Source organism: Amblyraja radiata, chromosome 1 (genome assembly GCF_010909765.2).
Source record: "Amblyraja radiata isolate CabotCenter1 chromosome 1, sAmbRad1.1.pri, whole genome shotgun sequence".
Classification (NCBI taxonomy): domain Eukaryota; kingdom Metazoa; phylum Chordata; class Chondrichthyes; order Rajiformes; family Rajidae; genus Amblyraja; species Amblyraja radiata.
The window spans coordinates 53,095,762-53,384,119 of NC_045956.1; the positions used below are offsets into that span (position 1 = coordinate 53,095,762).

The 288,358-nt window shown below is 43.7% G+C and overlaps 2 protein-coding genes and 1 pseudogene across 9 annotated transcripts; 2 read left to right on the plus strand and 1 right to left on the minus strand.

Moving 5' to 3' along the window:
- Positions 1–48,697: 48,697 nt before the first annotated feature.
- wrn (WRN RecQ like helicase) lies at positions 48,698–185,565 on the minus strand. 6 transcript variants are annotated; one of them, XM_033022022.1, is made up of 37 exons: positions 185,436–185,565; positions 163,753–163,862; positions 161,481–161,593; positions 160,771–160,916; positions 159,025–159,173; positions 156,884–157,033; positions 151,862–151,934; positions 148,716–148,827; positions 146,449–146,647; positions 143,234–143,308; positions 137,772–137,846; positions 134,370–134,508; positions 134,112–134,187; positions 129,679–129,746; positions 126,659–126,767; positions 124,859–124,927; positions 122,300–122,382; positions 119,140–119,246; positions 111,508–111,695; positions 109,411–109,591; positions 106,450–106,631; positions 104,320–104,421; positions 100,056–100,148; positions 93,621–93,762; positions 90,570–90,737; positions 88,802–88,896; positions 88,627–88,702; positions 76,934–77,013; positions 74,847–74,907; positions 72,248–72,360; positions 70,692–70,806; positions 67,988–68,089; positions 67,020–67,179; positions 64,930–65,078; positions 60,940–61,056; positions 51,159–51,317; positions 48,698–50,046 (listed from the first exon to the last, which is right to left on the minus strand). In XM_033022022.1, exons 2-37 carry the CDS (start codon positions 163,828–163,830, stop codon positions 49,930–49,932), a joined length of 4,221 nt encoding a protein of 1,406 aa, XP_032877913.1. In that variant the 5' UTR covers positions 163,831–163,862; positions 185,436–185,565; the 3' UTR covers positions 48,698–49,929. The 6 variants fall into 6 exon arrangements, with proteins under 6 accessions (XP_032877913.1, XP_032877925.1, XP_032877906.1 ...); XM_033022034.1 differs by lacking the exon at positions 185,436–185,565 and adding an exon at positions 176,168–176,604 and having other exon boundaries at positions 48,698–50,040; XM_033022015.1 differs by lacking the exon at positions 185,436–185,565 and adding an exon at positions 176,168–176,603.
- On the plus strand, positions 176,843–179,042 carry LOC116973766 (annotated as a pseudogene).
- A 1,375-nt stretch (positions 185,566–186,940) lies between the features above and the next one.
- On the plus strand, positions 186,941–208,650 carry LOC116973747 (transcriptional activator protein Pur-beta-like). 3 transcript variants are annotated; one of them, XM_033022068.1, is made up of 4 exons: positions 186,942–187,569; positions 187,606–188,271; positions 190,114–190,210; positions 194,895–198,399. In XM_033022068.1, the coding sequence occupies exons 1-2, from the start codon at positions 187,081–187,083 to the stop codon at positions 188,263–188,265; spliced, it is 1,149 nt and encodes a 382-aa protein (XP_032877959.1). In that variant the 5' UTR covers positions 186,942–187,080; the 3' UTR covers positions 188,266–188,271; positions 190,114–190,210; positions 194,895–198,399. The 3 variants fall into 3 exon arrangements, with proteins under 3 accessions (XP_032877952.1, XP_032877948.1, XP_032877959.1); XM_033022061.1 differs by lacking the exon at positions 194,895–198,399 and adding an exon at positions 207,935–208,650 and having other exon boundaries at positions 186,941–188,271; XM_033022057.1 differs by having other exon boundaries at positions 186,941–188,271.
- The last annotated feature ends 79,708 nt before the right edge of the window (positions 208,651–288,358 follow it).

Here is a 288,358-nt window from a genome sequence, read left to right on the forward strand (position 1 = left end):
TATCACTGTAATGTACATTACTTCTAATAAATAAAATATATATTTTTTTTTAATTAAAAAAAGCCTGTCCACAGCGTATGGATACAGGATAAAGGGAATTAAGTGTGGTCCAAAATAAAGTTCAGCAAAGTTAGTCTGAGGGTCTTCAATGAGGTAATTGGTAGCTCAGGACTGCTAATTCAGGGTTAGGCCAGGGTTCTGGAAATCCTTAAACCTTTAAAAAAGAAATCAAAATAATTAAGATTTTAAAAGCCCCAGAATGCAACTTATAGGGTAAATGCGAAATTTGTAATTTTGGTTTTGGGGAGGTGTTACTTACGTTCCTTGTTATCGATAAGAATAATAAATGCCCCACCTTCCCTGACTCTTTTCCTTCCTCCTTTGTTTGACTTTTGTCTCTGAGTCTTTTTTTTTGATAATGTGTAAAATGGTCTGATAACTAAATATTTGGAGGTGCCCGTTCGATCATCCATTTAGCTGGATGGTCTCGGACTCAGACTCGGGACCCGATCCAAAACGTCACCCATTCCTTCTCTCCAAAGATGATGCCTGTCCCGCTGAGTTACTCCAGCTTTTTATGTTTATCTTCAGTTTAAACCAGCATCTGCAGTTCCTTCCTATCCATTTTGCTAATTAAGGGAAACAGGGAAACAGATGATGGGAAAGGTGAGTCAGAATGATTTGGTAGTGGTATTAAATAGTCATGGGGTCCTACAGCATGGAAACAGGCTCTTCGGCCCACTTGTCAATGCCAACCAAGATACCCCATATACGTTAGTCCCACCTGCCTTCATTTGGCCCATATCTCTCTATTCTGTGGATGAAAAATGTTTTGTTCACAACTTTACCAGTATGACGGGATCACTTGCTCAAGTCAAATAGAACTACAGATACTCCCTGACTTACACAATATTCGACTGTCGTAAACTTGCACTTACATAAACAATTCCGTACTCAGTCCCTAGGGCAATGAAGGTAGTTTGTAATTTCTATAACAATGTACTATCACTCACGTTTACATCGGAAACAAGCCAGCAATGGCGGATGTACTCATCCTGAAGGCTGTACACCGCGGAAAGTGCCCCGGATGCAGCCGGACGCCGCTGGGACAGTTAATACTCTCAGTGAGTTATTTCGGGCAGGGGATGGGGGTGGTGATTCTGACTTGCATAAAATCTGACTTGCATAAGGATCACGGAATGTAAATTAAGGAGTGCCTATAATGGCACAATGGGATTCTTTATGCTAACTTTGTGATTGTCGGAACACTCCAGATCGCTAAGAATAGCAGCTGATAAATCAATAGCATATTCATATAAATCTATTTCAATGCATTCAACACTTGGCCATTTTTGACTATCATTATCCCAGAGAACTGTCAATAAAAGCAAGAATGGAATTTATTGATCAAGTAATTAACTAGAATCAATGAGATTCCTGCAGGTGTCAAGTAAAATTATCACATGCTTACTGTTCACCAAGACGTTGCTTAAAATGTCTCCAATTCAAAGTCAATTGACCACTATTGTCCGTTAAAACTATTCCATTTTTAACAGTACGTAAATGTAAATTGGAAAAATATTATGTCCATATTTTAATCCTCAAACCTTTTCAATAATGGTACAAAGTAAGTGTGTGGATGTAATGCTTACAGCTTGAAACACATTTTGTTTTCAATGAAGTCGCTTCCTGCCAATGTTTATTGCGTTCAAACAATCTGGAGAATGGTCTGTCTGTTAGTTACTTGCAACTAGAACTGGCTGGTGCTTTTGAAAACTTAAAGCATTCAGTTTGACTGTTTAAATGTCACTTTAGAGTTATTTAAACAGACTCATGAATAGGCTGGGGATGGAGGGATACAGGCAACATAAGGTCATATGGCCATAATAGTGGGCATTTGTGGCAGTGCCCTGGGATGGTTCAGGTCCTATCTGGCAGACAGAACCATGCGTGTAAGCCTTGCTGGCTTTGAATCCTCCTCCACTCCCTTGGTATATGGGGTTCCACAGGGCTCAATTTTAGGGGCCCCTGCTCTTCTCTTTATACCTACTTCATCTGGGCTCAATTTTAAGAAGGCATGGCATCTCCTTTCACTTTTACGCAGATGATAGCCAGTTATATATGCCACTCAGGAAAGAAGACGACTATTCTCTAAAATCACTTCTGTCTTGTCTTGAGGACATTAAGTCCTGGATGGCCTTAAACTTTCTGGGACTTAATGAAGAGAAGACAGAGGTGATTTTGTTTGGCCCCAATGGCTGCCGTGAACCTCCCTTTGTTGACTTGGGTCCACTGGCATTGTCTGTAAAGCCAACCGTTTTGAACCTGGGTTTTAGGATGGACGGTGATTTTAAACTAGATAAACAAATAGGCGCGGTGGTTAAGTCCAGCTTCTTTCACCTAAGGAAGCTGGCAAAGGTGAAGCCCATTCTCGAGCGGCAGCATTTTGAAACAGTAATCCATGCCTTTATTACATCTAGGCTGGATTACTGTAACGCACTCTACTCTGGAGTCTCACGAGCTTCATTGGCTCGTCTCCAGCTTGTTCAAAATGCTGCCGCTCGCCTTTTGACCGGAACTCGAAAGAGGGAGCACATTACGCCAATTTTGGCCTCCCTTCACTGGCTCCCAGTGCACTTTCGAGTTCATTTCAAAATTCTTTTATTTGTTTTTAAATCGTTGAATGGGCTCGCCCCACCTTACCTCTCTGAGCTGCTCCACCTATATGCTCCTGCCCGGTGCCTCAGGTCAGCTGATCAGCTGCTCCTTGAGGTACCAAGGTCTAAGCCGAAGCTCAAAGGAGATAGAGCCTTTTCTGTTGCTGCTCCGGCACTCTGGAACACCTTGCCGCTGCACATCAGACAGGCCCCCTCACTGTCCATCTTCAAATCCTCCCTAAAAACACATTTTTATTCTTTGGCTTTCGACACTGGCTGAGGCATTGCTCCTGTTTTTAGTGCTTTTAATGTCTTTTAATTTTTTGTGTGTTTTTTATAGTCCTTCGTTTTACGGTTTTTAATGGTTTGTAATAGCTTTTTGTCCATGAGTTCTCATGTACAGCACTTTGTGGCAACTGCAGTTGTTTAAAGTGCTTTATAAATAAAGTTATTATTATTATTATAAGAGATAGGAGTAGACCTAGGGCATTTGGCCCATCAAGTCTAATCTGCCATTCAATCATGGCTGATCTATCTCTCTCCCCTAACCCCATTCTCCTGCATTCTCCCCATAACCCCTGACACCTGTACTAATCAAGAATCTATCTATCTCTACCTTAAAAATATCCACTGAGATGTGGATGGCACAAGTTAAACATGAGAAATTTAACGGCGTTGTGGTCAGCACAGGCATTATTTGCCAAAGGGCCTGTTTTTGTGCTGTATTCATTTAGGTTTAGAGAGATGAGGGGGGGGCACCAGACTGAAACTTACTGAATAGTGAAAAGTCTGGATAGAGTGGATATGGAGAGGATGTTTCCACTAGTGCAAGAGTCTAAGACCAGAGGGCACAGCCTCAAAATAAAAGGACGTACAATTAGAAAGGAGATGAGGATGAATTTCTTTAGTCAGAGGGTGGTGAATCTGTGGAATCCATTGCCACGGACAGCAATGGAGGCCAAGTCATTGGGTATTTTTAAAGTGGAGATTGACAGGTTCATGATTAGTAAGGATGTCAAAGGTTATTGGGAGAAGGCAGGAGAATGGGGTTGAGAGTGAAAGATAGATCAGCCATGATTGAATGGTTGAGTAGATTCAATGGACCAAATGGCCTAATTCTGCTCCCGTGACGTATGAACTTATGTTCTACACTTAATTCTAAATGTTAATTACACGTAATTTCTATTTCCATAACTTTAACTATGTAGCAAAATGAATACTCCTGCCAGTAAAGTGCCTAAGACTGCAAGACATTTCATAGTTGTAGATGTAGCTGTCTATCACACAGACCAGACTTCCCACCGTTGACTCCACCATTACACTTCACACTGCCTTGGGAAAGTAGCGAACATGATCAAAGATGGTTTCCACCCTGGTCATTGCTTCTACATGCTCACTTCAAGACGAAAACGCAGAAGCTTGAAAGCACGCACCACTAGACTCAAGAACAGTTTCTTCCCCTCTGTTATCAGACGTCTAAACTGTCTTTTCATAAGCTGGGGTACTGTCCAATTCACCTCCACCCCTCTGTGGACATTGGGCTTTATCCATAGAAATGATGCGCTACAATGCTGAGAACTATATTCTGAACTCTGTATCTTTCCCTTCACTCTAGCTATTGTACTTGAGTTTGGCTTAATTGTATTCATGTACAGTATTATATGATAGCATGCAAAACAAAGCTTTTCATTGTACAGGTACCTCGGTACACGTGACAATAACAGACTTAAATCTAAAAAGCAGACTCCTACTTCATCCTGGGCCCTACACATTTACCGTAGGAAATCAGCACATTTCCAGATAAACTAAGTTATTTTACAGCTCTTGGCACCAATTTCATCAGCCGGTAAGGAACAGGATGTAAGCATGTTTTTTTTAATTAAAATAAACGCTATTCAGAATAAAAATTGTGTATAAAACTGGAACTGTGCAAAATGTTTCCAACATTCTCAGAGGCTATACATACATTAATTAGCTTCGTATTTGGTAGTGTTCACAGAAATATCATTATACCAGGAACCCTTGCCACCCATGTGGCCCCCAGGGTGATATCCCTTCCCTCAGATGTAAACATTTTTTTTTTTTTTACATTTCAAAATAAACTTTATTCAAGTAATAAATATATACAACACAGGAACCGTGCAAAAAAATCATCCAACATTCTCGGAGGCTATACAAACATTCAATACTGTTTATACAAATTACACAAATTTATTCCCCACCCTTGCCACTCAAGTGGCCCACTAGCGTGGAATCCCTTCCCTTATTTTTGAGGGGCGTCTCCACCACACCCTGCCCCCCATGTCCAGCAGCAGAAGGACCCTAGACTGTGGTCCTCCCCCACCGAGCCTTGGCATTGGCTGCACCGAGCTTCAGTGCATCCCTCAGCACGTACTCCTGCAGTCTGCAGTGGGCCAATTGGTAACATTCCCTGACGGATATCTCGCTCCACTGGGAGGTCAACAAAGCTAGGGCAGACCAAAGAGCATCTTTCACCGCGTTGATGACCTTCCAGCAGCACTCGACGTCAGTCTCTGAATGCATCCCTGGGAACAGTCCATATATCACAGAGTCCTCTATGACAGAGCTGTCGGAATATATCATGACAGGGACCCTTGCAAACCTCTCCAGACTGTCTTTGCAAATCCGCACTCTGCAAAGAGGTGGGCAACCGTCTCCTCTCCATAGCAGCCGTCCCGAGGGCAGCGGGCGCTGGTAGTGAGGTTCCGACGGTGCAGGAAGGATCTGACTGGGAGGGCTCCCCTCACCGCCAGCCAAGCCAGGTCTTGGTGCTTGTTGGTGAGTTCTGGCGATGAAGCATTTCGCCAGACAAGCTGGGCAGTCTGCTCCGGGAACCATACCACAGGATCCATGGAGTAATTTCCTTGCAGTGCCTGCAGGACGTTCCGTGCTGACCACTGCCCCATGGACTTGTGGTCAAAGGTGTTGGTCCAGAAGAACCTTTCCACGAGCGACAGATGGTGCAGCAATGTCCAGCTGAGTGGCCGGGCCCATCCTTCGCAACACCGGGGACAGGTAGAACCTCAGCAGGTAGTGGCACTTTGTTCCCACATGTCTTGGCTCTACGCTCCACCTGATGCAGCCACACACAAAGGTGTCCATCAGGGTGAGGGCGGCGTTGGGGATGTAAGTATGTTCACACTGATATTAACCTGCACCATCCTCAGGCTTGGTATTCAATTGATTTCTCTTTGGGCATCTATGCCATGTAGAAAACCTGCAAGGTAATTTCAAACCAGGAGACATTTGTTTCAAGATATGAGGCCAGTCATTTAAAACTGAATGCCGTAGAAATCTTTCACACAGAAGATGGTGAGTGTCTGGAATTTTCTGTCCCAAAGCATTGTGGTGACTGGCTCATTGGAATTATTTAAATGAGCAAGAGGGGGGAGATACATTCTTGGAAGATCAAGGCATCGAGAGCAATCAGGGGATAAAGGACACAAAGTGCTGGAGTAACTCAGCGGATCAAGCAGCATCTCTGGAGAACATGGACAAGCAACGATTCGGGTCTGGACTCTTCCTCAGACTGATTGTTGTGTGAAGGCGGGGGGGAGGGTGAAGAGAGGAGGAGCAGGATGAAGCGTGGCAGGTAATAGGTTGATACAGGTGAGAAGGGGGGTTTGATTATCAGAGGTGAAACAAACAGAAGGTGTGAGACAAAATGAGTGAAGAGTTGTGATTGTGAAGCTAGAGGAAGGAATGTAGAGGGAAGGGGGGGGGAGAAATAGGTGTGAGTCAGGTGATGCACAGGGGAGGGAGGGAGATGAAAAGGTGGGTGTGGGGAGAAAGGGGATGGGGGAGGTTGAAACCTGAATCACCAAAAATTGGAGAATTCAATGATCATGGCGTGGGGTTTTAAGTTACCCAAGCAAAACTGTTTCTCCAGAGTTTACATGTGGCCTCACTCGGGCATTGGTGGAGGCCCAGTTATAGGGATGTAGAACAAAGGAAAAACGTATTAAAAAAAGAAATGCAGATGCTGAAAATTTGAAATAAAAAACAGAAAATGCTAGGTAATACCCAGCAAGTCAGGTAGCATCTGTGGGGGGAGAAAAACAGAGCTAATGTTTCAGGCACAGAGGAGGCGTTGTACCAGGGCAGAACAGGCACGATGATATTGAATGGTGAGGCAGGCTTGAGGTGACAAGTGGCCTACAAAAGGGTGGCAAGGTGGTGCTGCGGTAGAGTTGCTGCCTTACAGCGCCAGAGACCTGGGTTCGATCCTGACTACGGGTGCTGTCTGTACAGAGTTTGTACTATCTACGTGGGTTTTCTCCAGGATCTCCAGTTTCTTCCCACACTCTAAAGCCATACAGGTTTGTAGATTCATTGGCTTGGTGTAATTGTAAATTGTCCCTGGTGTATGTAGGTCAGTGTTAGTGAGTGGGGATCGCTGGTCGGCGCAGACTCGGTGGGCCGAAGTGCCTGTTTCCACGCTGTATCTCTAAACTAAAACTAAACCTGTTCCTAATGTGTTCTTGTGTCACATTGTCAAAGTTGCCAAGTTTTGTACATTTTCAACAAAACCTCTTCACTCATCCCCTTCTTGAAGTAATCAAACTCAGCTATCACTTGCTATTAAGCTGTCACTGAGGGGGAAAAATAAAAACTTACATTAACAGAGCATCCTTTGCACTCTCCAGCCATTCCCAAGCGTGCAGCAGCCAAGAAAATAGCTGTGAGGGAAGAAAAATACTGGATGTACTCAGAAAGTGTGGAGAGAAACAGAGTTAACATGTCACCTTATATCAGACGTGGGGGTAGTTCATGATATAACAGGTTTACCAGGACATTGCCTGCATCAGAATATATTAGTTGTAAGGAGAGATTAAACAAACTTGGATTGTTTTCTCTGGAGCACTGAAGGCTGAGGGGTGATATTTAGTTTAGAGATACAGCACAGAAACAGGCCCTTCGGCCCACATAGTCCGCACCAACCAGCGTTCACCCCGTATTCTAACACTAGGGACAATTTACAATTATTACCGAAGACAATCCACAAACCTGTACGTCTTTGGTGTGGGAGGAAACCAGAGCACCTGGAGAAAACCCACACAGGTTACGGGGAGAACGTTCAAACTCTGTACAGACAGCACCAGTAGTCGGATTCAAACCCAGGTCTCTGGCGCTGTAATGAAGCAACGCTGCGCCACCGTACCGCCCCTTCATGGCCCATTTTCTATATTATAGTAGTAAATACCCATTAAGAGTTCTTTCATTGGCTCAGGGTTACTTTGAGCTATCCATGCTTGGTGCCATCTAAATGCATGGCCTCCTGTCAGATGTATGCACTAGTGGAGCTCTCTACCAATGTTACTTTAGGGAGGGCTGATGTATTTGTGGCCTCATCTTCCAGGGTGAGCAGCAAAGCAGTGCAGTGTCATCCAGGGAGGAGGCTGGATTCAGACAAGGTCTCCACCCTCCCCCTTTAAACAAATGATAAAAACATGGACCCGTGGTAGGGATTTGTGCAAAGAAGATCACACCTCAGTCTTATTTTGGTCATTTATTTCACTGGAAAGCAATTTATTTCCCCTCACAAAAGAGGATGATGATAGTAAATAGATCAGTGATTGATTGTTGACGAGGATGTTGCCAGGACAAGTGGGACTGAGCTATCGGGAGAGGGTAGGACTTTATTGCTTGGAGAGCAGGAGGCTGAAAGGTGATTTTATAGAAGTGTATACATCATGAGGGAACCAGACAGGGTGAATGCACACAGTCTTTTACCCAAAGTAAGGGAATGAAGACCCAGAGGGCATTGGTTTAAGGTGAGAGAGGAAAGAATTACTAGGAACCTGAAGGGAAAAGTTTTCCACAAAGAGGGTAGTGGGCACATGGAACGAGCTGCTGGATAGTTGAAGCAGCATGACTCTAACGTTAGAGGGAAGTTACAAACCCGCAAGTCTTTGGAATGTTCGAGGAAATCCTGAGAAAACCAACACAGTCACAGGGAGCAAACGGACTCCACACGGACAGAAACCGTGGTCAGTATCGAACCTGGGTCTCTGGCACTGTGAGGCATCAGGTCTACCGCCGCGCCACTGTGCTGCCCCTTTTTGCCCTCTTCTTTGTGCCATCCTGATCCCCATTCCCCTCCATCTCTCTCCTCTCGGAAGCTGGGAGCCAGCATCCATTCACCATTGACAAACACTCACGTTGGCATCCATACTGAGATGCAATAGAGAAGCTAACTTGACAAACTGCTGTGGTTCTTCGAAGTAAATCATATTGAACGAATGGTTCATTTATGTGCTGGGAGTCTCCTGCTGAATGCATCGTTTAAAGCATTCACATCAATCAAATTTAAATGGAGCATTAAACTTGCAACAAATCTAATGCAAGTGCCAAAAAAGTCAGGCTGTGGGATGCTTGGACAGAAGCCATCACATCAATTTCCCCTTTTTTATTCTTCATTACTTTGTTTTACAGATAATGCACAATATAAATCAGAGAAGTAAACAGAGAAAAGCTTGTAATAATCCCAATGCTAACTGGCCAGACAATTAGGTCCTCCTCCTTAAAACAATTACAGTCACTTAGTTTTAATCTGTCCTGTTCCTTTGGCAGCTCTTGCAAATGTGTCATGTTTTGTGACATGTTTATCAATTTTCCATTGCAAATATCTTCAGCTTATTGAGAGGTTATTGCTTGTAGTTGCAGCCTGAACTAACCTTGCTTTCGGGTTAAGGATTTGGGCGCTTATGAGACCTCCGAGTTTTCCTTCTAGCCATGTTGTCTTACAAGTACCACGCCATGCGACAAATCAGCCTCGATGTATCTCTCCTTCCACTCAGCTCCTCTGCATTTTCGGCAAGTCACGCTGCAGTTACAAATAAGTCAAAATGAAATCCCAGATAAAGAGAACGGGCAGATAATCCATCTGGGAAACAGAACAGCCAAAATCACAGTCAATTTTAGAAATTAGAGTCTTAGAAACTTGGAGTTGTACAGCACAGAAACAGGCCCTTCAGCCCATCTTGTCCATGCCGACCATAGTGGGCTAGTCCCATTTGCTTGCATTTGGCCCATATCATTGTAAACCTTTCCTTTCCACATATATGCACAAATATCTTTTAAAACTCATAATTGTATCTGTTTTTATAGTATCTTCTGGCAGCTGTCGGAGTATTGAGTATAGAAGTTGGGAGGTCATGTTAAAGTTATATAAGATGTTGGTGAGGCCGCATTTGGAGTATTGTGCTCAGCTTTGGTCACCATGTTACAGGAAAAATGTTGTCAAACTGGAAAGGGTGCAGAGAAGATTTACGAGGATGTTCCAGCAAATTAATAAAAACAGGTAAAGTAAGGTGGACTTCACCTTGCTGGACATCAGGGCCAGTCCTAGTGCCGAGAGGATCTGTCCATGATCGACTGAATGCACATTAAGTGTAACCAGTGTGGAGTTAATGGACATCCTGCGCTGTACTGCTCTGTGCTCTGTGTTCTAAATGCAAAAAGGAGACAGCTAGAGAAACAGTCTGAATATAGAAAGCATGGAGATCATCTGAAAATAAACCAAGGTGGCCAAGGGAGAGGATGTGAAAGATTAGCAGCTAAAAGGAAAGGAAAAGTTAAAGTGCTTATCAGAATATATAAATGACAAAAACAGGCACAGATGTAGCTTCAGTGGCTCTTTAGCCTTCTACTGCCTTTTGATAAGATTATTATTGATCAGCTCAAATCAATTCACATACATTACCACACTCCATCCCTTGATTTTCATTATGGGCAGAAGCTATCAATTTATCTTGAACATATGCAGTGGCTCAGTTTCGAAAGCTCCCTGGAGCATAGAATGACAAAGATTCACAAAATTCTGGTTGTGAGGAAACATCACAGAAAAATCCTTATTCTCGCAAAGTCATGAATTTTCCAAACCGAAACACTACCCCCAACAGTATCTTCCTATTTGACCTACAAGTACTCCCCAAGGTACAGTGAGATTACCGTGTCTTCAATGGTAAAACACAAATGCTATTCCATCTCTCATCTTTAGACAACTTTCATCCCAGGAAGAAATTCGTCTGAAGAAGGGTCCCGACCCGAAATGTCACCCATCCTCTTTCTCCAGAGATGTGGCCTGACCTCCTGAGTTAATCCAGCACGTCACGCATTTACACCTCACTCTGCCTCAGCAAAGCCACCAACATAATCAAGGATGAGTCGCACCCTGGCCACTCCCTCTTCTCCCCTCTCCCATCGGGCAAAAAGTGTGAAAACATCTCCAGATTCAGGGACAGTTTCTTCCCTGCTGTAATCAGGCAACTCCTACCAACAACTACCGAGCAGTCCTGAGCTACTATCTACCGCATTGGAGACCCTAGGACTATCTTTGATCAGACTTTACTAGCTTTGTCTTGCGCTATTCACATTATTCCCTTTATCATGTATCTGTATACTGTGGATGGCTTAATTGTAATCATGTATTGTCTTTCTGTTGACTGGTTAGCACTCAACAAAAGCTTTTCACTGTACATTGGTACACGTGACAATAAACTATACTTGCAGTCTACCTTTAGCAGTTTGCCATCCCTTACTAAGGCAATCACAGAATATTCTTTTTTTAGACCTGAAAAAAATCATGGTGCACTTCAGATGTAGTCCCATGAAATTATGTTCCCAAATTGGAATATAATTTTATATCCGCATTAAGAACAAGAGGGCAACCAGAAAAAAGCTCAAGGATAACGGAGGGACAAAAGTAGAAGCAAGGAACTGCAGATGCTGGTTTACAAAAAAAGACACAAAGTCACAAAGGGCAGCTCAGTGGCATAGCGGCAGTTGCTGCCTTACAGCACCAGAGACCCGGGTTTGATCCTGACTACGTGTGCTGTCTGTAAGGTGTTTTACCTTCTCCCTCTGACCACGTGAGGTTTCCCCGGGTGCTCCCCACCCTCCAAAGACGTACAGGTTTGTAGGCTGATTGACTTGGTGTAATTGTAAATTGGCCCTAGTGTGTGTAGGATAGATTTAATGTGTGGGGATCGCTGGTCAGCGTGAACTCGGTGGGTCGAAGGGCCGTTTCCAGTCTCTATCTCTACAACCAAAACTAACATCTGAAGAATAGTTCTGACCCAAAACATTGTCTTCCTATGATGCTGCCTGGCCCGCTGAATTACTACAGCACTTTGTATTTTGCACTAAGTCCTGGAGTGCTTTTATATATCAGCATTCAGAGCAAGCCAGTATATCTTCAGTATATAACCACTCTTGCCTTCATACAGAATCTTTAAATCCTACTACAACCCAAGTAGATTTTGTGCATTATCTCTGCCCTGTTGCCTCAGGGTATGATCGCTCTACTCCCTTAAAATGAAGGTCTCTTTTTCAACAGACAACACATCTTGGAAATGGTATTGCTTTTTCGTCTCAAGAGGACCATCATTTTGGCCATCTGCTCACGGTGATCTGTGTCAACATTTGCAGCGTGCTTTATTTTTGACGAATTTCAGTTAAGTTATTGCACAAAGGACAGATGTCCCCAGGAGGCTGGTTCTCCTAATATTCTCAATTAACTCATCCTTAGACAGGAGTACTTTACTGTCTCAGCTTTACCTGGTCATCATCGGTCTGTACAAGTGGGATCCATTCAAAGTGTCACAGCTGAAAGCAGCCAATACTTCACCTTCCAAGTGCATCGCGCACAAATGCAACCGCACTGCTTACAGCTGAGATTAAGTTTAGTTTAGTTTAGTTTAGTTTGGAGATGTCCACCGACTCCACATCGACCAGCGATCACCCTGTACAGTGTGGTTCTATCCTACACACTAGAGACAATTTACAGAAGCCAATTCACCTACAAAACTGCACGTCTTTGGAGGGTGGGAGAAAACCGGAGCACCTGGAGAAAACCCACCCTGAGGACACAGGGAGGACCTACCAACTCCACAGACAGCACCCATAGTCAGGATCGAACCTGGGTCTCTGGTGCTGTAAGTCAGCAACTCTACCGCTGCACCACTGTGCCACCCCACATTTAGTTTAGTTTACACTAGTTCTATCCTACACACTAGGGACAATTTACAGAAACCAATTAACCTACAAACCTGCACGTCTTTAGAATCGGGGTGGAAACCGGTGCATCCAAAGAAAACGCAAGCGGTCACAGGATCAAACCTAGGTCTATGGCGCTGTAAGGCAACAAGATTACCGCTGTGCTACTGTGCCACCCTGACCCGTGATGCTATGTTCAATGGATCGGGCCATCTTAAATTTTTCTTCCAAATTACTGAATATTGCCTCAATTACTCATGCCCAATACTTAACCACAATACAATGTGATCTATTTCTTTCCTTCCCAGATCGGCAAAATCTTTAAACAACTGTACAACAACTATAAAATGTATCACACACTGTATGCAATATAAATGAATTAAGCACTGCAACAATGTATGGCTAATCAGAGTGAGGCATACCCTGTCCTTTAATTTCCTACAGTAGATTATTGTGCAGGGCATTGAATTAGCGAATCTTCCAGCTTGGAAGATCTTGCATCTAAACTCATCAGCGAGAGTCATTTGTTGGCCAGCATTAAAAAACACAGACCATAGCAGCAATTGATTGTCAACAAAAACTCAACTGGCTCATTTATGTCTTTCTGAGAAACAAGTTTTCCATATCAATATCCAATCTCGGTCCCGCGAGTTGACTCTGAGCCCACTCTGAAAGCACATTAACAATCACTGGATTTCTGATACGCATGGTCTCCAATATAGTTGACCTTTGCCTAAAGCAAACATAAACATAACAAAAGTAACTATCTTAAAATTCACTCACCTTGTAGTCCATGTGACATTCCAAGCCAATAGAGTACAGTGGCACAGCAGTCGAGTTGCTGCCTTACAGCATCAGAGACCATGGTTCGATCCTGACTATGTAAATAGCTCGTTCTAAGCTTCCCCCCAGTTTAGTTTCAGTCAATAAGATACTGAATCAAGCACTTGTGCATCTAAACTTTATTTTGGAAAAACACAATAACAGTTCCACTACTATACCTAACCACCGCGGGTTCAATCCTTGTATCTGCCTGGCCGAGCCCTCCTAGCCTCGTGCAAGCAGAGACACTCCAAAAGGTCATGCAGTCCTAAGTGTTCTCCCAGAAGATCGTCACAGGCTGTACCAGCCGCTCCCACACAGGACCTTGTGGGAGCGGCTTTTTATAGGTCCCTGAACCTTGAGGGGCCAAACCACATGGGGCTGGTCTCTATACAGTCCAATAACAGATATCGATTAACACAGCACATGATAGACATTTCCCTAACCCAATAATACAGTGACTAATACAATGTATCTGACAAAGTTTCTAGATGCAATTTAACAGAGATGAATTATGCAACATGTGCCTGGATGTTCGAGAAACCCAGACAAGGCTCAACACTTAACCCAATCAACATCTAGCAAAGTAAAGCTTTGCAATAATATTTATAATGTGTATACCCGACCTCCCCCTCGCCCCCACCCAACGGTCTGTCCTCAGCAGAGGTCTTACCTTTGTCCCCCTCCGTCCCCATCTCAATGAGTTCCGCGCCCACCATGACTTGGAGCGCTTCTACCGTCGTCTCCGCCTCACAGCGCACTTCCATGGGAAGGAGTCCTCGCCCCCCAATGATGACCCCTTTTCCCGTCTCCAACGCACCCCCTCCTCGTGGAACCCCCCTCATAAAGTCCCGGCTCTGGAACTCTTTATTCAGAACTGCCGCCGCGACGTCAACCGCCTCAACTTCTCCACTCCCCTGTCTCACTCTAATCTTTCCCCCTCTGAACGCACTGCCATTGAATCACTCCGCAAAAACCCAGATTGGGTCATCAAACCAGCCGACAAGGGAGGTGCCGTGGTAGTCTGGCGCGCCGACCTCTACAAAGCTGAGGCCACGCGCCAACTCTCGGACACCTCCTCCTACTTACCCTTGGACCATGACCCCACTGACGAGCACCAGGCCACCATTTCTAGCACCATCACCGACTTCATCAATTCCCACGCCCTGCCCGACCAAGCTTCCAACCTCATCGTTCCCCAGCCCCGCACGGCCCGTTTTTACCTTCTCCCCAAAATCCACAAACCCGGTTCTCCCGGCAGACCCATTGTCTCTGCGTGTTCATGCCCCACCGAACTCATCTCCACATACCTTGACTCCATCCTATCCCCCTTGGTCAAATCCCTCCCCACCTATGTTCTAGACACCTCAGACACTCTCCGCCGCCTCCACGCATTCCACTCTCTGGGCCCTCACCCCCTCATCTTCACCATGGATGTCCGGTCACTCTACACCTCCATCCCCCACCAGGATGGCCTCGGAGCCCTCCGGTTCTTCCTCGACCAGAGGAGCAACCTATACCCAGCCACTGACACTCTCCTCCGCTTAGCGGAGTTGGTCCTCACCCTCAACAACTTTTACATTTGACTCCTCCCATTTCCTCCAAACACAAGGCGTAGCTATGGGCACACGCATGGGCCCCAGCTACGCCTGCCTCTTTGTCGGGTATGTTGAACAATCCTTGTTCGAGACGTACCAGGGCCCCATCCCCGACCTCTACCTCCGTTACATTGACGACTGCTTTGGGGCCACCTCCTGCACCTACACACAACTGACTGACTTCATCCACTTCACCACCAATTCCATCCGGCACTCCAATACACCTGGACGATTTCCGACACTTCCCTACCATTCCTTGACTTCACCATCTCCATCGCAGGGGACAGACTCCTGACCGACATACATTACAAACCCACTGACTCACATGGCTATCTGGACTACACGTCTTCCCACCCTGCCCCCTGTAAAGACTCCATCCCCTACTCCCAATTCCTCCGCCTACACCGCATCTGTTCCCAGGATGAGACATTCCATACCAGGGCATCGGAAATGTCCTCGTTCTTCAGGGAACGGGGATTCCCCTCCGCCACCATAGATGAGGCTCACACCAGGGTCTCATCCATACCCCGTAACACTGCTCTCTCTCCCCATCCCCGCACTCGCAACAAGGGCAGAGTCCCTCTGGTCCTCACCTTTCACCCCACCAGCCGGCAAATACAACACATAATCCTCCGCCATTTCCGCCACCTCCAACGTGACCCCACCACTCGCCACATCTTCCCATCTCCCCCCATGTCTGCCTTCCGCAAAGACCGCTCCCTCCACAACTCCCTCGTCAATTCTTCCCTTCCCTCCCGCACCACCCCCTCCCCGGGCACTTTCCGTTGCAACCGCAAGAAATGCAACACCTGTCACTTCACCTCCCCCCTCGATTCCATTCAAGGACCCAAGCAGTCGTTCCAGGTGCGACAAAGGTTCACCTGCATCTCCTCCAACCTCATCTACTGCATCCGCTGCTCTAGATGTCAGCTGATTTACATCGGGGAGACCAAGCGTAGGTTGGGCGATCGTTTCGCCGAACACCTCCGCTCAGTCCGCAATAACCTACCTGAACTCCCGGTGGCTCAGCACTTCAACTCCCCCTCCCATTCCCAATCCGACCTCTCTGTCCTGGGTCTCCTCCATTGCCAGAGTGAGCAACAGCGGAAATTGGAGGAACAGCACCTCATATTCCGTCTGGGGACCTTGCGTCCGTATGGCATTGACATTGAATTCTCCCAATTTTGCTAGCCCTTGCTGTCTCCCCCCCTTCCTTAACCCTCTAGCTGTCTCCTCCCACCCTCCCATCCGCCCGCCCTCGGGCTCCTCCTCCTCCTCCCCTTTTCCTTCTTTCTCCCCACCCCCCATCAGTCTGAAGAAGGGTTTCGGCCCGAAACGTCGCCTATTTCCTTCGCTCCATAGATGCTGCTGCACCCGCTGAGTTTCCCCAGCAATTTTGTGTACCTTTATAATGTGTATGTCTGGTTTGCATTCACCCAATCCGTTTCATGCAATTTACACCTAATTGTAAGAATCTGCAGCTGTCCCATTCTTTCCCTGCAACTCTTATCTAGGCTCTAGACAAGCTGGCACTATTCTGCAGCTTGTCCCGTTTCTGCAGAAGGCACATTTAAATTGACCAAATGGCCAAGCAGCCCAGAAGCCTTTACTCAATTTTAGTGTCCTGGCATCACCAATTAGGCCAGAATTAACAACTCCAGGTGCTGTCTGTATGGAGTTTGTCCGTTCTCCCTGTGACTGTGTTGGTTTTCCCCGGGTGCTCCCATTTCCTCCTACACTTCAAAGATGCATAGGTTTGTAGGTTAATTTGGCTTTGGCAAAAATTGTAAATTGTTCCTATTGTGCAGGATAGCGCTAGTGTACGGAGATCATTGGTTGGCGCGGACACGGTGGGCCGAAGAGCCTGTTTCCATACTGAATCCCTAAACTAAACTAAAAAGCAACATTTAATAGACTTTGTATAGCCACATGGGTATACAAGGAATGGAGAGATCTGGATTATGTGTAGGCAACGTTTCGGGCCGAAACCCTTCTTCAGACTGAAGAACGTTGCCTATTTCCTTCGCTCCATAGATGCTGCTGCACATGCTGAGTTTCTCCAGCATTTTTGTGTACCTACCTCCTCTAGTACCTCGTTCCATGTACCCAACATCCTCTGATGAAAAAGTTGCTTCTCAGTTTCCTATTAAATCTGACCTTCAATCTATACATAGTTCTTGATTCCCATACCCTGGATAAAAGGCCATGCATTCACCCTATTCATTCACCTCATGATTTCATGCACCTCCATAAGATCACCCCAAGGAATAAAGTCCTAGCTTGCCCAATTTCTCCCTGTAGCTCAAGCCCATGAGTCCTGCCAACATTTTCATAAATCTTCACTGCACTGCTTAATGACATCCTTCCTTCAGTAGGGTGACCAAAACTGAACATAATACTCCAAATGGGGCCTCGCCACCATCTTGTACAACTGTGTCATAGCATTCCAACTTCTATACCCAATACACTGACTAATGAAGGCCAATGACCCAAAAGCCTTCTCAAGTTCAAGTGAATTTATTGTCATGTGTCCCTGTATAGGACAATGAAATTCTTGCTTTGCTTCAGCACACAGAACATATTAGGCATTTACTACAAAACAGATAATTGTGTCCATATACCATAATATAAATATATACACACATGAATAAATAAACTGATAAAGTGCAAATAACAGAAAATGGGTTATTAATAATCAGAGTTTTGTCCGAGCCAGGTTTAATAGCCTGATGACTGTGGGGAAGTAGTTATTCCTGAACCTGGTTGTTGCAGTCTTCAGGCTCATGTACCTTCTACCTGAAGGTAGCAGGGAGATGAGTGTGTGGCCAGGATGGTGTGGGTCTTTGATGATACTGCCAGCCTTTTTGAGGCAGCAACTGCGATAAATCCCCTCGATGGAAGGAAGGTCAGAGCCGATGATGGACTGGGCAGTGTTTACTACTTTTTGTAGCCTTTTCCTCTCCAGGGCGCTCAAATTGCCGAACCAAGCCAAGATGCAACCGGTCAGCACGCTCTCTACTGTGCACCTGTAGAAGTTAGAGAGAGTCCTCCTTGACAAACCGACTCTCTGTAATCTTCTCAGGAAGTAGAGGCGCTGATGAGCTTTCTTGATAATTGCATTAGTGTTCTCGGACCAGGAAAGATCTTCAGAGATGTGCACGCCCAGGAATTTGAAGCTCTTGACCCTTTCAACCATTGACCCGTTGATATAAATGGGGCTGTGGGTCCCCCTCCTACTCCTTCCAAAGTCCACAATCAGTTCCTTGGTTTTGCTGGTGTTGAGGGCTAGGTTATTGCGCTGGCATCATATGGACAGTTGCTCGATCTCTCTTCTATACTCTGACTCATCCCCATCAGTGATACGTCCTACAACAGTGGTGTCGTCAGCGAACTTGATGATGGAGTTCGCACTGTGACTGGCTACGCAGTCATGAGTATAGAGTGAGTACAGCAGGGGGCTGAGCACGCAGCCTTGAGGTGCTCCCGTGCTGACTGTTATCGAGACTGACACATTTCCACCAATATGAACAGACTGTGGTCTGTGAATGAGGAAGTCGAGGATCCAATTGCAGAGGGATGCGCAGAGACCCAGTTCTGTGAGTTTGGTAACCAGCTTGGAGGGGATGATTGTGTTAAATGCCGAGCTGTAATCGATGAATAACAGCCTGACATATGAGTTTTTGTTGTCCAAGTGGTCCAGAGCGGAGTGGAGGGCCAGTGAGATCGCATCCACCGTTGATCTGTTGTGGCGGTAAGCGAACTGCAGTGGGTCCAGGTTTTTGTCGAGGTAGGAGTTGATTTGCTCTATGATCAACCTCTCAAAGCACTTCATCACCACCGATGTTAGTGCCACTGGTCGATAGTCATTGAGACACGTCACCTTACTCTTCTTGGGCACTGGTATAATTGATGCCCTTTTAAAGCAGGTGGGGACCTCAGACCTCAGAAGTGAGAGGTTGATAATGTCCGTAAAAACTCCAGCCAGTTGGTCCGCACAGGTTTTTAGAACACGACCGGGTATACTATCAGGTCCAGGTGCTTTTCGTGGGTTCACCCCTCTGAAGGATTTCCTGACGTCGGCCTCTGTGACTGAGACCGAAATGCCATCACAGCGAAGGGGGGATCGGGAAGGCACATCGGTATTCTCCCTATCAAAGCATGCGTAAAACGCATTGAGCTCGTCAGGGAGTGATGTTTCGCCGACATTCGAGCTGCCTCCTGGTTTCGCCACCCTATCGCCACCTTAACCACCCTATCTCCTGTGGTGCAGCTGTATGTACCAGTACTCCGAGATCCCTCTGCTCTACAAAACTCCCCAAACCCCTATTATTCACTCTGTAGGTCCTACCCTGGTTTAACTTTCCAAAATGCAACACCTCACACTTACTGTATCTGCATTAAACTTCATTAGCCATTCCTCAGCCCACTTGCCCAGCTGATCAAGATCTTGCTGTCATGTCTGGTAACCATCTTCAAAATCTATGATACCACTTGCTTTTGTGTCATCTGCATTTGGCCCATAGCCCTTTAAACCCTTCCTATCCATATATCTGTCTTATGAAAATGATAATTGTATTTGCTTCAACAACTTCCTCTTGCAGCTCATTCCATTACGACTGCCCTCTCACCTTAACCCTATGCCCTCTAACCATAGAATCCTCTACCTTTGGAAAACGACTATGAGCCTTCACTTTATCCATCCCCCTCAAGATTTTGCAGTGTTCAAGGTGAACATATTCTTCTGTATTTGGAAGATGTTTGCTCGGTGGCTCATGTGAGAATTCATTATTCTGCAGGAGTTATATTTTCTCTCATATTCATCCAGAAAATTATCAACACTGAAATAAATTTCTGACATTGTTATTTGGTCCCTTACTTTCTAATTACTTTTTTAATTCCCAAGTTACCTTATAGTTTCAAAAATAGCTCTGAAGCAGGGAGAGATGATTATTGGATACTAAAGTTTATTTAAAATTGGGTTGGATGAGGCTAGAGCTCCACTTAGTGTCAGCTCAGAGGGAAATGCAACATTAGTCAGAGCAGGATTAATTCACAGGCGTGAACTACATACAGGGTGAACACAACACAAAACAGATCTGCTGTCGTCACTTTACTGACCCAAGCTGGTCAGATCCACAAAGATGGCAAAAATTATTAGAAGTCAAGAAACTAAAATCCAGACTACTTGAGAATCTTTTCAAACAATTAACCTTAATTAAATAATGCAAATTACTTAATTTTAGTTTAGTTTAGTTTAGAGATACAGAGCTGAAACATGACCCTTGGTTCACCGAGTCCGCACCAACCAGCGATCCCCGCACACTAACACTATCCTGCACATACTAGGGATAATTTACATTCATACCAAGCCAATTAACCTGAAAACCTGTATGTCCTTGGAGTGTGGGAGGAAACCAAAAATCTCGAGGAAAACCCACGCAGGTCATGGGGAGAACATACCGACAAGCACCCGTAGTCAGGATCGAACCCAGGTCTCTGGTGTTGTAAGGCAGTAGCTCTACCGCTGAGCCACCGTGCCACACTATGCTTATCTTAATAACTCACATCCATTCCTCTCCATTGTTAACTCTTCCTATAACTTGAGCAGACTTTCCATGGGTTATCCAGTTCAGATTTGTTACCTTGGCACCCACATTCCAAATATTTTCAAGGCTGCTAAATACACCATAATTCAAGGAGGGTTTCTGTCATTTTCATATCAATCCAAGACAAGCCAAGCCAATACATTTCATCTACTGTAAATATTCCACCAATTGTATTGCCATTAATTTGACCACAGGTAAAGGCTAACAGATACGGAACGGTCAAAAAATGGCACGCACATATGTTGCCTGCAATTCAGTGGGTTTCCTCCCGGTGCTCTGGTTTCCTCCCACATCCCAAAGACGTGGGTTAATTGGTTAACGTTGCCTCCAATATGTTGGGAATGGATGAAAAAGTGGGATAGCATAAAACTAGTGTGAATGGTTGATTTATGGTCGACATGGAGGCGGTGGGCTAAAGAGCCTGTTTCATAAGTTCATAAGTTCTAGGAGCAGAATTAGGCCATTCAGCCCATCAAGTCTGTCATTCATTCATGTCGCTCTTCTAGGGAGATGCTAACTGCATTTCGTTGTCTCTGTACTGTACAATGACAAGTTTGAATCTGAATCTGATGTGTGAACTCTTTCCCTCTCAACCCCATTATTCTGCCACCTCGCCATCACCCCTGGCCCGTTTCCATTTTGTCTCTAAAAAATTGCATTTAAAATATGGGTTCAATATTGCTAAAGGATTCATATTTTCTGCCACGTTTATTAAAAAATTATCAACTGATGAATTTCTGACTTTTATGATTTCTCATTATTGAGCAATTTTTTTCCCAAATTAACTTTTCATCACCTATTCTGCACACAGAAGTACAAAACTCAAGGCTGATAAAATGATGGAATACAGAAGGAATAACAGATTACTGGAAGAACTCAGCAGGTCAAGCAGCATCTGTGGAGGCAAAGGGATGGTTAATGTTTCAGGCTGAGACCCCGCATATGGGCTGAGGGGGAAGAGGAAAGATTGCTAATATATAGCAATGTGGGGGCGTGGGTAGAGACTCATAGGTGATGGATGGAACCAGTTAGAATTTAGAGATACAGCGAGGAAACCGGCCCTTTGGCCCAATGAGTCTGCGCCAACCAGCAATCCCCGTACACTAGTTCTATCCTACACACTATGGACAATTTACAATTTTACCAACGCTAATTAACCTACAAACATGCACGTCTTTGGAATGTGGGAGGAAACTGGAGCACCCAGAGAAAACCCACACCGTCACAGGGAGAACGCACAATTTCCTTATAGATAGCCCCCTAGTCAGGATCGAATCTGGGTCCCTGGCGTTGTAAGGCAGCAACTTTACCGCTGTGCCACTATGACGCCAGAGATGATATGACAGATGGATCTAAGGTGGGGTAGAATAGAGCTGGTAGATGATAGGTGAAGTAGATAGGGAATAGATTGAGACTACTTGGAACCGGGGGGTGGGGAAATCAAAGGTGTGACGGAGGGTGGTAGGTGATTAAACCAGATGGGGACAGGATGAAGATACGGTATGTGAGGAATGAACAAAGGGGGAAAAAAGTACGTGGACACAAATATGTATGGAAGGAGAGTACCCGTAGTGTGGGCAACCTAAAACTGGGAAATGTAATATTCATATCAAACTGGTTGTAAGCTACCTCAGCGGAATATGAGGTGTTGTTCTTCCAATTTGCATTTGGCGTCTCCATAACAATGGACAAGGCTGAGACAGACAGGTCGATGTGGGAATGTGATGGAAAGTTAAATTGACATTGAACTGAAAGCTCTAGTTAGTGGTTGTGGATGGAGTACAGGTGCACTGCAAAACAGTCACCTAGTATTGGTTCAATATCACCAAATTAGATGAGGCCACATCATGAGCACCAAATGCAGTAGACCAGATTGGAGGAGGTGCCAGAGAACCTCTGCTTCACCAGGAAGGCCTGCCTATGTTGCCGTATGGCAGTGAGGGGAAGGTGAAGGTGATTGCAAGGGGCAAGTTTCAGAGATGGATAAACTCATCATGGGGTACCAAATAGGAGCTATACCTTTTTTTCCAAGTTCTCTTTCCCTGCCGCATCTGTTCCCCGCCTACATAGTCAGGATCGAACCCAGGTCTCTGGCGCTCTGAGGCAGAAATTCTACCACTGCATCACCATACAGTCCTGACAGGTCTGCGGCTTTTGGTGCGCATGATGTGACCACTTCTGCATTAGAGAAACCAAGTGTAGACCAGTGACTAATTTGCAGAGAATCTATGCCCTATCAACAACAACTATCTCAGGGGTCTGGTTACATGTTAAAACTACTGATGTTGGTAGAACAACACCTCACATTCCACCTGTATTTCTTATCATTCAATGGATTTTTCAGTTTCAATGAAACTGCAGCTTAGCTGCTCTCTGCCCACACACACTTACCTGTCCGCACAGCTTTCTGCTATCTTTGATCACCCCTCCCATTCCTCTTCTACTCCCTGCACATGACTGCCATTAGCTGGCAGTCTTAGTCCCTCCACCTCTCTCTCCACCTTGTTTCATCTGCTTATCATCCCCCTCCCCATCTTGTTCCAACTTTCACCAAACAGCCTCTATCTCTCTCTCCCCCCCCCCCCCCCCCCCCCCCCCTCCTGTTTTCCTGTTCTCACAGTCCGGATGCAGGGTCTTGACCGGAAACGTTGACATACATCTTCTGCCTCCACAGAAGCTGCTTGACCTGCTGAGTTATTCCAGTGTTCTGTATTGGTTCTGGGTTCCAGCATTTACAGTCCCTTTTGGCTTCAGGCTACTCCAGGAATGATGTGTCATCAGACATGCAATCGTTTGGAAGAGATTTGAAACTGATGCTCAAAATGAAACTAGGGTAATATTTCAAATAAAGGCAATGGAATATCCCAGGTGTCCTGTCGAGCCATGAACTTTCAATTGGCAACATGTTAAATAAAACGATTGTCTAGTTATTAATGCTGCCAGTCAGATCATGTTGCCAGCAAAGTTCCTGACCCATTCCCTATATTACTACGTATCAGAAACACTTGAAAAAAAACCCCACTTCATTGCATTGACCTTAAAATGTGTGGGGCTGTTTTGAGACTTAAAAGATGCACTGCAGCTCTGTGTTTAATCTTGATGGTAAAATGGATTGGAAAGAAAATGCTTCAATCGTTGACATATTTTAAGGCAATCATGTGATTACTGATTCTTATACTACCTTGGCCTCACAATCCCAACATTTTTGGCACCAACAATGGACAAGCATCAACAAATCCTTTTACCAATTTTCGTTCGTGATGCATTGAGATTTCTAACAGTCCCAATTGGGACTAGAAAGAAGAATGTCATTTTTTTCTTTTTACCCAAAGGAGGCATACAAGATTAGAAATCCATATTTACTGATCGCAGGTTCAGTGTAATTCATAAGAATGGATTGCATTCAAAATATTTCACCAGAGTTTTTGACAAAAACGAATTTAGCAAGAGTCTCAAGACAGAATTTGGTTTCATCCACGATAATTAACTCCTGGGAACCTCAGGTTGTGTGAGCGAGGAAGGAAATTAGAATCGATTATTCAAGCATCTCCTTGTCAGATCATCTAGAGTGCCAAAGCTTATTTTCAGCCATTGCATTTAAATTTAAGAGCTAACTATCATGACAAAAAACGAGGTTTAGCCTAATGTTAGAAGGTATTATGGGAATGGAAGATTGTTGTTGGAATGGTAATGCTCAGGTTCAGAAGCTTCTTCTCTAAAACCATCAGGCTATTAAACACCACAACCTCCAAATAGGTTCCATAGTCCTGGGGCATTATTTTTTATTTTGCACTATTTTTGTTTATCTATTTGTCTATTTTTTGAAATCTACAGCATATATGCTGAACTTTTATGTTCAAAAGGGAACTGCAGATGCTGGAATATCGAAGGTACACAAAATTCACGATCGTTTTTTCGTCTGAAGAAGGGTTTCGGCCCGAAACGTCGCCTATTTCCTTCGCTCCATAGATGCTGCTGCACCCGCTGAGTTTCCCCAGCAATTTTGTGTACCTGCTGAACTTTTATTGTTGTTTATTACAGGATTTAAAGAGTACGATGTTTACATATATGTTGTGCTGCTGCAAGTAAGAGTTTCATTGATCCGTTTTGGGACATATGACAATAAAACACTCTTGACTCTTGAGTGGGAAAAATTAAACAGTTCATCAGTGAGGTAGGTCATTATTTAAAACATATCAAAACTTGAAGCGGAAAATTAGAAGCATTTCAATACAGTAAATTACACAACAGTATAAAATGTCCTCTATAGAACACACCTCTATTTGTGGTAATTCGTCATTTTAAACAAATTTATATTGCAAACTCCGTCCTTTAAAATAGCCAGTATTACGAACCAACAGTGACACCTACTGGTTGATGAATATCTGTGATTCTCCATCTTCTAAGAAATAGTGCAACTTTAAGAATCATATAAATATTTACATTTGCTAAAGTATTGGATTTTATTTTCTTATAAAGCTGGGCTCAAAAGATTAAAGACACTGAGGAGGAAGAAGGGTGGAAACGTTGGGCAGTGTCTCTTGTACTACGGCCAACGTTCGGGAATTGGCCGGATCAGCTGCGCCATGAACACATGTGGGGAATTAGGCAAGGCTTTCTGCTAATGCCAGGAAACATCCTGTCAAGGAGATAATTGCCCAAGGACACAGAGAAAGGGGCCCTGCTTGAATTCCTGTAATGAAATAGGTCTCCGAAGCAATTGTTTTCTGCAATCTTTTCTATCTGGTATTGAGTTGTGGGTGGTTGAGAGCTTCCCAAATAAGAGCCAAGGCAATTTATGTCACTTTAATCCCCTCTTGGCAAATATTCCGTACTATTGCCCTTGACATTGAGCACCGCAATCAATAACAAGTCCACCACATCACACACCCCACCCTAACCCAATCATCCCAGAAATCATGCCTCTAAAACAGATCAAATTACACAATGGGTAATCCATACAGTACTTCCAATCCATGCCCGAGTCATAGAGTCTTAGAGTTATACAGCGTGGAAACAGGCCCTTTGACCCAACTTGCCCACACTGACCATCTACCTGTCTAAATGTCGCTTAAATGTTATGATAGTACCTGCCTCAACTATCTCCTCTGGCAGCTCGTTCCATATACCCACCCCCCTTTGTGCAAAAATCGTATCCTTCGGGTTCCTATTAAATCTTTCCCCCCTCACCTTGAACCTATGTCATCTGACTCCCGATTCCCCTACTCTAGGCAAAAGACTGTGCATTTACCCCCAATCTATTCCTCTTGTGATCCTGTACACCTCTATAAGATCACCCCTCATCCTCCTGCGCTGCATGGAATAAAGTCCTAACTGTCTGTTTACTTCCTCAACATTTTGAATCTTCATTCCCACCACTAATGAAAGCAGCGCCCACAATTTTGTTACCTCATTACTCCATGTCAAGTTTAACGGCTGTGTCAGCTCTAATCCATATAGATAATATGTGTAAGAAGGAACTGCAAATGCTGGTTAAACTGAAGACAGGCACAGAAAGCTGGAGTAACTCAACAGGTCAGGCAGCATCTCTGGAGAAAAGGAATAGGTGACCTATTGGGTCGAGGCCCTTCTTCAGATTGAGAGATGGGGAAAAGGGGAACAAGAGATATAGAAAGTACTTAGGACAAATTAATAGGAAATATGCAAAAAGCGATGTTAATCAAAGTTCAAAGTTCAAAGTTCAAATTTTATTTTGGTCACATACACTTTTCGGTGTAGTGAAATTCTTTTTGCCATGCAGCAAGGAAATCAAGGAAATATAGAGCCCACAACAGTCTATTGTTGGCTGTGGGCTAGATAATAACGAGTTATACAGACACTGCATGACAGTAAAATTAGTACAAAGACTAGGGTGGGGGACGGATGGAGAGAGAGGGGATGCAAGGGTTACTTGAAGTTAGAGAAATCAATATCCATACTGTTGGGTTGCAAGCTGACAATGGAGGAGGCCCAGGACCCTCATCTTGGTTCAGAGGAATCACTGCTTCCCGAGAACCAAGGTCACAAGTTCAAGTCCCAATACCACCAAGAAGCCCCCGTCACCTTCAAGTCATAGACCCGCTGTCTAGGGAGTTTTCACTGGTCTTTCATTGTTGTTGGGTCAAAGCTTTGTGGAACAGTCACAAATTCTTCCATTGTGAAAGTACCTTCACCACATGGGCCACAGTGTTTCAAGGTAACTACTTCACAAGGACAACTAGGGATGACACTTTCCAACATCATACCACATGCTTTGTTTTTAAATCGATCAATAAAAGACCTAAAGATCTTCGTAACTAATTTTTTTTTAAATAGGAGTTACCAAGATCTTTAGGTCTTTTAGTCATTTTACATTTTAATTAACAAGAATTTCCTGTATAGCAACTTGGGTAATATTTATGATATTTAAGTAAACACCTTACTTTCATAACTTTCTTTGATATCAAGTAAATCTTAAACACTCTTTTGGAATGAGTATCGATGCTTGCACAATCCATCCAACTGAAAATTATACCATAAAAATTAATCCCAAAAAATCTCTTTTGTTCCTTTTGATGACGCACGCAAGAATATTCTCCTGTTCAACTCTCTACACCATTCCTTACATGCGGAATAGGTCTGAACGTGTTTGGGAATCATCGGTGCACATTCCCTCGGGAAGGGCTGGGTTGGACAGGGCTGGGCCTTCTTTGTGTGTGCGCACTCCTGCACCTGAATCCAACAAAAGCAGCATTGGTGTGAGGCTGAGTCACTGCGGCATCCTGTAGGTGTGTTAGCAGATGTGTACCGAAGCTGCCCATCAATGAAAGTATCAAAGGGAATTTAATTAGCTGAGAACGAGTGATTCAATGTACAGCCAATAATCCGTGAAAGTATTTTTTTCTCTACTGACTTGAAATTTAAAGCATAGAATGTTGACACTTTCATTGGAATAGATAGATTGTCCCTATCCAGTCTCAAAATCACTCATCACTTTGAAGGCAACTATTGGGTGATTTCCAAATTGGGTTTTTTTTTCCCTAGGAAATCAGGATTAACTTTTGCAACCTCTCACTATCTCTGCGATATCTCAGGGTGGGTAATATTCTGATGATAAACTTCCTCAGTTGCCTCTTTATTATAGTCTTTAATTTAGAGTCTTTATTATAGTCAAATGCTAAGTCTTCATTATAGTCAAATACCAGGGACATAGGGTCAAGTTGGGAGGGGGAGAGCTTAAAGGAAATATGCAGGGCAGGTTTATTGGTGCCTGGAATGTGCCTTCTATGGTAGAAGATGACACAATAGGGACTTTCAAGAGGCAATTAGACACATAAATATGCGGGGAATGGGGGGGTAAGGAACATGTCCGGACAGAATGTATCATGGGCCATTGTGGGCCAAAGGGCCTGTTCCTGTGCTATATTGTTCTGTGTTCTATATTAGTCCTCAAAAAGGGTGTCCAAGATTATCCTCCAGCTGTGGTGTGACCAATGAATAATAGTATTCTTTCATGATTTATTTGGCTCTGTTCCTCTATTTATTAACTCATGTACAAATTTATAAACTTCAGTAACCTGAATGATTCTTTTTGAAAACCACTTACCAACTTGCAGTACAATCTTAAAGAATTTCTGTGTAGAAATATCAAGACTACTTTGCTCATATTTTTAAAAATGGGCTATTTCCATTAATGTGCTTTCAAAGTGTAAGAATTTGGAAGTTGAATAGAATGAATGCCTTTCATTGTCATTCAAACAGCTTGGTTTGAACAAAATTGCATTTCTACAGTCTTGAAGCATGGTCTCTACCCAAAATATCGCCTATCCATGCCCTCCAGAGATGCTGCCTGACACACCGAGTTACTCCAGCACTTTGTGTACTATGTAAGATTCCAGCACATGCATTCCTTGTGTCTCTACTTTACTGCTCCACTGCAAAATCTCCTCAAGATATGCCTACTTTGAAGAAGTTCACCTCCCAATCTTAAAAAAAGGGTCCCCACCTGAGATGTGTAGGAAGGAACTGCAGATGCTGGTTTAAACTGAAGACAGACACAAAATGTTGGAGTAACTCAGCAGGTCAGGCAGCCTGCATGTTTTGTTACACAACAGGTGACATTTCGAGTCAAGACCCTTCTTCAGATGCTGGGTTGTACTCAAGATTCCAGTATCTGCATTTCCTTGTGTTTTCAAATATATGGTTCAAGCTTCTGCCCTTCCACCATTTTATCCATATCAGTCTGAAACTTGCAGCATTCACTAATACAACCTACTATTTTGGTAACTTAAGAATCAGGCATAGAATGCCAAATTGACACCTCAACATTTTCAGATTCAGATTCAGATTCAGATTCAGATTCAAACTTTATTCACTGTAGTGTCCAGTACAGAGACACCGAAATGCAGTTAGCATCTCCCTAGAAGAGCGACATAGAATATGAGCAATAAATAAATATATTTACGTGCATTATTTTACATTATTCAATGAGATCATGGCTGATCTAATGTTGGCTTCAATCATTACTTATTTTCTTCGACTCTCTCATGATTCAGATGTTTGTCAGTCTCTGTCTTAAATATGTTTGATGACTCCACCTCTGTGGTGGGACAGAGTAGGTCAACGACTCACAACCCCCAGAGAAGATCTTGTTCCTCCTCTCTGTTGTGAATGAGTGACCTTTTAATCTGAAACTATGCCTTGAATTCTAGACAGCCCCATGAGAGGATGACAGATCTGAGACTATATACAGTGCCCTCCATAATGTTTGGTAAAAAGACCCATCATTTATTTATTTGCCTCTGTATTCCACGATTTGAGATTTGTAATAGAAAAAAGATCAAAAAAGATTCACATGTGGTTAAAGTGCACATTGCCAGATTTTAATAAAGGCCATTTTTATACATTTTTGTTTCACCATGTAGAAACTACAACAGCATTTATACATAGTCACCCATTTCAGGGCACCATAATGTTTGAGACACAGCAATGTCATGTAAATGAAAGTAGTCATGTTTAGTATTTTGTTGCATATCCTTTGCATGCAATGACTGCTTGAAGTCTGCGATTCATGGACATCACCAGTTGGTGGGTGTCTTCTCTGGTGATGCTCTGCCAGGCCTGTATTGCAGCCATATTTAAATTATGCTTGTTTTGGGGGCTAGTCCCCTTCGGTTTTCTCTTCAGCATATAAAAGGCATGCTCAATTGGGTTCAGATCGGGTGATTGACTTCGCCACTCAAGAATTGACTATTTTTTAACTTTGAAAAAATTTAGCAGTATGTTTGGGATCATTGTCTTGCTGTAGAATGAACTGCCAGCCAATGAGTTTTGAGGCATTTGTTTGAACTTGACCAGAAAGGATGTGTCTATACATTTCAAAATTCATTATGCTACTACCATCAGCAATTGTATCATCAACGAAGATAAGTGAGCCAGTACCTTCAGCAGCCATATATGCCAGGCCATAACACCCCCACCACCGTGTTTCACAGATGAGGTGGTATGCTTTGGATCTTGGGCAGTTCCTTTTCTCCTCCATACTTAGGTCTTGCCATCACTCTGATATGTTAATCTTCGGCTTATCAGTCCACAAGACCTTTTTCCAGAACCCTTTTAAGTAATTCTTGGCAAACTGCATCCTATTTATGCGACTAACCAATGGCTTGCTTCTTGCAGTGTAGCCTCTGTATTTCTGTTCATGAAGTCTTCTGCGGACAATGGTCATTGACAAATCCACGCCTGACTCCTGGAGAATGTTTCTGATCTGCCGGACAGGTGTTTGGGGATTTTTCTTTATTATAGAGAGAATTCTTCTATCATCCGCTGTGGAGATCTTCCTTGGCTTGCCCGTCCCTTTGTGATTAGTAAGTTTACCAGTGCTCTCTTTCTTCTTAACGATGTTCCAAACAGTTGATTTTGGTAAGCCTAAGGTTTGGCTGATGTCTCTAACAGTTTTATTCTTGTTTCTCATTCTCATAATGGCTTCTTTGACTTTCATTCGCACAACTTTGGTCCTCATGTTGATAAACAGCAATAAAAGTTTCCAAATGTAATGGAAAGGCTGGAGGAAAGACTAGGTGCTGGGAGCTCTCTTATACCCGTATTTTGGTGATCTTGGGGATCTTTGGTGGCGGCGCGACTCGTTGCAGCGGCCCTACAGCCTGTCTGTCTTTTTTTTATTTTTTGTCTAGTTAAATGTAGTGTTTGTGTTTTTCTAAGCTTGGTTTTAAATGTGTATATGTGGGGGGGGCGGGGGGGAGGGGGAAACCGTTTAAAATCTCTTCCCTGTACGGGAGAGCCCACTTTTTCCCTGTCGGGTCTCCGTTGTCGTTGGGGCCTAGCACCGTGGAGCGGTCTCCAGCCTGAACGACCCGGGGGCTCGGGAGACTGCCGAGCTGCGGACTACTCACCATCGTGGGGCTGGCCGGCCTCGGAGCGTGGGGAGCGGCGGTGACTCGCTGCTGCGACTCGAACTCCTGGGGCTCGGAGGCTCCAGCAACGCAGCCGCAGGTCCGGTGGACCGGGACATCGGGAGCTCGCCGGTCGGGGTGGAGAGACCGCTTCCCGCAACGCGACTTCTCCAGCCCGTGTTGCGGGGTTGGAACGACCCGGACCGGGACCGTACATCACCTGGAACGGCTTCATGGCCGTGGGACTCACCATCGCCCGTGGGGGTTCCAACCTTGTACTTTCAGACCGGGAGCGGGGCCGTAAATCGCCCCGCGCGGCCTAAAATGGCCGTGGGACTTATCATCACCCGCCTGGGGCTTGGACATCGGGAGAGAAATTGAGAGCAGGGGAGAGAAAATACTTTGCCTTCCATCACAGTGGGTTCACTGTGATGGATGTTTGTGTGAATTTAATTATGTGTATGTCTGTAGGACATTGTCTTTGTTTGTATGGCTGTGTAAACAAAATTTCGTTTGAGTCTCACTGAGGCTCAAATGACAATAAATTTGTATTGTATTGTATTGTATTAAGGAGGCAATTAAACACACCTGAACAATTACAAACACCCATGAGATCATGTGTCCCAAACATTATGATGCCCTGAAATGAGGGGGACTATGTATAAACACAGCTGTAATTTCTACATGGTGGAACCAAAATGTATAAAAATGGCCTTTAAATAAAATCTGACAATGTGCACTTTAACCACATGTGTTTTTTTCTATTACAAATCTCAAATTGTGGAGTACAGAGGTAAATAAATAAATGATGGGTCTTTGTCCCAATCATTACGGAGGGCACTGTAATTTCCTGCTTTGTGCTTCTCTCCTTTCCTGAAAGAATTAATTCCAATGTCATCCTGTAAGGGACTAACATTTACTGTAATGATTGGGACAAAGACCCATCATTTATTTATTTACCTCTGTACTCCACAATTTGAGATTTGTAATAGAATTTTTTTTTAAATATTTAAATATCTGGGAGTCCACATCTCCGAGGATATGACATGGGCATCACACGCCTCAGCACTCGTGAGTAAGGCAAGGCAGCGCCTTTACCACCTCAGGCAATTGAGGAAATTCAGAGTGTCTCCGAGGATCCTCCAGTGCTTCTACGCAGCGGCGGTGGAAAGCATCTTGTCCGGGAACATTACCATCTGGTTTGGGAATTGCTCTGCCAAGGACAAGAAGGCTCTGCAGAGAGTAGTGCATTCGGCCGAACGCACTATGGGAACTTCACTTGCCCCCCTGCAGGAACTATACATCAGGAGGTGCAACTCCAGAGCCAACAATATCATGAGAGACCCCTTCCACCCCTGCAACGGACTGTTCCAGCTGCTACGGTCAGGCAAACGCCTCCGTTGCCATGTGGTGAGAACGGAGAGGTTGAGAAGGAGTTTCTTCCCAGAGGCCATTCGGACTGTAAACGCCTATCTCACCAGGGACTAACTCTACTGAACGTTTTTCCTTCCATTATTTATTATGTAAAAGAATATGTGTGTTATGATTGTGTTTATAGTTTGTTTGGTTGTTTGGTTGTTTGTCTTTTGCACAAAAGTCCGCGAGCATTGCCACTTTTCATTTCACTGCACATCTCGTATGTGTATGTGACAAATAAACTTGACTTGACGACTTGATTCTCTTCCTTTTTATGTGCCTGATACATTACATGTTTTTAGATATTTTCTTTCATTTACTCTCACACTCTATCTTCCCCTTCTTTGTATTTTTCAGTTATCCATTGGTTTTTCTTAAGATGTCGATTCCTCTGGCCTGTCATACATCTTTGCAACATTTAATGGCATTTCTTTCAATTTGATACTTTGCCTAACTTCCTTTGTTAGCTTGAGATGGTGCATCTTTTAATAAAACCTTTCTCCCTCACTGGAATGCACTAAGCGGTAGATTTGCTGCGGTTTATGAAATATTTCCATTCAATGTTTGTTATTCCTGATCTACAGTTACACCCATCAATCTATTCTCCCAGTTTATCTTATCTACCTATTGTTGAGATTGCCTTTGTTCAAGGTGAGGACATCAGTTTCAACAATTCTCACCCTCAAAATGAAGTAGAAATTAAACCACGCTGAGATTAACTCATTCCCAGAGGATCTTCAGTGTAAACCAATTAAACCCATTTTGTTCCACAATACCACAGATAGAATTGCCTACTTTCTGGTCAGTTTGCTCTGAGAAACCACCTCAAAAACATTCCATTAACTCATCCTCGATGATCCCCTTAATCCTTTTATAGATTAGACAAATAAAAGAGTTAGTCAAAAAAAAATTGCTGGAGGATGTAAACACAAGGAACTGCAGACTCTTTAAAAAAAAAAAAAAAAAGTTCTGGAGTAACCCAGCAGGTCAGGTAGCTTCTCGGGAGAACATGGACAGACAATGTATGGTTTAATTTTAGTTTACCTTATTATTGTCAATGGTATCAAGGTACAGCGAATAGCTTTTGCTGTGTGCTATACAATCAAAGACAAGACGTGATTACATTCAAGCTGTCCATAGTGTAAAGTTACAGGATAAAGGGCACAACATTTTATGCAAGATAATGTCTGATAAAGTCTGATTAAAGATACTTCAAAGGTCTCCAATGAGGTAGATGTGATGTCAGGACTGCTCTCTAGCTGGTGAGAGTTCAGTTACGTGATACAGCTGGGAAGAAGCTGTCCCTGAATCTGGTGGTGTGCGTTTTCAAACTTATGCACCTCTTGCCTGATGGGAGGGAAGACCGGGGCGAGCCTGGATCGTGATTATGCTGGTGGCCCTTGCTGGAGAAATTCAGCAGGTCAGGCAGCATCTGTGGAGGGAAATGGACAGGCAACAAGGGCAAGTCTGATAAAGGTCCCAACCCAAATCGTCATCTGCCCATTTCACTCCATATATTTCCTGCCCGACCCACCAAATTCCTCCAGAGGTTTTTATTTACTCAATGTTCCAGCATTTGCAGACTCTTGCTGTTTATATGATAATTAATGTATGATTACTGCCATACCTTTCTTTCAAGATGTACACGTTTTGTGTAGGCTGCCAACCTTACGACACTCCCAATACTTGAATATGTCTTTTTAGCTGTCACAGGAAGAATGTACCATGTGGGGTTTCTCCGAGTGTTCTGGTTTCCTCCCACACCCCACAGAAGTACAGATCTGCATGTTAATTTTCTTCTGTAAACATACATCAGGCTGTTATTCATTGACTACAACTTGATGCTCAACAACTTCATCTCCTCCAATCTTATTGTCAAGGTCAGGGAACTGGGTCTCTGCTCATCCCTGTGTAACTAGATCCTCGACTTCCCCATTGGCAGACCTCAGTCAATTGGCAACAAAACCTCCTCCTCGCTGACCATCAGCACGGAGACTCCTCAGGGCTGCATGCTCAGTCTGCTGTTCTACTCTCTTTAAGTCTGTGCAGTCTGACAGAGCTCGTGCCATCTTTAACTTCACCAAAAATACCCCTGTCGCTGGATGAATAAGGTGTAAAGGCAAGTACAGGAAGGAGATCGATAATCAGATTAAGTGCTGTCAGAACAATCTTGGTCTCAAAGTTAGCAAGAACAAGGAGCTGGTTTTTTACTTCAGGAAGGGAAGGCTAGGGAACCATGCAAATGTCTTCATCTGCAGAACGAGTGGTGGAGCGAGTGAACGGCTTCAAATTCCTGTGTGTGCACATCTATGATGATCTGTCCTGGGCCCAGCTCATTGATGTGATGACAAGGAGATCGCACCAATGTCTGTACTTCCTTAGATGTACAAAATCACCTACGCAACCCTAACCACAACCCTACTTCCGCACTGAACTACTTGAAACTTGTACTATTAAGGTTGCAATATATTGGCTTTTTGCACTCTGGGTCTAGTTTATTAAGAATATCTGATAATTATTGTATTTTCTTATATAGGTGTTGCATTTAATGTGCCTGTAAAACTGCAGTTAGTAAGAATTACATTATTTCCGTTCATATCTGATTTATTTGACAAATAACCACTCTTGACTCTTACCTTTATTATCACATTCCCCTTAATTCCATACGCTTTGATCATCTTAACACACCTCTCTCCCACGGTATGGAATTCAATCCTGTTAGTCAGGCATGAGTTGCTTTTAACAAATCCAAGCAGGCTCACTTAATTAACCAGTTGCTTTCCAAATGTTAGTTAGTTTGACCCAGCCAGCAAATTGCCCACCACTGCTATCAGGCAAAGATGCCTGTAATTTCTTGATTTATTTCACCATCCCTGTAACTGCAGCATCTCTCCAATTCTCAAGCACAGTAGCACAGCCGATAGAGACGCAACCTCACAGCGCCACAGACCCGGGTTCGATCCTGACCTCGGGTGCTGCCTGCGTGGAATTTGCACATTCTCCCTGTGATCGCATGGGTTTCCTCCTGGTGCTCCAGTTTTTGTGCAGGTTTGTAGGTTAATTGGTCTCAGTAAAAGAAAAGAAAATACCGCACATGAGTAGGGAGTGGATGAGAAAGTGGGATAACATAAGACTAGTATGGGTGGGTGATTGTTGGTCGGCATGGACACAATGTGCTGAAGGGCCTGTTTCGTGCTGTATCTCTAAACGAAGCCAAGCACTATTCCTGCATCCAGTAACAACATAAATCATGTAACCAATGCTGCTGCTAACGCTACCTTTGCTTCCATCAGTAATCATTGAGTGCATACCGTCCAGACTAAATGACTTGCCAATCATCAATGAAGGCATAGGAAACTGTGAGTGCTGGAATCTTGAGCGAAATGGAAAGTGGTGGAGGAGCAAAGTGGGTCAGGCGACATTTGGATATTCCCATTCCCTCCCCTGATGCGGCCTGATCTGCTTAGTTCCTCCAGCACTCAATTACGTACATTTTATAGTGAAATCGATCTATCACTTTCAACTTTTTGCTCCTATAATTACTATAATTTTATGCTATATTAGATTCATACCCTCAAATTTTTCAGGTCTCATGGTAGAGCAGTCCAAACAAATCTTTTTCCAAACTTCCATCTTCCCCATATCAATTACTTGAAAAATGTACCCAATTGCATTTAAAAGATACATTAGACACTGCTACAGTTATTCCTTGTGAGGAAGCAATTCAAATCCACCAACCTTTTGTGCAGGATCATTTTAAAATGTATTTCCTTATTCTGTGGCAAGGTTTTAATTAAAATATATTTATGTCCCCAACCCATAATCATAAATCAGAAGGGTCCCAATCTACAACGTGGCCTGTCCATTCCTCCACAGATGCTGCCTGACTCGTTGAGTTTCTCCAACATTTTGTGTTTGGTTCAAGATTCCAGCATCTGCAGTCTCATGTGTAACTATTAATTGCTATTGTTCTTTTATTTATACATTAATTAAGGATTATTTTGCAATATAAGGCATACTAAATTGTTGAGTATTTTTCATTGCCTTAAGTGCATTTTAATAGAGCTAGTAGAAAACACTCCCTTAAGGTAAAGAAATTGAAGCCCTTTGATCCATGACTCATGATATAATTCAACTGTCAGGTATCTTAAATGTCTCCGGCATTATTATGTGTCATATCTGAGGTTAGTATGCGTCAGTAATCATCACTATGAAAATAATAACCCGTAACCCTGGAACATGAACAGAACAATGATCACAGTCAATGGGTTTCAGGCTAACAGGAACCAACTACAGTACCTTTTTTTTCTCAACGAACTTTATCTTTGACTACCTTTGATTATCTTTAATTGCCTTCGATTACCAACGATAGCATCACGGCCTACTATGACCTACCGCGACTAAACCTACGAGTAAAAAAATATTGATTTTTTTCCCTAGCGACCTTTTTTTACTCGTGGGCATTTTTCAGCATGTTAAAAAAAACGCCGCGACCTAGCTGAGGCCTTGAATACGTGGGGACTACTCTCGAGCATGAAGGAGAGTTATAAAGACCTCGTGTCGACCATGCTGCGAGTATGAGTCGAGGGCAAACTCTTCTAAACTCGTGAATTAGGTCGCCGCAGTGGGACAGGCCCTTTAGGAAGACAATGTTTTTAACTGCTGCATGTAATGCTCTCACTCTACAGTACAGATGTGTTTCAACATAGGTATATAAAGGGCCTGTCCCACTAACGCGACTTTTCAGTGCCTGGAAAACCTCGAGTTGGATCAACCGTCAGTGATGAAACTGTGAGCCGGATCGACCATCAGCGCGCGCACGCACTCGCACACACACACACACACACACACACACACACACACACACACACACACACACACACACACACACACACACACACACACACACACACATCAAAGGCGGGGGAGCGCTGTCTGAAATTCACACCCGCGATGAACAGGAAGGTAAAAGACGGCTGTCACAGTTACGGTAAGTTCTTTAGATAGCGCGGAGGGGGGGAGGGGCAGGGGAGAGGGGGGTGGAGAGAGGGGGGGAAAAAGGGGGAAGAAGGGGGGGGGTGGGGGGGGACGAAGGTGTGGAGACATTTTAAAGAGGCCAGACAACTATTAATAGTTTAGCTGGCATTTAACATTAAAGGCCGGTTTACTTACCTATTTTTTCTCAACGAGCTTTACCTTCGATTACATACAATAGCATTACGACCTACCAGCAGCGTGTCAGCAGCTTGTCAGTTCTTTCTACTTTTTTTGTTTTTTTAGTATGTCCTAATGTGGGTTTTTAGTGTTATCTGTGTGTTTTGTGTGGGGGGTGGTATGGGGGGGTAAGGGGGAAACCGTTTTGGTCGCTTCCTCCATGGGGAGGCAACTTTTTTTATGTCGCCTCCCCCGTGGCCTAACAGCAAGAATCGGGCGGTCTTTCCTGGAGACGTGCCCGGGGTTTCAGCGGCGGGCGCAGCGCGGACTCTCGGCGTGGAGCGGGCGAGCCCTCGCTGTGGCTCGCCGGAGGGGAGCGCTCCGTTTGCTGACCCGCTCTGCAGAGCTCCAACTGGTGCAGCATCCGCAGCCTGGGATCCCTCGTGGGGGACCCGGGGGAAGAAGAGCTCCAATTGCCGGCCCGCGGTCTACTTCTACCGCGGGCACGGTGAGGTCTTACCATCAGGAGCGGGGTCCCTCGCCGGGGACCCCTGGAGGGGCTGCGGCGCCAACTTTAAATCTCCGACCAGCCTGAAGCCGCGGTCTCCGGTGGGGAAAAGCCGATTCTGGACTTACCTTGTCCTTTTACCATCTGGACGCCCGCAGCGACGGCTGCGGAGGGTTGAGGTCCCGACCACGGGGGAAAATGGAGGAGGACTGGCCAAATTTTGTGCCTTCCACCACAGTGATGAATGCTGTGGTGGATGTTTGTGTTAAATGTTTAGTGTGTTTGTGTGTTCTTTATCATTGTACCGCTGCTGGCAAATTCATTTCACTTGCACTTTATGTGCAATGTGGTGAATAAAACCGTATTGTATTGTATTGTATTGTACTACGACCTACCTCGACTAAACCGACAAGTAAAAAAATATCGATTTTTTCCCTGGCAACCTTTATTTAATCGCAGGTATTTCTCAGCAAGTTGAAAAAACCGCCGCAGCCTAGCTGAGGCTTTGAGTATGCTGGGACTACTCTCGAACATGAAGGAGAGTTACAAATGTAGACTAGTGCATGTTCCTTTAACACTACTAACCACTCCCCATATCACCAGTATAATTGTAACCTCCCCACCTCCAGATCGCTCTCTAGCTCCGGTGACAGACCACGGACAGCTAGGGCAGGAATGTGTATGAATAGTAATGTGTGTGATTAGTAATAAAATAGTAGTGAAGAGACTTGTAATTTCTGCAAAAAGCTAAATCACTTCTCTGCCGCTTGCCGCTCCCGTGGGAAGCCTGTTCCTGCTCCCAGGAGAATGCTAAACAACCTTGCGGAGGCTGATAGCGCGCTCGGTTCACAGTACCAGTCGGACTAACTCCCTGATTCTGATACCAGTTCCTCCCATGATGATTCAAGCATTTTTTCACTGTTGAGTGCACCTGCGCTGATAACGGATCCTTCAGTGCGTGTTACTGTGAATGGGTTGATCTTCCCAGCAAAGGTCGACACGGGGGCGGTGGCCAATGTTATGTCAGCGAGCCTCTTCAAACAGATAAGGTCTGGGGAGAAGGTCACTCCCGGCAACTCCCATCTACATGCCTACGGGGGAGGCGTGCTCGTACCAGTCGGGAAGGCAACTCTTATCTGCAAGGTTTTGAAGGCCTCTCGGCCCCTCACTTTTTATCTGCTGGACACTGAGAACATCACGCTGTTGGGCGCCCGTGCGTGCCAGGACCTCGGTTTGGTCTCCTTTCACCGCGAGATCCACCAGGTGCGGACCCTCCTGGACCCCCTGTGTGAGTACCCTGATCGTTTCGACGACGAGCTGGGCAGGCTGCCCTGCAGTTACAAGATCGTTGTCGACCCGGGTGTCGAGCCTGTGGTCCGCCCTCCACACCGCGTCTCCTTTGCTATGAAGGACAAGGTGGAGTCGACTCTGCGCCACATGGTGGCCGTGGGCATCCTCAAGGTGGTGAGTGATCCCACCCGGTGGGTCTCCACCATGGTTGTTGCTGCAAAGAAGGATAAGAGTGAGCTTCGCATTTGTATAAACCCCAAGGACCTGAACTTTGCCATCAAGCGCCCGCACTACCCCATGCGGACGGTGGAGGACGTCGCTGCACAGGTTGGCCCGGCCACTGTCTTCTCAGTCCTCGATGCCAAAAGCTCTTTCTGGCAGATACCGCTGGATGAACGTTCCTCATACCTGACCACCTTCAGCACACCTTTCGGCAGGTTCCGTTTCCTTCGCATGCCATTCAGGATAAATTCTGCCAGCGAAGTCTTCCAGCGCACCATGGAACAGCTGTTTGCCGGTCTGCCGTGTGCTATCATAGTCGATGACATCCTGGTATACGGGAAGGACGTCGCTGAGCATGACCTCCACCTCCGCCAAGTCCTGGACAGGACTCGTGAGATCAACCTTAAGCTCAACCCTAAGAAGTGCCGTTTCCGCGTCCCAGAGGCCACGTACGTGGGCCACGTCTTCACTGCTGAGGGGCTGAAGCCCGACCCGCAGAAGACGGCTGCGGTCTCTGGGATGTCTGCACCTGCCGACGTGCCCAGCCTGCAGCGCTTTCTGGGCATGGTGAACTACCTGGGGAAGTTCATTCCCGGCCTCAGCGAGCTGAGTGCACCCCTGAGGGAGCTGATCAAAAAGGACACTGCCTGGGCTTGGTTCCCGAAGCACCAGAATGCGTTTGACATCCTGAAGTCCAGACTGGTTAGTACCCCCACTCCCAAGTTCTTCGACTTGCAGAGACCAATTGTCCTCACCTGCGATGCCTCGAAGTTCGGTCTTGGTGCCGCCTGCCTGCAGCTTTACGATGGCCTGCAGCTGCCTGTCTCCTACGCTTCTCGCACCATGATCCCCGCTGAGCAGCGTTATGCTCAGATCGAGAAAGAGCTCCTCGCCGTGGTGTTTGCCTGCTCGAAGTTTAAGGATTACATCCTGGGCAACACCTTCACTGTCAAAACCGATCACCAGCCGCTGGTCACGATCCTGAATAAACCGATCCACGTCGCCTCATCCCGCTTGCAGCGAAAGATGCTGCAGCTCCAGCGGTTCACATTTCGGTCGTGTACCGCAAGGGCAAGGACATGTTTGTGGCCAACACGCTGTCCCGCTGTCCCGCGCACCGCTGACGTCCACTGCCCGACACCCATACGAATCGTCTGACCTGATGGTAAACATTAATATTGTGCCTTCACAGCAGATGCAGTCCCTGGTCCAGCACACTGCCAAAGATCCTGCCCTGCAACAACTTGCCGACGTCATCCGGCGTGGTTGGCCTGACCGTCCGTCATCCTTGCTGGCCGGTGCCGTGCCCTAGTTACTGGTCCGGGATGAGCTTGTGCTGCACGACGGAGTGGTGGTGAAGGGCCACAAGGTTGTGGTGCCTGCTGCGCTGCGGGACCACTACTTTCAAACCGCCCACAGTGGCCATCCCGGGGCCGAGGCCACTCTGTCCCAGGCCCGGAGCCAGTTCTATTGGCCCGGCATGGCCCATGACATCCGGGAGAGGGTCTCCGCCTGCTCCACCTGCAATAGCCTCTCTCCCCATCAGCAACGGCAGCCGCTTCTGCAACAGCCCGCCCCCGAGCTGCCATGGATGACGGTCGCCACTGACATCTTCGAGTGGCGTGGCAAGCACTTCCTGGTCCTTGTGGACTCCTACTCCAGTGTTCGAGGTGGACCAGCTGCCCTCCCTCACATCTGCTGCTGTCATTGGGAAGCTGCACCGCCACTTCGCAACCTTTGGCTCCCCTGCGAGTTTGCAGTCGGACAACGGTGGCCAGTTTTCCAGTGCGGAGTTCCGCGATTTCGCTGCCACCTGGAACTTTCGTCACTTCACCAGCAGCCCCGAGTACCCGCAGAGCAACGGCCTTGCTGAGCGCGCCGTCCGCAGTGCCAAGGAGCTGCTGGAGCACTGCAGACTTTCCCGGTCGGACTTTTACCTGGTCCTCCTCAACCTCCGCAACATCTCCCGTGACCCTGCCCTGGGCTCGCCTGCTCAGCGGCTCATGTCCCGCACCACGCGCCCTCCGATTCCTGTGTCCCAGCGGTCTCTGGTGCCTTCTGTCCTCCGCCCTGATGCCGTCCAGGAGCGCATTGCCCAAAAGCAAGATATACAAAAACGCTCCCACGACAAGTCCTGCCGTCCCCTTCCGCGTCTGTTCCCTGGTCAGGTCATCCGGATGCAGTCCCCCTCCGGTCACTACCGTCTGGCGGTTGTCGTCGGCTCTGCCGGCTCACCGCGGTCTTACCTCGTCGACCACGAGGGTGCCATCTACCGCCGGTCCCGCCAGCATTTGCGGCTGGTCAATGAGCCCGCTCCGCCTCCTGCTTCCCCTTTCGCCCCCCCCCCCCCCCCCCGATTTCTTCCTCTCTGCCTGCCGCTCCTCGCATGCCCCGAACTCTGCCCTCTCAGCTCTATGTGCCCCGCTCCCCTGCTGCCAGCCCGCCCTCGCCTGTTCGCGTGCCCGGCCCTGTGCCAGCTTCCCCTCCCCGGTCTCCGCACATTCCCTCTCCTGCCCGTTCTCCGGCTCGTTCGCCCGCTCCTGCTCCTGCTCCTGCTGTTCCTGCAGAGGAGGGGGAGGGCGGGTTGCGTACCCGCTCTGGGCGGTTGGTCAAGCCGCCTGTACGTTACGGGGAATTTGTTTAACTGTTGCCTGACTGTGTGTGTGTTTAACTGCTTGTAGCGTATGAGACGTGGTCGCCCTGTCACTGCTGTACAGCTTTGTTTCCAAGGGGAAGGATGTAGACTAGTGCATGTTCCTTTAACACAGTGACCTCGGCACTACTAACCACTCCCCATATCACCAGTATAATTGTAACCTCCCCACCACCAGATCGCTCTCTAGCTCCGGTGACAGACCACGGAAAGCTAGGGCAGGAATGTGTATGAATAGTAATGTGTGTGATTAGTAATAAAATAGTAGTGAAGACTTAGTGCGTTTCCACTCGTCTTTACAACAAAGACCTCCTCGGACCTCGTGTCGACCATGCTGCGAGTACGAGTCAAGGGCAAACTCTTCTAAACTCGCCAATTAGGTCACCGCAGTGGGACAGGCCCTTAACAGTTTTGCTTCTCATTTTTACTTACCAGTTTAGCCTATCAACTGCACATTGAACTTTGGACATTACTTTGGACTTTAGAGATACAGCACGGAAACAGGCCCTTCGGCCCACAGAGTCCGCACAAACAAGCGGTCAACCTATATACTAACATTATCCAACACTCTAGGGACAATTTTACAACAGCCAATTATCCTACAAATCTGTACGTCTTTGAATGTGGGGGAAACCGGAGCACCTGGAAAAAACCCACACGGTCACAGAGAGAATGTACAAAATCTATACATAGACACACAAATCTGGTGTAACTCAGCGGGACAGGCAGCATCTCTGGAGAGAAGGAATGGGTGATGTTTTGAGTCGAGACCCTTCTCCAGTCTGAAGAATAGAGATACAACTTCTTCAGACTGAAGAAGGATCTAGACCTGAAACATCATCCATTCCTTCTCTCCAGAGATGCTGCTTGTCCCGCTGAGTTACTCCAGCTTTGTGTGTCTACTTTTGATTTAAACCAGCATCTGAAGTTCCTTCCTACTCCATATGGACATCACCCATCGTCAGGATTGAACCCAGGGCTCTGGTTCTGTAAGTCAGCAAATCTACCACTGTGCCACTGTGTTACCCTAAATTCCTTTGCATTTCACCAGCTCCATTTTCATTTGCCTTCTTTCATCCTTCTGTAAAACAGAAAATAACTATAGCTATTGGATATCCAAAATGTCAATTGTAAATTAAAATATATTAGTCTAGCTGTAAAACTATATTCTGCACTTGTTTTTTTGGGGGGGGGGGGGGGGGGGGGGGGGGGGTTGCACTACCTGTTGTACTTATGTATGATAATGATCTGCTTGGATAGCAAGCAAAACATTGTTTTTCACTGCATTTCAGTATACAGTATGTGACAATAATAAACCAAGGCCAATGCAACACTAACGCCCTCCAGATATTGCCCTTTAATGTTCAGTGGCCACATCTTTTCATGTTGTGCATGCACCGAGTATGTGTTGCCATTGCAGGCACCAGACCCAAAACAGATTGTGAACTTGCACAGAAAAGTGGAATCTCAGAACATCTGTTATGTTACCTATTGGTATTTTAGCCCAGGGCCCTCAGAATGGAGATACTCTAACTAGGAACACATTGGAGGTCAATTCTGGATTAATTTTGGCATTCACGGTAATTAGTTTGTGAAAATCTGACAAGCCGTAATTGCGACAAGCTTCTATAAAGTCAAATTCGATTACAGCAATTACAGAGAGGTCTTCCAGCTGTCTGCCACAGGGAAAGGAATTGCAAAGGCTCTCTTCAGCTGTTTCCTCCCAGCGGCCAAGGAGCTCTCTGAGTCACTGTGCAGATTCCATCTGCAGGACATACGTGCCAATTCCAAGAAAATGCGAGGGATTCCATCAACTGTCATCTGAGAGAATAATTCTGAAAATTTGTCTGCCCCAGAAACTTGTATCCATTTTCTATCTGCCGAAATCAACGGTGGAGGACATCATGTTCAAACAATTGTTCTAAACAATGGGCCCACCATAAATCCAATTCCAAGCCAGATAGAGGCCAATCAGGGCTGAATCATTGCAATCCTTTTTATCAAAATACCGCCTTATTACACCCGTCTCTTCTGCGACTCGATGGCTCAGCCGTAGAGTTGCTGCCTTACATCGCCAGAGACCCGGGTTTGATCCTGACTGCGGGTGCTGTCATTATGGAGTTTGTACGTTCTGCCTGTGACCTCGTCGGGTTTCTCCAGGTGCTCCGGTTTCCTCCCACATTCTAAAGACGTGCTGGTTTGTAAGTTAATTGACTTCTATAAATTGCCCCAAGTATGCAGGATGCAAAACTGGGATAACATAGAACATGTGTATGGGTCATTGTGTAGACTCGATGGGATGAAGGGCCTGTTTCCACATTGTATCTTAAAGCTAAAATAAAGTGATCTACAAAATTGATGGGAAACCATTCAACCTTGGTTGCCTCCACTCCAGAACTCATGTCACCCCAATCTCACTCACTGTTGCAAACCCCAGATGGCATTTGTGTAAGTGACTACCAGGAGGCTATGCTCCAAACTCAGTTTCTCCTGGTTCGCTGAAAACAAAATGAAAAATGATAAAACAAAAATTGTCTATAAAACTCTGCATGACACCACTCACAAAATAAAGAGCTACAGTGAAATTTTACTGTACTTAGGTACGTGTGACAATAAGGTACCATTGACTAAATGAACACTGTCAGCCTGCTCTCCCAAAAATAACATGGCTAAAGACTCCAACACACTATTTGACTCCATGATCGGAGTGTCCAACACTTGTCTCCCAAAGGTGGCATTGATTTCATAAGGTCTGTAACAGGAGGATAAATAAATCACACCAACATGGTCTTACAGCCTCCTTTACACAGTATTATATTTTTAAACTTGTGGGCATCCCTGGTCTGTGATCACTCTACGTAGAGCAGAAGCATTCGAGTACCTTGAATTGCATTGACTGTAGCATGCTGACACCAAAGGACACAGAGCAAAACTCTACGCCCTCCCCCACAAAAAAACACTTTTCCACACCATCAAGTACCTCCTAACCAAACTGGGAATAATCTGAAGATTCTGTGTTGACCTCAGAGTTGGACTGAAAGTAGATCAACCTCAACCCTGTGAACCTGCCTAAACTGCAGGTGTTTTATTTGGGATATTAATTGCCCAGTGCCCAGATCCTGTTTTACATGGCATGATAATAAGCTCAATAATTGTTCAGCCTTAATATTTGTAATGGCCATTTGCAGCTAAATACATTATTCCTTGAAAAAAAAATTACATATTTGCAGTGGACAAGTATTTACTTTGATTACTGAATGCTGGCTGATATTTTCTAGGGAACTATAAACACGAGCGAAGTATATCTAGTATCATAACATTATACCCACATTTGAAGTTGATCACTGATTTCTCCTAAACTACAATGATCTATGTGCTCACTCCAATGCTGAGAGACTCTTGCATTTTTGGAGGTACTGCCTCTCTGTCAAGATTAAACAGATTCTAGTCAGCCATACAGCGTGGAAACAGATCCTTCTGCCCAACTTGCCTACACCGACCAACCTGCCCTCACTTGGCCCAAATCCCTCTAAACCTTTCCTATCCACCAGGGACGACAGATGGCACAATGGGCTAAGTGTTCGGCTGGCAACCGGAAGGTAGCCGGTTCGAATCCCGCTTGGAGTGCATACTGTCGTTGTGTCCTTGGGCAAGACACTTCACCCACCTTTGCCTGTGTGTGAATGATTGGTGGTGGTCGGAGGGGCCGTAGGCGTAGATTGGCAGCCACGCTTCCGTCAGTCTGCCCCAGGGCAGCTGTGGCTACAGAAGTAGCTTACCACCACCGAGTGTGACTGAGGAGTGAATGAATAATGCGATGTAAAGCGCCTTGAGTATTAGAAAGGCGCTATATAAATCCCATCCATTATTATTATTACTCCTTCAGATGAAAGCAATCACATGGAAATATTTTAAGCATTTTCCCAGTAACATGGTTATTACTATTAGTCAAACCACAATAAAATCTGATTATCCAGTTATTTATTTCATTGCAATGTATGGGTTCCTGCTCTGAACAAATTGGCTGCTAACCCTCACTACCTTCCGAGCACCTCCAATTCAAGCATTTTCATGCTTGTGCAATATGTAATTGTTAGAATACATACCAGTTATTTCTTTCATTTCCTTTGGAAATAATAAAGAGTTTATCATTCAAACTAACGACAAATTGGGAACAGATGGGTTATTTGTGTTCTGGTACCTAATCTACAAATATAGGGGCTGATTGGAAAGTCAAATGCAAAGTGATAAATGAGACTTAGCAAAATAGTTGTGGTGCTAAGTCAAAGCAGAATTAAATCAACTGCTCACATGAATGTGAGGCGCTTCTTGACAGAGTACAATCGATATTTAGAACATCTTTTAACCAATGAAACAAATCTGCTTGAGAGAAATACTATTGCAGTGATTGGCAAACTGATGCAATATAACTGAAATGAATAAATAATTTAATTTTAAAATCCTCTAAATTTAGCAAACGACCCCAGCATTGACACTATGCCTTCCTCATGCAACACCTGATCATTTACATTTAATGCCCGCTCCTGCTAAATGCATCAGTGCCAAACACTGGTTGCCACATTTTACATCTTAAGCAGTCACACGCAAAGAAAATTTGATTTCACAACCAAATCCTGGTTAAAGCTCAAGATCAGATTGTGATTGCCTGCTGTAAGAGTTATTGTAGATCATACACATGTGTCACAAAATAGATGTTTATCATAACATCATAAGTGATAGCAGAATTAAGCCATTCGGCCCATCAAGTCTACTCTGCCATTCCATCATGGCTGATCTATCTCTCCTGATCCCATTCTCCTGCCTTCTCCCCATAACCTCTGACACCTGTACTAATCAAGAACCTATCTCTGCTTTAAATATGTCCACTAACTTGGCCTCCACAGCCTTCCGTGGCAAAGAATTCCACAGATTCACCACTCTCTGACTATAGAAATTCTTAATCTCCTTCCTAAAAAAATGTCCTTTAATTCTCAGGCTATGACTTCTAGTCCTAGACTCTCCCACAAGTGGAAACATCCTCTCCACATCCACTATAGTCAAGCCTTTCACTATTCTGTACCTTTCAATTAGGTCCCCCATCATTCTTCTGAACTCCAGCGAGTACAGGCCCAGTGCTATCAAACGCTCATCATAGGTTAACACACTCATTCCTGGGATTATTCTTGTAAACCTCCTCTGGACCATCTCCAGAGCCAGCACATCCTTCCTCAGATAAGGTGCCCAATTTAATATTTTATGTTATGCCCAAAATTATATTTAGAACTTAGAACAGTTCAGCACGAGAACAGCCTTTCGGCCCATAATATTTGTGCCAACCCGATGCCAAGAAAAATGATCCAGATCCTCCACTCCCGGCATATCGGTGCCTATCTAAAAACTTCTTAAACTTCACTATTGTTTCTTCCTCCACAACCAACCCTGGCACTAAAGCTGTGCCCTATATTTCTTGACATTTCGTCCCTTTTGACTTCTCACACTTTCTTCAAGTTAATGGTGTAGCCATGACACTCTCATGGGCCCTGGTATGCCTGTCTTTTTGTTGATTATGTCACAAAATTCTTGTTCCAGACATCCCCAACTCTTTCTTGCTATGTGGACGACTGCATTGGGCCTCCTGTACCCATGTATAATATGTTGGATTTCATTAACTTTACAACTAACTTCCACCTTGCCTTCAAATTGGACCATCTCAGACGCCTGCCTCCTTTCTTGATCTATCTTTCTCCATTACAAGGTACAGACTATCAACTGCAAATCCCCTGACTCCCAGTTATCTAGACTGCACTTATTCCCACTCTTCCTCCTCGCCTACTCTCAAATTCACCATATATGTCACATCTGCTGTCAAAATGGAACTTTCCGTTTTATGACATCTGCGATGTACTCTCTTAGGTCACTTAAATTAGGTCCCCCCCCCCCCCCCCATCCCCGCAGGTGGATTCCACATCTACATCACCACTGTGTCCTGTAGTTTTGCTCTCAAATGCACCCCACCCCCATCCCAACAGGATAAAGATAGAGTTCCCCTGGTCCTCACCTTTCATCTCACCAGTCTCTGCATCCAACACATCATTCTCTGATATTTCTGCCACCTTCAACCTGATCCCTTCATCAGTCACATCTTCCCATCCATGCCCCTTTCCACACTCCCTCCTAAAATCCTTGGTTCACTCATCCCTTCTGACCCAAACCACCCCCTCCCCAGGTACTTTCCTCTGCAACCTCAGGAGGGATGCACCATCCGTCCCTGTACCTCCTCCCTCACATCCATTCAGGAACCCCAACAGTCCTTGTATGTTGTATTATTTCTGTATATATACTGTTTAATCTGTGAACTTCATGTGAACAAGGAATTTTATTGTACCCTGCCATATATGCAAATAAAAAATCTGTAAAATATGAATCATTGTTTTCTTTTCATCTATGGAAGTGTCTTGGTACCACTCGACATTACAACTGATAGACAAACTTGGAAAATCACCACTGGTTAGGAATGGAATTAATCTGTATTAATGTACCAGTGGCTGAGTGCATTGATATACCAAATCATTACAGTTAACACATTATATGGGAGAACATTTTGATTCCTTTTGTCACAAGAGATTACCTTGAAATCATCTGCAAATGTAGTAAAAAACAGCATTTAAAAAAAAAGAATTTGCATCTTTTGGCACCAGCTAACACTTATTATTAAGTTTTAATTTATTTAGATTAAACAATATTATTGTAGAAAAAATAGTTTCTGAAGAACTTCGCAAATATTGGTCCAACACTGATTTTCTGATAACTGGTGGCCCGGCACCTCATTTAATCTGGAATTAAATTACGAGAGTGCACTTGAAATCCCCCCCAAAAATGCTATGCCCAGGCTGGGTGAGGCATTGGGACTTCCGCAGCCAATTAGCAGGTAGAATTTGCACCCTGCGGTCAGGGCTTTGGAATTCCAGCCCTGACGGAGTTGGCAGATCTGTTCCCATAATCGACTTCCAAGGTCAACTTTACAGGTCGGAATCTCAGCCTCCCTGAGGAAGTGACCTCTGATGGTCCAGCAAGCAAAACAGATAAACCAGCAAGGCGTTGGAACCAAGGGTGCCGGAAAATCAATTATGGATATATTTTAATACTGTTATATTTTATCTTCAAACGTCTGTTGTAGACTATCTTATACATATAGGCAAATTCAAAGTAAATGAGAAACAATATTTTGTCAAAACATTCTTTCTCTTGCTCATGTTAGTGCAGGAATGATCCTACATATATTGCAGAATTCAGCAATATATGTTCATGAGCAAGCCGACAGGTGTTGGTAGAACATTTTCACACTGCATGAGAATGCAGTGAATTTTGAATACATTCAAGATTAGGTTTTACAACAACAAAATTATCATCTTGTCATCTTCTGCTGCTTCTATCTGCCTCACCGGGTTTTCACCAGGCTGTCCGTGGCAGAAATAAAGTGCGCGCAATGTAATTGAAATGCTGGGTGTGGCCCGAGAAACATTTTTATTTTGTCAACAACTGTAGTGCAGTGTTGAGCCGTTTATTCCTTGGCCAGTGGTAGAAAAACAGTTTCAATTGAAGAGTCCTTTTTTCTTTTTTGCTTTCTTTACTGCAGTAGAAGAGAGGTCAAGAGGTTTTGAAGACCCAAACCATTCTGGGAGTTTTCTTTTGGTTGACTGACTGCAGCTCTGAAAGATAATGAAGTTAAACATGATATTATTAAAGTCAATAGTAGAGTTTGGATCTCCCAAATGGGCCCAGCCTGAACGGCCCAGCGAAAATCTGCTGCAGCTCTAATCACACTCTGTACACTCCATTCACTTTTATAATCTTATCATAAACACTCGCTACTGCCAAGTAATAGGTCTGTTTTAACAATGCTAGCTGCATATAAAAGTTGACAATTAAGCGCTTCTATGGTTGTAGGATTCTAGTCCACATCATGCGTAAAATACATTACAGCGGATAATCATCATGAATTGGCAAAAACACCAAACAAAATTGTCGCAGTATTATTTGTTAGCAAAACCGAGGCATTAAATTGGCACATCAGTGATTGAACTATAGTATAGTTAAATACTTTGCACAAACTGATGATAGATTAATGTGGCATAAACATAATTTCCAATTGCATGAATAATACATACTTCTCAAATTGCCTGGGAGCACATCTCCAGATCCTGTTAGGGTAACCTGATCACTCTTTTATACAATCAGAAAAGCAAATTTAACGTATCATGATTCTAGCTCAATTGTTGCTTGCTCACTGTTTTTGTGAATCGTGGAAGAGTAAAGTGGTACAGAGAACACAATTCCGATAAATTACCAAACTGACTTTCCCAATCTTTTGCACAAATTTCAGTTTTATTAACGTGGTTGTTGGCAAGTCAGTCACGTAGTTAGCCATTAATAAAACTGAAATATATTAATACAGCATGGACATGGTGGGCCAATATTATAAGACACAATATATGATATTGAAAGACACAAGGTGTTGGAGTAACTCAGGTCAGGCAGCATCTCTGGAGAACATGGATATGTGACTTTTTGGGCCAGGTCCATTCTTCAGAGTGAGTGACTTCAGCACTTTGTGTCCTTTTGTGTAAACCAGCGTCTACATATGACACTGGTACTGGCAATGTTATGCCAAAATATACAGTGTCTAAGGAATGTGATTACGCCAAAAATTTATAAGATGCCCCAAAAGCAATTCGTAGGCAAAATAATTGGAAGTTAGTTAGCCTGACCTACAAAATGTCATATGAATGTCCATCAAACGAACTGTCTCACTGAGTCTCACCTCTGATTGTGAATCATCAAATAAATCCCTGTCGGAGGCATCAATCATTGGGTCATTCCAGGATGCAAAACTAACAGAGGAGTTTTTCTGACAACTTCTACCAGTGTGACTCTGACTGCAAGGTGCCACTGCAGGTTTTTCTGTGTCGCTATGGTTCTCCTGTAGAAAAAAAGTGATTTAAGAGCCAGGAGCAAAATAGCTTTCAATAAACTACACACAGCATCTTTCAATAATGCTTCATAGGAGAATAATCTAAAACATCATAAGCCATGCTAAAGGAGGACGTTTGAAGAGGGGTGACCATGAGATGGTTGAGGGGTGGGATTAAAGGGAAACATTAAAAGGTCGAGAGGGAGATAGTGATAGACAAGGTTCAAGAAAACTAAAAACAACAGAAAGATCAGTAGCGATGAATGGACACAAAGTACTCTCCAAAAGATAGCCTGAGAAAAATCATACAATCCCCATCTGTGTTGCTGATTCTTCAATAAAACAGATCTCAAATCTTAAATGAATGTTCTTGAGTCCAGGAACGCAGATGGGAAAAAAAGAGCATAAATCACCTCAGGCAGGTCTATTCGATTAAGTGACAAAAAAACACTCAAACTGCAAGATCTTTCTGAGATTAATACATGACATGAGGATGGTGGAAGACAACAGAATGCATATAGGTAATGAGAAGTGAATAATCATGCAACAAAACATAGAACATGGCTCAGTGCTGCACACAAACAGGTCATTTGGCTCAGGAGGTTTGTGCCAAACATGATGCCAATTTAAACTACTCCTTTCTGCCTGCGTTATCTATATTCCGGCATCCCCTGCGTATTATGTGCCTTTCTTAAAGTTACTTAAATGCCACTATTCCATCTGGTTCCATCACCATTCCTGGCAGCATGTTACAATGTGAAAGTGGTTTAGTTGGATAAAATTGTGGCTCATACAAAATTGGGTATCAAGACCAGCAACAGTATAGAGAGAGATAAGAGAGAGAGAGAGAGAGAGAGAGAGAGAGAGAGAGAGAGAGAGAGAGAGAGAGAGAGAGAGAGAGAGAGAGAGAGAGAGAGAGAGAGAGGCTGTGTTTTTCTCAGCTCCAGTGGCTGAGAAGTTTTAAGCAGCCTTTGAAGGATTCTGTCGCTGGGAAAGGAACAGAGGCAGAGGGGCTTCATAGTCTAACTTATTGTTGGACTGTTGAAACTTTCCAATGCTTTAAAAACTCCTCCATTTAGCGTGAAAATCCCTTGATAATTTTCTACATTGTCGAGGGAGCAGGGTGCGGCTGTCATTGGCGGACTGCCAAGAGTGCCTGGATATTGAGGGTTTGAAGTTTTTCGGTGCCCTTGCTGTGTTTTGGCACTGATTCTCTGCCCTAAAGTCATTTTGCACAGTGCGACTGCCTGGCTTAATGTGAAGACGGTGCTTTTGCGTTCGGCAAGACAGGGCGAGCTGACTTTCTGGCGTGGACGAGTTTGGAACTTTCCTTCTTCGGCTGGAGGACTTTGCTTTTTGAGGATTGCTTTGGACTGTGACTGTCCCTGGGAATTAATTTGCTGAGCTGCTGGAGTGCCGGGAGCTGGTTTGTGCCTCTGCCCGGATGGCGATGGCGGGGGCGCGGCAGAAGGCGAGGAGCTACGCAGTAGTGACATCAGCAGCGGAAGCGAGGCCATCTGAACATGAGCCTCATGTTGACTTGGACTGGGACAGTTTTGGTATCTCGGTTCAAACTGGGCCCCAGATGTCCAGGGGAGCAATTACGAAGGCTATGAATGCCCTTCTTGGTAGGGGGGCTATTGTCTCTTCCGAGCTCGAGAGGGGCAAGGTTGAGATGATATTGAAGAACCGGGAGGATGTGGCCACAGTGGTGGAGAGGGGGATTTCAGTGGGGGGGGGGTCCATATACAGGTGGACCCATGGGTGTCCAGGGTGAGACCGGTTCTCCTGCGGAGTTGCCCTACAAGTATTCCGGATACGACACTCATTCCACACCTGTCTCAGATTGGGGAGGTGCGGTCTCAGTGCTTTAGGCTCATGCACCCTGGGGGGGACCCGCAGGAAAAAGGGATTCTCAGTTTCAAAAGGAGGGTGTTCGTGAAGGTGGGGGAGGGGGAAGGCGATGAGGGGAGTTTCGAGGTGGAGTGTAGGGGTCTCCCTAGAACCGTGCGTTGGAGTTGGGGAAAGGCACGGTGTCATGCGTGCGGTGGTTATGGACATCTCCGTAGGGAATGTCCTAATCACGGGGTCGCTGCCAGAACTTCTAGCGCAGCGGCCCAGGAATGCACTGCTGGCCCATCAGCGGTGGCTCGTCATGCCTTGGAGGGGCGAGGTGGAATTGCTGACCTGGCTGGGGCTGCTGGCTCTGCCTCGGTGATCCGGGGCAGCGTGGATAGCCCTTCTGGGTCTGCAGTTTCCGCCTTGGGGACCTGGGGCAGCGAGGGCCCCCGCCCCCTACATCTTGAACCTGTGGGGGTGGCTGAAGGTGAGGCACAGAGGGAGGGTGGAGAGAAATGGGAGCAGCAGAAGAAGAAGAGGAATAAGCATAAAAAGATTACCCAAGCGAGTCAAAAGCAGGTGGGTGTGCAACTGCCGAGTGCGGAGATCACCCAAGGGGTGCCTGTCAGCTCCAGGGAGGTCCAGAGTGAAACTGCCGTGGCCCAGCAAGGAGCTGAGGTGGCTCTGACGGGAGTAGGGAAGGTAACACGTGCGGGGGGTAAAGTGGCTGGGGGTAGTGTGGAGGCGGAAGACCCTTCCTTTATGGAGGTCACCACACCGCCGCATGCTAGTGGGACAAAAAGGAGGATTGGGCCTGGCGAGGAAGAGCAAGGACGTGAGTCCAAAGTAAGGGGGGTGCAGTTTTCCAGTCCTTCCACCACCGATGTGGGTGGAGGTCAGGAAATGACGTCTTCTGGGTTGGAGGTTGAGCCTCCGCTTCAGGGATCTCTCGAGGGTACCACAGGGTCAGGTGACGGGGTAGACCGCTCTGGAGCTGTGTCCTCTGGGCGGGGGGAGGTCCTTTCGTCTCAGGGGCCCTCCGAGGGAGGTATCTCATCGTGTGTTGATCTTGGCTCCCCTGGGGGTGCGTCCTCTGGGTCGGAGGAGGTCCCCTCGTTTCAGAGGCCTACTAAGGGTGTTAGCACGCAGGAGGGTGGGACAAGCTCCCCTGGTAGTGTGGACCCTGAGACGGGGGATGAGCAGAGTCAGCCCGAGGGAGGGGGGGCCGGGTGAATGGTGTACCAATCAGTGCTCAATATTGGAGCCAGTGGAGGTGCCGAGGTGTGTATTGTACTGCCGGCTGAGTTGGCAGGGGAGAGAAAAAAGACTGGTGGAGAGCCTCTGGGTGTTGCCAGTGGAGGGGGTGCTTTCGGTGCTGTGGAGGTCGGAGTTGTTTCGGGCAGCGACCTTCTTTCGGATTCTGGGGGTGCCAGTTTACCACAGACCCTGGGGGTGCCTCTTGTTTTCTCTTCCCCAGGCCCAGACGTGGAGGGTGAGGACAGAGCGCAGGAGCCCAGCCAGTCAGTGGGCTGTGTGATGCGGATAGGGGCTTCGGGACCCTTCCCCGGCATTGATCCTGGGGGTGGTGACATGTCGGAGGAGGGGGAGAGGGATGGGGCCAGTTTGTGTGAAGGGGTTAGCGAAATTCCAGAGAGCTCTGGTCTTTCGACTTCTGAAAATGACCTTGGTGATGCTGAGCGTGTTGTGTCAGGTGCGAATAACTTGGCCGATAGCCCAGGAACCAAGGACGAGTCTCATGCAATTGTTATCAGTGAGGTGCGGGAGTTTTTAAGAACAAGCCGTGCCAGCAGGACAAAGATTGATGCTGCTAAGAGACGGTGGGCTGATCTGTCGGCCTTAGTTAAAACTCTCGAGGCTATCCTTGCCACCGAGGATAGTGATCTTCCTGGCTCTGAGCAGTGCCAGCTTAGGGGCTTTTTGGAGCTCCTAAGAGAGAGGGCTACAGAGCCCAGGAGGAGAAGTGTGAGGATTTCAATCTAATGTACCAGTGCATTCACGTTAGTTACCCTAAATTTAAACGGGAGTAGAGCGAGTTTTCGCAGATTCCAGCTTTTATCGGTCCTTAGGGAGGGGAAATTTGCAGTGTGTTTTCTGCAGGAGACGCATACTGTTGTCAGTGATGAACCCACCTGGAGATTGGAGTGGGAAGGTGAGGTCTATACGAGTCATCTTAGCTCAAATTCGAGTGGGGTGGCCATTCTGTTGGCTCAGAATTTCCTGCCCAATATTATAAAAGTGCAAGAAGTTGTGCCAGGACGTTTGCTCCATCTGGCAGTGAGCCTGGATGGCATGCCGTTGCATTTCATTAACGTGAATGCCCCCAGCTCCGGCACGATGCAGGCCGGCCTACTTCAGGAGGTGAGTGCTCTGTTGAGCACTATTGATCGGGGAGAGTGTGTCTTCCTTGGGGGGGACTTTAACTGCACACTTGAGGTGCGAGATCGTTCTGGTACTCAGTGTGCCCCTGCTGTAGCGAAGAAGCTGAGAGGGTTGATTGATTCTTTTGAGTTGGTTGATGCGTGGCGGGACCTCAACCCAGACTCCACTGCTTTTTCGCGGAGGTCTGAGGGCGGTGGTTCCCGCATTGATCGAATATATATCTCCCGAGCGTTTGTTTCCCGTGTCTCAGCGGCCTCAATGCAGCTGGTGCCATGCTCGGACCATTGTCTGGTGCGTGCGGATTTTAATCCAGCGTGCGCTCGGGCCGGGTCTGCGTACTGGCACTTTAATAACCGGCTGCTGGAGGATCGGTGTTTCCGGGAGTCATTCAGTCGGTTTTGGGTGAGCTGGAGAGAGAGGCAGAGGTGCTTCTCTTCCCTTAGGCAGTGGTGGGATGTGGGGGAAGCTCACATCAGTATTTTTTTTTTTTTTTTTTTTGTAAGGAATACACGTGGGGGTCGACCGGGCAGCGGGACTCAGCGGTTGAGAAGCTTGAGAGGGAGCTGATGGACGCAGAGTCTCGCCTGGGTCAGGTTGGAGGTGACTCTTGCGAATGGGGTGTGTTTCATGAGAAGGAGGAAGCCTTGAGGAACCTGCAACTTGAGCGGTCCCGAGGCGCTTATGTGAGGGCGCGGGTCCAGATGCTGCACGATCTGGATCGAGCTTCGCCTTTCTTTTTTTCTCTGGAGAAAGGGCGGGGAGCCCGCAAACAGCTCGTGGAGCTGCTAGCAGATGATGGCTCCTCTGTCACGGATCCAGAGAGGATTAGTGCCTTGGTCAGGTCCTTTTATGGATCCCTGTTCTCCGCAGGTGGAGTCAGCGGGGAAGCTCAGCAGGACCTGTGGGAGAGTCTACCGATTATAGATAGGGAGGTGGCCGATCTTCTTGATGGCCCTTTATCTTTGGTGGAGTTGACTCATGCATTGCATCAGCTCAGGAGGGGTAAGTACCCCGGGCTGGATGGGCTGACGGTAGAGTTTGTAAGAGCTTTCTGGGGTATCCTGGGGGGTGATTACATGTTGGTTCTGGGGGAGAGCCTGGCGACCGGGGTGATGCCCCTCTCGTGGCGTAGAGCAGTTGTTGTCCTGCTGCCCAAGAAGGGGGAACTCCACTTGTTGAAAAACTGGCGCCCGGTCTCTCTCCTATGCACAGAGTATAATGTTTTTGCACGGGCGATGGCAAATCGCCTGGGCTCCGTGCTGTCTCGGTTGATTCACCATGACCAGTCCTACACAGTCCCCGGTCGGTCCATTCAGGATAACATCCACCTGGTTAGGGACCTGATTCATCTAGCACAGGGAACTGGTCAGTCAGCTGCTTTTCTGTCTCTTGATCAGGAGAAGGCTTTTGATAGGGTAGAGCATGAATACCTTTTCGGAACGTTGCAAGCGTTCGGATTTGGACCGCATTTTGTGGCCCGGGTCCGCCTCTTGTATGCTGCAGTGGAGTGCATTGTGAAGGTTAATGGTGCCTTGTTGGCTCCCTTTCATTTTGGGAGGGGGGTCCGTCAGGGGTGCCCCACGTCAGGTCAGTTGTACGCGGTCTGTGTGGAGCCGTTCCTGTGTCTTCTTCGGAGGAGGTTGACAGGCCTGGCCCTACCGGGCCCGGGGGTGGAGTTGGTTCTTTCGGCATATGCCGATGATGTACTCCTTACGTTCACCGATCCTGGTGACCTGCGGAGGATGCGTGATTGCCAGAAGATATTCTCGGCTGCATCTTCTGCCAGGATTAATTGGAACAAGTGCTCTGGACTTTTAGTGGGTCAGTGGCAGGTGGACTCCCTGCCAGAGGAGATGGTAATGTTTGCGTGGAGCACCACGCACCTCCTCTATCTGGGGGTGTACCCGAGTCCCACTGAGGATGCTTGGCTGGCAAACTGGCAGGAGTTGGAGACGAAAGTGGTTGCCAGGCTGGGGCGCTGGTCAGGCCTGCTTGGAGTTCTTTCTTTTCAGGGGAGGGTGTTGGTCATAAACCAGCTGGTGGCCTCCATGTTATGGTACCGGCTGGCTACTCTTGTCCCGCCTTCCATTTTTGTAAATGCTTTACAGAAGAAGCTGGTGGACTGCTTTTGGGGAAATAGGAAGCACTGGGTTTCCGCAGCGGTCCTGAGTCTCCCGTTAGAGGAGGGTGGCCAGTCCTTGGTATGCGTGCGTACCCAGGTGGCGGCTCTCCGCCTCAGGACTCTGAGGAGGTATATGTATATAGAGAACCCCCCCAGATGGCACGTTTTGGCCACGTATTTTTTCCGACGGGGTCGTTGTCTAAGGGGGGTCTCGCGGCTCCCGGTGGCGGGCATCAGTCGACCCGCCCTAAGGGGCTTGCCTGTTTTCTACCGGGATGTGTTAAGAGTGAGGAATCTGGTTGTTATCAGCCAGCGTGTTGCTCCACGAGGGGAGGGGGATGTTGCGGCTGCGGGAGTGGCCGGTCCTCACCAAATCATGGCGGGTGTCAAGGAGAGGCGCGAGCCTAGAGTGGTTTTGAATGAGCTCTTACCCGCTCCGTCAGATCTGCTCATCGGGCCTCGGTTCCGGGATATATCTCGGGCACCGGCTCCACACAACCTGAGCCGCCTTTCGGAGATGATTAGCGTGCCGTTTCGTGACGCGAAGAGACGCTCACTGTATAGAATGTTCCTGCACATTCTGCACCTCCTTGCCTTCGTCTCCCGTCCCGACACTCCATGGCGGACGGTGTTACCACCTGAAGGCGGGGAAGGTCCCCAGTGGGGGTCCCTCTACATGGGAGTTGTCCCCCTTTACATTGGGGACCTGGGGTGGAGAGTGCTGCACAGAGCGGTGGCATGTAACAAACTTTTGAGTCGGTTCACGGACTCGTCCGCTGCCTGTATTTTCTGTGGCGAGGAAGAGACCATGTTCCACATTTATATGGAGTGTGAGAGGCTACTGCCCCTGTATCAATATCTGAAGGGGTTGTTCCTAAAGTTCTGGTTACATTTTAGTCCTACGATTCTTGTGTTTGGACACAAGGCAGGGTGTGGAGAGAGCCAAGTGGGAGGGTGGGACCTACCTGTCGGTCTACTCCTGGGCCTGGCCAAGATGGCCATACGCGGGTCCAGGCAGCAGGCGATGGATGGTCAGGCAAGAGTCGGCTGCTTGCCCCTCTTTCGGGCCTACGTCCGTGCACGTGTGTCCCTGGAGAGGGAACATGCGGTGTTCACGGGGACTTTGGAGGTATTCCGTGGGCGCTGGTCACCGCGTGGGGTTGAGAGTATTGTGAATAATGATTGTAATGTTGTACTATAATGACACTTGGTATAATGTAATTTCGTTTTGTGTATGACGTGATCTGTTGTATTATTTGATGTGTTGAATAAAGTCTTGGAATTTGAAAAAAAAAAAAAAAGAGAGAGAGAGAGAGAGTGGGAGATCTGGGGACAGGTATTCAGCATAATCAAAAGTTCCAAAAGATTCACAATGGATCTACATAAATAGTGCCATTTAACTGGATTAAAAGGATGTATGCAGTTTGGGCATATTGGACTCGGAGATAATGCTTAAACAAAGTACTTCTCATCTCCTGAAAATCATTTCTGATTACGTCTTGCAAAAGAAAGCCTCAGTTACAGAAATTATATGCATTTTTCTATCTTGTATTTCTGTGTTGATTCTAAGAAATGGATGTTTAGATTTCAAAATTATATACAAGCATAAAAGGACCATACAGTGCCCTCCATAATGTTTGGGACAAAGATGCATCATTTATTTATTTGCCTCTGTACTCTACAATTTGAGATTTGTAATAGAAAAAAAATCACATGTGGTTAAAGTGCACATTGTCAGATTTTAATAAAGGCCATTTTTATACATTTTGGTTTCACCATGTAGAAATTACAACTGTGTTTAGTCCTCCCATTTCATGGCACTATAATGTTTGGGACACATGGCTTCACATGCGTTAATTGCCTCCTTAATGCTGGTATAAGAGAGCTCTCAGCACCTCGTCTTTCCTCCAGTCTTTCCATCATCTTTGGAAACTTTTATTACTGTTTCTCAAAATGAGGACCAAAGTTGTGCGAATGAAAGTCAAAGAAGCTATTATAAGACTGAGAACCAAGAATAAAACTGTTAGAGACATCAGCCAAACCTTAGGCTTACCAAAAACAACTGTTTGGAACATCATTAAGACGAAAGAGAGCACTGGTGAGCTTCCTAATCGCAAAGGGGCTGGCAGCTGATGACAGAGGAATTCTCTCCATAATAAAGAAAAATCCCCAAACACTTGTCCGACAGATCAGAAACACTCTTCAGGAGTGGATTTGTCAATGACCACTGTCTACAGAAGACTTTATGAGCAGAAATACAGAGGCTTCACTGCAAGATGCAAACCACTGGTTAGCCACAAAAATAGGATGGCCAGGTTACAGTTTGCCCAGAAGTACTTAAAAGAGCAACCACAGTTCTGGAAAAAGGTCTTGTGGACAGATGAGACAAAGATTAACATATCAGAGTGATGGTAGGACCAAAGTATGGAGGAAGGAACTGCCCAAGATCTGTGAAATACAGTGGTGGGGGTGTTACGGCCTGGGCATGTATGGCTGCTGAAGGTACTGGCTCACATATCTTCATTGATGATACAACTGCTGATGATAGTAGCATAATGAATTTTGAAGTGTATAGACACATCCTATCTGCTCAAGTTCAAACAAATGCCTCAAAACTCATTGGCAGGCGGTTCATTCTACAGCAAGACAATGATCCCAAACATACTATTAAAGCACCAAAGAAGTTTTTCAAACCAAAAAATGGTAAATTCTTGAGTGGCCAAGTCAATCACCTGATCTGAACCCAATTGAGCACGCCTTTTATATGTTGTGGAGAAACCTAAAGGGGACTAGCCCCCAAAACAAGCAGAAGCTAAAGATGGCTGCAACACAGGCCTGGCAGAGCATCAACAGAGAAGACACCCAGCAACTGGTGATGTCCATGAATCGCAGACTTCATGCAGTCAATGCATAAAAAGGATATACAACAAAATACTAAACATGACTACTTTCATTTACATGACATTGCTGCATCCCAAACATTATGGTGCCGTGAAATTGGGGGGACTATGTATAAACACTGCTGTAATTTCTACATGGTGAAACCAAAATGTATAAAAATGGCCTTTATTAAAATCTGACAATGTGCACTTTATCCACATGTGATTTTTACGATTACAAATCTCAGATTGTAGAGTACAGAGGCAAATAAATAAAGATGGTTCTTTGTCCTAAACATTATGGAGGGCACTGCATGAGGGCATTGTAGATGGTTACAAATCAAATATTTGGACAACAATATATAAAAACTCATCATTGGAACTTACTCACCGGTGCTTGAAAATCATCAGACAACATTTTTGTACTTGCAGTAGGCTGTTTTAACGATTCTAAACTAACCAAGGGAACACTGATAGGCATTTCGTGACTGCTTCCCACATGCTTTCCCTGATGACAAAACATGCACATTTTTAGTCTGAAAAAATTCAAGATGCTTTGTGCAAAAGATAAAGTTACTAAGGCAATGATGGGATATGACCTTTCACATTGTCAGGACAGTTCAAAGTACATTTGGGCCAATAAATTACTTTTGAGGCATTGTCACTGCTCTAACGCCATGAAAGTAATTTGGTATTTGCAGATGCTAAGATCCCTTAAAGCAATGTGATCATTGCCCAATTGATATGTTTTAGTTTATGTTGACGAATATCTTTTCTACGCAATAAAATTAATCAGAACATTTATTTACTGGGATTGAAATTTTAGACAAGTTTCAAATGCAGCGAACAGTAAAAATCTACAATAAAATATTTATTGCACCAGTCATAATTATAAGAAACAAGTTAGCCTGAGATGGTAGTAGTCATAATTATTTAACCAATTCTAAGATGCAATTTATATTTCTCCAACTGTTTGTGGCCATTTTAAATATATTTGGCACATTGATTTGAACACCAAAAACAACTTTCTGAACAACTAGAAACATAGAAACATAGAAATTAGGTGCAGGAGTAGGCCATTCGGCCCTTCGAGCCTGCACCGCCATTCAATATGATCATGGCTGATCATCCAACTCAGTATCCCGTACCTGCCTTCTCTCCATACCCTCTGATCCCCTTAGCCACAATGGCCACATCTAACTCCCTCTTAAATATAGCCAATGAACTGGCCTCGACTACCCTCTGTGGCAGAGAGTTCCAGAGATTCACCACTCTCTGTGTGAAAAAAGTCCTTCTCATCTCGGTTTTAAAGGATTTCCCCCTTATCCTTAAGGTGTGACCCCTTGTCCTGGACTTCCCCAACATCGGGAGCAATCTTCCTGCATCTAGCCCGTCCAACCCCTTAAGAATTTTATAAGTTTCTATAAGATCCCCTCTCAATCTCCTAAATTCTAGAGAGTATAAACCAAGTCTATCCAGTCTTTCTTCATAAGACAGTCCTGACATCCCAGGAATCAGTCTGGTGAACCTTCTCTACACTCGTTCTATGGCAATAATGTCCTTCCTCAGATTTGGAGACCAAAACTGTACGCAATACTCCAGGTGTGGTCTCACCAAGACCCTGTACAACTGCAGTAGAACCTCCCTGCTCCTATACTCAAATCCTTTTGCTATGAAAGCTAACATACCATTCGCTTTCTTCACTGCCTGCTGCACCTGCATGCCTACTTTCAATGACTGGTGTACCATGACACCCAGGTCTCGCTGCATCTCCCCTTTTCCTAGTCGGCCACCATTTAGATAATAGTCTGCTTTCCTGTTTTTGCCACCAAAATGGATAACCTCACATTTATCCACATTATACTGCATCTGCCAAACATTTGCCCACTCACCCAGCCTATCCAAGTCACCTTGCAGTCTCCTAGCATCCTCCTCACAGCTAACACTGCCCCCCAGCTTAGTGTCATCCGCAAACTTGGAGATATTGCCTTCAATTCCCTCATCCAGATCATTAATATATATTGTAAATAGCTGGGGTCCCAGCACTGAGCCTTGCGGTACCCCACTAGTCACTGCCTGCCATTGTGAAAAGGACCCGTTTACTCCTACTCTTTGCTTCCTGTTTGCCAGCCAGTTCTCTATCCACATATATTCTCTATCCACATATATTTGAACACCAAAAACTAGATGAAGGACTTATCTTTAGGGTAACAGGATCTTTTCCTGGCACTGATTATTGAAGCTTGTTATGACAGAACTGGTGTTCTCAAGCAAACTGGATTAAAGCTGTATGAACACGAAGTTCAAGATGAATAGTGTTTAAACTGAAAAACTGGACACTGATACAGGATGGGGATATTGTTTGGAGATTGGAGAAAAGAGCCGTTTGTTGCGACAGAGGTAGAAATATCACCAGGCTGCAGGTGCCAGATCATATCTGCTTTCACGTGTCTACCAATAATAAAGGATTTTTAACTGGTTTAGAAAAACAACTAGATTCCTCATGGTTTACCTTGTGACCAAGGACAAGTTTAACAAGTACATGGCACCCTGCTATTAGAATAATTCAGGTAATAGAAATTTGCTCTTATGGAATTTATAAATCACCATGAAAATTTGTGAATTTATGAGAACAAAACAAATAACTCAATGCAGGTGACCTTCTGCAATGTGGCCAAGGAGGAATGGAGGGGTATCGTGGTTGTGAAGTGATGGTTGAGTTCTTAGAAATCAGTCCACATCACAATTTTCCGTAATGTAAATCTGCATCATCTACACATGCATCAAGATACACAAGTTAAAAACAAAGTAAATTGTGATTTATTTTATTTTCCCCTCTCAAAAATTCTATTCTGTATCTCAAATTTTTGGCTAGCGAGGTGTGAAATCTGTTAGAGCGAATTTCAATAACCTGAACGGCAGTAATATGGTCCACCTTGACACCAAATAAAAAACAAAGAATTTGGTCATCTTTTGTTAAGATTTGCATTAGGTAAAATCACAATATAAACAATTTTCAAGGAACGCACACCTCTAGCACAGGGGTGTATTGCATACAATATTTCATGCTTTTAGATTAATCTATTTATTATATGCCACAAAAAGTATATAAATTATACAAAATGTTTATTTCTCCACCTCCCACTCAGAAATACATTAAGTTCGATGTTGTTAGCATTAAAAGACAAAAATAAATTCATAATTCATGCTCCAGAAGAATAATCGTGATATAAATATGCAAAATAATTGTTGGTATTCTGCTGCCACCTATTGGCGTACCAATACTCCAAAACAAATTCAATAAAAGAATCTCAGTTAGGAAATACTATGGTACCACACTAAGAGCAAGAATACAGCATTATATATTGCAATGATACAAATATTATATTACAATGATTATTCTTGCTTGGATGTGTTTATATACTCTTTCAGTGTGCTGACTACTATTGCCACATATGGTAATGGCAAAATGCACTGCAACATACAATGACTACTCAACCGTTAAAGTTTCAGTTTATATATTTCAACGATCGCGCTGAAAGATCAGATCAGTGCCCATGGTTATAGTTGCGAATACCTTGTTTACCTGGAGGCCATGTTCTCCAGAAGTTATTCCAGCACTCTGTTTTCTTTCAATTAATTTTTGTAATCAAAAAATATAAACATTATTAGGACAGTTTAGAAATTTGGTCGTATTCAAGGAAAAGGAAAATAAGGAAGATAGACACAAAGTGCTGGAGTAACTCCGCAGATGCGGCAGCATCTGGAGGGGAGGGGAAGACATCGGGGACCCGGTGTGGAGGGACCACCGTGAAGAGCAATGGGGGCCCAGCGTTGGGGGGCCGCCGTGAAGAACAAAGGGGACCCGGCGTGGGGGACCGCCGCCATGAGGGACGGTGGGAGAACAAAGTGGGACCTGGTGTGGGGGAGGGGGAGGGGGAGGGCGCTCTAGTTTACAATCCTCTGTCCAGAGGATAAGTCTGTTTTCATTTGTTCCAGTGAAGGCATTGTGCACACGGCAGCCAGCCAATAGTCGTTTGTCTTTTTCTTTTTGTTTTCACTTTTAATTCCAAGTTTTTGTGTACCTTGTGACTGTGTTGTGACTGTTGGCAGACCAATTTCCCTCCGGGGATGAATAAAGTTTTATCGTATCGTATCTCTGGAGAAAAGGAATAGGCGACATTTTGGGTTGGAACCCTTCTTCAGACTGAAGCAATCGGGAGAAGGGTCCTGACCCAAAATGTCACTTAATCCTTTTCTCCAGAGATGCTGCCTCATCCGCAGAGTAACTCCAGCATTTTGTGTCTATCTTCGGTATAAACCAGCATCTGCAGTTCCTTCCTACACAAAGGAATATAAGGGTCTTAAATAAAATACTCACTGCTGTATCAATCCAGTCTTTGACAAAAGATTCAAAAATTCTGGATGCTGGGGAATTTGCTTTGGGAAATTTTGTTTCAACACTAGAACTTTGTGGTTGTCCAGGATGCTTGTCATCAATCTGTCTCTGAACAGATTCCCAGTTGAAATCTACAGATTCAACAAAAATCCAGGGTTCACTTAAAGGTAATACAATGATTTGATGACATTAATAGTAAATAAGGAAAACACGCTTCCTGTTTTGTTCTTTAGTATTTCTAATACTACACCATCTTAACACATTTCCATTTGGGGATTTACATTAATATGTAGAAAGTTTAAAAAATATTACACATAATTCACCAGTCAACTGTATGTCATGGCACAGCACCGCTAGCAACACTGAGCCACAAAATGATATATGAAGACATTTGATTCAACCGTAAGAAAGGTTAAAACAAAGCCTGTACGGAGAGGCACACAGTGCATTAATGATTAAATCTGGTAATGCAGTAGTAATACTTGCTGAACAATTCACTCAACTTGAGTTCATTTACTGTTCATGGTATAATGAGGGTTGAAGTTCTGTGAATAAATTAAAGTTAAAAAAGCTTGCTTAATTAGAAGTCGCCTTGAAGTTGTTTGATTGTCAAAGCTCATTGGTGTTCTTTCCAGATGGAAAAGGACCCTCCTCTCTGGGCGGATCTATATGTAAGTATAGTCCCAAACTAACTGCCCTCTGAAATCTCATAGAAAACAATTAGGTTCCATTAAACTAGGGATGAACACCAAATTATGGCTTTTTGGCAAAATCCACATTCCCAAGAATAGATTTGTCAATAAAATGCAGAAAACCTCAAAACACTGGCTTATGCCCAAACAATAACAATACGGAGTAACAATAACTTGATACAAAGAGAGTAATGGAAAAGCTAGACAGACATTTGCCCAAATGCCATAGGGAAGGCACATCTCAAACAAAAACAATACTTGATGAAAGACTTCTTTGACTTATTTTTAAATTATGATTTGGATATCCTCACAGTATGGTCCAGTTACACCTCATTGTGCACTTGGATTCAACATGATCATTTTCAATGGGGAATATTTCATCCTACCAGGTCATTTACATCAGATCCTAACATCGATAGTTAGACATATTGCTTCAAGAAATTATTGAAATAATCAACGGATTATTTGATCAGCAGTCCACACACAAAGATGTTGACCAGTGTCCATTCCAAAATGTCATATTCAGGAAGATGCCATGGTTGATGGAAAGATCATTTCTATTTTCCTTTTATTTTGTTTCCCCAATAATGACTTCAATGCACCATTCTCTAATCCTCACAATGGCAAATACGCAAGAGCTGTTCAATGTCACTTATGCATCACCTTGTTTTATTGTAACAGATGATTTGCAGATGCCAATCTTACAATCAACCAACCACCAAAAGTGGCTGTACAATTTACATTTCCACTTTGTACCACAACTGCCTTCCTGTTAACAAAAAACCCCAGAAAATACTGGTATCACATCCTAAAGAAGAGTCTTTGACCTAAAACATTAATTCTGTTTCTCTTCTTGCAGAGGCAGTTTGACCTGCTGAGCATTTCCAGCATTTTCTGGTTTTTATTCAACATTTCCACTATCTGCAGCATTCTTTTAATATGATTGACACTAGTTGTCCAACGTTTTGCCAAATTATCTCCAACCTTCAGCAATGAATATCTACGCTTCACTGAGTATAATATACATTTTTAGCAAAAATAACTAATGTGTTTATTTAGGAATGTTTTCTTCTATAAGCTATGCCATGCAGAAACCTTCATACATTCAAAAATGATGCCAATAATCGAGGATTGAAGCTAGCATTGATCTGCGTTAAAAAATGTCGATCCAAACCTGTCCATTCCCTCCATATATGCTGCCTACCTCCAAGTTGCTCCAGCATTTTGTGTTTTGATCTTGATAAACCACATATTCATTGAAGAAATGTTTCAATTATAAATTAATGTGAATTTATTACAAAGCTTCAAACTAATTGGTCTACCTATTTAGCTTCTTTTGAAATCTGGGTAATTAACTGAGCAAGACCAAATTATTTTTACCTGATTGAACCAAATGGTTCTGATTGGACTTTATGTTCAGTTCCTGAACTGGATGACCAAGTCTAGTTTGGTTAACATCCATGTCATCAGATTTTGGCACATAAGACGAATGATGAACAACTGTAGGAGCAATCATATTACTTGAATTGCTGGTTCTTGCCTGAAAGCAAAAGCACACAAAATCACCGGAATGCCTTTCAGAATTTGGTCCACAGAGTCTCAATAATTTCTCAGGGAATTGTTTGCATATCTGTTTGAATGCACAGAGCACAATGATAAATACATAAACATGTCAAATATTCATAACTGTAACATGATTTGCCAAATGCGACTAAATAAATGTGATGATTTTGCTGCTTAGCAATCCAAATGAGTGGGAAGGCTTTTATTTAATGTTGTTACTGGGTAAGTGCTTCTAATAGTCCTTTTCAATTCAAGCATGCAATTATCCTTTGATTATTTTTAATTTGTATACAGCCAAGTAATAAAGGGATCTGGGGGCTTGGGGAAGTGAAGCATCATGTTAAGTACCCATAATCTTAAAAAACAATTATGTGAACTTCCAATAATTGTTTTGGAGATTATGGAGAATGCAAGAGTATTGACACAAATTAAAGTCAGATCTTAGTCTAAATATTAAACCATAGAAGTTAATTCAATATTGGATTCGTTGATCAATTTTTTTTCAGGCACCAGCAAAAACAAGCTCTAGAAGTGGAACAAGCAAGGTAAGAGAGCTTGGATTTTGTTATTGTCAAGTTCTTTATCAGGAGTGAAGTAAAAAGGTTAAGCCATTTGCAATAAATGAAAAGAGAGTCTTTTTTAAACTAAAGCAGCACAGTACACTTCAGAAGTTAAGAAATGCAACAATCCTTGCTATTAAATTATATATCACCTATTAGATAGCCCATACAAATCCAACAATTATAAGAACTGGATACAGTGGATTCTTTTGAATGATCTCTTACCTTTGATACAGGAGCAACGTTAAACCGGGGGCCAAGGGCAGAGTTTGGTTGGACGACTGGATTTTGCGCTCCATTCAGCGTTGAAATAGAAAATTTGTCTACCTGGTGAAAAAACAGTTGTGAATAATTCAGCTATGGTATGGCACACTCCTACTTTAGATGAGTACTGCATCCAATAAATTCATCTCTGTTTCATAGTGCTAAACACTGAATATTGTCTAATTCACTACTAAAATTGAGTTCCATTAAAGGTAAGGAAACTGGTCATCTAGTATCACTATGGATAGGGAACAAATTCTCAAGCCAAGTAAATAAAACTTCCCAAGTTATGAGAGTAAATACATTATTAAATAGTTCTGAGATTAAATTCAATATGCTTCAAAGAGCTTAATTAAGGCCAAATATTTACTTTAAATGATCCTGCTTAAATTAACAAAACTTCTGAATATTTGCTCAATAATCCTATTTACTTCAAAACATCAGAAAGACATTTCGTAATGAAAATAAAACTGGATGCTTCTTATAATTGCCACAAGCATATGTTGGTCTACTCAACTTACTAATAAAACATATTATTTTTGTAATACCTTAAAAAAACAATTGTGCTAAACAGGATGAACCACAGCAACACCTGCCTACTCCTCTTCAAATAGTATAACATTACTATATATTTGCCTAAGGGACAGATAATGACACCCATAATTATCCAGCTCTCCTTTGGCACTGTAGTATAAGTGCTAAATGGTCCTTTTAGTTTCATCCATGGAATCCTAATAATTAATTAACTCAACTGTGTCTTGAACACTTCTCATTTGCCCTTCTATGTGAAGAACGGCACCAAACTGGAAAGGGTTTTCACTACTGGGTCACCTTGGAACTCAGAATCTGAACTACCGGTACTCAGAATGTCATCCGCCTCCCAGAAAGTTGTAATTAACACCTACGTGCTTCCTCTGGCAAAACTTAAACCACGTGAGAATTACACAATTTACAGGTTGTGTGAGATTTCTTTCCTTACCTTACAGACATGATTTGAATGACTCAATCACAATTGTGAAATATTTTAAATCAATTGGCGCGGCTGGCTGAAGCGACCATGTATACTGAAGTATCTCTGATGTCTACTGGCTAAAAGCAATCAAATGTTTGATCCTATTATTGTTCTGGTGCCTTAATCCCAAGAAGGATTATAGGTATACTGCCCTAATTTGACAAAAGGAAGCAACTGACAATTTTGTAAAAATTGAGTTATTGCTTGTTTTAGGGTATTTGAGATATGCTCTACACAATGGTGAACAAAATAAGTCTTCTCTGAGTACAATTTGAAAATATCTATACCAGAAGTAAGAAATTCCATCACAGAGAGCTGAAAGAAAAACACGTTTTCCTAATTTACAAGAAAACACCTTTCTGTCAGTTGCTTCCTTTTGACATAGGGCAGTATACATCAATGGATATCCAAAGTGATTCAAAATAGATATGAATAGAAGCCAAAATAGACAGAAGATAAAGAGTTCAGTCATTCCACAGTCCTGATGAGCGGCAGTCCAACGGTATGAGCTTCTTCACCCACAGATGGAAGCAATGTTACAAAATTTTGAGATTTTAAAAATCAAGTCTGCAATTTATCCCATCAGATAAAGCATAAAAATAAGTATAATTTGACACCTATTCACTTTCATATCTTCAGTATTAAAAAAGTTATGGCCATTTTCATACTCGGTTATTAGCATCTTGTTCCCTATTGCTTTTCCATTGATTTAACACAAAAGCTGTGATCGAGGACAGTCAAAAGCCCACAACTTTCTTAAAAATTAAGAGAACTGAAAGAAATGTTCAGTTATTATAGATTGAAGCATTCTGAAACAAATATGAAACAATCTTACTAGGATGACCTGAAATTAAAGCATATAGTTAGTTAGTTACCCAATTGTAGCTAATTACAAAATTCAATGACTAGATCTAAACATCTATCCATTTCTTCAGAAAAGATTAACATTTTTAAATAGCCTGTGTCCAAATAACATTCACACAAGAATTCACAATATAACATGATTTTTAAATCTCATTGTCATGAATTTATAGGCCAAATGGAAATAATTTAGTGTTTAATTCCTGTAAATTAATGGCCATTTAAATCATCTTGCGAGTGGGATTTTGGGGAACGCGATCGTTTGGAACATCGCGGTTGTGGTGAATTTAAACCCCATATCGGCAGGAAAAACACTACCGGTTCGTATGGGGCCTAAATCACCTTTTCGCAACGTAAAATGTGGATTAAGGTCATCCTAAGAAGCACGTTTATGTAAAATAAACAGCTTTCCTTTAGCTGTACCGTACCTGAAATTCGTCCACATTGTCGGCGTTCACGGCATTAGAAGCGGCTTTTTAGTTTACTCCAGCGCTGAAATTGTCCAGCGACTAAAAAATTTCACAGACCGGCAGTTGGAACAAATCATCAGCATTACCTCGCTCCCCGAGAAAATATATCCAGGACAGGCGGTAGAAAACCGCATTTTAACCTCGCACCCCTCCCCTCAAAGGCACCAAAGTCACGCGCACGGCCAGTGACAGAACTGCAGCGCCGCTGAAGGTGAGTTTTGTAACATACCTACAGATGGCTCCTAGTTTAAGTCAATGTGAATTTCTCCTACCCTTTTCAACAGATTAAGATCCAAAAATATATATTTTTATATAAAAATACCTCAAATTCATTGGCTTTGCAGAATTCCTTGATGATATACAGGAGTGGAGCCAACACAGCAGCCTTAGCTAAGGATACACCATCAATTCCCTTCAGGTTGTCTAGAGTTGATGGCCTGTTGGTATAAGGGAAATTAATTCAAATGGGCACTTCCACGTCAACATAAATATAATTAATGTGAAAGCTTAAGAAAAGGTAATTATAATAGCACCATAATGGAAATAGAAACAAATACTTGAATCATCCAGCAGGTCTGACAGCAGGGTTATCACTTGAATCAGTCTTACCGTCAACACCACCTTTCCCCTCATTTTCCCCTTCCCTTGCAATCAATTATACCACATATCATAGTGATAGTGCTATGCAGCACGGAAACAGGCCTTTCAACCCAACTCATCTATTCCTACCAGGTTTTTTAACTGAGCGAGTCCCACTTGCCTGCACCTTGCCCACATCCCTCCAAATCTACCCATCTAGAATTATACCCATCTCTATTATTTCCTCGGGCAGCTTGTTCAATATACATAACACCTTTTATGTGAGAATGTTGCCCCTTCAAGTTCTTTTTAAATCTTTCCTGAATCACCTCCTGAAAAACTGAAGCCGTATAGTTTTTGACTCCCACACCTGGGAAAAGATTGTGGCTGTTCGCCTTCTCTATGCCCCTCATGATTTTATATACATCTACAAAGTCAGCCTCCTACTCTCCAGGCATAAAGGACACAACCTATATTGCCTTTCCTTTTAGCTCAAACCCTCCAGTTCCGATAACATCCTCATAAATCTTTTTTCGACCCTTTCCAGTTTGGTGCCGTTCTTCACATAGAAGGGCAATGAGAAGTGTTCACAGTACTCCAAATGCAGCCTTACTAATGCCTTGTACAGTTGTTAACATGACATCCCAATTCCTGTACTCGATACCCTAACCAATAAAGGCAAGTGTGCCAAATGTCACCTTCACCAACCTGTTCACCTGTGTCACCACCATCATGAAACTATGTACCAGCACCCCAAGGTTTCTTTGTTCCATTACATTCGCTAAGTTCCTACCATTTACTGTGTAAATCCTGGCGTGGTTTGTCCAACCAAAATGCAACACCTTGCACTTATCCAATTTAAACTCCATTTACCATTTATTTGCCAATTGGTCCAGTTAATCAAGATTTCATTGTATTTGTCAATAACCTTCATTTGCCTGACCTGAAAGACTATATCTGCACTATAACAAAATAACAATGTTTTTTTGTTGTGTCAAGTATTTTTATGTGCTGCCAATTTTTTCTTTCCATTTGCCATGTCAAAATGCTTTTGATTAGTCTTGAATCCTATAGATCCAAAACAAAAATGTGATTTCAAAAACTACAATCATAAAATTAACTAAATTTCAGACCGAGAAGCATTCATCACCTTTAGAAATAAAGACATAGATTTCCAACTAAGAAGTCTAACCATTTGCAAAAAAACTGATGTTTCTTCAAGTCAAGAAGCCAATTGATTATTTGCATCAACTGAGTCTTACACGGTGTATTGAAACCAAATGTAGTTTTTTAATGTACCTTATCTTGGCAAACTCCAATAATATCTTGTTTGTAGCCAAAATAGCTGGAGGAACATCTTTAGCATTGGCAATGTTCTGCCTTGCTGCTAACAATTTGCCATACAATCTGCCCTGTTGACAAAATGACAGAAAAAAATGAATATGATGAAAAGAAAACCAATTATTATCTAAATGTTCTTTTAACAGCCTTCCTCATAAAACAATGAATCATTTATTTCGAAAAAGATAACAAAAATGTACAATAATCAACTAAAATGCAAGCCCCATATAAAAGGATGGGATATTAACAGCTAAACCTAAATGAGCATGCATTAGAATTCAAAACTTCCTAACACGTACCAAAAGGACAAGGAATTAAAGATGAAAATAGAATACAATTAGCAGGAACGAGAAGGAGGGACGTGTGGTAGATATGGTGCTATAACTGAAGTAGAGGGTTATAAATACGGCCTCAAAACTGAATTGGCCGCAGAGGGTTTAAGAAGCTTCTTCCAGCAAAATTATTCATTTGACAGCCTCCCTCCACATTGGCTAAGCAATGAATATAGGCAAGGACATTGAACAAGACCACTTGTTTCACACCTCACAAATCATACCAATCCACCATAATATGTGAATCAAAAGATATTATTCCTTTTCTCAAGTACTCTTATCAAAAATACACTGATAGGAACATTGTACTGTGATAAAACTCATTGAAATATAATAAGCAGACACAAGAGGTAGTGACAAATATTATTTGCTGAACCCTGCAGTGGGAATGATACAGCACAGGGTGAAGTTGTACAGCCCATTGTGCCGATGTCAAGCTGCAGGCTAATTGTGGAAGAGTGGGAGGAAGAAGCGGTTTATACACAGAATAGACACAAGAACTGAATTGCAGTCACAATCCACACAAAGTTTGGCTACTTATGTGTGGAATAAACAGCAGATAAAGAGAAAAAGCCTAACTGAGGGATCAGATCAGATGTTAACATACATAAAAATATATTCACACTCATGAATTACAGGATAAAACTGTAGGAGGAAAAGTAGATTCATGAACCATTACAACATATTTGTTTCCTTTGTTGTCAATGTTAAAGGAAACAAAAGTTAAGGATTTTTCTTCATACCTTATGCACTTATTGGTTGTATTTGAGGGCAGGGGGAAATCTGGGGTAGGTGGAGAAGGCTAGCATTTATTGTGCCCTTGAAAAGGTAGTGGTGAGCACTTCCTTGAACCACCACAATCCTTTACATTATGGTCCTCCCTATAACAAAGGACTGATGATATACTTCCGTCTGAATGGTGTGAGAGTGGAGGGATATATGCAGGTGGTGGAATTCCTGTACACCCGTTATACTGGCTTTATTTGTAGCAGAGGCTTTGGAGGTGCTGCTGACATAGCCTGCACAGACTGTACCCACTGTGTGGCATTGTAGAGGGAGAGAATGGATGCCAATCAAAAAGACTGCTTTGTCCTGGATGGTGTTAAGTTTCGGCTGTTGTTACAGCTGCAATTATCAAGACACGAGGATTGCATTATGTTCCTAATGTGCCTTAATGGCAGAGAGCCCTTGGTGTAGAAGGTGTATTACATGACATAGGAAACACAGCCAAGCTATTTTATTTACTTATGTGTATGGTCTAGCTGAACTTCACATCAATGATGACTCTGCCAGGATGTTGATTGTGGAAGATTTGGCTATAGAAAGATCATTAAATGTCAGTTGTTGGTCACAAAGGCTCTCCTTTGGTCATTGTCCGACACTTGTGCTTACCTCCCTATACCTGACTACTGTCCAAGTATTGCTGCATTCGGGCTTGGACAACTTCACTTGCGTAAGAGTTGCAAATGTAAAGAATTGCACTGAAGCAATTGTTCAGGAAAAGTTTAGCGCATGGAGTTGTTATTTCTGGGAGAATGATCTTGAGTACCACAGCCAAAATGGTCTTTGCTGAATGCAAATGGTATTGTAAACACTCTGAGCCACTTCTAACAATCACATAGATTAAATCAAATACGATAAAGACTGGCTTCCAAGATGGTTGGCACCTCAGGAAGAAGTCGAGTTGGATCTTCCATATCACATTCAGCTAAATATGGTTGTAAATGTTTCTTGTGCTGGGGGCTTCCATCATTGAGCATTGGGATGATCTTGGAGCTATCTCTTGCTAGCCATTTAATTGTCCTCCATCATTAACAACAAGATATGACAGGACTAGCACGGCATAGTGGCGCAGTGGTATCGTTGCTACCTCTCAGGGCCAGAGCCCCGGGTTTGATCATTACAATGGATGCTGTCTGTACAGAGTTTGCACAGTCTCGCTGTGACTGCATGAGTTTCCTCTGTGTGCTCCGGTTTCCCCGCTGGCTTCTGTAAATTGTCCCTAGTGTTTAGGATAGAACTTGTGTATGGACGATCATTGATCGACGCAGGCTCGGTAGGCTCAAGGGCCAATTTTCACGCTGTATCTCTAAACTAAGACGGCAGAGCTTTGCTCCAGTCCATTGGATGTGAAATTGCTTAGCTCTGTCTATTGCCAGCTGAAACATCATTATGAAAAAAGGCACAAAATAACAAACAATAGTTTTCCATGCCAAAATGATTACCTGCAACTCCAGTTCTCTGGCTGATGGCACTGGTTCAGAGGGAACAGTTTTTATTGGAGATCTAGATGAAGAAGGAATAAATAAATGACTGCACAGAGCAGAAAGATGTTACTATTTCAACTAGTATTCAAAGTTTATAAAAACTCCTGTTATAATGTTTATGTATATTGATCAAAATATTACGCTTATTAAAAATCACAGATGGTCTGAAAATATATGTGATGGCAACTAGAACGGTTTGATGAATTTAAATAGACACAGTGATGTAAGCTGGCTGCCAAAACAGAAAACGATGGAGTCACCGAAATAAATGTAAGATCACAGTGGTTATAGAGAAAGGGGCTCAAGAGGGCAAGGATGGATGAGGGGTAGGGTTTGGGAGAAGAGGAGAGTAGGGAGAGAACAAAGAGTTATTTGGCATTGATGTATAACTGAGAAAGTATACCAAAGCTTTTAGGGACGGCACTGTGGCACTGCAGTAGAGTTGATGCCTTACAGCGCCACAGACCCGGTTTCGATCCAGATTTAAGGAGTCGTCTCTGCACTGAATTTATGCGTTCTCCCCTTGACCTGTGTGGGCTTTCTCCGGGACCTCTGGTTTCCTCCCACACTCTGAAGATGTACAAGTTTGTAGGTTAATTGGCTTGGTATAATTGTTAATTGGCTCTAGTGTGCGTGGGATAGTGTTAGTGTGTGAGGATCGCTGGTCGGCGCAGACTTGGTGGGTTGAATGGCCTGTTTCCGTGCTGTATCTCTAAACTGACCTGATGAATTAGCAGGAGGACGTTGACAATAGAAGGCTCATTAGTGATTGCAGGATACATATATATTTGTGTTGAACATAGCTGTCAAATAAGTGTTTTCTCTTTCTGCCCTGTATCCTAGTCTTCCAAAAAACATCTGTGTTTGAGACAACAGGAGCCAACCAGTTGTCAGTTCTCTTGCACGGCAATCTGAAGATAATCAACTTAATCAGTGATATGTTTTACTGTTTTAAGCTAGCAGAGTAACAGCCTTCACAGACCAACATTTTCTATAGTGTTTTAGATCTAATTGCTTTTCATCATCACATTACTGCTCAGTTCACTAGTAATCAAATTTCACAAACCCTGTACAACATGCTGCATTGATAGTATTCATATATTTTTTTTTAATAATCAACAAACAAAACTGAAAATAGTCTAAGATGCAAATACCACATCAACAATTTGACTGTCACTCAAAAGAAAATTCACGAGAACATCATTGTTGCTATATAGGACCCCAACCTGAAATATTGACTAATGGAGTCAATGAAAGAAATCTTTCACACATATTCACAAAACTGTCTATTTATTATACATAAAATTAAAATCTTAGTCATAGTCATACAGCATGGAAACAGCCCCTTTGCCCCGCTTGCCCATGCCAACCAAGATGCCCCATTTTTACTAGTCTCACCGGCCCATGGTTGGCCCATTTCCCTCTAAAACCTTCCCATCCATGCACCTGTCCAAATGTAGTTTAAATGTTGTTCTGTAGTACCTGCCTCAACTACCTCTTCCAGTAGCTCGTTTCATATATCCACCACCCTGTTTGCAAATAAGTTGCCCCTCCAGTTCCTTTTAAATCTTTACCGTCTCACCTTCAACCTATCTCGTTATGGATTCCACTACGCAAAAGAGAGAAGGCAGCTGATTCCCTGGATTAGATACGGAGCCAAGTTTTGTTGAGTAATGTCTGAATTATTCAGAAGTTATGAATTCAGTTATTTGCCAGTCTAGTCCTAGAGGATTCTTTCTCATCACGGCTTTCAGATTAGAATAGTTCAGACTTCCTATCAGCAACAACATCAGCTGTTCATCTCAGCTTGCCACCTAAAGTACAAATGGCCAAACTTTCAGCCAACCTCAACTGAATGGAATATTCAACCACTTCGTTATATGACTCTTGACACTAGAAATTGCACCATTCAGTATTACCATTATTGCTGTTTCTGAATTGAGCCTTGAAAAACTGTTGCATACATCTAGGAACTTTTGACCTCTAACGGTCATTATTCTTCATTAGTGGACCTCCTGAACATTAGAACATGGAAACATATTTACCCTTTAATTGCAGATGTGGCAAGCGACCTTTCATTTCCTTTTATTTTCTCTCTCTCAAACTGTTTGCCTAGTGACATAATCTGAAAAAAAATCCAGAATTGATCATGAATAAAAAAGTATGAATTAAAAAAGAAAATAAATAAAATTAGGTATCCAAAATACCAATTGAAAAAAGATGAGATGCAGAGTGCCAAGTTGCATGATGTAATGAATTCTTTAGTATGCATATGTCAAAAGAATCTGACCACATCTGCCATTCCTCATCATGAAAATGTTCTTTCCCCAGCTCTCATCAACATTTGGGGACTTCTTAACTCCTTTCTGTCATAGCACATGCAATTCTGATGCAATACTATAAGGACACTTTTCAACACTCATTCTGTTTTTGTACAATAAGGAATTAATTTACAGGGCAAAGCTGACTTACAATTTCGAGTAAAGCATAAGTGCCAAATTGTTGCAGTCACTGAGCAGTAAACAGAGAGAAAAGAAATATCTGTAACCTGTGTCAAGTGATGAAAGAAGAATAACTGTGTAGTAATTTACCATGGATAAAAATGGTCTCTGTAAATTGCTTACGGGGGAAAATGTGGAGTAGGTGGATTATATGAGAGTCGGCAGAAGTCCAGGAAAAAAGAGATAACTTCCTTTCCAATATCTGAAGCTCGCCTTTCAGGCAAGTTGCAGTTTGAATAAAATGAATAACAATTGCTGCTTTCAATCTCAACATTACCTCGTATTGGTAACGTGAATTAGGCAACTCAATTCTGCCACTATTCACTGATGCTACATGGATGATTAAAAGTCATACGTATATTGATAAACTCTGTACATTTAGGAAACCATTATTTTCGGTTTGTGCAGCTAAATTAATAACCAAATGAATACTGTGTGTGAATTATCAGTACTTTCACATTATTAAGAAGGTTTTATTCTAAGGGTAAGGTGAATTTTGTTCAAGTAACATCCTTTAAAATCAAATAAAGATCTTTTAAAGATGCGTCGTCTCAGTTGATATTTGGAGTTTTTACATTTATTTTGAAGATTATCCAAACATCTTGAATAAAATGCAAATGGATTAAATGCACAGAGGATCAGTCGATTATCACTGCATCACAACCATTTGAGAATTACAATACCCTTGCTGATCCAATTATGTCTGCTTATCTCATGGGCTTGTCTATCCATTAAAGATTGTTGAATGGATAAGAAAATAGATCACATAGGATCATAGTTTCCAAATCCAATCTAGTCCAATGGATTGAAAATCTCTCACCCACAGCTATAATTTGCATGATGAACACCATTAAGAATGGCGCTGGAGAACACTGCAAAAGAAAATAACAGAAAGCAGCATACATAAGTGCTAAAACATGAGTCTCAAATTAGAACAATTAAAGCAATATGTTAATCTAGTAGGTGCTGCTCATCGGTGGTTGTGATACAGTGATATGCAGAGCCTCATGTCAATCACTTAACTTAAATTGATCTCAATTAAATCCTTATTGCCTTTGTCACCCAATTAAAATATTTTCGTTTAATCTTGTTCAAACAAAAGTAAACTATGAAATAAGCTTTCACACTGCATATGCCTCATGCCATGCCAAATTATCAAAGACAGCACATCCTGCTCAGGAATTAGGTGGAGGTGGTCGCTAACCACAGGTACCTTGGGGTGCAGCTTGACAGTGAGCTGAACTGGAAGTGTCATATGGAGGCGGTGTACAGGAAGGGACAAAGCCGACTGTATTTTTTAAGGAGGCTGAGGTCATTTAACATCTGCCAACCCCTACTGTGCAGTGTCTACCATTCAGTGGTGGCCAGTGCTCTGTTTTTTGCTGTGGCCTGTTGGGGAGATGGCGCCCGCATAGCGGACAAAAACAGACTGGACAAGCTAATCAGGAAGGCCGGCTCAGTGGTCGGGGCTGAGCAACGAACGGTCCAGCAGGTGGCAGAGGCCAGAACTCTGAACAAACTGGGTTCAATAATGACCAACCCCACTCACCCACTCCATGCCCTGAAGGTGATCAAGAGCAGCATCTTCAGTCAGAGGCTGATTGCACCAATGTGCAAAACTGAGAGACATAGGAAGTCCTGTTTACCAGCTGCTATAAGGTTATATAATGCGCATAAATAACTGCACTTTTTTTTTTTAATTAATTGTATTTTAACTTGTATTTTAACTTGTTAAGTATGGAAGCCATTTGAGGAAATGTGTGGTGTTATGTCTGTCTTGAAGCTGTCGTGGCACTGTAATTTCCTGTAAAGGATTATTAAAGGTATAATCAATCAATTCTGCAGTATTGATATTCCATGGTTAAAGACAGTTTGGCGAAGTTTAAATTATTGGTCGAGTTTGCTTGCACATCCCAACCATCTGTCTCCTTGCTGCAAGTAAATGTTTTGGTTCTATCATTCAAGTTAATATTTTGCTTGTATAATTTTATTTGGTTAATGCAGCATGTAAAAATTATCAGATCACTCAGAAAGTGCACCAATATTTTAGGGATAGAATATTAATGTAAATTTGACTTTGCAGTACAAATGTATATACAGTTGTCATTTATGCTTATATTCTTTGGCCTATCTGGTAATAGCTTTCCTGGAGTGCAGTTTTGTGAGCACGAGAATGTGAAAATGGAAGTTCAATTATTCTAGGAAATTAGAGGCATTGTTAGTAAGTCATGCATTTTGGTAGAAGGAATAAAGGCACTGACTATTTTCTAAATGGGGAAAGAATTCAGAAATTGGAGGTGCAAAGGGACTTGGGAGTGCTGGTGCAGGATTCCCAAAAAATAATTTGCAAGTCAAATCGGTAGTAAGGAAGGCAAATACAATGTTAGCATTATTTTGAGGACTACAATATGAAAACCGGGATGCAATGCTGAGGCTATACAAGGCGCTGGTCAGATCGCATTTGGAGTATTGTGAGCGATTTTGGACCCCACATCTCTCCAGTGCCAGGAAGGATTCAGTATTCAGTATTTACTTTAATGTTATTTTAACTGAGTACTTACATACACAGATGAAACAAAAAAATACATATAGCCTTAAAAATAAAAATTACCATATCTAAAATAGGCCTAAAAATTGAAATAAAAACAGACATTCAGACCGAACAGTGGCTTTGCTTTGACAGGTGCCTAGCTGCCAAAGTATGGGCGAGGTTAGATGTGTTGGTGTATGATATATGGGGAGGGGACACAGTCCGTTAACTGGTGCTGGAGAGGGTCCAGGGGTTTACGAGAATGATTTCAGGAATGAGTGTGTTAACAGATAATGAGCGTTTGGCGGCACTGGGCCTCTACTCACTGGAGTTCAGAAGGATGAGGGGAACACCTCATTGAAACTTACGGAATAGTGAAAGGCCTGTACAGAGTGGATGTTTCCTCTAGTGGGAGAGCCTAGGACCAGAGGTCATAGCCTCAAAATTAAAGAATGTTCCTTTTGGATGAGGAGTAATTGTTTCAGTCAGAGGGTGGTGAATCTGTGAAATTCATTGCCACAGAAGACTGTGGAGGTCGTCAAGTATATTTTTAAGACAGATTAGTACGGGTGTCACGGGTTATGGGGAGATGGCAGGAGAATGGGGTTGAGGGAAAGATAGATCAGCCATGATTGAATGGTCAAGAAGACTTGATGGGCCGAACGGACTAATTCTGCCTAACTTGTGAACGCACAAAATCAGTTATAACGTATGTTATAGTACAGTTAGTACAGTTATAACGTATGTGCTGATTGCAATGTAGCCAACAAGCATTTCAAACTTATTTATTTAAATGATTTCTGCAAAGGAGTAGGAGGAAGTATACACTTATTTATTCCTACCTCTTCTCCGCTATTCATCAATTAATTCACAAACATTATCTCATCTATATATATATATAGATCAGGCACGTGCCATGAGTAATTACTCAGGGTAATAGTCAGTCGGCTTTAAAAAAAATCTTAAACCGCACATGCGCAGTGGTCTCCGTCAGAACACCTCTCTCCTGCCGTTCGTCGGCCTTGCTCTTGTCTGCCGCTTCCCGCAAATCCTTAAATTCCGACTGCCGCCAGGAGCAGGACATGGCCCCACTTTCTGCGCCGGGTGACAATACATGGCATTCACTGCCCGGTCCATGTCTTTCAATTGAAGACTGGACAGTGAGGGGACCAGCTCAAGAGCGGATCAGCGGGCGATGGATAACAGGACAGCTGGCGATGGAGCTTACTCCTGTGTCAACGCGAGTAACCTCAATTGGTCCCTTGATCACTCGCAGCCACTCGAGCTACTTCCCTTCCCGGCCACAATGAGGTGGCTCCGTGCATTTGAATTTGAATTGATTTTTTATTAGGGACAGTGCATATTAATAAACATTTGCATGTAATATGCAAGATTGTAGCCAGTAGCTAATTTCCATCTTTTGTCCCAACACAAGGTAAACACATTCCAAACAAGGTAAAAACAAAAGACAAAAAACAAAACAAAACAAACAATAAAGTAAAAAAATAGCAATTAAAGAGTACCATAGGTTATTTTTAATGTAGATTATGATTGCAATTTTGATTTTGCAGTAACCATATTTTTAGATGTTTGGTAAATGAGGTAAGGGTTGGCAGATCCCGTATGACGCATGGTATCGCGTTCCAGGTCTGCGACGCTCGATATGAAAATACTGACTGCCCAAAGACACTTTTCCTAAACGGGACTATACAATCACCCCTGGAGGCTGCTCTTGTCGACCTATTTGTGTTTTTCTTTATGAAGTCCTTTAACGGAGGTGGGGCTAGTCCACGCAAGATTTTGTAAACCAAAATCGAGTCCGAATATTTTATTACGTTTTCCCAGCTCAGCAGATCAAATTTCTTCAGGATGTTACAGTGATGGTACATTCTGGGCTTTTTGTCAAGAGTTTTTAGGGCTTGTTTATAAGCAATTTCAACAGGCTTTAGTGTGGACTTACATGCCAGTGACCAAGTTGTTATACAGTAGGTCATGTATGGCACAATCATTGCATTAAAGTATAGTTTGGTTGAATCAATAGTTAAATTATTTCTAATATATCTAAAGTTGGACAAATTAAATTTTATTAAATTTACTGTTCTTTTCACCTGTTGTTTGAAGCAGAGCTGTGAATCGATCACGATTCCTAAATATTTAAACTCATGTACAATTTTAAGTTTTGCTCCAATTTTAAGCATGATCCCAGACCCCCTCCTTCTCAACGCTCCTGCCCTCCCCGTAACTTTACCCCTGGCCAGACTCCCCACAAGGTGTGAAAGGAACTCTTCCCCCCCCCCCCCCGCCGTGGCGCCGTCCTTTTACAGCCGCTTCCACTTCACAGCCTCTTCCCATCAGCTGTGAGAAATGAGGGATAGACTTGTCTATCGTTCTTGATGGTGTTGTACTGAGGGATAGCAAAGTCCATTTTTCTTGGCTAACAACCTAACCTTCGCCCCCAAGGCGCAGGTAAATTTTCGTGCCTTATTTTTGTGTAAAAAATTGCTGGGATATACGGTATTTAAAAACATATAGCTCAAAGAAATTTATTTACCACATTATTTGTACACAAACTCCATTCTTCTCTCTTTGTTTCTTAAGATACTCTTAAGATGACAATCCATGTTTGAAAAACCCACCAAGAAACTTGCGCTGCGCATGCGCAGTAAGCTGCTATGCATGCGCAGTACGCAGTCCATGGTGCAAAGGCAGAATTTCAGCTGCCTTCAGCTCCCCTTGTCATTGAAGGCTTGAAACAGCGCCGATGGCATGTGAGCTGTACATACTTTCGCGTGTTACACTTACATGTACTGCGGATGAAAGGCATGGGAGAATTATGTCTACCTAAGAGATCGATCCCTTAGGTAGGCATAATTCTCCCATGCCTTTACTATTTATATTTAATAATTAGCATTTTATAGTTTTAGTCAGGGTAGACAGTGCCTACCTTGCCTACCCTGACGGCATATGCCTGATATATCTCTATAATACTAAAAGATTGTTTGTGTTTGTGCCGACGATGTGCCCACGATGTGTCAATCTGCTTTTCCTATTTTCTTCCATATGCTAGGCCACAGCCTTCCCATTTTCTTGTATCATACATTTTTCCCTTTGTTGCGATAAACATCTTCCCGTCGCATTCCCACCTATCTTTCCAAAGTTATTAATCCTTTAAATTTTAAAAACAAAAACTCACTCATTTTTGAAAAAGAAAATCTGAGTGACATCACAATGCACTCGCAAGGCAGGACAGGATACTCCGGGATGGAGGGGCACGGGGTCCGGGGTCAGGGACCAGCCCGGAGATGAAGTCGGGGCCTGGACTGGAGACCAGGCGATGGCTGAGCTGACGGCTGGAGTATACAGCTAGGGCCAGGCCGAGTGTGAGAACTAGGCCGAGTTCCAGGCTCTGCCGCTGCTCTACGATCTGGGTAAGTCCTGGGGCAGGGAATAGGAGGGGAGGAGGATAAGGGAAATGAGGAGGAGGGAGATGGGGTGAGGAGTGGGGTGGTAGAGGGAGATGGGGTGGGGAATGGGGTGGTAGAGGAAGATGGGGGGGGTGGGGGTGGTGGTGTAGAGGGGAAAGATCCTGGGAAGGTGTGGGGTGGGAGATAGAGGAACAGGAAGGGCTAGGGAGGGTAGTTGCCATGTCTACACTCCCTCTCTCGCCCACTCCCTCTCTCATGCCCCCCTCTCAACCCCTATCTACCCTCACTCCCACCCTCTCTGACCCCCTTCCTCTCTGCCCTCTGCCCCCCTCCCTATCTGCCCTCCCCCCCACTCTACCTCCTCCCTCTCTGCCCCTCTCGCTCTCTACCACCTCCTTCTACCCACCCTCTCGACTCGACTCCCCTCCCTCTCTGCCCCCTCCCCCTCTACTTCCCCCCTCTCTGCCCCACCCCCCCTCCCACTCTACACCCCCCCCCCCTCTCTATCCCCCCTCCATCTCTACCCCCCATCCCTCTCTACCTCCCATCCCTCTCTACCCCCCATCCCCTCTAGGGATTGAAGAGGGAGGGTGAAGAGGAGGAGGAGGGAGTGCTGGGGATGAGGAGAAATGAGCCGCGCCTGCACCGTTGGGGGAAATGTGTGAGTGGTGCAATATTGCGTTGGGGGGACGGGTTGCGTTGGAGGAACGGGTGGATGGTGGAATCTTGTGTTGGGGGAGCAGGCCCAAAGGGTCCATAAGCCACATACAAACAAATGTACACTCATATGCACGCACGCAAACATACATATATGCAGTTTATAAACAACTATCCAAATTCTATTCTATGTACAACTCGAATTTCACACTGTGTCAATAAACTAAAACTTAACCGTCATCACAGCCCAACCTCATTCTTATACATCTGGAAGATAATTTTTTTGCACTTCTTCTTAAACCGAGTAATGTTTGTGCTTTGCTTGAGTTCCACATCCAAATCATTCCACAATTTTACTCCACTGATTGAAATACACATACTCTTCATAGTTGTATGAACCCAAAGTTTCTTTAAATTAAACTTTCCTCTCAAATTATAACCATCCTCCCTGTTAAAGCAAATATTTGAAAAGTTGCGGGAGCACTTAAGCTAAGAAGTCAGCAGACTAAAACCTGGTTCATTATGCCAAGTTCAATAACTTCCAACAAGTGGTCAGAGTAAAATGCCACACCCTACCAATTGCGAGCAATTCTAACGATTTAAAACCCTGCATTCAATGTCAAGGGAGATGTTAGTCATTCTGTTTAATCAGAATAATATTTTAGAAAGGTATAGTGCCTTCCATAATGTTTGGAACAAAGACCCATCATTTATTTATTTGCCTCTGTACTCCACAATTTGAGATTTGTAATAGGAATAAAAAATCACACGTGATTAAAGTGCACATTGTCAGATTTTATTAAAGGGTATTTTTATACATTTTGGTTTCACCATGTAGAAATTACAGCTGCGTTTATACATAGTCCCCCCATTTCAGGGCACCATAATGTTTGGGACACATGGCTTCACAAGAGTTTGTAATTGCCTCCTTAATGCAGGTATAAAAGAGCTCCCAGCACCTAGTCTTTCCTCCAGTCCTTACATCACCTTTGGAAACTATTATTGCTGTTCATCAACACGAGAACCAAAGTTGTGTCAATTAAAGTCAAAGAAGCCATTATGAGACTGGGAAACAAGAATAAAACTGTTGGAGACATCAGCCAAACCTTAGGCTTAACAAAATCAACAGTTTGGAACATCATTGAGAAGAAAGAGAGCACTGGAGAGCGTATTAATCACAAAGAGACTGGCAGGCCAAGGAAGACCTCCACAACCGATGACAGAAGTATTCTCTCTATAATAAAGAAAAATCCCCAAACACCTGGCCGACACATCAGAAACACTCTTCAGGAGTCAGGTGTGGATTTGTCAAAGACCACTGTCCGCAGAAGACTTCATGAACAGAAATACAGAGGCTACACTGCACGATGCAAATCACTAGTTAGCCACAAAAATAGGATGGCCAGGTTAGTTTGCCAAGAAGTACTTAAAAGAGCAACCACAGTTCTGAAAAACAGTCCTTGAGGACAGATGAGACGATGATTAACTTAGAGTGATGGCAAGAGCAAAGTATGGGGGATAGAAGGAACTGCCCAAGATCCAAAGCATACCAACTCATCTGTGAAACACGGTGATGGGGGTATTATGGCCTGCACATGTATGTTGCTGAAGAAATTGGCTCACTTATATTCATTGATGATACAACTACTGATGGTTGTGGCATAATGAATTCTGAAGTGTATAGACACATCCTATCTGCTCAAATTCAATCAAATGCCTGAAAACTCATTAGCTGGCAGTTCATTCTACAGCAAGCCAATGATCCCAAACATAATGCTAAAGCAACAAAGGAGTTGTTTTAAACTACAAAAATGGTCAATTCTTGAGTGGCCAAGTCAATCACCCGATCTAAACCCAATTGAGCATGCCTTTTATATGCTGCAGAGTAAACTGAAGGGGACTAGCCCCCAAAACAAGCATAAGCCAAATATGGTTGCAAAACAGGCCTGGCAGAGTAACACCAGAGAAGATATCCAGCAACTGGTGATGTCCATGAATTGCAGACTTCAAGCAGTCATTGCTTGTAAAGGATATGCAACAAAATACTCAACATGACTACTTTCATTTACATTACATTGCTCTGTCCCAAACATGGTGTCCTGAAATAGGGGGACTATGTATAAACAATGCTGTAATTCCTACATGGTTAAACCAAAATGTATAAAAATGGCCTTTATTAAAATCTGACAATGTGCACTTTAACCACATGAGATTTTTTTCTATTACAAATTTCAAATTGTGGAGGCAAATAAATATATTATGGGTCTTTGTCCCAAACATTATGTAGGGCACTGTACGTGCCACCAATTATATAGAGCAATTGAGGAAGAAAAGGAAGAATCAACTGTATTCCGTTCCTTTCGTGATGGGCTGTCTCTGAAGTATACATGTATGAAAAATGCTACAGGCATGCACAATGATTGCATGGAAGGTGGCCCATGCATACAAATTCATTTTTAACCTAAACAAACATACGTAATGAATTGTTCAAAAGGGAACTGCAGATGCTGGAATATCGAATATCGAATATCGAATATCGAATATCAGTCCGCAATAACCTACCTGACCTCCCGGTGGCTCAGCACTTCAACTCCCCCTCCCATTCCCAATCCGACCTCTCTGTCCTGGGTCTCCTCCATTGCCAGAGTGAGCAACAGCGGAAATTGGAGGAACAGCACCTCATATTCCGTCTGGGGTCCTTGCGTCCCCTTGGCATCAACATTGAATTCTCCCAATTTGGCTAGCCCGTGCTCTCCCCTCCCCCCCTCCCCTTCCTTCACCCTCTAGCTGTCTCCTCCCATCCGCCCGCCCTCGGGCTCCTCCTCCTCCTCCCTTTGTCCTTCTTTCTTTCCCCACCCCCTATCAGTCTGAAGAAGGGTTTCGGCCCGAAACGTCGCCTATTTCCTTCGCTCCATAGATGCTGCTGCACCCGCTGAGTTCCTCCAGCAATTTTGTGTACATACGTAATGAATTCCCTGCTGTCTTCAAGAGTAATTATAACGGCAACCACTGAGGAAATCTTTGTCACACCATTTCTCAATGTTCATTAGAAATGTTTTCCCTGAGCACCCTAGGCTACTGAAGCTCCTGCTGAGAGTATTTCATTCTCCCCTCCCAAAACCAATGCTCACTCCAACTAGTCCTGCTCCATTCAGTCTCTCCTCTTTCCCATGTCCTTTCAGTTTTCCAAAGGGAAAATCTAATATATGTTTACACAGAAGCCATAAAGTCAACAAAAAGTTCTTCAAACACATGCTGTGTCTTTCCCTTTAGACATCTGTTGCTATATTAAAAAAAAACAATCCATACCTGCAAAATGGTAACAAAAACCAGAAAGATCTCAAAACATACCTATCGCTGAGTAATTGATGATGGCTTTAAATAACACGAGTGGTGGGCCCTTCCTGACACTGAATGCATTATGTGGGGTTGAGGATATTGGGGAGAGTTTTTGTTTTAAGAGGTACAGCATGGAAATAGGTCCTTTGGTCCACTGACTCCATGTCAACCATCTGATCACCCGTTCTTACTAGTTCTGTTATCCCACATTCTCATTCACTCCCCACACAGTAGGGGCAATCTACAGAGGCCAATTAATCTACAGGGTCATTGTGCTGTTCTTCAAAATGGCAGCACTGTCATCAAGTAAGCATGCTGATGAATGTCATCATCTGCCTGGTCAACTTACATTTGCTATGTGCTGATAGCATCACAAAGAAAGCTTCTGTATTCTATCTGTGTCTGCACAAGATTGTTTACCGAAACTGCCTAGGGCACAAGTAATTGACAGGTCTCGGTCAAGAGATTAAGAGTCTATCACAGAACTTGCAGAACGGCTAATCTTGCTCCGGTGTAACTTTCCACAGCTAAATGTTATTTCCTTTGAATCCTGAGTGTCCTTGTTCATTACCATTTGTCTGGATGCTTTTTTGTCTAAATCAATGTATAAAAGAGATGGGTTTTCAGCATTAGCTCAGAGAGGACTCCCACAGACACTTGGGCTCTGTGTGACTCTCTCACAATAAAGTTTGTTCAGTTTCTACCTCCGTTTTTGTAATAGTCTTTGTTGGAAAATTTCTAACATAAAATGCACCCCACAAATGCATGCATGTACCATGGATGTCATTTTGGAATTCTAAAGACATGAAGCATTCAAAAGGTTTGATTTTTAAATTCTAATTTCTACCCCAAAAGATGTTATCATTAGATATGGTTACACTACGTTGCTAGACAAAAACAAAATATTTTAAGATAAGTTTGGTGACATTTCTTTGTTGGAAAATAGTATTCTTGTCCATCCAATAGACAACATTATACCGTATTAATTGCCTGTCAAATATACCTGTTAAATTCTGGAAAACTATTCAAACAATCAATAATCCAGAACCACACAGGGGCCCAATATCCATTGATATTACCGAAAAGCCCTACGATTATAAAAGGTATAAAGGTTTTCATCACAGGAGCTAAAATATACAAAGTAAAAAACTTGTCAACAACCTTCATTTTGAAATACTTAAAAATGTACCATAAAAGTATACAGATTTTACCAAAAGGACATTGGACATAGATAATATGCATTATTTACATTAAGCAAAACAAGTAAAACGGTGAATAATAAAAACCTGAAGCTCTGACTGGGTAACCAACGCAGGATAACGTTGAGAGGAAACTGCTGGCGAGGTTGATGGATGAAACTGACTGTAAAGAAATACATTAAATTATTTAAAGAAAATGGTAGTTTTAAAATGAAATAGGTACTGAAAACAGGTCTAATTCAAATTACTACACCATGCATACACTTTTGGAAGAGCCTGTGAACGCAGTTCTTCAGTGGCTGGAAGCGAAAGAGTACGACAAGACTCATCAGCTGCCTTCTGGAACCACGTTCGCCCCTGTGAACATTAACATTTTTATGAGATGATTTAATATGATATACCAAAATGTCACATTCATTTCCTCCAGAGATGCTATCAGATTCATTGAGTGACTTCATACTACACAAGATTCCAGCATCTGCAGTTCCTTGCGTCACCAGTTCTTAATTACCTGCTGGAAAGGCAGGCGTTGATTTGGTTAACCTCCTCTATCCTCAGTCCTTTCCACCATCCTGCCTTTTGACCTTTTATATTCCAGGGAACAAAATTCTCCTTCATGTCATATCTCAGAATTTCACCGTTGGAGTGCTGGTATTCTATACTATTTAAGGGAGGGTTTAATTTTACAAAATGCCCCCCGGTCAAAGCCAGAAAGTTTGTGCCTTCAAGTCCATTATAATTATAAACACAATAAGCATAGACTGATACCCCGAATTATGTATGGCTCTTTAGACCGTTAAAAAACAAATTTTGTAGGATTCATTGTTACCCATTAATGAATATCACTAAAACAAATGATCTAAATAGAATAGAACTGCATTTAAATGAGAGACTTGTGTGAAAATTGATTGCTGTATTTTCCTAAATGATAACAGCAAATATATTTTAAAGGTAACTACTGAATATAAAGTGCTTTGACATGTCCACGGGTACTGGAAAACCCTTAATCTGCATCTGCTGCTTAAGTGAATTGCCCCTTCAGGAAATGTTTAAGAAGGAACTGCAGATACCAGAAAAATCAAAGGTAGATAAAAATGCTGGAGAAACTCAGCGGGTGAGGCAGCATCTATGGAGCGAAGGAATAGGTGACATTTCGAGTCAAGACACTTCTTCAGACTGAAGAAGGGTCTCGACCCGAAACGTCACCTATTCCTTAGATGCTGCCTCACCTGCTGAGATCCTCCAGCATTTTTATCTACCTTTGCTCCTTCAGGAATATTATTGAGTGGAAATAAAAGTCAAATGAAAAATGGAAATACATTTATTGGAGCAGCAACCAAAAATTATCAATACAGTAAAGCTCTGTTAAGCTGTGATTTGGAAATATCAATTGTTCAGCACCTAGATCACCAGGTAATGTCTGCCCTGTTCCCTTTCTACTCATCCAGATCCCAGTTCCTGCGCTCCTTTGCTCTCACCCATCCCCAATTCCTGTGCTTCCTTTCAAGCAACCTGATTCACTGGACAATTTATTATCATAAGGTAACATCTAAAACAAAGTGCATGAAATATTACATGGACATCCAATAGTCCAGAATATCCACTAATCTAGCTCCAGAGCCCAAGCATGCTGGATTATCGTTGTTTTACTATATTAGAATTAAATATATTTCCACTTGAAATCTAATGAGCAGTACTGATTGGCAAAGTATAATTTCCATCCATTATCTACTTGCTGGAGGCCAATGAGAGATTTGTTTAAAATTGCTAGCAGAAAGGAACGTAATAATCCTTCTGGGATGAAACAAGTATTCTTTATAGGAATGACAAACATTTCACATTTCCTAGCTGTGCCACTACCAAATGCGCATAAAGGCATTCATTTAACTCTTTGGAATGAGTATAATTTGTTTTTCAAGATAGGCAGTCAAATTGTTTATTTGTTACTTTTAATAGAAACCATGTATTTTAATATGTAACTACCCTGTTCCATCCCCAATTGCCAAGCACAAAACGTAAATCAAGCTGACCTTCTTAGAAAGAGCAGTTGTGACAGCAAATCTGCAGATGTTATTTTCCTGCAAGAAACCCTCAATGATAAGTAGATGACCCAGTGCCTTCCACCAGCTTTCAGGATTATTCTTTCCACTTCCAAACAGATGGTGATTACGATGCTGTTCTGGCAAACGTTGTGAGTACTATGAATATAATGAAAGTATTTTCCTCATTTATCAAATAGATCATAGTTACCATGAAATGCATCGCACATTAGTTATATAATTGTCAAGATCCTTGGCTTCCTCTCTTGAAACTAGAGTTTATGAATTATATAAATTACAAAAAGCTTTATTATAAAGAAGGATGTGGCGGCTGTGGAGGTTTACCAGAATTCTGAATGCATTAGGGAGTATAAGCTATAAGGAGAAGTTGGACTAAACTTGATTGCTTTATCTAGAGGATCAGAGATTGAGACAAGACCTGATAGGTCTATGACATTATGAGAGGCTTAGATAGGGTAGACAGCCAGAACATATCTCTCAGAGTAGAAATAGCAAATACCAGAGGGCATAGGTTTAAGGTTGGAGGAGAAAGTTTAACAATGTGAAGTTTTTTTTAATATACAGAGAGTGGGTGCTTGGAATATGCCAATAGACAATAGACGCAAGAGTAGGCCGTTGGCCCTTCGAGCCAGTACCGCCATTCATTGTGATCATGGCTGATCATCCCCAATCAGTACCCCGTTCCTGCCTTCAAAATGCCGTCAGGGTCTTGGTGGAAGCAGACACAGTAGTGGTGGTTTGAGGCTTTTACATAGGCAAATAGATATGCAGAGAATGGAGTCATATGGATCCAGGCATGGGAGATTAGTTTATCATGGCATCATATTCACCAAAGACATTGTGGGCCTAAGGGAATGTTCCTGTGCTGTATAGTTTTATCTTGTATAACTACATGCATTTCAGGGAAATACATTTTAGGAAGGAAGATAAGTCTATAAGAAAAATGTACCCCTTACCAACAAAATACTGCACAACTTTAAAGAGTTTACTTAAATCACCTGCTCTCTAATCTCATTCAATCTAAGTAATTGAGGTTACAGATCTCAGGTATTCCTTTAGATAATTTGATCTAAATTATTATCTAATTATCTAAAAGGGGAGTACCCGGAATCTGTAACCTCAATTACGTAGATTGAATGAGATTAGAGAGCACTTGATGTAAATAAGTTCTTTAAAACTATGAAGTATTCTGATAATAAGGGGTAAATCTTTCCAATAGTGGAACAGTTAACAATCACAGAACAAAGCTGAACATAATTGCCAAAGAACTAAATTAGACATACAGAATTTTATTTTAAATGTATTGACTAATGATGATATGGATTGCACTACTGAAAAAGGATGGTGGGAAAGAAAATTAAAATAAAAGTTTTATGAATGGAACTGAATATATACCCATAACGTTTTGCAGAGCTCTAGTGTAAAATCAGAATAGGACTAATTAGAGTGCCCTTTAAAGAGCAGGTACAGACACAATGGGTTAATCCTGTACAATAGATTTGTGATTCCAAATCCTATCACAAGACAGCTAAAAATGTAAGCAGCATTATTACTGACTGAAATACTCTTACTTCAATCATGATTGAAATAGCATATATATTCACCTCCAACACATTCACAGATAACATGAAATATTGGCTCCCCCCGCCCCCCAGACCCTTCCCGAATCACCTTCACCAACCTTTGTTGAAGACAGCCATTCTCAATTCTTTAGTATCAATACAAAATCAACACACCACTGAGAGTCAACATAACAATTTAAAATAACTGCATTGATCAATAGGTATTACAAAATATTATCATTTTGGCTGTAATTTACATCATTTACTGCCTCAAAAGATGCCACAGTTGTTAATTTTTAAAGTTCACTCAGAGTTCCTATATCACGTAATGGTGGTAAAGCATTTAAAAAGGAAAGGAAGCAAATCAGAAAGACGACTGATTCCTCACTCCAAGACATACTTTAACACTGGAAAAAAATTACCCAACTGTCATCCTGCCCAGAGTGTGACACAGAAACTGCCAATAAATCATGGAACAGAGGATAAAATAACTGAAATGCAGCTTAGACCCACTGCCCTGTTGCAATGGACAATTCCCTATGTTGTCTTTGGAAAGGCTGCATTTGGAATATTGTATTCAGTTTTGGTCATGCTGCCACATGCAGGATGTTATTAAACCGGAAAGAGTGCAGAGAAGACTTATGAGGATGCTGCCGGGACTGGAGACACTGAGCTAGAGGGAGAGGTTGGGCAGGCTAGGACTTTATTCTTTGGAGCAGAGGAGGCTAAAGAGTGATCTTATACAGGTGTATAAAATCATGAGTGGAATAAATAGCGTGAATGCACAGAGTCTTTTACCCAGAGTAGGGGAATCAAAAACCAAAGGACATAGGTTTGAGAGGGAAAAGATTTATTAAGAACCTGAGGGGCACCTTTTTCAGTCAATGAGTGGTGGGTTGATGGAATGATCTTCCAGAGGAGGTAGCTGATGCAGGAAATATAACAGCATTTTAAATATACTTGGACAGGTACATGGATTGGAAAGATTTAGAGGGACATGAGTCAAGCACGGGCAAATGGGACTAGCTGAGATGGGGCACCTTGCTCAGCGGGATGATTTTCCTGTGTTATATGACTATAAATATATGAAAGTATATGCTTTTGTTAAACATACCAAATTCCTATATTGACATGTAAATAATCAAAGCATATAAATATGACACTGAATGTCAGAATAACAGAATTTTAGTTTCATATAACAAACTGACACAACTAGTTCAATTTAAATTTTAAATCACACACACACTGACCAAGATCACCACATAACCTATTTCCCATACTCCCTTCTCTAATTCAAGGGAAATCTGCAGTGGTATACTGAATGTGATGTAAATTGCCAGTAAAAGCTCAGAAACATGTTAGTTGAAAACAAGTTTTCGGTACTTGAAAACAAGTATCGAAATTCAGCAAAAATAAAATTAACACCTGAAACATTTGACATAATAAGCAAAGTACTTACAGAACCCCGCAAGAACAAAACAGGAACTCCAATACCAAATCTTTCTCCTAAAATACATATTGCAGTAAGCAGCTGATATACTTCTTTTCCAAAATCTTGCATTTCATTTTCTGGTTCATCTGTAAAAGTACAGCTTCCAATTCTACTAGAAATAACAAGGAAAATTATTTAACATGGGGAATGTGAAATACATCAAAAACACAAATCAGAAACGTGAAAATTATTATACATATCATGGAGTTAAAACATCCAAAAATACTCTGAACTTTTGTGGTCACCTTTGAAATTCAGTTAACCCAAATGCAAAATCCAAATCCGTGGGGTGAAAGATCATGCAAATACCAAACAGGCTTCATTTGAGAGGCAAAGATAGATATTCCATTGGGTGACTGGCCAAGTCATCAAAAATATTTTTTAAATTGCACATGCTGGAAATCTAATATAAAAACAGAAAATACTGGAAATACTCAGCTGGGGTGACTTCTGCAGGTATAGAAATAGAGTTAATGTTTCAGGTCAAAGACCTTTTGCCAAACGTCTTCAACCTTCTTTATCTGGTGCTCAACTCAACGGACCATAGTCTCTGACATAAGGGGAGCCTGGACCTAAGCATCCTTCATTTGAATTCCTACTGGCTAAAGCTTTGCCTAAAGTTACATGTTATTTATATTCATTGTACCTTATTAAATATTCTGACTGTTGTCAGGAATTTTGAGAATTATAAGGAAGATGAGTTGGTTAAGGTTTGGTTAACCCTGAAGCTCGCATACTGGGGAGCATGATGGAAAAAATGGCCAAGAATGTAGGCAGAATGGCTAAAGCGGAAATATTCTGGTGAAAAGCAGGCTTTCTTATCTATGGGGGGAGGATCGTCCTTCACAGTTCTGTCTAGGTTCTTATCTATTGCAATCTTGAGATTACAGCTGTTCTTTGTCACTGTGTTTAGCAAGTCTCCCAAAGGTCAACGAACTACCTCAAGGGGACCACATTTAGCGAGTAGAATCAAAGTGTCCCCACAGGGACATTGACATTTATGGTATACTAGACCAAGTGGGACACGTTGGGTCCCGTTCCCCCAACGCAATAATCCACCACTCACCTGTTCCCCCAACGCAACCTGTTCCCACCACTCACCCGTTCCACCAAAGTAACCCGTTCTCTCAACGCAATATTCCACCACTCACAAATAGCCCCCAACTGCGCAGGCGTGGCTCATTTCCCCTCATTCCCAACACTCCCTCCCCCTCCTCTTCACCCTCCCTCTTCTCTTTCCCCTCCTCCTCCCCTCCTCCATTCCCTTCCTCACCTCTCCTTTCCCCTACCCTCAGTCACTCCCTCCGACCCTCCTTAACCCCTCTCCCCTCCTTACCCCCCTGACCCGTTGGGCCCCGTTTCCCCAACGCAATGTTCCACCACAGATAACACTAACGGCACCTGGTCAGACACTATATTGTGAGTAATAGTAAGATTAAACGAGAACTTACCAGTTTGAAGTTTGACCTTTATTTTATGAGGAGTTACGATGAGCGATTACGTGAAGAAGGCCCGCCAGTCCGCTTGCGCATCAATCTTCAAAGAAGCGGCGTGAAATCACAGATAACAGTAATTGAAGTCATATAGTAAGATTAAAACCTAGAAACTACCAAATGACCTTTGTGATATGAGGGCTGGGTGCGGTGGGCACGTAATAGCTCATCGTAACTCCTCATAAAATTAAGATCAAACTTCAAAATGGTAAGTACTCGTTTAATCTTACTATTTTACTTCGGAGTCACGCGAGTGATTCCGTGAAGACTTCAATGCTCTGTGATTTCATGCCGTGGATAAGAGTCCATGCGACACACTGCCTTGGTTGACACAGGATAAGTAACAACAAATAAAGCATTCCAACATAATACAGACTTAACCCAATTGGTGCTTTATTTAACAAAGAAAGAAAAAATAGCGACCCCTCTGTCCCAGTGGGAAGCTACAAAACAGAATTTAGAATCGGGTGCCCAAATACACCCGGTGTGGCAAGAGGTTTGTGATAAAACCTCTGAAACGTTAATTCACTGGACCATCCTGTGGCCACGAGGATTTGGTCGAGAGGGACGTCCTGTGCCCTCGCTGCTGACGTTGAAGCCACTCTGGTGGAGTGAGATTTATACACATCAATGTTTACTCCAGCATAAACCAGAACCTGTTTTAACCACCTTGAGATGGTCTGTACTGACACCTTGTTATGAGGCTTCTTATAACTGACGAACATAGCCAATTCAGAGCCTCTGATGGTCTTGGTGACCTCGATGTACTGCTGTAAGTGCGTGACTACACAGAGGCAAAGATCTACGGGGTATGCCATAAAATTAAGTCTAAGCCCTGACGTCCCTGGCCTGCCCTATTTAAGTAAATCATAAACATAAAGGTTATGTTATTTACAGACTAAACCATTCTGTCCAGTCGAAGCTTCTGCAACGTCTGGACGCGTTGTGCTGAAATCAGCGCCATGAGCATAACCACTTTGAGAGTCAGTCTGGCCAATGACAGAGATGTTGCTGGAGCCCATTGGCGAAGCAGTTCAAGAACCATGCTCACATCCCAAATTTCCGTGTATCTAGGCCTGGGGGGATTGCAGTTAAAAATACTCTTCATGAACCGAGATACTAAAGGGTGAGACCCAACAGGGTGTTGTCCCATTCCTTGGCACAGGTAGGATGACAAGGCACTCCTGGCACTGTTGATGGCACTGCAGCTTAGTTGCTCATCAAAAAATAACGTGGAAAGAAATTCCAACACATCAGGTACGCTTGCCATATGATATGAAATGTTTGACTGCAAACAGAACATCTCCCATTTCTTGATATGAGAAATATATTGTTTTTTAGTACTATCCCTCCAGGTTACAGTAATCACATCCACCGTACGCCCTGATAGTCCGAGCCCCAGGAACGGTCTCAGAATCTGCAAATCAACAGATTAATGCGGTCATGTAATTGATGATTTTCCCCAGTTACAGGATGAACCAGCAGGTTTCTGCTTTTGGAGATGGCCATAAAAGGCTGTGTTTTTAATCTTAAAATCAGTGGGAACCATGGGAGTCAGTAGGCCAGTCGGGAACTACCAAAATGCCTGAGGCAGAGTCTGCTCGATCTTGAGCAAACACCGACTGATGAGGCAAAATGGAGGAAATGCACATAAACACATTCCACCCCAGTGTAGCGAGAATGCATCTACCGCTACTGCCCATGGGTCTGGCTCCCATGAAACATACTTGGTAATTGGTGATTCAATCTGGACGCAAACAAATCAATGTCTGGTACACCATACCGAGTGACAATCTCTTTGAATATTTCACGATTCGACATCCATTCAGTGTTGTCATTGAACTTTCGTGACCTGGTGTCTGCCCCCATGTTATGTCTACCTGGTAGGTAGAGAGCTGAAATCCAGATGTTTCTTGTGATACACCAGATAAGGTTAGCCAACTTATCACATGATACCGATTTGATTCCACCCATGTGATTAATATATGCTTCTGCTGTAGTATTATCAATCTGAAGCTGCACATGCAAATCATGCATATTAATACAATACGCTTTTGGGCCATAGAGTGCTCCCAATAACTCCAAATAATTAATACCATGTGATTGAAGAAGTAATGCCTCATGCATATTCCATCTGCCACCACAGCTGGAGATGGTATCGGTAGCTCCCCATCCTAGAGCACTAACATCAGTTTGTAAAACAACTGAATGTCTGTCAATCTGCATTATTCCGGTGCAAAGCCAAACATTTGCTATCCACCATTGTAACTCCGCAACGGCTTCAGCTGGTAACTGCATAGGTCTATTAAAATACCCTGCATGAATTTTGAGTGCGTGCTCCTTTGCACGTTGCAAATTTTGATAATGCAGAGGTCCAAATTGTGCGGCTGGAAAAGCAGCCACTAATTTCCCAATTACACGGGCAACCTGCCGAATAGAAGATTGTTGCTCATCAACGAGCTTGCTACAGGCTTTGATTAACTCTGACCTCTTGCCTTGAGGCAGAGTCACAGACATGTGAGTTGAATTAATGGTGAACCCCAAATAATCCATGACTCTGGATGGGATCAATTTCGATTTAACTGGATGGATGAGAAATCCCAAACTCTCAAACATGCGCTTGGTAGCTGAAACAGATAATTCAGCTGATTTCTGAGTCTTGCCTATGATTAGGATATCATCCAAATAGGCCATTACAATATGATTCTGAGCCCGGAGTAGGCCCAACACTGGTTTTAATATTTTTGTAACTAACCTAGGAGCTGAAGTTAAACTGCTTTAAACTGCCACAATTGCTTCATCCAGCTAAATTTCAAATATCTTTGATGATTGTGATGAATGGGTACCGAATAGTATGCATCTTGGAGGTCTATGCATGCCATGTAGTACCCTTTAGAAACCAGCTGTTTGGCAATAAGAAAAGTTTCCATTTTGAAATGTTTATACTGCATAGGAGTTAAGCCTAGTTATGTCAAGAATAATCCGACACTCACCATCCTTCTTTTTTCTTGGAAATATATTAGAGACAAATTGGTGAGATTGATGAGAAGACGTCTCAATTACACCTTTCGTAGCTAGTGTTTGAATCTCAGTTTGTATCTCCAAGGATTCCTGTTGTGAAAAAGACAACGTCCGGCTAGGTGTATGCTGTGTAGGTGGACATAATTTAAAAATAAATTCAATCCGGAAACCTAGTATACTGTGCAGTATAAACAAGTCTGATGTTATGCGACACCATTGATTGAAAAACAACCGTAATCTCCCACCCGATTGTAACTGGCCACCTACCTCCGTGTTTGGTAGAAACTTCTGACCTTGTGTTCTGGAGGGAAATGGTGGCGTGCGCCAGCTGCGCATACTTGCCAAGGGCCAGCTTGGTCCTTGATCTGAATTCGCTTCAGTGGACCGTTTGTAGGGATGTTGCCGTCGGGGAGGATTTTTGCTGACCGGTTGTGCTCTGATGAGGCCAACTGTTTTTGCCTCATCATCTAGTTCTCTGACCTGCTTGGACAGGTCGTCCCCAAACAGCAAATTCGGTGGCTGCACGCTGCTCGTCTTGCACAGTGCTGCAAATTTAGGATTCAGCATTGGCCAGATCGCAGTCTTCTTCAAACAATTTATTTCAAACTGTGCATTGCACATGAGTGCAAGCGCATCCTGCCGAACTGGGGACAGAGGCTCATCATCCACTGACCTGGCAAAAGCTGTTATCCCTGATGCCAAGAGCTTGAGGATCTTCTGGAGCCTTAACTCTTAGGCTCTGATCCCTGCTGCCATGTGCCCCCAGATTGGGTGGTTCAAAGCTGGGACCTTGAGCGATGCGCAATTACCCGGTGTTTGGTATTTCTTGCAGGTTTCTTCTATGGTAAGGTCCTGTAGTTGATGAGAGACCATAAAGTTGATGGTCCTGGCCAGCTCCTCATTGATTGGTTCGCCCGTTCCAACAGGTATGGCAAATTTGCATGCCATGCTTGGCACCCCTGACTCCTGGTCTCCTTGCCCGGAGGTATGCTCCTCAGCTATACCTCCGATCTCGGAGTCAGAACAAAACGGACTCCTTGAGCTCACCTCCTCCAAGAGGGAGACATCATGTAGCCCTGTTACAGGTGCTGCTGTCACGGGCCCCCGAGGAGACCCGCAAGTGAAATGCTCATCTTCCTCGAGCATTTGTTGATGGAACATCCTCTCCATGAGGCGTTCCATCCTGGACAGCCGCCCAGAAACGGCATCCATTGTGGGAGGACCATCCTCCTGGCCCGACTCATCAGTCAACGGGCCTCTTTGATTTTTTGGTGGCTTTCTGACCCACCGGAGTCGCCACGGTGCCTTCCACCGGCACCCAGTCGGAAGCCACTGGCCGTGCCGCCAGTGACCCGGAAGGTGAGGGGGACGGCCGCTCGCTACCCGCACTCCTGCCGTCTTCCGAAGTTGTTTTTGCAGCAGACTGCCTTGACATTCCTTTCATTACTTTTTCCATTGCGGTCTCGCTCCTGTAAGACAAGATTTCCCACCCGGAAAAAGACCTCAACTAAGTTTTTAAAAATTACCTCAGGGTTTTTAACTTACCGCTGGTGGAGCTGCGCCCTGCCAGCCCGTCAGTGCGCCATGCGTCAGACGTAATGACGCGCATGCGGACTGGCGGGCCATCTTCATGGAATCACTGACGTGACTCCGAAGTTAAATCTCATGTAAAATTACAATAATATGGGAAATATTAACAAAACTGATTTTTAAATGCATACACAAACTATTTATCCCCATAGGATACTCTATGGATAAATTATAAAACTGGACCTCAATGAGAAATACATATCTGAATTCTACGAAGCCTGTGTTGCACATCAATCATCTTTATTCGCAAAAGAACACCTTGATCATTAATCTTCTGACTGATTGCAGGATCACTTACCTTGATTTACAATTGTCACAACATCTATCAGTTCCAATGATCCCAAGAGTGGCTTTCCTGAGCTTTTCATCTTCAAAATGGGACAAGATAATACTGCAGAAACAGAATAAATGGAATCAGTACAAAGCATCAGACAAACATTCCGATGAGAACGTTCTGTACCCTAACCCAATAATTGTAAAACATGTTTTGTTCAGGATTTCAAATGAATTAAAGGGGGAGTGGGGTGGAAATGGATGTTTCAGTATGAGATGTGCAAGGAAATGTTGATCTATCAATGGTCTTAATTGAACGTCTTTCAATTCATAGCCAGCAAATTATTTTTTCTTAAATGTTGTCACATGTAGCCAATGCAACATAGTAAGTTCCTACAAACTATAACCACATGCATTACATAGTGCACTGAATGTGGGAAAAGATCCCAACAGATATTCAAGCAAAGAACATAGAAAAGTATAGCACAGGGAAAGTCCTTTGGCCCATAATGTCTGTCAAACATAATGCCAAATTAAACTAATCTCATCTGCCTGTATATGGTCGATATCCTTCCATACAAGTGGGCCTATCTAAAAGCCTCTTAAACTCCACTATTGTATCTGCTACCATCACCGTTGCTGCATGCTCCAGGCACCCACCACTCTCTAACAAAAAAACCTGCCCACACATCTCCATTAAACTCTGACCCTCTCATCTTAAAGCATCCCTTCTAATCTTTGACATTTTCAACCTGAGAAAAAGGTTCTGACAACCGACTATGTTCTATAGTTCTATCCGGACTTCCACAATCTCCAGCATTCCAGAGAAAACAATTATGGGCAGTCACGGTACTGCAGCGGTAGAGTTGCTGCCTTACAGCGAATGCAGCGCCGGAGACCCTGGTTCGATCCCGATTACGGGAGCTGTCTGTACTGAGTTTGTACGTTCTCCCCGTGACCTGCGTGGGTTTTCTCCGAGATCTTCGGTTTTCCCCCACATTCCAAAGACGTACAAGTTTGTAGGTTAATTGGCTACGTAAATGTAAAAAATGTAAAAATTGCCCCTAGTAGGTGTAGGACAGTGTTAATGTGGGTGGATCGCTGGTCAGAGGGGACCCGGTGGGCCGAAGGGCCTGTTTCCGTGCTGTATCTCTAAAACTAAAAAAATATATTTAATCCAAGTTTATCCAATTTATCCATGTAGCTAATACCACAAAATCTAGTCAGCATTCTGGTAAACCTCTTCTGCACCCTCTCCAAAGCCTCCACATCCTTCCTGTAATGTGGTGACCAGAACTGTATGCAATACTCCAAATGTGGCCTAACCAAAGTCTTATAGAGCTGCATCAAAACTTCCTGACTCTTATACACAATGTCCTAACGAATGAAGGCAAGCAAACCATACCCTTTCTTTGCCAGTCTCACCACTTATGTTGCCACTTTTAGGGAGCTATAATCCTGGACCCCAGGATCCCTCCATACATCAATGCTATTACGGGTCTTGCCATCAACTATATACCTTCCCCTTACATTCAACCTCCCAAAGGGTAAAGCCTCAAACTTTCTCAGATTAGTCAATCCCAGGTTACTTGTTGCCTGAAACATTTGATTCTACTTTAGTTTTAGTTTAGATTAGAGATATAGCATGGAAACAAGCCCATTGGCCCAAGTCCGCACTGACTAGCGATCCTCGCACTATCCTACACACACGAGGGACAATTTACAATTATACCATGCCAGTTAGCCTACAAACCTGTACAACATTTGGAGTGTAGGAGGAAACCGGAGATCCCATAGAAAACACACAATGGGCTACTGTGCTGCCCTCACTTTTTTTACCTTCAGGTACTTTTATTATCTTCGGTGGGGCATAGAATTCACTGCAAATATGAAATGGCAGGAACATGCAAAGATGGATTCCCAGGTGTCAGCGAGGATGATGCATTTCTTCAAGGAGGCTTTGACCACATTTGAAAATTTTGCCCACCTCTTCTATTTCTGTGAGAGCTTGCAATAAAGTATTTTGGAAGCTTGGTGTCATGCATGCAAACAAATGCATCAATGCTGACAATTTAATTAGTGTTGCAATACTGGGAACATTACTACGGGAGAAATTATGAATAGTGGACCATTTATCCTAGCAGAAGCTTGACGATTTTGCAGGATAACATCGGTGGTATCTCTCCAGTTTCCAGATATACTTAAAGAAGATAATCAGAAACATATAGTAGGGCAGGTTGTTGAGTGGACCATAGTTTGTACCAGGTACGAGGTTTTGATCTACAGACATGCTCCTCTTCAGTCAGCCAAAGGCTGCATTGGCAACTGAAGGCGATTATGAATGTCATAATTCATGTGTGCCTTTGCTGAGAGATGGCTCCCATTTTATCATAACTGGTCCAAGGTTTCCAGGGCCTCACCATTAATCTTTATTGTCAGAGTTCAGGTGTAGGTTGGCAGAGCATCTTTGTTCTGCTGAGGTTGAATGTTATCGTGAGTCCACTGAGGCGTCAACCTTGGCCCACAAACTTATTGAAATGCAAGCATTATCTTCATACCGATGATCTTCATCAGCATCATATTCATTATCCACACACAATTTAACTTCTGAGGTAGGGGTACCCTTAGTTTTGGAGTAGCAGAAACTTTGTTTGAACAGTTTCTCATTTCAGTCTTGTAGAAAACTTGGAAGCGAGTGCATCATTGTGGCAAGAAAGGTTGAATGAAGTGTGGGACAATGCTACATCATTGTTTGACGCTATCTGGAACAAGATTAACTCTGCAGTGGACATGATGAAGCAAATACAAGAGATAATTTTTTAGGGCAGCCAGTTTCAAAGTAGATTCTTCATCGTCAAATACTTTTATGAGGTTGAGAAAGGTTGGGCATAGTGGCTGGTGCAGTTCTATGTACTTTATTTGGAGTTGCTGTGTGCTGAAGATCATGTCCGCTGTGCCTCTGGATGTGCTAAGTTTACACTGTAATTCAAGTGGCAGCTCCTCAGACACAGGGAGGAAGTAACTGAGGACAACACTGGCGATGACTTCCCATGGCAGACTGAAAGGAATTTCTTCTTTAAATACTGTCTCTTTCTTGACGAACATTAGAATTTTAATGTCTCAGAGGCCCCGTGGCATATCCTCCTCTACATTTATTAAACGTGGATTTATGGTTGGAGTTCTTCACTGCTTTGAAAGCCACCTTCCAAAGCAATGACAGGGAGATCCAAGAGATAGTTAATATTAATTGTAAACAAAAAGTAGTCCTTCATTGGAAGCCCTATGTGAAAAGGAACAGCTCAATAGACACCTGAAGGCCGAGTCCCATGTACTAGTGAGTGGAAATACGGGAGGGGAATACAGTAACTTGTGTGCGTTCTTCAATAGTGCCATCACCTGTTGGCAGTAACACGTTGAGAACCTCCTCACCCATAATGCTGTGCTTGATTCTGTTCCACAGAAACATATTTGTTCCAGTCTTGTTGTTGCTCATGGTCGAAAATAAGTTAAAAATAACCTATTCCAAGTAAAAATGCTGTTTAACCCACATTGCAGTTTGTCAATATAGACAGCAGTGGTTGGGAAATATGGTAGAAAGGGAGATCTGGACGTTGCTACAATATATTTGTCATGAGATTTTGGAAAGGGTGAAGAATGAGGAATAAAGGTATGACAGCTTTGTAGGACACCCTTCAATCTTTGAAAGGTGCAGAAATCTTTAAACGTGCAGAGATGAAAAGAGTGGACCCAGGTCAGTGCAGTCCACCAGCTAGATAATCAAAGATTGGTATGGTTGGCCACGATAATGGGTATGGAATGATCAAGGAGAATGAAAAGAGATTATGGACCAAGGTCACAATCATGTTCCATGTGATTTTAATAACTTTGTAAACTTTGATTATGGCAGTTTCGGTATCATAGAAGGGATTAAATCCAGATTGGAAGATTCAAATCAGGCATTAAAGGGGAGGAATTAATCAAAGAATAAGATCAAAGAATGCTTAACTGGTTATTGAAGTAATTAATGTTAGCTCCCTACTCCTCCTTTAATAGTTCAATTGAGTTGTCCATCCTCATTTAAGTAGACCAGTACTCAGTTGAAAGTGCGTTTTAAAGATAGAATTTCTGACAATTCAACCCACAGCGCCTTGTTTATATATTTAGATATTTGCAGGGAGTGCTAGAACACAAGTTCTGACTTAAAAATGACTGCTATCAAACAGATCCAAACTGGCACTGGCTGACAGAGAAAATTAATAAAACCTATGCAATAAGATCAAAGGATTTACTTTCTTCTGCACTTGGATGATGCGAGGTATTGCTTTATTTTTTCCATCATCTTAATTTTGTAGTTACGGAATCGTAAATTCTTAATGTCATTCAACAGGTGCCTACAGAAGAAATAACCACATCAATTACAAAATACACATGTTCCCAATATACAGGTTTATTACCATATTCACAAATAACATGATACCGTAATACTCACTTCAGTTTTTCCAGTGAAGCCTTCACTGAAAGCAAGTTTGTAATGCAAGTATATTGGTGAACTCATTCGAGCTAACTACATGTTGGTATGCAACATAACTTAGTCTAACTAGCTTTCTAAATTTATCTTCCCTGAGAAATAAGCATTTTGTTGGTGCTTGATCAATAATTTTCAACAGCACATTTAAAAATGGAAATATAGAACCACTGTTTAAAATCACAGTGTACCTGGTTCAAGTGTGATATCCGAACTACTGCCCTCAGATTGGTAAATGTTTAGTAAGGCATAGCTTCCATTATTCTTTTGCAATACAACTTACACACACACACACACATTCAAAGGATTCTATTGCATTTTTGTGTCTTTGTTGGTTTAATGCATATGTATATATATATAAAAATTCCATACGAACAGTGCCATGTCACAAATGTAAAAGGGGATTTAAAATTATGTTAAACTCCAACAATTCAATAAAATCAGAACTTTGATACTGCCAAACCAGCTGATCTTCCACGCAATTGCATATTTTCCTGATAATACCCCTGCACCTTAATTCACTGCTTTTTGAATCTGAAGGGAGTATGAGAAACAGGGGCCCTGGCTAGTCCAAAGGGAGTGCAGGAAAATGGGACTGCTGTGGGTTTAAAGGAAGCACAGAAGCAGGGCTCCATTTAAGCCAGATAACAAACTATCAGAATTTCCGAAAAGCAAAAAATGGGATAACAGGAGTTTTCCAGTAGTTTAAACCTGTACTCTACAATTCAGTATTTACTTCGGATAGGGAGTGATCATCCAGGATTCTTAATTCTGATTCCAAATACGAGTCCCTACAGAAAAGTGTATGTGGTGGGCCCCGAGTCAAGATTAAAAGCTCTCTATCTTGATTCATTGGTGCAAAATCATCAATTAGTGCAGGATCAGTAGGCTTCTGGCACCTTTGTGTCAGCCAAGAAATCAAGAGTAAAGAGAGTAAAGGGCCTGTCCCACTTACGTGACCTTGGCACGCAAATTACGCGACCTCGTGGTCGCGTGAGGCGCACAGGTATCGTATGGCCACGCGGGGCCGGTCCCACTGAGAAGAGCGGAGGGGTATGTAGTTGTGTGCGACTTCGCGTGGGGCTCCGAAATTTTTATAGCGAACAAAATCTTTGCATGCCAACGGTCTGTCGCGGAACTGATGGCCAAAGTGTGACAGGACCAAGACCCTGGCGCGACGCAACGTCTCACTTTCAACAGCAGCAGAAGCAGGCAAACGATCTCCGAACTCGGCCTGGGGCTCACGGCCGTTGCGGTCCGGATCCGCCCCCCACTCCTACTCCCAGAGCGGGGCCGAGAAAATTGAAGATAGACACAAAATGCTGGAATAACTCAGCGGGACCAGCAGCATCTCTGGAGAGAAGAAATGGGTGATGTTTCGGGTCAAGACCCTTCTTTCAGACTGAAGAAGAGTCTCGACACGAAACATCACCCATTCCTTCTCTCCAGAGATGCTGCCGGTCCAGCTGAGTTACTCCGGCATTTTGCGCCCATCTTCAAATGACGTCAGGCGCTCCAGACGGCTGTGCAGTCGAATGAAGTCACGCGCGACCTTCGAGACTCAACACGACCACGAGGTCGCGTAATTAGTGTGCCAAGGACACGTAAGTGGGACAGAGGCTTTACAGTGCATTCAGAAAGTATTCAAGCAATTGTAAATTGTCCCTAGTGGGTAGAATAGTATTAATGTAAGCGGTGATTGCCGGTCGGCGAGGACTTTGTGGGCCGAAGAGCCCGTTTCCACGCTGTATCTCTGAAGATACAGAATTTTGCCATTAAGAACGATGTCATTATGCAAAATAAAGTCACATAAAGGGCATTCTCTCTGACCACAAACGGTGCACATCCCCTTCTGCAAATACTCACCTATTCATCTGGAACAATGTTTTCATACCTGTTAAACGTAATGTCAGAAGGACTCCACAAGACATGGCAAGCACTGGCCAAACCATCTCGCCCAGCTCTCCCAATTTCTTGATAGTATGATTCCATTTCTTTTGGTGCTCCATAATGAATGACTTTACGGATGTCAGGCTTGTTAATTCCCATGCCAAATGCAATTGTAGCCACCACACACTGCCAAAACAAAATTTGAAATACTAAATTAGAACATTCTGTACAGTTGTAACATGTATAAATAAATGTACAGAATAAAACCACAGCCCATAATTTGCACTTGAAATATATGGCAAAAATAACAATCCTTATTCATGATCAAATCCAAAAGAGACCCCATTAACGACTAATCTGAAGGTTTAAAGAAGCATCCCGACCTGAAATTTAATCTCTTCATCGTCTCCAGACCCTGTCCTGCTGAGTTACTCCAGCATTTTTATGTCCTTTAATTTGAAGTTAAACATGGAAATGAAATAATATTTATCAGGGGTAAGTTATTGTCTGGTTCAATTAAATAGTTTGTGCTGCATATAGTTGTGGCATTTGTACATTAAATCTGAACTAAATGTGTGACAGGAAAATTATTTTTAATCTAGCAGTCTTGAGAACTAATTACTGATATTATTTCTGGCACCATATACAATGGGCTGAAAGGTATTTACCTCTGGATGGCAGCTCTGCCAAATAATTGCAAAGTCAGCACCGGAGTCCAGGGGTGAAGCTCAAAAAGTCTGAGTTCTGGGCCAAGGTGCAGTAACATCTCTGACCAGGCAATAACAACTTCAGGTATGTGTTTACATTTATGCCTTAAATTAATTTCCAGCAGTTTTGTCATTTTCAATTAGGTAAATATCTCAATTGTAAATATCACTGCTTCTTATCAGACACACCCAATCATGAATGAAATAAGCCTTTGATATTAGCAAGCTGCCATGGGGAATCAGGGTGATTGAGAAACAGGATTTTTTTCAATACTCATAATACACCTTGCCTCATTGGACAACCGGGCTACAAGTCAACTTGCCCTTTGAAGAGCTGCAAAAGATAAAGGTGGTTACAGAAAAAGCAGACAGTAGCTGGGGAGCAAGAGGAATGACTACACGTGGCAGACCGAGTTGCGCATTATTTGGACCAATGTACTTTATGATCATAGGTCAAGTACCAATACTTACAATAACCCATTTCCTTTGGTAATGTCACTTAGTCTTTTGTTTATTTAATATTAATGCTAAAAAATTAATAGAAACATAGAAAATAGGTGCAGGCCATTCGGCCCTTCGAGCCTGCACCGCCATTCAATATGATCATGGCTGATCATCCAACTCAGTATCCTGTACCTGCTTTCTCTCCATACCTCCTGATCCCTTTAGCCACAAGGGCCACATCTAACTCCCTCTTAAATATAGCCAATGAACTGGCCTCAACTACCTTCTGTGGCAGAGAATTCCAGAGATTCACCACTATGTGTGAATTTTCTTTTTCTCATCTCGGTCCTAAAAGATTTCCCCCTTATCCTTAAACTGTGACCCCTTGTTCTGGACTTCCCCAACATCGGGAACAATCTTCCTGCATCTAGCCTGTCCAACCCCTTAAGAATTTTGTACGTTTCTATAAGATCCCCCCTCAATCTTCTAAATTCTAGCGAGTACAAGCCGAGTCTATCCAGTCTTTCTTCATATGAAAGTCCTGACATCCCAGAAATCAGTCAGGTGAACCTTCTTGGTACTCCCTCTATGGCAAGAATGTCTTTCCTCAGATTAGGAGACCAAAAATGTACACAATACTCCAGGTGTGGTCTCACCAAGACCCTGTACAACTGCTCCTATACTCAAATCCTTTTGCTATGAATGCTAACATACCATTCGCTTTCTTCACTGCCTGCTGCACCTGCATGCCTACTTTCAATGACTGGTGTAACATGACACCCAGGTCTCGTTGCATCTCCCCTTTTCCTAATCGGCCACCATTCAGATAATAGTCTACTTTCCTGTTTTTGCCACCAAAGTGGATAACCTCACATTTATCCAAATTATACTGCATCTGCTATGCATTTGCCCACTCACCCAGCCTATCCAAGTCACCTTGCAGCCTCCTAACATCCTCCTCACAGCTAACACTGCCCCCCAGCTTCGTGTCATCCGCAAACTTGGAGATGTTGCATTCAATTCCCTCGTCCAAATCATTAATATATATTGTAAATAGCTGGGGTCCCAGCACCGAGCCTTGCGGTACCCCACTAGTCACTGCCTGCCATTGTGAAAAGGACCCGTTTACTCCTACTCTTTGCTTCCTGTCTGCCAGCCAGTTCTCTATCCACATCAATACTGAACCCCCAATACTGTGTGCTTTAAGTTTGTATACTAATCTCTTATGTGGAACCTTGTCGAAAGCCTTCTGAAAGTCCAGATATAACACATCCACTGGTTCACCCTTATCCATTCTACTAGTTACATCCTCGAAAAATTCTATAAGATTCGTCAGACATGATTTACCTTTTATAAATCCATGCTGACTTTGTGCAATGATTTCACCACTTTCCAAATGTGCTGCTATCCCATCTTTAATAACTGACTCTAGCAGTTTCCCCCACTACCGATGTTAGACTAACTGGTCTGTAATTCCCCGTTTTCTCTCTCCCTCCCTTTTTAAAAAGTGGGGTTACATTAGCTACCCTCCAATCCTCAGGAACTACTCCAGAATCTAAAGAGTTTTGAAAAATTATCACTAATGCATCCACTATTTCTGGGGCTACTTCCTTAAGTACTCTGGGATGCAGCCTATCTGGCCCTGGGGATTTATCGGCCTTTAATCCATTCAATTTACCTAACACCACTTCCCGGCTAACCTGGATTTCACTCAGATACATATTGAAAATATTGACCAATCTCAGTTTAATACTCTACACGTAACCTTATGCAGACATCCCTGGTAACTTAGCATGAACAAAAATATTTCAGACCTGAATTTCATCCCTCATGAACTTGTGATGCACGTCTCTTCTGGCTTTGATGCCCATGCCTGCATGGTATGTGCCGCAAACAACATTCATCTGTGACAACACTCCAGCCACATGTTCTGTAGTTTTCCTGGATGGGCAGTAAACTATGGTGGGCCCTTCAAACTCCAAGGAGAACCTATCACTCAAGAAAAAAAAAATGCCTTCAAAAAACTATAAACCATACTGTATTAGATAATAAACCATAGATATACAGTGCCCTCCATAATGTTTGGGACAAAGACACATCATTAATTCATTTGCCTCTGTACTCCACTATTTGAGATTTGTAATAGAAAGAATCACATGTGGTTAAAGTGCACATTGTCAGATTTTATTAAAGGCCATTTTCATACATTTGGTTTCACCATGTAGAAATTACAGCTGTGTTTATACATAGTCCCCCTCCATGTCAGGGCACCATAATGTTTGGGACGCATGGCTTCATAGACATTTGTAATTGCTCAGGTGTGTCCTTAATGCAGGTATAAGAGAGCTCTCAGCACCTAGTCTTTCCTCCAGTCTTTCCATCACCTTTGGAAACTTTTATTGCTGTTTATCAACATGAGGACCAAAATTGTGCGAATGAAAGTCAAAGAAGCCATTATGAGACTGAGAAACAAGAATAAAACTGTTAGAGACATCAGCCAAACCTTAGGCTTATCAAAATCAACTGCTTGGAACATCATTAAGAAGAAAGCGAGCACTGGTGAGCTTACTAATTGCAAAGGGACTGGCAGGCCAAGGAAGACCTCCACAGCTGATGACAGAAGAATTCTCACTATAATAAAGAAAAATCCCCAAGCACCTGTCCGACAGATCAGAAACACTCTTCAGGAGTCAGGTGTGGATTTGTCAATGACCACTGTCCGCAGAAGACTTCAGGAACAGAAATACAAAGGCTACACTGCAAGGCGCAAACCACTGGTTAGCCACATAAATAGGTTTGCCAAGTACTTAAAAGATCAACCACAGTTCTGGGAAAAGGTCGTGTGGACAGATGAGACAAAGATTAACTTATATCAGAGTGATTGCAAGAGGAAAGTATGAAGGAGAGAAGGAACTGCTTCATCCAAAGCATACCACCTCATCTGTGAAACATGGTGGTGGGGGTGTTATGGCCTTTGCATGTATGGCTGCTGAAGGTACTGGCTCACTTTTCTTCATTGATGATACAACTGCTGATGATAGTAGAATAATGAATTCTGAAGGGTATAGACACATCCTATCTGCTCAAGTTCAAACAAATGTCTCAAAACTAATTGGCCGGCGGTTCATTCTGCAGCAAGACATTGATCCCAAACATACTGCTAAATCACCAAAGGAGTTTTTCAAAGCTAAAAAATTGTAAATTCTTGAGTGGCCAAGTCAATCACCTAATCTGAACCTAATTGAGCATGCCTTTTATATGCTGAAGAGAAAATTGAAGGGGACTAGCCCCCAAAACAAGCATAAGCTAAAGATGGTTGCAATACAGGCCTGGCAGAGCATCACCAGAGAAGATACCCTGCAACTGGTGATGTCCATGAATCGCAGACTTCAAGCAGTCTAGTGTATTTATTTAGTTTACAGACCCTTTCGGCCCACCGGGTCCGCGCCGACCAGCGATCCCCGCACATTAACACTATCCTATACCCACTGGGGACAATTTTTGCATTTACCAAGCCAATTAACCTACATACTTGTACGTCTTTGGAGTGTGGGAGGAAACCAAAGGTCTCGGTGAAAACCCACGCAGGTCACGGAGAGAACGTTCAAACTCCGTACAAACAGCACCCGTAGTCAGGATCGAACCCAGGTCTCCGGTGCTACATTCGATGGAGGTTCTACATGGAGAAACTACTGCTATAATTTCTACATGATGAAACCAAAATGTATAAAAATGGCCTTTATTAAAATCTGACAATGTGCACTTTAAACACATGTGGTTTTTTTCTACTACAAATCTCTAATTATGGAGTACAGAGGCAAATAAATGAATGATGGGTCTTTGTCCCAAACATTATGGAGGGCACTGTATGCAATTTTCTACATGTTTGATGCTTGTTAGCCAATACATACTTATCCTTTGTGATTAAGAATGGTTTTAAGTCTCGTTTAATGTCCGTAGATTTACGACCAACTTCTAAGTACAAGTTTGGTCGATCAAAAGTGGTGCAAACAACCCGAGGATTCGTCATCTTCAGATTCTCTATGATGTCACTTCTGATTGAAGGGCTGGCAGTAGCAGTTAAGGCAACAATTGGAACCTACCATCATAAATGATAACAAAGAAAGAGTTTCATCAAATGTTAACATTTACTTTTCATTCACATTTTATCTATTTAACCTGGCAAGTATCGGGGTTTAGGTGAGTGGCGGAAATGATAACCCACTGCTTGAAAGAGTAATGGAGGCAGAAACCTTTGCATGTTTAAAAAGATACATAGATAAACACAACAACTCTGACCTACAAAGCCGTGGACCATTTGCTAGGTCTAATGACTGCAATTTAGGCTGGTAAGGATAACAATGAGTTGCATGCTCCTATGACATACAGTGTGAGAAGGAATTGCAGATACTGGTTTAAACCAAAAATAGATTAAAAAAGCTGGAGTAATTCAGTGGGTCACACAGCATCTCTGGAGAAATGTATTAGGTGACGTTTCGGGTCGAAAAGTCGACACTTCGTGTCTGAAAGAACCTAAAATTAAGAAACCTATCTCTTTTAATACCAATAGTTAATAATCCATCGTTTAAACCATAAATTATAGACAAATCATTTATACAATGGGAAAGAATGGGAATCAAAACGCTCGGAGATCTGTATGAATTGGGAAAATTACTATCATTTCAACAACTACAACTGAAATATAATTTGAAAAATAATCAATATTTTAAATATCTTCAAATTCGTGATAATCTGAAAAAATACACAACAGACTATCATAATATGCCTACAGACTTACTGGATGAAGCAATGAAGACAAAGGCGAAATCAGCTAATTTAATATCGTACTTATATAACATCATCTTAAACATAGAAATACCCACAACTGATGGAATTAGAAGAGACTGGGAACAAGAATTAGCTATAAAAATTTCAAAAGAGAGCTGGGATAATCATTTACTACAGGTGCATAAATGTTCGATCAACGTACGACATACTCTCATTCAATTCAAAACATTACATAGACTATATTATTCAAAAACTAAAATAAATAAATTCTTCCCTAATGTCTCACCCATCTGTGATAAATGTCTGTGTCAAGAAGCTACCATAGCGCATTCTTTCGTTTTTTGTACAAAAATACAAAAATTCTGGAATGAAATATTTGACATCTTTACAAAATTAATAAAAATAAAACTGGTACCAAAACCAGAATGGATTATTTTTGGAATATCGGAAGGTAACCCTGAACTAAACGTGTTCCAGAAGAATTTACTCAATTATGGGCTAATAATGGGAAAAAAGCTTATACTTAAATTCTGGAAAAATGCGCCCACACCAACAATAAAAATGTGGATATCAGATATGTTTGAAACACTACATCTGGAAGTGATGAGATTCCTCTTAGCAGGCAAAGCAGACCAATTCCAAAAGACGTGGTGTACGTTTTTGGAACTATTACAAGCATGAGGTGCAATAGTAATCTAAAAAATAAATAAATAAATAAATGGTGCCAGGATCTGGCAACAAAAACAACAACAAAAACAGACTTGGTTGGGAGTTCCCTTTCTGCGTAGTTTAATGTTATAATAGAGCGATTGTTTCTCCTTTCTTTTTCCTTCTTTTCTAGGGTCTACTTTCTTTCTTTCTTTACTTCCTTCTCTAACTTCTTTTCTAAGGGGCTTTCTTTTCTCAACACTCTCTTGCACCTTCACGACTCTTGCGCACTTTCCTTACTTTCTTTACTTCTATCTTTTTCTTAAAGCTTAAAAAATGAAGCGGTACAAAAAAATGTATTAAGACATATGTGTTGTGCATTATTGTAACTTACCGTACTTCTCATTTTAAAAAAATAAATAAATAAATAATATAAAAAAAACTGGAGTAATTCAGCGGGTCACACAGCATCTCTGGAGAAATGTATTAGGTGACGTTTCGGGTCGAAAAGTCGACACTTCGTGTCTGAAAGGTCTCAACCTAAAATGTCATCTATCCTTTTTCTCCAGAGATGCTGTCTGACCCTCTGAGTTACTCCAGCTTTTTGTGTCTATCCTATGACATACAGTTCAACAAAAAAAGTAGAAAATATAATCACAGGCTTGATACCAGGCACGTGCCATCAGGGTAGGCAAGGTAGGCACTGCCTAACCTGACTAAAATTATCAAATTCCCCTACTCTGGGCAAAAGACTGTGGATCTACCTGATCTACCCCTCTCCTCCTGCGCTCTATGGAATAAAGACACAACCAACTCATCCTCCCCCTATAGTTCACACCCTCTAGTCCTGGCAACATCCTCGTAAATCTTTTCTGAACCCTTTCAAGTTTGACAAAATATTTCCTAGAATATGGTGCCCAGAACAGAACACAATATTCTAAATGTAGTCTCACCAACGTCCTATACAACTGCAACTTCTATACTCAATTCTCTGACTGATGAAGGCCAAAGTGCCAAAAGCCTTTTTGACCAACTTATCTACCTGCGACTCGACCGTCAAGGAACCACGCACCTGTACTCCTAGATCCCTCTGCTCTACAACACTACCAGAGGCCGGCCATTTACTGTGTAGGTCCTGCCCTTGTTCGACTTCCCAAAATGCAACACCTCACACTTCTCTGTATTAAATTCCATCAGCCATTTCTCCGCCCACCTGGCCAATCGATCCAGATCCTGCCGCAATCATTCACAACCCTCTTCACTATTTGCAAAACCACTAACTTTTGTATCATCAGCAAACTTGCTAATCTTCCCCTGTATGTTCTCATCCAAATCATTGATGTAGATGACAAACAGTAATGGGCCCAGCACTGAACCCTGAGGCACACCACTAGTCACAGGCATCCAGTCTGAGAAGCAACCTTCCAACATCACCCTCTGCTTCCTTCCATGGAACCAATTTGCTATCCATTCAGCTATCTCTCCTTGGATCTCATGCGATCTAACCTTCGTCATGCGGAACCTTGTCAAATGCCTTACTGAAGTCCATGTACACAACATCTACAGCTCTGCCCTCATCAACCTTTTTGGTCACGTCTTCAAAAAAATCAATCAGATTTGTAAGACAGACCTCACACGTACAAAACCATGCTGAATGTCTCTAATCAGCCCTGCCCATTCAAATGCCTGTATATCCTATCCCTCAGAATACTCTCCAGTAACTTACCAACTACTGATGTTAAGCTCACCGGCCTATAGTTCCCAGCATTTTCCCTGCAGGCCTTCTTGAAAAGAGGTACAACATTTGCCACCCTCCAGTCTTCCGGCACCTCTCCTGAATTTAAGGACGACTCGTAAATTTCAACCATGGCTCCCGCAATTTCCTCTCTAGTTTCACGCAATGTACTCGGATATATCAGATCAGGCCCTGGAGATTTCTACCTTCAAACACGACAGTACCTTCAATGCTTCTTCGACAGTAACCCTGACTGCTCTCAAGACACTTTCAGTGCTCCAATTTCTTCCGTCCTACTGTCTTTCTCCTCAGTAAATACAGAGGAGAAATACTCATTAAGGACCTTGCCCATCTCCTGTGGCTACACAAAGAGGCGACCGATTTGATTCCTGAGAGGTCCCACTCTCTCTCTAGTTACCCTTTTCCCCCTCATGTATTTATAAAATATTTTGGGATTGTCCTTAGTGCTACCTGCCAGAGCTATCTTTTGGCCTCTTTTTGCCCTTCTGATTTCCTTTTGTTGTTCACTCCTTAGTTCCCAAAACTCCTCCAGGGGTGCACTTGATCCCAGCTGCCTATACCTGTCCCAGGCATCCTTCTTGTTTTAGACAAACGTCTCAATTTCCCTCGTCAGCCAAGCTTCCTTACGTTTGCCTGCTTTGCCCTTCACTCTAAAGGGGACGTACACATCCTGAGCTTTCTTAAGTACACTTTTATAAACATCCCACTTGGCCGATGTTCCTTTCCCCTCTAAAAACCTGCTCCAGTCAACTTGAGTGAGACCTCTTATACCCTCAAAGTTGGCCTTAACCCAGTTGAACATTTTAACATGTGGACCCTCTCCGTCCCAATCCATAACAAACTTAAACCTAATCGAACTGTGGTCGTTGGTTCCAAAAGGCTCCTCCATACACACTTCATTAACTTGCCCTTCCCAATTTCCCAATACTAGATACAGGGTTGTCCTCTCACATACTGCTTAAGAAAACACTTTTGGGGAATTGCACCCCATCTGAACCCTTCACGTTATGATTTTTACCAGTCTATATTGGGAAAGTTAAAATCCCCTTCCACAACAACCTTATTTGACCTGCAGGTGTCTGCAATCTCCCGGCACATTTGTTCTTCTAATTCCCGTTAACTATTCGGGGGGGTCTGTAGTATGCCCCCAACAAGGTGATCATATCTTTCTTGTTCCTCAGCACCACACATAAGGCCTCACTAGACGAACCATCCATAATGTCATCTCTGAACACATCCGTGACATCCTCCTTAACCAACAATGCACACCCCCTCTTCCTCTTTTTCCCTCACCCGTCTCTCCTGTATCCCAGAAAATTGAGCAGCCAGTCCTGCTCCTTCCTTAACCAGGTTTCAGTCATGTCTACACCGTCCCAGTCGCTCGTACCTATCCATACCCTAAAAGCTCATCTGCCTTACCCGTCAAGCCCCTTGCATTAAAATACGTGTAGTTTAAACCAATCCTCCCTCGCTCTCCGCCTTTCACCTGCCTATTCTGTCCACTAACCTTTCCCACACCACCCACCATACCAACCTCTAGCCTCTCACGTGCCTCTGTCCTGCACGAGATCCCACCCCCCTTCCAATCTAGTTTAAACCCTGCTGTGTAGCATTAGCAAACCTTCCCGCTAGGATGTTGGTCCCCCTCCTGTTTAGATGCAACCCGTCCCCTTTTATACAGGTCACTCCTGCCCCAGAAGAGATCCCAATTATCCAGAAATCTGAATATCTGTCCCCTGCACCAACCTCAGCCACACATTCATTTCCCCTATTTTCCTATTCTAACCTTCACTAGCACGAGGTACTGGAAGCAATCCTGAGATCATTACCCTGCAGGTCCTGCTTTTCAGTCTTCTACCCAATTCCATAAATTCTTGTTGCAGAACCACCTTCCTCTTCTGATCTATATCATTTGTGACAACATGCACAACAACCTCCGGCTGCTCCCCCTCACTCTTGAGGATGTCATGCAGCCGGTCCGAGATGTCCTGGACCCTGGCACCAGGGAGGCAACACACCATCCTGGAGTCTCGCCTGCTGCCGCAGAATCTCCTATCTGCACCTTTGACGATGGAGTCTCCCACCACTACGGCTCTGCCCGACGTCACTCTACCCCGTTGAGCCTCAGCACCAAGGTTGGAATCACAGCCCTGACTACCACTCAATCTTATTGTATCGTCCACTCCCAAGAGGGTGTACATGTTTTCAGTTCTCCACATTTCCACTTCTTTCTCACAATCACCCACCTTTGCTCTTCCTACATTCTTGGTATGACAACCTCAAAGCCTCGTCCACTACCCACCTCCTCCGTGTTGCACAACATCACTTCTCCATCTTCATATACCGATTAAAACTCTGATCTTGGATATGTGTGTTTGTTTGTGTGTGTGTGTTTGTTCGTGTATGTGTTTGTTTGAGTATAATCACATCTTCTAGAAAAAACGACGCACTAACGGTAAATTTTTTACATATTCCGTTAGAGATTTTCCCACTGGAGTCCGAAATCGCCTTATCTGAAAAAAAGCATGCTTTATCTCTCCAGTTATTAATGAAAATGTTCAAGAATCTGAAAAGACATTGACAAAAAACAACCCTCCACTGTGAAGACACGCCCCCCCCACCCCCCCCCCCAACTCTACCCCCCTCCCTCCCTACCCCCCCTCCCTCCCTCTCCTACAGTTAGGAGACGGCTGCATTGGGGGAGCAGACCCAATGGGTTTGCCCTTGGTCTAGTCAACAATAAAAATAGAGGAGGTGGAGAGGCTGTTCAGAAGACAGAAAAGCTGGAAATCTCCAGGACCGGACAATGTTTCCCCCTCTACTCTCAAGCTCTGTGCCAAACAACTGGCACCGGTCTACACAGACATTTTCAACCAGTCCCTGCAAGCCTGCACTGTCCCTGCCTGCTTCAAAGTCTCCACTGTTGTCCCTGTACCCAAAAAAGCAAGGAATACTGGTCTTAATGACTACAGGCCTGTCGCACTGATCTCTGTAGTCATGAAGACCCTTGAAAGGCTTGTGCTGGCAAAGCTGAAAAATATCACAACTGGACCTTCTCCAGTTTGCAGATCGGCCAATAGATCTGCGGATGACGCAGTCAACCTGGGCCTGCATTTCATCCTCCAGCACCTAGACTGCCAGGGGACCTATACGAGGGATTTGTTTGTTGATTTTAGTTCTGTATTCAACACCATTGTGCCAGAGCTATTACAGTCCAGACTTTCCGAGTTGAATGTGAGCTTTATGCGAACAAGGAATTTCATTGCTCCCTAATGTATATGATAATAAACTAATGTGAATCTGTTTTCAATAATTACAACAGCAATGTTGGTATCCTGGAATGAAAATTGATGTTATTTTGTTAAAACTGAAATGAGATAGATATATGCAACTGAGTCTCCTAATTACTTAATAAAAACTGATCTATGTTTTCCAACAGTTTTCCTTTATCATCCAACCCATTCTTCGCATTTGCAAACATGTAAACTAACCGTTGTAAAGATAGCCATAGAGCTGTACAGCACAGCAGCACACCCTTCGGCGCAACACATGCTTGCCAACCAAGTCGCCTAATCAAGTACTTCCATTTGCCTTCCTCTGACGAATATCCCCCCAAATCATTTCTATCCATGTCTCTTAAATATTGTAAAATATCCCACATCTACCACTTCCCCTGACAGCTCATTCCATAGACACGCCACCTTCTATATGAAAAAGCTGCCTCAGGTCCCCTTTAAATCACTCCCCTCTCACTAAACACATATGCCCTCTAGTTTTTGACTCTAGCCGTGGGAAGACCGTAATTATTCACCTTATCAATGCCAAAACTGATACATTTCATAATTGAAGTACACTTAACTCTCTTTTCCCCATTAATGCTACTTTGATATGAAAAATGGGGAGTAGAATTTTAATCAGTGGAAAACATTAAGCTGCAATTACCAAAAATTGTTTTGTTTTCTTCTTCATTATTGCTGCGCACACAATCACGGTTTGTTAGATCCATTTATTTTAAATTAAAGCCAAATGGATTGCTACATTTACATGCTCGTGTCACAAGCATATCATGTATTAGTTGTACCTGTAAGTTTTTTTGGCCTTCCATCACAGCAATGTGATGGATATTTATGTAAATTATGTTGTGTCTTGGGTCTATTTGTTTGTAATGTATGGCTGCAGAAACGTCATTTCGTTTGGACCTCAAGGGGACCAAATGACAAATAAATTGTATCGTCGTTGTACCATTTTTATAATATACTATATTGCAAACAAATAACTTGTTTGTCTGTTTCACAATGATCATTTAGGAACACGAATGCCAAGAATTTATTAAACACATCTATAAATTTACCTGTGGCAGTAATTGTTTTAAAGATCCCAATTTTCTGTAAGAATTTCTGAAATCATGTCCCCATTCAGATATACAGTGAGCCTCATCCACAGCAACAACCGTGATACCTAAATTAAATCAAAAGGCAATAAATATGGTGAACTACATCCACATGTGCAATATTTAAAACAATATTATTCACTATTTGGAAATTCTTTGAAAATACATAAATTTCCAACATCTGTAGTTTGCATGAATGAAAGGATAGGCAGAGGGATTCTCCTAATCTACGAGCAATTCCATTCTCCAGAAACCAACAGGAACTTCATAAAATTGGATGATGTGACCAATCCTTTACTCATACTGCTTTCCACACTCATGACACCTGTGCTCAATAACGCTATATAGTCCGAATGTTGAAGATCAGAAACCATCATATGGAAAATCCCACGTAACCAGCTTCCCCAGTATTCTGTAGATCTCCACAGGCACAATGCCCCCACAAATGGTCATTTATTTGTCAGGAATCTAAAATGTTATTGTCTTTTTCCAATATTGGTTAATCTCACTCGATGCCTCCTTATGTGGTAATACTATTCTTTAATACCTGCACTAAATAATAATTATTAAAAAAACACATCAGCACCTCTACTTCCTGAGAAGATTACAGAAATTCGGTATGTAAAGGAGGATTCTTTCGAACTTCTACAGGTGCACAGTAGAGAGCATACTGACTGACTGCTTCGTGGCCTGGTTCGGCAACTTAAACGTCCAGGAGCGGAAAAGACTGCAGAAAGTTGTGAGCACTGCCCAGTCTATCACTGGCTCTGACCTCCCCACCATCGAAGGGATCTATTACAGTCGCTGCCTCAAAAAGGCTGTCAACATCATCAAAGACCCACACCATCCTGGTCACACACTCATTTCACCATTGCCATCGGGAAGAAGGTACAGGAGCCTGAAATCTGTTACCTCCAGGTTCCAAAACAGCTTCCCCACAGCCATCAGGCTATTAAATACAACATCAAATAAGCTCTGAACAATAACAGTCTATTATTATTATTGCACTATATCTGTTTATTTATTGCATAAATATGGTCTACGGTCTATAGACTCACTGAACTTCTATCTTCTGTTTTGTATTATGTTTATTATGGGACATGACAATAAAACTCTCTTGACCCTTGATTTAGAAACCATTCACACTGCACTTGCTAAGGAATAGCAGCACAATTAATACAGTATCTGCTTCACTGTGCCAGACATCTCATTTCAATCATAACCTCAGGCACTGTGTGAGTTTGCACGTTCCCCTGTGACCGCACTCTGGGTCCCCTGGTTTCCTCTCACATTCCAAAAGATGTGCAGATTGGTATGTTAATTGGCCATTGTAAATAGCCCCTCCTGTGTTGGTAAACAGTAAAATCTGGGGGGAGTGGATTAAGATGTCAAGAGAATAGAACTGGGATTATATAGGATTAGTGTAAATGGACAATGGATGGTCGGCAAGGGCTCTTTGTCCGAAGGACCTGTTTAGATGCACAGTTTCTCCATGATCCTCAATGAAAAGCAGGACTGAAAAGTTTCTTTTTTGAAAACACAATTTCACAGCAATTCCAAGCAGTTTTCAGATAAAAATATGCATTCTTACTCTCAACAATGTTTTTCTATTAGCTTAATCAACAAATAAACATTTTCCAGAATAATGGGGTGCACTGCTGATTCAGAGAAATGTTGTGGTAGGGACTTGACAAAGTAAATGCTGGAATCGGGGAAATGGAGTTCAAGCATTTAAGTGAAAGTAAATAAAAATTGTAGTTGCTGGAAATCTAAAATAAAAACTGAAAATATTGGAAATGCTCAGCAGGCCAGGTTGCATCTGTGGGAAGAAAACAAAAGTTAATGTTTCAAGTTGAAGACCTTTAGTCTTCCCACAGATGCAACCTGGCCTGCTGAGCATTTCCAATATTTTCAGTTTTAATTTTAGATTTCCAGCAACTACAATTTTTATTTACTTTCACTTAAATGCTTGAAATACAATTTACCTATGTCTAGGATCAGAAAATGCAGACTTAGAATAAGGGTGCACATTTAAAATTGAGAAGTAAATAATTTATTCTCCCAAAGGGTTAAGTATCTTTGGAAACCCTTGTCTAAGAAAGCTGTTCAGGATGAATCATTTCAACATATTCAAAGCGTTGATTTTTTTTAATTCAAGGATTATGAATACAGGGAGGAAGTGGAGTTAAAGAAATGAATTTACTGAATGACAGAGTGGGATTGAGGGGCTTAATGATTCTTCTGCCTTGTTCTCATCCACCATTCGTAAATAATATCTTTATTGGCAATTTTTGTGTGGTATAATGCAATTATTGAGACTTCAAATCTAAATCAAAACCGTATTTGCAAAAATCTGATTGCTGTTTAGTACAAGCACAACCCAATCCACTTGTGATGCCTTTGATGGCTTTCATGTGAATACTCCTGATTGAAACAAAAAAAAATACTTGCATGGTCATCCTTTCACTCTATATATCTATCACAACTTGTTATGATGTAGTTACATCCTCTATTTATCACAGACTGATAATTACATGCACTGATGCACATTTTCAGAACTCTTCGTCCATTTAATTCTAACTGCCAAGAACTCCTTTGATTAAAAAAACAAGCCCTATATTACCTTAACACATAAACATGAGGATCAAATACATAATTTGAAAATGGAAATCGGAAAATGGATTCTTGCTAATTCCGTTCTATTACCCTCTAAGTGCAACACTCTAATTTCATGTCAGAATGTAAAGTTAAGTGGTTTATTTTTGACCTGTAATGCTGTAAGTGATTTCAATGTTCCCTAAAAGATAATAAAAGTGGTGTTCTCAGCCCAGTGAAAGCTATCTGCACCCCTCTACTTATACTGTTGGCTTTATGACCATTAGTTTATAGAAGACAAACAAAATGCATCTGACTTCAAAATGTAAATTCGACTTGGAATTAATGTTGCCAGAGTCTGTCAGTCCTGATCGCTGACAGCATAAACAATACTCAAAGCCAAGTGTCATTTTTATTTAACTTGAATAATGTATGCAAACTGCAGCACATACATTGCAGTAAACCAAGATTTCTATGTTTTGTTATGCACATGAATAAACAATTAAAAAATGTAGATTGTAAATACCAATGGTATCATCAAGTTTCTTCAGTAATGAAATCGATTGCGAACAGTATTCAGGTGTCATGTAAATAACTTTGAAATTACCACTGGAAGTTAAAAAAATGAAGTTATTTAAAGTAATTCTTTATGGACTGTTATACGCTAATATCGTTATTAATTGCGTCAATTTCAACCAAATTACAATTCATTTTATTTGCTTTTTCACAATTAGACAAGTTGATCATCTTTCAGAATGATGAAGTGCTCTCCCATATTATATCTTGGTTAAGAGATCCATTTGATCCTTTTGAATAATGTTCTCCTTTATGTCTCATTTTGACTTGTTAATCTGCTAACCACACTAAAGTACAGAGGAGGGGGGGGAAGAAGCGGGGGGGGGAAGAGGGGGGAAAGAAGGGGGGGGGGGGGCAGACGGTGGGGGGGGGAAGAAGGGGGGGGGAGGAGAGGGGGGGGGAAGGAAGGGTGGGGGAGAAGGGGGGGGGGGAGAAACAAGAAGCGGGGGGGAAGAAAGGGGGGGGGAAAGAAGGGGGGAGTGGAAGAAGAGGGGGGGAGAAGAGGGGGGGGGGAAAGAAGAGGGGTGGGGGAAGAAGAGGGGGTGGGGAAGACGAGGGGGGAGGGAGAAGAGGGGGGGGGAAGAAGGGGGGGGGGGGGGAAGAGGGGGGGGGGAAAAGAGGGGGGGGGGAAGAAAGGGGGGGGGGGGAAGAAGGGGGGGGGGAAGAAGGGGGGGGGAAAGAAGGGGGGGGGAGAAGGGGGGGGGGGAGAAGAAGGGGGGGGGAAGAAGGGGAGGGGGGGGAAGAAAGAAGGGGGGGGGGAAGAAGGGGGGGGGAAGAAGGGGGGGGGGGAAAAGAAGGGGGGGGGAAGAAGGGGGGGGGGGAAGAAGGGGGGGGGGGAAGAAGGGGGGGGGGAAAGAAGGGGGGGGGGAAGAAGGGGGGGGGGAAGAAGGGGGGGGGAAGAAGGGGGGGGGAAAGAAGGGGGGGGGAAGAAGGGGGGGGAAAGAAGGGGGGGGGAAGAAGGGGGGGGGAAGAAGGGGGGGGAAGAAGGGGGGGGGGAAGAAGGGGGGGGAAGAAGGGGGGGGGAAGAAGGGGGGGGAAGAAGGGGGGGAAGAAGGGGGGGGAAGAAGGGGGGGAAGAAGGGGGGGGGAAGAAGGGGGGGGAAGAAGGGGGGGGAAGAAGGGGGGGAAGAAGGGGGGGGGAAGAAGGGGGGGGAAGAAGGGGGGGGAAGAAGGGGGGGGAAGAAGGGGGGGGAAGAAGGGGGGGGAAGAAGGGGGGGGAAGAAGGGGGGGGAAGAAGGGGGGGGAAGAAGGGGGGGAAGAAGGGGGGGAAGAAGGGGGGGAAGAAGGGGGGGAAGAAGGGGGGGAAGAAGGGGGGGGAAGAAGGGGGGGGAAGAAGGGGGGGGAGAAGGGGGGGGGAGAAGGGGGGGGAGAAGGGGGGGGGAGAAGGGGGGGGGAGAGAAGGGGGGGGGAGAAGGGGGGGGGAGAAGGGGGGGAAGAAGGGGGGGAAGAAGGGGGAGAAGGGGGGAGAAGGGGGGGAGAAGGGGGGAGAAGGGGGGAGAAGGGGGGAGAAGGGGGGAGAAGGGGGGGAGAAGGGGGGGAGAAGGGGGGGAGAAGGGGGGGAGAAGGGGGGGGGGGAGAAGGAGTGGAGACAATTTTAAGACGTATAATCAAGTTTAGTGGGCATTTTACCTCCCGGTCGGTTTTCCTTGATCCTGAAAACTCCAATGAGCCAATCAAAATGCCCTGGTCAGCGAAGGAGATTGCCTATGGCTGCCCTTGACTGCCTGTAACTAAATAGCGACCCCACTCCACTGCACTACGAGTTAGAAAGAACCATGCCGACCAAATTTTACTCGCGGAAAATATTTCAACATGCTGAAAATTTTTCCTAGCTGAGGCCGCGAGTATTCAGGAACTCGAGCATGAAGGAGAATTCCAGTGACCTCATAGGACCTCCTAGGACCACGTGATGACCATGCTGCGAGCTTGAAGGTCGAAGACACTCTTCTAAACTCGCAGATTAGGTCGCCGCAGTGGGACAGCCCCTTAAGGGCGATGTATTGAGGACAGTCTGAGGATATTGTAGTAGGAAAATGACCGAAGAGAATGTTGGGGTTGAGCAAATACACTTAGCATGGTTTTCTATGTGGGAGATCATGCCTCACAAAATTGATCAAGTTTTTTTGAAGAGGTAACCAAGAAAGTTGACAAAGCAGGAGTCTGAGGAGCAACTTTTACACACAGAGCGTGGTAGGTATATGGAACAAGCTGCCAAAGAAAGTGGTGAGTCAGGTACAATAACATTTAAAAGACATGGTTAGGATTTTTTTTATTTTTAGAGGGATATAGCTAAATACGGTTGCATGGCACTAGCGTAGATAGCCATCATGATCAGTGTAAATGAGTTGAGCCAAAAGGCCAGTTTTTATATTATATGGCTCTAACTTCCTAAAAAGATTTTTCAATCTCTTCATGTCGTTGAATGATGAAAGAAAATTAGCTGGTTTTGTTTTGTCTTCAACTTAAGTTCACAAGGAGACCACATAAGAATTCACTGGCAGTACACTCACTTTATTAGTTCATCGGAAAATTTCTGCGACTGGGCTGAGCCAAGGAAACAAGCTGTTATGTTGGACATGCTACAAAAGAACACAAGATACATGGATAGTGAGACATTTTGTTGCATTGATACCATTCATTTAATTAGATACGTTGCCAAGCAGAATTAGAAACGATCAATGACAAATGACAACAACTGGTAAAGTTAATGCCACCATTTTTTTCGGATGACAATCCTGTACTTAGAACACACTGGAAATGTAAGATAATAAAAATATCCTAAAGCCAACATAATTGCTGCATTTACTTGCCCTTCTTTGAATCATTCCATTTAAAGACACATGCAAGTGCGCTTGTTTTGAACCCAAACTAGTAGCTGCAGCAACTAGTTTGGGCTCAAAACAACAATAGCAATTCACAGTAGTGAGGTTTGTAGTCAGAGAGCCATTTTAACAACACAAAGCAACTTTGTTTGAACTGCATTCATATAGGATTATGCAGATGCAGTTTCATTAAGGACTTGCACTGAGGGAGTAAAATATTCTAAGTCATTCACGTGAGTATAAAAATAGAACCTTCAGGAATCCTAGATCCTCGGCCTTAAGCAGCTGAAGAGATTGAAGATTTTAATTGAAGCTTTTAATTCAATTTAATTGAAGATTTTAATTGAAGATCTTTGCAGCACTACTTCTATCACAAATTTAGAACATAGAACTGTATAACATAGGAACGGGCCATCAGGCCAATGTTTCGGCCAAACATTGTGCCTAGTTAAATTGATCTTATCTGCCTGTATATTTTTATATACTTCTATCAAGTCTCCCCTTCACCTCCGATGTTCGAGAGAAAACAATCCAGATTTATCTAACCTCTCCTTGTAGCTGAAACCCTCTAATACAGGCAACATTTTGGTAATATCGTCTGCACCCTCGCCAAAGCCTCCACATCTTTCCTGGAATGGGGCGATCAGCACTGCATGCAATACTCCAGATGCAGTCTAACTAAAGTCCTATAGAGCGTCGTGACTCGTATTCATAACTTCTTGACTCGTATTCAATGCCACTAGCAATTACCATATGCTTTCTTTACCACCCTATCTACTTGTGCTGCCACCCGTGGTGAGCTATGAACTTGGCCTCCAGGATTCCTCTGCACATCATTGATAGCACATATTGTTCCTAAAGTAGGGAGATCAGACAATGAACAATACTCCAGAGTAACCTTAATTCAATAAACTGCAATGATGGAAAACACTCACAAAACCCCAAACAATTCTTTCAGATGAAGCAGTGACAGATTATACTATTCTAATTGGTGCTCTGCTTCCATTCTTACAATGCTGCCACTTCAAAACTTATCTGCTTTCTAAATATTCCCAATTCCAATAAAATATAGCCGACTTGAAATCTTAACTCGCATAGACCAGGGCTTTATGCAATTGGACCAACAATTCTCAAATGCTCTTGACCCCAAAGTATTTGAGATAGAAACACCATTATAGCGCAAGTCCCTAACTGGCCAATGAATCTACACATGAACTTCCATTGATCATGTTCAGTGGTACTCATGAACAGCCTATTTTTCAGTCCACATTAACAAGCAGTGCTCACATCTGGGCATCAGGTGGAGTGGTGATAAGGTTAAGCCATGATGTCCATGGTAACTAGATAATTTACAAATATTCACTTCTGGGTCTCAGACAAGAATAATTGGGTCCAAAGGCATCAACTAATCAAGGACGTAAGCACAGTGAAAATCCCAACAAAAGAGAAAGGGAAAATAAGGGAATAAATAATATTGAATAACCTTACTTTAATTGTAATACTTGATCCTCCATCAAAGATATGAGGGGTGAAATCACTATTGTAACACCTCCTGTGTAAACAGCTGGGAATTGGTAGCATAAACTCTTCCCATAACCTGTTCAAATAAAAAAAAGTAATTGGTTTCTCAAACTGCATGGTAGATGAAAATTACCAGCGAGTTACACACTAACTTCCCTTTATGTCCTTCATACAAGATACAAGATAGATTTATTCATCACATGTGCCAGATGGCACAGTGAAATGAAATTCCCATACAGCCATACAATAAAAAAAGGGACACAGCACAATCCTTTAGTACTTTCAAGGTTAATAATTTCAATATTTAAAATCAATATTTCTTAGGTCAATATTTGTTTTGAAGACACAAGGAACCAGAGAATAGGGGAATCACGTGAGAAACTAAATGAAGCACAGGTTCAGTAACGGTCTTCTTGAATGGGAAAACAAGCTGTATGGCTAATCTTGTATGTTAATATTCTACTCATATATCTATGTGATGCTTAACACCAAGTTGTTAAGACCTCCTATAACACATGTCAAATCAATTACCGTTACAATCAATAAGTATAAGAGGACTAGTGGCAAATAAAGATCATCTATTATTATATAAAACTCTCGCCCCAGATTCCGAAACGGAACTCCGTCCGGCTGCCTGCCTGCCTTTCGATTCGTTCCCGCCGTGCGATGTCACAATGCCCGATGCTCGCAGACGTCCAATCGCGATGCCCGAGGCTCGCAGACGTCCAATCGGAATGGATCCATTTACATGTACGGCTTCCGGCCTGGCTTCCGGCCACATTTCTTCCATTGATTCCCTGCAACTCCGAAACCAGACGCAGAATCGCCGACATCTTTTCCATTTCGGTAGAGATTTCACTTTTCTTTCAAAGTATCCGCTCCTCATTACATTCCGTCGTGTTTAAGTACACGTTTTTAATCAAATCCTTCCCCCCCCCCCCCCAAATATTTCAAAACTAAACTGGCTTCTCACTCATAGATTCAGCTTCAGCACCAGCCCCTGCTGAACGTTCCATCGTGTGATGTCACAATGCCCAATGCTCACAGATGTCCAATCGGAATGGATTCATTTACATATGCCTATGCAGGAGCCCAAGCCCATGGTGAACGTTCCATCGTGTGATGTCACAATGCCCAATGCTCAAATACATTGTTGCCATAGAGAGGGAGTACAGAGAAGGTTCACCAGACTGATTCCTGGAATGTCAGAACTTTCAAATGAAGAAAGACTGGATAGACTCGCCTTGTACTCACTAGATTTTAGAAGATTGAGGGGGTATCTTATAGAAACGCTTAAAATTCTTAAGGGGTTGGACAGGCTAGATGCAGGAAGATTGTTCCGGATGTTGGGGAAGACCAGAACAAGGGGTCAAAGTTTAAGGATAAGGGGGAACGCTGAATCGCCGACATCTTTTCCATTTTGGTAGAGATTTCACTTTTCTTTCTAAGTATCCGTTCCTCATTACATTTCGACGTGTTTAAGTGTACGTTTTTAATCAAATCCTAACCCCCCCCCCCCCCCCCCCCAATATTTCAAAACTAAACTGGCTTCACACCCACAGAAGCTTCACCAGCCCCAGCCCCTGCTGAACGTTCCATCGTGTGATGTCACAATGCTCAATGCTCAAAGACATCGTTGCCATAGAGAGGGATTACAGAGAAGGTTCACCAGGCTGATTCCTGTTATGTCAGAACTTTCACCACTTAAAAGTGTAATGCCCCAACGCAAAAGTGTAATGCCTCCTCCCCCCCCCCCCACCCCCCCAGTTTTTGAAATAAAAACTGGCTTCTCACCCATACAAGCAGCCATTTCGGTAGACATTTCACTTTCCCTTCCAGCTATCCACTCCTCATTACATTTCGTTATGTTTATGTCCATTTTTTACATTAAAACCTTCTCCTCCCCCCCCCCCCCCCCCCCCTCACTCATTTTGTCGCCTCCTGCTGGCCAGCGACCATAACGGCTGCTGGCGCCCGCAGCAAACCCTCACGCAACGCCATTTAAAAACGGCCTTTCGGGAACGGCTCTACTTCGAGGACCACGTCTCCCATGGGGGCTGCGGGTAGGCAACGGCTGCGTTGGGGCATTACACTTTTAAGGCTCTGTGTGTGGGGATGCTTCGTGTGTGTGATGCCGCCCCGCCACCCTCCCCCTCCCCCCCCCCGCGTTGCCGAGATGAACCCGACTTCGACGACTTCAAGATACGCTATTTTAAGACGGCCGGAACCTGACTTCGACGACCACGTCTCTGCTGGGGGCTACAGGTAGGGAACGGTCTTTATACACTTTTCCAACTCTGTGTGTGGGGGTGGTTAGTGTGTGTGATGCCGCCCCCCACCCCCCCCCCGTGGGGGCTACGGGTAGGGAACGGCTGCGTTGGCTAAAGGGATCAGGGGTTATGGAGAGAAGGCAGGTACATCACTCCCCCTACCGCTCCCTCCCTCCCCACTCTTCCACTTCCCTCCCCCTTCCTCTCCACTCTCCCTCCCCACTCTTTCCCCTCTCTCCCCCACCCCTCTCCATCCTCCCCATCTTCCCCATCTTCCCTCCCCGAAATCTCTCTCCCCATCTCTCACCCCCTACCCCGCTCTCCTTTCCCTCCCAAATCTATCCCGTTTCCTCCTCCTCCTCTCCCCTCCCTCCCCTCTTCTCAACCCCCCACCCCCCCGCAAACGCCGTTGGGGAAACAGACCCAACGGGTCTGCACTTGGTCTAGTAACCTTTAAAGTTCCCTTTAATATACTTAACATCATATCATTTCTATTTCTTGATTGTTGTTGCTACAGGAGAAATCTTGGAATCATACTGAGTGTAACTTTATCACAGGTACAGCAACAATCAAAAGCAGTCCACTTCTATCTTATCAAAGACAACTTTGGATGGATAATTAACATTGCCTTGCAAGTAAACCCCACATATTAAAAAATATATATATACTTAAAAGAAATGATGTGTACTAGAACACATACATTTTTCTAATACCTACCAGTTGCCATAACAACTAGATGATCTCTTCTCTCTTGAAGCACAGAATAGATAATATTCCACTGAACCCTGTAAATCATAACACATTTTAATTGACTTTATATATGTTTCATCTCTTCAAATTATATAGCAATTGAATTTGTAAGTGTTCAAATTACCACAAAGGGTAATCAAAAGAAAACAAACATTAAACTATAGATTATTAGGAGGATTAACCAGAAGCGCAAAGTAATGGACTTTAAGAAGAATTCTAAAAAAGAGAGAATTATTAAACAAAGAGGGTCAGGATGATAACATCAGACCAACATCTCAGCAGACCAACGCATCTGCCAATGGAGAGTTTGACGGGGAGTAGCAGGGTTGGAAGAGGCATACGGATGTGCAAGTCTATTCTGAAATATGGACCAAAATACTAGTAGATAGCCAATTAATTCAGTGACCAGGTATCTCATTCAATGATTTGCAGTTTCTGAAACCATGGTGGATTTGTTTTCGTGTAGATATAATAGATACCGTAAGATGCCACATTCATGAGTATGACTTTTATGTAATAAATCTGATTAGAAGTGTACTTCAAATATTTAATAGGTTAAGAAGCGGAACAGGGAAATATGAATGGAAACGATTGCCTAGATGAGCAGCTGCACAACATGTCAATATACATATTCCATTTGGAAGAGCAAAATAACGTAAACAACTGTAATTAAATTAATCCTAAAGTTATGGGGAGATGGCAGGAGAATGAAGATGAGGAGACAAAATTAGATCAACCATGATTGAATGGTGGAGTAGACTTAATTGGCTGAGTTGTGCCAAACTAAGTGCGACACCATCAACATACCCAATGTGCCCAAACAATTAAATAAGATACTGCAAACTACATTCAAGGGTGCAGTGCTCCAACTCATCCCATCCTTTTTATTACAAAACACAACAGATGTGGTAACTTAATTTAAAAAAGCCATAAAAAGAATAATAATTTTAGTATGCAGCCTCTGGAATGTATCCAGTTTACAATGGAAGATTTGATCTGTTAAAAGAACAGCATGCATTTTACCAAATACATTTGTTTTGAGTGAGCTTTGTATGATGAAAATTTTAAATCAAAAAGCACAATTTAAAAATTGCATTTGAGGTTCACTGATAGTTTACTATAACGTGGATTGTTTATTTTAAAAAGGGACTTTTATAATGATCATTTTGCAACATTTTATAGAGAAAATTACAAAAAAAAGCCACCTCAGACCACATTAAAAATATTGTCTAAATTTGTTGTATAAAGATGGAGTTGAAGGGGAAGTGAGTACAGGAAAAATTACAAAAGATTCTCGAATTAATGGGAAGGAAAGTTCCAGAAGGGATAAAAGAGTACGGTCAGGGCGAATTGCGAGGGGGGACGTGAATACGGAGATCAAAGTGTTGTATATGAATGCGCGGTATAAGAAATAAAGTGGACGAGCTTGAGGCTCAGTTAGAAATGGGCAAGTATTATGTTGTGGGAATTACAGAGACATGGCTGCAAGAGGATCAGGGCTGGAAACTGAATATCCAAGGTATACCTCCTATCGAAAAGACAGACAGGTGGGCAGAGGGGGTGGGGTAGCTCTGTTAGTGAGGAATCAAATTCAGTACCTTGCAAGGGGTGACATTGAAACAGGAGATGTGGAGTCAGTATGGCTAGAACTAAGGAATTGTAAGTGTAAAAATACGCTAATGGGACATCTACAGGCCCCCAATAGTAGCCTGGACATAGGGTTAAAGTCGAATCAGGAGTTGAAATTGGCATGTAGCAAAGGTAATGCTGTGGTTGTTATGGGAGATGTCAACATGCAGGTAGACTGGGAAAATCAGGTTGGTATTGGACCCCAAGAAAGGGACTTTGTCGAGTGCTTTTGAGGGATTCTGAGAGCAGCTTGCATTGGAGCCTACCAGGGAGAAGGCAATTCTGGATTTAGTGTTATGTAATGAACCGGATTTGATAAAGGAACTTGAGGTTAATGAGCCATTAGGAGATAGTGACCATAATATGGTCAGGTTTAATCTACAATTGAGAGAGGGAGAAGAGTAGATCGGAGGTGTCGGTGTTACAGTTGAATAAAGGGGACAATGGGGCCATGAGGGAGGAGCTGGCCAAAGTTGACTGGAAAGATACCCTAGCAGGGATGACAGTGGAACAACAATGGCAGGTATTTCTGGGAATAATACAGAAGGTGCAGGATCAGTTCATTCCTCGGAGGAAGAAAGATTCCAAGGGGAGTAAGGAGCGACCATGGCTGACAAGGGCCGTCGGAGACAGTATAAAAATAAAAGAGAAGTGCAACGTCGCAAAGATGAGCGGGAAGCAAGAGGATTGGGTAATGTTTAAAGAGCAACAGAAGATAACTATAATGACTACGGGGAAAAAAAAATGAGATACGAAAGTAAGCTAGCCAAGAATATAAAGGAGGATAGTAAAAGCTTCTTTAGGTATGTGAAGAGGAAAAAATTAGTTAAGACCAAAGTTTGATCCTTGAAGACTGAAAAAGGTGAATTTATTATGGGGAACAAGGAAATGGCAGATGAGGAACAGATACTTTGGATCCGTCTTCACGAAGGAGGACACAAACAATCTTTCTGATATAGTAGTGGCCAGAGGATCTGGGGTGACGGTGGAACTGAAGGAAATCAACATAAGGCAGGAAATGTTGGGTAGACTGATGGGACTGAAGGCTGATAAATCCCCAGGTCCTGATGGTCTGCATCCCAGGGTACTTAAGGAAGTGGCTCTAGAAATCGTGGATGCATTGGTGATAATTTTCCAATGTTCTATAGACTCAGGATCAGTTCCTGTGGATTGGAGGGCAGCTAATGTTATCCCACTTTTTAAGAAAGTCGGGAGAGAGAAAACAGGGAATTATAGATCAGTTAGCCTGACATCGGTGGTGAGGAAGATGCTGGAGTCAATTATAAAAGATGAAATAGCGGCACATTTGAATAGCAGTAACAGGATCGGTCCGAGTCAGCATGGATTTTCAAAGGAGAAATAATGCTTGACTAATCTTCTGGAATTTTCTGAGGATGTAACTAGGAAAATGGACAAGGGAGAGCCAGTGGATGTAGTGTACCTGGACTTTCAGAAAGCATTTGATAAGGTCCCACATAGGAGATTAGTGGGCAAAATTTTGGCACATGGTATTGGGGGTAGAGTGCTGACATGGATAGAAAATTGGTTGGCAGAAAGGAAACAAAGTGTAGGGATTAACGGATCCCTTTGTTGGCCTTTATAACAAGTCGTTGAGTATAGGTGCAAAGAGGTCCTTCTGCAGTTGTACAGTGCCCTAGTGAGACCACACCTGGAGTATTGTGTGCAGTTTTGGTCCCCTAATTTGAGGAAGGACATTCTTGCTATTGAGGGAGTGCAGCGTAGGTTTACAGGGTTAATTCCCGGGATGGCGGGACTGTCATATGCTGAGAGAATGGAGCGGCTGGGCTTGTACACTCTGTAGTTTAGAATGATGAGTGGGGATCTTATTGAAACATATAAGATTGTTAAGGGTTTGGACACACTAGAGGCAGGAAACATGTTCCTGATGTTGGGGGATTCCAGAACCAGGGGCCACAGTTTAAGAATAAGGGATAAGCCATTTAGAACGGAGACGAGGAAACACTTTTTCACACAGAGAGTTGAGAGTCTGTGGAATTCTCTGCCTCAGAGGGCGGTTCTCTGGATACTTTCAAGAGAGAGCTAGATAGGGCTCTTAAAGATAGCGGTCAGGGGATATGGGGAGAAGGCAGGAACGGGGTACTGATTGGGGATGATCAGCCATGATCACATTGAACGGTGATGCTGGCTCGAAGGGCCGAATGGCCCACTCCTGCATCTATTGTCTATTGTCTAATATTTTATTCATTATCCCTTTGTCAAGAAAACTGAAAGACTTCTGTATAAACTTTATGAAAATTAAAAAACTTCAGGTGCTGGACATCTGAACAGACAGTGCTGGAAATATTCAGCTGGTCAGGTATGAGTTGCAACGAAAAAAACAATTAACATTTCAGGTAAGGTCGAGTCATGTTTATTGTCATGTGCACAAGTATAGCGAGTACAAAAGTACTCAACGCAAATTATAGTGGAAAGATAAAAGACTAACACAAGACATTAGTGCTAATTCACAATTAGAAAGCAAATCCATGATAGTGCAAGAGATGATCCGTCGTACTCTCTTGCTAAAGTAGAATTAGGGTTGTGCAGATTGGTTCAATAGCTTAATAATTGTAGTAACGTTCCTAACTGCAGGGGTGTGGGACTTCAGGCTTCTTTCCCTCCTGTCGAACGAGAACGGGGTGAATTCTTCTTTGCACTTCACAAATGTTTGTTTGTGTGTGAAAGTTTTATGAAATAGCAATAATGCTTCTTGCAAAGTAATCCAAATGTTTTGTAAAATTAAGACTTACGGTTTAAAATTAGAATGTCCAAAATAAGTTTTTAGACATTTGATCTGGTTTTCATTTGGTTCTGGTATTGTAGTATCTAGATCAAACAAAAAAAGTCAAAAATGGAATGCATACCAAAATAATATGGTAGGACAAATTATCTGTTTACTATATTACATGTCTAAAATAATAATTAATCATGTTAATTCTTTGATAAAATGATAAAATATTGCAGGGAAATGCATCATGGAAAGAACCAGTCTTTCTCAGTCAATTTACCCCACTTTTCCTCTTCTTCCTCGATCCTTTCATCTTCCTCATCCTGCAGTCCAAATAATTCCTCTGATACAGTCTTGTCAAGTAAACTTAGAGATTCTTCGGAGTCCTGTTCAGAACAGCTGTCCACATTTTCCAGTACCTGGAAAACGATTAGCAAAAATATTCAGAAAATGTATTCCGTGAGAGGCAGAAGCAGAGAGATGCTGCGTTAATGTGGCTTGTTCATTTCCTGTAGACAATCACAAAATTACATTTGGAGCCCAGTTTTATTTGTTGGACTGGAGGTTCATAACCAGTGGTGTTCCTCAGAGGTTGAAGTGCAGTGCTCAGTTTCGGTCAGTCTGCTATAGAAAATATCCCACAATGTGTCAAATGCAGCCAAATGGGATTAGCATCTTTATCAGCATGAACAAATTGGGCCAAAGGCTGTAAAATTATGCCTCTGAAACAAGTCCCTTGGCCCACTGTATCTATGCTGAACAACAACACCAACTAATGATGTTGAAATTATGCGATTGTCATAAAAATCTTTCTTGTTCATTAATGTAATTGAGGAAAATAAAGTGGCTGCCCTGACCTGGTCTGTGTATAATTCTAGACCACATCAGTTTGGTTATTTCACAATTACTCTGAGATATCGAGCAAAATGACTTGGATTTTTTTTTTAAATGGATGGGCACCAACGCTAGATTTGTCTGTCCCTGGACATTTAGGAGGAGTGTGAATAAATCAAATTGGACCCTTGAGCTTGCTCCACATTCAATATCATGGATGACCTTTTATCCAACCACCACTTGACCTTTGTAATATCCAAAAGCCTAACCTTCTCAGTTTTGAATGAAATAAATAACTGGTTTCTTGGAGCAGGATTCCAGAGATCTTCTGATTGGGGGGGGGGGGAATATCATATTAAATCCCAAACTATACTGATGGGAACATCTGGCTACCAGTACAGCCGAAACAGTTCTACATAAACGCCCAAGGGAAAATGACTTGCGCATTGCAGTTACACTTCTGTGCATATCTATTAAAGGGGTGCCATCTAGTGGGCATTTTAAAGGAATCGTTTTAAGCTCGGCTGAATTACAATATTTAACAAAAGTATCCTTTTCCCCCAGTACATTTAAAAGGCCTACTAATCCGCAACGGAAAGTCCCAATTACTGAGCTCAGACAAAAACTGTTGACTGCAAAGGTTAACTGTTCTATCTATCTATCCATAACTAAAATCTGATCTTGTGCTCTTCCAGTTTGCAGTGTTTTTCTATTTGCACAAAAAAGGTACACAATAGCGCTGTGATTTTTCGCCTCCTTACTCCTGTGCTGCGAGTGCAACAAGTTTCGTTCCAATCGATGGTATATTGCATAAGTTATCGAGGTTTAATAATTGTAAAAATCGCGCGCTGTGATTTTTCGCCTCCTTACTCCTGTGCTGCGAGTGCAACAAGTTTCGTTCCAATCGATGGTATATTGCATAAGTTATCGAGGTTTAATAATCGTAAAAATCGCGTAAGCGCAGATTGCCGTCAGGCAGATTGGTCTCCTCTCCTGTCACTCAGGAAGGGGCGTCACCAGGACGGTGATTTGCCGCATCCGCTGTCAATCGGCTGGAGGTCGCCATGGTGAAGGAGTGGTTCCGCCGCCCGAGGAGCTGCGGCCGCGCAGTACCTGGTGGGGAGGATGGTGCCGCGGGCCGGGCCCAGGGACTGCGCCTGGGCTGGAATCAAGGACTAACCTGGGTCCGGGGTCAGGGATGGGCCTGGAGATGAAGTCTGGGCCTGGACTGGAGCCCAGGCGGCGGCCGAGTTGAGGGCCCTCACCCCGCCCCTGGCACAGCAAGTCCCAGCTCTGTCGAGGCCCAGGTCCGCGAGTGCTTCGATTGCCTACAGCCAGAGCTGGGCAGAGTACGAGAACCAGGCCGAGTTCCAGGCCCTGGCGCTGCTCTACAACCTGGGTAGGTCCTGGGGCAGGGGGCAGGGAATGTGAGAGGGGAGAAGGATGAGGGATATGGGGGGGGGGGGGGGGGAGGGGGAAAGGGAGATGGGGTGGTAGAGCGAGATGGGGGAGGAGGGGAGCGCAGCGCCCAGCCCCGCTGTCTACCCACTGGCGAGGGACACCACAGGTCCCGGGACGGGCAGCGCCTAGGCGGCTCATGCCCGCGGGCGTGGACACCGAGAGGGGCCCTAAAGCACCGCAGCGTTACACGGAGAGAGGGAGCACCGCAGCCCGGCCACAGCGCAGGAGAGGGGAGAGGCGAGGGACGAGGGGAGAGGCGAGGGACGAGGGGGAGAGAGGGACGAGGGGGAGAGAGGGACGAGGGGGAGAGAGGGACGAGGGGGAGAGAGGGACGAGGGGGAGAGAGGGACGAGGGGAGAGAGGGACGAGGGGAGAGAGGGACGAGGGGAGAGAGGGACGAGGGGGAGAGAGGGACGAGGGGGAGAGAGGGACGAGGGGGAGAGAGGGACGAGGGGGAGAGAGGGACGAGGGGGAGAGAGGGACGAGTGAGCGAGGGAGGGAGGGATGAGGGGGAGAGGGATGAGGGAGGAGGGAGGAGAGAGAGGGATGAAAGAAGGGAGAGGGAAAGAGGGAGGGAGAGGGGTAGTGGAGTGCAGGGAGGTTGGGAGGGGGGTAGAAGGGGTCTGGGGGGATGGGCAAGGTGGGATAGAGAGGGTAGTAGAAGTAGAGGGGGACAGGGAGGGATGGATATGATGGGAGGTGGATAGGCGTGAGTGGCGGAATATTGCGTTGGGGGAACGGGTGGTGGAATATTGCGTTGGGGGACCATGCCTCCCATGTGACAGGGACCCAACGGGCCCCACTTAGTCTAGTCATTGCTTAAAAGGTAAGCAATGACATGGTTTACAGACTGGTACAGACAGTGAGGAGAATCTCGTTCAGCGCGTGAGCGATCTGCAGAACAAAGTTCCTATAGCTGAGCGCAGCTCTAGGATCTTTGCTGCAGAACATTCTCGTTCTTTCTGCGCCTTTTGAAGGTGGGTGGAGTAGCGTACCTCGTGGAAAACTGCGCATACGCGTTGACAGCTGCATTAATCCACAGCGGCGGGGGGCAGGAGGCAGGTGGGCATTGTGGCATCAGCAGCTGGCAAGCGGTGATTATTTTTATTAAAGTGAGTTTTGTGAACCATTTTATTCAAAATCTGGGGAAATAATTGAGCAAATTTAGAGAGGACTGGGATTTCTGAAATCATGTCAAATCCCTACCAAAATATGTAAAAATCTCCGCGTTTTTGCGTCTGGTTTTCGAGGAAATACGTTTCAAAGGCAAAATCTCACACACACACAGTTTTAATAGTATATAGATAGATGCCAGCTGTGCCAAGCCAAGATACAAACAGTTGAACTGGTCAGGCGGATATTTTGTTATAATTTCAATAAGCCTTACTTTGATCATCTCATTCTCCAGCTCCTCATCACTTTCAATCACACAAGAAAGATCCGCTTCATCTACTTTCGATGCCTGGAGAATTACAAAAAAACAATTTTTATTAACCAAAAACAAAGTCATTTGCGAATTGTAACAGATCACAAAAAAAGGGAAAGGGTCATCGAGCAATACAAGAATAAAGATGAGAATTTTAAAGATTTAGGCCTTGTTTAATAAAAATCAATGTGGGACAGCAATCAAAGAGCAATGGAATAAATTAATGATGCAAGATTAGACGGGGCGAGTTTTAAACAACCTCAGTTTTAAGAAGAGTGGATGCCAGAGGCTGGATAGGCGCACATGAACAATTAAGTTAAGAGTAAGAAAAGCATGAGTGTGGATATCAACAGCAGATGAACAGTCATGGATGGAGTCAAGCCTTTATATGAAAGTGACAATAGTTTATGATCGTTCAGGCTTTCTATGTTGGTGCTTGATGGCCGGTGCAGTCATGATGGGCTGAAGGGCCGGTTTCTATGCTGTCTCTTTCTATGACCCTAAAAGTAATCATGAAGAAAGCTGTGAATGCAGAGCTTCAGGGACTGCCCAGCAGTTCAGGCATCATTAGTGCTGAATTAATATTACAGATGGATAACCTACACGAAAACCTGCTAATTACAAAGAAAGCAAGCATTGAAACAGTCAATTGACATAGTAACAACAATTAAAATTCAAAGTTCGAATTATTGATTGGAAATTTGCTATTTTTAAACACGCACGCACACATCCTGCTCTAACTCAATTAACAAGTTTGCAGATTACACCGTGATGGGCCAGATCTCCAACAATGACAAGACAGAGTAACAAAAGAGATGGGGAGCTTAGTAACATGGCATAAATACCTCCCCTTCAACCAAAGGAGTTAGATATTGACTTCAAGAAACGAGGCGGAGTTTAGGCCCCAGTCAGCATCAGCAACAGTGGAAATAGGCACAAATAGTTCAAGTTCCTCGACGTAAATATCATCAACAATTTTTGCTACACCAACCACATTGAAACTATAGCCAAAAAATACACACCAATACCTCTACTACCCAGGAGACTAAGGAAGTTGGGCACGTCCAACAACTCTTATCAAGTTCTACAGATACAATGTAGAAAGCAGATTATCAGTAGTATTACACCTTGGATGAGAACAGCTCTGCCCAATGCCACAAGAAACTACATAGAGTTGTGGATGTAGCCCAGTCCATCACACAGATCAGACCACCGCTATCGACTCCATCTACGCTGCCTCAACCAAGCAGCCAGCATAATCAAGAATCTCCTTCACCCTTCGTCTACCCTCTCGCAAATGGCAGAATACGCAGTGCCCTCCATAAAGTTTGGGACAAAGACCCATCATATATTTATTTGCCTCTGTACTCCACAATTTGAGATTTGTAATATTAAAAAAATCACATGTGGTTAAAGTGCACATTGTCAGATTTCAATAAAGGCCATTTTTTATACATTTTGGTTTCACCATGTAGAAATTACAGCAGTAATACATACATACATAGTCCCCCCATTTCAGGGCACCATAATGTTTGGGACACAGCAATGTCATGTGAATGAAAGTAGTCATGTTTAGTATTTTGTTGCAAATCCTTTGCGCCAATGACTGCTTGAAGTCTGCGATTCATGGACATCACCAGTTGTTGGGTGTCTTCTCTGGTGATGCTCTGCCAGGCCTGTATTGCAGCCCTCTTTAATTTCTGCTTGTTTTGAGGGATATTCCCTTTCAGTTTTCTCTTCAGCATATAAAAGGCATGCTCAATTGGGTTCAGATCGGATGATTGACTTGGCCACTCAAGAATTGTCCATTTTTTAGCTTTGAAAAACTCCTTTGTTGCTTTAGCAGAATGTCTGGGATCATTGTCTTGATGTAGAATGAATTGCCGGCCAAAGAGCTTTGAGGCATTTGTTTGAACTTGAGCAGATAGGATGTGTCTATACACTTCAGAATTTGTTATGCTACTACCATCAGCAATTGTATCATCAATGAAGATAAGTGAGCCAGTACCTTCAGCAGTCACACATGCCCAGACCATAACATCCCCACCACCGTGTTGATGAAGTGGTATGCTTTGGATCTTGGGCAGTTCCTTCTCTCCCTTTTGCCATCACTCTGATATAAGTTAATCTTCGTCTCATCTGTTCACAAGATCTTTTTCCAGAACTGTGGTTGCTCTTTTAAGTACATTGGCAAACTGTGACCTAGCCATCCTATTTTTGTGGCTCACCAGTGTTTTGCATCTTGCAGTGTAGCCTCTGTATTTCATGAAGTCTTCTGCGGTCGGTGGTCATTGACAAATCCACACCTGACTCCTGAAGAGTGTTTCTGATCTGTCGGACAGGTGTTTGGGGATTTTTCTTTATTGTAGAGAGAATTCTTATGTCATCAGCTGTGGAGGTCTTCCTTGGCCTGCCAGTCCCTTTGCGATTAGTAAGCTCACCAGTGCTCTCTTTCTTCTTAATGATGTTCAAAACAGTTGATTTTGGAAAGCCTAAGGTTTGGCTGATGTCTCTAACAGTTATATTCTTGTTTCTCAGTCTCATAATGGCTTCTTTGACTTACATTGGCACAACTTTGGTCCTCATGTTGATAAACAGCAATTAAAGTTTCCAAAGGTGATGGAAAGACTGGAGGAAAGACTAGGTACTGAGAGCTCTCTTATACCTGCATTAAGGAGGAAAAGGGAGGGAGGGGGGAGAGAGGGATGGGGGAGGAAGAGGGAGAGAGGGATGAGGGAGGGAGAGGGGAGAGAGGGATGAAAGAGGGGGGAGGGAGAGGGGAATGAGGGATGGGAAGAGAGGGAGGGAGGAGGAAAGAGAGGGAAGGAGTGGGGTAGAGGGGTAGTGGAGTGCAGGGAGGTAGGGAGGGGGGTAGAAGGGGCCGGGGTGATGGGCAAGGTGGGATAGAGAGGGGAGTAGAGGGAAAGGGGGACAGGGAGGGGTGGATTTGATTGGAGGAGGATAGGCGTGAGTGGCGGAATATTGCGTTGGGGGAACGGGTTGCGTTGGGGGAACGAGTGGTGGAATATTGCGTTGGGGAACGGGTTGCGTTGGAAGACCAGGCCTCCCATGTTACAGGGACCCAATGGGTCCCACTTAGTCTAGTCATTGCTTAAAAGGTAAGCAATTACTTGGTTTACAGACTTCATCAAAAGTGCAAAATGGGACATTTGCCTTGGGACACTGATGCACGTAAAACACCACTTTTAATATATTTAACCCAGTAGACAATGCACGCTATAGTTTATTGAAATCATAACACACAAGAGTGTGGAGGCAAGATTGAATTCTGATATTTTGTTTGGACATTCGATCTATTCAGTCCTAGCAACTGCCTTGTTGCTTCCTCGATATATAGTTTGCAAATTTTCCGGACAAGTTTCTCCCAAATGCTTCCTCCCATAGCCCAAAGATGGTAAGTTAATTGCCTACTGTAAATGCTCATAAAGTATGTGGATGGCAAGAGAATCAAGGAACAGTTGATGGGCATATGAGAGAGAATAAGCAACTGGGAAATAATTGGTGGAATGGGATTGCTCTGATAGTCAACATAGAACGTAGATGGGTTGAATAACCCCAAAGGCAGGACAAATGTTGAAGGCAATTCTGTTGAGCAGGATTGAGTCCCAGGAACTCAATCCTGTGAAGATAAAGAGGGATATTTCCAAGTCAGGATGGTGTGCCATTTAGAGAATGCCATTTTGTCCTGAATAGTGTTGGGTTTCTTGAGCACTGTTGGAGCTGCAGTCTTCCAAGCAGAGCATTCTATCACTTCCTGAATTGTGCCTTGTCTCTAAATATTATCTGTCTTGCTTCATGCAACTGAAGACTAAGGTGTGCATATGCTGTGTTTAATTCCAACTGTCGACAAACATCCCTCATTTAAGCCTACAATAAAAGGAAGGTTGTTGATGAAATAGCAGAAGATGGGTTGAAGAAGGACACTACCCTGATATTCTAGGGCTGACATAATTGTCCTCTAACAGACACAATTATGCTCCCTTGTGCAAGGAACAACTCCAACTACTGGGGTATTCACCCCATTAACATCAGTTTTAGTAGAGACAGTAGAAACCATAGAAGTGCAATATGGAGTAAAAAGCAAGCTGCTGGAGGACAGCGGGTTAAACAGCATCTGTCGGGTTGGGAGGGGAGGAGGGTGCGGGGAATGTTAATACCACCAGATGTGCCGTACGATGGCAGCTCCGCCGGCAGTCTGTTCGTTTTTTCACATTTTTTCTTATTTTGAGTGTTTGTTAAAAGTTTGTTTTAATGTTCTCTGGTTTGTCTTATGTGGGGGGAGGGGGAGGGGACCGGAGGAAACTTTTATTCGGATTCTTACCTTGCCGGAGATGTGATTGCTTTTCGGATCGCATTCTCCGGGTGCTCAGCAGTCTTCCATCGATGAAGCTGGAGGCCTCCTCGGACTATCATGAGCCCCACCGCGGGGCATGGACTTAACATCGGAGCTGATCCCTTGCCTGGGATCACTCCAACCACGGCCTGTGGACTTACCATCAAGAGCTCACAGTCTCGGGAGAGGCCGAGTCGGGAAGCTCCAACGAAGCAGACGGTTCGACCAGCCCCGACGCGAGGTTCGATCGCCCGGCGCGGGGGAGCTGACATCCCCCCGATGCGGGAGCTGATCGCCTCGACACGGAGGGCCCGAACGCCGCCGGCTACGGGAGTCAAGGTCGTCCCGTCAACGGAGGGCTCGAGGCCCCCAACCGCAGGAGAACAAAGGGACAAACTTTATTTCACCTTCCATCACAGTGAGGAATGTGTAGGAGTCACTGTGGTGGATGTTCATGTTAAAATGTGTTTTGGGTATTCTGGTGCTTTTTATTTGTATGAGTGACTTGGCAAATTAAATTCCTCGTTTGTTGCAAAACCTACTTGGCAAATACAGTACTATTCTGATTCTGATTAATGTTCCAGGTTGACACCCTGAATTGGCACAGAGTGGAGAGGGGAGACAGTCAGTATAAAAAGGAGACTATTTGTAATCAATGTTTCTTGTTGCTCAGTTAAACATCATTTTTATGTCTTTTGTTCTAATTCAGTTGATCCAGTATAATCATCTGTATATTTCAATGGTTACATTTTAGCTCGAGAAGGTACTAACGGAAAATGTGCAGACGTGAAATCTTTTCATCATTGTTACTGCCCATTGAAAATCTATTGAATAAATGTAGAAAAGTGGACCGTGATCTTCCTCTTAAGAAACAGTCCTGTTCCTCTCTGTGTTCCTATGGAAGTTCTGGTCTATGTTACTTAAGAGACAAGAATTAGTCCACAGGTGGAACCAAGGATTTTAACTTTTAAGTTGTTATGCCAGCTGTGCCAAGCCAAGATACAAACAGTTGAACTGGACAGGCAGATAATATTTTGTTGTTAAATTTTATAATGTCAATAAGCCTTACTTTGATCATCTCATTCTCCAGCTCTTCATCACTTTCAATCACACAAGAAAGATCCGCTTCATCTGCTTTCGATGCCTGGAGAATTACAAAAATGCAATTATTATTAATCAAAAACAAAGTCAATTGTGAATTGTAACTATTCACATGAAGGAACAGATCACAAAAAAAGGGAAAGGGTCATCGAGCAATACAAGAATAAAGATGAGAATTTTAAAGATTTAGGCTTTGCTTAATAAAAATCAATGTTGGACAGCAATCAAAGAGTAATGGAATAAATTAATGATGCAAGATTAGACGGGGCGAGTTTTAAACAACCTCAGTTTTAAGAAGAGTGGATGCCAGAGGCTGGGTAGGAGCACATGAACAATTAAGTTAAGAGTAACAAAAACATGAGTGTGGATATCAACAGCATATGAACAGTCATGGATGGAGTCAAGCCTTTATATGAAAGTGACAATAATTTATGATTGTTCAGACTTTCTATGTTGGTGATTGATGGCCGGTGCAGTCATGATGGGCTGAAGGGCCGGTTTCTATGCTGTCTCTTTCTATGACCCTAAAAGTAATCATGAAGAAAGCTGGGAATGCAGAGCTTCCAGGGACTGCCCAGCAGTCTGCCCAGCAGTCCCTAATCAGGCGTCATTAGTGCTGAATTAATATTACAGATGGATATCCTACACGAAAACCGGCTAATTACAAAGCAAGCAAGCAAGCAAGCAAGCATTGAAACAGTCGATTGACATAGAAACAATTAAAATTCAAAGTTTGAATTGCTGATTGGAAATTTGCTATTTTTAAACACGCACGCACACATCCTGCTCTAACTCAATTAACAAGTTTGCAGATGACACCCTGTGATGGGCCAGTTCTCCAACAATTACAAGACAGAGTAACGAAAGAGATGGGGAGCTTAGTAACATGGCATAAAGACCTCCCCTTCAACTAAAGGTGTTAGATATTGACCAGGAAACGATGCGGAGTTTAGGCCCCAGTCAGCATCAGCAACAGTGGAAATAGGCCAGAATAGTTCAAGTTCCTTGACGTAAATATCATCAACAATTTTTGCTACACCAACCACATTGAAACTATAGCCAAAAAATACACACCAATACCTCTACTACCCAGGAGACTTAGGAAGTTGGGCACGTCTCCAACAACTCTTATCAAGTTCTACAGATACAATGTAGAAAGCATATTATCAGTAGTATTACAGCTTGGATGGGAACAGCTCTGCCCAATGCCGCAAGAAACTACTTGGATGTAGCCCAGTCCATCACACAGATAAGACCTCCGCCATCGACTCCATCTACGCTGCCTCAACAATGCAGCCAGCATAATCACCCTTCGTCTACCCTCTCGCATATGGCAGAATAACGGAGGACAGATGGCACAATGGGCTAAGTGTTCGGCTGGCAACCGGAAGGTAGCCGGTTCGAATCCTGCTTGGAGTGCATACAGTCGTTGTGTCCTTGGGCAAGACACTTCACCCACCTTTGCCTGTGTGTGAATGTGTGTGAGTGATTGGTGGTGGTCGGAGGGGCCGTAGGCGCAGATTGGCAGCCACGCTTCCGTCAGTCTGCCCCAGGGCAGCTGTGGCTACAGAAGTAGCTTACCACCACCGAGTGTGACTGAGGAGTGAATGAATAATGCGATGTAAAGCGCCTTGAGTATTAGAAAGGCGCTATATAAATCCCATCCATTATTATTATTATTATTAGAATATGCAGTGCTCTCTATTAGAATATGCAGTGCTCTCCTTAATGTTTGGGACAAAGACCCGTCATATTTTTATTTGCCTCTGTACTCCACAATTTGAGATTTGTAATAGAAAAAAAATCACATGTGGTTAAAGTGCACATTGTCAGATTTCAATAAAGGCCATTTTTTATACATTTTGGTTTCACCATGTAGAAATTACAGCAGTGTTTATACATAGTCCATCCCCATTTCAGGGCACCATAATGTTTGGGACACAGCAATGTCATGTGAATGAAAGTAGTCATGTAGTATTTTGTTGCATATCCTTTGCAACCAATGACTGCTTGAAGTCTGCGATTCATGGACATCACCAGTTATTGGGTGTCTTCTCTGGTGATGCTCTGCCAGGCCTGTATTGCAGCCATCTTTAATTTCTGCTTGTTTTGAGGCATATTCCTTCAGTTTTCAGCTACTACCATCAGCAGTTGTATCATCAATGAAGATAAGTGAGCCAGTACCTTCAGCAGTCACATATGCCCAGACCATAATATCCCCACCCCCGTGTTTCACAGATGAGGTGATATGCTTTGGATCTTGGGCAGTTCCTTCTCTCCCTTTTGCCATCCCTCTGATATAAGTTAATCTTCGTCTCATCTGTCCCCAAGATCTTTTTCCAGAACTGTGGTTGCTCTTTTAAGTACATTGGCAAACTGTAACCTAGCCATCCTATTTTTGCGGCTCATCAGTGTTTTGCATTTTGCAGTGTAGCCTCTGTATTTCATGAAGTCTTCTGCGGACGGTGGTCATTGACAAACCCACACCTGACTCCTGAAGAGTGTTTCTGATCTGTCGGACAGGTGTTTGGGGATTTTCCAAAGGTGATAAAAGTTTCCAAAGGTGATGGAAAGACTGGTGGAAAGACTAGGTGCTGAGTGCTCTCTTATACCTGCATTAAGGAGGCAATTAAACACACCTGAGCAATTACAAACGCCTGTGAAGCCATGTGTCCCAAACATTATGGTGCCCTGAAATGGGGGATGATGTATAAACACTGCTGTAATTGCTACATGGTGAAACCAAAATGTATAAAAAATACCCTTTAATAAAATTTGACAATGTGCACTTTAACCACATGTAATGTTTTCTATTGCAAATCTCAAATTGTGGAGTACAGAGGGAAATAAATAAATTATGGGTCTTTGTCTCAAACATTATGGAGGGCACTGTGCCAAAGCTTCTGAGGCAGTACAACGAGAAATCAGGAACAGCTTCATCCCCAACGTTATCAAATACTAAACAGTCCTCTAATAAACTGGGATGTAGTCCCGATCTTCCAACCTACCTCAATACGGACGTTAAACGGTACGTTGTAACTGTACCTCTAAAATGCTGTAACACTGTATTCTGCTATGTTTTCTTTGCACTAGCTGTTGTACTTGCATATGGCATATGGCTTGTGGAGCATGTTTGATTTGACTGGGTAGCACACAAATAAAAGCATTTCACTCTATCTCTACCTGTTCTTGGCGACTCCGATTTGTCATTTCAATCATTTCCAAACTATTTTCCGTACATTCATTTTCTCCTCGATTATCTGCAAGCAATTCAGTTTTTGTTTCATTCCCTAGTTGAGGATCAATCCCAGATGTTGATTCAATCAAGATGTTCCGTAAAGCAGAAACATTTTCAGAAATGATGTTCAAGATGTCCGTAGCTCTATTAAGGAAATCAAGCGTTAGCATGTTGTACACCAATTTCAAAGGAATCAGTAGATGTTGACATGAATGTAAACTATAATGTTTTCAAGTAACAGGCATTTATGTTCATATGCATGCATTCCTCTATGTTATCAGAAAGGTCTCTGTTCCTTCTAATAGACAGAGGAACATGTTTATTTCAATGGACCATTCCCTAGGTAATCTTAGCAGACTGAATCTCCTGAGATGAAATAATTTCCTGTAAACCCAAAATACCATAATACATAATTGCAAAGATATTATTCACAAATTGTAGTTGGGCCTTCTGACGCATGACCAAAGGCCTCCAAATGAGCTCTGTGGTCAGTCATGCATGTCTAGAGTGAATGTGGTTAAAAAAAAAAGGCAAATAACATTTTGGCTGCTAACATAGTTTTAAAAGCAGCAATCTTTAAGACATCTTCTGAAACTGGGAAACTCTACTTTCTCTTTTAGGACACAAATTTATCTGCCGAAATGATTAGATCTGAATTCTGAAAGAATTAGCAATGAGGATAATAAATTCAACAGAAATATATTTTATTTATGTTTGTTATGTGTTGTACTTTCAATATTATTAGCTATGCTTCATACTGCTATTCATTTCTAAAAATATGGAGTTTTCCAGTTTATAGCAACTACACTTTAAAACTGATCAACTCTACAGGAAATATACTAAGGTAGACAAAGTGCTGGAGTAACTCAGCAAATCAGGCAGCATCTCAGGAGAACATGGATAGGTGACATTCGGGTTGTGTCCCTTACAGCCTGACTCGCCGAGTTACTCCAGCACATTGTGTCTCTTATTGTAAACCAGCATCTGCAGTTCCTTGTTTCTAGGAAATGTATTTAGATTACATTATGCAATTATTTCAAAGATGAACACTGGAGTACAAAAATTTCAATTTTCAAATTGCATGGTAAGAAGTTTACATGAAAGAGAAGACAACAGCCCAAAATTTTGAAGACTAACAAGCATAACTTGACAGGTAAATTAAAGGCAGCAAAAATACTGGAAACATTCAGCAGATCAGGCAGCATCTGAACAACAGAATCAATAGTTCAGGTTATTGACTCAATTAAAATTAGAACAGTGCAAAGCGAACCATGTTTTATGTTGCAGGTGGGGAATATGTGGAGAAGACAAAAAAAATGGCTGCAATACTATGGAGACTAAAGTGATCCAAGTAATATTACTTTTGATATCAGAAGAGAGAAATAAACAAGAGAGCATATTGTAATAGTGAAAGATCGATTGCTAAAAATCTTAACCAATAGAATATGTTGGAACTACTGAAATACAGGGAACTGCAGATGCTGAAATTTTGAGCAAATCACAAAGTGCTGAAGGAACTCAACAGTTCAGTCAGCATCTGTGGAGGAAATTAACAGGTGAAGTTTTGGACTGGGACCCTTTCGGCTTGTATAATCCAGCTGCTGTTCAAGCAGCATTTCTGGAAAGATAAAACTGAGTTATTGTCACAGGTAAATAACGTTAATCAGAGCTGACCAGCCTTGGTCTCCGCTATTATAGACCACTCGCCAATTTTCTGAAAAATCACTGCTTCCTTGTTTTCCCCACTTTTAAAGTTCGTGTATAGGTTCATCGGCCAGAAACATGGACTCTGTTTTTATCTCTTCGCAGATGTGGTTTGGCCTGCTAAGTGCTTCCGGCATTTTTTTGTTTTTGTTTCAAATATCCAGCATCTGGATTAACTTGCTCCATATTAAAGCAGACATTTGGTTTGGCTTCTGTTTAGTTTGGTGCTGGATAATCCACTCAAGTCTCTTCAGTGGTGCTTGGATCCATGACCTGCTGAGTTGGAGGAGCACACGGCATCGCTGATTGACAACGAACACATGAAGCTTAGGGTAAGGAGCACAGACACAACACGATGGATTGTTTGCTGCATAACAATTCTGAGGGAATTGGTTATCTTTAATTAGCTTAGTTTATTGCCACGTGCACCGAGGTACATTGAAAAGGCATTTTTGTGCAAAGATTGCAACGGTATCATATCATTAAATAGTAACCTTTCATCGCTCACCTTTGCACACAATTAATGTGAAAATCAGGAACCATTTCTGCTAGATCTTGCATATCATGTGCAATAGAGACCAGATCTGACTTGAGCATAGCGGATGGGAGCAATTTCTGGTCTGGAACATATAAAAATAGAAAATTATTACTTGACATAGATACTGCACGGTTCATGTACTTAGCTAATAATATTAGTCATAACCAATAGTAATTGGAAGAATAAGGTAATGAGCCAATGTATTATATATGCATCACAAGCTTGATTTTAAATTAATTTCTTCTCTTCCCTTTCTAATTATTTTCTACACCAAGCCTTACTTCTAGTCACCAAGCATCCCTAATCCTCACTACGATGATTATTTCATGTGCCATTTTCTATTTCTCCAAGGGAAAGGCATGCCTTCCAATCGCTGGCTTGTTGTGTTAATCCTGGCCAGATTGGAGAGGCTAGGACTTTAAAATGGGCTAAAAGCTTCAGGGATGCTGGGAGATTTGGTCAATTTGGAATTGCTCCCTGCAGTACTGGGTCAAGCTGCGGAGTGGTGCCAGGGTACACAAAATTGCTGGGGAAACTCAGCGGGTGCAGCAGCATCTATGGAGCGAAGGAAATAGGCGACGTTTCGGGCCGAAACCCTTCTTCAGACTGATGGGGGGGGTGGGGGAAAGAAAGAAGGAAAAGGGGAGGAGGAGGAGGAGCCCGAGGGCGGGCGGATGGGAGGGTGGGCGGAGACAGCTAGAGGGTTAAGGAAGGGGAGGAGACAGCAAGGGCTAGCCAAATTGGGAGAATTCTATGTTAATGCCATAAGGACGCAAGGTCCCCAGACGGAATATGAGGTGCTGTTCCTCCAATTTCCGCTGTTGCTCACTCTGGCAATGGAGGAGACCCAGGACAGAGAGGTCGGATTGGGAATGGGAGGGGGAGTTGAAGTGCTGAGCCACCGGGAGGTCAGGTAGGTTATTGCGGACTGAGCGGAGGTGTTCGGCGAAACGATCGCCCAACCTACGCTTGGTCTCACCGATGTAAATCAGCTGACATCTAGAGCAGCGGATGCAGTAGATGAGGTTGGAGGAGATACAGGTGAACCTTTGTCGCACCTGGAACGACTGCTTGGGACCTTGGATGGAGTCGAGGGGGGAGGTGAAGGGACAGGTGTTGCATTTCTTGCGGTTGCAACGGAAAGTGCCCGGGGAGGGGGTGGTGCGGGAGGGAAGGGAAGAATTGACAAGGGAGTTGCGGAGGGAGCGGTCTTTGCGGAAGGCAGACATGGGGGGAGATGGGAAGATGTGGCGAGTGGTGGGGTCACGTTGGAGGTGGCGGAAATGGCGGAGGATTATGTGTTGTATTTGCCGGCTGGTGGGGTGAAAGGTGAGGACCAGAGGGACTCTGCCCTTGTTGCGTGTGCGGGGATGGGGGGAGAGAGCAGTGTTACGGGGTATGGATGAGACCCTGGTGTGAGCCTCATCTATGGTGGCGGAGGGGAATCCCCGTTCCCTGAAGAACGAGGACATTTCCGATGCCCTGGTATGAAATGTCTCATCCTGGGAACAGATGCGGCGTAGGCGGAGGAATTGGGAGTAGGGGATGGAGTCTTTACAGGGGGCAGGGTGGGAAGATGTGTAGTCCAGATAGCCATGTGAGTCAGTGGGTTTGTAATGTATGTCGGTCAGGAGTCTGTCCCCTGCGATGGAGATGGTGAGGTCAAGGAATGGTAGGGACGTGTCGGAAATCGTCCAGGTGTATTGGAGTGCCGGATGGAAGTTGGTGGTGAAGTGGATGAAGTCAGTCAGTTGTGTGTAGGTGCAGGAGGTGGCGCCAAAGCAGTCGTCAATGTAACGGAGGTAGAGGTCGGGGATGGGGCCCTGGTACGTCTCGAACATGGATTGTTCAACGTACCCGACAAAGAGGCAGGCGTAGCTGGGGCCCATGCGTGTGCCCATAGCTACGCCTTGTGTTTGGAGGAAACGGGAGGAGTCAAATGTAAAGTTGTTGAGGGTGAGGACCAACTCCGCTAAGCGGAGGAGAGTGTCAGTGGCTGGGTATAGGTTGCTCCTCTGGTCGAGGAAGAACCGGAGGGCTCCGAGGCCATCCTGGTGGGGGATGGAGGTGTAGAGTGACCGGACATCCATGGTGAAGATGAGGGGGTGAGGGCCCAGAGAGTGGAATGCGTGGAGGCGGCGGAGAGTGTCTGAGGTGTCTAGGTGCCAGTTTGTCTAGAACCTAGATACAGGCTGCAGGAAAAGAATAAGAACATCTGCAGACCCTGTCAATTAGGTGCAAAATGTAAATAATTGTAAATAATTAGGTGCAACTTGTAAATAATTATAAATAATGTTGCAGAGTTCTACTTTGCCAAGTGTTGATTGGATGAGGTATTGAGCCTTGTCTGGGTTTCTTGCAGATCAGGGTAAATGTTGCTATGTTTGCTTCCTTGAGAAACCCTGTTTGAATACAATGTATTAACTGCTGTATTATTGGGTTAGGGAAATGTATGTTATGTATGGGGTTAATCGATATCTGTAATTGGATTGTAAAGAGACCATGTGGTTCGGCCCCTCGAGGTCCCGGGACCTATAAAAGTCCGCTGCCATGAGGTCCCGCGTCGATCTTGTGGGAGAGCGCTTAGAACACTTCTGGAGTGTCTCTGTGTGAGCGAGGCCGAGAGGGCTTGAACAGGCAGATATGAGGATCGAACCCACGATGGTTAGGTACAGTGATGGGAACTGTAATTGTGTTTTGTTAAAATAAAGATTAGTTGATCAATTGCTTGATTCTGTGGTTTTTGACTGAAACTAGACTGGGAGAAGCTTAGAACAGCAGCATGCACTAAGGAGAAAGTAGTACTGCATTCCTACTGGTAGAAGACATATTTCTCTTGTTTCTCAAAATCTTGTATGAGTGCAAGACACTTCCTCCTCCATCTCCCCCACCGACCCCCTGACCCCCCCCCCCCCCCCCCCTCCCAAAGGGCATTGAACTGGTCAAAGCTCACAGAACTGTGTAGTAGCAGCTGCTAATAATGGTAATGGTACGTCTGATCCAACTGGAGGGCAGCAAAGTCTACCCTGTCTGTAATAGAATTAAGCGAGCTTAGGAAAGCATTGGTTATGAACAAACAACAATTGGACAACTTATCCAACCCATATACAACTTACCATCTTTATTTTGAAACTGCTTCCCTCTGTTCAGATCCAAACTACTTAATTTTTGATAAATTAGAAGACCAGCCTAGTGAAAGAAAGACATATGAATGTACTTTTTGTCACCCATAAAATATCACCATGGAAGACATAGATTACAAATTGAAAGATTACAAATTACAAATCCTTTGATCACTTCAGGAGATGATAGGAGGTGGATGTAGTGTAGAGAAAGCAGGGACTCTGCAGGACTTCGACCGGTTGAGAGAGTGGGCTGATTAATGGCAGATGGAATGCAGCATATCCAAGTATGGAGTCATACATTTTGGTAGTAGGAATAAAGGTGTAAACTATTTTCTAAATGGGTAGAAAATTCTGAAATCGGAGGTTCAAAGGGAATTGGAATTACTGGTGTAGGTCTCCCAAAATGTAACTTGGTTAACATATGATTATTTCAAGGCACTGGGCCTGTACTCACTGGAGCTAAGAAGGATGAGGGGACCTCATTGAAACTTAACAAATAGTAAAAGGCATGGATAGAGTGAATGTGGAGAGGATGTTTCCACTAGTCGGAGAGTCTAGGACCAGAGGCCACAGCTTCAGAATAAAAGGACGTACCTTTAGAAAGGGGGAGGAATTTCTTTAGTCATGGGGTAGTAAATCTGTGGAATTCATTGCCACAGATGGCTGTGGAGACCAAGTCAATGGATATGTTTAAGGCAGAGATTGACAGATTCTTGATTAGTAAGGGTGTCAGGAGTTATGGGGAGAAAGCAATAGAATGGGGTTGTGAGGGAAAGAGAGATCACCCATGTTGAATGGTGGAGTAGACTTGATGGGCCAAACGGCCTAATTTTGCTCCTAGAACTTATGAACAATAGCAAAACATGGCATTGATATTGAAAAACATGGTCCAAATGACAAAGGACAACAAGAAATGCATTAGGGCCACAGATTTTAGGTATTGAGTAAGATGCATGACGGGATGTTAAAAGGTTTTCTTTTAAGCTTAGCAAATAGTAATATCTAGAACTGACTATTTGTATGGGCGGTGGAATTGAATATATTCAGTGCTCATCGAAAAGGTATTAGAATGGCACTTGAAGAGGGAATAAACATATGGGCTACAGGGTAGAACATGGTAACGGATTGGTTAAAGTTTTCTGAGAGAACTAACATGGAATCACTGAGCTTTGATGCCATTTAAGATTCTATGAGTCAAATGAAAACAAACAGCATAAATAGTAACTTGTCGACTTGGTACTTAAGTAGAACCCAAACAAAAAAATTATTTTCTAAATCTCCCGATTTTCTTACTGATAAATTTGACTAATACCATGCAACAAGCATATCACAGATAAATAGCATCATTTAAGATCCCAACCTTTCAACAATTACACTTTTAAACGAGCTATCTAAAGCTTTGCAAGTCCATAATAGTCTACTTCCCTGCTCTTCATACTTGACTTTCATTCCTTCAGTGGCGAAACTCTATGTGGGTTCATAAGGTCATAAGTGATAAGAGTAGAATTTGGCCATTCGGCCCATCAAGACTACTCCGCCATTCAATTGTGGCTGATCTATTTCTTCCTCTTAACCCCATTTTCCTACCTTCTCCCCATACCTCTGACACCTGTACTAATCAAGAATGTGTCTATCTCTGCCTTTGATATTCACTGACTTGGCCTTCAGAGCCTTCTGTGGCAACGAATTCCACAGATTCACCACACTCTTACAAAATAAAATTCTCCTCATCTCATTCCTAAGAGAACGTCCTTTAATTCTGAGGCTATGACCCCTAGTCCTAGATTCTCCCACTAGTGGAAACATCCTCTCCACATCCACTCTATCCAAGCCTTTCACTATTCTATATGTTTCAATGAGGTCCCCCCTCATTCTTCCAAATTGCAGCGAGTACAGGCCCAGTGCCGACAAATGGTCATCATAGGTTAACCTATTAAATCCTGGGATAATTATTGTAAACCTCCTCTGGATCCTCCCCAGAGCCTGCATATCCTTCCTCAGATATGGTGCCCAAAATTGCTCACAATATTCCAAATGGGGCCTTATAGAGCCTCAGCATTACATCCCTGTTTTTGTATGCAAGCCTTCTTGAAATAAATGAGTTTGAGTTTGCTTTCTTTACTACCGATTCGATTTGCAGATTATCTTTTTGGGAATCCTGCACCAGCGCTCCCAAGTTCCTTTTGCATCTTTGATTTCTGAATTCTCTCCCCATTTATCTACTTGGCTGTCAATGCCTTTTGTAAAACACACAGCACAGATTTTTTTGGCCACAACTTCCCACTAGTCAAAGCAGCTGCCATTGACTAGTGGCAGACCAGTGAGTCTAACTTTTGGATACTCCTTGGCTTGTTCTTTCAAAAACAAAAATAAATGTCTGAATTCTCAAATTTCTCCCACATTACACAACAAGCACCACACTGGAAACAAGATACTCAGATAAACCAGTTCATTTGCAAATGGTATTCCACAGTAGATCCCGAAGTATAAAGGAATACAAAATGGTTTATTCCACCCTTGAACAAAGTGCCCAACCTTCCCATAGAACAACCAACAAGACATCAGAGATCAGGACCATCCAAACAAATTAGTTTACAAATCAGGAACTCCCCAAGCACCCAGTTTCAATCCTAACCTCAGGTGATGTCTACGCAACATTTGCATATTTCCTGATTTCTTCCCCATAACTCAAAGATGTTCCGGCTGACGGTACAGATCAACTAAGATCTAGATGAACAGCAGATTCCAGGAGCCTAATCTCCTCCAATTTCTCTTCTCCACTGAGTAGCATGGCACCACCATTAATAAATAATAATAATAATAATAAACATTATAGACAATAGGTGCAGGAGTAGGCCATTCGGCCCTTCGAGCCAGCACCGCCATTCAATGTGATCTTGGCTGATCATCCCCAATCAGTACCTCGTTCCTGCCTTCTCCCATATCCCCTATTTTTAAGAGCCCTATCTAGCTCTCTCTTGAAAGCATCCAGAGAACCTGCCTCCACCGCCCTCTCAGGCAGAGAATTCCACAGACTCACCACTCTCGGTGAGAAAAAGTGTTTCCTCGTCTCCGTTCTAAATGGCTTACTCCTTATTCTTCAACTGTGGCCCTGGTTCTGGACTCCCCCAACATCGGGAACATGTTTCCTGCCTCTAGCATGTCTAAACCCTTAACAATCTTATATTATTCAATGAGATCCCCTCCCATCCTTCTAAACTCCAGAGGGTACAAGCCCAGCTCCTCCATTCTCTCAGCATATGACAGTCCCGCCATCCCGGGAATTAACCATAAACCTACGCTGCACTCCCTCAATAGCAAGAATGTCCTTCCTCAAATTAGGGGACCAAAACTGCACACAATACTCCAGGTGTGGTCTCACTATGGCTCTGTACAACTGCAGAAGGACCTATTTGCTCCTATATTTGATTCCTCTTGTTATAAATGCCAACATGCCATTCGCTTTCTTCACTGCCTGCTGTACCTGCATGCTTACTTTCATAGACTGATGTACAAGGACCCTCAGATCCCATTGTACTTCCGTTTCCCAACTTGACGCCATTTAGATAGTAATCTGCCTCACATTTATCCGCATTAAACTTCATCTGCCATGCATCTGCCCACTCCCCCAGCCTGTCCAAGTCACCCTGCATTCTCATAGCATTCTCCTCACAGTTCACACTGCCACCCAGCTTTATGTCATCTGCAAATTTGCTAATGTTACTTTGAATCCCTTCATCCAAATCATTGATGTATATTGTAAATAGCTGCGGTCCCAGCGCCGAGCCTTGCGGTACCCCACTAGTCACTGCCTGCCATTCTGAAAGGGACCCGTTAATCCCTACTCTTTGTTTCCTGTCTGCCAACCACTTCTCTATCTATGTCAGCAATCTACCCCCAATACCATGTGCCCTAATTTTGCCCACTAATCTCCTATGTGGGACCTTATCAAGTGCATTCTGAAAGTCCAGGTACACTACATCCACTGGCTCTCCCTTGTCCATTTTCCTAGTTACATCTTCAAAAAATTCCAGAAGATTAGTCAAGCATGATTTCCCCTTCGTAAATCCATGCTGACTCGGACCGATCCTGTTACTGCTAACCAAATGTTCGGCTATCTCATCTTTTATAATTGACTCCAGCATCTTCCCCACCACAGATGTCAGGCTAACTGGTCTATAATTCCCTGTTTTCTCTCTCCCGCTTTTCTTAAAAAGTGGGATTATTTCGAACTCAAGGTCCAGACAAGGGACAACATTACATAAAAATACATTGCATATAAAAACACCATAAAATCTTAGTATATCACTTATAAAAGCATCATAAATTATATATTAAAAAAACACAATATAAGATTTAAAATCCAAAAAGAAAAAAGAAAGATCAGTGTCCTACAACGAGACAGTGATACCAGTGTCTCCACAACTGGGAATCGTAGCGTGTAGTGCTAAACCTTATGTTTGACAAAGCTACGATAATTACATTTTTAAGAGTCATTTATCCTGCAAATGAATTTATACATATGGTTTCTTAGGGTAGCTTCTAAAGTACTGACTCCTGCAGCCACAAACATGTTACTAGCACTACACCATCTACGTTTCCTTAACAGTATTCTCATGGCATCATTATAGGCCACCTTTAGTCTCTGCAAACTTGTCTTTCCGTAGTTCGACCACAGGTGCGCAGTATAGAGTGGTGTGCAATATGCAATGTGCATCTTCACCGCATCTGTACATGCACCAAACTTACACAAGAGAATATTTATACATACAGCATATGTCGTTACCTATAAATATCCTCATCATCTGTCAATAGGGAATTCTCCCTTAATTACCTATTTTTTGCTATTTCAGTTACATGAGAGCCAATTTAAAGATTATAAAAGATACAAGAACTGCTCAATTTCCCATAAGAATAATCTATATTTAAAAAAGTATGTGAAATACCTTTTCAATGAAATAAGAGGAGTAACAATTATATATTGCTTTATTTATAACAGAAGCATATACATACATAGGCATCGACCGCTGCATATTGCTGCTGCTCATTGCTGAGAGGAAATGTATCCCAGTCGCTGCAGCGGACAGCTGTATCCTTCCACAGCTGTTTGCCATAGAGATGTTTCACCAATCCATTCAGACTCCACTTCTCTGCATAATTAAACTAAATTACATGATAGAAAATATATTTCAGGTCCAAAAAAGAAGACGTTTCAGGTTCAAAACAAAACTTTTAAGAACTGTTGAAAATTAATTTCTCTTCAGTTTTGTATTACAATTTTCTTTTAAAGTCACAAAAACAAAATTCAGTAAGGACTTCTCAAAAAGGAAGACTACTGATGTTTCTAGAAATGACCAGTGTCTCATGGGCCTGTCCCACTTAGGCGACTTTTTAGGCCCAAATTATCCATGTCTACCAAGTTGCCTGTCTAAGCTAGCCCGATTTGCCTATCTTGAGCCCATATCTCTCAAAATATTTCTTATCTACATACCTATCCGAATGTCTTTCAAATGTGTAACAGTAACCTGATCTACCACTTGCTTTGGAACAATGAACATTTTACTTTCTGCAGCATTGCAGGCACATTAACAAAACATATGTGCAATAAATAATACAATAAATCATTGGTAACTAAACTATAATAGTGTAACCCACCATCAGTTCATTCCTCATACCCACTACTCGGTCCCTCAGGTCCCTTTTTAAATCTTTCCACTCTCACTGTAAATCTATTCCTTTTAGTTTTAGACTCTCCTAACTTGGGGGGAAAGACCATGGATTGTGAATAGATCTTAAATACCTCTACGAAGTTACTCTTCAGCCTCTCACGCTCAATGGAAAAAAGCCAGCTCATTCATTCCCTCCTGATAATTTACCATCTCCAGTCCTACTAACATCCTTGTGAATCTTGTTTCCAGCTTAATTGCATCCTTCAACCAGAACACTACACAGATGGGCAACCAGAACACTACACAATATTTAAGTGCAGCCTCACCAATATCTTGTTGGTTGCTCCACTATCTAATTTGTTCTCCTCTGAACCAACTTCAATCCCTGCAAATAAAAGGCGAGGCAATGGGAACATATGGATCGAAGCTGTGCCTGTCCCTTTGAGGAACGTTCTATATTTCCATCATAGCTTCCCCCTCCCTCAGCTCATTTATATACCCCCCTCCCTCGGTATATTAATGATTGCCACCAACCATCATGTAAAGTTATCAAGCAGTGATTTTATGACCTCCACTACTCGCATTCTCGTCTAGCCCAAATAAAAGTGCTGGAAACACTCAGTGGACCAGCCAATAGTCTGCGGAGAGAGCGAGTTAATCACTCCTCAGATCACCACCTGAACAAATTACAATTTCTAGCACTTCTTGCTTTTATTTCCAGCTTTTGCAGCGTTTTTCTGCATTTCACTCAGTCCACTTCTGACTCAACCCTTACACAAATTGTCCATCTCCATTTCTTGGCATAGGTTAACAATCAATGTTAATTTCAACCACATGACCTCTGTTACCAACTTGACTTCACCTACTCCTTTCCAAAGCCTCAATTCCAATCTTTCAATATCTCCATCTTCATCATATCTGTTCTGACATTTCCACTTTTCAGACAAACATTGCCAACATCTTAATTTTACTTAACTATTCTAATTAAAGTTTTCAACAAGTCTGGTCTATTTCCTGCTCTCACACACTTTGTTCCCACCTAGAACAGGGATAGTTCCTTTAAAAACATTAACACATTGCAAAAGTAGACTTAAGCTTGCTCCATGATTGAATAAAATCATATCACCATAGCTAGAATTCTGTTAAAATACGTTAAGGCTATCCAATCGTTTAAGAAATAATTGGACAGGTACATGGATAGGACAGGTTTGTAGAGTTATGGACCAAGCACAGGCCAAGTGTGACTAAAGTAGATGGGACATTGTTGGCCGGTGTGGGCGAGTTGGGCCTAAGGGCCTGTTTCCACACTGTATTACTCTATGACTAGTATATTTGTTGTGTTACACTTCTTGTCATTTTAGTTCACCACTGCATTACAATGTTGTTCCCTTTAAAATAACTATTGAATAGAATACTTAGCCAAATATCTTGCACTAACTGCAAACAATGTACACGTACAAATGCAGGTTGAAGATGTGCTTTTACCTTTTTATTAGCCACCTCAGATAGTTCCACGAAGCCTTTCAGTTTAATATCATAGTCCCTCATTAGTTTCCAATGATCTCCTTCAATTCCAACACCAACTTTTTTAATTGCTTCATCTTCCAGTAATCTTTTGAGTCCACTTGGAAATCCTAAAACAAAATTCACTTCACTATCACAGATATAATTCCTTTTTTAATTAAGATTATTTATTAACCAAGAACATTTTTACAAATGATGTTACATATAGTGACACTTTTGTTCCAAAGATACACATTTAAACATCCTTCCAAATTCCTCAAACCATGTGTCTACCCACATGTTAACATGCAATGGCATTACCATCACTAAATCCCCATAATTAACATTCAGTAGATCAATATTGACTAGAACTGAACCATCATGATATCCAAAATCCTACCCACTATCTACAAAACACGTCAGAAATGTGATGGCATGTTCTCCATTTGTGTGCATATTGCAGCTGCAACAACATTTAGAAAGCTCAATGTTACTCCGGATAAAGTCCCCACTCAACTAACAGCTCATCCACCACCCTAAACTTTCATTCTAACACTGCACATTGTGGTTACTCACCAAGGCTACTCGAAGTGTGCCTCCTAAATACACACCTCAACCACCATGAAGAGACACTTCCGGGGGGACACCACCATCCCACCAAGTTTCCCTCCACGTCGTACACTACCTCAACTCAAATATTTGCTACTCCTTGTCACTGGGTCCAAATTCTGGAACTCTACCCAACAGCACTGTGGGAGAAACTTCTTTGAAGGACGACAATGATTAAACAAGGAGACTCACAAACTCCTCAAGGAAAATTAGAATTGGACAATAAATGTTGATCTTGCAGTAACAGTCAAATCCTAGTAACAAAATTAAGTAACAACAAAAATTTAGCTTGTGAAGTAGCCTCCAATTAAGCCTTGGGTTCACATGCACAAGCAAGTACTTTAGAGTCAAGTTGCCAAAAATACTTACGAATATCACCGACATGAATACCACAACCAATACTATGAACTCACAAATAGGGAATAACATACCTGTCAAAAATCACCTCCCTGGCAGCATGTTTCAGGCATTCACCATTCTCTGTACAAAAAACTTGCCCCACACATCTTTAAACTTTGCAGCTCTCACCTAAAAGCTAGGCCCTCGACTATTTGATTTTTCCATCCTGGGAAAAAGGTTCTGACTGTAGACTCTATCTGTACCTCTCTTAATTGTATATACTTCTATCAGATCTCCCTGGAATCTCCAGCATTTCAGAGAAAACAACCTCGCCCTGTAACTAATACCCCCAAATCCAGACATCAGATATCAATAATAATACACTCACACAGAAACAGTTCAAGGTAATGGGAGGGAGGGAAAGTGCATGTGATCGAAGGTGAAATAATGAATTAATATAAACACAAGGATAAAAACTTCTATAACTTTTAGATCAGGAGCCAATGAGAAAGATGGAAACTGTACAGCTGGAGAAAGGCCCAAGGGCCGAATGGCCTACTCCTGCACCTATTGTCTATTGACATTTTTTTTAATGCAATTCCCCTCCTTTTCTTCAAGGAACTACGCAGGAATTTGCAAGTTTGTGGATGTCAGACTGATCGACTATTAAGAAAATTGTGATATAATCTGCCCGACATGATAATTCTGTTAAGTATCAAAAGTTGGAAAATACTTACCATTAAGAGAATGAAAACTAAAATTATATTGTCAAGATCTTACCTGACATGGAAGATACATGGAACAGATAACATTTGTTCTCATGGGCGCACAGCTGAATAAGTGCTACTTTTTTCTCCTTTCCTTTTGTATATGTTGGAGGCCACTCAATGTCAAACCCAATGGCTGAATCACTTGGAATAGATAACCTGAAATAGAAAAATAACAGTGTTCAAAAAGAACCAGCAATTACTATAATATGAAATCTCACACTAAAAATAATCTTATCCTAGAATTTCTGAAAATAAAAACTTACAAATAATTATCCACATTTAATACTTAGACAAATTCCATCTGAAGTTAGATTTATCAATTCCGACAGCACAAGAAATTTTAATTAATGTAAAATTATGCAGCTCCTCATACATTTGTTTTTGTGTGAAGTAAAAAAAATTGTTGCACTATTATTTCACTCACTCATTTGACAGATGTCCTCTTTTTCTCTCCCTATACTACTTACAAAATAAGAAACAAGACAAACTTAAGATTCTCTTTCACTCTTTTAGAAAGCAGCACACATGCTCTCCACTTCCACTTTTGTTTGATCTCTCTGCCGAGGATCGGCAAAGTACAAAAAAATTCTTGGTCAACCAAGACAATGCATCAACAAGGAAACAATCAAGGCACTAATCAATCTATTTCATCTATTGTAATATACAATAAGCAAAACTCACAATATGGTTTCCATTTCAAGGCTCAATTGGAAACCTTACCTTAAATCTTCTGATAGGAAAGAACAATCGTTTCCTTCATGACTGTAAATTATGGAGCCATGAAATTCCAAGAAGGGAAGTTTGTCTTCCAGACAATTTTTGATACAAGAAACCTACAAAACAATAAAACCTCTAATATATTAATTGCTGACAATTAAAAAATGGCTTAATCTCTCAAATGAAAAAGAAAGGAACAGCCGCGATGGGATACTTTGTCAGTGCCCTTTCTGTGGTGCCTCTTTGCATACCTTGGGAGTGTACAACAAAGAATATCACTGTGTTTTGTCACCTGTGATAATGAAGTATCGTTCATTCATTCATTCATTCATTCATTCATTCATTCATGGGAGTTTTGTTTAACCCAAGCTGATGATGATCTTCATGTCTCCTGTGGTCGTTTGACAAAATGCTGGAGAATCTCAGCGGGTGGCAGCATCTATAGAGCGAAGGAATAGGTGATGTTTCTGATCAAGACCCTTCTTCGAAGGAACAGGTGACGTTTCGGGTACCTGAGGTACAGGATACTGAGTTGGATGATCAGCCATGATCATATTGAATGGCGGTGCAGGCTCGAAGGGCCGAATGGCCTACTCCTGCACCTATTTTCTATGTTTCTATGTATCCCTAGAATAATCCTCTAAAGGTTACCCCTATGGGATAGCGAAATGCCAAAAGAGAGAGCAAATTGAAGACAACTTAGTGAAGGTAATTTAGAAGTCATGTTAGGAGGGGCAAAAGATGGACTTAGGTGGTGTTTGGACAACAAGGCATAGCTGGTTAGATTCAAGATAAACACAGCATGATATAAACCAGACTATGGGCATGAGATTAGAATTTTCTTTATTTGACAAATTGGTCAGACACATGGGAAGATGGCATTTTAATTAATTAACAGGAAACAGTTTAGAGTTGACGGTTATTCCAAGGGAGAAAACAAGCATAAATTATTACAAAGAAAAGTTGATAACTGATGAATTATTTCAAAAATCTGCTTGGATAGAGTGGAAGTGGAGAGCATGTTTGCACTATTTGGAGAGTCTAGGACTAGAGGTCATAGTCTCAGAATTAAAGGACGTTCTTTTAGGAAGGAGATGAGGAAGAATTTATTTAGTCAGAGGGTGGTGTGTCTGTGGAATTTGTTGCCACAGAAGGCTGTGGAGGCCGTCAGTGGATATTTAAGGCAGAGATAGATAGATAAATTCTTAATTCGTGCAGGTGTCAGAGGTTACAGGGGAAAAGCCAGGTGAATGGGGTTTGGAGAGATAGATCAGCCATGATTAAATGGCAGAGTAGACTTGATGGGCCGAATGGCCTAATCCTACTCCAGCACGTGACCTCATGAAAAATGCAATATCTGCATTTATCCATTGAAACACAAAACGTAAGTGCTGCGAATCTTTGAAACATTTTGGGTTATCACATCATGTTTCCCAGTTCGTACTGTTCAGGCCTTGAATAACTGACTTGTTTAAGAAAACTCACCACTGCTCTGAGATGAACTGTGTGCCTGCCTGAACTGAGCCGTAATTAAAAGGAACCCCATGTGAAAGTCAGGATATGGGTTAAACATACAATTTCCTCCAACACAGTACAAATGTTTCCTCCTTCTTATGACCAGCAGGACAAACAACATGCATCTGATAGAAGATGTATGATCCTTCCATCAGATTCATATATTCATTGATGAGAAGCAATGTTGCCCAATGCCATTGAGTTTTAGTCATAGGGAATGTTGGCAAAAATAAGAGGAACAGCAGTGGCTGTTTTTCTCGTCATGTAGTTTCTTGACAAGAGCGTTCAAAAACATGTAAAATTCCTGAGGCTATTCATGTCCTGCAAGGACACAGTTTTTATAATCCTGTATTATTATTTCTGTAGTCTAGTTTGCAAATGTGCTGCAACAGAAATCTTTTGCGATGCTATTCCTATGAAAACTAAACCAAAGCATCGGACAATGGACAATAGGTGCAGGAGTAGGCCAATTTGGCCCTTCAAGCCAGCACCGCCATTGTTCATGATCATGGCGGATCATCCACAATAGCAGTGGAATACTGATCCTGCTGACTGCACCCCCATGCATAAATATATTATTTAGTACCTCCCATGTCACCCCTGCATGTTACGGTTAGGAGTACCTTTTTTCCAGAAAGAACATTTTATTCTGATTAATGTGTTGTCAAAAAATATTTAATTTCCAATTTATAAAGATACCATTCAAAGAAATGCAGTCATCAAAAACTGGTTAAAAAAATTATCAGTAATTTCTGAATACCTGCAGGTGCGTATTAGTTTCTTTTATTTCTTCTGATCCCATCCATTCAGGTAATTTACGTTGCTGATCGGTCATCATTTCCACTATCTAATGCATTGTTTCAAAATTACCTGCAAAAGAAGAAATAATATAAAAAAGGCAATAAGTATTTCTTAAACACAAAATTAAAAATCAAACAACAGCATGTGCTGGGAATCTGAAATAATAGGCTTAGGTTTATTATTGTCACGTGTACAGAGGTTCAGTCAAGCATTTTGTTCTGCATTCTATCCAATCAGATCAATCAAATCAGATAATACTACACAATACAATCAAGCCTATATAATAATCAGGTCAAACTCAAGTACAATAAGTAGTGCAAAGGGAAAGATACCTAGTGCAGACTACAATTAATGAGCGCAGAACTTCAGGGTACAGAATTCCAAATATTCACTGTTTCATAAATGAAGAAGTATTTGTACTAAATGGCCTATTCAATATTCTAAAGCATGCAACTAGGCTCCTCGGTCAGGGGAAGCATCCTCCTTGCCTCTATCATGTTGAGCCCCTTTGAATTTTGAAAGTTTTATTAAATTCTTCTCTCATTGTTAGTCCCTGACTAAATCTGTTCTCATACCCAGTCTCAGCATCCCTGGACCATTGTAGGGAATCTTCATTCTATGACAATTGCTAATTTCTTAAGGAAGGAGATCAAAATCTATATTACTAAAAGTAAGATCTTGACCACTTTCTGTTTTTCTGTTTCATGATTTTAGAAAAAACGCTGCCACTTACGGCTGTGATTTTTGGCCATCTTACTCAGAGTCCCCCTCCGCTGCGCAGGGCAAGAGGATGGGGGAAGCCGAGAGAGACAGGGAGAGGGGAGAGGGGAGAGGTAAAGAGAGAGAGAGGGGTTGAGTAAGTGTTGGGAGGCATTGAGTAAGTTGTGGTAAGTTTTGGGAAAGTTAGAGATTGTACTGGAATGTGTGTGAAATGTGCTGGGAGGCAGAGGGAGGCAGAGAGGGAGGGAGAGAGAGAGAGGCTGCTTTGTCTATGCAAACTGCAGGTGGAATTAACAATTACTATAAGTTTACCGACTTTGAACCGGTCAATAGTTTAACACATTAATATCAGAAAGCTATCTAATAAGTCTTATATATTAATCTAAATACCCAATATCCATTTATCTACTAAGCGTACAAAAAGATATTTAACCTTTTGGGAATATTGATTCCTTGACGAACTTATATACTGTTTTTTTAATTCTGTTCAGTTCAGTGTTTTTTAACTCCTTAACGAGCGGAGTTATTTGATATTAACATCTACGGAAGTTAACATGAATTACACCACCAAGGGGTGGTATTCACCAGCTGCATATCTTTATGCTGCAATTTTTTTTATTTTTTTTTCACCTACTATTTTTTGTACGAGATAGTTTATCTATACTTGTTTACGCACTTTTTTTCTGGGAGATACCTCCAGGGGATAGGGGGAAAGGGAATAGGGCTCACCCACCCAGCAACTAAAAGATTCACTTTAAATATTGCGTTGGACCATTTGAAACAAAGGAGACCATGTAAGCTTTAAAATGTAAGACGACGCCACTAAGAAAATTGGAGGAATTACATTTTGTAGTTGGAACATCAGGGGCGTTAGTGAGCCAATTAAAAGAGGTAAGGTTTTAGCCCATTTGAAATCTATTAATACTGATATAATATTTATACAGGAGACGCATCTCAAAAATGGAGCTCACAGCAGGCTGAAGGCTAGCTGGATTGGTCAATGATATCACTCTACTTTTCTTTCCAAAGCAAGAGGTACTGCAATTCTAATTTGCAAAGGTACACCATTTAAACACAAATCCACTATAGCCGATAAGGAAGGTAGGTACATTATAATATCTGGGGAATTACACTCAACCTCACTTACTATGGTGAATATCTATGCTAATTTTGATAACCCACAATTATTTAATAAAATAATTAATATAATTTCAGACTCCTGTCAGCAAAATCTGATAATTGGAGGAGTCCTTAATTGTGTATTAGATCCATATTTGGATAAATCTTCACACCAAAGGAGAAACACTTCACAATCAAAATCCAGTGAACTTTTAAATACTTACATAAAAAACACAAACATAACCGATGTATGGAGGATTGCCAACCCACCCGGAAGAGAATACTCTTTTTATTCAGGTGTTCACAAAACGTATACACGAATTGATTATTTTCTGGTGGATTCAAAACGGATCCCTTTTACATTCAATCCTAAATATCACAATAACATAATTTCTGATCATTGTCCATTAACCTTTCTCCTTAAAACTAGAAGGAATGCATAACAAAAAAACATTTTGGAGATTTAATCCACAATTATTAACTGAGCCAGGTTGCTGTGATTACCTGAAGCAACAGATGGAATTATTCTATGAGACAAATGACACACCTGGTATTTCGGCTACACTATTGTGGGAATCTTTCAAGGCCTTTATCAGAGGCTGCATTAGTTCGTACCAAGCTTTTAAAAACAAAACAGGTCGGAATTGGAATTAGAAAAACAGATTAAACAGCTTGATTCAGAAAATGCGATTGATCCATCTACTGTAAAACATAATAAGATAGCAGCATTAAAATTTAAATTAAATCAGATCCTAATACACTAAGCAAAAACATTTCGAATTTGGTGATAAACTGCACAAACTTCTGGCACGCCAACTGAGAAAAATGGAAAAAGATTACACCATTCAAAAAATTAGATCAGAAAAAGGTGAGCTGCTCACACTACCCAAAGATATTAACGAAAGATTCCTAAAATTCTATCAAAATCTATATGCATCCAAAACATCAGCCAACTGCAATTGCAACCTTCCATCACTTAATGAGGAGGAACGAGAAGAATTAGGTGGTGAGATTACAATAAAAGATATTGAAGAGACCATTAAATCACTGAATAGAAACATAGAAACATAGAAAATAGGTGCAGGAGTAGGCCATTTGGCCCCTCGAGCCTGCACCGCCATTCAATATGATCATGGCTGATCATATTGGGATAGTGGGAAAATGCCAGGTCCAGATGGATTCAGTAATGAATAGTATAAAAAATTAAATGACTTAATTTCCCCACGCCTACAAGCCCTTTATATACATGCTTTTAATGTGCAGACTATGTATTTTTATACATCGTCAATTCTCAAGTCAATATCCCAAATATTTTAAACCTTATAGAACAATTTGGTTCCTTCTCAGGGTATAGAATAAACTGGAATAAAAGTGAAGCTATACCAATAAAAGCTCAAGACCCTTTACATCTCCAAAAATTCCCTTTCAGAATTGTTACTGAAAAATTTAGATGCCTTGGAGTCTATGTGACTAGAAAATACACCTCCCTATTTCAAACAAATTTCCCACCAATAATTACTAAATTAAATGCCCTCATTCAATTTTGGAAAACACTCCCTATTTCCCTTATAGGTAGAGTAAATGCCATAAAGATGATTTTCCTTCCACAACTCCTATATCTATTTCAATCAATACCGATTTATCTCCCTAAAAGTTTTTTTTTTTAAACTTGACTCTGTTATCACAAATTTCATTTGGGACTATAAAACCCATAGAATACACAAATGACATTTATGTAAATCTAAAGAAAATGGTAGTTTAGCACTTCCCAATTTCCTTTTCTATTACTGGGCGACTAATATTAAAAACTTAATCTACTGGATGGATGACACATGCCAACAGGTAAACTGGTTAAAAATGGAGAGGGAAGATTGTTTGCCTTTTAATATAGGCGTGATTCTTCTTTCTCCAACACATCTGAATAAATCAATGTATGAGCAAAATCTGATAATACACAGTACCCTACGCATTTGGAAACAGTTGAAATCAAACTTCAAACTAAGAAATTTCTCTCTCCTTTGACCAATCGCTAATAATCCCTCGTTTAAACCGTCTACTTTAGATAAGGCGTTTGTACAATGGAAAAACTCAGGAATTAAAACGGTGACAGATCTTTACGAGAAGGGGATTTTCCTCTCGTTTCAAGAATTACAGGAGAAATATCACTTGAAAGCAAGTAATTTTTTTAGATATCTTGAAATCCGAGACTATGTTGAAACATATACACAAGACTGTCACTCTATGGGTCCAGATATACTAGATGACTGCATGAATAGACATGTTGATACAAGCAAGTTAATATCCTACATTTACAATTCTCTTTTAATTGCACACATCCCATCTTCTGAGATGCATAGGCGAGCATGGGAAGACGAATTGGGTTTATTAATTTCAAAAGATAGCTGGGAGGAAAGCCTTTTATACATACACTACTGCTCTCTCAATGTTCGGCACTCCCTGATACAATTTAAAATACTGCATAGACTACTATTCAAAGACCAAATTAAACAAGATCTTCCCAAATGTCTTTCCTATTTGTGATAAATGTCTCCTCCAAGAAGCGACTATAACCCATTCCTTTGCCTCCTGTATAAAGTTACAAAACTTCTGGAGGGGAATATTTGATATCTTCTCCAAAATACTTAAAATTAAATTGGAACCAGATATAAAACTGATCACTTTAGGTATGTCAGATGCCAGAAGGTATATCTCCATCTTCTCTTTTCTTCTTTTTTTTCTTTTCTCTTGCACTTCTTTGGTATCTTAGGGGTCTTTTTCTCGCTTTTTCTTTTTTCTCTTTCTTCAATCTCTTCTTTTTTTTTGATTTAGGTTCTAACGTTAAAAATGAAGCTGTACAATAATTGTATAACTGTTATGTCGATCACCTGTACAATCGCTTCTAATAAAATAAATTCCAAAAAAAAATAATCTTGAAATAACAAATTTATCCTGAGTCTTAGTCTTCTGTTAATTTGTCACGGTGTTTTATTATTACATCTTTTGTTATAGATTTCAGCATTGTCCCCCAATGCAATTATTTAAAGGCTACAAAATGTTGTGGTAAAAAGGGAACCAAGGGCCCTAGGTTATGATACAAGGGAAGTAAGCAGATACAAGAAATTAGAACAGGTCAAATCAAACTCCGTTCTTTATTGAAAGATCAAGAGTGTTTTATTGTCATATGTCCCAGATGGAACAATGAAATTCTTACTTGCTGCAGCACAACAGAATATGTAAACATAGTACACTGTAAATAATATGAAGAACAAAAGGAAAAAAAGTTCAGTGTGTACATACTGTACATACACACAAGTACATGAGGTAGGACTGATCAGTGACAATAACGAATCAGCCTACAGGGAGGAGGTCCAGCACCTGGCAACTTGGTGTACCAACAACAACCTTGTCCTCAACACACAGAAGATGAAGGAAATCATTGTGGACTACCGGAAGACCAGAGGCGGCAGACACACCCCCATCCACATAAACGGGACTGAGGTGGAGCGCGTCTCCAACTTCAAATTCCTCGGGGTACACATCTCTGAGGATCTGTCCTGGTCCCTCAACACCGCCAAACTGATTAAAAAGGCGCAGCAGCGCCTCTACTTTCTGAGGAGGCTTACGAAAACTCACCCGTCCGTTCAGATCCTGTCCAACTTGAAGGAAGGCACTGCAGCAGGTGGTGAAAACAGCCCATCACATAATCGGTGCCCCGCTCCCTGCCATGGCTGTCCTGCACCGCACATGGTGTCGGAGACGGGCTGGCAAAATCATTCAGGACACCTCACCAAGCCACGATGCAACCGGTCAGAATGCTCTCTACTGTGCACCTGTAGAAGTTAGAGAGAGTCCTCCTTGACAAACCGACTCTCCGTAATCTTCTCAGGAAGTAGAGGCGCTGATGTGCTTTCTTAATAATTGCATCAGTGTTCTCGGACCAGGAAAGATCTTCAGAGATGTGCACGCCCAGGAATTTAAAGCTCTTGACCCTTTCAACCATCGACCCATTGATATAAACGGGACTGTGGGTCCCCATCCTACTCCTTCCAAAGTCCACAATCAGTTCCTTGGTTTTGCTGGTGTTGAGGGCCAGGTTCTGGCAGCATATGGACAGTCGCTCGATCTCTCTTCTATACTCTGACTCATCCCCATCAGTGATACGACCCACAACAGTGGTGTCATCAGCACTATGACCGACTACGCAGTCATGAGTATAGAGTGAGTACAGCAGGGAGCTGAGCATGCAGTCTCATAATCAGTAAGTGCCACCAGCGACTCTACTTCCTGCGGCAGCTCAAAAAATTCAGGGTCAGTCGACCAGCCATGACCCACTTCTACAGGTCTACCATAGAAAGCATACTCACATTCTCCATGCTTGTCTGGTATGGCCACACAACCTCGCAGGATAAGATTCGGCTGGAGAGAATAGTGCGCCGAGCTTCTAAGATCATCGGTTGCAGCAGACTTCCCTCAGTGACATCACTTTACTCAACAAGACTCACCGGAAAGGCCAAAAAAATCATAGCAGACCACTTTCACCCGGCTCATTACCTCTTTAATCTCCTCCCATCAGGAAGGAGATATAGAAGCATTAAAAGTAAAACATCTCGCTTCAGAGACAGCACCTACCTCCAAGCCATCAGATATTTGAATTTGCACTAATCACTTTGCACTTTCTTTTGCACTTGCACTTACGCTTAACATGACGCTGCTGGGTACTGTCCTTCCTGTATATATTGTCCTTCGTACGGTATTGTCTGTATTATTTATTGTGGTGTATGTGGTGGTTGTATTGTACTGTATTGTATCTGTCTGAGAGCGAACCAAGACACATTCCTATCAACTTGTTGACATGGCAATAAATTTCTTGAATCTTGAATTGAATTGAATTGAGGTGCTCCCGTGCTGATTTTTATCGAGGCTGAGATCACATCCACCGTTGATCTGTTGTGGCGGTAAACAAACTGCAGTGTGTCCAGGTTTTTGTCGAGGTAGGAGTTGATTTGCGCCATGATCAACCTCTCAAAGCACTTCATCACCACAGGCGTTAGTGCCACTGGTCGATAGTCATTGAGGCACGTCACCTTACTCTTCTTGGGCACTGGTATAATTGATGCACTTTTAAAGCAGGTGGGAACCTCAGACCTCAGAAGTGAGAGGTTGAAAATGTCTGTAAAAACGCCATAAAACTCCAGCCAGTCGGTTTTTAGAACACGACCGGGTATACCATCAGGTCCAGGCGCTTTTCGAGGGTTCATCCCTCTGAAGGATTTCCTGACGTCGGCCTCTGTGACTGAGCCTGAAATACCATCACAGCAAATGGGGGCTCGGGAAGGCACATTAGTATTCTCCCTATCAAAGCGTGTGTAAAACGCATTGAGCTCGTCAGGGAGTGATGTTTCGCCGACATTCGAGCTGCCTCCTGATTTTGCCTTGTTGGAGGTAATTGCATTCAGGCCTCGCCACAGCTGCCGAACATATGTCTCATCCTCCAGTTTGGAGCAGAAGTCCCTTTTGGCCTTTTTGATGGTCTTACCAAGGTCGTATCTGGACTTCTTGTAGACCACTGTATCATCAGACATGAATGCCCGGTGTCTGGTCTTCAGAAGAGTGCGGATCTCAAAGTTCATCAGGGCTCGATATTAGCGGTTGCCCGGGTGCCAATGGCAACTTACAGTCCCGCCAGGCAACCTAAAAGCCATGCCATTTTGCCCGGCTTGGCAAGCAACCGGGACACCTAGCGTTTAAATCTGAGCGGCCCCCCTCTCTATCTCTCTGACAATCTCCGTCTCCGCCCGCCATCTGCGTCCGGCTCTCCGCTCAGCACGGCCGGCCGCCTTACACATGCGCACTGCCACGGCCAGCACATCATCGGCCGTGGTTGTGCGCATGTGCAGGGCCACGGCAACTGGTCGGCGTCGGCCACTTTCTCCCTCCCTTTGCATTGTGGGAGTTCTGGCCACCATTGCTATCCGGTCGCTGCTCACCACGACCACTGAAAAACAACGCAGAATCACTCCCTGTAGCTGGAATAACTCCCTGGAGTAACTCTTGCTTCTTGGTTTCCTGGTCCTCCAAAAATATTCGAAATTGAATTTAAACTGGTGGACCCACCACCACCAAACTCTGAAAAATAACAGCCTATTGCATTTTATCTGTTTATTTATTGTGTATATATATATGGTCTATGGTATATAGACACACTGAACTTTTATCTCCTGTTCTGTATTATGTTTACATGTTCTGTTGTGCAGCAGCAAGCAAGAATTTCATTGCCCTATCTGGGCCAAATGACAATAAAATTATCTTGACACTTGACTTGGACTTAAGCAAAAAAGTTTTTTTTGGGGGGAAAAAAGCTGCCTTAAATTTAGTTGCGTCTGGTTGGTACCTCTGGTAGGGTGAAGACTATTCCATGCTTTAATTGTGCGGGGGGACTCATTGGAGCAGCCAGCATCTCTGGATAGAAGAAATTGGGTGACGTTTTGGGTAGAGACCCTTCTTTAAACTCCCTCGGGCTTTAGTGTTTTTAGTTTAATTTAAAGACTGTGTGGAAACAGGCCTTTCGGCCCACCGAGTCCACGCTGACCACCGATCACCCATACTCTAGTTCTATCCCACACACCAGAGAAGTCAAGAGTGTTTTATTCACTCACGTCCCAGTTAGAACAATGAAATCCTTACTTGCAGCAGCACAACATAGAAACATAGAAATTAGGTGCAGGAGTAGGCCATTCGGCCCTTCGAGCCTGCACCGCCATTCAATATGATCATGGCTGATCATCCAACTCAGTATCCCGTACCTGCCTTCTCTCCATACCCTCTGATCCCCTTAGCCACAAGGGCCACATCTAACTCCCTCTTAAATATAGCCAATGAACTGGCCTCGACTACCCTCTGTGGCAGAGAGTTCCAGAGATTCACCACTCTCTGTGTGAAAAAAGTTCTTCTCATCTCGGTTTTAAAGGATTTCCCCCTTATCCTTAAGCTGTGACCCCCTTGTCCTGGACTTCCCCAACATCGGGAGCAATCTTCCTGCATCTAGCCTGTCCAACCCCTTAAGAATTTTATAAGTTTCTATAAGATCCCCTCTCAATCTCCTAAATTCTAGAGAGTATAAACCAAGTCTATCCAGTCTTTCTTCATAAGACAGTCCTGACATCCCAGGAATCAGTCTGGTGAACCTTCTCTGCACTCCCTCTATGACAATAATGTCCTTCCTCAGATTTGGAGACCAAAACTGTACGCAATACTCCAGGTGTGGTCTCACCAAGACCCTGTACAACTGCAGTAGAACCTCCCTGCTCCTATACTCAAATCCTTTTGCTATGAAAGCTAACATACCATTCGCTTTCTTCACTGCCTGCTGCATCTGCATGCCTACTTTCAATGACTGGTGTACCATGACACCCAGGTCTCACTGCATCTCCCCTTTTCCTAGTCGGCCACCATTTAGATAATAGTCTGCTTTCCTGTTTTTGCCACCAAAATGGATAACCTCACATTTATCCACATTATACTGCATCTGCCAAACATTTGCCCACTCACCCAGCCTATCCAAGTCACCTTGCAGTCTCCTAGCATCCTCCTCACAGCTAACACTGCCCCCCAGCTTAGTGTCATCCGCAAACTTGGAGATATTGCCTTCAATTCCCTCATCCAGATCATTAATATATATTGTAAATAGCTGGGGTCCCAGCACTGAGCCTTGCGGTACCCCACTAGTCACTGCCTGCCATTGTGAAAAGGACCCGTTTACTCCTACTCTTTGCTTCCTGTTTGCCAGCCAGTTCTCTATCCACATCAATACTGAACCCCCAATGCCGTGTGCTTTAAGAATATGTAAACATAGTACTCTGCAAACAATGTCATAAACGAGAAAACAAAACACCATACAGACAGCACCCATATCCAGAATTAATTCCGGGTCTCTGGCAATTTTAAGCAGCAACTTTATGGCCAATGTACTGCCCCAATAGTCTTGAACTGAATTAAAACATACAGTAGCTGTAAAGGGGGACATAGCGTCACTTAGAGATTTAAGACTGAAAATGGATAGACTTGCTGCTGGTAGACTTGCTGCCTCACACGCCAGAGATCTGTGTTCGATCATGTTCTTGGGCACTGTCTGTGTTGAATTTGCACATTCTCCCTGCAAGCATGTGGGTTTCCTCCCACATCCCAAAGACGCATTGGCTTTGTAGGTTAACTTGTCTCTGTAAAATTACCCCTAATGTGCAGGGAGTGGGTGAGGAAAGTGGGCTAACAGAACTTGTGTGAATGGTAGACAAAAATGCTGGAGAAACGCAGCAGGTGAAGCAGCATCTATGGAGTGAAGGAAATAGGCGACGTTTCGGGTCGAGACCCTTCTTCAGACTGATGTGAGGGTGCGAAGGGGGGGGGGGGGGGGGCTGGAAGAAGAAAGGAAGAGGCGGAGACAGTGGGCTGAGAGAGAGCTGGGAAGCGGAGGAGAAAGTGGGGACTACCTGAAATTAGAGGTTAATGTTCATACCGCTGGGGTGTAAACTGCCCAATAGGCGACGTTTCGGGTCGAGACCCTTCTTCAGACTGATGCCGGGAGGGGTGGGGGGACGGGAAAAAGAAAGGAAGAGGCGGAGACAGTAGGCTAAGGGAGAGCTGGGAATGGGAGGGGAAGGAGGGAGAAAGCAAGGACTACCTGAAATTGGAGAAGCCAATATTCATACCGCTGGGGTGTAAACTACCCAAGCGAAATATGAGGTGCTGTTCATCCTATTTGTGGTGGCTCTCACTCTGGCCGTGGAGGAGGCCCAGGAGAGAAAGGCCGGATTCGGAATGGGAGGGGGAGTAGAAGTGCTGAGCCACTGGGAGATCAGGTTGGTTATTGCGAAGTGAGTGGAGGTGTTGTGCGAAGCTATCGTCAAGCCTGCGCTTGATCTCACCGAGGTTGATCATACGCTGAATAACTATACTGTATTGTAATTTTGCTGCTTGTCATTGTGGTATATATCATTTCTTGATCGGTGAATATGTGTAGTTTGTGACTTTATTTGAAGCAGAAATAATATGTGAATGCTTCATTGACCATAATTCCGACTGGTAACTACGCGCTTCGTCTGAGCACATTATCGCACACGTCATGCCAACCGTCTTAAGTGACCACCTAAACTGTCATTTGGCAACCTAAAAAGCTGCCGAGGTTGCCCTGCTGGCAACAGGGTAAAAAAGTTAAGCGAGAGCCCTGTTCATCCAAGATTTCTGATTGGGAAACACTCGGAAGGTTTTTGTAGGGATGCAGTCCTCCACACATTTCTTTATGAAGTCTGTAACGACTGTGGCGTATTTATTCAAGTCCGTTGCCGAGTCCTTGAACATTGCCCAGTCTAGACTCCTACAATCCTGGAGTTGTTAATCTGCCACACCCCCCCCCCCCCCCCCCCCCCCCCCCCCAAACTAGCTCTGTACTGTCCTCACCTCTGGGGGTGCGCTCTTTAATTGCTGCCTGTAAAAAAAATTATTTTACAGCTACATTTAAAAAAATAATAATTTTACAGCCAAATTTATCACTTCTGAAACTTTTTAGATACCAAAGGATTCAAGAAAAAACACAAATAATGCCTTACATTTCAAATAATGAAATGCAGTGAGCAAATGCGATAATTGCCGATATTTTCAATGTTGATATCTGTACGGCCAATGTTCGCCAACCACTTTAGCTGTTGTTGTCCCTTCAGCTCTCGCTTCTCTCTACCATCATTTCTCCTCACTTTTGGAATTCTGAAGTAGGATAAATGTCTCTCACGCTTACCCCGATTTCCACAATTATTTACAGCGCAAAAAATGACAATTTTGGCGTTTTTTTAACGGGTAAGAAAGTACGCGTTTCGTGTATTAAAAGTATATGCCGGAAGCTACCATGTACTCCACATGGATTGAGCTGCTCCATGCGTCACGCTCTTTGACCCGATGACATTACGTGCAACCCCCCTATTGAAAGACATTTTGATTCACCAAGTCAAATTCAAAGGATGCAAAGGGTGTGAAGCACAAAAACAATTGCAAGCTGGTTTAAAGTTGAATGGCTTAACGAAATAGTAAAAACTGCTACATCAAAAGCTCATGGGGTTATACATTTCATATTTGCACATGAATTCAGTGCACACACACACAGCGTAGAAAATTGTACAATACAAGATTTCTGCGCACACGAACTACTAAAAATTAGAGGGAACATTGTCGGCGGTACGTGATACATCCTCAAAAAATTCCAGAAGATACTCATGATTTCTGCTTCATAAATCCATGCTGAATACCGATCCTGTTACTGCTTTCTAAATACGCTGCTGTTTTTAAAGATAGACAAAAATGCTGGAGAAACTCAGCGGGTGAGGCAGCATCTATGGAGCGAAGGAAATAGACAACGTTTCGGGCCGAAACCCTTCTTGAGACAGATATTTTTTAAATATCTGTCCTTTAACTTCATTCCTCTCGGTTTTGGCATTGTGTTTGAAACAATAAAATAAAGCTAGACTATGAAAAAGTAACTGAATTCTCACCATTAGGGGAAGAGTGCCAGCTATTCTCGCAGACACACAAGCTGTGTTAGATTTGCTACCAGCCAAGGACTAGAACAAACTCCGACATCCAGTCTTCGATCTTTCGTCCAAAGTTCCTGTGGTTTTGGTCCAGTCCCGAGTCCCGCCAAGGTGCCGGTCATGCGCACTCCGCCCTTCCGCCCGCCGGGATCGCCGGCCACGTGACCTAATGACGCTAAGTGACACCCGGCAACCATCGGCCTCCCCATCGCTCGATTGACAAACCAGTTACTTTCCACCCTCCTCAGGTTAAAAATAACAATAGCGACGGTCTACGTTGTGGATGTAAGGCAAATAAAACGAGATGTTAATCTCAAAATAAACGGTTTGGGGAAGGGAAAAACAAGTGAAGCCTGTATTTCGATCGACCGCCGCACAGGCTCCGACTTCTCCGCCGACTGAAAGCTCGTTGTCATGGTGACGGGGTTGCGTTGACGCTCCACCGGGCGCACACGCCGAGTGCGAGCATGCGCACAACGGCTCTCCTCGTCCAGCGCTCACGTCGAATGGGAGCGCGAGCATGCGCATAAACTCCCCACCATTCAGTGCTCATGTCGTGTGAGCATGCGCAGAAACTCCCCACCATTCAGTGCTCATGTCGTGTGAGCATGCGCACCGACTGCCCCGCCCCGTCCAGCGCTCACGCTGAGTGCGAGCATGCGCACTGACTCCCTCCCTCCCAATCTCCCAGCGCGAGAGGAAGCGGCGGCTCGGCGCGCTGGAGCTGCGCGGTTTAACCAGGCCGCGGGGACAGGCAGACCGACAAGGCCGGGAATATACTCTCATCCCGCCTCCTTTAATGGCGGACAAAGACGGTGACCGTGACAGAGGAGCGCCGGCTGACACCACCGTGCGCCCGGGCTCTCCGTTACCGGCAGCGCAGCCGCTGCCCGAAGAAGAAGTGAAGGAGGAGGAGACGACGACAACAACCATCACTACCACCACGGCGGCAGCGGCTGCGGAGGACGAGGAGGCCGACGATGGTGACGCCACCGGCACCGGCCCTCCACCGTCGCTGCTGCTGCAGACCCAGAAGTTGGCCTCCAAGCGGGTGGACATCCAGAACAAGCGCTTCTACCTGGACGTCAGGCAGAACGCTAAGGGGCGCTTCCTGAAGATCGGCGAGGTGGGCACGGCGGGCCACAAGAGCCGCCTCACCGTCTCAATGCCGCTGGCGGCCGAGATGCGCGATCGCCTGGGCGACTTCATCGAGCATTACTTGCAGCTGGGGCCTGGGGGTGGCGGCATCGGCGACGCCAGCTCCACGCCGGCCCCGCTGCAGTCTCGGGCCCAGGAGTGGGTGCTGAAGAGCGAGTACTTGATGAGGGACAACCGCAAGTATTACCTGGATCTGAAGGAGAATAAACGCGGGCGTTTCCTGCGGATCCGCCAGACCATGGACCGAGGCCCGGGCGTGGGCTACTCGGGCCAGGGACAGACCATCGCCCTGCCCGCTCAAGGCCTCATCGCATTCAGGGACGCTCTGGCCAGGTTGATCGAAGATTACGGTGTTGGCGGCGGGCCAGGCCGGGGAGGAGGCGGAGGCCGCCTCCTGGGCATGGCGCCTCGGCTCTTGTGCCGCCCAAGCTACCCGAGGGCACCTCGGTACCCGTCGACAACAAGAGGTTCTTCAAGAGGGTGGGTGGAGAGAGGGGGGGGGAGAGTGCGGCAGTGTTTCCACTTTGACGGAAATTACCCGAAATTCGGGAAATTCTGGTAGCCTTCGGGTAATTTTAGGGTAATGAAATAATTTCGGGAAATTTCCGCATCCGGCCCGCGGGATGATTTGGGGGGAAAAATATTTGTGATCATCCGCGCCTAGACAGCTGGGGGAGGCCGGTGGCACAGTGGGGACGCACAATTATGCCATCTCCCCGCGCGTGCGCAATGGTCCCGGGCGGGATCAGATTACCACCATTTTCACTACACACAATCTTACATCGCCTCGTGCCTAGTCTGGGTTAGTGGGGCCATGGAATATTGCTTTGGGGGAGGGGGAGTGTTTTTTATCAGAGATATCAAACTACCCGTCCAAGCTGGTGCGGGGATGATTTAGGAAAAAAAAGTAGTGCCCACTTCTCTGGGCCCGGGGCTCCAGTATCTTCCTGCCCAGTCCATCGACCTAGCGGCCAGGGAGACCGTTCTCCCGTCACCAAGTGGGAGTGGGAACAGCTTACTCTGAACCCAGTCCTGGCAGCGGCCGTGACCCCGATATCAGGCGTCACTCCGGCCAGGCCCACGCAATGCTGCGAGGGAGAGAGAGGGGGGTGGGGAGGGGCAGTGAGAGAGAGTGGGGGGAGGGAGGGGGAAACGGGGAGAGGGAGGGAGCCGTCACAACCCAGTAGTTTAGTTTAAGGCTACTTAGAGGCTGTATGGTAACACACATTTCACTGTACCTTAATTGGTGCATGTGACAAATAAATAATTTGATTGATTGTTGTATTGAGTTACCCGTGACACTTCCAGGCACACTATATGTTTCTACACTGCACTGAACACACAATATACATATCATGCAGGCTAGGCTACATCTTATATGTGCACAGTGCATAATGTCTTGCATAATACTGTACAAGTGAGTAACAGAAGCAGGCAGCTACGGTGTAGTTACATAAATCTGTTTTGCCTTGTTCTTCTTTGTGTGGTTAACGTGTGTCCGCGAAAGAAAAACAACAACAAACAGCACGCAGGAAGCATTTTTTTAAATTTCAGGAAATACCATCAAATTCCATGAAATTTGATATTCTATTTCAGGATTTTTTTTTGAGGTGTGGAAACACCAGAGTGAGGACTTGTTAGTGTTAAAATAAAGAACTGTTTCATTTGAAAAATGAAAGCATTCAAGAGTCTGTATGTCATAGACACTACAAAAATGTTACCTAAAATGTAGTAATTAACTAGACTTAGTGGGACCCGTTGGGTCCCAGCATCACACGGGAGGGCTGGTCCCCCAACGCAATATTCCACCTCTACACCAATTCCAATATTGGTGGCAGGGGGAGGGGGGGGGATTCTGGAGCGCTAGTATGGGTGTTGTGGGCGGAAGGGACTGGTTTCCAGAGGGTTATTATGGATATTGTGGGCCGAATGGTTTCTTGTGCTGGCGGCTCAGTCACTCAAGCCTGTTGTGCTGGCAGCTCACTCACGGCTGACAGTTGACTCATGGCTATTCCTTGAAATTCCATTTTAAGCAGGGTGCAGGACCGACTAATTAAAGTGCAGTTTCTTACCACTTCAAGCAGGGTGCAAGGCCACCAAATTCAAGCGCAGTTTCATACCATTTCAAGCAGGGTACAAGGCCACTAAAGACAGCGAGTCGTGACCTTTCCTTCCTCCATCTTGCAGAGACTGAGCCACGCCCACACTTCTGGGTTTTATAGTCCATCCCACCCGAACGGGCGTGGCCTTCATGGCATGATTGACAGGAGAGAGAATCTCAACATTTTTTAAACACTAATAACTTTTATTTTTCATTAATGGGAAAAATCCTCGGCACCTGATGAGCGGAGGGGGACTGAGTAAGATGGCCATAAATCACAGCTGTACGTGGTGGCGTTTTTTCTAAAATCAATATAAAGCGCAAACAGGAAGTGGTCAAAATTAGACGTTTAATTATACAGAAGGCAAGGATACTTTAATTAGACAAGGCAACTTTAATGAGGCAAGCAACTTTAATTAGGCAACACAGCATTAGCATTTCCAAACCAAAGGCAACACAGCTTTAGCATTTCCAAACCAAAGGCAACACAGCTTTAGCCTTTCCAAACCAAAGGCAACACAGCTTTAGCCTTTCCAAACCAAAGGCAACACAGCTTTAGCATTTCCAAACCAAAGGCAACACAGCTTTAGCATTTCCAAACCAAAGGCAACACACCTTTAGCATTTCCAAACTAAAGGCAACACAGCTTTAGCATTTCCAAACCAAAGGCAACATAGCTTTCCAAACTATATTTTCAAACCACATTAAGGGCACTGGCAGGTCAGTAAAACCGCTCACAGTTAAGTAGACATATGTTCAGTGTTATTCACAGCTCAGACTGAGAGATGTGACCCTCTCGCTCCCCCATCTTGCAGAGACTGACTGAGGCACTCAACACTTCTGGATTTTATAGTCCCTCCGGAAGGGGCGTGGCCTTCAGGAGAGAGAATTGCAACATTTTTTAATCATTAATAACTCTTTTATTTTTAATCGATGGGAAAAATCCTCCTGTCCTGCGCAGCGGAGGGAGACTCTGAATAAGATGGCCAAAAATCACAGCCGTAAGTGGCAGCGTTTTTTCTAAAATCAATATACAGAACAACAGGAAGTGGTCAAGATCAGACTTTTAGTGATATTGATTATTATACAGTACATAATTTATACTTATTTGTAAAAATCTCATAATCATATTGACTTTATTGCAGTTTACGAAGATCCATTTCAAATGGCTTATTGAGTTATTGTAGCTGGCTTATTGAGTTTTTATTGAAATAAATTTTGATTCACCAAGTCAAATTCAAAAGATGCAAAGGGTGTGAAGCACAAAAGAACTGCAAGCTGGTTTAAAGTTGATTGGCTTAACGAAATAGTAAAAACTGCTACATCAAAAGCTCATGGGGTCGTATATTTGTAGCGTTACAATCCCCACCATCAGTGGCGCTCCAGATCTGCTGACTGCTGTGCGCGGGACTCGAGAGTCTGTGGGGGGGGGGGGGGGGGGGTGAGTAAACTGCAGGTTTTTCATTGTTGTCAGGGAGGCATTTCCTCGTACAACAAGCTTATGATTTGATATGGATGAAACATAGAAATTAGGTGCAGGAGTAGGCCATTCGGCCCTTCGAGCCTGCACCGCCATTCAATATGATCATGGCTGATCATCCAACTCAGTATCCTGTACCTGCCTTCTCTCCATACCCTCTGATCCCCTTAGCCACAAGGGCCACATCTAACTCCCTCTTAAATATAGCCAATGAACTGGCCTCGACTACCCTCTGTGGCAGAGAGTTCCAGAGATTCACCACTCTCTGTGTGAAAAAAGTTCTTCTCATCTCGGTTTTAAAGGATTTCCCCCTTATCCTTAAGCTGTGACCCCTTGTCCTGGACTTCCCCAACATCGGGAGCAATCTTCCTGCATCTAGCCTGTCCAACCCCTTAAGAATTTTGTAAGTTTCTATAAGATCCCCTCTCAATTTCCTAAATTCTAGAGAGTTTAAAGCAAGTCTATCCAGTCTTTCTTCATAAGACAGTCCTGACATCCCAGGAATCAGTCTGGTGAACCTTCTCTGCACTCCCTCTATGGCAATAATGTCCTTCCTCAGATTTGGAGACCAAAACTGTACGCAATACTCCAGGTGTGGTCTCACCAAGACCCTGTACAACTGCAGTAGAACCTCCCTGCTCCTATACTCAAATCCTTTTGCTATGAAAGCTAACATACCATTCGCTTTCTTCACTGCCTGCTGCACCTGCATGCCCACTTTCAATGACTGGTGTACCATGACACCCAGGTCTCGCTGCATCTCCCCTTTTCCTAGTCGGCCACCATTTAGATAATAGTCTGCTTTCCTGTTTTTGCCACCAAAATGGATAACCTCACATTTATCCACATTATACTGCATCTGCCAAACATTTGCCCACTCACCCAGCCTATCCAAGTCACCTTGCAGTCTCCTAGCATCCTCCTCACAGCTAACACTGCCCCCCAGCTTAGTGTCATCCGCAAACTTGGAGATATTGCCTTCAATTCCCTCATCCAGATCATTAATATATATTGTAAATAGCTGGGGTCCCAGCACTGAGCCTTGTGGTACCCCACTAGTCACTGCCTGCCATTGTGAAAAGGACAAATGAACTACTACAATTGTTCATCCCAGTTTGGCAAAAAAATAAATCAGGGAAGGTAGTGCATCCGTGGATAACAAGGGAAATCAGAGATAGTATCAAAACAAAAGATGAAGCGTACAAATTAGCCAGAAAAAGCAGCCTACCAGATGACTGGGAGAAATTCAGAGACCAGCAGAGGAGGACAAAGGGCTTAATTAGGAAAGGGAAAATAGATTATGAAAGAAAACTGACAGGGAACATAAAAACTGACTGCAAAAGCTTTTATAGATATGTGAAGAGAAAAAGATTAGTTAAAACAAATGTAGGTCCCTTGCAGTCAGAAACGGGTGAATTGATCATGGGGAACAAGGACATGGCAGACCAATTGAATAACTACTTTGGTTCTGTCTTCACTGAGGAAGACATAAATAATCTGCAGGAAATAGCAGGGGACCGGGGGTCAAATGAGATGGAGGAACTGAGTGAAATCCAGGTTAGCCGGGAAGTGGTGTTAGGTAAATTGAATGGATTAAAGGCCGATAAATCCCCAGGGCCAGATAGGCTGCATCCCAGAGTACTTAAGGAAGTAGCCCCAGAAATAGTGGATGCATTAGTGATAATTTTTCAAAACTCTTTAGATTCTGGAGTAGTTCCTGAGGATTGGAGGGTAGCTAATGTAACACCACTTTTTAAAAAGGGAGGGAGAGAGAAAACGGGGAATTACAGACCAGTTAGTCTAACGTCGGCAGTGGGGAAACTGCTAGAATCAGTTATTAAAGATGGGATAGCAGCACATTTGGAAAGTGGTGAAATCATTGGACAAAGTCAGCATGGATTTATGAAGGGTAAATCATGTCTGACGAATCTTATAGAATTTTTCGAGGATGTAACTAGTAGAGTGGATAAGGGAGAACCAGTGGATGTGTTATATCTGGACTTTCAGAAGGCTTTTGACAAGGTCCCACATAAGAGATTAGTATGCAAACTTAAAGCACACGGTATTGGAGGTTCAGTATTGAGGTGGATAGAGAACTGGCTGGCAGACAGGAAGCAAAGAGTAGGAGTAAACGGGTCCTTTTCACAATGGCAGGCAGTGACTAGTGGGGTACCACAAGGCTCAGTTCTGGGACCCCAGCAATTTACGATATATATTAATGATTTGGACGAGGGAATTGAATGCAACATCTCCAAGTTTGCGAATGACACGAAGCTGGGGGGCAGTGTTAGCTGTGAGGAGGATGCTAGGAGGCTGCAAGGTGACTTGGATAGGCTGGGTGAGTGGGCAAATGCATGGCAGATGCAGTATGTGGATAAATGTGAGGTTATCCACTTTGGTGGCAAAAACAGGAAAGTAGATTATTACCTGAATGGTGGCCGATTAGGAAAGGGGGAGATGCAACGAGACCTGGGTGTCATGGTACACCAGTCATTAAAAGTAGGCATGCAGGTGCAGCAGGCAGTGAAGAAGGCGAATGTTATGTTAGCATTCATAGCAAAAGGATTTGAGTATAGGAGCAGGGAGGTTCTACTGCAGTTGTACAGGGTCTTGGTGAGACCACACTGGGAGTATTGCGTAGTTTTGGTCTCCTAATCTGAGAAAAGACAATCTTGCCATAGAGGGAGTACAGAGAAGGTTCACCAGACTGATTCCTGGGATGTCAGGACTTTCATATGAAGAAAGACTGGATAGACTTGGTTTGTACTCACTAGAATTTAGAAGATTGAGGGGGGATCTTATAGAAACGTACAAAATTCTTAAGGGGTTGGACAGGCTAGATGCAGGAAGATTGTTCCCGATGTTGGGGAAGTCCAGAACAAGGGGTTACAGTTTAAGGATAAAGGGGAAATCTTTTAGGACCGAGATGAGGAAAACTTTTTTCACACAGAGAGTGGTGAATCTGTGGAATTCTCTCCCGCAGAAGGTAGTTGAGGCCAGTTCATTGGCTATATTTAAGAGGGAGTTAGATGTGGCCCTTGTGGCTAAAGGGATCAGGGTGTATGGAGAGAAGGCAGGTACAGGATACTGAGTTGGATGATCAGCCATGATCATATTGAATGGCGGTGCGGGCTCGAAGGGCCGAATGGCCTACTCCTGCACCTATTTTCTATGATTTAGAGAAAATCCCTTTCTGTCATCCGTTCGCGTTTTTATTTCAACACATTGCGGGTCTATTGAATCGCTGGATTAGAAAGTCGGGGCTCAAATTCAAGGCCTTCAAAATCACGGAACGCAAGTTCAGGTTAAAACAAAATGTATGTAGGTCGTTTATTTAACACCTTATCTAGTTTTGGTGTAATTTAATTTTAATCTGATGATGCGTAATAAGTTAATTAGGCCCCGATATCGGCAACATGATCATTATCCATATTGTGTAATTGTCTATCCATGATCACTATTTTCATGATAAATATCTGACTAAAAACTTCCACAGTCCATACAGATCGGATTGTGGCCGCCGCCATGTTAGCCATCTGTATGTATGTCTGTGTAAAACGGCCCTTGTGATAAGGCTTGTCCTCGATCACAGCTTTTGAGTTAAGTAAATACAAAACAAGATGCTAATTTCCTAGTATGAAAATGACCATAACTATTTTAATACTGAAGATATGAAAGTGAATTAGGTAAATATTAAAGTGTTTTTTATGTTTTAACTGATGGGATAAATTACAGACTTGATTTTTAAAAATAAGTGATAAATCTGGCTGTAAATTTTGCTTCAGAGACGTTTTCTTTTTGTATGTAAAAACCCACTTGAGAACCATGGGTGATTTTAAACATTTATCACTTCTGAAACTTTTTAGATGCCAAAGGAATCAAGAAAAAAACACAAATAATGCCTTAGGATGAAATACAGTGAGCAAACGGCCAATGTTCGCTAAGTACTCTGGCTGTTGTTGGCCCTTCAGCTCTCGCTTCTATCTACCGTCATTTCTCCTCACTATTGGAATTCTGAAGTAGGCTAAATGTCTCACACGCTTATCCCTATTTCCATAATTATTTACAGCGCAAAAATTGACAATTTCAGCGGGTTTTAACGGACCCGCTACGCTGGAAACAATGGTCAGTGCCTACCTGCAGTTCATCGCGTGTACTCCAGTTGGAGTAGCATAGCAACAGTACGGGTCATGGGTCGTGACCCAACTGCTGTGAAACCTCCCTATACAGGATTTCTGCGCATACAAACTACTAAAAATTAGATAGAACATGCTGGTGGTACGTGTTACATCCTCAAAAAAATCCAGAATTCAAGCATGATTTCCCTTTCATAAATCCATGCTGAATTTGACCGATCCTATCACTGCTTTCTAAATACGCTGCTATTTTTCTTTTAATATCTGTCTTTTAACTTCATTCCTCTCGGTTTTGGCATTGTGTTTGAAACAATAAAATAAAGCTAGACTATGAAAAAGTAACTGAATTCTCACCATTAGGGGAAGAGTGCCAGCTATTCTCGCAGACACACAAGATGTGTTAGGTTTGCCGCCAGCCAAGGACTCGGACAAGCCCAAAGATCGCTATAGGATCTTTGGTTTGGGACAAACCTCTCCGACTTCCAGTCCAGCAAAGATCCTATAGCGGAGCAAGATAGCTTACTCCTGCGAAATGCAATGGGCTGACGTGTAGTACGCTACGGAGGGGATCCTGGGCATTTTTCCCCGCGCATTTTAGTAACCGGAGCCTACCTGACCCGACCCGAATCGCAGTGTAATTAACATTGCGGGGGAACAGTTTTTGTGCGTGATATAGGGTTAGATTCATAATTCTGTTAGTTCATACTTCTGTTAATTCTTGTTAAGGAATAAAATGTTTATAAACACACATACATGAATGTGATATAAATGTATATAATCATGTAACACACACAATTATATTTATTCTGATTTTTATATCCAATGATGAACTTTATTTCAGACTAGACAAGGGACATTAAATAAGAAACATTGTAAACCTCCCTGCAACTTCACACACACACTAGGCTCAATCCCACCCCTCAACTATCTCTCCCCCCACCCCCACCTGCACTGCCTCGCCTCCCCCCACACTACAATGTCTCCCCCCCCTATGCCCCAGACCGCACACCCCTTCTCCCCGGACCGCACACCCCCTCTCCCCGGACCGCACACCCCTTCTCCCCGTTGCCCCGGGCCGCGCACCCCCTCTCCCCGCCCAAATCAAAGACCAAAGCGAAGATACGGGAGCGGAGGCGGAATCAAAGATCCGGTCTTTGGCCGGAAGCAAGATGGCGGAGGCTGGTTGCTAAAATGGGTCCTATAATCACCCATGAATCTGCCCATGACCGTACTACGCGTTTGCGTGAGAGTAAGCCATCTTGCTCTGCTATAGGATCTTTGCAGTCCAGCGTCACCCTAAGGTGCCGGTCATGCGCCCTTCCGCCCGCCGGCCACGTGACCTAATGACGCCACGTGACACCCGGCAACCATCGGCCTCCCCATCGCTCGATTGACAAACCAGTTACTTTCCACCCTCCTCAGGTTAAAAATCAATAGCGACGGTCTACGTTGTGGATGTAAGGCAAATAAAACGAGATGTTAATCTCAAAATAAACGGTTTGGGGAAGGGAAAAACAAGTGAAGCCTGTAGGTACACAAAATTGCTGGGGAAACTCAGCGGGTGCAGCAGCATCTATGGAGCGAAGGAAAGTGAAGCCTGTATTTCGATCGACCGCCGCACAGGCTCCGACCTCTCCGCCGACTGAAAGCTCGTTGTCATGGTGACGGGGTTGCGTTGACGCTCCACCGGGCGCTCACGCCGAGTGCGAGCATGCGCACAACGGCTCTCCTCGTCCAGCGCTCACGTCAAGTGGGAGCGCGAGCATGCGCAGAAACTCCCCACCATTCAGTGCTCATGTCGTGTGAGCATGCGCACCGGCTGCCCCTCCCCGTCCAGCGCTCACGCTGAGTGCGAGCATGCGCACTGACTCCCTCCCTCCCAATCTCCCGGCGCGAGAGGAAGCGGCGGCTCGGCGCGCTGGAGCTGCGCGGTTTAACCAGGCCGCGGGGACAGGCAGACCGACAAGGCCGGGAATATACTCTCATCCCGCCTCCTTTAATGGCGGACAAAGACGGTGACCGTGACAGAGGAGCGCCGGCTGACACCACCGTGCGCCCGGGCTCTCCGTTACCGGCAGCGCAGCCGCTGCCCGAAGAAGAAGAGGAAGAGGAGGAGGAGGTGGAGGATGAGACGACAACAACAACCATCACTACCACCACGGCGGCAGCGGCTGCGGAGGACGAGGAGGCCGACGATGGTGCCGAGCCGGGGAATGGTGAGGCCGCCGCCACCGGCCCTCCACCGTCGCTGCTGCTGCAGACCCAGGAGTTGGCCTCCAAGCGGGTGGACATCCAGAACAAGCGCTTCTACCTGGACGTCAAGCAAAATGCTAAGGGGCGCTTCCTGAAAATCGCCGAGGTGGGCACGGCGGGCCGCAAGAGCCGCCTCACCGTCTCAATGCCGCTGGCGGCCGAGATGCGCGATCGCCTGGGCGACTTCATCGAGCACTACGCGCAGCTGGGGCCTGGGGGCGGCGGCATCGGCGACGCCAGCTCCCGCAGGCCGCCGCAGCAGCAGCAACAGCACCACAATCAGCCCACGCCGGCTCCGACCTCCCAGCCGCAGGTCCCGCTGCAGTCTCGGGCCCAGGAGGGGCAGGGCGAAGCGCCTCCGCCGCAGCGGGTGCTGAAGAGCGAGTACTTGGTGAGAGAGAACCGCAAGTATTACCTGGATCTGAAGGAGAATCAACGCGGGCGTTTCCTGCGCATCCGCCAGACCATGAGCCGAGGCCCGGGCTGGGGCTACTCGGGCCAGGGACAGACCATCGCCCTGCCCGCTCAAGGCCTCATCGAGTTCAGGGACGCTCTGGCCAGGTTGATCGAAGATTACGGTGTTGGCGGCGGGCCAGGCCCGGGAGGAGGAGGAGGCGGCCTCCTGGGCGATGGCGCCTCGGCTCTTGTGCCGCCCGAGCTGCCCGAGGGCACCTCGGTACCCGTCGACAACAAGAGGTTCTTCTTCGACGTCGGTTCCAACCGCTATGGGGTGTTCTTGAGGGTGAGCGAAGTCAAACCGGCTTACCGCCACTCCATCACAGTCCCCAGCAAAGCCTGGGAGCGATTCGGCGACAACTTCATCCGATACGCCGAGGAGATGAGGGCAATCCAAGAGAAGCGCAGGGACAGGAGGGCCGAGATGTCCAGGGAGACCGTAGCAAACAGTGAAGAGGAAGAAGAAGGAGATTGACATCCAGTACTGAGCCTTTTATTTTTTCACCCTTTATTTTCCCTCTGTCGAAATGAACAGTTTCAAAATTTCCAAATCCTCTATCGTATTATCCCCTTCTGAATACCATCTCTCCCATTTCCTCTTCCCTTTTCCCTTAGTGGATCACCCTTCCTGCCTGATTGCCGTCTCTAGCCTATTCACTAGTTTTTGATCCCAATCACCGCAATTCTGCTATCAATCAGCCTCCTAGCGGCCAACTCGTTTTACCCTGTTTGCTCTTTTCCCTCGTCCCTCACCTCTGATCAACAACACGTCCATTCCACTGATTGCCATTTGTCCTCCCATCATCATCTCGCCTCTCTATATCCCTTCGTCCCTCCCATTTCGCATCATAGTCATCTTCCATTCTCTATTTGATTGTCTTTACACTCCCACACATTGTCCCATCCTCTGCATGATCATTGCATCTCCTACTTATTTCAACCCTAGGTGCCGTGATCTAACACTCATTCCTTTCTCGCTCTTCACCAGTATCTACCCCTCACGAATGTGATTTGTTTTTTGTTATCCACACCACTTCATCGCTCTACCTTGATTGATTATCAGTTTTCTTGTCAGCCTTTTCCACTTTCCATTCAGTCAGCTCCCTTCCCTGCAAGTTTTGGGCTGTGATTACTCCCCTGGCCCTTTCCAAGTGTCATTTCCTCTGAAATGAATATTTAAGCTGTTTTTTATTGGCTCTATTAGCAAGACCTCCCAAATCCCTGTTTTTGAGTAATTCTTGCCTCTCTTCATTTCATTATACAATCTACACCCACCCCGATCATCATTAAACCTTCCCATCATTTATCATCACACAAATCCAGCACTCAATGTCCTTACACTGTCATCTTTCCCGTTTCAACTCCAGCTCCTTGGTTGCGTGACCCATCCACATACCTGATTTTTATGCCAGTATCTTCACATGCATGTCCTCTCATCCCTGCAGAGCTAATACCTTCTGACCTGCCCATCTGTAATCATCATTTATTTCCAACCCATTCTCAGGTTTGTCTTCAGTTTCCACCCTGTTTGCCGTTACTCTATTCCGTCAGCTCACATGTTTGTCCTACGTGCTGGTTCATTATATTCTTATTCCTTCCCCCCTAATCCCTCCTCACGATAAACACATCTGCTTGCCTTTCCTGGAAAAAGGATCCCTTTCCCCCAAGTCACTACTTCACCTAGTCTCCCTCCTCACCTGTTCCTTGCCTTCCATCCATGTCCTCTTATGTTCTTTCTCCCACCAATCCTTAACCTCGTCTACTTCTTTCTTTTCACTCATCCTCATTTGCTTCACCATTCTTATCTCCTGTACCTATCTGTTCAATTTCTTCTGATCAACTTTCACCCACACCACAGGTACACAAAATTGCTGGAGGAACTCAGCGGGTGCAGCAGCATCTATGGAGCGAAGGAAATAGGCGACGTTTCGGGCCGAAACCCTTCTTCACCCACACCACCCCTCCTTCTCATCTCTCCATACATAGTAATCTCTTGACCTCATTTACTTTCCACTATTTATTTTCTCTCTTCAATATCATCCATCCAATCCTTGCCATGTACTGTCATCTTCCCACCCAATCTCTCTTTATCCTTCCGCGGTAAAAATACAATGTAAAATAAGTAATTTGCCCAGTTTTATTGGTCTGTTCCTTAAGGAAACAAAAGATTTTAAATAGTTCTTTGTGCTCAGTTTTGATTTTCAAAAGAGCTTTGAGTTTCATGTGGTAATTATTGCATTTTGAAAACTTGCCATCTTTGGAAATATGTTAATTTTACAACTAAGCATTTTTAATTTAAAAATCCAGTTACTTTTTTTTTCAGTACAGCCTACCAACAGAAATAAGACTGACTTCTCGTAAAACCTTCATGGAAAATATGTGCATCAATTCTCTACGTGAACAGTTACAGCCTGCCTGCTGTAAGTAAAGTTGTACCAACTTATTCCACTTGATTCACAGTATATGAGCCACAGGCCCATTACTTTACTGAAAGAATCAAGCTTTTGTACAGCTTTTAAGCTATCAAATCTATGTTGTCATAGAATATGGCAACATAAAATCCACATCAGCACAAAATGTGATCTACATTTTGCATGTACTACCGTATACGTTTGTGACCTTCAGTTTACAAAATTTGAACAGTACCTTATGAAATATTTAGTACTGGTTTGTACAATCTGCACTGAATCCAGTACACATCTTTCTCCACCTCACCTTCCTTCCACCGCACCCACCCCCTTCCCAGAACTTTCCCTCTGTTGATAAAGTAATGGGGTTTTAAAGCAGGCAATAACTCCCTAATAGCTCAGTTTAGTTTATTTGTTGCACTTTACCAATTTCTAACTGACAAAAAGGGCATTCCATACATATTGAATAACCATGGGAAATAATCCGCAGACCAGTGTGCCAAAGGATTGCCCCCAGACATGAATGAATTGTCTGGAATGTAAGGATGCATAAAACTCTTCCTTTTTGTTAGGACATGGTTATGGGCAGCAAAAAATGAGTTACTGACATGTTGTATCTTTGACAGGTATTTAATAGCCTTTAATGTTTTTGCACTTCTTTAAAAGAATAGCAATTGGGTGCTACCCTATTTTCCCTATATCAACTGGAGACAACCATTGACTAATAGTACAGTTTTGCACCTAGGCAGCCACTTCGGTGGTGCTATCATTTATCTTAACAAAATGGCAACTTGTAGCAAGGGCACGTAGATGGAGAACCAAAACATTCAATGATAAACTACAGGAATTATAAGTATGGGAATAACTACGCCACTTCATGCTGCTACTTTTGTGATGATGTGGGTCGTGAATTAAGAGCTGCACCTACAGTACTGGGCGGATAAGATTAATCCTCAGCATCAACAAGTAGAATGGATACCAGTATATATGGGGATTTTGATGCACATTAATACCCCCTCATAGGTTATTTTCTCGTGTTATGACAGCTTTTTTGCACTGTGAAGGCACTTGATGTAACTTTATAACATCAGTTGGAATTTATTGCAACCTAGTATTTTTTGCCAAGTTCAATTGCTCTCTTTTAGAAAACTATATGTATTATAAGGGACTAGTGACCATTTCTGCAATATGTAAAGATTTGGAAATATTTTTAAATAGTTCAGAGTGTTAACCTGCAGATTAACTCTCATTTAGCTGCCCCTTGATTCCTTGCAACTCAATCTTTGCATAAGACAATCGGAAGATATCTGAATAAAATGTGACTTCTAAATTGTCACTTAAATTCATAAGATGACAATCAAAATAATTTTGCTTTGAAAGTTATAATTATACTCTACGTTTTCTACAATAGAGGGAGAAAAGATAGTTTACATGGAATTGTACCCTTTAGTTTTTTTCACAAAGTGGTTGTTAAACTGATGTTATAAAGTTATAGCATTTAATTTCTGGGGACAGTGGAGGAACTCTCCCAGAGGAAAGTTTTTGGCATTTCTCTCCCCTGGCTTGGTACTTAATCTATTAGTGTTTTGAGAAATTTCATGTAGTTTTCTCAAAGGGAATTGCTGGGAATGTGTGATATGTTAATTACAATGTTATCTGAGTTCAGTGTTTTTGATGTAAATTAATGTAACTATTTATAACCTAGAGTAATGCCACAGTGTAGCACTGTTTGAAATGGGCAGTGTTATCCTTATCTGTTTACATCAGATAGAGTATATTGCACATGGGCACAGTTATTAGCAAAAAAAACTATTAAGAGCCTTTAACTGTGCCGTTACTTCTGCTGCACTCAAATCAATGAGCTATCTAGGTTAAAATGAATTTAAAACTTTTATAGTGTGCTTGGTTTATAAAATAACAATCCACAGAAAAGTTCGGTAAAATGAAAATTATTTCAATGGTTGCAATACAATTATGAATACAAGAAAAGACAAAGAATGCATGTAAATTTATGAAGCATTCTTACATGCATTGGGCAATTTACTAAAGATAATTAGCAATATAAGTAAATGTTTTTTCCTTTGGAAAACAAGTTACTCTGTAATAGTAATAATTTGCTGGGCTACATTAGGTCAAGATTTAAGTGGTTTTGATAGAACTTGTCAAACATCAGTCAGGCATCATATCACCAACAATGCAATGACTTTCTATTTATGATAGCCAGCAGCCACTTAAATGAAACATTTTCATATTTATCTTCCACAATATTTCTTTCTGTCACATCCTTACTTGCTCTCTTCTGAGTGTCAGCTTGCTGATAATTATTCAAAGGATTGTGAAGATTACAAACTTTAATTTATCATGACATGGTTGTATTTTTGGTTCTCATATTTCTGTACTGTTGATGTGATATCTGGAAATTTATTTGCTATGGGCTGCTTCATGTTTTTCATTGTTATCCTTCCTAATTATCCTCTAACTTTGTCAGAATTTTTACGTCTACTGGTATTCTATAAAGTTGGTCCAAATTGCACTTAACAAATAGGCTGCTTTATATAATGGAGGGCAGTTCAGTTTGAAAGACTCCCAATATCAATTGGATCATGCAGTGATCGATTTCCTGTTCCTGAAATGCCTGAAAATTGTAAAATAAAAGTCCCTATTGCATTGGGCATAAGGCTCAATGTACAGAGCCCAGGTTATAAGTTGGCAGTGGAAAACTAAAGGTTTTTGTTTAAAAAAAAAATTTAAAGTCTTGGAAATTAAATGATCAAAGATTATGTACTTGGTAGCCATTTGAGGTAGAGCATTTTTTTAATTGAACATTTGCACTTTAGTTTGAGAAATAATTAACGCTAACTGCCCAAGAGAAGTGTAAATGTCTCTTTCCAGAGCTTATCATTAATATTTTTGCAAATGTAAACCTGTTTCTCTCAAAACAACATTATAGATTGTGCTTGACCGTGACTGGAGCTATTGTTTAACTGCTTTATATTTGTGGCGCAAACATTTTTGATGCTATAAATTTGAAATAAAGATTACAAATTCTCAGCAGGTCAGGCAGTATCTATGACAAGAGAAACTAAGTTAACATTTCTGGTTAATTACATTTTATTAGACCTATACAAGTGTGTTTTAAGTTAGGGACACGGAGAAAACAAAAAGGGATGTATGTGATAGGGTGGAGACCCACATTATCCTGTTAGCATGATTACTTTTGATATCCTACTAAAGTGGGAAATTAATGTTTCTAAATTGTCGGTGATCTGTGTGAAGGAGTGTAAATAGAGGATGTTGAATTACTGAAGTAGAGAAACGGGAAGATAACAACATGCTGTAACAATGAAATGCAAATCGCAACATCGAAGTAACATGCAAGCATAACAACTGCTCCATTTCCCATGCTCCACTCAAGAGATCCCAATAGCCCCCACATTCAAGGAATCATTCTCCATAATTTCTGCTGCTTTTCTCGAGTTTCCATTACCAAGCATATCTCCTTTTACCTCATTTTAAAGGAACCATCCCATCTTTACTCCACCAACCATTCTGCTATTCATTTCTTACAGTGTGGAAGCAGGCCCTTTGGCTCAACTTGCCCATACTGGGCATTATGTCCCATCTACACTAGTCCCACCTGCCTGCATTTAGCCCACATCCCTCTAAACCAGTCTAAATGTTGCGATAGTACCTTTCTCAACTCCCTCCTCTGGCAGCTCGTTCCATACACCTACCACCCCAATGCGTGAAAAAGTTATCCCTCGGGTTCCTATTATATTCCCCCCCCCTCCCCCCAACTTAAACCTAACTCCTCTGGTTCTTGATCCCCCTATTCTGGGCAAGAGACTCTGGGTCTACACAATCTATTCCTCATGGTTTTGTAGAATCATGTTTTCTTACAATTTAGTCTGTTGCATTCAGGAGTTTATAATTTGGGTTTCATTACATGAGACAAACCAAGTGCAGATTGGGTTATCACTTTGCAGAACATTGTCACAATCTGTTGGAACTTAGTTTATTTCTAAGGCTTTATTCACCTTTCTCTATACTGCCACTTCCACTCTAACTCTACTTTGGTCTCCTATTCCATTCCAATGACCCCCGAGAACTCGACAAGCTGCACCTTATATTCCAGCTAGGCATGTTGCAGCCCTTGGGACTCTTTGTTCAATTCAACAATTTCTGATTAAAAGGTTTTTGTGTTTACATTAGAGCTGGCCATTTTTGGTGAAAGAGATCCACCTCTAACACTAATCATTTTTTTCTCTTTCCATGGTGGTATTTCAAATTTTCAGAAATTGCTGCGTTTACAGTTCCAATATCTTCATTCTCATGCTCTCTTTCTTGTGCCTGACGTCTCTGCTGTGCTTATTTATCTTCCTCTATTCACACACCTCTGGACAGATCAACTATAATATTAAACCTTCATTTTCTACTCTGAGACACCACGAAGAGTCACAGGCAATTGCTTTCCATTATTGTTCCCATTGCTCTCCCTACACTTCATCTATACAATTGTTTTCTCGTATTTCCAGTTATTACAAGGTTAACCCTTTTTCTCCTATTGATGCTGCCTGAACTGTTCAACATTTTTGATATTATTTCAGATGGCCAGCATCTTCAGTTCCTTTCTTTACATATCTAAAGTCATTGCAGTCAGAAGATGAAACTTCAACCTCTTTTCCTTTCTCCACAGGTATCGCTTGACCTGAGCATTCCTAACTCTTTCTGTTTTTGCTTATGAATGATTTGGTTCGGAACATTCGTCAGTTATTAACCAGTTTGGGTGAATTTATTGGAATTATTTCAATTGTCTTTTTTCCCCAGTTAGTATTCAGTTTAATTTTATAATTCGATTAAATATCACCAACCTTTTAATGGAAGTGAAACAAGCAATTTTTTGCCATTTAGTTAACGTGGTGCTTATATCAAGTGAGTTGGGTGAGATTGTGTCTGTACTTTGAAACGTAGGTTGTTATAGCTGACAAGAGTCGATCCAAATGTTTTTTATCAGAAAGTTGCTGTTAGTAAACTTCAAATACAATTGTCTGCCAACTTTCTACACGTGTTTCAGTTATTTTAGTTTGTATACTTCTCTGTGGAGATATTTGCACATCTGAAATTTGAAGCCATAGTGCATTAAGGATAGAGTTAACCCTTTATGGAGATTTTGACGATACTTCATGCAGAATCTCGTTTAATCAGCCTTTGTGTTAAAGTTAAAAGAATCTTAAGATGCTGTAGAATCTAGGAACTCTATTTTTCTTTACAAGAATGCCTGCATTATCTTTTAGAATGTTAATCGTGATAGTTCACTTAGGAATATTCAACTGAAATTCCGCCATGATGTAGTTATTTTTGGGGAGAAAATCAGTTCATCTTTTTGAACAGATAAAAAGTTTACTGAGATTTGAGAATACTCGATCATGTTAAAGCTGTTACAGAATTTACTTATTCCGTTATGACATGAAATATCTGGTCCTTACAAATATTGATTTTTGTCTGAAGATCTACAGATCAAAATGCAATTAGTTAATTTCAGCCACTTAAAACGATTTTGTTGCTTTATTTCATTCACCTTTTTGCATTGAGCAATGTCTACCCATGTGAAACAATTCCTCTGTAATGTTAGGCTCTTTAGATCATGTCAAATGCTATTGATAATGGATAAAAATAATTTCTTTCAAATTCTTTTAATACATCAAATGGATAATAGTGAATGGTTTTATATTTATTTTAATTGATCGTGTTATCCATTGGGCTTAAAGGTTTATGCCTGTTAGTGCTGCACAACCAAAGAGCCAAATTGAAAAGATTGGGAAGCAATTTCCTGCAGAAATGAATGCTGATACCAATAGTAGCTGTGTTGTTCCTGGAATCTCACTTGTGGGTGGATTCTTTTTGGTTGATTTGATTACTGGAGCACTTTAAATATTACATTCAAGAACTATAATTTTATTTTGCATGGATGCAGACTGAGTTTACATGGCGTGGAATAGACTTGACTCTTGGCTTATGCACTAGTATTCAAGCATTGAATCTGAAATCCTGAGATATGGCACAAGTACTGTGAAATATGGAAAGAGGAAGCAAAGGTTTGGAGAACTGAATCTGTTAGGTTTTTTTTTTTGCACCATTGTACTCCCAATGTTCAGTGGCAGAATTTAATGCGGAATCAAAATCCCCAATGATTTAATTGGGAATTGTGGCCTAAAGACTTAGGAGAAAAGGGGGGTGGTTGTCCCTCTTTTTAAGTTAAGTTTTTGATTTAATGTGTTTAATTTATGTTTATTTTTCATTGTGTTTAGTTTCATCTGATTCCTATTAATATTTTGTTTACTTCCAATTTTCATATTTTAACTGTCTCAGAGATGGATTAAAAACTATTAAAACAAATGTGTAACTTTTGCAGGCTGTAATGCCCCCTCCCAATTTTGCAACTGTCAGAGGCTCTTTGGGGCATTTTGAGGTGGATTATCCTTACTGTGCTGCAAATGGCCTTTTGTCTTTCCATGTCATGCTTCTAGACTCATGAATTCAGGGGGCCAGCAAGATCTGTCTGTTATATGCAGGCATGGAAAGCACAGGTGGGGCTAGGCTAACATTAGTGTTGCAGCTCCATTTACAAAATGTACCTAGATTTGGGCCTTTATGCATGTTCTGGTGTATTAATAAGGTGTGATGTTGAAGATACAAATATGCTGTTTTGCATGTTATTTATAGTAATGTTCATGCTGCCTTGTTAACAAAATCATTATTTTTCTTGACTGATATTTATGTGTAAGAGGAGGGAAATCTTCATATGTAAATCTTTATCTCCTATTAAACCTTGATTTCACTGCAGAGTTGGAAGCAGAATGGTACTGTGCATTTTATTTTGTGAATGAGTATAAAATGATCTATTTAAATCTTAACAAATAAAATTTTAGTTCAAAAGCGGATTTCACCGCTATTTAAAATAGGTTATTTTATTTTCCTCTTTCTCTGTTTTGTGGAGATTAAGGTAAAAAGTAAAATTGATAGACATATAAGGCATTCAATACAAAGCAAATATTTAGCCATTTTGGAACTCTTTAATTTTCAGTTAAATTAATGGGAATGAAAATCAACCATTTTCTATTAGCAACAACCGACCAATATATGAATCTACAATTACATGCCATCAATAAGTTAAATATCTACCCCTGTTTTTTTAAATATATTTTCAAACATTTAATACAGACGATATAGTTCATTGGCAATTGTAGTTGTGGAGTTCTTTTCCATACCTAGAGGATAAAGTGTGGATTTGGTATGTGTGAATTTATTTTCCTGTCATTCCATCTTTCTCTGTTGGATTATTTTCTCTGGAGACCTGATAGAAGCATATAAAATTACGAGGGATAGATGGAGTAGACGTAGTCATATTAACATGGAAATAGACCCTTTGTCCCAATTCAACCATGCCAACCAAGATGCTTCATCAAAGCTAGTCCCATTTGCTCAGTCAGAATTTTTTACCCAGGGTGAAAATGTCAAAGACTAGAGAGCAGGGCTTTAAGGTGAGAGGGGTAAAGTTTAATGGAAAAATGTGTGGCGAGTTTTTGCAGAGTGGTGAGTGCCTTGATCATGCTGCCAGCGGTGGTGGTGGAGGCAGACATGATAGTGGCATTAAAGAGGCTTTTAGATGGGCATGTGTATGTGCAGGGAATGGAGAGATATGGATCACATGCAGGCAGATTAATTCAATTTGACATCATGCTCTCCACAGATATTGTGAAGCGAATAGCCTGTTCTTTTGCTGCTCTCTTCTATTTCCACATTCTTGCTGGGTCTATTTATTTTTGAGATCCAGAAAATATCCATGAGGCATTAAAAGCATAAATCTGCCTCATGCACTTTTATACTGCTGTACAGTTATGGTCAAATGAATATATTCCAATATTTTCTGAATTATAGGTGCAGGAAACTAATGGGTTCTTCTTTAAAATACTTATTAAGGAAATATATATAACCCCTTTTTTTTGGCTACCTGGATCGTTATAACAATAATCTAATACAATAATCTAATCTTTGTGCTCAGACATTTCAGAGGAAATTGCTCTAATATACATTAAATGTAGAAGGATTTGTTCCAATGCAACCAAGGATTAAAAGATTTTATAATTTGTAAATACATAAATTATGTGCGTGGGATTGAAAGCGTGTGTCCTCTTACTATTTAAAAAACCTAGTAGTGCTTATATTGACCATAAACAGGAGTAATTGCCCATTGAATATGAAAACATACAAACTTGTCTTTTCCTGATGCATACATTAAAACTAAGTTGGTGGATTTCAATGTATAAACATTAATAAAATAAAACAAGTGTACATTTATTTTATTTCATTAAAGTTTATACAATGACTCCTTGAGACTGGCAAAACAAGTCGATAGTGGTAAATAAGGCATATAGTATGTTTGCTTTCATTGGTCGGAACATTGAGGATAAAAGTCAGGAAGTCGTGATGCAACTTTATATGACTGGTTAGACCACAAATGGAGTATTGCTGTTGTCCTGGTCGCCCCCATTACAGGAAGGATGTGAAGGCTTTGGAAAATGTGCAGAGGAGGTTTAACAGAATGAGGCTTGGATTAGGAAGTATTAGCCACAGAGAGCAGTTGAACAGACATTGATTATTTTCTATGGAATGCTGGAGATTACGGGGAGACATGATAGACGTATTTAAAATAATGGAAGGTATAGATGGAATAGACAGAACCGTTCTCCCAGGAAGGAAAAATCAAATACTAGAGGACATAGGTTTAAAGTGAGAAGGGAAAGGTTTAAAGGAGATGTGCGGGGCAAGTTTTGTGTACTGTGTGTTTGGGATGTGCTGTTGGTGGTGGTGGTTGAGGCAGATACAATAGTGGTATTTAAGTGACTTTGGATAGGCATGTGAATGCACAGAATGGAGGGATGTAAATAATGTGCAGGTAGATGAGAGTTGGTCTTGACATGATCGTCACAGTCGGTGTGGGCAGACATTGGGTTTTTGTGCTGTACTGTTCTATGTTAAATCCATTTAAGATTTGTAATTTTAACTAATTGCTTCATCTGAGCAAGTTTGAACTGGCATCAAAATTAAATCTCTGGATTGTTGCCTGAGCCATACACATTGGCATAAAGACAAACTGCTCAGTAGATTTAATGCTTGGCTCAGAGAGTGACCAGGATGGGAGAAGATTTAATTAATGGGCACTGTATAAAGGGGTCTTTTCTGTTATGACTAGTTCCACTTAAAGTAAACTGGAGCCAAGTCCCAGTGAGCAAAATAACTAGGGCACTGGATGCATAAAATCATGAACGGAATATATAGGGTAAATGCACAGTCTTTTACCCAGAATAGGTGAATCAAAAGCAAGACGACATATGTTTAAGGTGAGAGGGACAAGATTTAATACAAACGTAAGGGGCAACGTTTTCACATAGTTGGGTATATGGAATGAGCTTCCAGAGGAGGTAGTTGAGGCAGATACTGCAACAGCATTTAAATGACATTAAGAGAAGTACATAGATTTGGAAAGGTTTAGAGGGCTGTGGGCCAAATGCAGACAAATGGGACGAGCTTAGTTGGGGTATCTTGCTCGGCATGGACAAGTTGGGCCAAAGGTTTTGTTTGCATGGTGTATGACTCTATGAAGGTTTAAATTGTAGGCAGGACTATCAGAAAGATTGGAGCAAGGTAAATAAAAAATGGTCAACTATATGGCAAAATGATAGTATTTAGTAAAATACATTATTTAACGATAGTAAAAAGGCATCAGATTGACCTCAGAGAAACATAGAACACGCTTAAAGCGATAAGCAGTAAATCTGCATAAAGTATTTTGAACAAAATGGGTGAATTAATAATAGAAATGGAAATAAATAGATTTCACCCGATGCTTTCTGTTGTAGCTATGTGCATGGTGTCTGAAGCTGGGGAGCAGGTATCTTATGCAAATTTTTTTTTAATGGTTTACAAAATATGAAGGATTAACAAACATATCCTCATAAATAGTAACAACAGGGAAAGGGTAGTGGATCAGATAGTTAAAATGTAAAATTGGTTTGAGTTGAGTTTGAGTAGAAAATTTCCCTAGTAGTATTTGTAGCTTAATCCACTATGAAAATCGTAATCACAATCTGTGCCTCAATTTTGCCTATTGATGATCTGCAGAATAAATTTTTGAAGAAAATTATATAAAATATATAAATGCCTATCACGCCTACTTTGCAATTTGTTTTTATTTTGACATTTTTAGACCCATTGCGTTATAATTTCCCTGGAAAACATGTCTCCATCAGGCCACATGCAGCCTGATACGTTGAACCGACGCACTGTTCGCCTCCCATTTAATAAAGCTCACTGTCATGCTCAGCCCTCCCAACTCCAAACTAACCCACTGTTGCCCCATTTTTCCACCACACTTTCCAGGACGGATAGCCTATCCTATACTGTCTGGGATCGCAAGAAGTCAGTAAGAGGTCACACTACTCAATGGGCCTGCAATACTGTTTAGTAAAACTGCTGATAACGGCAAGAGAGGTACATTTTGGGAATTGTTTGTTCTGTTAGCATATGATGCAGAGGCAGAAGCAAAGAGGGGTGAAGAAAAGGACGAGTTAGGAACAAAGAGGAAGGTATCCTTGGAAAAAACATAAAATTGCAAATTCTCTAAGAACATAGAAACTGCTAGAAGAACTCAGCGAGTTGTGCAGCATCTGTGGAAAGAGAAACCAGTTTACATTTCAGGTCAGGAACCCTTCCACAGAAATTATATGCTTGCATCAATCTGAGGAAGTACAAAATTGATGTATGACCATTTCATTAAAAAAATTCCATCTGTCTAATTACTTGCTAATTGGTCTACTTTCAATTGTTGGCAATGCTGTTGATGCTGTCAATAACCTGCCCACTAAAATCCAGTCATCGGGACACTCAGCTTCAAAATACATCACATTCTTAAGTTGAAACATGGACCACAGAGCTGAAATGCAGATGTGAAGTGACATCAAGGTAATATTTGACCAAGTGTGGCATTAAGGAGGCCTGATAAAACTGACTGCCATCACAGGAACAAGATTTAGATTCCTACTTTCTTCAAAAACAAAATGGTTGTGGAGGTGAATAGGTCAGTCATTCCAGTCTGAGAACATCAACTGCAAGATTTCTCAGTGCAATTTCCTTGGCATAACCACTTGTTGATGCAACTGTGACCTTCCTTCCATTATGTCAAAAGTAGGGATCTTTCCTGATTCCGCCCACATCTCACCAAATGAAATAATCTACATCTGCATGCAACAGGACCTAGACAACATTAGGCTTCGACTGATGCGTGGTAAGTAACATTACTGACACAAAAGTGGCAGGTATTGACTGTCTACAACCATTGATATTCATTTACATTATGAACTCCAAATCTCCCTTCATTGGTATCCGGGGGGGGTTCATCGCTGACAAGACACTCAACAGGCTATGCACATAAATAGGTACATGAGCATGATCAAAGGCTGGATATCCTATGGTGAGCTTATCCCCAGATACCCTGGAAGAAGAGTGATGGAATATTATCCCTTGTCTGGATGAGAAAAATTCAAATAAAACTTAACTCAATAACTGCTCTGAACGTGCATTCCCCTTACCACCAATACACGTTAACTGCACTTTGCACCATTTACACAAATGCTGCAGTTATCTACCTGAGCATCTCGCATGTATGACCCAGGAAAAGGGCAGTGTATGCAGTTCAGTTTTAAGATATTTTCAACTCGTGTAAGGTACCTTTTTTTAGTGTAATCATCAAGTAGAAAATAAAAGTTCTTGACAGAGTGGACATGTGGGAAAGCTATCACTGTATCTTCCATTTAAGACTCATCTTTTTGACAGAGGATGCTCAAAACCAATCACCAAAGGGGCAGATTCTTCAAAAGCAAAAGGGTGAAAGGTTACAATGATTAGGTGGGAATGCACAGGTGAGGTTACAGATCAGCCTTGATTTGCTGAATGGCAGAACCGATTCAAAGAGGTGAATCCACACCCTTGATTAATGGTGGCTCTGCGTGTTGAGTTGGAGGTGAGAGGCAGAGTTGCGATTGGTGTTCAGATTCTGGTGACATTTGTGAATCTGAGCTTCATGGAGTTTGTTGTTGAAGATGAGGTTCTTCCAGTGATTATTGCCTGGTGGCTGATGATCAAGATCTAAAGGTATCAATGCACACCTGGAGAGCTTCCACTCATCTCAAAGCTTATAACAAAGAATTATATGTTGCATCATGTAGCCACATCCAACATTGCACCATAATGGAGTGCTATCCTTGATTGTGGTTATTGTTTTCTTGATGTTGCAGAACACCTGAAAGCCACTTCATAGAAAGCTGTTATGGAGGTGGTACAATGTTGGTGGCTTTTTCCTCCTATCTTGCTCCAACAGATCTTTCTTTTTAAACTCTTCATGGAATTCTAGCATCTATTCTCTGCCATCAAAGTTCACTTGATTTGTCTATCTGACAAGTATTCTCATCTACATACATGCCTATGTTGTAGACTCCCTTATCCGTACACATCATTCATTGATGCATGGGGTTTCATCAGTCCACTAAGTGAAAATGTTCTAAATTCAAGTGCTGAGAAGGGGTAATTTCCCTTAGTAACATGCAATGCGATTGCAGTGCAACATTTTCAGCACTAACTTTTATTAACACTTAAGGCTTGTTCGCACATTTGTCACTGCAGAAATTAAAGAATGCAAGTTTTCACCAAACACGTACTTTTTTACTTCTAATAATTACGCCCATTTCAGTGGTAATAGTTGTCGAATTTCCAAGAGGTTCGATCCTCAGAACTGCTGAAGCGTTTTAAAGCGATCTTGAGGATGCATTAAATAAATTTTAGTGAATTTCAACAACAAACAACATTGTGACATTTACAAAGTCAACATGGAATGCAAGCAAGTATTCAATTTTTCTTCATGCAAGGAAAGCATAAATTGAGGTCAAACACCCTGAAGAATAAATGGCATTACAACAATAATTTGTAAATCGAATATTCATAAATTGAGAAATGTCTGCATAACAAGAGACTAAACTTTTCTGTTATAAACTTTGGGGAAATTTTCACTTTTTTTACAAAGCAGTATTATTGGATAAAATATGATGGAAAGTTTGAGATATGAGCAATAAAGGGACAGATGATCAAATAACTTTTTGGATCTTCGTGTGAACTGGGCATGGCTGATCTTTAGTAATATATGAAATATGATTTTGTTGAATGCACTGAAGGATCTTTTCCAAACAATGTTAAGGAAACAAGCTTACAAATCCATTTTGCAAAGATATAATAATGTTCTATTAAATTAATATCTGGGGAAGGATGGTTATAACGGGGAATTTTATACTAAATGTAAGATTTCTATTCTTCCAGAATCTGTACAGAGCAAACTGCATGAACAAATCAGATTAAAATATATAAAGATATGTGATCAATAACAAACATAAATAATTATTTCAAACATTAAAATACTTCCTACCCTCTAATACTGTGGCAAAGGCAAGTTAAAAGGAATCCGGCTTAAAAATAGTAAACTGGTGGCATCCACAATTTAGACATGATTGAGACAAAATGGGGAGAGAGAGAAAATGGTAATGAGATTAAAACAGCAACAGACATTAAAATCAAATTATAGAAGCTCCATTGTATGTAGAAAAGCAGATCTGGATCTAAATTCAGTTCCCTTAGAGGATTAAAATAGAGATTAAGGATATTGCAGAGACTTAAAGCATACTGTTCACAGAAGAAAACACAAACATCATTCCAAAGTAGTGGGAAATGAGTAAAGGCCCTCTCCCACTTTCCCGAGTTACTCACGAACTCTCCCGAGTTTTCCCCTTGATTCGAACTCAGGGAATGTCCGTAGGAGTCTGTTGATGTTTCGTAGCGGCTCATAATGCCAGCCGTCAGAACTCAGGGCATCAGGTAAGTCGGGGCGTTTTTTCAACATGGTGAAAAATGTCCACGAGTAAAAAAAATAGCCCCGAGTACCTACAAATGGCTATTACCGTAATTATCCAAGTTCAAATCAAGGGGAAATCTCGGGAGAGTTTGTGAGTGACTCGGGAAAGTGGGACAGGGCCTTAACACTGGAGCAATTATTGGGAATAAACCTCAAAATGTCCTGAGACCTTATTACATAGTTCCTAGTGTTTTCAAAATAAATAGTGGGTGGATTGGTTTTCCTGTTTCAGACTGCTTTAAATTTTACTATGGTTCTCATGGAAGTCAGCAAATATAAAATTTCAGAAAGAAGAGGGCAAAAGAAATAGGACCAAAGAAGTGTTATTCTGAAATTAGCAGCAATGAAAATATTTGAGTGTATTATGATCTTTGTAACAGGGAACTTGGAAAAGCACGGCTGGACCGAGTCAAAAGATTTATCAAAAGAAAATCTTGTTTGAGAAATATATATATTCTTTCACATGTATATTCTTAGAAATTCTAAATGCTAGCCACACACCAACTTGCCTCCTTTACAGTTCTAAGAATCCCTAAAGAATATATATTTACAGACAGAAATGTTGGGAAAACCGGGGTCATTTTTGGATGAAATGACTGGACCCCCTTGTGTTTCTTCTGCTGTTTTATAAAAGATCTAATAAATGAGGGGGGAGAGGATAACTACTACTGTTTCTTGTTTAAGGCTGACATGGAGTGAAGTTCTGAATCTTTGGAATTTTCAACCTTGGAGCTTATAGATGGTTTTTAAGAGATTATTAGTATTTTAGATAAAGAGCATTGGTTTATTATTGTCCAAGATGCAGTGAAAAGCTTTTATTTGCATACTATTCAGTCCAAATCAAATCATACTATGCATGAGTACAATCAAGCCATACAGAAGTACAACAGGTAGTTCAAAGAGAAAAATATCAGAATGCAGAAGGATTTTGTAGATTGTGCATGTAGGTGGAGTTGAGGTGGAATTGAGGTAGGATATCAGTCATAATCATATTGAATGGGAGAGGAGACAAAGCAAATGGAGGTGCGTATAACTTTTTGTTTGATTGTACACTGCACAAAATGTTAGTTCGGCAGGATGTGACAGTATCAGCTCCTTTGCATGCTGAGGTGAATGACTATGAGAGGCCACAATGAATTGGCAGAGAGATCAAAATCTATGGGCATTGATCTGAGGTATGTTATAGGAGGAATATAGAGGAATTGTGATAAAACAAAATCACCCACAAGATGGTAAGGATTTGGAGCACATTGAGACCGTGGAAGAAACCCTCCAAACATTTAATATGCCGAATGATGTACTTGAGCTTAAACCTGCAGCGTTATAGGCATGGTACTGACAGAAGGAATTAGGCCAGTAGGTATTTTATGAGCAACATAGAGAGATGGCTCAATTGTCTTTCTCTGTCTCATAAGATTTCTGTGATGTTATAAAAGAACCAGTGTGAGGACTGAATAGTCAGCTATTTAAAATCTGTCCAGGTGAAATTTGGTAGTTTCTATGAAGATAGTAAGAAACATGACACTCAGTCAGAATTGGTAAAACATTGAGAATTTTTCAATAAAGTTAGTTATGAGTTTAATTTAACTTTTAAAAATTAAATCCTGTTTTGTACAATGTCCTCAATGAATGTGTTTAATTACAGTTATAACTTAGTATAATTAGTACATTAGGAATTGCGCACCCATGAATTCAGTTGAATTGTATAAAATGTGAGAAAATTATGTTGGTATCCAAATAAATGCTTTCTGTTAACAAAGATTTATTCCCCCTTGGTCTAGTTTATATTAATATCTAGTATTGGCATGTTGTGAGATACAATAGCATTTATTTTGATTTTGCTCCGGTTATTTGGCAGTAAGTTTACTGTTTAAACGATTGCACTACTATTCTGTAAAAGAATCTCTTGGTGCTTAAACAGCCAACATTCTGTGACTTTGCACATTTTAATTTCATTCTTGAAGATTTGCACTGACTCATTTTTAGATGCCTTGATAAGGCAATGTAACTATTTTGTACTTCCTTTACAACTATTGTATTTACTAGATTTTAGGTCATATAGCTGATATTTGTACACTTTTTAGATTTTTGGGACATTTAACTGATCAGAAATAAATATGCAATTTTGTTCAATTCTGCAATTGTCACACAGATTTAATTAATGATTATATTATTTAGTAACCAGTTGCTAATCTTTATCTGCATTATCATTAGGCTTTACTGATGCCAAAACTTATTTTAACCATCACCAATCAAGTTAAGTATTTAATGTTTGCTAATATGCAGCATTTGAATACTTTTATTTCAGCACCTCAAATTATTAAATTAATGTGGCCAGTAAGAGGCCTGAACCAACAATATTTCATCCTGATTTTACATTGTTCTAAGCACTCTCCCCTTCACACAATGTTTGCGAAATATGATCATCACAAAATATTTTTCTATCGTTCACAAATATTTTTAAAATGTAATATTTCCAAAATTGGTATTTACGTTAAACCATTCCGGCACTTGAAATATTGAAACCTAGTTGATTGGCCTATGATTTATAACTTTAATGTTACTCAAAATTAAAACCAATTGAGATTAAGTTGTAAAACTAATTCTGTATTTGAATTCCCAAGTAAATCATGCTGAGGGAAAGAGTAGATGTATTTTTTAATAATGGATGATATGTATGAATACTTCAGACCAATCTGCATACTAAATTCCCTCTCAAATGACTGCTTGTTTTGGGGGTTTTTTCAGAAAATTGTAATCCTATTTCTAACTGCCCATTGCTAGGGTTATTATCATAGCATTTAATGCAGTAATATGGTATCAACAAAAAGTCTTGCATTTCAAATTTTATGCCCTAACTAAATTGCACTAATTGTGTATCTTCCAAGCGTGTGTGTGTGTGTGTGTGTGTGTTATGTGTGTGAGAGAGAGAGGTTTGTACACTTGAAAAAGCTCTTACTGGTCACTGTGCAAATAAGTCCCAAGCACTTTATATCGTCGTCTCAATACTTTAAAACCTTGCTTTGGTAAACTCTTAAAAACATTTGGCTTTAATGCTATTTTTTTAATTCTTCAAAAAATTAAATTCTCAGGTAAAATAAATCCTTTATTCACTTCTAAAAATCATCTAATTAATTATGTCAGTTAAAATTTACATTAGATTTAATCATCGGTCTATTTAATTAGCATTTGTCTTTTTATTGCCCTTTCATTCATAATTAATAGTGCACATCAGTTCACTTGTAATGTGAAACTCAGTAATATCTAAATGTATCGTACATAAAATGTTATTCCATGTATTACTATTAAAACTATTACTTTTATGTGGGATTCCTTGCAACACAAAGATACAATAGCATTCTGTTTGTATTTTGTTTGCACCAACCTTCTATTATTATAGTACCTAAACACACAATGTATTCAGAAAAATGGAAGTGTGCTTTTTAGCAGAATTTATTGTTGTATTTGCGAAGTTTTAGTCTATTTGTTTCATGTTCAACATATGATGTGTTGAAACTCAGAAAATCTGCCTTTTAATTGATGTCTGATAGCATGATATGTCAGAGACAAACAGGTAGGGCTTGATGCTGATTTTCTTTTTCCCCTCTGAGACATGGGAGCGATTGAAATCCTTGCAGTCGCAAGTTCTGCTAATAAAAATAAAGGGATCAGACTATTGCTGTGCATTTTCAAACCTTGACTATGTGTTTATTTTACTACAGGATGTGAACGTACATTGGTTGAGCATCAAGCCCTTGTGAAGGAAGAGATCATTTTTCGAGGAGAAACAAATGCTATTTGAAATGATAGTTGGGTAGGGTTTAATTGTCATCGGTAAGTTTTAGACCTAAAAAACACACACACACACACACACACACACACACAAATTGGTTCTAGTTTTAAGCAAAGTACAATTTTAGTTGGGTCCATAAGTTTGGGTCCTTTCTATTTCTTGTATATGATTGCTGAAGTGCAGCATTTCCTCTTAATAGTGCTTCTGTAGATCCCAGCTATGCATACCTGCTAATAAATCGCAAGAGTTTAAAATCTGTGGTGTTTGTTCTATAAACTACTCATAAATTAAATTGCGCATGTTTTTGAAAATGATCTTTGCTGTATGTTCATTTCTAGCAGTCAGGCACTCCATGAAGCAAAATTATTTTATTAAATTTTAAGAAAATATTTTTATATGAAAAATGATCTCTTCCCCTGAAGTCTTCAAATTCAAATGGTATATCACTATGAAATATGTACTTATTATATATGTAATAACATTGCTTAACTGTATTTATAATTTGAGGTCTAGTGCAGCTGATATGTTTGTAATGCATTTGATACTGTATGTAAAATAAACAATTAAAATGGTAGTATTGTGAAACAAGTGGCCAGTTATGTTTGACTCTTAAGTTTGGATTAAAATGGCATTTTTTCTCAAAAAGAGCCTCTGTGCATCAATTATCAGTACAAATTTACACATTTAAATTCTTACTCGACCTAGTGGGACCCGTTGGGTCTGTCACATGGGAGGCCTGGTCCCCCAACGCAATATTCCACCACTGACCCATAGTCCCCAACTGCGCATGGTCGGCTGACAGGCATCCATCTTCCTACCCCTATTGTCCTCTATTCCCCCTCATCCCCCAGCACTGCCTCCTGTCCTCTTCACCATTCCCCTTCTTTACCCTCTCATCCTCCCCCTCCCTCCCTACCCCCTTCCTCTCCCTCTATCCCCCTGCTCCACCACTCCTCACCTCCCCCCTCTCCCACTCTCCCTTCTCATTTCCCCACTGCCCTCCTCTCCCTCTATCTCCCACTCTCCCCTCTCCCTGTATCCCCATCCGCCCCCCCATCCCATCCCCCACTCTCCCTCATCACCTCAAATCCTTGCCCCGGGTGCCGCTCCTCTCCCTCCCTGTGGGCTTGCCCCGGGTCCCGCTCCTCTCCCTCCCCACGGGCCCAAAGCAGCAGCCCCGGGTGCCGCTCCTCCCTCTCTCCGCGGGCTTGCCCCGGGTCCTGCTCCTCTCCTTCCCCCTGCTCTTCCTGGGGGCAGAAATTAAGTTAGAGGTAGTAAAATGAAAAGAGGACCCGTGGAGACGTTTGAAAAATGGAAGGAAACTTACCCGTGGAGCCGTTGTGAGGCGAGGCAAGTACAGGCGAAAGGAAAAAAAGATGGTGGTGTGAAACTGGGGCTGAGGACCCGTTGTGTGCCCTTTGTGATGCCAGTCAAGTAAAGACGGCAAGTGGGGGGGGCGCTGTTTTAATTTTTTATTAATTTAAAATGTCAATAACTTGTAAAAAATGCCATCAATGTTAACGAAACTTGTTTCATTTACATCACAAGGCAAGGGTGAGTAAGGTGGGCCAAAAGATTGTAGTGCTATCGTGTAGCGTTTTTGTGCAATATATAGATTATGATATTTTCACAATTGCCTCAATAGTTTTAGAGATAGAGAGTGGAGAAAACCCCTTCAGCCCACTGAGTCCATGTCGATTAATATATTTGTATGGAGCTAATGACTGCCTACTCCTGCCTTAAATGTTTTTTTATTCTTTAACCGCTGCTTGCTCCTCCACTATGATCCAAACAGTAATTTGTGAATGTAATTTGAGAGTGCAAAGATTTATTTCAAACAAGATAATTTTATAAAAAGGAATCTTTTAACAGTATCAATATAGATATATAGATTTACCTCAGAATTCACATCTCTGAGGTAAAAAGGACAAAAATAACGGAACTTTTAAACTGCACATCTACCTGTACATGGTTAATATCCTTCAATTCCTCGCCTGTTTATATGTCTGTTGAAATGCCTCTTCAATGCTGTCACTTCTCCTGGCTGTGTTCTAGACACCTACCACTCTCCATCAAAAGAAAACAATTTGCCACATGGATCTCCTTTAAACTTTCCGCATCTCACTCTACGGTTTGATATTTCCACCCTGAGAGAAACACTTTCTTTACCTACCCTGGATATACCTGTCAAAATTGTATATACTTTTATCACCTATACCCTTCAACGTTTGAGACAAATCAAACCAAATTTTTCCAACCTCTTCTCATAGTTAAAACTCTCTAATCTTCTTAGTGAACATTATCCACAATTTGCCCATCTTTGTGTCAGCTGCGAACGTACTAATCAACCCAGTTATATTTTCATTAAAATAAATTTTCAAAAATGGTCCCAGGGCTGAGCCCCGTGGAACAGCACTGCTCGCACACTTCCAGTTAGAATAACATTCCTCAACTATCTTCTATGACCAAAACACTTCTCGATCCAATCTATCAAGTCTCCATGATCTAATGTGTTTTAATCTTGTGGATCAGCCTACCATAAGGGACTCAATCAAAAGCTTTACCAAAGGTCATGTATATAACATCCACTGCCCACATTATCATTCATCTTCATCACCACCACCTTAAAAATGCTATCAAATGTATAAGACTTGCTACACAAAGCTATGCTGACAATTCCAAATAAATGTGTGCTTATCAGATGCAGTCAGGGGTTATGTGGAGAAGGCAGGAGAATGGGGTTAGGAGGGAGATATAGATTAGCCTTGATTGAATGGTGGAGTAGACATGATGGGCCAAATGGCCTAATTCTGCTCCTATAACTTATAACCTTATGCTATCCCCAAGACTCTTCTCCAATAATTTCCCCATCACTGATGCAAGGCTCACCGGACTATCATTTCCTGATTTGTGTCTACTGCCCTCCTTAAACAAAGGAGCAACGTTGGCTATTCTCCAGTTCTCTGGCTAAAGTGGATGCAAAGTTCTCTGAAGCCCAGCCATCTCTTGTCTTTTTCTTTTTTTTTTAATATTTTATATTTTTATTAGAAGCAATGTACAATAGCATAAACCGTGGCATATGACAAAATACATTTATTGTACATCTTCCATTTTAATTTTGACAAAAATGAAATATAAAAAGAGCAAGAAAGAGAGAAAGTGGAAGAGAGTGAATGTGTAAAAATAGAACCCCTAAACTACCGAAGAGTGTAGTCAGAAAGTGAGTAAGTAAAAACTTTTTTTTAACAAAAGACAAAAACGAAAAATATATATTTTTAAAAAGACCTAAACGTGTTGATATACCCGCTTCATTTCTCACCACACCCATCACCCTGTCCGTAAATCGGTTTAATTCCAAAGTTGTGTTGCACCATACTATCTTTGTAATGAATCAATGAAGGGAGACCATATCTTTGCAAATTGCTCTGATTTTCTTACTAAGACGAGTCTCATATCTTCAATATGTAGCGTCTCAGACATGCTTGTGATCCACATTTTAAGTGTTGGGGTAGATGCATTTTTCCAAAATTTAAGTATACGTTTTTTCGCCATTATCAGGCTATAGTTAAGGAAACGTCTTTGAAATATTGATAGCTCAGAGCAGGCTCCTGCTATTCCGAAGATAATCAATTCTGTATGGGGGTCCAGGTTTGTTTTTAATCATTTTGAGAACATTTCAAAGATTCCTTTCCAAAATGTATGGAGTTTTATGCAAGAGGCAAAGGAGTGTGTTATAGTTGCTTCTTGAGAGTGACATTTGTCGCAAATAGTAGCAATGTTACAAAATTTTGAGATTTTAAAAATCAAGTCTGTAATTTATCACATCAGATAAAGCATAAAAAGAAGTTTAATTTGACACCTAATTCACTTTCATATCTTCAGTATAAAAAAGGTTATGGCCATTTTCATACTCGGAAATTAGCATCTTGTTCCCTATTGCTTTTCCATTGACTTAACACAAAAGCTGTGGTCGAGGACAGTCAAATGGCCATAACTTTCTTAAAAATTAAGAGAACTGAAATAAATTTTCAGTTATTATAGATTGAAGCATTCTGAAACAAATATGAAACAATCTTACTTAGATGAAGTTGTGTATTTGGATGCTTAGAACAGACTTCAATAAGGCTTGAACACGGGAGTAATCTTACAAGCTTCTTTACTGCGGGACGCCACCTTGAGTCTCCCCGTGCACATGCGTACTTGCACAAGACATCACAAGACACTAATCACCTATGCTAATTATCCCATACCTAACACTCCTCCCCCTTTAACTTGGAGGCCGGTAACACAATTTCTATTACATATTCAACACTCCTCCCCCTTTAATTTGGAGGCAGGCAATACCATTTCTATTATATACATAACACTCCTCCCCCTTTAACTTGGAGGCAAGTAATACCATTTCTATTACATACACCGCACTCCTCCCCTTTTAAGTCCATTTCACTTGTACGGTATATGCTCTTTTCCTACCCATCATTGAATAATACACTGTTACACAATGGTATTATACTTAAATCAAAATACGTTACCCCTTGCTTTATGAGTTATCATTTTCTGGTTCATGTATTTGTTTTTGTTTTCCTCTTTGGAGGTGGGATCTGACCCATGGCTGCAAGTTTTCGTTTTCTAGCAGCTTCCTCTGCTGTTCAATTTCCCTTCTCTGCTTATTTATCTGCTCTTGTTTCATGAGATTCTGCAATGCATAACCCTTTGTCCATTGCTCAGCGAAGGAGGCTCCATGCTGGACTATACTGAAGTGTCCTAATTGCAATCGGTCCTGCCTACTTTTGTCTTGACCGACCAGCCTCTCTTCTTTAGACTTTTCTATTAGCCACTTTCTACTCATTGTCACACATTTATTCAACCTTTCCTTGCATTATTCAAGCCTTTTCTGTTGTTCATCTACTCGTCTTCTTAAGTCACCTTTCTGGTTCTTTATCAAGAAGTAGGAACTATATTGTCTTTGCAATACAACACTGGCTTTCCTATATCGTTTAAGCCTTTTGCATAGTTTAAGCCTTTTCTGTTGTTCATCTACTTGTCCAATTAAGTCACATCTCTGGTTCTTCATCAAGTAAGAACTATATTGTCTTTGCAATGACTTGTGTCATTTTGCACTTGACCTGTGTCCCTTTGCACTTGACTTGTGTCCCTTTGCACTTGACTTGTGTCCTTTTGCACTTGACCTTGGTCCCTTTGCACTTGACCTTTGTCCTTTTGCACTTGACCTTTGTCCTTTTGCACTTGACTTCTGTCCTTTTGCACTTGACCTTGGTCCCTTTGCACTTGACCTTTATCCTTTGAGGGACTCCCTGCCCTCTTTAGTTCATGCTCCTTGCCTCTGGATGCCCTTGGAGGTTTTGGCGAGAAATGAGCCATTAATACCTCCTTACACTCCGTGGGCGCTGCTGGCAGCAGTAACGTACGGAAGGTGTGATAATTCTCTCTTCCTAAGACCAATATAAACGATGCCCTCTTCTCCTCTATAGTGATATCATTAGAAATGAACGAAGCCTCCAAGACTTCAGTCCATTTCTCAAAATTGCACCCAGAATCTAACTGGGGTCATTTTCCTGTCCATTGAATAGCCATGCTATCTGTTGCTATCCAGGTGCCCTATTCAGGTGCTCTTGTACAGACAAAACACTGCTTACCTCAATATAAGAAAACACATATCTCCTGTACAGCCGAAACACTGGCTTCTGCCCTGGATAACACAGTTCTGTATTAATTAGCTTTAGCAACAATCACTGTCTCTTACTTAATCTTATAATAATAGATTTATACCATTAACCCACATTTCCTGTTAATAGCAACTAGAACATTTTAAACATATTCTTCCTATGCACATAGATTTACTTAAATTATTGATAACAGTCCAATGCATTACACATCCAACAGTCCTGTTTTACTGTGACAATGCATTACAGTTTTATTGTGAAGGATTTCACTGCTCCAGCTTGCGGCCTGTGGACCAAAGATACTCTAGTATCTCTGCTGTGGACTCTGGTGCATCCTCGACCTCTCGAGTTGGCTCCACCGGTACTTTTGCTGTTGGCCTCACTGGACTTCCACTGCTGCTTTAGCTGGCTCCCCCCCGGGGCTTCACTGTTACTTCTAAACACCACTGGCCACTCCGGACATCCGATGCTGCTGCTGGCTCAGCCGTTGTTGTTGCCTTTCTGCTGCTGGTCCCCACTGCTCCAAGCGTCGGGACTGTGCCTCACTCGTGGTAGGCTTTCTCCACTCTCGGCCGTCTCCCGTGACCGGGCTTTCTCAGCTTTCTTCCTCGACCGGGCTGACTCTGCTCCCAACCGGGCTGAAGTGCTTAAAGTGCTTCTCTCGCGCGGACCCACTCTTCGCTCGGGGCCGGACTTCCTTTCACGTCCGGGCTTTCCCCGCACTCGGACGTCCCTTGCGACCGGGCTTTCACGCCTCTCAGCTTCTCTCCGCTTCTCTCGCGGGCCTGTCCACTTTTCTGCTCACGGTCGGGCTGACTCTGCTCCCGACCGGGCTTTCTTTACTTTCTTCCCCCAATGGGCTGACTGTTCCCGGTTGGGCTGAAGACTCAATTTCTGTCGGTGGCTCTCTGGACCTGTCCATGGCCTTCATGGTACTAGGCCCCCACCCGACATCTGTGGCTGCTGCTTGGGCTTGGCTGTGGGCTGCACAGCCCTGGATATATTCCAGGTAAGCTGACAATGTGCTCGGTGACCCTTACTGCCCCTGCTTGTTTTCCTAGATCTTCCCTGAGCTATTGCTTCCCGTTTTTTCTTTTTGGCGCCAATTCAAAACCATTTGGCTTGGTGCTGTTCCACTTTGTTTACAAATACTACTTCTATTTTTAAACTTGTTCTTTTTTCTTCTTGCTGGCCTTGTTCTTATCTTCGTTCTTTTATCCTCGTCGCCAATTGTTGTGTATTTGGATGCTTTGAACAGACTTGAATAAGACTCGGACACGGGAGTAATCTTACAAGCTTCTTTACTGCGGGACGCCACCTTGAGTCTCCCCGTGCACATGCGTACTTGCACAAGACACTAATCACCTATGCTAATTATCCCATACCTAACAGATGATTTGAAATTATAGCATATAATTAGTTAGTTACCTAATTGTAGCTAATTACAAAATTCAATTACTAGATCTAAACATCTATCAATTTCTTAAGAATAGATTAACATTTTTAAATAGCCTAAGTGTCCAAATAACATTCACACAAGAATTCACAATATAACATAATTTTAAAATCTCATTGTCATGGATTTATAGGCCAAATGGAAAGAATTTAATGTTTAATACCTGTAAATTAATGGCCCTTTAAATCAACTTGCGAGTGGGTTTTTCTGGAACGCGATCATTTGGAACGTTGCGGTTTGCGGTGATTTAGTCCCCATATCGGCATGAAAAACACTGCTGGTTTGTATGGGGACTAAATCACCGTTTCGCAACTTAAAATGTGAACTAACGGCATCTTAAGGACCACTTTTATACATAAAATAAACGGCTTTCGTTTACCTGGTCCCTACATGAAATCCGTCCCCGTTGTCGGTGTTGACGGCTTTAGAAGCTGATTTTAAAATGACTAGTCGGGCGATTAAAAAAAAAATGCACAGAATGCCCGTCAGAACGAATCTTCAGCAAAAGCTTGCACACCAACCAAATATAATCCAAGACAAGGTAAGAAAAAACCGCGTTTTAACCCCGCCCCCACCTCAAAGTCGCCAAAATCGTGCGCACGTCCAGTGGCAGAATTGCAGCGCCGCTGAAGGTAAGTATTATAACATACCTACAAATAGGAGATACATTTGGAAAAATCTTATTCGGTTTAGTTTTTGAGTAATATAGTCTGTGGAGTATTTTGAATTGGATTAGAATATGTCTAACATTAATCGAACAATTATGTATATATAGGAGATATTTTTCCCATCTGTTTTAGGAGATTTTTAGGCCTAATTCCTCTTCCCATTCTCTTCTAATTGCGTCTGACGATGGAATTTCTATATTTAGAAAGATATTGTACAAGTATGATATTAGATTATTTGACTGCGTTTCTATTCATACCTTCGTCTAATATATCTGGCAGCAGAGTTTAATACTTGTAGGTGTATGTTTTCAAATAATCAGGAATTTGAAGATATCTAAAATATTGATTATCTTTCAGACTGTATTTCGACTGTAATTTCTGGAATGTTAGGAGGTTTCCCATTTCGTACAAATGTCCAACCTTTTTAATTCCTGGTCTTTCCCAATAAATAAACGTTTTATCTATAATAGATAGTTTGAATGACGGGTTATTAGCTATTGGAGAAAGAAGAGATAGATTTCTTAATTTAAAAGTAAATTTTACTTGTCTCCAAATTCGTAAAGTGTTATGGATAATCAGATTTTTCTCGTATATTGTGTTCTTCAACTTTATTGGGGAGAGAAGGATTGCACCTATATTAAAAGGCGAGCAATCCTCTCTCTCCATTACTAACCAATCTACCTGTTGGCATGCATTATCCAGCCAGTAAATTACATTTTTAATATTCGCTGCCCAATAATAGTATAAGAAATTGGAGAGCGCCAATCCACCAATTTCTTTGGGTTTACATAGATGTCGTTTATGAATTCTATGTGATTTATAATCCCAAATAAAATTTGTAATCCGGGAATCAAGTTTTTTTTAAAAATATTTAGGTAGATATATCGGTATTGATTGAAATAAATAGAGAATTTGTGGGAGGAAAATCTTTTTTATGCCATTTATTCTGCCTATTAGAGACATCGGAAGAGTTTTCCAGAATTGAATAAGAGCGTTTAATTTAGTGTTTAAGGCGGGAAGTTTGCGTTGAATAAAGAATTATATTTTCTGGTTACTTGAATACCCAGGTATTTAAATTTTTCTGTAGCAGTTCTAAAAGGGAATTTTAAAAGGTGTGTCGGCTCTTGAGGTTTTATTGCCATAATTTCACATTTATTCCAGTTTATTCTATATCCTGAGAAGGAACCAAATTCCTCTATAAGATTTAATATATTTGGAATACTAACTTGAGAGTTGGTGATGTATAATAATACATAATCTGCATATAATGATATTTTATTATTAGAATGTTTAGTATTATAACCGTGAATGTTCGGATGTATTCTTATACTTTCCGCTAAAGGTTCAATCACAAGGGCAAATAGCAGGGGTGATAATGTTCAACCCTGTCTATTGCCCCTGGATAATTGAAATTTTGGAGAAAATATGTGGTTGGTCAATATTCTGGCAGTCGGCCTGTCATATAGTAATTTTATCCATGAAATAAAATTCTCTCCCATCAGAAATGTTTTTTCTGCATCTAATGAAATAATTGATAAGTCTTTAAATTTGTGTGAATACATTATATTAAAAAGACGTCTCAAATTATTGAATGAATGTCTCCCCGTTTGATCAGAATGCATAATCATTACAATCCTGAAGACACTGATCATCAATGCACACACATTGACATTACTCTTACACACCATCTGTATTTTTTTTACATCCGGTGGCACTGTTGATGGCTGCCTCCACCTACAGTCTGTCTTTTTATATTTTTTATTTTTGGTATGTTTAAAGTATGTTTTTTTTTTAGTATTTTATGTAGGGGAGGGGGGTAGGGTAAGGGGGAAACCATCCTTCAGTCACTTCCTGGCGAGAATGCGACTATTATCCGAGTCGCACCCTCGTCCCCCTCCTCGCGGCCTACCTACTGGATTTGCGCGGTCTTTCCGGCCGGGACTGGTCCAGAGCTTCAGCAGCGGCGGCGCAACGCTGGATACATCCCGGAGCGGGCGATGTCTCACCTGGGATCGCCGTTTGAAGCTCCGGAGTGTTGGGCCTGCAGCATCGGCATCGCGGAACTGTGGTTTGCGGAGCTCCCAGCACGGGCGGCGCTGACCAACATCGCGGAGTCCTGGGGCCCTTTGCCGGGGGACGCCGGCGTTGGGTCTCCGCCGGCTCGGTCTGTGGACTACAGGAGCCACGGACTCCGGTGGGAGGTGGCCGATTCAGAGGTCCAGGCTGCTGAGGACATTCTTTACGTTAGACGTCGGGGTTCCATCGTTCACGGCGAGAAGGCCTGAACATCGGGCCGCCCGTAGCGGAGACTGCAGGGGGCTTGGGAGGCCACGACCACGGGTGAACATCGGGAACATCAGCGAGGAGGTTGACTGGACTTTGGTTCCTTCCCTCACAGTGGGGAACTTTGGTGCCGCTGTGGGAATGTTTGTGTTGTGTTGTGTTTTTAGGTTTTTTTTTAAAGTTTTTTTTAAATATTCATATAACTGCATGGGAAATAGCATTTTGTTGCCTCTTACCTGAAGACAGTGTCAATAAATTGAATCAAATCAAATCTGTTACAGGATCGCACGTCCTGCACTCCAAGATTCCTGCTCCAGATTTATAACCTGTTTCTGTCACTGCGTAGCTAAATTCACACCAAAACTGCTGATTGCTTGTGATACAGTATTTATGTGAGCTGCTTTGCACACGTCATTTGAACAGATCCAATCAGCAACACAATCCTCTAACTTTCTCTCAACTGCTTAAAGCATTCTCATTGTAGGATGCTTTATATCAGATAAATACCATTGCTTTATATCAGATGCATTATTAGTGCCTTCAAATTGCCTGAGCCAAAAGTCAAACAAAAACAAAGCCTCCTTCTGCGGATAATGTTTAAGTCATGAATTACTGATTTATTTTAACATGTCACTTGTCCAGTCCTTACGTGGAGCTTGGAGAAGCAGCAAGCAGAAGCAGAGAGAAGAGACTATTGGCTTGAAATTCCGTGAGAAAGAAGGTGAGTCACAGGGAAAAAGAATTTCAAAACTGAGGAATTTAATTCGCAAATTGGTAAATTGGCAAATTAGGCAATTTATCAGCCAATATAAGCAGGGTTGCTCTAGGACAGTGGCCAGTCAGGAAGCTGCCTTGTTGAGGTGAAGTGCCATAGTGAGCAAAGTGCGAGTCTTTGGCGAGGAGGCTGAGGCAAGGAGGCTACACTTGTTTGAAATTGTGTCTTTTGGCTTCTGAAGAAATGGCAGGCAAGTTGGTTCAGTGTGTTTCCTGCACGATGTGGGAGGTCAGGGACACCGTTGGTGCTTCTGGAAACTACACCTGTGGAATTTGTGTCCGGGTGCAGCTCCTGAATAAACGTGTTGGGGAACTGGAGAAGCAGCTGGATGAACTCGGGGCCATCTGGGAAAACTAGAGTTTCCTGGACAGGACCTACAGTGAGGTTGTCACACCAAGGTTACAGGAAGAGTGAAGGTGGGTGACTGTGAGAAAGGGGAGTAAACGTGGAGTGCAGGAGACCCTGGTAGCTGTACCAAATGTAGCTGTCCAAGCGGCGGACCGGTCAGTGGCTCCAATCTTAGCGATTAGACTCGATTGGCGAGACCAATGTCGGGCAGAGCTATAGTGGTGGGTGACTCCATTGTTCGAGCTGTGGACAGGAGATTCCATGGTGGCAGGCGAGACTCGCGAATGGTCTGTTGCCTCCCTGGTGCCAGGGTTCAAGATATCACAAACCGAATTCAGAACATCCTCGTGAAGGAAGGTGAATAGCCGGCAGTAGTTGTGCACGAGGGCACAAACGACGTCGGGAAGAAGAGGAAGGAGGTTCTGCAACGTGAGTTTAGAGAGTTAGGAAGAAGACTGTAAAGCAGGACTTCTAGGGTGGTAATCGCTGAATTGCTTCCAGTACCTCGTGCTAGTGAGGGCAGGAACAGGGAGATAGGGGATCTGAATGTGTGGCTGGGGGCTGGTGCAGGGAGCAAGGATTTAGATTTATATACCACTGGGATCTTTTCTGGGGTAGCGGTGACCTATACAAAAGGGACGGGTTACATCTTAATTGGAGGGGGACCAACGTTCTGGCAGGCAGGTTTACCAGGGCTACATGTGTGAGTTGAAACTAAATAGTGGAGGAGAGGGATTGACAAATTGGGAGTATAAAGATGAAGTTAAAGGATAAATGAGTATAGGAAAAGTTACAAAAGACTCCCAAATTAATGGGAAGGAAAGTTCAAGAAGGGATAAGAGAGTAAGTTTAGGGCCAATAGTGACAGGAGTGAGAGGGGAAGTGAATACCGAAGTCAAAGTGTTGTATATGAATGCGCAAAGTATAAGGGAAAAAAAGTGGATGAGTTTGAGGTTCAGTTAGAAATTGGAAAGTATGATGTTTTGGGAATTGCAGAGGAATTGTTTTGGGAATTGTAAGAGGACCAGGGCTGGGAACTGAATATTCTAGGATATACATCCTATCGAAAAAACAGACAGGTGGGTAAAGGGGGTGGAGTAGCTCTGTTGGTGAGGAATGAAATTCAGTCCTGTGCGAAGGGTGACATAGAATCGTGAGATGTGGTCAGTAGGGATAGAACTGAGGAATTGTAAGGGTAAAAAGACCCTAATGGGACATCTACAGGCCCCCAAACAGTAGCCTGGATATAGGATGCAAATTAAATCGAGTTAAAATTGGCATGTCGTAAAGGTTGTTATGGGAGATTTCAACTTACAGGTAGACTAGGAAAATCAGGTTGACACTGGACCCCAAGAAACAGAGTTTGTGGAGTGCCTCCGTGATGGATACTTAGAGCAGCTTGTACTGGAGCCTACCAGGGAGAAGGCAATTCTGGATTTAGTGTTGTGTAATGAACCGGATTTGATAAGAGAACTCAAGGTAAAGGAGCCATTAGGAGGTAGTGACCATAATATGATGTTTTAATCTAAAATTTAAGAGGGAGAAGGGTAAATCGGAGCTGTCAGTATTACAGTTGAACAAAGGGGACTATGGAGCCATGAGGGAGGAGTTGGCTACTGTTGACTGGAAATATACCTGAGCAGGGATGACAGTGGAACAACAATGGCAGGTATTTCTGGGAATAATACAAAAGGTGCAGGATCAGTTAATTCCAAAGAGGAAGAAATATTCCAAGGGGAGTAAGGGGCGACTGTGGCTGACAAGGGAAGTCAGGGACAGTTTACAAATAAAAGAGAAGAGGTATAACATAGCAAAGATGAGCAGGAATCCAGAGGATTAGGTAACTTTTAAAGAGCAACAGAAGATAACTAAAAAGGCAATACGGGGAGAAAAGATGAGGTACAAAGCTAAGCTAGCCAAGAATATAAAAGGATAGTAAAAACGTCTTTAGATATGCGAAGAAGAAAAAAATTGTTCAGCCCAAAGTTGGACCCATAAAGACTGAAAAGGGTGAATTTATTATGGGGAACAAGGAAATGGCAGATGAGTTGAACAGGTACTTTGGATCCATCTTCACTAAGGAGGACACAAACAATCTTCCTGATATACTAGCCAGAGGATCTGGGGTGACGGAGGAACTGAAGGATATCCACATTAGGCAGGAAATGGTGTTGGGTAGACTGATGGGACTGAAGGCTGATAAATCCCCAGGGCCTGATGGTCTGCATCCCAGGGTACAAGGAAGTGGCTCTCGAAATCGTTGACGCATTGCTGATCATTTTCCAATGTTCTATAGATTCGGGATCAGTTCCTGTGGTAGTTAATGTTATCTCACTTTTTAAGAAGGCAGAGAGAGAGAGAAAACGTAATTATAGACCAGTTAGCCTGATATCAGTGGTGGGGAAGTTGCTGGAGTCAATTATAAAAGATGAAATAGCGGCACATTTGAATAGCAGTAACAGGATCGGTCCGAGTCAGCATGGATTAGGATCGGGAAATCATGCTTGACTAATCTTCTGGAATTTTTTGAGTAGGTAACTGGGAAATGGACAAGGGAGGGCCAGTGGATGTAGTGTACCTAGACTTTCAGAAGGCATTTAATAAGGTCCCACATAGGAGATTAGTGGGCAAAATTAGAGCACATGGTATTGGGGGTAGGGTGCTGACACGGATAGAAAATTGGTTGGCAGACAGGAAACAAAGAGTAGGGATTAACGAGTCACTTTCAGAATGGCAGGCAGTGACTAGTGGGGTACCGCAAGGCTGTGAGCCGGATGCTATGAGGATACAGGGTGACTTGGACAGGTTGGGTGAGTGGGCAGATGCATGGCAGATGCAGTTTAATGTGGATAAATGTGAGGTTATCCACTTTGGTGGCAAAAACACGAGGGCAGATTATTATCTAAATGGTGTTAACTTGGGAAAAGGGGAAGTACCATGGGATCTGGCGGTCCTTGTTCATCAGTCAATGAAAGTAAGCATGCAGGTACAGCAGGCAGTGAAGAAAGCGAATGGCATGTTGGCCTTCATAACAAAAGGAGTTGAGTATAGGAGCAAAAAGGTCCTTCTGCAGTTGTACAGGGCCCTCGTGAGACCACACCTGGAGTATTGTGTGCAGTTTTGGTCTCCAAATTTAAGGAAGAACATTTTTGCTGTTGAGGACGTGCAGCGTGGTGTAATGCCGGTTCCTAAACTGATCATCTTTAGTCTAATTCAGTCAAACACCGAATACAAGCACTGGAAATCCAACTCTCTTTATTACACAATACCCATACCAATACAATATCTAATCCAATATTGCGGGTCCGATCCTTGTCTGCACTTACTCGTGCCCAACAACCTCGCACAAATAGAACACACACCCCAGAAGATCGACACACCCCAATGTGTTCTCCCCTCTTTTATACCTTTACAGACCATTGGCAAGCCAATTATCGATAAGGGTTACAAAATACATTGAATGACAGTTCCTTAACCCAATCATAAAATATCACATAACATAGTTTCAACATAAAGCACTTAGGGGGAAACAATTCTGTTAGGTAAAGAAGCATTCTCCCAGGTAAAGTAAATATCTAGGGTAAGGCCCCTCTCCTGGACTAATCATAATTAGTGGCGGGAAGACTCTGCAACATTATTGTAACCCATCATTCCCCCAAGCAATCCCAAGCATGCATTTGCAACAGGCCCTAGCTCCTTCTGCAAAATCTCATACATATTAACAATTAAATGCCATCTGGACATCAACCTCTATTCAACCCCTTCCCAGGCCACAGACACTCTGGAGCCATGATTCTCATGGTCTTTACAGCTTTTGCAAAAGTGTCATCTTTTGGAGGATTATACAAAAGCAGGTTTTACAAAAGCAGAAATCCTCCATTTTGTCAAGCACCCAAAAATGCCTAATATTATCAGTAGGTTCACAAGGTTAATTCCCGGGGTGGCGGGAATGTCATATGTTGATAGAATGGAGCGGCTGGGCTTGTATACTCTGGAATTTAGAAGGATGAGAGAGGATCTTATTGAAACATATAAGATTATTAATGGTGTGGACACGTTAGATGCAGGAAACATGTTCCCGATGTTGGGGGAGTCCAGAACCAGGGGCCACAGTTTAAGAATAAGGGATAAGCCATTTAGAACGGAGATGAGGAAATACCTTTTCACACAGAGAGTTGTGAGTGTGGAATTCTCTGCTCAGAAGGCAGTGGAGGCCGGTTCTCTGGATGCTTTCAAGAGAGAGTTAGATAAGCTCTTAAAGATAGCAGTCGAGGGATATGGGGAGAAGGCTGGAGCGGGGTACTGCTTGTGGATGATCAGCCATGATCACATTGAATGGCGGTGCTGGCTCGAAGGGTCAAATGGCCTACTCCTATTGTCTATTGGAAAAAGAATAACATAAATTTTACTTTGGAGTCACGTGAGTGACTACGTGAAGAAGGCCCGTTCAGCCGCACGTGCGTCATTACGTCAGACGCATTGGTGCAGGCGGCCGCTTGGAGCAGCAGGAGCGTCTCCAAGCCCGGTAAAAGTTAAACTCAGGTAAGCTTGGTTTTCTCACCTGTTTTATTCCCTGCAGGAACCTCTTGTTCCAGAGGCTTCCTGCTGGAGGATTCGCGAGGCCCGACGAGGGAACCAGCTATGGGCTGTGAGGAAACCCCGGTTCTTGCCGCCAAGAGCGGGTAGCTGGGTTGTCGGGTGTCGTGGAAGTCGTTGCTGACGGGTGGTCAGTGGCTTCTAGGCGCTCCGGGTGCCGGGAGGGTTTCCCTCCGATAGGCACAGAGACGCTGGGGTTCCCGGGGAGGGGACCTCCAGTAGGCCGGGTTCCAGGAGGGGTTTTCCCTCCAATAATAAAGATTTATGCTGGGGTTCCCGGGGAAGGGAACCTCCAGTAGGCGGGTGCCGTGAGGGCTTTTCCCCTCTGATATGAATGTTAATGCTGGGGTTCCCGTGGAGGGGACCTCCAGTAGACCAGGAGTCAGGAGGGGTTTTCCCTCCAAGATAAATATTTATGCTGGGGTTCCCGTGGAGGGGACCTCCAGGAGACCGGGAGTCGGGAGAGGTTTCCCCCGATATAAATATATATGCCGAGTGTCGGGAGGACTTCCCCGATATACATATAGTAGCAATGTTACAACATTTTGAGATTTAAAAAATCAAGTCTGCAATTTATCCCATCAGATAAAGCATAAAAAGAAGTTTAATTTGACACTTTCATATCTTCAGTATTAAAAAAGTTATGGCCATTTTCATACTCGGAAATTAGCATCTTGTTCCCTATTAATTTTCCATTGACTTAACGCAAAAGCTGTGATCGAGGACAGTCTAAAGCCCATAACTTTATTAAAAATTACGAGAACTGAAAGAAATGTTCAGTTATTATAGATTGAAGCATTCTGAAACAAATATTAAACAATCTTACTTGGATGACCTGAAATTAAAGCATATAATTAGTTAGTTACCCAATTGTAGCTAATTCCAAAATTCAATTACTAGATCTAAACATCTATCCATTTCTTAAGGAAAGATTAACATTTTTAAATAGCCTAAGTGTCCAAAGAACATTCAGACAAGAATTCACAATAAAACATGATTTTTAAATCTCATTGACATTAATTTATAGGCCAAATGGAAAGAATTTAGTGTTCAATTGCTGTAAATTAATGGCCATTTAAATCGGCTTTCGAGTGGGATCCTGTGGAACTCTGTGGAACACGCTGGTTTGGAACATTCCCATTGCAGTTAATTTGTACCCTCGATTTGAATAGCCGAGAGAAAATCGCATTTTAATCCCGCCCCCCTCTCAAAGGCGCCAAAATCGCGCACACGGGCAGGGACAGATCTGCAGCGCCGCTGAAGGTAGGTTTTGCAACATACCTACATATAGAGGCTGGGGTTCCCGGGTAGGGGAATCTAGTAATTATGCAGCTTGCAGACCGCAGGGGTCCCCAGGTAAGGGGTCAAACGGACCGGAACGGTCAGCCCTGGTGCCGGTAGGGGTTTTCCCTCCGGTAATATATAAGTGTGCTGGGATTCCCGGGGGAGGGGAAATCTACCAGCTATGCGGGACCCAGACCACAGAGGTCCCCAAGATATGGGGTAAATCGACCCAAGTGGTCAGTCCTGGTGCCGGGAGGGTTCCCTTCTGGTAAAATTAATAATGTGGAAGTTGGCCAGGATGGAGCCTTATTGAAGGAGGCTCAAGATAGATACACCCTAACATCAGGAAATATAGCAGTGTTGGGCAGATGGGAGAGCCTTGCCAGCAGCGCCTTGTAACAGGGCTGCATAATGGGGATGCCGAATCTATGGCAGTGCTGGCCTATTGCTCTAGGCCATGTCAGCAGCACCTTGTATAGGGCTGCTTAAATGTATGGCAGCAGCACCTGTAGAAGGGCTGCATGATGTTTCCCTCATGGAGGAGGTGAGCTTACCGGGGAATTTTCTGACCCTGAAGGGTGGGCCTGTTGGAGGGACCATGCCAGCAGCGCCTTGTAGTAGGGCTGCTTAATGTCTCCCTTATGGAAGAGGAGAACATGCCGGGTCAGTGTAATCTGATGCCGAGGCTGAGGGTATTGCGTGGAGCATACCTCAAGGGATGAAGGGCACATCTCAGAGGTACGATTCCTGGCTGCAAGGTTGCCATCCCAACACAATGCAGTGAACACCGCTATCAGGGGACGTTAGAGCCACCCGCCGAATATTCTATTCAGGTAAAACCTATTCCACAGGCAAAACCTGAAGGACGAGTAAGGATTCATAGTTTAGGTGAAACGCACCCATGGCTTCATCGGCAGGAAGCGGTTCACTGAAGCTGGTAGCAGCATTAAAGCTGACCAGAGTTACTCTACAACTAAGTGACCACGAACAAGTTGGTAAGATTTACAATTGGTTGGGCAATACACAAATTATTGAGACATTGTCATCTACTCAGAGGCATTTTAACCAGGTAACTGGACAATACTAGTATCCCAAGAAGGTTGGAATTTGGCCAGAAGAGTGTTGAGCCAGGTCCAGTATTTTAGCCAGGTTGCCTTCGAGACAGACTCGGAGATATGGGGAATTGTCTTTCAAGGCAAGGTCAGAATTATGGCAAGAGTTGTCTTGGGACATGTGAGAACACGTGGCCTGTTCATTATGAAAGAAGGGTGATCAAACTGATTTCATAGGGTTTTCCATGTACAATGATCATCAGAGAAATTGAAGGCATTGTTATGATGAGGCAATTTCACAGTATGATAACAATAAATCATTCAAAGGATTACTCAGAGTTCAAAAACTCTTGTGATGTATTGTCTGGATTATATTTTGATGCTGTATTTGGCTAAAATCCACTCAGTCTCAAGCTAATTGAGGAATTGTTCTCTCCTGTCCAGTAAATTAGGTTGTTATCAGATGGATAGTTGGCCTGTGACTCCGCCCTGGGCAACAGATTGGAATCAATAGAAACCTGGAACAGCCTTGTGGTTATAAAACAGTTTCTATTCATTAGACTAACTGGCAATGTAATAGATGTGATGCAGCTGTGCATGATTGAGAACTGACAGCATGCTGAATGACAAACAATAAGGGTCATGAAGGTCATTGATAATACAACTTGCTATTACCAGCTGAAGCGAATAAAGCCACTATGATGGACAAACACTATTCAGCATTGCTCCAGTCGTTGACCAATAAATATGTCATGATATTGCAAAAAAGATGATATGGCTTAGGTGAGAACATGCAAATGTCATCTCTAGTTGGAGGTGCAGGAGATTTGCATGAGTTATTAAATCTTCAGTATTGGTATCAACTATCTATAAACCCTAAGTGCATTTATGGGTTAAAGAGTGATTGAGTGAATATGCATAGGTGCATGCTCAACATCATGTTGATACACTAAGATGTGACATATGATAAGCACGAGGGTGCAACCAGGGAAAGATCCTGTAAAAGGTACATAATTTGCCACTGGAGTATCATTAAGTACAGATCAATGACAACACAGAATGGGTGTTGGACCACGCAGTATTTATGAAATTCTGATTCAATGCAACTCCAAATATAGATAGGTTGTTTTCATGCTAATTTAAATGTTGCAAAAATGTGTGGCATAACAGTGGCGAAAGATACATTCTCGCTACAAGCATGAGGAATGGTCTTTTATGTCTTCCTCCAATTTGCTTTATGAGTCAAGTCTTGAAATAGAGTCATCAAGAGTCGCTTTAGGTTCCAGCTGTGGAATTGGTCTATGCAATTTGATTCCCGATTTGTCGGGGATAATCATAATGCAACATTATATGGTTATTTAAATGCAACTTGCTGGTCCAGCCTGCGGCTTGAGAGATCAGCCGTTGCATGATAAAATCAATATATGTTCTACAGATTCTCAATAGACTGCTTACGGCTTGGGTTGTCATGCCTATTTTTGTATGTATTCACAGTGCTGGAATGGTACCAAAAAGCGGTAGTTTGCTGCTTCAGAAGATGGGAAGCGTTTATTTAATGCTCATGTTATATTTAAAATGGTACAGATTCTGAGTTATTGCAGTTCATTTAATGGTCTTTGACAATATTGAATTATAGGGTAATTAATTGTGCCAAGGGGCTTTCCATCAGACTTACTGCAGCTAACGAGGTCCAAGTTGTTCGGTTCACCTCGGATATCGAGTTAGTAAAGGATATCTGTTACACAGGTTTCCCAGGGCAAGTACAATGCAGTATAGGAGATTGACATTGTGTAATACTATTTGAACCAGGGGGTTCCAGCTACATTCTTAGCTTTGATCGGACCTCATTAGGTAGTTATCCTCCTGCCGCTGGTTAGCGCAACAGGTCACTCGCTACATTATTGTGACAGGAGAGGATGATTACATCTGCAAAGACATGCATAGTATTTTATGCTATAATTAATTTAATCAGAGCAGTAGGGGTGTCAGGTCTCAAAATAGTTCAAGACATACCCAGGGATTTTTCGTTATGTGGGGACACACATATACAACAATACGTCAAGGTCACCAAGAGCCTTTGAGACTCTGAACTAACTATGATTGTTAATTACAAAAGACGTTATAAGGACCTATCTGCTCAGATCTTGTCAGGAGTTAAAACGGAGTTGAGGTATGCAGGAGTAGATACTGATCCGGATCTCGCTCCACCAGGACTGCTATAACAGCAGCAGCAAGGGTTAATTACGTTCCATTGGACCACGGCTGTAGTGTGGTCAAACGAACAACATTTCAAACATGTTATAATAACCCGTTGCCAGACCAGAGGTATTTCTCAATTTATTTTATGTTCTGTTATAGGTTCCATCCGGATGAGAGATGTGACTATTGTTATTGCTTATTTAACAGCATCAGCATGTTTAAATCTATGTCATGACTGTATGCATTATGAATGTTTTCCCTCATTTGTCAATGAGGCAGTTGTGGTTGTATAAACTTGTTTCTTACGGCATGAAATCAGAGCTTTGAAATCTTCACGTAGTCACTCACGTGACTCCGAAGTAAAATAGTAAGATTAAATGAGAACTTACCAGTTTGAAGTTTGATCTTTATTTTATGAGGAGTTACGATGAGGGATTACGTGCCCTCCGCTCCCAGCCCTCATTAAGATCATCTGGTAGTTCTAGTCTTCTTTCATCTTACTATCATACTTCAATCACTATTATTATCTGTGATTTCACACCGCTGCTTTGAAGATTGACGCACGTGCGGCTGAACGAGCTTTCTTCATGTAATCCCTCATCGTAACTCCTCATAAAATAAAGATCAAACTTCAAACTGGTAAGTTCTCGTTTAATCTTACTATTATTGTCAACCAATATCCATTTTATAGTAGCAAAGTCACAATAAACGGAAATATTTTTGTTGTGGTGAAATCAGCTTGAGAAAGGCCCATAAAGTTTGAATAGAGCCTAGGAAGCTGAGGGTGACTTTATCTCAATAGATGCGCGAGTTAATGAGGGGCATAGATAAAGTGAACGCTTATTGTCTTTTTCCCAAGGTAAAGGATTCTAAAACTAGAGAGCATAAATTTGAGGTGAGAGAAGAGAATTTTAAGAGAGACCTCAAGGGCAAAACTTTTCACACGGAGGGCAGTCCGAATCTGGAATAAGCTTCTTGAGCTGATGCAATTATGACTTTTAAAAGACATTTGAACAGATATGTGGATTGGAAGGGTTTAGAGGGATATGGACCAAATGCACGAAAATGGGACTAGCTCAGTATGCCAATTTGGTCAGCGTGGATAAGGTGTCTGTTTCCACCCCGCACAGCTCCATGACACGTTGAGTGTATAAAATTGTTTACTATTTTTTCTTCCACCTTTTCACCCATTGTGCACGCTCTCCTAGTGAAAGGTCCAGGCAGAATGGTGTTTTAATGCTATTGAATTGGGTTACAGAGTGTACTGCCGGTGAGAGTGACAAAGGGTTTTGGTCCTGAAACATTATTTCTCTTTCCAAAGATGCTTCCTGACTTGCTGAATGTCTTTTTTGTTTTTACGATACGATACGATACGAGGCGATAGAACTTTATTTATCCCAGGAGGGAAATTGACCTGCCAACAGTTATAAAAAACACAAAAATATAGTTTGATATCATTTTCTATCACTACCTATAACTTTTCATTCTTAATTAATATCCATTTTGAATGAATCAATGCAATGTAATATTCCACCACTCACCCATAGCCCCCAACTGCGCAGGTGCGGCTGAGGGGTTCCCGTTGTGAGTCACAGCAACCCTCTCCCAACTGCGCCTCGCCATCCCTCTTCATAACCCTATCCTCCTCCATTCCACCTCACCCCCCAGCACTCCCTTCCCCTCCCCTTCACCCTGCCTCTTCTTTCCCCTCTCCTCCTCCCCTCCCCACTCCCTCCCTCTCATTTACCCTACCTTCAGTCACTCCCTCCATCCTCAATAACCCCTCGCCCCTCCCTACCCCCTTCCTCTCCCTCCATTTCCCTGCTCCCCCACTCCTCACCTCTTTCCCAACCCCACTCCGCCAATAAACACAATGTTTAAATAACATTAAACAACAATCCTCCCCTCCCCCACTGTAGTGGCCATTTGGCTTAATTTTGTGTGTCATAAATTATGGCATCTGCCTTTAAATTTTGTCTGCCTATAATTGTGTGGGTGAGATTTATTACATAGTCGGAGGCGTGTTTGTTGCAGGGATTCTCGGGCAGTAGCTTGTAGTTTTTTAGTTAGTTCGGAGGAAGCATGGTCGGACGGCATAGCTTTCGACAATTAGTCAGAGCTTTCCAACATTAAAGATCTAAACATCTAATGTTTCGGAGCCACATGCTGCAGTTTGACTAAGATTAAAATGTACTTATCAAGAAGAAGTTTGGATGAATATCTTAATGTTTTATTTCGACAATAAAGAAACTATTAATCAAGAGACTGTGTTTTGAAGATTCATCTTTCAATGGCTTTGAATGTCTCGTGGAGAGCTCCCATGCGTATACCACACTATCTCCCTACCCCGTGTCTCTTCATCAATCAATCAATCAATCAATCAATCAATCAATCAATCAATCAATCAATCAATCAATCAAATACTTTATTATCATTCAAAAATACACCAACAAATGCAAGTCTGAACGAAATTTCGTTGCATGTGGCTCACCGTGCAACATAAAATAGCAAAAGGATAAAATAGATAAAAAGATAAAATAGATAGAAAGATAAAATAGATAATAGTGGTGGCACATTATATGGAATTCGAGAGTCTGATGGCTCGTTGGAAGAAGCTGTTGCAAAACCTGGCCGTTCTGCTCCTTATATTACAATACCTTTTGCCCGAGGGCAGCAGAGTGAACAGTCCATGATGGAGATGTGTGGGGTCTTTTATAATGCTGTTGGCCTTTGACAAGCAACGTTTGCACGCAATGTCCCGGATTGAAGGAAGAGAAGTCCCGATGATTTTTTCAGCCGTCCTCACCACTCTCTGCACGGACTTCCAGTCGGCAGCTTTGCAGTCCCCAAACCAGACAGAGATGCAGCTGGTCAAAATGCTCTCTATGGTGCCCCTGTAGAAAGTGGTGAGGACCGGATGGGGGAGGTGAGCTCTTCTCATCCGGCGATAAAGTGCAAACGCTGCTGCGCTCTCTTAACTAGTGATGCAATGTTTTGTGACCAGGTCAGACTGTTCTTGATCTGCACCCCCTGGAACTTAGTGCTACTGACCAACTCCACATCGATGTCATTAATGTGTAGTGGTGTGTGACTGTGCCGGTTTCTCCTGAAGTCAACTGAAGTTTCATAACGACTAAAGGATATAATAATCTGCCACTATACCGACTTCCCCCTCTCCTTACAACAATGTAACAAATCTCTCACTGGGTGTTTTGTCATTTGGTAACATTGTAACAGGACGCCACCCGGAGAACTGGCCCCTAGTTACGGGCGCTCACAAACATGACGTACCTACGGACCATTGCCTAGGTTCTGTCCTGAATGCGGTGGCTCAAATACTCACGCTCACTCGTCCCCGGCCTATTGACAACCCCGATCCCGACAGTGAAGCCCAGACACAGAAGGTGCGCGGCCGTGCCAGCGGTTTTGCACAGGATGCGGTGCAGCCAGAGCTCGGCGCTCGGCCACGCTCGGTGCTCCGCCATTGTGGCCGCCTGCGCAGGCTTCCTTGCATCCTTGCATCACCGTGCCTGGGCGCTGCAGCCTCGGGCCCAGGAGAAGGAGCCCGGCCTCACGCAGGGCGATGGGCAGTAGGATTGCATGTGTCTTTTTCACAGTGTTTCACCCGACCCTCAGTCCGAAAATCACCTTCCATGTACCGGAGATGATGGAAGTCAGTGGGCCGGATTATTACGGAAAAAAATACGCCTGCAGGCCGAATGATTTTGGGTTACGGTCCGCATTCGGCCCATGGGCCATAGGTTGCTGACCCCTGCTTTAATGTGATGTAGGTGCCACCGACAAGGCCATCTTTTGTTATCCAAATCTAATCCTTAAACTTTCAAATTAGAGAGCAATTAAAAGACTTTGCAATCACATATGTGCTGGGTTAGGCTGGCAGATTCTTCCCCTGAAGGACATTTGCTGGCAAGGACTCAATGTCCTGGGATAGCAACAATGTAGTGGGTAGGGCTACAATCCTATTGTGACGTCATAACTGGGAACTGCCAGTGCAGATTTGAGAAATCCTTCTCAAAATGGGATTTTGTCAAGTTAAAAAGGTTAATAACTTGCTGGCTCGAAGGACCGAATTACCTACTCCTGCACCTATTGTCTATTGTCTAAAATAGTACGATTAAACGAGAACTTACCAGTTCGAAGTTTGATCTGTATTTTATGAGGAGTTACGATGAGGGATTACGTGAAGAACCCGTCCAGCAAGCATGCGCGACATACTTCAAAGCAGCGGTGTGGAATCACAGAATGACGCAATAATTGAAATAAACATAGTAAAGAAAAGGAGAACTTAAATACCAGTTGATCTCTATAATTGAGGGTGGGAGCGGAGGGCACGTAATCCCTCATCGTAACTCCTCATAAAATACAGATCAAACTTCGAACTGGTAAATTCTCGTTTAATCTTACTATTTTATTTCGGAATCACGTGAGTGACTACGTGAAGATTTTAAAGCTCTGTGATTTACAACCGTGTAACAGTTCATACTTCACTCGCTGCCAAAGTCATTCGAGGGAGGAAGTATGTTATCGTAATCAACCATGAATAACAAAAACAAAAATGCTCCCCCGGGCTTAAATTATATATTTGCAGATTCTAATACTTTTTCTGCAAACGATACAGGTTCTGCCAGTGGCTTGTTATAAAAAGTTTGGAACGTTTTCTCCCTAGACCACCCCTGCTGTAGCCAGGATGTGGTCCATAGGCACGTCCATCCTCTTAGCCGCCGATGTGGATGCTGCCCTGGTGGAGTGAGATTTATACATGTTAGTATTTACTCCAGCAGCTCTCAGCACCTGCTTGAGCCATCTTGAGATAGTTTGGCTCGTCACCCGACCATGAGGTTTCTTGTGGCTGACCCATAAGGCTTTTTCTCTCCCTCGGGGATTTCTTGTTGTGTCAATGTAATTCAATAAGTGGGTCATGACACATAACCGTGTCTCAGGTGGGTAAGCCCGGAATTCCATGACTGGACCTGATGTTCCTGGTCTGCTCTACTTGACCAGCCCCTGAATGGTAAATGAGACACGGTCTGGTGTTATAACCATATTGTCCAATCGTAGTAGATGGAGGGACTGGACTCTTTGTGCTGAGACAAGTGCCATCAGCATGACCGTCTTCAGGGTTAGTTGTTCCAGGGTGAGGGACCTGGCTGGTGACCATCCCCTAAGGTATGTCAGGACCACACTGACATCCCAGATTTGGGTGTACCTAGGTCTGGGGGGATTAGAGTTGAATATGCCTCTCATGAGTTTGATCACCAGTGGGTGGGACCCCATGGCCTGTTGTCCTGGTGCCTGAATTAAGTAGGCTGACAGAGCACTTCTGGCTGTATTAATGGTGCTGTAGCTGAGTCCTTCATTGTGGTGAAGGCCTGCCAGGAACTCCAGTACATTGGTTATTGTAGTAGTTGAATATGTAGTTCCTGTATTCGAACAGTATCTTTCCCACTTCTTGATGTTTGACAAGTATTGTTTCCTTGTGGACATGCGGTGGGATGCTGTTATCGTATTGATCGTGCTGTCTGACAATCCCAGGCCCAGCAGTGGTCTTTTCAAAATCTGCAACCCAGGAGTTTAATTTTATCGTGGCAAGGGTGGCTTATGCCTGATACCGGGTGAGTTAATAAGTCTGGGCTACTGGGAAAAGTCATTGGGATTTCGATGACCATGTCGAGGACCACTGGGAACCACGGCTGTGTAGGCCAGTTGGGTACTATCAAAATACCTGAAGCAGAGTCCATCTGTATTTTGCGTAGTACCCGACTGATGAGGCAGAAGGGTGGAAAAGCATAAAAGAAGAATTTTCCCCAGTCCAGCGTGAATGCATCTATCGCTGCTGCCTCAGGGTCTGGTTCCCAAGCGACATACATTGGTACCTGGTGATTTAGTCTGGATGCAAACAGATCGATATCTGGCGTGCCATATTGCTTTGTAATTTTAGCAAATGCTTTGGGATTTAACATCCATTCGGTGTTATCATTGAATTTACGTGACCTGGTGTCTGCCACTGTATTCAGCTTACCTGGTAGGTAAGTTGTTGATAGCCAAATATGTCTATCGACACACCATTGCCAGATTGTGTTGACCAAATTGTCACATGATATCGACTTTATTCCGCACATATGGTTAATATAGGCCACCACCGTGGTATTATCTATTTGTAAATGAACATGCAAGTGATGCATATTTGTTGAATATGCTTTTAAACCATAAAATGCACCCAACATTTCAAGATAATTTATGCCCAGTGTCTGTAGTAAAGATGATTCTAGATTAGTCCATCTACCACCTGTGCTGGATATGGTATTAGTTGCTCCCCAGCCTTGAGCACTGGCATCTGTTTGAATAATTAACGTTGGGTTATTGATGACGATAGGGCTGGAACTATGCCAAACGTTCCCTACCCACCATTGTAATTCTGATATTGCTTCAATGGGTAATTTCATGACTCGGTCAAAGTGACCTGCATGTCGTTTTAACGCCTGCACTTTTGCTCTTTGTAAGTTTTGATAGTGCATAGGTCCAAATTGTGTAGCTGGAAATGCTGCTACCATTTTGCCAATTACTCTTGCCACTTGTCGAATGGTTTGTCGATCGTTGACCATTAAATTGTTACATGTTTGTGCCAATTCTGCTGCTTTCTCTTTTGGCAACGTTACAGACATGTGGACTGAGTTAATTGTGAATCCCAGATAGTCCATGGTTGTGGATGGCGTCAACTTAGATTTATCTGGATGTAAGACAAATCCCAAGGTTTCAAACAATTGCTTGGTAGCTGACACAGCTGATTTAGCCAATTCCATGGTTTTGCCTACTATTAAGATATCATCAAGATATGCCATAACATATCTGTTTTCTTAATATTGCCAAGACTGGTTTTAATAGCTTGGTAAATAATCTTGGGGCTGATGTTAACCCATTAGGCAACGCTTTAAACTGCCATTGTTGCCCCATCCAGGTAAATTTCAGGTATCTGCGATGATCCTTTTGAATGGGTACTGAATAGTAAGCATCTTTTAGGTCGACGCTTGCTATGAAGTATCCTTTGGAAATCAGTTGTTTGGCAGTTACAAATGTTTCCATTTTGAAATGTATATACTTAACAAACATATTTAGTGAGGTTAAGTCAATGATGATGCGACATCCACCATCTTATTTGGTTTTAGTGAATACTAGACCAAGTGCAGACCCATTGGGTCTGTTTCCGCAACGCGCGTTTGTGGGGGGGGGGGGGGGGGGGAGCTGCGGCATCGCACTCACACTAACCACCCCCCAAACACACAGGTCGGCGGAGGGGGTGAGGGGGAGACGGGGTGGGGAGAGGGGAGGGGGAGAAGAGGGGAGGGAGGGGAGAGGGGGAGATTTGGGAGGGAGAGGAGAGCGGGGTAGGGGGAGTGAGGGGGGATGGGAAGGGGGAGGGGAGTGGGAGGAGAGTGGGGAGTGGGAGGAAGGGGGGAGAGGGGTAGGGGGGTGGGAAAGGAGTAGCGGGGAGTGGTGCAAGAGAGATGGGAAGGGGGTCGGGGGGAGATGGGGGTGAAGAGGGGTGGGACAGGGGGGAGAGAGGGGGTGGGAGGGGAGGAGGAAGAGGGGTGGGAGGGAAAGAAGGAAGAGGGGTGAGGAGAGAGGGAGATGGAGAGGGGGAGAGGGGGGAAGGGGAGGATGAGAGTGGGGTGGGGGAGTAGGAGAGAGAGGTGGGGGAAGGGGAGAGAGGGAGGGGAAGGAGGAGGGAGAAGGGGAAGGGGAGAGAGGGGAAAGAGTGTTGAGGGAGGGGGGAGAGTGGTGGGTGGGAGGGGGAGAGGGGTAGGGGGGAGAGAGGGGAAATAGTGGTGTGGGAGAGGGGAGGGTAAGAGTGCGGAAGAGGGGCAGAGGGGTAGGGGGAGTGGTGGAAGAGGCAGAGATGGGTAGGGGGGAGAGGTGGGGGGAGAGAGGGGTGGGGGTTGGGGTGGGAGGGGAGGAGAGAGAGGGGGGAAAGGGAGGTGGAGAGAGGGGTGCGGGAGGGGGTGAGAGAAGGTGGGGGTAGGGGGTAAAGAGGGTGGGGGAGGGGGAGAGAGGGAGGGGAGGATGGTGGGGAGGGAGGATGGAAATGGGGAAGAGTGTGGTGGGAGGGGGAGAGGGGTAGGGGGGAGAGAGGGGGAAGAGTGTGGAGGGAGGGGGAAGGGAGGGGAGAGAGGGGTGGGGAGGGTGGGGGTGGGGGTGGGGGAGATAAGTGGAAGAATGGGGAGGGAGGGGGAGAGGTGTAGGGGGGAGTGGTGGAAGTGGGAGAGAGGGAGGGGGAGAGGTGTAGAGGGAGTGGTGGAAGATGGACAGAGAGGCAGGGGAAGGGGTGGGGGAGAGAGGGGAGCGAGGAGGAAGGGAGGGGGGAAGAGAGGGGTGGGGGAGGGAGAGGGTGGGGTAAGTGGGAGAGAAGGGGAAGAGTGGGGGGGAGAGGGTTAGGGGTGGTGGAAGAGGGACAGGGGTAGTGGGCGGTGGGAGAGATGGAGGGGGGTGGGGGAGAGAGAGTGAAGGGGGTGGGGGAGAGAGGGATGGGGGTGGGGGCAGGAGGGGGAGGGGTGGGGGAGGGGGAGAGGGGGGTGGGGGAAGGGAAGAGAGGGAGGAGGGAGGAGGGGGTGTAGGGAAGGGAAGGAGGAGGGAGAGGGGGAAGAGTGTGGAGGGAGGGGGAGAGTGGTAGGGGGCGGGGCAAGAGTGGGATGGGAGGGGGTGGGAGAGGGGTGGGGTAAGGGGAGAAGTGGAAGAGTGGTGAAGGAGGGGTAGGGGGAGTGGTGGAAGAGGGACAGAGGTGTAGGGGGAAGGGGGCGGGGGTAGAGAGGGAAGGGGGTGGGGTAGAGAGGGAAGGGGATGGGAGAGGGAGAGGGGCGAGGAGAGGGAGATGGAGGGGGAGGAGAGAGGGGTGGGGGAGGCGGGGAGAGAGGGGAGGGTGAGAGGTGTGGTGGGAAGGAGGCAAGGAGGGAGATGGGGTAGGGGGTAGAGATGGGGTAGGGGAGAGAGGGAAAGGGGTGGGGGAGGGAAGGGGGGTAGGGGTCGCGGGGTGGGGGAAAGAGGGAAGGGGGTGGGGGAGGGAAGGGGAGAGAGGGAAGGGGGTGGGGGAGAGAGGGTTCATGTTTGGTTTTCTCAATGATACCCTTTGTAAGTAGCCTCACCAGTTCTGCTTGACCCTCTAGTTTTTCTTTAACTGAGAGGGTAAAGACCCTTTGGGGTGTATGCTGAACTGGTGGCATGTTTTCTTGAACAAATTCTATTTTGTATCCACGAATACTGTTGAGTATATATTTATCATTCGTGATAGACCTCCATGCTTCCACAAACAGGTGTAATCTACCCCCTGTTAGTATAGATCCCCCACTTTTTATATGCTGGTAGGAACCAGACCCACCTACCTCCATGGTTATGGGTGTTTCTTCTGTTTCTTCGTTGGACGATGTGTTGTCTTATGTACTGCTGGTTGGGGGTGGCGCATTTTCCATGGGGTCCGCTCTGGGCCCTGGCCTAAAAAAGGCTTTCGGGGATGGTATGCGGACCCCGAGCTTTCACCAGTCCCATGAGGCTGACGTCGACTGGTGGACGCGGTGGGGTACTGCCGTCTGGGTCTTGTGGGTCTGCTCATTCCGGGGCCTGCCCTCATGAGGCCAAATGTTTTGGACTCTTCCAAGTCCTTCACTTTTTTTAGAAAGGTCCTTACCAAAGAGCAGGATTTGTGGCTCTGAGGCCGGTGTTTTGCACAATCCTGCAAATTTCGGGTTGAGGGCAGGTCTTATTATCTCCTTACGGAGGTTGTTTATCTCGTATTGGGTGTTGCACAGCAGAGCTAATGTGACTCGCTGGTTTGTGGTCATATCCACCCCATCCACGGAACGAGCATAAGAAGTAAAGGCTGACGTCAGGAGCCTGAGAATCCGCTGTAATTTAAATTCTTGGTTGTGGATGTTCTGCCCAACATGCCCCCAGATTTGGCTGTTGACGGCCGGCACGTTGAGCGAAGCGCAATTTTCTGGGGCCGAATAAGCTCTAGTGCCTCATTGACTACCTGTTCTTGTAGGTGTTTGAAGGACAGGTAGTCTATGCTAGCCGCCAGTTTTGGCTCTAATGGCCGTCCTGCTCGTGGTGCAGCCACGTAGCGGTTGACCACAGCCAGCAGCTCTTCCTGGTCCTGTCCCCCAAGCGTACTCCCGACATCTTCGGCCAGTGACCCCTCTTCTTGACCAGCCCAGCCCTGGTCGCCAACGCTGCCCTCGGCTGAGGGAGAAGCGATGGCCAGTGCCTTGTAAGGCACTGTGGCGGGAGTGCCTGAACTCCCTTGGCGAGACTGCTCCAGCTCCCGAAGCAAGTCTCGCTGGAGCATTTGCTCCATGAGCCGCTCCATGCGGCTCATGCGGCTGTCTCTGCCGCTCTCGGGCGGTGAGACATCCTCGTCGGAGATGTCGGACATTACTGGCTGGTTTGTCTTCCGTGTTGATTTACTTCCAGCCCGCTGCTCAGGCTGCGCTAGCGGCACTGGGCTCGGCTCAGTGTCAGAAATTACGGACCGCAGCGTGTGCGGTCCTGCCACCTCTCTGTGCGGTCCTGCCACTGATGGAACGCTCCTCTGATGGAGTCGAACGGGGGGGGGGGCAGTCTTTTTTGCTTGCCTTGTTTTGCTCATTTTTTCCAGTTGTCTCGACCTGGTGTAGACAAAGCAAAGCAACGTTTTCGAATACGACCTCAAAGTAAACTTACCTGACGGTCCGTCTTTTTTAAACTTGTAGCGGGAGCACCCTGTACTCCCGTTCGTCGCTGTTGCACTGCGTGAACGCTCATGTCGCGCATGCGTGCTGGATGGGTTCTTCTTCACGTAGTCACTCACGTGACTCCGAAGTAAAATATAACATCAATCTGAATGAAACTTGACACAAACCACCACAAGACAAGTGTGAGTAAGGTGGTGCAAAATTTTAGCGCTATCGTGTACTGTTTTGGCATAGTTCTGGAATCACATATGCAGACAGACACTGTTAGGCGCTTCCCCCTCCTGGTGAATGCTATGTACTTACCTTTCTCTGTTTCTATCCCAAGTACAGGCCGCGTGGCTGTGAGTCTGGAATCGAGGGGTTAAAGGCTCCTGTACCCGATTGGCCCAGCTGCGTCAGGTGACGGGTGACTCATCTGAAGTATAAATACCAGAGCTTCCCAGGATTCTCCTCTTCTTCGTCGACCCTGACTGATGAGCAGACTGCTGGTGTGGGCTGAGGAAGCCTGACCACATGGCATAGAACTTTGTGTATTTTCACCATTCCTTGTTAACAGATATTGAGTTGGGACGGATAAGGGCTGACCTTAGAGTTTTCGTGTATTTTGGTTTCAGGGTTGTATCTCTTTGGGCAGGTTTTGGAATCTCCGGTTCGACGGCCCATGGCGTGGCTGGCTGGAGCATTGTTAAATTGTTTGTCGGTTTATCCATATCCCTGACTGGGTTGTTTAAATCAGGTTTGAGTTTTGTGTTCCAATGAATAATTAAAACTGTTTTTTGAACCTGAACCTGGTTTTTGACTTGTGTTACGTGGCTCTGAAGTACTTGCATTCGGGAGCCATAACAAAATGGGGGCTCGTCCTAAGTTTTGAGGACCCTAGACGTTTTTAGGGGGGTTTTTTGGTAGGCTTCTGGACTGAGGAAGTCTGTGTGTTGTAAGGGAATTTTTTCTTCCCTGTTTGTGGTAGCATTAGTGCCCAAGTTTTAGCTGGTGGTTTGGGGCTACATTAGAAATGGAATTTAAGGTGAAAGAATTTGTTGAGGCTCCTAGTCGGGAGTTGTTTGATAGATGTACGAAAGAGCATTTGATTTTACTGGCTGAGAACTATGCCATTACTATTGACAAGCATTCAAAGAAACACTCCATTAAATCGGAGTTGTGGGCTGCGTTGGTGGAGGGTGGAGTTTTGCCTGGTGGTGCAGACAGTCCCCCACCTTCTGTTCAGCCAGTTCAGAACATGGAGGCCGTCATTAAACTGAAGGAGATGGAGCTTGAGTCACAGAGAATTGCCTCTTTGTTAAAAGAGAAAGAGCTCATGCATGTTCTTGAAATGAAACGGCTTGAGGAGGAAACCAAAAGGGCTGAATTTCAGCTGCGGGAAAAAGAAATAGATAATTCCCGGGTTTCTTCTAGGGAACGGGAGTTTGATATGAGCAAGAACATCCGCCTGGTTCCCCCATTTCGTGAGGAGGATGTGGACAAGTATTTCACAGTGTTTGAACGGGTGGCTTTGTCCTTGAAGTGGCCTAGGGACGTGTGGACCTTGCTATTGCAGTGTGTCCTTGTGGGTAAAGCACGGGAGGTGTACTCGTCTTTATCTGTTGAAAGCAGTCTGGACTATGAGTGTGTGAAGTCTACAGTATTAAGGGCTTATGAATTAGTTCCAGAGGCGTACGGCAGAAGTTCCGGCGCTTTAGGAAGTTTGATAGTCAGACTTATGTGGAGTTTGCTAGGGAGAAGGAGGCACTTTTTGACAGGTGGTGCGCTTCTCAAGGAGTGAAGGATTTTGAGCTACTGCGGGCCTTGATGATTATGGAAGACTTTAAGAACTGTCTCCCTGAGAGGGTTACTACTTACCTTAATGAGCAGAAGGTGAATGAGGTGTCTAAGGCTGCGGTGTTGGCAGATGAGTATGTATTGACTCATAAATCTGATTTTGTTGGGCGATCCTATAGTTTTGGTGCACGGCCGGTTGATCGTGGTGGTGTCGCCGGTGGCAGTGTCAAAGCTGTTTCTGTGCCTGCAAATGGCAGCACGTTGATACAGGGGGAGGTCCGAGCTGATAAGGTTGACGGAAATGTGAGGACTAATGAAGGTCCTGTGTGCTACTATTGTAGAAGGAGAGGGCACATGTTAAAGTCGTGTCCCGTTCTGAAGCAGAAAAATGCAAAGCCTGTGGCTTTGGTGGGTGCACAGAAGGCACCTGTCGTACCTGAGGTGCCTGAGTCTGATGAGTGTAGGAATTATTCTGCGTTCATCATGAATGGTTTTGTTTCTCTAGAGGATGGGGGTGATAGAGTTCCAGTATCCATCTTGCGTGATACTGGTGCTACTCAGTCCTTTATATTGGATGGTGTACTGCCGTTTTCTGGGGAATCATCGGTTGGGTCAAGTGTCCCAGTGGTAGGATTCGGGATGGATGACATGGTAGTGCCTTTGCATACCGTGCGTCTCGAGTCCGAGTTGGTTTCAGGCCGGGTAACTGTTGGGTTACGGCCGTGTTTTCCCGTTGGGGAAGTTTCTGTGATTTTGGGGAATGACTTGGCAGGAGGTAGAGTTTTAGTCACTCCTGAGGTGACGGCTGTTCCGATGGTGCAGAATCCTGATAGATTGGCTATGCAGCATCCAAAGGTCTTCGCAGCTTGTGCTGTCACGAGGGCTATGGCTAAGAGCCAGGCGAAGTTTGAGGATGTGGTGGACCTGAGTGAGAGCATTTTTGGGGATCAGGATGATAGATCCTGTGTGGTGAAGGGTGTTTCTCCATCTCAAGATGGGATAGTGTCTGGAAATGTGCCGGTGTCACTGTCACGTGACCGGCTGGTTGAGGAGCAAAAGAGTGATCCAGGTTTATCTGATCTGTGCGACTGCGCAGTGCCTGAGGGGGATATGGATTCCACAGCAAAGGGGTATTTTCTAAGGGATGGCTTACTGATGCGAAAGTGGTCTCCCTTGGATATATCTGGGCATGATGATTGGAGCGTGGTTGATCAGATTGTGATGCCTCGTCGGTATAGGACGAGATACTCTGTTTGGCTCATGATGGTCCTCTGGGTGGACATTTGGGGGTCAATAAGACGTATGACCGCATCTTACGGAATTTTTTTTGGCCAGGGTTGAAAAAGGACGTGAAACAGCACTGCAGGTGTTGTCACATTTGCCAGGTGGCAGGAAAGCCGAACCAATCGATTGTTCCTGCGCCTTTATATCCAATCCCTGTGGTCGGTGAGCCGTTTGAGCGGATTCTAGTTGATTGTGTGGGCCCTCTACCTCGGACAAGGGTGGGCAACAAGTTTTTATTAACAATTATGTGTGCGACTACCCGCTTTCCGGAGGTGGTCCCTTTGCATAGAATTACTGCCCCTGCAATTGTTAAGTCTCTCACTAAGTTTTTTTCGTTGTTCGGTTTGCCCAAGGTTGTGCAGAGTGACCAAGGTACCAACTTCATGTCGAAGGTTTTTGGTCAGGTAATGAAGTTGTTAGATATTAAGCATTGTTACTCCAGTGCGTATCATCCTGAGAGCCAGGGAGCTCTCGAGAGGTTTCACCAGACTTTGAAATCTATGTTGAGGACTTACTGCCTGGAGTTTGAAAAAGACTGGGATGAGGGAGTTCATCTAGTTATGTTTGCGGTGCGTGAGGTCGTGCAGGAGTCTTTAGGGTTCAGTCCTGCTGACCTGGTGTTCGCGCATACTGTACGTGGTCCGTTGAGGGTCCTGAAGGAGAAATGGTTGCAGGAGGATACAAAACGTAGTATTTTAGACCACGTCTGTACTTTTCGCTCTAGACTGAGGAGGGCATGCGAACTGGCAATGGGTAATCTTGCCGCTGCTCAGTCTAGGATGAAGGACTGGTTCGACAGGAAGGCTTCTAGTAGGAATTTTTCTCCAGGTGACAAGGTCCTGGTGTTGTTGCCTATTCCTGGTTCCAGTCTGCAGGCTCGGTATAGCGGTCCCTATCAGGTGGTTAAGAAGGTTGGTGAGAGGGATTACGTTATTGGTACCCCTGATCGGGGGCGTAAGACTCAGCTCTGTCATGTTAACATGATGAAACAGTACCATGAGCAGGAGCCTGTGGAGGTTGATGGGTCGGAGCTATGTCCTTCTAAGCCTGTTTTGGCTGCAGTGGTGCTGCCCCCTGACACGGGTGGTGATGTGGGGGAGGCACGGTTGTCTGTGGCAGTAACGCAGGGAAAGCTGAGTAACTCTGAGGCTTTGGAGACGCTTCCCTTGCGGTTGTCTCATTTGACTGGCATATCCGTGGCAAGGATGATGTATTGGCTGATGCATTGTCGCGCCAGTGATGTCTGTGTTACTGAATAGTTGCTGAAATTTGGTGGGTTTTTTTTAGTTCATTTTCAGAAACTTATTCAGTATCTTTGGGTGGGGGTGTTAGGCGCTTCCCCCTCCTGGTGAATGCTATGTACTTACCTTTCTCTGTTTCTATCCCAAGTACAGGCCTCGTGGCTGTGAGTCTGGAATCGAGGGGTTAAAGGCTCCTGTACCTGATTGGCCCAGCTGCGTCAGGTGACGGGTGACTCATCTGAAGTATAAATACCAGAGCTTCCCAGGATTCTCCTCTTCTTCGTCGACCCTGACTGATGAGCAGACTGCTGGTGTGGGCTGAGGAAGCCTGACCACATGGCATAGAACTTTGTGTATTTTCACCATTCCTTGTTAACAGATATTGAGTTGGGACGGATAAGGGCTGACCTTAGAGTTTTCGTGTATTTTGGTTTCAGGGTTGTATCTCTTTGGGCAGGTTTTGGAATCTCCGGTTCGACGGCCCATGGCGTGGCTGGCTGGAGCATTGTTAAATTGTTTGTCGGTTTATCCATATCCCTGACTGGGTTGTTTAAATCAGGTTTGAGTTTTGTGTTCCAATGAATAATTAAAACTGTTTTTTGAACCTGAACCTGGTTTTTGACTTGTGTTACGTGGCTCTGAAGTACTTGCATTCGGGAGTCGTAACAGACATGCACGCAGGCATAGAAACATACAAGATGAGAGTTTTAGTAATATACTAGACCAACTGGGACCCGTAATATTCCACCACTCACCCATTTCCCATATTCCAGCACGCACCCATAGCCCCACAACTGTGGAGGGGTGTATACCCCAGCACTGCCTCTCCTTCCTCTTGCTCCGAGGACTTTAAATAGTAAGGCAATAGCCCCCTCACCCTCCTGTTCAGCCAAAAACTTGCTGGAAGGACTGAGTGTTCCTCCGTTAATAGTGACCAAATTTTAGACACCATCAAATGGAGGATCCCTGCATTTGTCAGAATTGCTTAACCTTTGTCAGTGGAAATTTACAGGCTGTGGATAGCACCGACCAGTCTGAGAATCAGATTGATATGTAGGGGTGAAAGATCCAGGTGTTCTCCTCATTTCCCCTTAATTGATAAAATGTATAAAAACTTTGCAGACAAACTTAAATGCATTAATGTGATTGGATTACTGCAAACGAATTGTAATAGTGTAAATAATGTTGCGAGACAGTTACCCTGCTGTTTGTAGATTGGCCAAAGTGTTTGTTTGAATTCCAGGGTAAATGTTGCATTATTCAGTTAAGTTGGCTTCCTTCCAGAAGCTTCTGTAGAAACAATGTATGGGAGACTCTGTTACTGGTTTGGGGAACTGTCAATAATGTATTGATGTAATTAATATGTTTAATTGGATTGTAAAGAGACCACCTCTATGTAGTTCGGCCCATTAAGGTTCGCGGACCTATAAAAGATGTCTCCATCTTAGATCGGTGTCGATCTTCTGGAAGTGCGCTTGGGACTGCGTGACTTTTTGGAGCTTTTCTGGGTGGGCAAGCAGATACAAGGATTGAACCAGCAGTGGTTTAGGTATCGTATAGGGGAATTTGCTGTTCAATCTATATTACTAAAATTCTGAACTTGACCGCTTTTGGCCCACGGTGCTGCGATTTCCGACAGAACGCCTCCACCTAAGGCCGTCATTTTTGGCCACCTCGCTCAGAGCCCCCCTCCGCCTTATGGGTGCAGAGGATTTTTCCCATCGATGAAAAAACAGAGAGATATTAATGTTTTAAAAGAAATCTCCATTCTCTCTGCTGCCCCTGCTGGAGGGACTATAAAACCAGGAAGTGGTGTGCCTCACTCAGTCTCTGCAAGATGGATGAAGCCAAGGGTCACGTCTCTCTGAGCTCTGAATAACACTTAACAAATGTCTACACAACTGTCAGTCCCCTTAATGTGGTTTGAAAATGAAAATATGGTTTGTTTGAAGTATAAAGGCACTGCCTGCAAATGGTTGTTTGGGTGCTTTGGTTTGAAGTTGAAAGGCACTACTTACTGCAAATGGCGGCTTGGGTGCTTTGCTTGAAGTTGAAAGGCACTACTTACTGCAAATGGTGGCTTGGGTGCTTTGGCTTGAAGTTGAAAGGCACTGCTTACTGCAAATGGTGACTTGGGTGACTTGGCTTGAAGTTGAAAGGCACTACTTACTGCAAATGGCGGCTTGGGTGCTTTGCTTGAAGTTGAAAGGCACTACTTACTGCAAATGGTGGCTTCGGTGCTTTGGCTTGGAGTTGAAAGCCACTACGTCCTGCTGGAGGGAGGGGGAGGGACTATAAAACCAGGCAGTGGTGTGCCTCACTCAGTCTCTGCAAGATGGATGAAGCCAAAGGGGCACGGCTCTCTGAGCTCTGAATAACACTGAACACATGTCTACTCAACTGTGAGTCCCATTAATGTAGTTTGAAAATGAAAATATGGTTTGTTTTAAGTAAAAAGGCCTGCCAGCAAATGGTTGTTTGGGTGCTTTGGCTAAGTTAAAAGGCACTACTTACTGCAAATGGTGGCTTGGGTGCTTTGGCTTGAAGTTAAAAGGCACTACTTACTGCAAATTGTGGCTTGGGTGCTTTGCTTGAAGTTGAAAGGCACTACTTACTGCAAATGGTGGCTTGGGTGCTGGCTTGAAGTTGAAAGGCACTACTTACTGCAAATGGTGGCATGAGGTTGAAAGGCACTACATACTGCAAATAGTGGCTTGGGTGATTTGGCTTGAAGTTAAAAGGCACTACTTACTGCACATGGCGGCTTGGGTGCTTTGGCTTGAAGTTGAAAGGCACTACTTACTGCACATGGCAGCTTGGGTGCTTTGGCTTGAAGTTGAAAGGCACTAACTGCAAATGGCGGCTTGGGTGCTTTGGCTTGAAGTTGAAAGGCACTACTTTCTGCAAATGGCGGCTTGGGTGCTTTGGCTTGAAGTTGAAAGGCACTACTTACTGCAAATGGTGGCTTGGGTGCTTTGGCTTGAAGTTGAAAGGCACTACTTACTGCAAATGGTGGCTTGGGTGCTTTGGCTTGAAGTTGAAAGGCACTACTTACTGCAAATGGTGGCTTGGGTGCTTTGGTTTGAAGTTGAAAGGCACTACTTACAGCAAATGGTGGCATGTAGTTGAAAGGCACTACTTACTGCAAATGGTGGCTTGGGTGCTTTGGCTTGAAGTTGAAAGGCACTACTTACTGCAAATGGTGGCGGGTGCTTTGGCTTGAGGTTGAAAGGCATTACTTACTGCAAATGGTGGCTTGAGTGCTTTGCTTGAGGTTGAAAGGCACTAACTTACTGCAAATGGTGGCTTGGGTGCTTTGTCTTGAAGTTGAAAGGCACTAACTTACTGCAAATGGTTGCTTGGGTGCTTTGGATTGAAGTTGAAAGCCACTACTTCCTGCTGGAGGGAGGGGGAGGGACTATAAAACCAGGAAGTGGTGTGCCTCACTCAGTCTCTGCAAGATGGATGAAGCCAAAGGGGCACGGCTCTCTGAGCTCTGAATAACACTGAACACATGTCTACTCAACTGTGAGTCCCCTTAATGTAGTTTGAAAATGAAAATATGGTTTGTTTGAAATAAAAAGGCATGCCAGCAAATGGTTGTTTGGGTGCTTTGGCAAAGTTGAGAGGCACTACTTACTGCAAATGGTGGCTTGGGTGCTTTGGCTTGACGTTGAATGGCCTTTCTTACTGCAAATGGTGGCTTGGGTGCTTTGGCTTGAAGTTGAAAGGCACTACTTACTGCAAATGGTGGCTTGGGTGCTTTGGCATGAAGTTGAAAGGCACTACTTACTGCAAATGGTGGGTTGGGTGCTTTGGCTTGAAGTTGAATGGCACTACTTACTGAAAATGGTGGCTTGGGTGCTTTGGCTTGATGTTGAAAGGCACTACTTACTGAAAATGGTGGCTTGGGTGCTTTGGCTTGAAGTTGAAAGGCACTGGAAATGGTGGCTTGGGTGCTTTTGCATGAAGCTGAAAGGCACTACTTACTGCAAATGTTGACTTGGGAGCTTTGGCTTGAAGTTGAAAGGCACTACTTACTGCAAATGGCGGCTTGGGTGCTTTGGCTTGAAGTTAAAAGGCACTACTTACTGCAAATGGTGGCTTGGGTGCTTTGGCTTGAAGTTGAAAGGCACTTCTTACTGCAAATGGTGGCTTGGGTGCTTTGGCTTGAAGTTGAAAGGCACTACTTACTGCAAATGATGGCTTGGGTGCTTTGGCATGAGGTTGAAAGGCACTACTTACTGCAAATGGTGGCTTGGGTGCTTTGGCTTGAAGTTGAATGGCACTACTTACTGAAAATGGTGGCGGGTGCTTTGGCTTGAAATTGAAAGGCACTACTTACTGCAAATGGTGGCTTGGGGGCTTTGGCTTGAAGTTAAAAGGCACTGCTTAGTGCACATGGTGGCTTGGGTGCTTTGGCTTGAAGTTGAAAGGCACTACCTACTGTAAATGGTGGCTTGGGTGCTTTGGCTTGAAGTTGAAAGGCACTACATACTGGAAATGGTGGCTTGGGTGCTTTGGCTTGAAGTTAAAAGGCACTACTTACTGCAAATGGTGGCTTGGGGGCTTTGGCTTGAAGTTAAAAGGCACTGCTTAGTGCATATGGCGGCGGGTGCTTTGGCTTGAATTGGAAAGGCACTACTTACTGCACATGGCAGCTTGGGTGCTTTGGCTTGAAGTTGAAAGGCACTACTTGCTGCAAATGGCGGTTTGGGTTCTTTGGCTTGAAGTTAAAAGGCACTATTGCAAATGCACTTACTTCCTGTTTGCACTGTATATTGATTTTAGATAAAATGCTACCACTTACGGCTGTGATTTTTGGCCATCTTACTCAGTCCCCCTCTGTTCTGCAGGTGCAGAGAATTCTTCCCATCAATGAAAAATAGAGGTGTTATTAATGTTTTTAAAATTTTGAGAATCTCTCTCCTGTTAATCACGCCACGAAGGCCACACCTTTTCCGGTAGGGGAGGGGTTATAAAACCCGGAAGTGTGGGTGTGGCTCAGTCTCTGCATGATGGGGGAGGGAAAGGTCACGACTCTGTCTGAGCTGTGAATCAACTGAACACACTGAATGGCTACTGAACTGTGAGTTTGGTGTTTTGTGTAGTTTTTTGGTGGTTTCACCCTGCATGAAATTGTATGAAGCTGCTTTTGAATTTGGTGGCCTTGGATCCAGCTTGAAGTGGTATGAAACTGCACTTGAATTTGGTGGCCTTGCACCCTGCTTGAAGTGGTATGAAACTGCACTAGAATTTGGTGGCCTTGCACCCTGCTTGGTGGTTAGAAACTGCACTTGAATTTGTTGGCCTTGCACCCTGCTTGAAGTGGTAGGAAACTGCACTTGAATTTGGTGGCCTTGCATCCTGTTCAAAGTGGTAAGAAAGTGCACTTGAATTTGGTGGCTTTGCACCCTGCTTGAAGTGGTAGGAAAATGGATTTGAATTTGGTGGCCTTGCACCCTGTTTGAAATGGAATTTCAAGGAATAGTCATGAGTCAACTGCCAGCCCACCAGGCGTGAGTGAGCTGCCAGCAGATCAGGCTTGAGGGACTGAGCTGCCACCCCAAGAACCCATACCAGTGCTCCAGAAAGCCCCCCCACTGGCCACCAATATTGGAATTGGTGGAGAGGTGGAATATTGCGTCAGGGGACCAGCCCTCCCGTGTGAACATGGGACCCAATGGGTCCCACTAGTCTAAAAATAAAGATTCGTTGTTCCAGTGCTTGACTCAGTGGTTTTTGACTGAACTAGACTGGGGGGTAAGCTTGAGAAGAGCGTATTTACACCTAGATTGCAACTTTGTTGCAAGCTGGGCCAACAAGGATTTTAGCTATTATTTTTTTCTTAAACTTGAATTTCTAAAGTTAAAAATTTTGAATAACTTGTAAAGTATAACATCAATCTTAACAAAACTTGACACAGACCACCACAGGACAATGGTGAGTGAGGTGGTGCAAAAAATGTTAGCGTTATCATGTACCGTTTTGGCGTAGTTCCAGGATCACATGGGATCACATAGATAGACGGGGCCAAGGAAAGAGCGTTCACGTCGCGGCCCTGTTTCAACCAATCTTTCCACCACCACGCACAAGAAGCACAAGAAGCGCAAGACAGACACCATTGTGCAGATGCCGAGAAGTGTGTTCAGCTCTGGCTGAACAACTTCTAATCTTGTGTGTGGACTCGATAAGAAGAAGACATAGATAGACAGACAGACAGATAAGATAGAAATAAGATGAGAGTTTTAGTAATAACTAGACCAAGTGCAGACCCATTGGATCTGTTCCCCCAACGTGCGGTTGCGGGGGTGGGGGGGGGGGCGGCAGCATACGTTGTCACACACATTAACCACCCCCACACACACTAACTAACCCCCCCCCCCCACACACACACACACGCTAACTACCCCCCTTGTTAATATATTAAGATTATTAATATGCTCCTTTTACCCCATAACCGCCCTATCTATTGACGCATAGCCCCCAACTCGCAGGCGCGTCTAGAGAGGGAGGGTGGGTAGAGAGTGAGGGCAGAGAGAGAAGGGGGAGAGGGATGGTGGGGGGAGAGGGAGAGGGAGGGGGGAGAGGGAAGGGGGGGGAGAGGGAGCAGGGGAGAGAGAGGAGGGGAGAGAGGGGGTCGCAAGGTTTTTAACAAAGGACTTGCGAGAGGCGCGACTGGCAGCACGTTGGGTTTGCAGCGGGAGGGAGGGAGGGGTGTGACTTGACTCGCTCCCAGACGGAGTAATGGCCGCCAGGGCCGCCTTATCATCGCGAGCCCCTCGCTCTTTCTTTCCAAAGATCCTATAACCGCTATAGGATCTTTGGTTCTTTCTGCGCAATTTGAACAACGGGGAGGGGGGGTGAGGTTGGAGCGGGCGAGCGTGGGAGTCCAACTGCGGGAGGCGTGGCGTGAGCGTACTTGGGCTAGGTGCGGGCAGCAGGGGGGGCGGGGCCTCGAGGCAGGTGGCCTCGATTGGTGGGCATGTGGGCATTGTGACGTCAGCAGCTGGTAAGTTGCGTTATATTTTAAAATTTGAGTTTTGTGAACAATTTTATTCAAAATCTGGGGAAATAATTGACCAAGGAGTGGATTTCTGACATAAGTTAAATCCCTACCAACATTGTAAAAATCTCCGCGTTTTTGCGTCTGGTTTTCGAGGAGATACGTTTCAAAGGCAAAATGACACACACACACACACACACACACACACACACACACACACACACACACACACACACACACACACACACACACACACAGTTTTAATAAATACTAGACCAAGTGCAGACCCACACACGCTAACTACCCCCTTGATATACTGGTAGGCGCATCTAGAGATGGAGGGGTGGTAGAGAGTGAGGGCAGAGAGTAAATGGGGAGAGACAGAGAGAAAGGGGCAGAGACAGAAGGGCAAGAGGCAGAGGGATGGGGGGTGGAGGGAAGGAGGAGAGGGAGGGTGGGTGAGTGAGAAAGTGTGGGAGAGGAGGGGTGAGAGATGGGAGGAGAGAGAGAGGGGGAGATAGAGGGGGAAGGGAGGGGGAGAACGGAGGGGGAGAGGTAGGGAGGGGGAGGGAGGGTGTGGAGGGGATGGGGTGGAGGGAAGGGGGAAGGGGGTTTAGCGGAGGGAGGGTGGGGGAGAGGAAGGGGGAGAGAGGGAGGGGAGAGAGAGGGAGGGGAGAGAGAGAGATGTGGGAGAGAGGGGGAGGAGAGACAGAGAGAGCGAAATGCAACCATGCGTCACGCGTTCAGAATGTTCTGGAAATGAAGCGTAAGCGTCTCATGCACGAAAGCAGTCTGGAGCTCTATGGAATTCAGGGAAGGACCTCCCCCCCCCCCCCCCCACACACACACACACAGCGGGTCCGATCTAAGCTGTCAATAAAGACAGCAGATTTTTTTTTTTTAAACTGGCTTTGAAATTAAAAGTTAATGTTAAGAATTAGTGATGTTAAGTGAGAAATAATTCAATTCAATGAAAAACAATGGAATCAACAACCTGGCCGGCTGGGGGGGACCAGGAAGCAGTAGGGCCAGGTGCAAAGGCATTGTGAGGTCAGCAGGCGGGGCCGGGCCGGGCCTGCAGGCAGGCTGGGGGGGCAGGGCTGCGCGGGGCCAGGAAGCAGTTGGGCCAGGTGCAAAGGCATTGTGAGGTCAGCAGCTGGGCAACCTTAATGTTTTTTTTATATGTCAGTTTGGTGATAAATTTTAGTAAATATCTCTGGAAATAATCGACTAAATTTATAGAGGATTGGATTTTTTTTAAACTGTCTTTGAAATTAAAAGTTAATGTTAAGAATTAGTGATGTTAAGTGAGAAATAATTCAATTAAATTCAATGAAAAACAATGGAATCAACAACCTGGCCGGCTGGGGGGGCAGGCCGGGGGGGGGGGGGGGCCAGGCCGGGCGGGGCCAGGAAACAGTAGGGCCAGGTGCAAAGGCATTGTGAGGTCAGGTGGCGGGCCGGGCGGGGCCTGCAGGCAGGCTGGGGGGGCAGGATAGAGGATTGGATTTTTGAAAACATAAGGAAATTTTCTGCTAGTAGGTGTAAAAATTTCACTGTTATTGTAACGTCAGCAGCTGGGCAGCGGTCAGATTTTTAAAAAAAGGTCAGATTGGTCAACAATTTTAATTTAAAAAAGCCAGGAAAATAAGGTACAGAGGAGTGGATTTCTAAAATCGCAAGGAAAATCTCTACTGAAATATGTAAATTTTTTCCCGTTTCGGCGTCTGGTTTCCGAGGAGATACATTTCACATGCAAAATGAGGGGAGTGGGGGGAAGGGGGGAGGGACACACACGCACAGTTTTAAAAAACAATGTGTGAAAAACAATGGAATCAACAACCACGCAGGCTGGGGGGCCAGGCCGGGCGGGGCCAGGAAGCAGTTGGGCCAGGTGCAAAGGCATCATGAGGTCAGCAGCTGGACAACCTTAATATTTTTTTTTAATGTCAGTTTGGTGATAAATTTTAGTAAATATCTCTGGAAATAATTAACCAAATGTACAGAGGATTTGATTTTTGAAATGATAAGGAAAATTTCTAAGAGAAGATATAAAAATTTAACGGTTATTGTAACGTCAGCAGCTGGGCAGCGGTGACGTGAGATGGCACTGTGACTCATGCAGCAGTTTGATTTCAGTGGGACCATGTGAAGGTTCCAATCTCCCACCCCTGTCCCATTGTGATGTCATATATGTAAATGAGATCCATTGTGATTGGACATCTGTGAGGTGGCACTGACTCGTGCAGCAGTTTGATTTTAATTTTTTTTGATGTTTTGTGAACAATTTTATTCAAAATCTGAGGAAATAATCGACTGAATTTAGAGAGGAGTGGATTTATGAAATCATAAGTTAAATTCCTACGGAAATTGTAAAAATCTCCACATTTTTGCGTCTAGTTTTCGAGGAGATGCGTTTCGATGGCAAAATGACATACACCCACATACATACACATACACGCACACACACACAAGCACACACACAGAGTTTTAATAGATACTAGACCAAGTGCTGACCCGTTGGGTCTATTCCACCAACGTCCAGTTGCGGTGGTGGGGGAGGAAGGGGGGGGGAGAGGGGGGGGAAGAAGGGAGGGAGGAGAGGGGTAGGGCTGCCCAGCAGCCGTCGGCCTCAGAGTTAACCCCAGCTCCTTGGCCTCACATCCTCGGCGCATCTTCTCTGTATCCCCGGAGCCAGCCGGTTATCTCAGGGTCGTCACAGAGGACCGATTCCCGAACGCCGAGTACAGGTAGTGGGGGGAGAGTGTAGTGGGCAGGTGGGTGTGGTCCCGAGTGAGCCTGCGGGCCGCGAGCGAGGTACGGAGCGATCTGAGGACGATGAAAAGCAGTGGGGGGATCAGCCGATCGTGGCTTCCACCAGTAACAATGCCGGGCCGGGGAGGGGGTGGGGGGGGGGAGGGAGGGAGTGGTAGAGAGCCGAGCGGCAGCATCCATTATCGCAATTGGTGGCTTGAGTGACTTGGCTTGAAGTTGAAAGTCACTACTTACTGCACATAGTGGCTTGGGTGCTTTGGCTTGAAGTTGAAAGGCACTACTTACTGCAAATGGTGGCTTGGGTGCTTTGGCTTGAAGTTAAAAGGCACTACTTACTGCAAATTGTGGCTTGGGTGCTTTGCTTGAAGTTGAAAGGCACTACTTACTGCAAATGGTGGCTTGGGTGCTGGCTTGAAGTTGAAAGGCACTACTTACTGCAAATGGTGGCATGTAGTTGAAAGGCACTACATACTGCAAATAGTGGCTTGGGTGATTTGGCTTGAAGTTAAAAGGCACTACTTACTGCAAATGGTGGCGGGTGCTTTGGCTTGAGGTTGAAAGGCATTACTTACTGCAAATGGTGGCTTGAGTGCTTTGCTTGAGGTTGAAAGGCACTAACTTACTGCAAATGGTGGCTTGGGTGCTTTGTCTTGAAGTTGAAAGGCACTAACTTACTGCAAATGGTTGCTTGGGTGCTTTGGATTGAAGTTGAAAGCCACTACTTCCTGCTGGAGGGAGGGGGAGGGACTATAAAACCAGGAAGTGGTGTGCCTCACACACTCTGCAAGATGGATGAAGCCAAAGGGGCACGGCTCTCTGAGATCTGAATAACACTGAACACATGTCTACTCAACTGTGAGTCCCCTTAATGTAGTTTGAAAATGAAAATATGGTTTGTTTGAAATAAAAAGGCATGCCAGCAAATGGTTGTTTGGGTGCTTTGGCAAAGTTGAGAGGCACTACTTACTGCAAATGGTGGCTTGGGTGCTTTGGCATGAAGTTGAAAGGCACTACTTACTGCAAATGGTGGGTTGGGTGCTTTGGCTTGAAGTTGAATGGCACTACTTACTGAAAATGGTGGCTTGGGTGCTTTGGCTTGATGTTGAAAGGCACTACTTACTGAAAATGGTGGCTTGGGTGCTTTGGCTTGAAGTTGAAAGGCACTGGAAATGGTGGCTTGGGTGCTTTTGCATGAAGCTGAGAGGCACTACTTACTGCAAATGTTGACTTGGGAGCTTTGGCTTGAAGTGGAAAGGCACTACTTACTGCAAATGGCGGCTTGGGTGCTTTGGCTTGAAGTTAAAAGGCACTACTTACTGCAAATGGTGGCTTGGGTGCTTTGGCTTGAAGTTGAAAGGCACTTCTTACTGCAAATGGTGGCTTGGGTGCTTTGGCTTGAAGTTGAAAGGCACTACTTACTGCAAATGATGGCTTGGGTGCTTTGGCTGGGGGGGCAGGCCGGGGGGGGGGGGCCAGGCCGGGCGGGGCCAGGAAACAGTAGTGCCAGGTGCAAAGGCATTGTGAGGTCAGCAGGCGGGGCCGGGCCGGGCCTGCAGGCAGGCTGGGGGGGGTAGGGCTGCGCGGGGCCAGGAAGCAGTTGGGCCAGGTGCAAAGGCATTGTGAGGTCAGCAGCTGGGCAACCTTAATGTTTTTTTTATATGTCAGTTTGGTGATAAATTTTAGTAAATATCTCTGGAAATAATCGACTAAATTTATAGAGGATTGGATTTTTTTTAAACTGTCTTTGAAATTAAAAGTTAATGTTAAGAAATAATTCAATTAAAAACAGTGGAATCAACAACCTGGCCGGCTGGGGGGGCAGGCCGGGGGGGGGGGGACCAGGCCGGGCGTGGCCAGGCCGGGCGGGGCCAGGAAACAGTAGGGCCAGGTGCAAAGGCATTGTGAGGTCAGCAGGCGGGCCGGGCGGGGCCTGCAGGCAGGCTGGGGGGGCAGGATAGAGGATTGGATTTTTGAAAACATAAGGAAATTTTCTGCTAGTAGGTGTAAAAATTTCACTGTTATTGTAACGTCAGCAGCTGGGCAGCGGTCAGATTTTTAAAAAAAGGTCAGATTGGTCAACAATTTTAATTTAAAAAAGCCAAGAAAATAAGGTACAGAGGAGTGGATTTCTAAAATCGCAAGGAAAATCTCTACTAAAATATGTAAATTTTTTCCCGTTTCGGCGTCTGGTTTCCGAGGAGATACATTTCACATGCAAAATGAGGGGAGTGGGGGGAAGGGGGGAGGGACACACACACAGTTTTAAAAAACAATGTGTGAAAAACAATGGAATCAACAACCACGCAGGCTGGGGGGCCAGGCCGGGCGGGGCCAGGAAGCAGTTGGGCCAGGTGCAAAGGCATCATGAGGTCAGCAGCTGGACAACCTTAATATTTTTTTTTAATGTCAGTTTGGTGATAAATTTTAGTAAATATCTCTGGAAATAATTAACCAAATGTACAGAGGATTTGATTTTTGAAATGATAAGGAAAATTTCTAAGAGAAGATATAAAAATTTAACGGTTATTGTAACGTCAGCAGCTGGGCAGCGGTGACGTGAGATGGCACTGTGACTCTAGTTTTCGAGGAGATGCGTTTCGATGGCAAAATGACATACACCCACATACATACACATACACGCACACACACACAAGCACACACACAGAGTTTTAATAGATACTAGACCAAGTGCTGACCCGTTGGGTCTATTCCACCAACGTCCAGTTGCGGTGGTGGGGGAGGAAGGGGGGGGGGGGGGGGAGAGGGGGGGGGGGAGAGGGGGGGGGAAGAAGGGAGGGAGGAGAGGGGTAGGGCTGCCCAGCAGCCGTCGGCCTCAGAGTTAACCCCAGCTCCTTGGCCTCACATCCTCGGCGCATCTTCTCTGTATCCCCGGAGCCAGCCGGTTATCTCAGGGTCGTCACAGAGGACCGATTCCCGAACGCCGAGTACAGGTAGTAGGGGGAGAGTGTAGTGGGCAGGTGGGTGTGGTCCCGAGTGAGCCTGCGGGCCGCGAGCGAGGTACGGAGCGATCTGAGGGCGATGAAAAGCAGTGGGGGGATCAGCCGATCGTGGCTTCCACCAGTAACAATGCCGGGCCGGGAGGGGGGGGGGGGGGGAGGGAGGGAGTGCTAGAGAGCCGAGCGGCAGCATCCATTATCGTCGCGCGGGGCACGTGATGAGAAGGTACTGCCTCTGGATCTTTGGTCCGCAGCACAGCAGAAGGTGAAAAAATGACTGAGTGGGGGGGAGGGTGGTGGAAAGTACGCCTGCGCGTTGAGAGCATCTGTTTTAATCGAGAGCGGGCGGGGGGGGGAGGGCGGTGCCGTGAGCAAGGGCATTGTGACGTCCGCAGCTGCCGCAGCACTTTGATTTTAATAAAACAGTCCGTATTGTGAACAATTTTATTGAAAATGTGGGGAGATAAATCACAAAATTTACAGAGCAGTGCATTTATGAAATCGTAAGTTAAATCCCTACCGAAATTGTAAAAATCACTGCGTTTTCGAGGAGATACGTTTCACATGCAAAGTAACACACACACACACTGTTTTAAAAGTATACTAGACCAAGTGTTCCCCCAACATGTGGTTACGGGGGGGGGGGGGGGCTGGGGCGGCATGCGGCGTCACACACACTAACTACCACCCTGCACACACGCTAACTATCCCCCTTGATATTATATTAATATTATTAATTTGCTCCTTTTACCCCATAACCGCCCTATCCACTGACGCATAGCCCACAACTTGCAGGCGCGTCTAGAGAGAGAGGGAGAGGGGGGTTGGGGGTAGAGAGAGAATGGGGAGAGACAGAGAGAAAGGGGCAGAGACAGAAGGGCAAGAGACAGAGGGAGAGGGAGTGGAGGGGAGGAGGAGAGAGAAGGTAGGGGAGGAGGGGTGATAGAGAGGGGAGGAGAGAGGGCGAGAGATAGATAGGGGGGGAAGGGATGGGGTGGAGGGGATGGGGTGGAGGGAAGGGGGTAGGAGGCGGGTGGAGGGGAGGAGGGAGGGCAGGAGGGAGATGGGGTAGGGGAGAGAGGGGGAAGAGTGTGGAGGGGTGGGGGCGGTCCATCTATTCCCCGCTCCCTATCACCCCCACTCCTCTCCCTCTATTCCCACACTCTCCCTCCTCACCTCCCCCATTCCCCCCTCTCCCTCCCTACTCCCCCTCAATCCCCCCACTCCCCCTCTTCACCTCCTCAGGATCTCGCCTGTCCTCCGGATCTGCAGAACTTGCTCGTTCACAGAGAGGAACACAGAACAGCAACACAGATGGACAGCGGGAGGAAGAAGGAGTCAGTGAACCAAATGCCCCGCAGCCGTTGATAACTGCCAGCTGATAACAGCCTTTTAAAGCCGCTAAGGCAAGACGCGTTCGCGCAGGAGCGAGCGAGCGTTGACAGCAAATAAGCACCGGCTTCTGACTCTCTGGAAACCCACAGCTGCAATGAGCGCGCAGGGGATGGGAGGGGCGCGCAGGCGGCCGGGGCTTCGTGAGCTGCACCGGCTGTGAGGAGTAAGTTCAGCGGTAGCGGAATGGAGCTGCAGAACTTAAGAGGAGTAGATTCAGCGCGTGAGGAGTCACTGCCCCGAGATCTGTAGAACAAAGAAGCTGTAGCGGAACGAAACTGTAGAATCTTTGTTCTGCAGAACTTTCTCGATCTCTCTGCGCGTTTTAACCCACAGCGGCGGGGAGGCGGGGCCAGGACGCAGGTGGGCCTGGATTGGTAGGCATGTAGGCATTGTGACGTCAGCAGCTGGTGAGCGGTGTTTATAATTTAAAAAAAATGAGTTTTGTGAACAATTTTATTCAAAATCTGGGGAAATAATTGACCAAAGAGAGGATTTCTGAACTCATAAATTAAATCCCTACCGAAATTGTGCGTCAGGTTTTCGAGGAGATTTGTTTCACATGCAAAATGACACACACACATCCACACACACACAGAGTTTTAAAAGTATACTAGACCAAGTGCAGACCCGTTGGGTCTGTTCCCCCAACGTGCATTTGTGGGGAGGGGGGCAGCATGCGGCGTCATACATACTAACTACCCCCTCCGCACACACGCTAACTACCCCCTTGATATTATATTAACGGCAGCAGCTGTTATCGTGGCGCGGGTCGCGAGCGGGCGGGCGAGTTGAGCTGCAGGAGGCGTGGCGCGAGCGTAGTTGGAGGGGGGGGAGTGGAGGAGCCGGGCTGCCAAATGAAGAGAGAGAGAGAGAAGTGGCTTGGATTGGGTCCCGTCCCCTCAACGCGCAGGGGTGGTGGGGGAGCCTGCAGCGTCACACACACTAACCACCCCCCCCCCCCCCCCCCACACACACACACACACACACACACTAACCACCACCCCCACACAGGGAGAGGGTAGAGATAGAGGGCAGAGAGAGAGAGAGAGGACAGTGATAGAGGGCAGAGACAGAGAGAGGGCAGTGATAGAGGGCAGAGACAGAGAGGACAGAGGCATCGTTTGCAGATGCCTGGTATACAGAGTCACCGGTTTGGCACCATTTCCAATTCCCAGTTGTAGTAAGTGCAGAGGTCTTGATCTGCCCATGAAGGTCTGTTTTCTGGGGGGGGGGGGAGTGTGAGGGCAGAGAGAGAGTGCAGAGAGAGAGAGAGAGGGCAGAGAGAGAGGGTGCAGAGAAAGCAGAGAAAGAGAGTGGGCAGAGAGAGAGGGGCAGAGACAGAGGGCAGAGACAGAGCGAGGGCAGAGACAGAGAGAGGGCAGAGATAGAGAGACTGCTGGCGGGCATGGGGCGGCTTCTTTTTGGCCTCGGTCACGGCCCCATCCCAAATCCCGGGTGTGGCCCTCACTCCAGCTCCAGGCTCTGCTCCAGCCCAGGCAGCAGCCTCCCCACCAGGCACTGGGCGGCGGACATGGACACGAGGGAGGCCACGGGCGGGGATCGACCTGAGGACCCCGAGCGAGGCAGCGGGCGTCGAGCCGGGCTTGGTCCGCGGCAACAGCCTCCAATAACTAAAATGGATGGCCCATCACCAAGTGATATCTTTGTTTTTAATTGTATAAACCAGGAACATTGCTTTAATTTTGAATTAATGACTGCGGAATTCTCTGCCACAGAAGGCAGCGGAGGCCAATTCACTGGATGTTTTCAAGAGAGAATTAGATCTAGCTCTTAGGGCTAAAGGAATCAATAGACAATAGGTGTAGGAATAGGCCATTCGGCCCTTCGAGCCAGCACCGCCATTCAATGTGATCATGGCTGATCATCCACAATCAGTACCCCGTTCCTGCCTTCTCCCCATATCCCCTGACTCCACTATCTTTAAGAGCCCAAAACAGTCCATGAATCTGGAGGTGTGCATTTTCACACTTCTGTACCTCTTGCCTGATGGAGCTGTTCCCAAACCAAGCTGTGATGCATCCCGACAAAATGCTTTCTACGGAGCATCTTCAGAAGTTGGTGAGAGTTGTATGGGACATGCCGAACCTCCTACGCCTTCTAAGGAAGCAGAGGCGTTGGTGTGCCTTGGTGGTCGTTGCATCAGTACGGGTGGTCCAGGAGACGTTGTTGGTGATATTTACTCCTCTACTTCTGAACCATCAATGCAAACTGGGGTGTGTGTACCGCTTCACTTCCTGAAGTCGATCACTAACTGCTTTGTCTTGCTGAAGTTGAGAGAAAGGTTGTTGTCTCGACACCAGGACACGCGGTCTTGGATGGAGCTGTTCCCGGGAGAGTACAAGGAAACATCAATTGGTAACGTTTCGGGTCGAGAGCCTTCCCATTCTGAAGAAGGTCATGCATTCCTTCTCTCCAGAGATGCTGCCTGTCCCCCCAATTGAGTTACTCCAGCTTTTTGTGTCCATCCTCGGTTTAAACTAGCATCTGCAGTTCCTTCCCACACCAAACATTAATGCTTTTGCTGAAAGATAGCACCTCTGCTAATGCAGAATTATTTCCGTGATGTAGCCTCGAATGTTGGTTGAACTTAAATGAGGCGTAAAACGGGAAAAAAAATAGAAAAGAAAATAACAGCAAATATTCCAACTGCAGATGGCGATGTTAAACTGGACAGCATGGACAAAGTCTTTACTTTTAGCTCAGCTTAGTATAGTTTAGTTTAGTTTAGTTTTAGTTTAGAGATACAGCACGGAAACAGGCCATTCGGCCCACCGAATCCTCACCGACCAGCGATCCCGCACACGAACACTCCCCACACTTGCTGGGGGCAACTTACATTTAGACCAAGCCATTTAACCTACAAGCCTGTACGTCTTTGGAGTGTGGGAGGAAACCGAATATCGCGGAGAAAACCCACGCAGGTCATGGGGAGAACGTACATACTCTGTACTATGTACATCCTACAGATCCCATAGTCAGGATCGGACCTGGGTCTGTGGCGCTGTAAAGCAGCAACTCTACCGCTGCCCTACTGTGCCGTCCACGGTGACTGAACTAAGTTTAGCTTAGTTAGTTGAGCTTAGTTTAGCTTTGTGTATTGTCACATGCAGTGAAAAATAATTGTTAGGTGCAGTGAAAAGTTTTTCTCACGTGCTATCCAGTCAGCGGAAAGACTATACATGATCACAATAAAGCCATCCTGGCTCAAGACTTTCGACAAGAGCTTTGACGCATTGGTATATAATTTGGATTAGTTTAGTTTAGTTGAGAGATACAGCGAGGAATCAGGCCTTTCCGCTCACCGAGTCCATGCCGAATAGCGATCACCCCATATACTAGCACTATCCTACACGCTAGGGACAATTTACAGAAGCCAATTAACCTACAAACCTGCACGTCTTTGGGATGTGGGAGGAAACTAGCTTAAGAATGCCTTGCAGAATTGATGTGTAATTTATATATAATTTATGTTATTGTGTGTTGTCTGAATCTATGTGCCTGTGATGCTGCTGCACGAAATGTTTCCATTGTACCTATGCATTTGGTTTAGTTTGGTTTAGAGATACAGCGCAAAACACGCCCTTCAGATCACCGAGTCCACATCGACCAACAATCCCCGCACACTAACACACAGGACGGTTTTTATGTTTATATTAAGCCAATTTAGATGCCGGATTTAGGGCCGGATTTAGATGAAGAGCTGTTCCACTTGTGAGGCCCCTTCCAATCCCCCATCCCCACGACTAGAGGAAGATGGTCCACCAGATTGACACCGATTTGCAGCCGAGCGTGGCCAATGAGATAAGGGGCTGGAAAGCTGCGCTTTTTATTTATTTATTTATTTATTGCCAGTGCTAGTGTCGAGTTATCGGCTTAAAACACTATTATTCTGAAATGGAGGGCAAGGAAAATTACTGAATGGTTGTTTAGAGACTACAGTACGCTGTGACAGCACGTAAAAAAGGCCTATGGCAGTGTCAAAAATATTATACACCTTGCTTAATTTTTTTTCCCTGTTGACAGCAGGGAAACCTTGGCAGCTTTTTAAGTTGTCAAATGACAGTTTAGGTGGTCATTTAAGACGGCTTGCATGACGCGTGCGATAATGTGCTCGGGCGAAGTGTGTAGTTACCAGTCGGAATTATGCTCAATGAAGCATTCACATATTATTTCTGCTTCAAATAAAGTCACAAACTAAACATATTCACCAATCAAGACATGATATATACCACAATGACATGCAGCAAAATTATAATACAGTATCTCAACTCTTTTTACCCATTGCAATTAATGCAATTTCTATTATTTCTTTCCACTTCCAAACAAAAATGTGGTTGGATTATTCAGCGTACGATCAACCTTGGTGAGACCAAGCGCAGGCTTGGCGATCGCTTCGCACAACACCTCCACTCAGTTCGCAATAACCAACCAAGTGGCTCAACACTTCACCTCCCCATCCCATTCCGAATCCGACCTTTCTGTCCTGGGCCTCCTCCATGGCCAAAGTGAGGCCCACCGCATATTGGAGGAGCAGCACCTCATATTTGCTTGGGTAGTTTACACCCCAGCGGTATGAACATTGGCTTCTCTAATTTCAGGTAGTCCTTGCTTTCTCTCTCCTTCCCCTCCCATTCCCAGCTCTCCCACAGCCTACTGTCTCCGCCTCTTCCTTTCTTTTTCATGTCCCCCCTCCGACATCAATCTGAAGAAGGATCTCGACCCAAAACGTCGTCTATTCCTTCGCTCCATAGATGCTGCCTTACCCGCTGATTTTCTTCAGTTTTTTTGCCTACCAATGGGATCCCACCATTGGCCACATCTTCCCATCTCCACCCCTGTTGGCTTTCCGCAGAGACCAGTTTAAACCAGCATCTGCAGTTCCTTCCTACACACACGATACTATACGATAGAACTTTATTAATCCCAGGAGGGAAATTGTGTGTGTGTGGGTATATATATTATACACACACACACACACACACACACACACACACACACACACACACACACACACACACACACACACACACACACACACACACACACATACACACATATATATATAGTTATATATTCATATATAAATATACACCGTTTTGTTTTCTCATTTATAACATTGTTTACAGAGTACTATGTTTACATATTCTATGTTCTGCAAGTAAAGGGCCTGTCCCATGAGCATGCGACTCCATGCGGCAAGCGCGACCTAACGTGGTAGCTTGAGCCGTTTGGCCTCGCGGGGCCGGTCCCACTTCAATCGCCGGAGCCGTATGGAGTTGTGCGAAGCTGGTCCGGACATCGCGCGGGGCTCCGAAAAACTGACCGTGTTCAAAAATTCCGCGCGGCAACAACGCCGTACACACCGCCTCGACGGGCGTGCGCAGAGTCTCGATGCCGTACGCAGCGTCTTGATGCCGTACGTCACGCGCGAACTTCCCGTGGACTTCGCTCGAACTTCACGTCACTCACTCGACCTCCGCGCAGCCCCCGCTTCCGATTTGGTCGCGCTCACCGCATGCAGGCGCATGCTTGTGGGACCGGCCCTGTACGGAGATCACTCAACCTCCGCATGGCCCCCGCGCAGCCCCCGCTTCCGGTTTGGTCGCGCTTGCCGCATGCAGGTCGCATGCTCGTGGGACAGGCCCTTTAGGATTTCATTGTTCTAACTGGGACGTCAGAGAATAAAACACTCTTGACTCTTGACTTACTTTGCTAATGTGTGGGATAGAACTAGTGTACGGGTGATCGGTGATCGGTGTGGACTCGGTGGGCTGAAGGGCCTGTTTCCACGCTGTATCTTTAAATTAAACTAAAAACACTAAAACCAGAGGGAGTCTAAAGAAGGGTCTCTACCCAAAACGTCAACCAATTTCTTCTATCCAGAGTAGCTGGCTGCTCCATGGAGTTCCCCCACACAATTAAAGGATGGAATAGAACCCTTTTTTGCTTAAGTCCGAGTCAAGAGTCAAGAGAGTTTTATTGTCATGTGTCCCAGATAGGACAATGAAATTCTTGCTTGCTGCGGCACAACAGAATATGTAAACATAATACAGAACAGGAGATAGTGTAGGTATGTTGCAAAGCCTACCTGAAGCGTCGTTGAAGATCTGCTGCTGAGGGTGTGCGCGATTTTGGCGCCGTTTAGAGGGGGCGGGTTTAAAACGCGATTTTCTCTAAGCTGTTCCAATCGAAAATGTTCAGCCTAGTTAATTATTAACGAAAAATCGCTGGAAGACCCCGTCGCAAAAGCTATTATTAGGTTTAAAGGCCTTGAATAATAGTTATAGTAGTTTAAAAATCAATCTCTAAACCCGCGACCGCCAGCAACCGCAGGGTCTCATAAAGCAAATAGCAGAAGTTAGGTTGTATATTTTTACATTAAAAAGGGCTTCTAAAGATCCCTTTATACTAAGTTTAATATTGCGAGTAGCTCAATTTGGGCCCATTATATCGCGCAGTATTTTTCTCGGCATTTGGGGCACAAATCTACCGCAATGTGAACGTTCTAAACCAGCGCGTTCCACAGGGACCCACTGGAAAGCTGATTTAAATGGGCATTTATTTACAGCAATTAAACACTAAATTCCTTCCATTTGGCCTATAAATTAATGTAAATGAGATTTAAAAATCATGTTTTATTGTGAATTATTTGTGAATATTATTTGGACATTTAGGCTATTTAAAAATGTTAATCATTTATTAAGAAATGGATAGATGTTTAGATCTAGTAATTGAAGTCTGAAATTAGCTACAATTAGGTAACTAACTAATTATATGCTTTAATTTCAGGTCATCCAAGTAAGATTATTTTATATTTGTTTCAGAATGCTTCAATCTATGATAACTGAAAATTTCATTCAGTTCTCTTAATTTTTAAGAAAGTTATGGGCTTTTGACTGTTCACGATCACAGCTTTTTTGTTATGTCCATAGAAAATCAATAGGGAACAAGATGCTCATTTCCCAGTATGAAAATGGCCATAACTTTTTAAATACTTGAGATATGAAAGTGAATTAGGTGTCAAATTAAACTTATTTTTATGCTTTATCTGATGGGATAAATTACAGACTTGATTTTTAAAATCTCAAAATTTTGTAACATTGCTAGATAGTGTGTTTATAAACCATAGACCATATATATACACAATAAATAAACAGATAAAATGCAATAGGCTGTTATTGTTCAGCCCTCCACCACCTCCAGTTTAAATTCCATTTAGAATATTTATGGAGGACCAGGAAACTCGAAGCAAGAGTTACTCCAGGGAGTTACTCCAGATCCAGGGTGTTGTGTCTTCGGGTTTGATATCCTGATAATAACGACACAATTCAGGTTGTTTCAGTTGCCTTAATTTACTCCTTTATTCAGCTCCTTTGTCTGTGTGGCGTAGTGATACTGAAAGTGCTTACATACCTAATCACAGTGTGTGTGTGTGTGGTGAGTGTGCCTGATACAAAGTAGTGCAGGAGGTTGGGACTGCTACAATGAATATGTAGCATATGTAACATCCCCCCTTCTCAAAAGAAAGGAACAAAAATTAGTGACACTAGAGGATTGCCAGAGCGAGGGTGGCAATCCTGTAGCAGATACCGTGGGATTATTTTGCCCACATTCATGGCATTCTGCTTTCTACTATACTACACAACAAAATATATAATGGCAGCTTGTTTTCTTTCAGGTAGTGCGTAGCCAGTCAAGAGTCATGTCTTGGCGTGACTTGTCCCTTCCAGTGCTAGCGATAACGCGCTGGGGGTAAGATGTTGCTCCTGGATCTAGTAGATCTGGTTGTTGCCTGCAGTATTGCACTCGATGTATTGGTAACTTGTTGAGTTGTTTCCTGGCCATTGGTTGGTGCTGGTTGACTATATGACTCACTGGTAGCAGTTTGTGAGAATGTGTTGTCATCAATGGCAGGTGTTGCTGCTGCTGTGGGTGGTGTCCTAGGAGTTGCTGGTGTTGTCTTTGAAGTTGCAGGTGTTGACATTTCAGGTGTCGGGCGGATGTGAATTCTGTTTCGTCTCAACTGCCTGCCCGGTTCTGTCTCTATGATATATGATTTTGGGGTTCCAGCCCTGCTGGTGATTTGTGCTGGGGTCCATTTCTTTGTTGTTGGATCCTGAGCATGTACGTTTTGGCCTTGAAATAGTTCAGGCAAGTACTGTGCATTTTTGTTGTATTGTTTCAGCCCCTCCTCCTGGGCAGCTGCCAATTTTGCCCTTGTTTCTTCTTGGTCGATAGGGGGTTGGATTTTGCTTGGCAGGGTGGTTTTGTATTTCCTGCCATTTAGCATTTCTGCAGGAGACTTCATGTCAGCCTTTAGTGGAGTTGCCCGTAAGGATAAAAGTGCCAGGTTTGGATCCTCCTTTGCCTCTCGGCATTTTATTAGTGTTTTCTTGGCTGTCTGTACTTGCCTTTCAATAAACCCATGGCCCTTTGGGTAATGTGGTGAAGATGTTGTGATTTTGAACCCGTATTCGGTGGCCAGCTCTCTGAATTCCCGAGATGTGAATTGGGTTCCATTGTCACATACGATCTGCTCAGGTATTCCTTGCTCTGCAAACAACCCTCTAACAATTGACACAATTGTTTTAGCTTTCAAGTCCTTTATGTTTCTCACAAATGGGAATTTGGAGTAGTAGCAGGCCATAATCAAATACCATTGCTGGTTCTCTGTGAACAGGTCTGCTCCGATGGTTTGCCATGGCCGGCTTGGGATATCACTGGGTGTCATTTCCTCCTTCTGTTGTGAATTCCTGTATTTTTGGCATATGTGGCATGTAGATACCAGCTTTTCTATGTCCTTGTACATGCCTATCCAGTACACAGCGGATTTAGCACGGAGTCTGCACTTTTCCATTCCTAAGTGTCCCTGGTGGATCTTTTCGAGGATTTCTTTTTTCATGGACTTGGGTATGATGATTCGTGATCCGGCCATCAGGACTCCATTCTCTACCGAAATATCATCACGGATGGTCCAGTATTCGCGGAGGATAGGCTGAACTTGTTGTCTCTTTTCTGGCCACCCCTGTATTACCATTTGGGTGAGGAGCTGGAGTTCTTCATCTCTGGCTTTCCTCTTTGATCTGTTCCAGCTTCACGCTTGTCACACTCACAATGTGGTGGATCTTTATGCTCAGCCCTTCCATCTCTTGTTTGTCATGTGTTGATAGTCTGGATAGGGCGTCAGCTAGCAGCAGGTCTTTTCCTGGCTTGTATCTGATGTTGTAGTCGTAGCTCTGTAGCCTCAGTAATAGTCTCTGTAGTCTGGCTGGTGCTTTGGTGAGGTTTTTTTTTTCGATTTGTTCTAGAGGGCGGTGGTCTGTTTCGATGTCGAAATACCTTCCATATAGGTAAGTGTGAAATTTCTCGCAGCCATAGACTACTGCTAAGAGTTCTCTCTCTATGTTTGCGTACCTTGATTCTGTAGGAGTGCTTTGGATGCATACGCAATAGGTCGGCCATTTTGTATCAGTACTGCTCCAACTCCTCTCATGGAGGCATCAACTTGGAGTGTTACAGGTTTCTGTCTGTCATAGTACTGCAGGATCGTTTCTTTGCTGATGAGTTGTTTTAATTTCCCAAAATCTTGGCTATGTGAAGCACACCAATCAAATTCAGCGTCGTCTTTCATCAATTCACGGAGATTTGCTGTGTGATTAGCAAGCTTAGGTATGAAGACTCCCATGTATTGTATGAGCCCTAGGAAACTTCTTAGCTGTTTCTTGTCTTTGGGTTCCTCCATGTGGTTGATAGCATCCACTTTTGTAGGGTCCGGTTTCACTCCTTCTGCAGAGTAAATCAGTCCAAAGAATTTGCACTCCCTTTCTTTGATTATGCATTTGTCTGCATTGAGCTTTATGCCGGCTCTTCGAGTTTTTTCCATAGCCTCATGGAGGTTGTAATCATGCGTGTTTTCATCTCTGCCGTATACTTGGATATCATCTGCTATCCCGATTGCCCCTTTACAGCCTTTGTATGTTTCATCTATTTTCCGCTGGAAGACATCTTGACTCACCTTCAGCCCGAATGGGAGCCTGTTGAATCTGAATCTGCCAAATGGCGTGTTGAAAGTGGTGAGCATTGATGACTTCCGGTCTATTTTGATGTTCCAATATCCATTGCTAGCATCCAGCTTGCTGAACACCTTGGAACCGGCCAGTGCTGGTGTGATCTCTTCAAGGGTTGGAGTTGGATAATGGTCGCGCTTCAATGCATTGTTCAGATCCCTGGGATCAAGGCATATCCTTAGTTTTCCGTTTGGCTTTTCTTTGATAACAATTGAATTTACCCAATCAGTTGGTTTAGTTATTGCTGTGATGATGCCCTTTTCTTCCATTTCGTTTAGTTGTTCCCTTAGCCTCTCTTTCAGTTCAAGGGGAACACGGCGGGGTGGGTGGATCACTGGTTTCACACTGGGGTCTACTGTGATATGGTATTCGTATTCCTCAAAACAACCAACGGTATCGTCAAAACACTCTGGGTACATGTCCATCAATTCTTCTTTGTTCCTGATGGGCGGCCGGTTTTTGATGGGTATGTTTCTGTCAATTCTGCAGGGGTTTGTCTTGATTTCATGGTTGATTGACACAATCTTCAGTCTTTGGCACGTGTCCAGGCCGAGAATAGCAGGTCCTTTCGATTTAGTGATGTAGAAGGGGCATTTCACTTCTTTCCCTTTGTATGTTCCTGCTATGATTGTTTTGCCTAGCTGTGGGATTATGGAACCTCCGTATGCAGCTAGGACTACATCGCTACTTCTAAGGATTCCTTTCCTGACGCTGCCATCTTTTGTCATGTGTTCAGGGAATATCTTTCCGTAAAGATTGACTGGTAAGATATTGCTCTGGGCTCCAGTATCAATTTTGAGCCTTAGATTAATCGTTGTTCTTTTATTTCCCACTTTTTTCTGTAGTTGTATTATAGTATATGCTTCATCTCTGTTGCTATGTGGTTTGTTGTTTCCCATTTCGTGGACGTCAATGGTCCCAACGGAAAGGAATTCTTCCTCAGAGGTATCTGAGGTTATCTCCTCTTCCTGTTGGACGTGTGCGTGTATTTGTTTCCTTCTCGTATTTCTATCGTTCTTTGACCATTGCTGCTTTGGCTTGGTGCTGTATGATTTTGTTGACCTACACCTTTTCTTCCAGTGGTTAGGCCTCCCACAGGAGTTGCAGGTAGTCCCGTATGCTGGGCACTCCCTGCGATCATCAAATGCATGCTCTGTACCGCAGTTCCAGCAGCTTCTTTGGCTTGCTTGTTTGTTTGCATGCCTAGAAAATGTCTGCTTTGGAGCCTTTAAGGTGGAGCCAGGGTCACGTTTTGAGAGAGCGTCTATATTCACTCTGGTGCTGCTCGGAGATGAGCCAACTTGAAGGCAGAGGGAGGACATTTGTTTCCTTGTGGCTTCGAAAGCTCTGGCAGCATCTACGGCGTCTTTTAGGTTGAGGGTGTCTTTCCCTATTAGGGACTTTTGGACCTCTTGGTGGGCGCACCCCCATATTAGCTGGTCGACAATTCTGTCATCTTCATCACCAAATCTGCATTTCTTGGCCACGTTCCTTAGTCTCGACAGGAAAGTGTCGGTTGTTTCTTGTGGGTCTTGTCTTAGCCCTTGGAACTCATACCGATGGATTCTGTGGTTTGATTTGGGCTCCATATGGTTCGCAAACCTTTCAAGGACTATTCCCGGATTATTGCAGTCGGGCTCTGTTAAGCTCCAACTGTTAAAAATGTCTAGACCCTTCTCCCCGAGCCATAGTAAAATATAACTGACCTTCTCTTCATCTGCAGTTCCTTTCAGGAAGCTTTTGAATGCCAGCTGGCTCTTTTGTTTGAATTTCTTGAACGCCTCCACCACATCATCGGCGTCCCAGTTCATCGTAGGGTGGAGGCTCATTGCTGCTGTGGAGGCCGCCATCTTGTGTTGTTAGGCGGGTGCACAAAAAAAAAATCAATTTCTCTGCAGCCGCTGTTCCTAATTCACAATAGCGATTCACAATAGCGCGGTTTTTTACTCGAAAGTCACCGCTGCCACCATGTTGTGTCTTCGGGTTTGATATCCTGATAATAACGACACAATTCAGGTTGTTTCAGTTGCCTTAATTTACTCCTTTATTCAGCTCCTTTGTCTGTGTGGCGTAGTGATACTGAAAGTGCTTACATACCTAATCACAGTGTGTGTGTGTGTGGTGAGTGTGCCTGATACAAAGTAGTGCAGGAGGTTGGGACTGCTACAATGAATATGTAGCATATGTAACACAGGGTCAGGGAGTGATTCTGCGTGGTTTACAGCGGTCGCGGGGAGGCGGCGACCGGACAGCAATGGCGGCCAGATCTCCCACAATTCAAAGCGATGGAGAAAGTGCCCATCGCCGGCCAGTTGCCGTGGCAGTGCGCATGCGCAGGGCGGCCGATGATGTGCTGGCCGTGGTTGTGCGCATGTGAAGGGGGGGAGGATGTGCTGGCCGTAGCAGTGCGCATTTGCAAGGCGGCCTGCCGTGCCGGCGGATGAGGAGCGAGCGGAGCCCAGCAGCCCGGACAAGGATACGGATGGTGGGCGGAGACGGAGATTGACAGACAGAGGGAGAGATAGAGAGGGGGGCCCGCCCAGAGTTGAACGGCAGGTGTCCTGCCTTGGCCGGAGGCCGCCTAGATTTCGAGGCCCTAGGCTTCAGCCTATGAAGCCTCGTGGTAAATCCGGCTCAGCGAGCCCCCCTAGATATCGAGGCCCCAAGCTTAAGCTTCTCATGCTTATAGGTAAATCCAGCCCTGCAAATAACCTACAAACCAGTATATCTTTGGAGTGTGGGAGGGAACCAAAGATCTCAGAGAAAACCCACGCAGGTTACGGGGGGAACGTACAAATTCCTTACAGACTACACCCGTAGTCTGGATCAAAGATTATATTCCGCTCCATGATCTTTGGTCTGGATTAAACCCAGGTCTCTGGTGCTGTGAGGCAGCAACTCCACCGTGTCGCCCCTCGTGTTTATGACCATTAACTGAAGATAGGCACAAAATCTATGCTGGTTCCGTTTGCCTGCAAATTGGCACATATCCCACCAAACTTTGTGCAGGAAGGAACTGCAGATGCTGGTCCATATCAATGGCAGACGCAAAACACTGGAGTAACTCAGCGGGACAGGCAGCATCGCTGGAGAGAAGGAATGGGTGACATTTCGGGTCAAGCCCGCGTCCCCCTGAGTTACTGCAGCATTTCAGTGAATCAAGGGATATGGGGAAAAAGCAGGAACGGGGTACTGATTTTAAATGATCAGCCTTGACCATTTTGAATGGCAGTGCTGGCTTGAAGGGCCGAATGGCCTACTCCTGCACCTATTTTCTAAGTATCTATGTTTCTAATGATGCACTCATTGAACATTGAAGGAATCCATTTGTCCCAACCTCCCTATGTCAGCTTTATGAAAGAGTGAAATCCTACAGTCTTGCTCTTTTGCTTATGATTTGGATTTTTTTTCTTTTCCAATCCAATATCCTTTTGAAAATTTCCATTGAATGCACTTTCACCACCCTCTTCAAGTAATCCAATCTCTGTGCTTGACTAATGACCCAGGGAGTCAAACAGGGGCGGAAATCCTGGGGGGTACAGGCTTTGAGAGGTGGGGGACAATCCCCGCCATGTTTTGTCAGCCGGACTTTATCAGCCGCTTTCTAAGGGTTGAATCAGGCCATTCGCGGGGTCTTTCAGCGCCCGTCACGGCTTAAAATCAAACTGCTGCTTCGAGGCGATCAAGGCTCCCGATGTTGAAGCCTCTGTCGGCCGATGAAAGACCTCGTGAACGGGCTGACTCACATGCATCTCGCTCTCTCCTCCAGTCCAGCTCGCCGCTTGACTCGGGGGGGGGGGTGATTTGGTACAGCGTGGAGTCGGCGCCCGATAAGCAGAGGGAACCGGGACCGGGTCACCGCCAGGGATGCGGTTCTCTATCTGGAAGGCGGAGGGTCTGCTGCGGCTGCTGAAAGGCCCAGAGAGAGAGAGAGAGAGGCCACTCGGCCCGCGCATTGCTGCTGCCTCACAGCGCCAGGGACACGGGTTTAGATCCTGACTCCGGGCGTTGTCTGTACGGAGTCTTTTTCTCCCCACTACTGCCTTGTCTGATGTTGATCTCACCCTTGCTGCTGAACAGACCGAGCACCAGCACCGAGACACAACCTCCCCATCCCACCTCCCCAGACATACACACAAGAGAACCGCAACACAGGGTCAAGTATGGAAACCAAATCAATTAAAAAAATCTACTAGACTGGTTGGGGCCCGTTGGGTCCCAGCTTCACACAGGACGGCTGGTCCCCCAATGCAATATTCCACCTCTCCACCAATTCCAATATTGCTGGCCAGTGGGGGGAGGGGGGGGGGTTCTGGAGCGCTAGTATGGGTGTTGTGGGCCGAAGGGACTGATTTCCAGAAGGCTAGTATGGACATTGTGGGCCGAATGGATTCTTGGGCTGGCAGTTCAGTCACTCAGGCTTGGCAGCTCAGTCACTGAGGCCAGGCAGTTCAGTCACTCAGGCCTGGCAGCTCAGTCACTCAGGCCTAGCAGCTCAGTCACTCAGGCCTAGCAGCTCAGTCACTCAGGCCTGGCAGCTCAGTAACTCAGGCCTGGCAGGCTGGCAGTTCAGATACTGCCAGAAATTCTGCCGAAAGCAGGTGACAGACTGAGAGAGAAGGGGGAGAGGGTGGACAATCAATTTTAGACATTTTCATATTTTTTTACAGATCACAGCAATGAAGGAGGAAAGTTTATTCTTGCGTGGACTCTGGAGCGCTAATATGGGTGTTGTGGGCTGAGGGGCTGGTTTCCAGAGGGCTAGTATGGACTTTTAAAAGACACATATTTTAAAAGACATACATTTTAAAAGACACACATTTTAAAACACATTTTAAAACCACGTAAAGGTCACTCACAGGTCAGTGGACATTAAGTGTTGTGTAAATTCCCAGCTCAAACAGAGTCGTGACCTCTCCCTCGCCATCTTGCCGCGACTGAGCCACGTCCAGTCTTCCGGGTTGTATAGCCCCTCCCCCCACCCCAGAAGGGGGTGGCCTTCATGGCGGTGATTGACAGGAGAGAATCTCAACATTTTAAAAACACTAATAACTCTTTTATTTTTCATCGATGGGAAAAATCCTCGTCACCTGATGAGCGGAGGGGGACTCTGAGTCAGATAGCCAAAAATCACAGACGTAAGTTTCTAAAATCAAAGCACAGTGCAAACAGGAAGTGGTCAAGATGAGACTTTTAATTATATAGACTGAAAAGATTAAGATCCTAAATTTCCCCACCAAACTTCCCAAAGGGAGATTGAATTTTGCAAAAGACATTCCTAGGGAAAGATCACTAATTGTAATTCTTCATGTGTCCACTTTCCAAGTCTCACATACTCTGCCAGACGTGCGACACCAAACGACAAAAAGTTGATCAAAATGGTAGATTGGAAGGAGCATTTTCGAGAAGGAAAGAGACAAAGACATTTAGAGGGCAGATTTTAGTACCCTGGAGTCTGTACATCCAAAAGAATGTATTAGTGAAACTAAATTTGATAATGATCAAGAGACCATAATTGAAGCTTGATGGCTGTACAGTTGGATATGGAGCTGAAAATAGGATCATTGCAGTTCTACAGTTATGTGGTCCACAGTTCATTTCAAGATCAAATTTTATACCAAGATTTTATACAGTCTAGATTATTTTACAAGTCGACTGATGAATTTGATATGAGGTAACTAAACGGTCCTCTCACCGGCTCGAGTGCAACCCTAACATCCCAACTACCCCCTCGGAGACCTTTGGACCATCTATCTATATTACTAAAACCCTGATCTTGATCGCTTTTGGCCCACTGTGCTGCGATTTCCGAGAGAACGCCGCCACCTATGGCCGTCATTTTTGGCCACCTCACTCAGATCCCCCCTCCGCCTTCCGCGACCAGAGGATTTTTCCCATCGATGAAAAATCAGGGAGATATTAATGTGTTTTTTTTAATTGCCATTCTCTCTGCTGCCCCCGCTGGCGGCAGGGGGGAGGGACTATAAAGCCTGGAAGTGTAGTCCCTCACTCAGTCTCTGCCAGACCCAGGAAGCGAGCGGTTCACGGCTCTCTGAGCTGCGAATAACACTGAACGCATGTCTACTGCACGGTGAGTCCCCTCGATGCGGCTGTAAAGTGGCTGCAGCTCAATTGTTTGCCTCGCCTTTTTAACAAGTTTGTGTTCAAAAAATGAAATTTGGTTGTCAGGTGGCTGCAGCCCAATTGTTTGCCTCACCTTTTTAACAAGTTTGTGTTCACAAAATGAATTTTGGTTGTCAGGTGGCTGCAGCCCAATTGTTTGCCTTGCCTTTTTAACAAGTTTGTGTTCACAAAATGAATTTTGGTTGTCAGGTGGCTGCAGCCCAATTGTTTGCCATGCCTTTTTAAAACGTTTGTGTTCTCAAAATGAATTTTGCTTGTCAGCTGCAACCTAATTGTTTGCCTCGCCTTTTTAACAAGTTTGTGTTCACAAAATGAATTTTGGATGTCAGGTGGCTGCAGCTCAATTGTTTGCCTCGCCCTTTTAACAAGTTTGTGTTCACAAAATGAATTTTGGTTGTCAGGTGGGTGCAGCCCAATTGATTGCCTCACCTTTTTAACAAGTTTCTGTTCAAAAAATGAATTTTGGTTGTCAAGTGGCTACAGCCCAATTGTTTGCCACGCCTTTTTAACAAGTTTGTGTTCACAAAATGAATTTTGGATGTCAGGTGGCTGCAGCCCAATTGTTTGCCTCACCTTTTTAAAATGTTTGTGTTCTCAAAATGAATTTTGGTTGTCAGGTGGCTGCAGCCCAATTGTTTGCCTTGCCTTTTTTTTAACAAGTTTGTGTTCACAAAATGAATTTTGGTTGTCAGGTAGCTGCAGCCCAATTGTTTGCCTCGCCTTTTTAACAAGTTTGTGTTCACAAAATGAATTTTGGTTGTCAGGTGGCTGCAGCCCAATTGTTTGCCTTGGCTTGGCTTTTAAAATCGTTGCAACAGTTGGATGCCAGCGCAAGAATCCATTCGGCCCACAACACCCATACTAGCGCAACAGACCCAACGGGTCCCACTTAGTCTAGTATTATTTTAAATTATTTAATGTCACAATTATTTAAAGGGGGAGGAAATAAAATGAGAATATACAGAGCAGCAGGTGTTAAAACTTCCATGTTCATGTATATCTGGCCAGAATGGTTAAATATGCTGTTAAGATTGGTCATTTTGCCAGGCCATAGGCTTGTAATGATTTTGATGTGCACTTTACACATTGATGTATACATTTTATTGAAGTATACAATTATACATTTATTGTGTGTATTAACCTCCAGGTTCAGGGTCAGTTTCTTCCCAGCTGTTATCAGGCAATCAAGCCGTTCTCTTGCCAGCTAGAGTGCGGTACTGACCTCACACCTATCTAATTGGAGACCTCTTTAATTGGACTTTATTTTACACAAAATGTTGTACACTTTTTATCTGTACTGTGGACTGCTTCGTTGTAATCACGTATAGACTTTTTGTTGACTGGATAGCACACACACAAACAAAGTTTTTTTCACTTTTAGCGACGATTCTTCAAGAATTTAGATTCAAAGACTCACCGCTGAATTGATGACCTGAATATCAATTGGGTCCTAGATTCTGGGACATGTGACAATCATATTTTGCCGTGGGTTCAATATCGACCTTATCCTTGAGCTTACATGGTGGAATTGTCCTCACCTTTCCCAACAACACCTTTAAAAATGAAAGAAAATTGAAATAGCGATCATTGATTGTCAAGGTTGGGAATGCACCTTATCGTGGATGACGGATGGGGCAGTCAGCTGTAAGTGCTGTGCAGTTTGTATGCTGCGTCTTGACGGTGGTGTCAGCATTAGCTCAGCGGCAGCTCTCTTGCCTCAGAGTCAGAAAGTTTGCAATCAACTCCACTTCTTGAGACCCGAACACATAGGACTGCATGATAAAGCAGTGGTAGAATTGCTGCCTTAAAGCGCCAGAGAACCGGGTTTGATCCTGACCATGGGTGCTATCTGTAAGGAGTTTGCACGTTCGTCCAGTGACTGCCTGTGAGTTTACTCTGGATGCTCCGGTTTCCACTCACATCCCAAAGGCATGTCGGTTTTCATTAGCTTCTGTAAATTGTCCGTAGGGTTCAGGATTGAATTAGTGTACTAGGCTGTGGGCCGAGCATCAAAAATGTGTCTAGAAATCAGTTTTCGTGACCCAAGTCACCAAACTACATGAAATGTTCCACAGATTTAGATGAAACTAGACTAAGTGGGACCCGTTGGGTCCCAGCATCACACGGGAGGGCTGGTCACCAACGCAATATTCCACCTTTCCACCAATTCCAATATTGCTCGCCAGTAGGGAGGGGGGGGGGCTTTCTGTTGCGCTAGTGTTGGTTGTTGCGGGCCGAAGGTACTGGTTTCCAGAGGGCTATGATAGACATTGTGGGCCGAATGGATTCTTGTGCTGGCAGCCAACTGTTGCAACGATTTTAAAAGCCATGCCAAGGCAAACAATTGGGCAGCAAGCAGCCACCTGACAACCAAAATTCATTTTGTGAACACAAACTTTTTTTAACAAAAGTCGAGGCAAACAATTGGGCAGCAAGCAGCCACCTGACAACCAAAATTCATTTTGTGAACAGAAACTTTATTTAACAAAAGGCAAGGCAAACAATTGGGCAGCAAGCAGCCACCTGACAACCAAAATTCATTTTGTGAACACAAACTTTAAAAAAAAAAAAAAAGGCAAACAATTGGGCAGCAAGCAGCCACCTTACAACCCAAATTCATTTTGTAAACACAAACTTTAAAAAAAAAAAGGCGAGGCAAACAATTGGGCAGCAAGTAGCCACCTGTCAACCAAAATTCATTTTGTGAACACAAATTTTTTTTAACAAAAGGCGAGGCAAACAATTGGGCAGCAAGCAGCCACCTGAGAACCAAAATTCATTTTGTGAACACAAACTTAAAAAGAAAAAGGCGAGGCAAACAATTGGGCAGCAGCCACTTTACAGCCGCATCGAGGGGACTCACGTGGAATAGACGTGCGTTCAGTGTTATTCGCAGCTCAGAGAGCCGTGACCCTCTCGCTTCCTGGGGCTGGCAGAGAATGAGTGAGGCACGACACTTCCGGGTTTTATAGTCCGTCCGCCTGCTGCCAGCAGGGGGAAGCAGAGAGAATGGGGAATTTTGTAAAAACATTAATATCTCTCTCATTTTTCATCGATGGGAAAAATTCTCTGGTCCCGGAAGGCGGAGGGGGGCTCTGATGGAGGTGGCCAAAAATGACGGGCATATGTGGCGGCGTTCCCTCGGAAATCGCGCCACAGTGAGCCAAAAGCGGTCAAGATCAGACTTTTAGTAATATAGATATAATTGAGAAGGAAGTCATAACTCGTCATTGCCGAAAGTTGCACATTAATTAATTAAACTAATTAGAAAATGAGATCGGGAAAGTAAGCGCCATCTAGTGGCCAATGCCCATATTACCCGATGGGCAGCCTATTTCCGTGTTGCAGTCCATTTAAACTATATATCATTATACCTATATATATTCCAGATAGTAATATAGGTATAATAATATTATATTTAGGTATAATAATATTACATTATATATTATTATACCTATATATATTCCAGATAGTAATATAGTTATAATAATATAATATACTAGACCAAGTGCAGACCCGTTGAGTCTGTTCCCCCAACGTGCGGTTGTGGGGGGGGAGGCGGCATGCAACGTCACACACACTAACTATCCCCCCCCCCGCACTCACGCTAATTACCCCCCTTGATATTATATTAATATTATTAATTTGCTCCTTTTACCCCATAACCACCCTATCTACTGACGCATAGCCCCCAACTTGCAGTCACATCTAGAGAGGGGGGGGGGTAGAGAGTGAGGGCAGAGACAGAAGGGGCAGAGACAGAGAGAGAGGGGAGGAGAGAGAGAGGGTGAGAGTGAGGGGGTGCTGAGAGGGGGGGAGGGGTGGGGAGCAGGGAGGGGGAGGGAGGAGGGAAGAGGTGTGGAGGGGAGGGGGTTTAGGGAAGGGAGGGAGGGTGGGGGAGGGGAGGAGGGGACAGAGAGAGAGGGGGAGGAGGGAGGGGGAGGGGGGAGAGAGGGGGGGGAGGGTGTGCTGAGGGGAGGGGAGAGGTGGGGAGCAGGGAGGGGGAGGGAGGGTGGAGGGAAGGGGGTAGGGGTGTGTGGAGGGGAGGGGGTTTAGGGGAGGGACGATGGGGGAGGGGATGGAGGGGGAGAAAAAGAGGGGAGAGAGAGAGAGGCGGGGAAGGGGGGAGAGGGGGCGGGAGGAGAGGGGGGGATAGGAGAGGGGTAGGAGAGGGGGGAAGAGGAGAGGGGGGAGAGGAGGGGGGAGGGAGAGGACAGGGGAGGAGAGGGGGGGAAGAGGAGAGGGGAGAGGAGGGGGGAAGAGGAGAGGGGGAGAGGAGGGAGGGGGGAGGGGAGAGATGGGGTGAGAGGGGGAGGAGGGGAGGGAGGGAGAGGAGGGGAGGAGAGGAGAGGGGGGAGAGGAGAGGGGGGAGAGGAGAGGGGGAGGGAGAGGAGGGGGGAGAGGAGGGGGGGGAGGAGGGGGGGAGAGAGGAGAGGGAGGGGAGAGGAGAGGGGGGGGAGAAGAGGGGGGGGGGGGGAGAGGAGAGTGTGTGCCTTTTTACTTCAACCCAAACCCCCAAACAACCATTTGCAGGCAGTGCTTTTTTCCTTCAAACTAACCATAACCATATTTTCATTTTCAAACCAAATTAAGGGTACTTACTCACAGCTGTGTAGACATTTGTTCAATCATTCAGAGCTCAGACCTCCATCTTGTAGAGACTGATTGGGGCGCACCACTTCCTGGTTTTATAGTCCCTCCCCCTCCCACCAGCAGGAGCAGCAGAGAGAATGGGGAATTTTTGTAAAAACATTAATATCTCTGTCATTTTTCATCGACGGGAAAAATCCTCGGCACACATACGGCGGAGGGGGGCTCTGAGTGAGGTGGCCAAAAATGACGGCCGTAGGTGGCGGCGTTCTCTCGGAAATCACAGCACAGATGGCCAAAACCGGTCAAGAACAGACTTTTAGTAATATAGATATATAATAATATAATATATTATCATACCTATATATATTCCAGATAGTAATATAGGTATAATAATATAATTATTATACCTATATTACTATCTGGAATATAGATTATTATACCTATATTACTATCTGGAATATATACAGGTATAATAATATATTATTATACCTGTATTACTATCTGGAATATATACAGGTGTAATAATATAATATATTATTATACCTATATATATTCCAGATAGATATATTCCTCCGTTTTCCTGAAAACTGCCGCTACGGACGACACTATATACCCCCCTCCACCCGCGGAGAAGATCCGCGGCTCCGCATTCGCGAATCGGCCGCTTTTTAATTGAGACCGCGGCTTCACTATGTTAAATACATAGGCCCCGCGATCGGAGCACCTTTTCCCGGTAAGTTATCGCAGGAAGCTCCGAGATTAGATGATTAAGACTTATTACTCTACAACAAGCTGGCATTAGTGAATATGTTTAATTTACCTTGTTATTGATACATATAGTTTAGGCCCTCAACTTCATGAATGAATGAATAAATGAATGTGTGAATGAATGAGTGAGTGAGTGAGTGAGTGAGTGAGTGAGTGAGTGAGTGAGTGAATGAATGAATGAATGAATGAATGAATGAATGAATGAAGGAAGGAATGAAGGAATGAATGAATGAGTGAGTGAGTGAGTGAGTGAGTGAGTGAGTGAGTGAGTGAGTGAGTGAGTGAGTGAGTGAGTGAGTGAATGAATGATTGAAGGAGTGAGTGAATGAATGAGTGAATGACTGAATGTACAGCCTCCAAATCTCATTTTTTCACATTATAAAGGGTGCAATTAAATTAATTAAAGGCCATACAGTTTAATTTTCATAAATTCAGACTTTAGATCTTACCTTTCAGTTTGAGTTGATTCACAAAGTTTCACAATGTTGCAGCATCTCAGCAGGGACTTTGCTTTCATGACTTTCTTCCACTTCTATCCATTAGCTGCACATTTTTAAGACTTCTTAATGTTTTTCTCACTAAATTCAATTGCCCTGCTGCAAGTTTCCACAACAAAGAACCTTAATCTGAATCTCCAGTAAAACAGGCATCAGTGAAGCCCTCTCAGCTATGATGTGTGCTAGCCTGAAACAAAGCGCGTGATTGGCCAACTGGCAGCAACTCAATGTTAAACGTGCTTTGATTGGACTACAAATACCCGAAGTTTTTCCGGTTTTTCCTAATTTAACAAAAAATGTGCAAGTCTTGTTCATAACGAGTTTCAGGGGTGATTTATATAATTTTTTTACACAATATGTGAAAATTCCATGTAGTTCTGTGACTTGGGTCACGAAACACTGGAATAAAGCTCCTATACGGGGTGATCATTGAACGGCGAGGACTCGGTGTGCTGAAGGGCCTGTTTCCACGCTGTATCTTTAAACTAACTGAACAAAACAAAACATAATACAGGTCAGCACCTCCATCTCATGCGGACTGAATACTACACACTCTGAGATGCCAATCTTCAGCTAGGACTTTAAAGAAGCTGATACTGTTTGAAGAAGAGCCAGAGATTTCATCAACCATCACTTGTAGCTCAGATTCCAGTAACTGCAGTTTCTTATGTCTCCAGATTATAACTGTTGTTTGTTCACGGGGCCACACTTACATATAAGTGTATACCACCCACCACGCTCTGTGTGAAAGATTTGCCCCCCACATCTCCGTACACATAGGGCTCTTCAAGATAGCTGAGTCAGGGGATATGGGGAGAAAGCAGGAACGGGGTACTGATTGAAGATGATCACCCGTGATCACATTGAATGGTGGTGCTGGCTCGAAGGGCCCAACTCCTGCAGCTATTGTCTATTGTCCACTTACACTTGTAGAAAGATAGAGGAAATGTCAGTGACAATGAAAATTAAAAAATGAAATTATATTTCTGTACGGTTTGCTTGCCTTCATTAGTTGGGGCACTAGGTGAAACAGTCAGGAAAGTCATATTGCATGCAGTTCTGGACGCCCCATTACAGGATGCTTTGGAGAGGGTGCAGAGGAGGTTTACCAGAATCCTGCTTGAATTCGTGGGTATCAGCTACGAACAAATGGATCAACGCATTGCTTTCTCTGGAATGACAAAGGCTGAGAGGAGGCCTGATAGAAGTATATAAAATTATCAGAGGCATGGATGGGTTAGACTGTCAGAACCTTTTTTCCAACATAGAAACATAGAAAAAAATAGATGCAGGAGTTGGCCATTCGGCCCTTCGAGTCAGCACAGCCATGGCTGATCATCTAAAATCAGTACCCCGTTCCTGCTTTTCCCCCATATCCCTTGATTCCTTTAGCCCAGTGGTTCTCAACCTTTTTTCAGTGATGTACCCCCTGTGAAATATTTTTTCAACCAAGTACCCCCTAACCAGCGCAAAAATATAGGCCTACATATATGTAGGCCTATATTTTAAAATCTCACGTACCCCCTGGAGTGCCTTCACGTACCCCCAGGGGTACGCGTACCCCCATTTGAGTACCACTGCTTTAGCCCATAGAGCTAAATCTAACTCTCTCTTGAAAACATGCAGTGAATTGGCCTCCACTGCCTCCTGTGGCAGAGAATTTCACAGATTCACAACTCTCTGGATGAAGACGTTTTTCCTCATCTCAGTCCTAAATGGCCTTCCGCTTATTCTCAAACTGTGACCCCTAGTCTTTAATTAGACCTTATTGGAATAGAGAATACAGGTTTGGTGGGGGTGAGGCTGTGAGTTTATAATGGGAGAGGTGGAATGAGCCCATTGGGATTGGAGAGGTTGTGAATTTGATGGGAACCCCTCTGAGAATCTTGAAGGTGAGATCGTAATTCTGGTAGGAGTGAGGGTTACGAGTTTGGTAATTGAGGAGTGAGTTTGGGATGATGAAGTTTGGGGGCATGAGGAAGTGAGTTTGCTAAGTGAGGTTGTGAATTTGTCCAGAGTGGATAGGTTTTGTGAGACGTGCAGTCAAGTCTGATGGTGTAATGAAATATATGCAGGATTCAAGGATTTGGATCAATGAATGGAGGAAGCACATGGTGAAGAACACAAATAACTATTTATTAAAGCAAACACAAGAAAACCCAGAAATAATGTCAACTACCAATACAGAAAACAATACAAAATAACTCTTAGGCCCCTCTGCGTACTCTGGCACTGGCACCACTCTTCCTCTCCCCCCCCCCTCTCCCTCTCTCTCCTCTCTCCCCTTGGTGAAGCTCATGGTAGAAGCACGTATTTATATCTGAAGAAGGGTCTCGGCCCGAAACGTCACCTATTCCTTAGCTCCATAGATGCTACCTCACCCGCTGAGTTACTCCAGCATTTTTGTCTTGCAGTTCTTAAACAGCATATAAGGTCTAATTATCACTAAGAATAACAAGTGATTATTCTCAATGATGCTGTGAGTTATGTGTTCTATCAGACACAACACAACATAACTAATAGGAGTTATGTGTGGACTAGCCTCGGATGTCTCTTATCTCAGAATGTCTCTAGGCAGCATCGCTCAGGACTGCAATTTTATACTGGACATTTTTTACATTTTTACAACCTACAAACAGATCTTTGGAGTGTGTGGGAGGGGAGGAAACCGAAGATCTCTGAGAAAACGCAGAGACTCCATACAAACTACTGGTCTCTGAATTAGCCGAAATTCTACTTGTTTTTATTTTACCCGTAGTCGGGATCGAACCCGGGTAACTCTGTGTTTTGCTGTAAGTCAGCAACTCTACCGCTACACCGCCGTGACTTCGCATGTGTCTTCATGACACCACTGGTCTGAATTAGCTGAAGCATTCTTCGAAAACATCTACTTTGTTTTTTTTTCCAATAGGGTTTGAAATACGGTGCTGCTACTAAGCTGACAACTCCATTCCAGCTCACTGTCTATTTAACCCTTACATTACAGATGGGCGTGGTGAGATTGACTTTGGCAGGGGTAAGTTTATGTGTGCATTTTGAGGGAGTTTGTTGAGAGCGGAGGAGTGGCTTTTTGGGTGTGTGATCTGGTTGGAGGGTCTGGAGTTTGCCATGTGAGTTTGGTGGGAAGACGGTTTTGTTGTGGATGGAGGAGGTGATGAGATTCTTGTGTGGGAGCGATGTAGGGGGTTTGATTGGCGGGGTGGGGAGTGAGCCGAGCCAGGACCCTGCGAATTCCACTGTGCGAATGAGGGTCTCGGCTGGGTGGGTGGCTGAGTGGGTGGGTGGCCGGAATCACCGAGGAACGGCTTGGCAGGGCACAGGGATCTGCTGCACAGGGTGGGAAAGACGAGTGGTCAGTGTGCATTTTGTGTGATTAAACTATTTACCTTGTCATCTCAGTGCAATAATTTGCAGAAGAACTACTTTAAACCGAATCCGTCGCAACCAGAAATCGGCCTGCGTCGCTCCAAACAAAAACTACACGTAAGTTATGACCACTTACAATCGCATTCTTGCACTTTGAAAATGAAATTGTCCAAATAGATGAAAAAAGTTTGCAATTTAAAAATAAAACGAGCAATGTAAATAATGGAAATGGGGAATTGAGTATTTTAAAATTGCTACTTCACCATTGAAAATGGCATCTAAGCAGTGAAATGCGTTTTCTTCAATTAATGTAGCTAAATGTTGTGCAGATTTTATGAGGCGCATATATATATGTATATGCGTATATATATGCATATATATGAATACCACTAACTACCAGCGTCAGGGAAGCACACAGCAAACAGACGCAGTCTCCTGGGTCGGCCTCGAATGTCAATCAAACACTTAGTTACACTGAGTGCCATCACCCCTCTTCCCCAGATTATACCATTCAAATAGGCACTCGGGGCATTTGGCTGTGGTGGTGGTGGTGCTGTGTATTGTTATGCTTTTAAATCCAATTCAAGCATTTCCACGTTTTAATCCGACCATTCAGATCATCATCCTAATACTAGTTTAGTTTAGTTTAGAGATACAGCGCGCGGAAACAGACCCTGCGACCCACCGGGTCCGCGCCGACCAGTGATCCCCGCACACTGACACCATCCTACACACGCTGGGGACAATTTTTACATTGACTAATAAACCAATTAACCTACAAACCTGTACGTCTTTGGAGTGTGGGAGGAAAACGAAGATCTCGGAGAAAACCCACGCAGGTCACGGGGAGAAAATACAAACTCAGTACAGACAGCTCCCGTAATCGGGATCGAACCCGGGTCTCTGCCGCTGCATGGCAGCAATTCTACCGCTGCGCCACCGTGACCCCACTATTAGATTACCAGTGCATTTGTTTTCCAAATTGAAATTAATGCCGAAGATGGACACAATGTGCTGGAGTAAATCAGCGGGACAGACAACATCTCTAGAGGAAATTGATTGGTGACATTTCGGGTGGGGGCCCTTCTTCAGACTGAGCCTTACTTGATTGCTTTCATTGAGTACAAGTAGGGGGAAGATTTTCTCCTTTAAAAGATAGAAGCAAGAGTAGGCCATCTGGCCTTTATCATTTATTATTTCACAATTTCCACCAGTTCCTAAAGGGGGGTTGCACGTAAGGTCATCGGGTCAAAGGGCGCGACGCATGGACCAGCTCAATCCATGTGGAGGACATGGCAGCTTCCAGCATATACTGTTAATCTGTGTAATACACGAAACGCGTACTTTCTTACCCGTTAAAAAACGCTGAAAAGGTAATTTGTTGCGCTGCAAATAATTGTGGAACCCGGGGTAAGCGTGAGAGACATTTATCCTACTTCAGAATTGCAAAAGTGAGGGGAAATGATGGTAGAAAGAAGCGTGAGCAGAAGGGACAACAACAGCTAAAGTGGTTGGCGAACATTGGCCGTGCAGATATCGAGATTGAAAATATTGGGAATTATCGCGTTTGCCCACTGCATTTCATCAACAGTAAAGCATTATGTGTGTTTTCTCTTGATTCCTTTGGTATCTAAAAAGTTTCAGAAGTGATAAACCTGGCTGTAAAATTTTTAAATCGCCCATGAAGTGGGTTTTTACATGCAAAAAGAAAACTCTTCTGAAGCTAAATTTATCATTAGTATAGGTATAGGTTTGTAGGTTAATTGACTTCGATAAATTGTAAAATGTCCCTAATGTGTAGGATAGTGCTAGTGTATGGGGTGATCGCTGGTCGATGTGGACTAGGTGGGCCGAAGGGCCTGTTTCCACACAGTATTTCTAAAGTAAATTAAACTAAAGTTCTAAATGGGCTAGCTGCTACTCTGTGGCTGTCACGCAATCCACGACTCTTCAGCCTAAGAAAGTATCTGCCCTGCATCTAGCTCGTCAAGCCTCTCTGGAAATTCTTTTAGGTTTCAATGTGAATTCCTCTCATTATTCTATTCTTCTAACCTCCGGAGATTGATGTTCCAATCTATTCTATTTCTTCTCAAATGTCAAATCTGCCATCCCTGTGACAATTTTCCTGCAATTTTATAAGCTTCTTCCTTGAGTTTAATATGAGCTTTATTTCTTTCTTAGCAGCCAGGTAATTCGGATCAAACAACTATGATTTTACTGTGTAGGAAAGAACTGCAGAAGCTGGTTTAAATCGAAGATAGACATTAAAAATGCTGGAGTAACTCAGCGGGACAGGCAGCCTCTGGAGAGAAGGAATGGATGATGTTTTGGGTCGAGATCCTTCTTCAGACAGTAAGACTGGTGGAAGAACTGGGAAGTGGGGTGGGATGGAGAGAGAGCGAAAGCAAGGGCTATTTGAAGTTAGAGAAATCAATGTTCATGCCGCTGGGGTGTAAACTGCCCAAGCGAAATATGAGGTGCTGTTCCTCCAATTTGCACTGGGCCTCACTCTGACAATGGAGGAGGCCCAGGACAGAAAAGTCAGATTGGGAATGGGAGGGAGTGTTAAAGTGCTGAGCAAACGAGAGATCAGGTAGGTTAAGGTGGACTGAGCGGAGGTGTTCAGCGAAACTATCGCCGAGCCTGCGCTTGGTCTCGCCGATGTACAGAAGTTGTCACCTGGAACAGCGGATACAGTAAATGAGGTTGGAGGAGAGGAGGTGCAAGTGAACCTCTGCCTCACCTGAAAAGACTGTTGGGGTCCTTGGATAGAGTCGAGGGGGGTGGGTGAAGGGGGGGGGGGTAAAGGGACAGGTTTTGCATCTCCTGCAGTTGCAGGGGAAAATACCTGGGGATTGGGTGGTTTAGGTGGGGAGGGACGAGTTGACCAGGGAGTTGCGAAGGGAACGGTCTCTGCGGAGATGGGAAGATGTGGCCAGTAGTGGGATCCCATTGGAGGTGGCGAAAGTGTTGGAAGATTATATGCTGTATGCGACGACTGATGGGGTGGAAGGCGAGGATAAGGGCGTCTCTGTCCTTGTTGCGAATGGGGGGAGGGGGAGCAAGAGCGGAGCTGCGGGATATCGCAGAGACCCTAGTGAGAGCCTCATCTATAATGGAAGAGGGGAGCCTCCGTTTCCTAAAGAATTAGGACATTTCCGATGATCTAGTGTGGAAAACCTCATCCTGGGTTATGATCTTATTTCTTTGATCTTACTATGATTTTATTTCTTTGATCTTACTATGATCTTATTTCTTTGAATACTAACCATTGTCTGTTCCCCACCATGGCTCTCAGTACATTCTCCACAGCCATCAACCATAGCCAACTGTCCTCTCAAATCTTCAGAGTTTTACTTGGTTATATAGAATATAGAACATATTGCAGTACACCTAACAGCAGAATGACAACAGTTTTGCTATTTTCAACAATGTATTTTAAAAACATTTTCAAATATTAATGAGCATCTGCTTTAGATGCACGACTAAGATGACTGTTCCAAAATATTTATTATCTCCATAATGTTATGCAGTGCAACAGGTATAACATTTATAAAATCCTTAAAGTTTCCATATGAAGTAGGAATGTAATTCCAATAAAAGAACTGTTTAACTTCCGACATCAAGTTTGATGAGGGGCCTCCACACTTTGGCCCAGCAATGCTTTGTTTCCTGTATTCTAATTTACAAAATAAATCAGAGTTCCAAATCGTTTGAAGGACAACAGATTCTATCTCACAGTTGCAGTCCTGCATCTGACCATTGTGTCTCTCAGATTCTGCATTCCTTAAGATTTTGGCACAAGTAACCAAAAGCAAAAAAAGGGTGTTCAAGCTTCACCATCCAAGGACAAGCCTACTTCATCCAACTACACCTTCCATCAAGTTACTGGATGATTCAACTATTCCTTTTGGAAGACTAAGTCAACTTATTGATTACAATTTGAATGAGTTCTTTTTTTAACATCATTTAAACAAAATAAATTTAAAACTAAATAGTGGAGGGGGGGGGGGGGGAGACGAATTGGAAATACAAGGATGGAGTTAAAGGGAAAGAGAGTATAGAAAAGTTAAGCAAGACACCAGAATTAACAGGGCAGAAAGCTCACGAAGGGAGAGGAGCGTATGGCCAAGTGAAATAGGAATCGATGTGAAAGGTAAGGTGAGTAATAGATTAAAAGTATTATACGAATGCACGAAGTATAAGATGTAAAGTGGGTGAGCTTGAGTCTCAGTTAGAGATTGGTAGATATGACATTGTGGGAATTACGGAGACATGGCTGCAGGAGGATCGGGACTGGTAATATTCAGGATTGTACGTCCTATAGAAAGGACAGGCAGGTGGGCAGAGGAGGTGGGGTAGCTCCGTTGGTGAGGGATGAAATTCAGTCCATTGCGAGGGGTGACAGGGACTGATGATGTAGAGTCGCTGTGGATAGAATTGAGGATTTGTAAAGTTAAGAAGACACAAATAGGAGTTACAATATCTACAGTCACCTGGATATAGGTTGTAAGTTGCAGCAGGAGTTAAATTGTCATGTAACAAAGGTAATGCCACTGTGGTTATGGGAGAATTCAATAAGCAGGTAGACTGGGAAAATCAGTTTGGTTCTGGGACCCCAAGAAAGGGAGTTTGTGGAGTGCCCCTGAGATGGATTCTTAGAGCAGCTTGTACTGGAGCCTACCAGAGAGAAGGCAATTCTGGATTTAGTGTTGTCTAATTAATCAGATTTAATAAGGAAACTCAAGGTAAAGGAACCGCTAGAAGGTATTGACCATGATATGATAAATTTTAATCTGCAATTTGAGAGTGAGAAGGTTAAATCAGAAGTGTCAGTGTTGCTGGTGAACAAAGGGGACTATGAATGCATGAGAGAGGAGCTGGCCAAGATTGACTGGAAAAGGGGGGCGCTGACCTGTGCGCGGCTGCCCAGCCAGCAGCTGTCCGTCTTTTCATCTTTTTTTTATTTTTAGTTAGTTAAAGTGTTTTTGTTTCTGGAGTTCTAGACTTTTTTATGTGGGGGGGGGGGGGGGGGAAGGGGGAAACTACCTTTCAGGGTCCCTACCTGGTCGGAGAGGCAGCTTTTCTCCGGGCTGCAGTTTCGACCCGTCCTCGCGGCCTACCAGCGGGCCTGGAGCGGCGTTTCCTGTCGGGGATCGCCCAGAACCTCGGCTTCGGCGGCGGCACAGCGCTGGAGCGCTATCGTGGAGCAGGCGATGCCTTGCCCGGGTCGCCGCGCTGGAGCTCTGGTGAGCTGAAGATCGCCGGGAACAACATCGCGGAGCTGCGGGACTGTGGAGCGACCAGCTGCGGGCGGCGGCGCTGAACTTTTCACCGGGAGCCTGGGATCTCGCAACGAGATCGCCAGTAGTGGAGCTC

What these genes read in the sequence shown, in the direction of transcription:
- wrn (XM_033022022.1), bottom strand. Translation starts at nt 163,830, where the DNA reads ATGATGACCGATCAGCAACGTAAATTACCTGAATGGATGGGATCAGAA. An exon ending in GAAACTTGATGATACCATTG is followed by an intron (nt 119,247 to 122,299) that starts GTATTTACAATC and finishes GATTTAATTTAG; the next exon opens with GTATCACGGTTGTTGCTGTG. An exon ending in TTGATGATTCACAATCAGAG is followed by an intron (nt 50,047 to 51,158) that starts GTGAGACTCAGT and finishes ATTATCTTTCAG; the next exon opens with AGCTGCAGTCAGTCAACCAA.
- LOC116973747 (XM_033022061.1), top strand. Translation starts at nt 187,081, where the DNA reads ATGGCGGACAAAGACGGTGACCGTGACAGAGGAGCGCCGGCTGACACC.